This window comes from Strigops habroptila, chromosome 1, assembly GCF_004027225.2.
Source record: "Strigops habroptila isolate Jane chromosome 1, bStrHab1.2.pri, whole genome shotgun sequence".
NCBI lineage: Eukaryota > Metazoa > Chordata > Aves > Psittaciformes > Psittacidae > Strigops > Strigops habroptila.
In genome coordinates, this window is record NC_044277.2 from 77,021,054 (window position 1) to 77,309,411 (window position 288,358).

Here is a 288,358-nt window from a genome sequence, read left to right on the forward strand (position 1 = left end):
TAAATGTCCATGAGTCAACATGGGAGCATTTGGTGCTTAACACCCCAGTAAGGGTTAATGACATTCCTTACGGCCACTAAGTGCTAGACTTAAGTACTGTTCTTATTTTATCGCCCACTGCACTTGCAAGAAAGAAGTTGCCTCCCTCCTGAGGCAAGGGACCTAGTGACGAAGGAAATGGAAAAGGATGAGATGCTGATTGATATCTTTGCCTCCATTTTTGTTGGAAAGGTGTACTTTCAGGCCACTGAGTCACCAAGCCTTGTGACAGAGGCTGTGGGAATGAAACACTCCCCAGAGCAGCTGGAGGAAGAGGTAGGGAGTACTTACGCAAACTGAACATACATCTATGGGAGTAAATGCAGTGCTGACACAGCTCACCAAGGTGGATGTGAGGTTGCTGCCACTTAAAAATTTATAGTAATGAGGGGATGTTTGTAATGGCTGGAAAAAAGCAAACATCACATCCTTCTCAAGACAGGCAAAGAGGGAGGCCAAGAAAATGATAAGACAGTAAAGTTTTATACTGGGTGCCTTTCAGTTCACACATTACCTGTTGCAGGACTAAATGACTTTCCAACTGGTAATACCCCTCCTACATAGAAGGTAGGTCTGTATGTGAGAATTAACGCACATGCACATGCACATGTTCTCTTTCACTTAAAAACAAACTCAAGTAAATTAAATCATGTGTGGTCTGCTGAGAATATACTTGTTCTGTAACTGCAAGGAGTCTTGTTTTCTGAGTTGCATTCCTACCATGCCTCTACTCTTCCTTTGGGAGCAGGGGAGATAGCAGGGTTGTTGTTGAGCAGCAGCTGTCGCCAGAAAGCTGTATTTGTAATGTTGTGGTAGTGGATTAAGTGCCACTGAAGTACATCACTTCTAAAGTCTTTCTGCCTGTTATCTGTTGAAATGATTTATACCCACAGTATTCAGCCCAATGTGTATGTTCATTTTCCCCTTTCCACCCATCCATATGGCCTGTGATGTCTGCTGAGTTTAAGGCTATCTATGTTTCTCATTGTTAGTATTCTGGGGAAGCCTGGCCCTAGAGCCACAGTGCTGAAATGAAAGTCTACCTGTGACTGACTTGCTCCTGACAAATACTACCCGCAGTCTCAGCACTAATGGAGGTGCCTGTTTAGAAAAACAAAGCTGTATTAATATCTCCTTAATCCTTGTCATCATTTCCCATAGGGAATCTCTTTTTTCTCCTCACAGACTTGTTATGGCCAACACCCAAAATACTAGTTGAAGAAAATACTTTTGAGAATATTTTTTTCTGACTGTGAGAAAAGTATGTCAATGACTGAGATTTTCACTTCCATTTCTATGGGCACATCTAAAGAATGAAACTAAAAGTCAATGCAAAACATTTTGATATTTTACTTGTTTTCAAAAATTCAGTTTCTTGAAAAGGATAAGAGAAGAATCCAGTAGCTATTTTGGTAATGCTGAATAAACACAGAATACCATTAACTTTTAGTGGGACTGAAGAAATCAGGCTCAGATAAGGGAGAACAACCCTGTCTGTTCTTTATGTTGGCTGGGCAGGAGCCAATTTAGATTCAAAAGCCTTTCACCGGAATTCGAATGACATCCACAAGAAAAAGAACTCTTCCCTTTTAGCAAGTCCATATAATCCACAGTACAGGCAAAATAGTGTTGGCTCCATCTGCATGCATGTCAGTAAGTCTTTCAAACTGTTTTTAGGTGTTTGGAAAGTTTGATTGTGGGAATGTAAAATAATTATTTTCCTATTTATTTGTTTGTGGTGCTTGTTTCTTGAAGTGGTACACTTTGGTTAAGGAATGATGTTCTGTGAGAATTTGTACAGCAACTATTGTGTTTGGATGTTAATTTGGTTTTGGTTTCTTACTACTCTAGCAGTGAAACTGATAGGTGAAGAAATAAGCAAATTTGTGGCTTTGGAGGTGGGGAAAGAGGAAACAAAACCCAAACCAGTACAAAATCATGTCTCTCTTCCCAACTCTGATGCTATAGTTCTTCCAGTCATCTTTTTCTCTATAAATAGGTGTAATTGGATCTCTTTACTGCTGCTCAGCACTTGTCTTTATAAAGCAATCATCACTTCCTAAAAGGACAGTCATTAAACCCACAAACACCCAGATTGCCATGCTTTGGGAAAAAGAAATCACACCACATAGTCGGGTGATGTTACATTGTTTTCTGGTCTTCTGAAACCTGGTAGATGTGGGTACAACCTCCTCTGATGCCTATTGCTAATGAAAAAATTTGGCTTGCAGCTTCCAGCACTGCCAATCTATTAATTTTTGTATTCACATAGACTCGTTTGAGTGCATAACTGGAGGGAAAAAAACCCATGTCATAACGAATGAGGTTAACCTTAAGTTAGGTCTTGGATTTTAATGTAAGGTCAAATCAAAACTGACCAGTTCACATAAATTGCAGAGTGAAGAAGAATACACACAAAAGAGAAGCAAAATTATGCTGGTATGGAAAGAAAATCAGCTGCTAGTAGCTGACAAAATAATATATGCTAGGGCAATAAATTAGTCCTTTGCAGAGTCTCTTCATATTTTATATTGAGTACTCATTTCCATTTGATTTGTTGAAGAAGGCCAGTTTGTAAGTAGCACCCTGTGAAATTGCCAAGAATATACTGCCAGCCAGTGAAAACTAATGTAATGCTACTGATGTTAACAGAAATAGATACACATTGTGACGATTACTTATTATCAGAAATTATTGCTTTGAGTTCCATCTCTGTTGTTTTAATGTATTTGCTGACATTTGTATCTTTTATTTTAAATGTATCACAATTATGCAAGATAGGAGTCTAACTGGTATTTCTTCCAACTTCTAACACTGGTAGTCTAGAAATAAAACTTGCAAATGAAATTCTATCACCTTAGTTCCTATTAAATTTGAAAATTACTCTGTGTCATCTCCCCAGGGGTGCTAAAGAATGCGGTAACATCAGTATGCACTTCTACTTTGTCTCACCTTTGCAGTGAAACAGTAAAGCCAGTACATAGAATTCAGGTCACCACTAGTCTCATGCAGGTGATAATAGATACCAGTGCTAAACAAGGTGCAAGCAGAGTTTCTAGTTCAGTCATTGTATGAAATTCTGTCTGTAAATGCCATATTAAAAATTAATTAATGTCGTTCATATTTCTGTTCATATCCATCCATAAATATTAAATTGTTTGCAGTCTGTAATTACACAAAAGAAGGGAAAACTGATAAATATAATTCTTCTTGGAATAAGCATATGTAGGTGTGAATGAGATTTAACTGCCATGTGCCTTACTAGACACAACACAGTATTTTTCCAGCTCTGATAAACCTAGGAAAAAACCTAGCTCCTTTTGCAACTAATGAAAGAGGAAATCACAGGAAATGTTTCCTTTGTGTAGTTATACTAGAGAACTCTGCATTTTAGAAAGATTATTCCAATCTGAGATTAATTTGAAACTCAATGTAATTCGAGATTTTTGGTGAGATCATGTAAAGCATCCTCAGAAGATTATCTGGGATGTAAGTTAGAAGGAGATATTGATGTGAATGAAACATGTTAAAGATACCAGAGCCATCAGCAGCTGTGAATTAAACTACAGCCGTTCAAGATCAGTGGACTTGCTGAACATTGTTCAAATACAGCTCATTGAGCAATAATATATGCTGTCTGGTTTGGAAATATACTAGTAATTTGACAAATGTTATTTGGCAATAACCTAGCATCAGATATTTGTGCTCAGGTGTATCAAGTCTCAGCCAAGACTGCTGTAGGATGGCATCTACTACATGAATTTTTCATTATTTCATAAGATTGAAACGTCTCTTCAAGAATGGATAGCAATCACCTTTATTTGTACCAAGAGATTGATCTTTTTAAACAGAAGCATTTCTGTGATTTACTTGCAGAAAGGCGTTTTCTTTCCTGAGATAGCAGCAATTGCCTGTTGCCAACGTCTTGATTTACAAGGTAAATGAAAGAGCTGAAAACATTGGAGGATACACAGGGAATTTACCTCTTAGAAATAAAATACCGATCTGCAGTGGGGCAGGATGCATTTTGCTGAAGAAAAAGCAAGAAAAAGTTAATGATTTTCAATTTAGAAAGTGTTTCTTTACTTGACCACAGTTTCTGGTGAATGACTTTACTAATTTTTGAATGAATAAGTGGGAATTTTTTTCTTTCCAGTAATGATATGGAACTTCTTACTAGTTTATAACACTCTGTATTTTTCCCCTGTCTGTTTAGCATCTCAATACGCTCAGATCTCTAAGTAGTGTTATTTGGAGTGATGTTGTCTAGATATCCAGGGTTTTGGCTTCTATGATCATGGATCTACCTTTGAGATGGGTCTGTTGAGACCTCATGGGATTCAGCTGACCAAGTGGGGCAAGAGTGTCTTTGCCAACAAGCTGGTCAGACTTAGAAGGTGAGCTTTAGACTAGACTTAGTGGGGGTCCCAGAGAAGCTACTAAGATTGTCCAAGGGCGAGAAAAGGCATGGGGTTTTTCTCGAGGGCTTTTTTTAAAAATTGGTTTGGTTGGGTTTTTTTGAAGGGTGGGGAGGCTGAGCTTTTTCATTCTGGCAAAGAGTAGGCAAATGTGTGATGTAGAGATGGCACAGGCAACTAGAAATGCAGAATTTTAATCTTTCTAATCTTTCAAGATTCAGCTCAACAAAGCCATGGCTGACCTCCTCTTACCATAGAATCACAGAATATTTCAAGTTGGAAAGATCCATGAGGATTGAGTCCAACTCTCTGCTCCTCACAGGACTACTAAAATGCTATGTTAGTGATGGCTCTCCTTCAAATGGGAGGCTGGATTTGGTGAGCTTGAGAGTTCCCTGACAAACAATGTTTTGTGATTACTGTTATTTAAATGAATTTACCGAGGTGAAAATATGCTGTTAAAAATGAGCTTCTGTACAGATACCACAAATTTATTAGTTTTTTAGCATTCCTATTTGTTGTACAAGTTATATTGTTATGTGTATGTTTCCTTGGGAATATCTTACTTGGGTGTTTCTGCTATTTCTGCCCATCAGATTGTCATAAAGCCACTTACTTTCCTGTATTCGATAATTCAGTGGCAGAACAAGAGTTATTCAAGAGCTAAAGTAACATCTATGTACATGTAGCATATATGTATAGTAGCAGTTCTACAAAAATAAGTTTAAAAATATGTTGGTGGTGCCAATTTCTCAGGGCTCAATTTCTTTTGGAAAAGATGGCACTGTAATGGTTTGTCTTTTCAGTGAATGTAGTAATGCACTTTGGAAAGACAAATAATGCATTTTAATATATATGGATAGTTGTGAGTAGGGAAAACCATTCACCACCTAGAGACCTTTTAGGTCCTATTTGACCTTGGTATTTGGCAGCGTTTACTAGGAAGATGTATTAGTTATACACCACAGCACAGATAAAATCTTGAAGGAAGACGAAAAGTACAAAGAATCTTATCCACAGTGGCTGTAGTTGCCTGATGCTTGCTTGGGTATCTGGCTCCAGGTGACTTTGGCAGTGATGTTCTCTTCTGACATGCAAAAGTTTGTCTCACATGCACTGATACTATCTGGTCCACAATGCAGATGTGCATCTTTATCTGCTCTCTACGCACCACCGTAAAATACACATTCTTTTAGCTTTGAATGGTTTCAACTTTTGACGAATGCAAAAAGCTCCTCATGAAGATTTTACTGAGGACTGATTTCTGCATGCTACCTCTTCAGACAATTTCTAACCCGATCAGATTTATATTGGAGTTGCTTTAAACCACAACACAAATTCATCTGGAGTAATAACGAACCTATTACTTAAAGAACTTAGAAAGAACACAGAAAAGGTGGATGCAACCAAAACCGTTCTCTGAAATCTAAGCTGATTTTACAGTTAGGCATCCAGTTGTCAATGAAATAAAATGTCACAGAACTTTGACACCAAGTAATTGCGGTAATTTGGACCTTTAACAGTCTGGTCTGCTAACTGATTTTGCCAGAATATGGGATGAACTGTTCCTTAGTACATGTTTCTGGAGGAAAACAGAAAGCGCTGTGTATTCAACTCCGTTCCAGAGACACTGATTCAAAACCTGTAGTATTTCATTCAAAGCATACATCCTAAAAATGAGTGGGGAGCTCAGTGGAAAACATGCAAAAACTCTCTCATTTGTAATTCCAGGGCAGTGAGAAATGGATAAACTTCATAGGGTCCAAGTCAGATAAAATTTATTTTATTGTGTTTATCCTTAGTTCTATAATCATGTATTAAGAAGTGACGTTAGATATCTTGAGGCAAACTTAACCTAACTGAAAGTAGTTATAGTTATACTTGTGTCCTGAAAAGGGAAGAGAGATTAGCACGCCATGAAAGCTGACCTTTCTTTATTTAACTTTTTATGGAACAGAATTTACATGTTTCTTTTTTTTTTTTTAATTTCAGCTGTAACTGATTTTGGGATCAATCCATGATTTAAATTTGAATTACAGACTTAAACAATTCCTCAGGCTAACCAATTTTCTTTTTGCCTTGGGGAGTGGGGTTGAAGCAACCTTTTGAAACTTAAAATGAGGAAAAAAAATGAACAGGGCTTGTATAAAGAAGGCTGAAATCTTTAGTTAAGACTTCAGTTTCATAGATAAATTAATATAGTTTTAATGAAAATGGCTACAGGTTTCTATTACTACTTTTATGGAATGTTGGAAGACAGGTTCATGTGAAAGAGAGGCAGATTAAGATTTTTTTTTTTTAATTACATTTGTATTAGTATGATTATTATTTCTTTTTCCAATATGTTATGCATGCATAAAGTACTCACAATTTACTACTTAATGGTTTAATACTTGAATATTTAATTCTGAAGCTGTATAAATAGCATATCTCAAAGAGGAAAATGGTTCTTATTTAGAATTACTGAAATAGTCCTTCTCTCCTTTTCAACAACTAGTTAATCTCCTTTTTATTTCCCTGAACTTCATCACTATTTATCATCATTAAGCTACCTGTGGTTTTCTTTCTTCAAATTTTGAGGTAAAAACTTTTCTACATGCATTACTGTATAAATGCAAGAATTTCAATTAAATTAATTTCAGTCTTCCAGGAGCTTTCTTTATCATCTTGACCAATTTAATGTTTAGTTTTCCTTGATTACCAAACTTTGAACAATAAGTTCTTTGTGACTTGGAGCTCTTGTATTGAGTGTATAATGGGGCTGTGAAATATTCAGATAATTCTGGAGTGTAAGCAATTTTTTGGTAGGGTAAGTGGGAGCTTTAGGGGTTCCTAGGAGATCATCTGTGGCAAAAACATTGAAAAAAACAATGATGAGCCTAAACCCAATTGCAAGTGGTTGGTAGAAGATAATTAAATAGCTTAGCTGTTTCCAGTGATCATTCGTGATAATTTCCTACTGCATATATTTATGAACATAAGGAGGACATGACCTTTGACTGTCATTTATTTTCTCAAATGCTGTGGCAAATCTGAGAGACTGGAAGTTATTCTCTGAGAAAGCTTAAATAGCACTTAAGAAATCCCTTCCTAGATGAGGTTTGTGGGTTGCTTTTTTTTTTTTTTTTTTTAATATCTCTGGACTATCTGTATCTTTGCTTTAATTTCCCTGGAACCAGTCCAGCATCTGGTAGTTCTGTTAAGACTTTTTATTTCTGCTGCTCTTGAGAAAGAACCTGGGATAAAAAAGCCTTGCTGCACAGTTCTTTTTAAGGAGATAATTTGGTTTGTTGCCAAACCAAACAAAGGGGAAAATGACACAGTCCCAAACAGCTGCTGAGCTCATCAGAGGGATATAGACTGCATTCCAGATTCAGAAACTTTTATCTGCCAATGAATCCTATTAAAATCAGGAGAAGGGAGATCATAATACTAGATTTCATTTGAAAGTAGTAGTAATATTTCTTCTAGTGTTTTAGCACTATCCAATACATTATTTTAAGGTGCTATATTCTAGCACACAGCACCACCACAAGACTCTAACAATACACCAAATATTTTCATTGTTTCATTTCAGAAAGGGTGTTTAAAATCGTATAGACAAACCAGCTTCCTTGCTTTGCAAAATTTCAGCTATTGCTGTCAAGCTTCTCTTTCTTTTTCCAGGTCTAAATACTCTTCCCATACTTCTGGCAGCCCCTGCTTTGGTGCAGGAGGATGTGCGTCTCTGAGAGAGGCACTTGTTTCTTCTGTGAGACCTGCTGTTAAGTAGCAGTCCTTCAGAGAGAATTGCCTCTTGCTGCTCTGCCCATTACCTTTTTGCGGGCCAGAGTTACTAATCTTTTCACCTTCATCTGCTAGCTGGGGCCAATAACAAATAGGAATGGAAGCTTGCAACAGCAAGGATTTGCAGGAGGAAGATACTTTCCCCAAAGTCAGAGGTGCCCTTGCCTGACTGATTCACTGGTCTGCAGGCCTGTGACAAAAGACCCACCACAGCAGGTGAGACACTAGGCACTACAGCAGCCCAGTCTGCACCAAGGGTAACAAGCACAACTAGCAAAAGGCAATAGCTAATAGTTGTAGGTGACTCACTTTTGAGGGGTATGGAGACACCCACTTGCTGGCCTGATGCGCTCTCCAGAAAGGTGTGTTGCCTACCAGAGGCTCGCATCAGGGATGTCACAGAGAGACTGCAGAGCCTCATATGACCCACTGGCTATTAGCTGCTACCGTTGTTTCATGTGGGCACCACAGATTTGGCCAGAAGCAGTGTGAGGACAATCAAGAAAGATTACAGAGACCTGAGAGCAGCTGTCAAGGGCTCTCAAGTGCAGGTAGTCTTTTCATCAACCCTCACAGTCAAAGGGAAGGGGTTGGGAAGGGCCAGTCAAATCTGGTGAATCAACAGATGGTTACAGGACTGGTGCCACAGCTAGGGTTTTGGCTACGCAGACCATGGGACTCACTTTGAGAAAGCTAGTCTGCTGGGGGTTGATGGAGTTCACCTCTCAGAGAAAGGGAGGAGTGTCTTTCGTCACAGGCTTGCCAAGCTGGCAGGGGGATTGGAACTAAATGATCTCTGTGACTCTATGACTTTATTAATGGAAATCTGTAGAAAGACTTGCACACCTTATGCGAGGTGCTTAGTAATGATACACAGACTGTGGTATATTCACAGTGTGTGGCATGGATATCTATAATGCTGTCAGAACTGTGGTAGTTCATCTATTGAAAAGATGTACCTGTTTTTTGTAAAGATTAAGGAATAGTAATTCCTCAGATAGCAAGAATTTGTCTAAGATAAATAAAGGTAATATAGTGCTCATAGGTTGAGATGATGATCAGGAAAAATAGCAAAAGCTCATCCACTTATTCTTCCAGATGAGATCTGTGTACAGTTCAACACTTTCACAGTGGGAAAAGATGTGAAGAATTTTTAGCTTAACTCCAAATTAACAATTCTCCAGGTATGTATGTCCATTAGCATTTAGCTAAGATGCTATAGCCCTTTTTTTTCAATCTCTGGCATATTTCACAGTTGAATTCTCCCTTGCAAAACTGAGTAACTGTAATACAACCTGTGAGGTCCATAAGTTGAATTTCAACAGTGAAAGGAGATTACTTCCTCTGCAATTACATTTTCCACAGATAAAATATTAAAGTTGTCCTGCAAGCTGTGCGCTTTTTATTCATTACTTATCTGGGTATGTGAAGGTGCCAGTGTTAGAAAAATCCTGATTTATCAGATATTCAGCAGTATCTTGTCTTGGATGTTTCTATTAAAGTCAGTGGAACTGTACCGTGAATTTAAAAACCCAAACTCCTAAGCAATGGATGACAGTGAAAATCCCATCTTAAACTGTTTGCACACATGGTCTTTCCACAGGTAGTGTAACAATTTTGTTCAAAGGTGTTATTTTTTTAAGCTTGCATGCCCATTAGGTATTGTGTACTGGAAGCTGATGAAGGGGTATTTTCAACTTCAATCCCTCACCATGGAAAGCATTATCATTCTTTCATCTGGCCTTCAGAACAGATGAGAATGTCTGCTTTTCACAAGCTTTCAGAAAAAGACGGAAATTAGAGAGGGTAGAAATTGTAGGATTAAGGAAGAATAACATAAAGGATACCCGAAAAGGGCTAACAAACTTTATATTGTAACACTGGTTTATTTCAAGTGATTCATGTTTGCAAGTGTAAATATACTGAGGGCATATTTAAAGCTCAGATGGTAGATATAAATAAAAAAAAGAGAGGGTAGGGAAAGGAAGGAAAGCAAAAGGATCCAGATCTGGTCATTCTGCTACTGAAATTGAAAAAGTGGGAGTGAGAAATGAAGCAAGAGTTTTATAAAACAGTCAAAAAAAAAAAAAAAGAGAATGTAGTTTGAACTATATCTGCTTAGCAAAGGGAATAGCTCCTAATCATTTGATTAAAGAGAACACTTACTTGAAAACGTAACACTCAAATATAGCAGTAGAGTTTAAAAGAGAGGTCATGCTTAGCAAGCATTATTAGTGTTATAAAGTGATAATGAAACTTAACGGTATAGAAACAGAAAAGTATTCCAAACCCCTGAAAACCTGGAAATCAAATCACAGTAGTACTGAAAATAAGAATTAACTTGATAATTTAGTACTTGGAGAAAGAGACAGTGATAAATGAATATAACATTTTTCCATTAAGATCTGTGATCTGGAGTATGAATTTGTCTTCTTTAACTATACGTATTTCCATAACATGAAGTATGGAGATTTATATTGGTCAGTCTTTGAGAAGATAAAATAAAAGAAGGATTTAACAATAGGCTACATGGTACCCTTAAGCAGTCTCATAATAATTTTTAGAATATTGTAGGACAGAAATCCTTCATTAATGTATTATATTATGTAAAAAAACCTCAAACGCAAAGAACAATTTTGTGATTCTGTGAAATAGGGGGTTTTAAACACATCTTTGTATATTATTTGTTGCAGAGAAAAAAGATTGTGGAAAAAAAAAGAGTAATGATTGACTTTGTTTAATTCATTCTGCCTGAAAAATCAGGTTCCTTAGTTGTTGTGAGGCTGATCGTATGGGGTTAAAACTCTTCAAACCATAACTAAAATATGCATGTACATTAATTACTTAATGTAAGACTTTTCAGGTCTAAAAGAACATGTAAAGTGTTCCATTAAAATGTTCTATCTGTTTTCTATGAAGTGGTATAACACTTGCATATTTCTTGCGAGGTGGGCAGCCCATGAAATGTGTAGGGATGGTGGCATAATATATAGAAACAGTAATTCTTGTGGAGAGCTTCATCTTTGCAGCTTCCTTCAGTTACGAAGCAAAAGCTCTAAGTTTGAGGCAGTAACAAGAAAATACTTCTGGACTTAATGACTTCCAAACATCATATATGAATGTGATGAAATGGCCCATATCTTTAAGTGTTTACAATAACTGTAGAATCACAAAGGGAAAAAGAAACATCCACTAGCAACATCATAAACACCCCCCCCCACATCCTTTAGCTAGCTCTAAATTTTCGAAGCTTCTAAAATTTCTGAAACTAGCTAGCTTTTGCAGTGTTTTATGAAGAAATTTTATATACTGAAGTGGCATATAGAATAACATGGGTTAGTCATATAACACATTTTGATTAAGCTTTGACCTGAAGTTATAATGGTGATGCTCGCCTAAACTACTTAGCCAGAAACTAACTTCAATACTTTGTGTTGCAGGTGTAATAAAATCTGGGGAATATTCATTTCAAGTTTTTGAATGGATGGAATGGAATCAACAAATAGACCTTTGAATGATTGTTTAGTACAGGCAGAATACATCTAGAGACTTCGTATGCCTTGTCCAAAGTAATTCTTAAAAAGAAAATAAAACCTTCCAGGATATTCTATGTTGGCTTTATTTAGAAATGAAAATCCTGGAGAAATGAAAGAAGATAACGTGGTACAGTGGACTATGTTACTTTTATCTTTTGCTTGTAAAAGCATTTACTAAATTAACTTTATAACAAAAAACCACCTACAAATTTGCTGAAGTATCAGGTGTTTTTCAGTTTAAAAATAGATGACAAACATGAAATTTTCCCAGGACTAGGTGAGGTAAATCCAATATTTAATAAGTGAAGACTAATTTTCCCTGGAGTCTTCTGATAACACTTGTTTGAACTCAGCAAATCACTCTTTGCTTGCTTTTTTTTTTTTTTAACCTATATTTTAAAGAATTTTTTCACAGGAACAGGGTAAAAAGAAATTGCTTAAGGGGTAGTTAGAGAAAGCATGTGATTCATGTAGTAGAAGTATTTGCGATGTCAGAAACTAGAGTAACCCTTTGTATGAATATCCATAAACAGACTTGAATGAGAGTGAGAATTCAAAATAGAAGAGATATTGAGTGCTAGACATTAATTTAGACCTCTTCTTATGTAGCTGTTTTCATTGGCACTCTCTCCGGGTTCAGGACACACACACCAGTAATTGCAGCATCACAGCTGGGAATGAGGGAACTTCTGTAGCAATTAGAAGAGGAATAATGATACATATGGCAGAAAGGTCAGTTTTAAGTCCCCTATTCTTTTTCATATTGTAAAGAGTGCAGTATTAGAACATACGAGAACTAGCTGAAATTTGGAGGAAAACATCTGGAAAAAAGTTCCAAATGAAGTATATTCAAGGTATGTCCAGATGTTCATTAATTTGAGCTGATGAAATGTAATAATTAAGAACACTTAATTAACTTCTTTGTGAAAGTAAAACACAAAACGTTGCTCTGAAAACATTAGTACTATCTGGACAAAAACTTAAGTGGTAGATCGAGCGTCTCTATCAAAAACCAGAATATATTAATCTGTTTTGTTAGTTTTTCTCAAATGATGACCATTTATCTGCCCTCCAGTGACGAGGAAAGACAAAAGAAGTATTATGAAAGTAAACACATTGATGTTCTTGAACTAGATATTAACAGCTTTTGCTACTTTACTGAATTGGTGCTTTTTTAAAAAAAAACTAATGGGTCCCTTAACTCAGTAATTACATAATATCTTTGCATGTGTTTTTGGTTTTAATAGCCATTTTATTTTCAATGTATTAATAAGAGAGGAGAGGGCATACATAAATCCCAAAATGTAAATAACAAGCAGGTAGGAAAAAAAAAACCCAACAAAAAACCCAACAAAACAAGAATTATCTGTTTAGAAATGTTAAGAAAAGGAGGTGGATGGTAGAAATCAGCCATGCTCAGAAAAACTCAGATTTACTTGCAGGATTCCCACAAAGTAGTGAGCCCTGTATTTCAGCCTGAGACATTGCTTATTGTTCCCCCCATGAAGAGATGTAGGTAAGTGAAAATACAGAACACAAGATCTGTAAAGTTGTGACAATTAGCATTCTTAACAAATAATAATAATAAAGAAAAAAAAAAAGAAAAAGAAAAAAGTATAAAAACTCCTTACTTTCCCTCCTTCAGCTTTAAGATCACTTGAGTACTGCTAAGTCCACACAGTCCCCAGAAGTGTCTTCATAAGCAGGCTGGTGCTGCTTACATTTCTTCTCTAAACTGATTAAGAAGAGAGCTTTTCTTCTACAAAATTCCGGTTCACTCTTATCTCTGTAAGATTATTTCCTTTAGTGATTTCAAACACTTGTTAGGCAGGACATGGCTTAACTAAAAGTTCCCATAAGACAGCTGGCTCCTCCAGCATACTAAATTCACTCTTTGATGTGTTTTTTGTTAAGCTGCAGCCTGTAGACCCTTTGGGGTCCATGTACCGTTTTTCTAGTGGATCTCGAAAGTTTTTGTCTTCTGTACAGCACTCAATTTTTTTAAAGGTTCAGAAGCTGAAAATGGTTGAAAACTGTTAGAGGGCTCTGATTTAAAGAAGATAGTGGTGCTTGACTCTTGATTATGTGCCATCTGCTAGCAATGCTGAGAGTCACTGTTGAAACTCAGGGATAGAAGAAAGAAATTTAATAATGGTAGCTTTAGTTCAATCTAGGTTTTCATTAACATCATCTGCTGTGTTTACAGATCTGAAGTTACATACCTTATTCTGAAAATCAATTTCCTAACCAGTGATGTAGTACAATTCTGTAGCAAACAAAGGTGCTTTTTTTTCCAGTGGAAGCTGAGTCTTGGTTTGTTTATTTCCTTGGGTCAGAATAAAAAAATACAACTGCTAAAATCATGTTAAAGCTTATTGAATTTGCAGCACAAACCACATCTATTTCAGCATTTTGTCAGAAACAATGGTTTATCATTGCTTAAGTGGTTTCATGTAGTCTCTTTATTGTATTATTTGGTGGAATTAAGTTCTCTCATTCTAATAGCAAACAGATTTTTCCATTAAAAAAAATCAAGAGGTATTTTTTTCCATATTTCAGTGTAGTTCAATGTCTATTATATTCCAAAAGTACTGTCATCCTCTCAAATTGAAATGCTGTCACCTTACAGGCTCTCAGATGACATTTTAGTTCTCCATTCCAAATTGCTTGCCACAAATAAATGCCTTTTTTGATTTTTTTTCCTTGAGATCATATTTAGAAATCTGCTTTCCCACTTGAATCTTCAGAGTGTTTAAAGCTTTTACATGTAAACATTTTTATTTTATTTGTAACAGTTTAATATTAATGCCAGATGAACACAATTCCTTGGTTCTTATGTGCTTTAAGTAGTCTTTTTTTCTCCTTGAGAAAACTTTTATTTCCTTATGTGTCTGTAGTAGGGTTGTATAGAGGACAGGACCGAACTGTCTGTCTGGTATTGACTGTTGATCAGCCAGTGTAAGACAAAAATTCACCTTGTTATCTTTATCTTCCTTTGACCATGTTTGCTACCACTCTGAGACTGCCTTTCACATATGACTTTCTATTAATAAAAATAAATAATTTCAGCTTCCCATGAGGTACTGACTCTGTGTTGTTTTGTTTTCTTTCTTTCATGTAACCCTTGGCACAAATGCCTTTTTCTCCTTAGAGGCAAGGAAAGAAATTGCAATAATCAACTTGTAATAACAGCTCTAGCAATTAACCATGTATATAATTTTCAAATACTTTTGATTCAGAATCCATTCAGAGATTATTTTATGTCTCAGCAGAACAAAAATTTGGAAAAAACCCACCAATCTCCTGCTGCTTTGTGTCATGTGATCCGTTATATGTGTGCTTGTTTTAAGTCTCATTCACAAATTATCAATGTAGAAAACTAATTGTTCTTCAGTGTGAAAATCAGCTACTCTTGCTTTGAACTCTGGAAATTCCCAATGTGGTGTGTTAGCCATGACAATGACTGTTACATTTACTTCTTTATATTAGGTTTTGCTTTTTTCCCCCCATGAAATGACTTGTAATACCATGAAACAAAGTTATTGAAGAAATGCATGAACTTAGTTTTGTTTTGAATATCATATTTCAGTAATTCAATATGCTACCCGAAGTAGTGAAAGCCAAATATTATTGCTGTCCTATTTTTATGCCTAGTTTACAATGTAACATTAGCAATGAACTTACATCTATGCAAAAGCTGTGGCTGAAATGCAAAGGTCTACATTTGTCTCATGTAAAGTGTGTTTCTTGACTGTCATCCTGATACTGCAAACTATGGCTACTGTTCAGAAGACTGACCAAATCAGCTGTCTGACCAAACATTATTCAGAGGTAAATCATTCCATTACTGTACATGGCAACTTTATTCACATAATCAGTCACTATGAGGACAAGCTTAGTCGATAGGTAGAGGCAATGGACAGCAGTAAACCATATTTATATGGAAGAAATGAAATGACAATATGTTTTGAAAGAGAAGGACAATTTTTAGCTGAACACACTTGTTTGTTTGAAAAACTTTTTCTACAAACTTAAAGGACTTGAAAGAAAGCAAGTAGCAGTAACCAGTGGATTAATGTCACAGATATATGTTTTAAGCATACTTTTAATCATGTGCGTCTAATAGATATATAAAGGGTACCTTATAGCTGAAAGAAGGTATATCTTTTGATAGAGCACCTCTTGTGCCAGCTGTATGTATGTAAGCTTTCATTGTTTGTTCAATACCACTGATGATTAAACAATTTCTGTTTTATAAATTTTATAAAGTATTTGCTTCAGACGACTGCTAATGGAAACTGTATATGACCTGAATGAGATCAGATACATATTTATAATAATTATTGACATTTTTCCCTTCTCAGAATTTCTATTGGTTTCTGAGTCTGTGTTTATATTTCTGAACAGCTTTTGTAAATTGATGCTTTGTATGCAAATCAAGATCTGGTGGATTTACATTCCACTGTGATGAGAGTAATATTTTACCTCAACTACAGAATAACTTATTTTATTAAGCTTAGTAGTGTGCTTGTTACATATATGATGTGGAAAGCAACATTTTTGGTACAGAGTAAAAGCATGCTGAAGCACAAGTTTGGGTTTGTTTTTTTCTTCTGTACATTACTCATTTTTCTTACATCATTTGATTAATCCAATCCCAAAACTATGTATAAAAAATCAGCCACTCTAAGTCTGCTATTTTCTCTGTTATATTGAAACACTTAACAACATTTTCAGATTGCATTTTTTTTTGCCTAACAGAGCAATTTCTCTACAAAACAAGTCCATTAAGGTCAGTTCAGTAATATATGTCTGAGATTCTTTTCATTCACTGCTCACAAAAGAGAACAAGCATTGTCACTGGCATACTCAAGAGTGATCAACAATTTTTTACCAAAACTGTCTTTTTAAGATAAGATTAAGTTTTTTGAGAATCTTTTGTTAAAAATGAGCTGCTTATGTGAGAAACATTCACATTAAAGAAAAATTCAAAAATAACTTTATTGTTTTGCATTTGGAAGTCAGTTTCTCATTAAGCTCTTTCAGATGTAATTGCAGCAAAAAAGTATTTGTCTTGGGTGCTCAAAAAAGCTTGTCTAAATTGATTGAGTATGGAAATAAGGACATACCCAAAATATCAAAGTAAGATATGAATAAACAGTCAGTTTGCTTCATCTCCTTACAAGGCAAGAAGATTACCTTAAATTTAATTTTGTATGGAGAAAAGGTGTAGGCAGAGGCAACTGTTATGAAGTGGGCAATTCACTGTAGAGTTTCTTTGTAGTTCCTCTAGTCCTGTATAAAATTAAAATGCATTAATCCCAATGTAGACACATATTCAGAATTAAAGTGGCCCTGATTTAATTTAGCTTAATTCACTTTGAAGTCTGAAGCGGACTACATTGAATTAAAGCCATAGAAATTCTGAACAAAAGGATCAATACTGGGCTTTAATTAATTTTAATTAATCCACTTCAAAAGTTAACTTCAGATTAACTTTCCTGACTCTTTCTGTATTGACAAATTCAATAGGCCTTGAGTCTTTAGATGGGAGCTTATCATTAATTACAAAATGATTGCCTCCTTCTTCCACAACCTAAAGGGCTAATGGCATAAGACGTAGCTATTCTGAGACCAACACAAAACACACAGAATGTAAACAGAGAATTTTTTAAACTCTAGCACTTCTTCCCTGAAAGCCTTAATAAACATGGAAAAGAAAGTAAATTTATCTGACAATTAAAAAGTAGTCTATTATTAACTGGAATTATGCAAGTCATCCAACTTATTTATTCTTATTCATCCTTTAATATTTTCTCTGTTCTGAATGAGCAAAAGGCAACATAAGTAGCAACATGATATTTTTTTTAATAATTTCTTACAGAAGATTCAATTATTTCTTAGTTTATGGTGAGGATGCATCGTTGATTAATTAAAGGTAGTGTGAATATTTATACCTGGGAAATAATGGTTTTTCTTGAAGATTTTTTTTTTCAAGTACACAAAAAGTTATTCAAACATTCCACATGATTATATTGGAATAAAATTTATGTTACTGAAATGGCGTCAGACAAGTAGCTGAATAATTCAGCATCGTATCAATTTTTAGGCTTTGTTCAACCATCATTTCAAGGAAATACATTTGTAACTTATTATTTTAATATATTTGAAATGCCTCATATTTCAGGTACTGACATAGTTGAATGTTTTGGCAAGTTATATCTAAAGCCATTAATGTAAGAATCTGTTTCATTTAAACCAAGGTATGGCTCTAAAGTAATAGCTTCTAGGAATTCAGAGCTGTTCTTCAGTTTCTCTTTTTAGATAGTATTTATTTTTATTTTAATCATTCAAAGATGTATTTTGAATTGCTGTCTAAATTTAGAAACTTCTCATTTTCCTTGGGCTGCTAAATCTTTACATTCCATAGTAGCATTGCAGTTTGGTTCTTCATTCACCTGACATTGTTATGAATTAACTTTGCTGTATTAATAACTCAGTTCTAGCAGCTGTCTTGTAGTATGCATTGCATATATATATATAAACTGTATATTGCATATTACATATATGATACTAAGTGTACATCTTTTTTTTTTTTTTGTCATTTACACCATCATAAATCTAGTTTCCAATGAAAGTTAATGGGATTTCATAATTAGTGGAAGTGAATGATTTCTAGGGTAAGGTACTATTTATTAAATAATGATAATGATTCTAGATCCAAAGAGACTGGAATACCTATGGCAAGAGAAATATGATGATAAGTTATCTGTGGGAAAAGGATACTGTTTATGACAACACCAACAGCCATATAACCAGAGCTATATTCTATAGATGAATGTGACACATCTGGAGGAGAAAACTTTTCTCTAAAGCAGTTTAAAACAGAAATAGTCAAAGGACCAGGACAAACTGTTAATGAGAAATGTTGTTTCCCATATTCCCTAACTGCTGCAGTTAGGAGAAATGTGTCAATAGATGTAGAAAGTATCAGTAGATGAAGAAAGAGATGTTTATAGATGTCACAGAAATCAAGAAAATTGGAAAAATTACTGAGTGCTGCTACAAACAAAATAAACATGCTAACACTTTGGTTGCTCAGTGGTCAACAGGAGAAGCAGAAGTGCAACAGTAAGAAAGAATCTGAAACTGAAGAGTGTGGTTACCTGCTGAAATGGTGTCTGCGGAGAGGTACATGTAATAGAGTACTCAGATATCACCTATGCTTGACTGAATACAATTCACACAGAAAAAATCTTTCTTGTTCTATTTTTTCCTTTGGGTTATTTTTCTGTAAGTTTGCCTAAAAGGACAGATAAGGTGCTTTCACTGTCTGCTGGGCTGGGGTGTAAAACTTTCTGTCAAGTGAAAAGCAGCAAACATTTATTTAGGGAAGGAAACAAAGCAAAGGGGAAAAGCAGGGTGCTGTGGAGTATTCTAACACTTTTTGGGTGTTTGTTAAGTTCTGTTTTGCAACAGGTCTCCATATGCCTCTAAAGGTTCAGCCTGAAGAAACTCCTTATTTTTCTGAACTGCAGTGTGTGCCCTACTCCATCTAGTTCAAAAAGTGGTGATACTCTGGCTCTTACTGTACCTGTATAATTGAGAGCTGTTGTTCCCAATCTATTTTGAAGCTAGGTCTCTCTTGAGAAGATTGGCGTATTTCACTGGTAAACTGGTAATATAATTTTCATTATAATTTGTAGTACACAGAGAAGTCAGTAGCCTGTAACTGGTGAAGATTTTTGAGATACTTTGTTAAAGCCCACATTTTTTTTTTTGTTTTGTTTTTGTTGAGCTTTTTTGGGGGGGTTTGGTGGGGTTTTTTTGGGGGGGAGGGGATAGTACACAGACCTAGTTATATGTTGAAAGGCATATTTCTATTTCTTTTCTAGCTGCAAGTAACAGAAAAATTGCTAAAATAATGAATTTCAGTGAAGAATCATTTTTATTTTACATTAGCAGAAGATTATAATAACCAGATAAGAAAAATGCACAATCTATCTAAGTTTTTTCTGTCAAAGAGAAGAAATGAGATAAAGAGCACAGTGACCCTTGCAGGGCCTTCATAAAGCCACTGTTGCAAGCCTGACACGCTCCAGAGATCTAAAAGCATAGCACAGCTGCTTCAGTTAACCTTTAACTGAGGTGTGCACAGCTGTGGCTGAAGTTCGGTACTATGTTTCTTTTCTGTTGTGCCACTATCTTCATAGTCATGAATCCTTGGTCTAGAAGTTTTGTATAGATAATGTAATCCTATCCTTGTATTACCTGAATCAGTTTAGAGGTTAGTGCATAACTGAACAAAAAACATCTTTCAAACAAAGCAAGAGACAGCAAATTTTACAAGACACATTGTGCGTGTTTCCATTGTTAGCATAGTGGCATCACTTCTGAATGCTGAAGGTCAAAGCGCCCATTTCCGTTTTTGATAGAAACCATGCCACTGATGTGAAGAGCAATTTAGTTATATTGTTAGTGAACTGAATTTCTTTGATTTCAAGTTTGAATGGGCCATTCTAGCTTGTGCTCTACCAAGCCTTTTTTCTCACACGTAAGTCTGCTTGCAGAGATTCCACCACTGAATGTTAGGACTACATAGCAAGTACAGGATTTATTCATGTAAATTACTTGGGCAAGGAATTAGGTAAATCACACAAACTAGTAGTATCTAGGCATTAGAAATCATCTTCAAAACATAATTTGCAAGGTAGTTGAAGGCCATCATAGTAGTATGTGTTATTCAATATGTATTTTTTGTCAGGAACCCACACGTAAAACCCATTTGCCTTTCATTTTCTCATTTAAAAATTCGAAACAAATCTCACCATTAGAAAACAGTATATGGATACTGGCTCACTTCATTTCGATGGTAGTGGTGTACCAGCAATGGAAAAATCTGGTTTATATCTGTTTGTCTGCCTATCTATCTATCTATCTTATTCATTTATTTTTTCCATGCCGTGAAGTGGTAACTAGTTAACATTTAGAAGAATTGGCTCAATGCTGCTAAATGGTGAAAAAGACACGTTCATTCATAAGTGGTAGAAGTATGAAGTCCAGTTCTAAGTGGGTTTGTAAATTGCCATCTTTTGCTTTCCCATTGTTATAGCACTCTCAGCCCTTGCATATCCTTAACACTTACCACCACTGCAGTGTCCTCAGCTCTCCTCTGCATCCAGGGGAGTAGCCACATGTGTTATGGTCAGATATATCTAAGTATGTTGATTATTCAGATCCTATGCAACTTCTGGTTATGTAGCTGACTTTTTCCTCTGACTATGAATAAAAAACTTCCTTTCAACTGGAAAAAGAACTGTGTTCTTCTATCAATTTTCCAGTACTGGTACTTGTAGGAGCTTGGTAACTTTGAATATTCAGTAAAATCTAATTGTAGTCAACCAGTAGCTTAAAAAATTGCAAGACAGTGCTTGCCAGAATCTGATTTCTTTAGGAAATGAAGGTAAAATTCAAACAAAATGCGAATTTTTAAGAATAAGATAAACTCGTTATTCTCATTAAAACAATGTAGAACTTAGCAATACTGATGATTTGCTCTCTGCATATATCAAAATAGCTCTTAACAAGTTGTCACAGGCACCGGAAAATGGAAGGATCTGGGAGCTGCAATCGGATCTTTCACTTCTCATTTGTGTGTTGTAAGGAACCCAAAAGCAGACTGTATAGGCATGTCCATTGCACTGAGATGAGTAAAGATGTATTAATGGTATAAGACACTTTGGAGCAGTGGCAAGCATGCAGAGTCCTCCATGCTGCAGTGACCTCTGTCTACACTTGAAATTCATTCTCAGTCTTGGGAGCAGCCTTGCAATGCTTGTTCATTGTTCATGTACCTTTTTCTGCAAGAAGCAGCCCATCTAGAGATTGTCAAGGCTGATTTTCTGCAACAGTGAAGATCTTGGAAACAACTATTCAACACCTCACTTGTCCTTTTCACTGAAGACTGTAGTCTTGCTACAAGCAAGAGAATAGTCTGAGAACTTCAGGCACAAGTAGGACCTGGTTAGTCCAAACAAACCTGCTCTTAATATTCAAACATAGTTATCTGCGATTTTAATTAGCTTCTGTAAGTCAATATTTCTGATGTCAGTCTCCTATTCTATCTTGCAAGAGAAGTTTTTGATCCGGATGCTTTAATTCAAGATCAAGACTATGTTTTAATTACCACAGCAGAAAAACTTGCATGGCTTCAGTAGTATTGTAAAGGACTATGTTTTATTAGCATCAAACCTGGCTCAGTTCTAAGTGGCAGGTTGGATCAAATGGTTGAGGTTTGAGATCTAGACTGTAGAGAAAAATAGGCACACTGAAATTCTTTAAGTAATAATTAGAAGAGTTTTGAGCACTGTTATTTTATTGGTGGAAAACAATAAACATGGGGTACATGTGAGTTTGTCTGAAGTCTAAGGAATGAAGGAGAGTCATCAGATCTTTAAGGAATTGAAAGCAAATTATTCTAGTATGAGTGAAGGGTAAGTGCAGAAGATCAGCACTGGCAAATCATAAGCTTGTAGTTTACCTTGACTAAAACAAACAAATGAACCATACAGTAATTTCTAATACACAGAAAAGAAAAATGCTCCAAGCAAATATAAAAGAATAATACAGTTTTTGTAAAGACACAGTCAGAAAGGTTGGACTATAAAATGCAATACAACTTCCTAGAACATGTCAAGGAAAGCAAGATACTGTTTTACAATATACATATATTATTGTACATTGCCAGCAAAAACATTTTCAGGGAGAGTAGAGATCCATAACTCAGTGGAGAGAAAAACTAGAAGCAAACGACACATAGAATGCCAAATAATTTTCTTTTCATCTGTGACGTCCAAAAAAATCAGCTGTGTTTAACAGCTAGCATAACTAATACTGGTAAAAAAGAGAGGGACTCTCAGTGTAGACTGGGATGCAAAACATAATATAAAACTTTAAAAGTATTAATCTGTCACATGTATTCAGATCACATAATAGCAGTAGCTATTTTCAGAATCTCAAGGTAATGCTAACAGTTGAAAAAGTGAAAATGCATTTCTTAAATAAAAAAAAAAAAGAACAGGAGAAAGAAAAGGAAAAGCAGAAGAAAAAGAAAAAGAAAAAGAAAAAGAAAAAGAAAAAGAAAAAGAAAAAGAAAAAGAAAAAGAAAAAGAAAAAGAAACAGAAAAAGAAAAAGAAAAAAAAAGTTGAGTCAGGAAGAAAACTCAAGGAATTACAGGTTACAGGCTACTCTGTTCAATTAAAATTCCTTGAAAAATGGTAAAGCAGTGAAATTATTTGTAAGCACCTGCAAAGTAAGAAATAACTAACTGCCAACACAGATTTGCCAAGAACATCCTGTTACCAGTTAAAAAGCTCTGTGGAGAGGAAAAAAGCAGCAGGTGTCACAGATCTTGACCTTACATAATGCTTCTGAAAGTGTCTCAGATGACATTCTTAAATAAAGGACATTTTCTATTGATTGGTATTACAGCACAGATACAACATCTGTTGGCAAAAAACATTTCCAGAGACTTAATAAGATTCACTGTCAAAAGAGAAGCCTATGTCACTCATTTTCAAAGAAAACTGTCATTCCGGAAACATCCTATTCTCTGGTAGTATTAATGTGTGAGGTGAAATGTAAAGAATGATTACTAAAATTGAAGTTGAAGCAAACCTGGAGAAATCTGCAAGTATTGGGAAGACCACCATTAGAATTTAAAGTGATCTGGATAATTCGGGAAATGGCTGAAAGGAACAGAATGAATTTTTAGAGAGACAAGTTCAAAATACTGCACATAGGAATAATTAGCTGCATAGATGCAGAAATGAGAACAATGGCTGGAGGAACAGTTATTTACAAAAAAGTTGGGATAAAACATTATATTAGGACAAAACTGAACAGAAAGATACTCTGCAATAAATTTGGAATAATGGTGTTACGAAAAAGAGCCTGTACGTGCAGCCTTACCACAGATACTTTCTCCCTTCAGAAAGGCTTACAAAGTTTCTCCTTTGCAGCTCTCCATTCTCATTCTGACTTGACCATTCATGTATCTAATGGGCTACACATATCAAAGAGCGATGGTAACTGTTGAGTACATTGTCGTTTGGTCTGCTCAGGGTTAGTCAGGTCTTCCTGGAAACACTATAGCAAGTTATGGGTACTGCCCTTTGAATAGGTAAAGGTTTAGACACTCACTGGAAAATGTCCAATGAGCTCAGTGAAAAAAAGGTGAGGAAGGATTCAAAGTGTTACAAGACTAAGAAGGCTACAGGGGGTATGCAGTAATCTTCAAGAACAGTCTACAAGGCTGTTGCAAAAGAAATCTGTTCTCCACATCTGCAGTAGCTAGGAAAAGGAAATAATGGACTTCTGTTGCTGTCAAGTAAGGTACTGGGAAAACAAAAAACCCTCAACACCCCCCCCACCCCTCCCCACCCCCCCAAAAAAACCCCAAAAACCAAAAAACAACACACCAAAACAAAACACAAAAACAAAAAAACAACTAGTGAAACACTGGAAATTCCTGGGGAAGATGATATCTTTAATATTAGTCATCTTCAGAACAGTCTAGAAAAGCATCCGCAGGTACTATCAAATACAGCTGGTGCAGGGGTCTTCTACAGGAGTCTTTGGAGTGCATAAACCAAGAATTTTTGTACACATGCTGTTGTTTGATAAAGATAGGTGAAATATTTTGAGGTCTGAAAGGAAATCGTTTTTGTGAATTCTTCTAAAGCTGAGCTTCCTCCCCTTTTCTGTAGTAAAACTACACTACACAAAGCAAAGACATAATATATCACTGGCTCAGAACAGAAACATGGGTGCCTTAGGAACACTTTCTATTTTGTTTGTTTGGTTTTTTAATTGTTTGATTTTAAATGCACAAAGGAATGTAATAATTGCCTTTTTTTTGGGTTAATCTGCTTTGGTAGTTGATTGGTTTCAGCTGAGCAGCTCAAAAATCAATTGGGACCTTAGCATATCTCAACGCTGGTGATGTGTTAGTGCAAAGACACAATTTCTAAGCAGCCTTCCACATGGGCTATGTATTCATATATAGGTTTGGTCCATGTTGATAGTGTGAATATATTTTATCACGCAGACTTATACCTCCATAAAAAAAGTAGCAAAAGTGAATCATTGAATCATTTTGGAGAATTTTCTTTGGGTGAATATACAGCTAAGTAGGCAAATCTTAGCTTCTACCTACACCTCAAAACAACCATTCCCAGACCAGTTCTGGTCTGGAACTTGAATAAATAACATTTCACTGTCACTGAGACAGTTGTCACTTGTCAACATACTGCATTTATTTGTGCAGGTACAATACCTTTGTTTCAATTTGAGTTGTGTAAGTCCTGGTGACATGACAATAAAATACCAGCTTATTTTTAACCTTTAAAGAAAGATATTTTTGTATATGATTAAGAACTCATAGCTAAATAATGCATTAAATAAAAGACATTAGTATCAGTTTTCAGGATACCAGAAGTGGGTAGTTACAGGACAAGAAACCTGCTTTTCAATGAAAAAATGTTTCTCAATTTCGATAAGGGCTCAGCACTATTTAAGAATGTTTATAGTATGTGAAGTTTAATCTACTATATTTTTTCTTGCTCAGTTCATTTTCCTGAACTCCTCAAGACCATGTCTAAAAAGTATTCCATTTAGAAGAATTTTCCTTAAAGGCATTCAGATTTCCTTTTTTCCTAGTTCCCTTGCTAGTATTGATAACTGTGGTTTGTATTCTGGTCAGGTTTCTACAGGAGCTTAGGTTATTTTGTTTATTCAAAATTTAATGAGAATGCTAATGCCATTGCCGATTTTAATTGTTTAGCTTGAAAGGGCAAACATGATTTACGTTAATTTTACCACCTTCATAACTAATTAAAATCCCATCCTTGTGGCTATGGCTTTAGACATCTTTGCACTTTAATGTGACTGCAAAATACTGTTAGTCACTCTCTCGTGTGAAATTTTCTTCTGATTTATTGACATTATAAGGGCATCTTACAGTCTGAACACTAATCAACCTTAACTACAGATTTCGTACTCAGCATGGCTCAAACCTCTTCTTCAATGGCTTGCTGAAAAATATTGTGTCAGTGAGACTTTTTTCTCTTCCTCTTCCATAACAGTTCTGTTAAGCCAATTATTACTGGTGCATTGGTCAAGTATTTTAAAGATTAAAATCTTATTTAATAAAGATCAGAAGAAGATGTGTAAAGAAGATCTCTTTTGTGAATATAAATGTATGTAAATGATGCAAGATGGCTTCAGTAGCAATTAAGTTTTTGGCTATGAAATGCCTCCACTTCTCACAGCATAAATGTAAATCCTGGCAGAAAATAAAATTACCCTAGGCGGTCTTAGCTTTGTACACTTAACCCATTGACAACCTGCTACTACGCCCTGTGAAAAAAAAAAAAAATAAAAATCGAAAGTAGTTAGAAAAAAAAAAGAACTTGCTTTATAGGCATGAGTTTAATGGTTCGTATTAGAATGATAACAGTTCAGGGGTCTTGTAGGTGGAGGTCATAGAATCATAGAACCATAGAATGGTTTGGGTTGGAAAGGACTTTAAGATCATCCAGTTCCAACCCCCTGCCACCATGGGCAGGGATGCCTCATGCTAGATCATGTCTCCCAAGGCTCTGTCCAACCTGGCCTTGAACATTGCCAGGGATGGAGCATTCACAACCTTCTTGGGCAACCTGTTCCAATGCCTCACCCCCCTCACAGTAAATAAATGGTGATGTGTAATAGGGGAAGGGAGAAGAGTTAGAGGCTCAACTCAAGATGAAAAAAAAACCCAGAAGAACTGAGAGGAAGCCAGAAATAACATTGTGTATGAATTGTACCATAGCTGATGGTGGGAAAAGGGAGAGCCCCTGTGTCTGAGCCCATCTTCCCTTTCTGGGATTTCGACATCTATGACTCGTTCTTCCATTGACTTTTTTCACCAGCTATTACCTTCACTGACCAGTTCCCCTGGAGAGGATTGCAAACATGTAAATACAACTTTCCCTAGGTGTAACAAGTTTATGACTATTGCTACCATTTGCTAAGCAGTAGATGGTTCTCATTACTAATCTTTATTTCTTTATTATTCCTTAATATTTCTCTTCAGACATTCTCATGACATTCTGTCTTAAACTACATGTTCATACTGATCTCACATTTTTGTGGTTTATTTAATCTTTCCTCTTCTTCTGCAAACCTCCAGTCCTGTGTTCTGGTCTCTGTGCTACTCCTCTGATTTCACAGCTGCTTCCAACCACACATACTCTCTTGTTAGTTCTCCTCTCAGCCTCTTTCATTCCATCCTTTCCCCCTCCTATTGCCATCATTTTGCTTTTTATTTTTTTGTTTCCTGGGGTTTTTTTGTTTGTTTTACTTTTATTTCCTTAGATAACATCCCAAATTTCAATCACAGTCTTCAGAGAAATTATGGTTTTATCTATCTATTTTTAACATTTCAACACGCTACAAAACTTTTAGAGAATGTTGCAAGTTTTCTCTCTCTCCTTCATGTTTTCCTTCATGATAATTTGTTGCCAATGGCAAATTTCCTGAGGAAGGGTATTCTCTAATGCACAGTTTGTACATTTAGGTGTTGGGTGTGTGTGTCTTCTCGAGTTCACGTCACTCATTTCATGAAAGGTTAGAATAAAGAGAAAAAGACTAGAACAGTCTTTGTGAAACAGTGCTTATATGGAGCAGTATAAAAATCTGAATGAAGGAGAATATGAGCAAAAATACAACAATTTGTGTGATATGAAAGCAGATCTCTTATTTTTTCAAAGAATACACTGTCCTACTGAACTTACAGAAAAGCTCTCAGTGGCTGGATTCAAATGTGTGTAAAAATTAAGTAAAGCTATTCATTCTATAAACTTCATATGACTAACTTAAAATGAAAGTACAATGTGACAATCATTCATAATACTTATCTTTAGAGGAATTACAGTGCACGCTGCCATTAAAAGTTTTTTTTAACTTAGGATGCTTGATTTGATATCTATATATGTCTGGTTATCAATACATATGACTTAATAAAGGGCATAATTTTGTTAAGCTGTTTCAAGTTGTGTTGATGAATGGTTGGTGTCTGGATAACTTTTATCTGTTCTTAAAGACACTATTTTGATCTACCACTGACTGAAGTGGGCACACTCAAACACACTAGAGAAAATTTCTTTTGACAAGGACATGCAGAACAAATTAAAGAAAAATAAAATCAGGAATAGTCTGAAATATAACTTTGAGTATCCTTCATTAAATAAAATTTTAATTGTACTTCTAAAAAAATTAAAAACAGATTATGCAGTTACATATTGACTGCTGTCATGGTTCAAGCCCAGCCGGTAACTCAGAACCATGCAGCCGCTCGCTCACTCTCCCCACCTTCCTCCTCCCCCTGCTCCTGGAGGGATAGGGAGGAGAATCAAAAGAATGTAACTCCCACAGGTTGAGATAAGAACAGTCCAGTAACTAAGGTATAATACAAAACCACTACTGCTACCACTAATAATAATAACGATAGGGGAAATAAGAAAGGGAGAGGATATGATTGCTCACCACCTGCCAACTGATACCCAGCCCGACCCGAGCAGTGATCTGGGCTTTCTGGGTAAGTCCCCCCAGTTTATATACTGGGCATGACATGCTGTGGTATGGCATACCCCTTTGGCCAGTTTGGGTCATGTGTCCTGTCTGTGCTTCCTCCCGGCTTCCCCTCCTCCCTGGCAGAGCACGAGACTGAGAAAGTCCTTGGTCAGAGTAAACATTACTTAGCAACAACTGAAAACATCAGTGTTATCAGCATTGTTCCCAGGCTGAAAGTCAAAAACACAGCACTGCACCAGCTACTAAAAAGGAGAAAAAATGACTGCTGTAGCTGAACCCAGGACAACTGCATAGATTATAGATCTCTTTTTCTGCATCAATGGACGATGACTTTGGCAGCAGCTCAATGGCTGTTCTCTTTTGTCTAGTGAAACTTTCGCCAGTGCTGCAGAAAAGATTTGGACAAAAGCAAAAAATATTTTGGTTTAATGGGGTTATGCCAGTCTAATGAAAGATGCTTCAGCATTAGTACAAATAGCTTCACATTTAGATACTTTGTTTGGCAATTAGAATCTATAGGTCTAATTGGTTGTGCAGGACAGTTATCCTCCATTAACATCAGCATGCACATTCCTCTGATATTCAACATAAATGAGAACTACAAGAGCTGCTGTTTCTTATCGTCTTGCCTTCAGACTCTAAATTATAATGGGTTATATTATTTAATGAGTTGCACAAAGAGTTCAACAGTCCCCTTTCTGAAAACTCAGTGTATTTTCCACAAAGCTTTGAATAATTTGGTGTATCATTTCAGCTTGGTTATTGGATATGCCAGAGATTTATTTTGAATCTAATTTTTAAGGAGCAGATGTACTCTAGATTAAAATGTGGAGAAAAATAGAAAAGTCTAGTAATCTAAAGGACTAAAGGAAGAATGCATCTCATTTTTGGTTTGTTTTTTTTTTTTTTCCTCCAACTGATCAACATCCTATTTACAACTGTATGCAAAATGTGTCATTCTGCTTCCCAGTCATTGAGACACAAACAGGAGTTTTGTTTCTCTCCTTTTGGCTTGAATTTGAATGGAAACTCTACGCTAATATAGATACAGTTGTGTGTGCAATCTTTTCAGTTAAATAGGAGAACAGTATATCCTGCTGGAAAGGATAGGTTTTTTGGAAAAGAAAAAAAAAGTGCTAAAGTTACCAATTAATTGCATCCACATTATTAGATTGTTCAAATTCTCATCGGCATTTTATTTTCAAAAATCTTGTAAACAAAAAAATTTTGTACCAATGCAAGCCCAGTAATTTATTGTTAGTAGAATTAATGCCTTATCTGTCTGATCAAAGATTTCTTAGGTCGGTCACAATGATGTTAGCACTTCAAGTTCAAATCATGTAAAGTTAAAAAGAGATCCTTTCTAGTGACTTTTCTTTTCTCTGGTGTTCTGCTTATCCCAGTCTGGTGAAAGCCTTCAGTCTGTGGGCATTTACTTATCATCCTATGTTCTTTGCTGAGAGGAGTATTACGATGCTGCTGATGGATTCTCCTTCTCACTGCAGGACGTGTTTGAGGGCATTTTTATGTGTGATTACAGAGTGTACCTTGGGCTTTCTTCATTGATGTGCAAGTCCACACTATATCCAAATTCACTCTCTGTGTTGTGTTTTACATGTGAAATCAGTGTTACAAAGCTCCCAAGGGTGCCTTCCTTTGGCCTGGTGAATTGTTTATTGCCCTGCAGACAGCAAGTAATCCCAGATTGGTTCTCTAACTTCATCATCTGTTAGTGCCTGTCAGCTCTTTAGCCTCAGCTCATTATATGAAAGAAGTACAAACAGAGGTATTTTGATACGGGGTATGTAATTTCAAAGAGCTCATCTTTGGGTTTTATCATGGGAAAACTAACCTTTCATTTCAAATAATGCCTCTACATTTTTCTTGCAAAGATAAGCTCAAAAGAGTAAACAGGTATAAAACAATCTTTGAACTTTAAGTGATTAATGCACAAGAGCTGGAGACTCAGTGCTGAGGTAAAACGCATGCAGGTTTACTTACAGGGAGAGTACCAGTTACCTTTGACAGCTGTGCTTGAAAAATTACCTTACTAAACTCACTGGAGGTGCTGAAGGCAGCCATGTACATTGAGGTGTGGTGCTGGTAGACTGATCTTTTCTGTTGAAGGTAAGACAAAAAAAATTATTCATTCAGAGGAAAACACGAGATCTGTGCTGCTCACTGAACAGGATTCACAAGACAGTACTTACTACTTCAGAGCAGCTGTTGCCTAGGAAAAGCTTGTTACTGGGGGACAGAGACAGCGTGGCACTGGATGGGAATACTGCAGGGCTGACCAAGTGTATTTCAGTGAACATTTTTCCTAGCATTACATTTCTGTTGTCTGTGATAAAGTATTCAAAATGATGCAGCTTGAAGGAAACTGATGAGCAGACACAGGAACTGAATTGCAAAGCAAATTTCAGGAAACAACTTCTTTCAAACACAGGTGGAATTGGGTAATCAGTCACAAATGACAAAGGCAATATTGCTTTTCAGAGTATGTACTGCATTGCAGCACATAATTAACACCCAGCATTACAGAGCTCTGGAGGCTATTTTGTTACAGTCAAAGGAAAAATTGGTGATTTCAGACTTGGTTTATTAATCTGTATTCTGATAGCATTTTTTTGAGTGGAATAAGAGCAAAAAGAGAATCAAGAGAATCCCTAGTCTTTTTGTGTTAGTTATTCCTCTTTGTAAGCTTACACTAAATCATGAAATAGTAATCCCTTCCAGAGGTGTTACTGGAAGCTTCCACGAGGTCTTTTGAGATCTTCTCTTAGAAGTTGTTATATAAATGGGAGGTGTAATCTGTCTTTAAAATTATTCTAGGCCATTTAAACAAGATAATAATGATGAAAATTGCTTCATTTTCTCTTCATTTATACTCTGATATTTGTTCAAGTATTTACCAGCTTGATTCCTGGCTCAATAATGAGATGTGCCCTGGAAGGCTTCTCCTTTACAACATACAAATTTTCATGAGGTGTTTACCATCCTCATTACTACGAAGGTTCACAACTTCAGAGAAACCAGAATATCTGACTCTAATTCAAACTGCAGCCTAGTAGGTAAGGAGTGAATTACATAAGTATGTGTCACATGAAGTTGAGTTTGAAGTCACGTTGGTCTAAGAGGTTAAATGATTCGAACCATTCATGCTATTCTTGTTGACGTATGGCAGTATTCCAAACTTTCAAAGATATCTATAACCTAAAGTATGGATAGGTATGATTTCTTCCTTGAAGCAAAAGTGTAGGTTGGATTCTCAATCTACGTATTGCGTCATGGCCATTTGGAGACACAGTGTTGTAGCTCATTTTATACTTTTGAATGCTATATTTCCATTTGTTATTCTGCCATTCTTTGAATAAAACTGCATTGCAACTGTTATTTTTCTTTCTTCTGCTCAGTTGCCTATTTAAGGAACTCTTTCTTTTTTCGTTTTTTTTTTTTTTTTTTTTTTTTTTTTGGTTGAAACCCAGCACTAGACAAAACCTGAAGGATTTTCTCACAGGGCACTATGCAGATCCCATCTATGGAGAGGTTCCTCTTTATCTTACAATTTCAGTTATCACAATTCTCTCCTCTCCTGCAATAGAGAGAACAGCATGGTCCTGACTTGCCTTTTTACCCTGCATGCCTGATTTTACAGAGCAGTTAAACAAGGTTATGCATATGGATTTGTCAGATTTGAGCTTCATTTTAAGTTCGGGTTGATTTTTGGCAAAGCTTTTGAAAGTAAAATGTTTAGATTGCAGTTGTTTTGCAAAATTCCTCATTTGTAATGTATCTTTTTAAGAATAACTCTGTTTCTAGGCAAACTACAAAGTCTGGAGCAAGATTTTCTGGAGTAACTACCTCTTGGGAAACCTTTAAGCAAATAACAAGCGACTCAATGTTTCCTGAAGCTTCAAGATTTCTCAGTCTACACACTACCAGACTTTGAAGCTCAAATTTCTGTGTGTGCCGCACATAAAATGTGCATGTTTAGATGTAAAATTGGTCATATGGAAAATATTTTTTCTCACAGTTTGCATTCAGTATGTAAAAATAATACAATATAATATATATAGTGTTATGAAGTAATGTTTAATCAAGTTAATAGAAAACAAATATTTAATTACTTTCCATGTCCTAGGTATCAAAAGGTCTCCATCTCCTTTCACCCTATATTATACATAAAGACATATATGAATACCCAAAATATACAATAATATAAGCAAATAATGGCAGGGAGTTTTGTTCCTGTGTTGAATAACAAATTTTTTTTTCCTATTTAAAATTTGTCAATAATTTCCCAGTGCAGGAGTTAATAAGTTCTGCAAAAGCACTAGTTTTGATAAAAAAGAGCAATGGCCCTACTGCGAAAAGTTTATTAATGAAAATTGAGAGAGAAATTGTTGCAATAGTTTATTTAATTAAAAGTTCTGTGTAATCTTTTCTGGACACAGACTGAAGTTTTGCATTTTGTCAGATTTTGAGCAGAACATAGTGTTTGTAACCCTTCTTTCCCCTGGTGTCAAGACTGTATGATATTCCAATTGAAATAATTTTATCAAATATTTATAATACATATATATTATAAATATTGTATTTATAATATATATTACTTAGTACATTCATATACAGTTTTGCCAAGATTGTTAAATACTAGCAATATACCAATAAGTATTGAATTTTAATGTTTCACTGCTTTAGTGCTTCGGGGTTTAATGTGGGGACAACCTTTAAACAGCTGCTTGGAAAAAAGTCTGTAAGTCATCAAATTAGTGCGCTACTGTGAATTGAAATATACCTTGTTCAAAAGTTGCTATTGTGAATGTTTCAATTATCGCCATTGTGTGAAGACATTATGCTAAAGGCTTTTGGTATGTAGAGGGATTGAGAGAAAACTAACAGTGAGACTGAAGGAAGAGAAGTTTTAATCAGCACCTGTTCTAGGCTAAACCTGGTAGGCAGCTGAGCACTACGCAGCTGCTCACTCTGTCACCACCAGAGTGGGATGAGGAATAGAATCAGAAGGGTAAAAATGAGAAAATTTTTTAGTTGAAATAAAGACAATTTAACAAGAAAAGCACAGCTGTACATACAAGCAAAACAAAATATAGAATTCATTCACTACTTGCTATCAGCAGGCAAATGTCCAGCCACTTTACCAGAAAACATCTTTATCACATGTAATGGTTACTTGGGAAGACAAAGGTCGTAATCATGAACATCCCTCCTTTCTCCTTGTTTCCCCCAGGTTTTATTTCTCAGCTCAATATCATATGGTATGGAATATCCCTTTGGTCAGTTGTGGTCAGCTGCCCTAAGTGTGTCCCCTCCCAGCTTCTTGTGTACCACCACCATCGGTGAGGCATTGTGAGAAAGAGAAGGTCTGTGCAAACAGCAGTCAGCAATAGCTAAAACATAGCTGTGTTATAAACACTGCTTTGGTCCGCAGCACCATGCCAGCTGCTATGAAGAAATTTAACCATTCTACCCAAAACCAGTACAAAAATTCTGACCAGTGTGATTGATTATTGGTTTTGTAGCAGCCTGCATAGCACCCTATTCCACCGAAAAATGAGGCTTACTATTAGGCCAGATTTGAGAGAAAGTGTTCCATTACATGTTCTATGAATGTGAAGAGTAAGCAGCAATTACAATGTTTAGAAATAAGGCTAAAAATTTAAAAAAAGTAAAACCTTGCCTGAAATCTTTATATAGTTTCTGTCACCAAGAGACAGAACATCATTTTGTCCTGCTGTACAAACGGGGGTGCATTGGGACAGGAATTCCTCCTCAAAAGTTTAATCTCTCATGGTTTACACCTTAACACATATGAGCTCAATGTTACCATTTGGCTTTATGGGCAGAGAACAGTTGCTGGCCTGTTGTATTTAGTAGTATAAATTGCAGCCTTAGTGGGGAGATGCTGATAACTTCCTTTAAGCAATACCTTTGCAATCTATCTTACGCCCTGTGATAGATTTTAATTTGCTTAAAAAGGCAATCCCTACTGGCTCTCCAATCTTTTCTCCTCATGTTAAAAAAAGGGACCACCATTTAGAGAATATGGTTTGCTTGCTTCCATTTTTTCACTGTTCTTCCTTCCTTATGGGCACCACTGTTATGCCTGCTGTGATTAGGTCTAATTGCTGCTCATTCATGCTAGTGCCACCATCCATACCCTTCTGGTATAGAATCATAGAATGGTTCAGGTTAAAAAGGAACTTTAAAGGTCAGCTAGTCCAACACTCCTACAATAAGACATCTTCAGATAGAGCAGGTTGCTCAAAGCCCCTACAACCTGACCTTGAGTGTTCCCAGGGGTAAGGCATCTACCACTTCTCTGGGAACCTGTTCCAGTGTTTCATTATGCTCATTGTAAAAAATGTATTATACCCTTCTTCCTTACATCTTGTCAGAATCTACCCTCTTCTGGTTTAAATCCATGATCTCTTGTGTAATAGTTACAGGGGCTGCTAAAAAGTCTGTCCCCAGACTTTCACATAAGCTCCTTTTAAGTATCGAAAATCTGTCAGGTTTCCCCAGAGCCTTCTCTTCTCCCTTCTCCACGTCCTTCCCGTCTGCCCTTACAGACAGGCCTAGGCTGGATACAAAGACAGAAAGACAGACTTCTTTCCTCGCAGTGTGAACCACCACTCAAAGACTTTGCAGTTGAGGTAAAGGAAACATTGCATTAAATTATGTTTTGTGCTTTGTGCTAATAAGCTATGTTGAGACCTCTTAGAAATAATCTCTTACTTGGAGCCTTGCACTCTACTAAGACCATGGGCTGCAGAACTATTGAAATGCTCATTGGCATTAGCATTCAAGGGAGAAGAGTCCATAAATAAGAAGTTAATATCTGTCTCTGTAACGTGTGCTCTAGATTTATTTTTATATATATTCTTCCTACGGATGTATGCCTGGCACCAAGGACTAGTGTAGACCTGCTATATTTAGAGATCTGATCAAAGAAAATGTTGTTGGGTAAAGCTCAGTTTTCTGTGTCTTCTAAAGCTCAGTTTTCTGTGTCTTCTTGTATCTCTCTGTTTCACATGAGTTATTGATAATGTCAAAGCCCAAGGAAAAAGAAAAAACGGCAAAAAACTCAAGGGAAAAAAAAAATGGCAAAAAACTCATGTGGTGAGAGGGCCTTGAGGAAAAAGTAGGAAAATGTTGATATTTGCTGGACAGCAGCAACTAGGGAATTGAGCAATGCACATTATGAGATAAAACTGTAGACAGAAACAAGTTATCACACAAGAGGCAAGGTAGAGAAATCTGATTAGATATCACCTGCAGAATATATAGGCTTACAAGAAGTCAGGATAAAAAACAGCTTTTAGAAATAAACAGAACAATGACTAGGCAGTAGAAGTGGCAGCATATAAAGTAAATTTGATCTAGGAAAGTTCTTAAATTTAGTTTGACTACTTGGATAGACAACTGATGAAATCTGAGAGAAAAAAAATTAGCTGGAATAAAATGTGCTATTGAAAGAAACAGAACTATGACAACTTCTGTAAGTGAAACATAGCCCTTAACTTGCTAATAGTGTCCAACCACATCAGTTGGGAATTGACACCATTTGCGTTTGTGAAACTAAGATGTTCAGTAACAGGTGTGAAGTAAAAAAGGGAAGCACAAATCCAGATCGACACAGTTGTGTATTCACAAATAAAGTCATAACAAGATGTATAACTTTAAACAGAAATAGATTATGCTCAGATTTAAAATATGCTGCCTTGGCTTCCACTGGAAATCAATCAGTGGGTATTTAATGAACTAGAACATTCTTAACATTTTCAAGTTTTTTGATATCGGAAAACTGAGCAACTCATGCTTTCATGTCTGTTTCTCTCCTGAACAGTAGGCATGAAGGAAACTTAAAAAGTAACAGGCTTTGTGAATATGGCTGAAAATAGCTGACTGTGATAAGGTGATTCCATTAGGACGTATTCAACTGCATGAAGCGCAAGCATATCTGTAATCCAGTTACACACTTTAAAATACTGACCTTTGTGAGGATGGGACCTGAACATACCTATTCTTCTCTATGATTTAGAGAAAGAAAAGAGATGGGGGGGTTTGGTCCCAAACAGAGACTCCTGAAAGTGTTATAGAGGGAACCTGCACTGTCTGAACAGCCTTCTTAAAATACCTGTTCAAGCATAATCTATATGTTCCCTGTGTTTTCATCTACTCTGTAACTCCATAGGAGCAATAACATCCAAAAATCTACTATCTTAAAGGTCAATTTACTAAAAGCACCTGGGAATTCATTTTAATAGCCTCTGTGTTGTGAGTTGACCCTGGCTGGATATCAGCTGCCCACCAAAGCCACTCCATCACTCCCCTCCTCAAAGGGACAGGGGAGAGAAAATATAGCAAAAGGCTTAAGGGTCAAGATAAGGGCAGAGAGAGATCATTCACCAATTACCGTCATGGGCAAAACAGACTTGGCTTGGGGAAATGAGTTTAATTTATTACCAATCAAATCAGAGTAGGATAATGAGAAATGTGGACTCCTCTCTCCATGGGGCCACAGGTCCTGCCAGGAGCCTGCTCCAGCACAGGCTTCCCACAGAGTTACAGCCTCCTGTGTACATCCCCCTGTTCCAGTGTGGGGTCCTCCATGGGCTGCAGGGGAATCTCTGCTCTAGCACCTGGAGCACTGCCTCCCCTCCTTCTGCACCGGCCTTGGTGTCTGCAGGACTCTTTCTTTCACATATCCTCAGTCTCCTCTTCCAGTGCAATTGCTCCAGCACAGGTTTTTTTCCCCTTTCTTAACTATGCTGTCCAAAAGATGCTACCACCATCACTGGTGGGCTCGGCCTTGGTCAGTAGTGCGTCCATCTTGGAGCTGACTGGCATTGGCTCTATCAGACACGGGGGAAGCTTCTGGCAGCGTCTCACAGAAGCCGTGTTGTGGCCCTCTCGCCATGAAAACTTTGCCATGCAAATCCAATGTATTTTGCAATTTGCAAAACTCAGAGAAAAGAGATTACCTGAGAGAATTGGTCAGCAATAGAATCATCATCTGCCTGTCTTTGTATTCTGACTTCAGCTTTTCAAACTGACTCAGTGCAGGTATTGTCTAATAAAGATATTTTTGTGATAACCTTCAAAATGACAACTAAATTTTACCTTCCTTAATATTTCCAGAGTTTTCTTGATACTTTGTTTCCCTATCCAATCACTTTCAGAGTTCATGGGCTTTCAAGACTTAGAATCATAGAATCATAGAATAGTTAGGGTTGGAAAGGACCTTAAGATCATCTAGTTCCAACCCCCCTGCCATGGGCAGGGACACCTTGCCCTAAACCATGTCACCCAAGGCTCTGTCCAACCTGGCCTTGAACACCGCCAGGGATGGAGCATCCACAACCTCCCTGGGCAACCCATTCCAGTGCTTCACCACCCTCACTGTAAAGAACTTCTTCCTTATATCTAATCTAAACTTCCCCTGTTTAAGTTTGAAGCCATTAGCCCTTGTCCTACCACTACAGTCCCTAAGGAAGAGTCCCTCCCCAGCATCCTTGTAGGCCCCCTTCAGATACTGGAAGCCTGCTATGAGGTCTCCACGCAGCCTTCTCTTCTCCAGGCTGAACAGCCCCAAGTTATCAAGTTAGACATGTGACCCAATGGATTTAGGAGTTTTCCAATGTTTTTTTCTCTCTTCAATGCATCTGTTTGCCAAACCTGCAATGTTGTGTGGTTGACCCATGCAAGTTACCATATTCTTTCTGAGAATATATATTTCTTCTAGTGTGGAGTATGATCACTAATTTTAACCAGTTACCTTACAGAAGGTAACTTAAATTGTTCAGAAGTTTATATACCATAGTGCAACAGAAGAAATCATTATCTTTTCACAGACACACTGCAAGCTGAAGATGCTAAGTTCATTGAGTAAATTATTCATTGTTATTCTTTTCATTCAGCTCTAATTAATGTTTTCTGCTAGCAGACTATGTTTAATACATTATAAAGTCACTGCTTGTGCAAAACTGTATTCCCAGTTTCATTTGATAAATGTTTTTTTGTTTGTTTGTTTGTTTTACATCCTCCCAGAAGTGTTTCATAGTAAAGTGTTTCAGTTTAATTGCAGTAAGAATGGCAAAAGTTTAGGAAGCTATTTTTCCCGCTTTCTGTTGTTGATGGCTCATATTAAGAAAGTAATGACCATGTAGTGTGTTACATATCTACTAGCTGTTTCATTTTGTTCTTCATATAGAGCCACATACCTGTTTTTATTGAAGCATAGGACATGATGCAATATTGTATTGTGGTTTTGATGACAACATATCATTAATACAGCAATATGAAGTTCAGGATTTATTTATCCAAGTGTCTAAAGCCATACCTTCAATGAGAACTAGCACAAGCAGTGTGCTAGGAAATAAATACTGCAGCTTGATGCTTTTTCATTTTTATTCTATTTTTTCCATATAAAGGCTGTTGATGTTCACATGGACCAGTGACAAAGATGTTCAAAAATTGACTTCATGAGCTTCAGTCTCTAGGTGCAAAATTTACTAACTTCAATAATAACAATGTTTTAATAAGTATCTTCTTCAAATGAAAAACATTTCTCCAGGTTCCAAGCAGAAAGAAATAAAAATATAGTTAAAAATTACCCCAAGAAAACTACAGAGAAAGCTAAATTCTGAGTGCTGTTAGAATATTAGTAATTCTCTGCAATGACTAGATGAGCCGTTTGGGCTCATCTCGCAGAGGTGGACCTTTTGCAAAGGAACCAATTACAAAAAAATGAACGGAGATATTACTGTGTCTTAATGAGGTAATAATACTCAGTATTTTTTTTCATTACACTACATTAGTATTTAACTCTTCCCAGAAAATCTCTGTCATGCATAGGCATATATACACACCCTCTCTTCCTTAAAAGAAAGCAATATATGGCCTAGTTCTGACTCATCAATCTGCTTTGTGCAGTTCCATCTGAGAAGAAAAAAACTTCAAAAAATAACCAATACATCTCCTGCCAACAGGGTTGCGGAAGCATTCATCTGCAAAATAGGATCATCAAATGTTTTTTTGCATTTGCCGAGAAAGTGGTATCCTGTTTATTCTCCTGTTCAATTGTTTGCTTTCCAGCAGGTTGCAGCAATCTAAAACACCTTTTTGGTTAATGAAGAACAGCTGATTCTCAAACATAGAAAAGTGGAAGATACTGATTAAAGAGGACTTTGATAACCTACTTCATTAACTCCTAATGGGAGCTGTGATGTTAACTTCCCCTTTGGCTTTTCTTGAAGACCTTTCATTTAGTTTTTGGCTCCTGCAATACTCAGTCTTTATTGTCAATACTGGTGAGGTAAGCATTGCATGAAGTTAGTCTATTCTTAGAGTCACGGTACGTTTTAGCCACTGTTCTTATCTTAACCCATAGATTGAACCTCTTTCCAGTTCTCCTCCCCATCCGACCAGGGGGGTGGGAGTGAGGGAGTGGTTGTGTGGTGCTTAGTTGCCAGCTGGGTTTAAACCATGATGTTTATGTAAATTAATACTGTTCCTCCTAAAATATTTCTATTTTATTCTCATTATCTGACACAATCACAAAATACCCCCACCTGTATGTATCTGGCTATTTTGTCTATAATTAGCTAGGAAATATTCTAAGCTGAAGGAATCAGAAATTAAAATCATGATTTTAAAACTAACTTGATGAGAAGATGATGCTAGTTTTGTTACAGCTGCAGTTATGCTAGAAGAATTATTTGAAATTACATAAATGAAAAGTTGCCTTTTAACACTGTCTTGAAGAAATCACTTCAGTGTTCAAACTCTGAATAACGTTAGCTCATTCGATTACTTAAATCCTGATTCAAAGCTTGTTTGAACAAAGGGTTAAAAGTCTCTGTTTAATTTGAAGTTACGTTTGGGGTTTTGTTGGTTTTATTTTTTCCCAACAGAGCAAGTTTAGCATAATTCCAGTTGCAAAAGTTGCAGTTTCATTCCCCTAATTTTGTAGGGGAGTACATTCTAAGGCAGGTCAACATTTGAACTCTGAAATGTAGAATTGTGTCTTCTGCATTACCTTGTTTATGAGTCTTATTAAAAGTCAGTTATTTTAAAATGGATATGTATTTTGTGATATAACTTGTATAAGATCCTTTCTTGAAGTGGATCCTTTCTTGAATGGATAATATTGTTCTAATTAAACACATGGAATTACATGTGCAGAAAAACATCGATAATTTTTATACACATCATATGGTGATGATAAGTATACAGAACCATAGAATCTTAAAACCATAGAAACATTTGGGTTGAAAGAGACCTTAAAGATCATCTAGTTCCAACCCCCCTGCCATGCACAGGAGCACCTTCCGCTAGACCAGGTTGATCAAAGCTCCATCCAACCTGGCCTTGTTCTTGTTCTTGGTACCACAGTTTGCACCTGGTACTGAAGATATGTATCGTTGCTCAACCTGAATTGCTGTGTATACAGGTATTTACAGACTTAGTACTCACTGCAATCAAAGGAAGATAGACATCTGTCCTTTGTCCTTAAAAGACAAATATCCTAACCCTGTCTTTGTCATTTCACAAAATGCATGTTATTATCAGAAATGAGTTGTAGTGAGCATTTGTATTTGAAGTGAGCTAGGGATCAATATAGGAAACAGACGTCCTCAACAATTAACCATGTTGACTTTATACCATGCTATGGCGTTGGAATTCTTAAATTTAAACAGAACTATCATTGAATTTAGGAGTATCACCATAATCACCAGGTTTGTGTGTTTTCCTGGATAGAAGTTCTCCTACTAATGTCTTCTGAGATTTTCCAGGCAGGCTTCAGCTTTCTTGACTTCATAGAAGCACAAATATTCCTGTATTTTTCATATACTGATCCAGTTATTTATTTGAAAATGTTTCTAAGTAGATTGTGTCAGATGAAAAGACTAAGAATGGCATCTTTCAGCTCCAAGCTGAAACCATTTAGGTAACGCAGATAAATGCAATTAGTAAACAGAAAGGCATATATTGCCTGTACACAGAATATTCGCAAGGAGCCAGACCAGTAAGTGAATCACTGGAGCTTGGAATTTCATCCTTGTATTCAGTAAGATTGATAGGTCGTCACACACCACTTCAGAAACTAGACGTACGACTTCCATTGCAACAAACATTATCTGAATTACTGAATCAGTCAGTGATTCAGATAGGAAACATGGGAAAATAATGAATATTATTAAAAGTACATACAACTTTGTGAACTTTGTGCAGTTGTGTCAGAAGTATGTAAAAACATTTAAAATTGCTCTGTGAATAAAAGGGACAGTATTTTGCACAGACTATGAGAAAGCTATGCAATGAGAGAATAAAGCTCACTTAGTGTTTAAAAGTTGTATTTGCTCTGAAATAAACTTGGTTTGTGTTTTGGCTACTGATGGTGAGTTAGATACTCACCATCATATTTGTACTTAGAATTGTTTCAATATTACTATTCTGTGCTTTCAGTAATCACATGTACATTTAAATGGGCATATATTTTTAGAAATGCACCATGCATATTACTGTAACTTTAATACATCTCTCTCTACATTTTTTCAGTAATAGTTTTTAAAAGAATAATATGTGTCCGACCCAGGATTGGCAGATTCCTGGTGGCATCTTGAATATCAGTAATATTTTTTGTGGTATAGTCAGTTTTTCCTCATCTACAAATACCTACTTTTCTGACTTAGCAGCTGAAATGTGTTAGCCAAGCCAGAGAGAAGCCAGACAGTCTACCAGCTTTATTTCTATAATGGTATCTTTTTATTCAGCTGTAACTGCTGGTCAGGCTGCTCTGCTCTGTCAAGAGCCATTTGTCATTCCACAGGTTTGATTTTCAGCAGTTCCATTTCCCTGAATCTCCAGTTCAAAAGTGATAGGAACATATAAGCATGTAGTAATAACCATGCTAAAAAGTTTATTTTTCAGATGAACTTACTAGCATTTAATAACACAGCTGCATGATTCAGATCAGCAACAGCTTGTGCCCCACTGGGGGGGCAGAGATGAAATTAGTATGACAGCTTACAGATAACTATATGTTAAGTTTTCTTTATTCTCCTTTATCTGGCTTGTAAATCTTCCTCTACACTTCAGTGCTCTTTTTGTGCCCGTGATGTCTGCTGTCTCCTGCTGGGTTTGAGTATACAGGCATCACAACAAACTTTGGAAATAATACCAATTTGAAGTTAACGTACAATGGACAAGAGAAATGTGAGAGCTTTTCAAATTACAATGTATCAATTAAAATTACAATGTCCAATTTAAAATATAGAAATTAAGCTTTTTTTCTTTTTCTTTTTTTTTTTTTTTCTGAAAGTGCTGGACACTTCTGTAAACTCATAGGAGAGCTTTTATGTAAGGGAACAAATTTGAAAAGCAGATCTTTGGCTCACTGTTGATTAGATAGAGTCCCTAGTGGAAAAGTTGCACAAAGTTAGTCTTTCTGCTAGCCCTAAGCTGAAATCCAATGCGTGGGCAGTGCAGAGTTTACACTGACTGATTGATTGCAGTTACCATCTACTGACACTTCTGGTGGTGTACAAAATTCTGAAATTTTTCTGTCAAATTTAAACACAATTTCTTCTGATATAAGCAACATAAGGTACATAGATTGTACTTGCTTTTCATTCACAATCCTTTTTTCTCATTCAGAAATCAAAAGTTATTAGAAAATTGTGATGATAGAGGTCTAGATAAATCTTAAACATGAAGGAATCAGTCTTTGGCTGGGTTTTTTATTTTTTTTAATTTTTTTTCCTAACACTTAAGAAGTAGCATTGTAACTGTTTTCTGTATTTATGATGTTTAGTGCAGAAGCATCTAAATTGCATCAAATGTAGTTTCATTAATTTTGTACCTATTTATCCTGTATTAAAAGATTATAAGTAGACAGTTACTATAAACACCACCTCTTTTTCTCTTTTTTTTTTTTTTTAATTTTTTTATTCCATCTATTTTTGGAGTTTCTTTCCCTGCAACATCTTCATTCTATTCATTCTTTTGACATAAGCCTGCACTATTGGAAGGTCACATTTTAAAATTTGGAGAGATTTTTCTGGCCATAAAATGTAATCTGCCATATTAAGCAAAGATCATAGCAGATGGCACCATGTGATTTTTCTTTTTCAGTTCATTATCAGTTAGCTTTCTGAATTTCAGAGAATTATGTAAAGTTCTCATGGCACAAATTTGATATTTATCAGGGCAGTAGAGGTGCATTGAAATAGCTGATACAGAAGAAAAATTTATTTAGAACTGATTCCTGCTTTAATAAAAAAGATATCTGGTATTTGTGACCTTATATTTTGGGTTTAATGAATATAAAAATATTTCTTACATGTTCTATAAAACCCAATGGAGATAAACTAAATCAGTGTTTTCTTAGAAAATTACATTCGTTCAGATTTTCCTGATTTCTTCATCATAAATAAGTGATAAATAAGTGATAGCTCTTTTATTCTTTAATCACACTAGAGTGCTTGAATTTTTGGTGCTGAGGCATTTGCTGGACTAAAACCATGTTCTCACTAACAGCTGAAGAAATGCAGTATCTCTGCTAATTTTGACCAATACCAGCTGGGTACTGGTATAAAGAGACTGTTACCACTTTTAAAATTACTAATAACTCAGAACTGTGTAATCTGATGCCTCTGAGATAACAAGCTACAGACAGAGGAACTTTGGTCATATGCCTGTTACAGGCCATTTAGTCAAAACAGGAAAGAAAGTAAAACTGCTTTTTAAATATTTAGCTGTAAAATACCCAATGAAAAACTACACTTTCGTAAGGGCTGCAGCTCAATAGACTGATTCTGGACATCTCAACGTATAATAGAAATAACATTTGGTTGTTTAAATGTCAAATTATAATTTTCTAACGAAATTGATATGCCATTGTTCTATAAACAGGATGTCGCGGGCTGTCAGTGGACTTGAGGGATCTTTACCTAATTGCGTTCTGAGACAACAGAAAGAGGAAGATATGACGAGTAATATTTAAATGTATATACTCAAATCCACACAGGATGGATGCAGGTGCCTAGTTTAACTATCAGACACAGTCCTCAAAACCACAATGTGTCTCTGTAGGCATCTAATACTTGTAGGCACTTGAACTTCTGCCAGTGAGTCTCTACTAGTACAGGCAATTCTCTTCCAAATCTCTCCCAGTTTGGTAGCACTGAGCACCTTAATGCTTCCTACCCATCTGTCTTCACCTGGAAACCTCTGCATAGGCATTCCCCCCCGGCCAGTCCAGAAAGCATGTTCAGAGCGAAACGAGCAATGTGCATATGTCCTTTTACTAAAAATAGCAAGTGGTGTTGCTTCCTTCTTATCCATTATCACAAAGGTGATGATGCTTAGTATGTGGGGAACCTGAATTCAGTGCCCTCCTCAGCTGAGGGACACAGCCGCCTGTGTTCAGAAAAAGAAGATCTTTACACTAGAGTTCTATCCCAGAAAAGTAAACCTGATGTAAAAAATCCAGCTATTCGAAAGTAGGAAGGAAGTAGTCTGAGGAAAGGCTCAGCTGTGACACTGATACTCTGTGTGATACTGATAGAATATGTTCTGCTGTAGCATAGTTTTTTTTAAGGTGTGAGTCAAGAGATGAGACCCGCACCTAATATACAACTTATATACACACCTGGTATACTGCTAATGTAACACTGGGAAGAAGAGAATTTTCAGGAGACATTTGATTGAAGGAGAATAATTTGATAGACCAGACCACTGAACAATAAACATTGTAGAAAAGGAAACAAAATATCTGGGAGCTGAAATAGAATGAAGTTAAATGTTTCCAAGCCAAATTTGATCATGCAATGGACATGAAATACATCTGTCAAAAGAAAAGGATCAGTAATCAGGGACTAGTAGCGCTACAGTCTCTCATTTGCAAAATCTGTAGTGGTTCTTTATTTGGACTGTGCTTCCTCTTCCTTCTGCTTAGTGTTTTCCTGCATCCCTTGCAAGTAATTCACTAAGAATGATCCTTATCCACAATTTGCAAAAGGCAAAATTATCAGCTGAACAAGAAGCATTTTTATTGGATGAGCAAAATGAGCTTCTCTTTTTATTAATATTTTAGTGTTTTAAAGGCAGTTTTAAAGCTCTTTCATGAATTATTTTGTACTTCGAGTTTTCTTACACACTTTCCTGGGTATTTCTTATTTTACCTAACATAAAAGAAAGCCGCCACTGATACAAAAGATACTAAATGACATTTTAAAATAGAAATTGTTCTTGCATTCTGGTTCAAAAAATTCAGATGTTCCTTGTTTGGTCATTTTTAAGCAATTGTTTTTCATTTTATAATGACTCAGGTTGCTTGCTGCAAAAATCCACTCTGGCTACCTCTTATTAGTCTAGTAATTTACAAAACTTTTTTACTGCAAACATTTACTATCATATGCTTTGTCTTAACAAGAAAAGAAACAATTTAGCTCCTTAACTACTGCCTAGAGGCAGTACGCACGGATGGTCCACGTGCAAAATTATGATGTTATATGAGAATGGTTGAGACGCATGCATGGATGAAATTTATCTGAGATCATACCAAGGAAAAAACGAGTTTATAGCACGAGTGATCACTCTGACTCTGAAATACTGTTATTTACTGCAATACCCCTTTATTAGATTTTGTGGAGTTGAAAGGAACATATAGCCCTTTACAAAAGGCATAGAAATGGAGAGTGATCTATTATATAAGTGCAGGGTTACAGAAGAACAGAAGAAGCTGGGGTTTAGTTCTTTATGTTTTGATGTATTTGATGATGGCTTACATTGCTGCTCCAAGCATGTTGTTGAATATGATTTAAGTCATACTTTACTAAAAAAATGGCATTGCTTTTAAAAAAGTACTAGCTTGGTTGTATCTGAACTGCTTATGATATCAAATTAATCAAGTATTTTCAAATAGAAAATACAGGGGAATGAACGGGAAAATCTGCAAAAGCAGATGATGTTGGTATGATCATCTACCTTTTTTTCTGTACTTCAATGTTGCTGGACTCCCATCTCTTCCATCTCAAATCTCATCTGTGTATATGCAGTTCAGTGTTTATCAAGTGGTGGTGGTCTGTGCTCTGGGTGTAGTCAAATAAAAAGTTCTAACACAACTTTCCTATGGTTTGAGGCCTGGTATATTCTACATTTCTACAGAAGAGCTCATGTTCTTTATGATTCCCCTAGTTGTTTCCTAACAGATCATTCCAGCTGGCATGGAATTTTACCAGCTATAAACAAAATATGTAGAATCAGTCTGGTCCAGCAGACCTAGTGCTAATGCTCTAATTCTATATAGACTTCAGCAAAATTATACAGTGGTGCCTACAAAAACTGAATAGTCATGCAGTATGTTTTTCTGGGATGAAAAGTGTGTGTCAGCGTAAAGGGTAACTAAAGTGTGCCAGATCACACCTCTTGTTAGAGTTACTCCAGTTTGAGTAAAGAATGAAACTAACTGTAGGACAGGAAATGTATCTCTCTGCTGTCAGCCCAGAGCTTGTTCTGTGTCTTTTATACCTTTCCCAAAAGCTGCAAAGCCCCAAAAAAAGCAACTGTGATAACCTTAATGTAAAAGTACAATGTGGGCTCATAATTAAAGGGAAACTAAGAAGCAAACTAAGAATCTGAGTTCAACCTTTGCTCCCCGCTCTAACCTTCCCATAAACTTTAGCCAATTTCCTGTGCTTTCAACTGCTACCCAGCAATTCATATAGCCCAGAACAGCTCCAGCACTATAATATTTAATAGCAGTAGACTGATCTACATAATCTTGGTATTAGGAGTGATAGAACAACCTTTTCCTTTTGGACATCTCATAGACAAGTTATTTGTGTGTTGCGGGGTGGGGAGGCAGGCGGATCTGGATCCTGCTATTTCCGTGCAGCATTTCTTCTACTGGACCTCTGGCTGTGCATGGACTTTTTATCAAGCTGACAACAACCAAACTGCATTCTATTTAACAACTGGAAAATTCCATACAAGTGATGTAGAGATTTATGACACAATAGAACCTTCATTGAGCACTATACCATCCTTTAGGAATATGAAGCTGACAAAGCCTTCTGTAAGGCAGTGTTAGCAACTGTTCTTTGATTAGGAGACACTGAGATGCTTAACCGAGTATGCTACCAGAAGTGCCTGAAGTCACCTATATCTGTGTATATATGCACTCCCTTTTGAAGAAATGGCAATACTCACAACTGGTACTCTTTAAGTCATGTAGATAAATGGATATTATTATCCCATCTGCTTTTCTTTTTCCATTTCTTTTCATTAGAATCTCTCTTAGTTACAGTTCCAAGAGCCAGGATTGTCCACAGCATACCTGCTGTGAATCTGTCAGTTTCATGTAAATTGTTACAAGTGTACTCACTATAAAAATGAATCCATGCACCTTGTAAATGATTGCTCTGCTTTCAGCTAATGAAGAATTTATTTAGCAGGCAGGCATTTCTATAAAAATATTCCATATAGCTCCTGATAATTTCACTGTGATTTTGCAGAGCTAATCTACCCAAACTGGCTATTGAAACAACTGTTAAGCATGAAATTGGAGAAGTCTGATCATTCATTTCTGTTCATTCTCACATTCTTCTTGTAGTGCATTTTATCGAGTTATGTCAATGTTTTCTTCTTACTAACACTGGGAGAGGGAAGTTGTGATTTTCACAATCGAATTTCTATGAAATAAACTGTAATCTAAACTGGGAAGTGTTCCTGTTCTCTTTTAAACTTAGAAAAACTTAATTATCACAGATAAAAAAATGTTTTTCTAATTGATTCCGTAGATCCTTTCAATTGTTTCTTATAACTTGGTTTTGATATGATTAAATATTTAAATCCTGGGTAAGCATCTTGTTTCATTTTAACTGCTTCTTTACTAAAATAAGCACTGCTTTTCAAGCCTTGGTATTTCTGCACGGGTGCATTAGTGATTTTAGTCTTGAGTGTCCCTGTTATGATTCAAAGACTTAACACTTAAACGTATAAAATCACATTGCATAGTGAGATAGCTACTTCTTATAGTAGAAGGTTTTAATTGTATGCATCTTAATTACTGTGAACTCCCTTTCAAAAATTATATCGGGGAAAAAGAAAAAGAAACAGCTAAAAGAAAAATATTGGTCTTTGCATCCTTACTTACTGTGCTATGTATCACAAAAAATTGGTTTATGATTTTCCAAAGAAAAGAGTATTTATACTCTTTCTACTTTTAAACTTGTTTCATTCATTTAAACAGATATGTTTGCCAAGACATATTTTTGGTTTTCCTCTCCCCCAACTTTCTTTTTCAAATTCTTCCATTCCCCAAATCTGAAAAGTTAAGATAATGTATTTTTTCCCTGGTGTCACATGATAAGATGTCATTGCAGTTGTGGTATGAAAAATATCTCTTTATGGTCACTCACAATGTTCATTTACTGCTCATAAGCCAACGCTACCACTTGATGATGAACTGTTTCAAGTTAACACAGGATTTGGGAGAACAAATGAATAAAGCACAAGAGCTGGATAAAAAGCTTTAAAGATAATCTGCCTAAGACAACACCATTCTTCAGATCCAACTAAATGAAAATAGTCTTCTTACCAATATACCAACTGGGTAGAAATAGTTTAATAGTATTTATGTGAACAACTTCCTATTAACCTATGGGTCCTAGGAAAGCTATGTATTTCTGCTTAGCATCACAATAATTTAAAAATACAATTGCTTGTGCAATAGCATATGTCAACCTTGTTACATGGGTGTACAGCTGTTGATTTGCACGCATGACTTAGCCTTATTAAGAATGGAAACCAGATGCAAAATAATATGTTCTTTACTTAGAAAATCAAGGACTAGGTTCAGTATCAATTCTGAGTCAAGAATGATGTGTTCACTGTTGTGTTTGTACTATATTGAACACACACTTAGCAGTAGCTCTTTTCTTCAATAAATACTAACAGAATTTACAGGTTAGCTACTTACTACTTCATTTTCTTAAGAAATCTGGATTGCAAGATTAAAATTTCATAAATGAGTAGGAGGCTGGGAACTCTCAGATTTTTTTGTCTTCACATTGCTTTGTCTGATTTCCAGAAAAAAAATTAATTTTGCCTTTCAATGGTAAGATTTTTTACACTGTCTTAAGCTCAGCATCTACAAACACAAGTATCCAAAGAGTTACTAATAAGTTAAAATCAATTTTATGATTTATTACTTGATATTACTTCATACTGACTAGCCAGGAGAACTCTGCATAGCTCACATTCTGTTTTTATTGCTTCTCTGGACAAATTACTGTTCTCTTTTTGAGATAGATATAATTTATACCACAGTGTATGAGAAGTACTTTCATAAACATGGAAACTATAAGAAAGAAATATGTGTTTCCTTTTAATAAATAAATTTGTCTTCTTAATGTACTGAGAACTCAATATGAAAGGAAAACCTAGCTTTCTGTAAATAGAAGTCATGTTCTCTTTGGTCTGATACTTATCAATAGCCAAGACTTAATTTTAATGGTATTCTCTTTATATTTGAAAATATTCCTATGGTGTGTGAAAACACCTATTTGCACTAAAAATTTTCTGTCTTTCATGTGACAAAATTATTGCAAAAAACCTTCAACTAGCACCAGTAAGGCTTTTCTATTAATGTTTACACTCTAGTAATTCCCACATATTTTATCACTGAACTTCAGACAAATTAAACAGTAGCGATATTATTACTGTTTCTGGAATTATTGAAAGAGTGGAATTCTGCTAGAAATGCTAACATTAGCGAATTCTATCTTAATTATCACTCAGAAGGAAAACCAAAACTTTTCAGTAGTTTGGTGAACTACAATACTTTCTTTCGGTTTGTTTGCAAGATTGCAGAATTCTATTTTTGAGTTATATGAACCAACTTAAATTTCTAGTCTGTAGGAAATCTAAAATGTTACCAAATAACTGTGAACTTCATAGAATTTCCAATTATTCTGTTGATATAACAAAAAAATTAATATAAATAATACAGTTGAAATATTAATACTTAAATGGTAAGGAATTATAATCCAATATCTGAAATTTTACTGCCTTATTTCTTTTACTTTTCATTTATTTGGGGAAGACATTAATGTGAACCATAGTGACTAACTGTAAAATGAAGTTAAAATTAACTACTTCATAGAAGGGTTCAGGTATTATCACAATGTAATTTTTTTTCTTTAAAGCACTTATGAGTAGGAAAGAGCTGAATATTACACTTATAAGCAAAAGTACTATCATCAGTGTATGTTTCTCTTTCTGACATTTTCAGTCTTAATCTGCTCCTAGTTTTACTATCACTACATGCTTGAATCTATCTAGAGCTTGGTTTCTTAGTTCTTTCGAGAGAATTACTTGCAAGTTTTCTAGATATTATAGTCTATAGAATAACTTCTTAAACAAATAGAAAAATTTTCACTAAGCATAAAATTTAGGTAGTTTTTTTTGTGTGGTACAGTTTATTATACTTGAGTATGTAAGTGTTCAGATTGAAATCCATATGCAGTGGTTGCTCAGGTTTACAAGGAGGTTGATTTCTCAGTTGAGCATAAGGCTTACTAATATGATAGTTTTTCAAGCATTCATGAGGGTATAATATCTAATGAGACATGAACTCTGATGTCCATGTAAAATAAAGTTAGCAAATTGATTTTGGAGGAAGCTATTTCTAAACAGGAATCAAATGTTGCCAATAAATACCAATTGTATTCTAAAAGTTGCTAGAAATATGAAATGCATTCCAATAAAGAGAGAAGAATAGCTGGAATTATATAAAATCAATCAGTTTGGAGAGGAAAAGCAAGTCTGTTAGCCTAGCTTTCCAGGAGCTGTCTTTCTTCATTATTTTACTAGGCTAGGTGTAAAAAAGTAAAAAAAACTTTTGTTTTTTATTTGGCAAAATGTTCTTGTCATTTCCCTCAGGAAAGTAATATCACCACTTTAATAGAACTTGGGATATTTTTGAAATAGCCAGTTCAACATATATTAGTGTTATTCAATATAATAACAGCACCATTTCCTATTACCTTCTCCTGCATTCATTTAAATAAGACTTTTGTCTTTTGGGTTGGCATCCTTCAAATACTTGTTGATTTCTTGTTTCACTCCAGGCATCAGACAAGCTAGAGATGTCAAATTTTCTAGAGTTTTCTATTCTTTCCTCATAAATCAGTTCTTCACTTTTTCTTTTTTTTTTTTTAAATTTTTTTTTTTCATTATTGTCTCTAAATTCCCTACAGTTTATAAATGTTTATCTGGAAGGTAGTTTCTTGAAGTGAATCCTGTATTCAAAGTGTTGTTCCACCAGAGATGCCCAGAGGCAAGTACTGTCTGTCTGCTTTGTCATGAGATATCTCTGCATACTCAGCTCTAAACTGGAAAATATTGGCTTTCCTTTGCTGTCATTTCACATTGAAAACTCACAGTTCATTATCACACAGACAAGTCCTTTGCATTTCTGAGGCTGTCTATCAGGAAGGTCTATCTTATCACACTGATAATTTGTTCTTCACATGATTGCCTCCTTTCACCCTTTCAGCCCTCTGAATTTCCGAAGTTGCATATCATTTTACATTTCAAGAACCATGTTTAGGCAATGGGGCTGCACAGATCTTGGAATGATTACTGGCACTAGGGTCTAAATGATTTTGTTTTTGTTTTCAAACTTATTGATATCAAGTTCTATCAGTTTTTTGTCATGTTTATTTTCTCCTAATAAGGCATATAACAAAATTATGACAGAAAACTAGTGATTTTCTGGGAGACTGTGTTTAATAAATAAAATGTCTGAGCCTAGATGTCTCCTGTTACTTTTTATCTATTGGCATTCCAGGGAAATGCAGAGAGAATTATTCTAAATACTAGAGATTTTACAGACTTTGCTGCTGTTTATGATGCCAGTTGAAAAGATTAACAAGGCTTATCTAATGGCAAGCACAGTTTCAGGGCCATCTGAAAACATCACAAAGAAGGTATTGTTTTATTTTCTAGTCATACGTTTAAAAGACATTAATAACACTCATCCTGGTGCATACTGAGTGTATCTACTAATACTTGTCTTGCTGACTGAAGTTTTCTAGATCAACATTTCACTCTGTCATTTTAACCTGGAATCATTTGTTTTGCGTAGGTCATTTTGTAAGAAAAAGGCAGATATTTCTGTCTGTGGCTTAGGTAAAAGGGTTATTTTTAACATGGGAATTTTTTTATTGGTTTTTACTTAACATGAAATCATAGCCTATGGTGGTAAGATACAGTTTTAATTTGTCATGTTTACAAGACTTTAGCACGTTGTGTGGCACAATCTAAACATATCTTGCTACCAAGTGAAGCTGAGAACTTCAGCATAGATTTTTATTCATTTTGGAAAGAAGACGCCATTCATTGAGTGGAACACTGGGTGTGGGGAATCAATACTGAGGGGTTTGTATAAGACTTTCTGGTTGACTTCAGGTGAAATTTTCCCTATGCTCTAGATTTCATCTCTTTTAAAATGAATGTAGTGAAATAATCTCATGTAAAAGTAAAAGTGAGACTTAATCACAGACTCACAGAATGGCTGAGTTTGGAAGGGTCATCTAATCCAACCTCTCAGCTAGAGCACATTGTTCAGGATTGCATCAAGAAAGCTCTTGGGGAGGGTCCACCAGAGCTCCAGGGAAGGAGACTCCACAACCTCTTTGGGCAACCTATTCCAATGCTTAATCACCCTCACAGTAAAGAAGTTCTTCCTCATGTTCAGGTGGAACTTTCTGTGGTTTAATTTATGCCCATTGCCTCTTGTCCTATCGTCTGACACCACCAAAAAGAGTCTGGCCCTATCCTCTTGACACCCTTCTCTTCAGATACTTAGACACATTGATCAGATCATCAGATCTGCCCAAGCTTTCTCTTCTCTAAGCTGAAGAGACCCAACTCCCTTAGCCTTTCCCTACAGGAATGATGCTCCAAACCCTTAATCATTCTAGTAGCCTTCCACTGCACCTGCTTCAAGAACTCCATGTCGCTCTTGTACTGAGGAGCCCAGAACTGGACACAGTACTCCGGATGAGGCCTCACTAGGGCTGAGTAGAGAGGGAGGATTACCTCCCCCACCTGCTGGCAATGCTCTTCTTAATGCAGCCCAAGATACCATTGGCCACCTTGGCCACAAGGGCACACTACTGGCTCACGGACAACTTGTGGCCCACCAGAACCTCTAGGTCCTTCTCCACAGAGTTGTTTTCCAGCAGGTCAACCCCCAGCCTATACTGGTGCATAGAGTTATTCCTCCCCAGGAGCAGGACCCTGCACTTGCCTTTGTTGAATTTCAAAAGGTTCATCTCTGCCCATCTCTACAGCCTGTCTATATACTTCTTTATGACAGCAAAACACTCTGGGGTATCAGACACTCCTAGTTTTGTATTGTCAGCACGCTTGCTAAGGAGGCACTCTATCCCTTCATCCAAGTCACTGATGAATAAGTTGAGCAAAACTGGACCCAGTGGATATTTAATGGATATTTAACGAAATGTTACCCTCTTCTCCCCACCTGCCAAAAAAAAAAAAAAAAAAAAAAGAAAAAGAAAAAGAATTTCACATTTGTCTGGATTTTGGTTGGTTTAGGGTTACAACACACAGCTTAAAAAACATGTGCAAAAGCTTTGACTAAATTAGGTCTTGGAATAAAGAAAAAGAAGGATAACTTAAATTACCCATTGTAAGATCATGTACTCTCAAATATACAGTTGTAACTTTTAGACACATGAATTCCTCTTGACAAACATGTACAAACAAATCTGAATTTCTATTTATTTCCTCACATATTAATATGAAAAGTTTGAAAGATTAATTTAATAAAAACAAGGAGTTGAGCAGATCTGTGCTTATCTCAGGACTAATGGAAGCTTTTTCATATGCAGTTGGTGATCTGACAGCTTTTGTGATTGGTAGATCCTTCATAATGGCAACTGTAAGGCAGATGGAAATGTTTTAACATTTTTCTGACAAATAAACAGCTGACAGCATCCCTTGATGGTATTTTTATGACATGGATTCACCAAACACTGTCTCATTTACTTGAAAATGTCAGCACCTGGAAATGGAGGAAGCTGGTGACTAATAAGTCTGAATTAATTGCAGCCATTAATTTTAATTGGGATTCAAAATGTTCCAATTTGGTGTACATTTAAATTACTAATTAAGTTTCACTTTTTATATATCTCATATGAAGCAATTACTGATAATTCATCTCTGAGATAAATACCTGAAAAGCAAACAGAAGAAAGCTTATTATTTCAATCTTCAACAGTATACATTTAAATTTGGCACTCCCTTTATTTCTCACTTTGTAGTAAGATTCTGTGAAGAAAGAAGAAAAAAAAAAATCAGTGTTTGAATAAAATCTGTACCTTTATTCAGAAAACATAAATTACTTGTATTTTTTTCAGTACACTAAATAACAATGCCTGTTTTGGGGTTTGGGTTTTGGTTTGTTTGTTTGCTTGCTTGTTTTTAAAAAGATTTTGCACAAAGAGATGTGTCCTAAACTGTCTGAAATTACTTAATTCTTTTTCACCTTTCTGGAAAAATCAGCCATCCAACCATGAAGCACGAGTCTCTGTCCCCTAGATGACTACTCCAGACACTTTGAATGAAAATAGGATGTTGTAAAATAGGAATTGTTTATGAACAGTGCACTGGCTGAATTATGCCCAAAAAAGGGTTTGACAAAAAATATTTGAATAATAACTAAAACAATAATAAATACATAAAAATAATAAATAGTAAATGATAAATAATGTAAAAATAGCAAGGACTAATATATTCTAAACACTCCAGAGGCCTTAGCAACATGATTTGCCAAAACTTTGTTCAGGTATAAGTAATAATACAGTTTGCCACTGCAGACAGCTCATATGGTACTCTTTTCTCAGTAATACAGAGAAATGAATGACCTACTTGAAAGAACTAACAGTAAAAAGATTCAGGTCAAAATGCATGAGAGTAACTGGAGATACTGAGTAGAGCTAGTAAATTAAAAAGTTTTCCTTTCAGTTCCTGGTCATTTCCAGGTTGTAAAATCACAATAATAATCAGATATTCTGTATGACACAGCCCACCATATTACTTGCATATGGGAGTTTTATAACAATGTCAGTCAATCACTCAATCCTTCTTTTCAGTTGCCCACCTGCTCTTTTTTTTAAATTATTTTTATTCTAAAATTCCTGCTTGAGATAAAATACAAATAATTGGTGGTAAGGGTGCATATGGACATAGCAGTGGCGTTTTTTTGGGTTTGGGTGGTTTTTTAGGGAATTACAGAATTATTTTTCCAAAGAATATAAGTTCATAGAATCATAGAATAGTTAAGGTTGGAAAGGACCTCAAGATCATCTAGTTCCAACCCCCCTGCCATGGGCAGGGACACCTCACACTAAACCATGTCACGCAAGGCTCTGTCCAACCTGGCCTTGAACACCGCCAGGATGCCACAACTTCCTTGGGCAACCCATTCCAGTGCCTCACCACCCTCACTCACAAGTTCATTGACAAAAAGGAAATTCCAAGCTTCAGAAAATTCTGGGGGAAAATAATATTGTATCAATAACGAGTGGAGCCTAAGCACTTATGAATATTCGCAGTCACGGATAGAAATTTCTATATTTGCTTTTGAAAAGCTGTGGACAAATGTATGGCCTAGACTAAGAGGTTTCAAGGAGGCTAGAGGTGAAGAAAGAAATCACTATTCTTATACCTACAGCTGAACTATGCAAACTAGCTGAAATATATTAGTGAATTTTCACACTGAAAAGTGACAGATGTATCTATTTATGAAATTCTTTTTGTCGTGAGTGGTCAGTCCAACACTGTGCATTGTTAATTACTTCTCTACTGCACTCACATGTACTAGAAATAAATGAAAAATAAATGAAATTAAAAATATTATTAGAAACCAGACAAAAACCAATATAATAGAAATTAATACATCACTCTAGCTGCAGTAAGATATTTTTGCACCATTGTTACATTAGATCTACTGCCCTTTATGCCCTCAGAATAATGATGCAAGCATCAAGAAAAAGTACCTAAATAGATGCAACATAAATCAGAAAAAAAAAAAACCCACCAAAAAACCCCGCAAAAAACAACAACCAAGCAAAAAAATCTCTGAGTAAAACAGAACTTTCTGCTTGTTACATATTGCATCTGATTTAGTTGTTGATTAGAATGAATGCAAAATTACCTCTCGATTTATACATCAAAAGTCCCCTAAAATATTAATCTTCTAAGGACTTTACAATGCCTTAGACTAAAACCGTGGCATATATACTAATTAATTATATATATAAATAGTGACAATGGTGCCTGAGAATAGATTTTGTCATCATTCTCATTATACAGTTCAATAAATTCTATTTCATTATTGTGCGTAAAGCAGGTTTTAAGGTTTAGTGATCAGAATTTTGAGTGTGTATGTGCTGCTTTACTTAGTAATGCAACACGTGAACCAAGGTCTGACATTTAATTTTTGATCATGCATAGCAACCTAATATTTTATATTGTCACATCAGTTCAAAAAAAAAAAAAAAAAAAGAAATGCAATTGCCTGAATCAAGAATTGCAATGCTTTAAATCTAAATAAATATGGATGCAGAACTCTTGATTTCTTTGATAATGATTTCCCAGTGGAAATGGGAAGTTCTTAAGAACATTCTGTGAGAATTCATGCAGTCATTGATATAAACGATTGAGAGCAATTACAGTCTGGAGGATCAAGAAGATTATTGATTTAACTTGATCACTGACTGCAGTGATCTTAAGAAAGATACGTGACTACTAAGTCACTAGCAGTTGCTGTTGTTTCTGTTTTACTTCATAGGGTGCTGAGAATATTCTTAGTTGAACAGTATGGTCTTTGAATGCGTTAAACTAAATAGAAACAGTATTTTTTGTATTTTATTTGTATTTCTATATCAAAAAGCTTTCAGAATTCACATGTAAATACTTTTACTTGCTATGGACAAACCAAAATATTTTCTCTTGTGCACAAAAGGCTCAAGGAGCACTTCTGCTGAGGATGCTTAAAAAATTCATGCAGTTCTTGTGTTGATGCTTTCTTGTGACTTGACAAGATTGAGCCTCCAGCAAAGCAAGGGCATGATTGCTTTTGGGGGGGGAGAGGGGAAAGGACACACAAAACAGAGTGGGGTATTGCTGTGGAATTTATGTTTACTTTTGAAAAATGTCATATCAAGGTGCCAAAGCAAAGGATACAGTGCTTTTATTTACTCAGTGAAGTATTAGATAACTGATTATTAGACAACTGCTGTTACAGGACAAACAGAATCTTCTGGCAAAGGCAGCCCAGCTCAGATGAGTCTGGAAGCATGTCATAAAACAAAGGCTGTTGCAAGAAATAACACCAGAATGACTGGGCTACAAGGCTACACTCTCATCACCTCTGCTATGCAGATCCCTGCTCTGAAGTTTTGCTTTCATAGAATCATAGAATCATAGAATCACAGAACCATAGAATAGATAGGGTTGGAAAGGACCTGAAGATCATCTAGTTCCAACCCCCCTGCCATGGGCAGGGACACCTCGCACTAAACAGTGTTGCCCAAGGCTCTGTCCAACCTGGCCTTGAACATCGCCAGGGATGGAGCATTCACAGTTTCCTTGAGCAACCCATTCCAGTGCTTCACCACCCTCACTGTAAAGAGCTTCTTCCTTATATCCAATCTAAACTTCCCCTGTTTAAGTTTGAAGCCATTAGCCCTTGTCCTACCACTACAGTCCCTAAGGAAGAGTCCCTCCCCAGCATCCTTGTAGGCCCCCTTCAGATACTGGAAGCCTGCTATGAGGTCTCCACGCAGCCTGCTCTTCTCCAGGCTGAACAGCCCCAACACTCTCAGCCTGTCTTCATATGGGAGGTGCTCCAGCCCCCTGATCATCCTCGTGGCCCTCCTCTGGACTTGCTCTAACAGATCCATGTCCTTTTTATGTTGAGGACACCAGAACTGTACATGATATTCCAAGTGAGGTCTTACGAGAGCAGAGTAGAGGGGCAGGATCACCCCTTCTCATCAACCAGCACCCCCAAGTCCTTCTCTGCAGGGCTGCTCTGAATCTCTTCTCTGCCCAACCTGTAGCTGTGCCTGGGATTGCCCCGGCCCAGGTGTATCAGTTTTATTTTCCCACTGCTTCATCAACTACCAGAGTGTCAGTCTTAGGTTTCCTAACTTCAGTCCTTTCCCTGAGCCTGTCTCTCCCAGCTCCCAGCTCTGGCACACCTGTGCAAAGATGATCTTCTCAGTCTTTGAAACCTGCTGCTTGGGAAGGGAGCTGGTTGTAGGGATGATGCCACTTCTTACATTTGCCTTTGTGCACCCTATAGGTGAGACGATAATTTCCTGAACAAAATCTGCCAGTAGAGTATTTCTGTTAGTGACTGGTAAAAAAGACTTCACTTCCACTAGAAACATAGAGATCCCTAGGGTTCATCTGTGCAGTAACTAGTCTTCATTTCTCCAGCTTTAAATTCTCCAAGGTACCCTTCCAGAGATTCCTTCCTTCCTTCCTTGAATTTCTGTTGGTTTATTTATATAGCAGTTTTTCTTTTTTTCTCAGTTTTGTAGTAGAAAGGGATGTAGTCAAATATAAGGAGGAAGGCCTGATCCTGCAATGCATGTTTCACTTTTTGGAGCTAAACAAGGTACACAGTATGTCTCATGATCACTACCATCCTGATAAAATTTTAATCCTACAGTCAAGAGAATACATGAGGGTTTGAAATCCTTTCAAACTGTAGAGGTATATTTGAGGATTTTATATCCTCTAGACTATTGCAAAAAGGGACACATTTTAGTGATTGCTGGATCTCAAACAGTTCAGATCAGATATCATTTTAACACTTTAATTATTTTTAGTTAAAGAAACAATATAAATTGCCTGAGTCTGCTAAAAAATACTAGAAGTCTTAGGTGCATTTTTTTTTTTCTTTTGATAGTTCTCATTTTTATCTTTTTTAAATTCAGTGAAGATCATAGAATCATAGAATGGATTAGGTTGGACAGGACCTTGAAGATCCTCTAGTTCTAATGCCCCTGCCATGGGCAGAGACACCTTCCACTAAACCAAGTTGCTCAAAGCCTCATCCAACTGGCCTTGAACACTTCCAGGGTTGAAGTAGGCACAGCTTCTCTGGGCAACCTGTTCCAATGTCTCACCACCCTCATAATGAAGAATTGCTTCCTAATATCTTATCTAGAACTACCCTCTTTCAGTTTACAGCTATTGTCCTTTGTCCTATCCCTACATGCCCTTGTAAAAAGTCCCTCTCCAGCTTGCCTGCAGGTTACCTTCCGGTAATGGAATGCTAGCATACAGTCTGAATTAATTTTCCTCTGAGCCTTCTCTTCCTCAGGCTGAACAACCCCATTTCTCTCAGCGTGTCTTCATAGGAGAGGTGCTCCTGCCCTCTGATCATCTTTGTGGCCCTCCTCTGGATGCGATCCAATAGGTCCAAGTCCTTCTTATGTGAATAAGTATGTACAAAGACTAAAATCTAAACTAATCCTAAACTACTCCTAAGGGAGGTCGGCGTAGAAGTCTTCTAGAACAGACGACCTGCATACCTTACAGGACTGAAAAATATATATGGACATGTCTTTGCAACTAACAGAATGAGCAATATGACCTATGAACAACTTTTTGGGGAAACACAAAAAGCCTACAACAAACCACCAAACAGGAGAAGTTAAGTATATCAAGGAATATGATAGTAAGAACCGAGATTTTGTATTTTAAGGTTTATTTTTCAGTTTAGAAAAATAAATTTCTTTTTAGAATACAAAAAAAAAAAAAAAAAACCATTGTGTAGTTTTGTTTCACAGTTCTAATCTATTCAGACCGAACACTGAAATGAAATAAAATTTCAAAAATTAATTTAAAAATATATATTTCTGATGCAGGTATATTATGCACACTCAAGAACAATATAACTGCTAACCAGCACTGCAAAAAAGTTTGACATTGGGAATATCTTCCATGGTCTCAACAGGGTTCAAAGCAGAAGGGTTTTGTAATAACAATGTCATCTTGGCTGAAACTGTACGGGATTTTTCTATTGGATTAATGCTAAATGTATGAGCATATTTGATTCATCAGTCAATTTCCCGGCAGCCAATTAAATGTTAGTTTTGTAATAAAATGTCACATGCTATTACTTTGCATATCCCATAATATAAACCATTTATATGTGCTGGCAACATAATTGGTCAACTAACCAAGGCCCAGATTCTTTTTTCCAGGCAGCATCCTAATGCTTATCCATGAAGTTTTGGACACAGCATATGGCCACGAACTAGTGCTGATTTGAATGTTTAACTGCTTAATTTATATGTGTTGGCATCTATGCTTGATTATATCCATTTGCCTTTCAAAGCCCCATCTAGAGCAGAAGTCCTGTTTGCTAACCAGTTTTCAAATGTATTGTTGCATAGTAGTGCATAAAGCATTTAAATTGAAATCAGAAGATCCAACTAGTGTCAAGTGCAACTTTTTCCAAATTCATTTCATCTGACTTTATATCACAAATGCTGGCTTTCACCTCCTTTTATAAGGCACACTGAGATTTATGAATAAAAGCATTATTCAAGACTTATAATGACAAATATCGTGCCTTGCTCTTAAGAGCTGGCAATTTATCTATGGACATTGTGAAAGAGTGGAATGTATATGATGTAGTGATGAATGCAATGTATCCATATGCACACAGTTGCTCATTGGCAGAACAGAGACAATTTTACCTTATTCTTGGATTTATCTACATGAAAACACACTGTATATCTCTTATACACACTACCTTCTCAAAGTACCTGCAGTTTTACTGTGTGTCTTCCAATAATACTTCTGAAAATAAGTATATGTGCCACTAACAGATTACTTCCTAATAAAAAAGAAGATGGATATTTTTAACTGCATGCTTGGTATTCAGACATGTAATTTCTGTCCTAGAGAGGAGTTGGGCATCTGGTTACACTGATGTCTGAGAGTATTGGAGGCACTCTGCATCTCATGAAAAGTACTTCATATTTTACAGAATTTGACCTTAGTGTCTCCTTTGCTCAGTCAGCCAACACCACACGTGTCTTCTTCCAGTGATATTTTTCAAGCAGGTGTGAATTTCAGTCATATTTGTCAGGGTCTGGTTGCAATCTGGAAGACACTGTTGGGGCATTGCTTCCCTATCAGTTGTCTTACAGCTCTGATTCTTGTATTACCAAGTCAGGCCACAGACCTTCATACCTTGATGAGCTCTTCATAGCAAGAGAACGCATTTGTTTTTCCCAAATCCTTAGGTAACTCTGAACACAGATTAGTGTAAACTCTAGAACATTTGTAGGGGTGACTGGGAAATATTCAAGTATCTGGTTTTTCTTTATGCATCTGGTTTCCTCTGCAAGGGTTCTTTTTTTTTTTCTACTTTTTTTGGTTGGCTTGAAGGTTCTGGAACCCAGCCAATACAAAATCTTACAGATGATCAAATACTTCTCTAGAATCCTCATGTTCCAACACTTTTCAAGTGCCTTATCATTTTTAAAATTTTTTATTATTTTTATTTTGTAGGCTGCTTTTGTGGTTTTGTGCTTACTAAGTTCGTACTCCCTAATTTATTAAAGTCGTAATTTGAACTTTTTTAATAAACAGATGATCATTTGAGCTGTCTAATGTAAACACAAAAAAATCCTAATATCCTCCCTTGCTCCCTCAGTAGACAACTTTCATTTGAAAGGTATGTTAATATATAAGATTGATACTGAACTGTGCATTTCAGATTAAATGACCATTTCTTTTGGTTTTCCTTCCAGTTCTATTCTCCCTTCCTTTAAACCTGATCCAGCTGTACTTATCACACAGTATAATTTACAATTGTCTGCAGTTTTATTTGTTTCGTAGTGGCCTTAGTATGATGTAATTTCTCAGGAGTTTTCACTATATTGTCAAAATAATAAAATGATACGGAATATGAAGATGTAGGAAAATTTTTCTATTTAAAATTTCCATTTGGAAATGCAGATTTTTGTCATACTGTGTGAAGAAAACAGTTGAAAACTGCTTTCAACTCTTCTCCATCTTCCTTGTCAACCAAAATGTGACAACAAAAATAGTATTTTTAACCTTAATACATATCATACAGATTTAAGCTGAGCAAAAACTAATACAGCTATAGAGTCTATTTAAGGAAGAAAATAAGAATCAAATACTGCTTTAGTTTTGGTTTTGGTTTGGGTTGGTTTTTTTTTTTTGCAGAGGTGTCTTTAGAAAAATTAGAAATTTGTTTTGTTAAGAATTCTAGTTGTGTTTCTGAATTTCCAATAAATTAAAAAATAGTTCAGCTTCTGTTTCATTAACATAGTCTGCTGTAAACGTTTAAATGTTGGAATTATCCAGGATAATTTTGAATCTAAATAATATACACATTTTATTTAAAATGTAATCCTGCTTAGATCTACCTGGACTTGTGCAAAGCATTCCACACTATCCCGCACAACATCCTTGTCTCTAAATCGGAGAGACATCAATTTGATGGATGGACCACTCAGTGGATAAAGAACTGGCTTGATGGCCACACGCAAAGAGTTGTGGTCAACAGCTCAACGTCCAGTCGGAAAACAGTAACGAGTGGTGTCCCTCAGGGATCGGTGTTGGGACCGGTCCTGTTCAGCATCTTTGTCAGCGACATGGACAGTGGGGTTGAGTGCGCCCTCAGCAAGTTTGCCGACGACACCAAGCTGTGTGGTTCAGTTGATACGCTGGAGGGAAGGGATGCCATCCAGAGGGACCTCGACACACTTGTGAGGTGGGCCAATGCCAACCTTATGAAGTTTAACCAAGCCAAGTGTAAGGTCCTACACCTGGGTTGGGGCAATCCCAGGCACTGCTACAGGTTGGGCAGAGAAGAGATTCAGAGCAGCCCTGCAGAGAAAGACTTGGGGGTGTTGGTTGACGAGAAACTGAACATGAGCCGGCTTCAGTGTGCGTTTGCAGCCCAGAAAGCCAACTGTATCCTGGGCTGCATCAAAAGAAGCGTGACCAGCAGGTCAAAAGAGGTGATCCTGCCCCTCTACTTTGCTCTCGTGAGACCTCACTTGGAATATCATGTACAGTTCTGGTGTCCTCAACATAAAAAGGACATGGATCTGTTGGAGCAAGTCCAGAGGAGGGCCACGAGGATGATCAGGGGGCTGGAGCACCTCCCATATGAAGACAGGCTGAGAACGTTGGGGCTGTTCAGCCTGGAGAAGAGCAGGCTGCGTGGAGACCTCATAGCAGGCTTCCAGTATCTGAAGGGGGCCTACAAGGATGCTGGGGAGGGACTCTTCCTTAGGAACAGTAGTGGTAGGACAAAGGGTAACGGGTTCAAACTTAAAAAGTTTAGATTAGATATAGGGAAGAAGTTCTTTTCTTTACAGGGCAAGTGGTGAGGCACTGGAATGGGTTGCCCAAAGAAATTGTGAATGCTCCATCCCTGGCGGTGTTCAAGGCCAGGTTGGACAGAGCCTTGAACCACGTGGTTTAGGGCAAGGTGTCCCTGCCCATTGCAGGGGAGTTGGAACTAGATGATCTTCAGGTCCTTTCCAACCCTATCTATTCTATGATTCTATGATTTTATGATCACCTGCCTAGATCACATAAACAAGAGACTTCTAGCAGAAGCTTTAAGTAGACAAGAATTTTTCATTTTCTGAATAATCTTCTTTTTCTGGTAAGACTTTTATTGGAAATAATGCTTGGTCAGGAAGTGAGCTGAATAAGTAGCTTAAGGTCTGCTAAAGTGTTTATAAAGGTCTTGATATAAGCAAATAATTTGGTGTTTATATTTCTTTCTAATTCCTTAACTGTTAGTTAAACAAATATATCATGCAAAAAAGTTTCAATAATTCTGTATGCATATACTATTCATAGGGAAATATCTTTGAAGGGTGGATGACAAACTCATCATGGATAAGCCACTTTTAAAGAGCTGCACTTTCTGATCCATAAACTTTTAGAATGTAAGATAATCTTTTAGGGAAGTATGGCTACCTGCTTATTTATTTCTTACTCTTGTTTAGGCATCAGTCCTCCTAGACTGAAGTAATTTAATGTTTATTAGAAATAGTGTTTGGTACAATAAAGCACAACAGGTCATTTTTGATAAATAATTATACCTTCATGCATCAACAGCTAGTTGACTGCATTGTGGTTACTTGTGGAATAAGACATACTAAAGCAAAGCTAACAGATGGACATAGTTTTAATTAGTTCATAGGTATTCCAGGGTGGTTTTTTCTTTTTTTTTTTTTTTTTTCCTCTTTGGGAAAGCTGAGCCAAAATTTCTCATCATAGCTAAAGCTTTGACAATTATTAGTATTACGCTAGGCTGAGGGTTGGGGAAGAAATTAAATGATGAGATCATAGACTATCAAGGAAAATTAGAGTTTAGATCTGAAGGTTTAATATGCAGCAGCTCTTTTTAACTTCATTTTTCATTACAATGAGGAGCCGGCTGCTTTTTCTGTTTCTCTCATGATGTTGCATGCTTGCTCTCATTCTGTTGCATTTCAAGCAAGGAGATCAGAAAGGACTTTTTGGACAGATGGTGGTGTTGGCTGAGTGATATTTCACGTACAAGCTCCGTCCAGAATTACATTTGTGCCATATGCACTGGCTTTTACATTCTCTTTGGAAATGGTTTTAAGTGTGGGAACAAACAATATCTCAATATATGTCATTTTTCCTCCCTCTGTGGTTATACTAAATGCACCTCTGCAAGGTGTTAATGGAAAAAGTGTTTCAAACCTCACATCACACCTCCATAAGTGTGAGGCCAGCCTCAGCAGTTAAGGACAGGTCTCCTAGGCGAACTAGTTTTGTAAAAGATGGAAATTAACTTCTATCAAGAGATTAAACTGAAATGAGACATGTAAGTTTTAATTGGTATTTGGAGCCAGATACACTACATAAATTGTACTCCAATAATCTGTCCCTCTAAAAAGTAGAATGGAATAGAAAGCAGAAATATTTTCAATTTATGAGCTGTGATATTAGACTACTTCCCTCTCTTTTTAGTAAGATGGAATGGGGTGGCAGTGATTATGATTCATTATACACAAAAAAGGCAAATAGGCAAAATACTATATTCAAACAGTGCACGTACAGTGCACTGAATATCATATTCAACAGGTAGGGCTTTAGTTTAACAGCAAAATCAACCAAAAGTAAGGCAGACAGGTTAAATTAGTTATTGTAAATCGATATACAGGGTACAGGATATCAGGCACTCATTAACTGATGTAATCAGGAAGAAAATGCCTTTGTGCAGATTATACAGTATTTTACCTCTACGGGTGATTTTTTCAGTTTCCATGAGGCTTAGCTGGAGAGGTAAAGCAATCAGACAAGACCACCAGGTGAGTCCTAACCTTAGTCATACTTTTAAAATAGCACCAATTATTTTAGAAGCAAGATGTCATTTGCCAGACTTCTAACAGTTTATGGGTCAAGTCATTGACTGATAAAAGAGGATTGGGGAGTCCATTCCTGACAACTGGGGAGTCTGTCATTTGAGGATTTCCCTGTTACACATGTTGTTATACATGTTTCACATGTTATAAATTAACTGCTCTAGTATTTCATCACCTTTTCCACAAAAGCCTCTGGTAGCAGAGTTATAGCTACAGCATTTTGGGGAGAATTAGTTGGGAATAATCTGTTGAAATTATATTGCTACAAGAAATACCTTTTTCAATTTCCAGTCAGAAAACAGTAATGATATATTTTTCCTGTTAGGAGACTTGAAATGATGGTGCCTTGGGTGTCTGCTTTGGAAATCCTCAGTTTGTTTTTACAGAAAAAAAAGATACTACATTGCAGGACAGACACGTTGATCAGTATCTCGCTTATTCCACATTATGCAACCTATTACCTGGTAGACCTAGACATAAAGAAGTCTTTTCTTTAGGCTTCCTGTAATATGCCAACACACCTTCAGCTGCGGAAGATCAATTCAAGCCTTTAGAAAATGAGGTAAAGCATCTAGAAAAGAATAAATGTCATGAGGATGGTCTTTCTTAATAGCAGAAACAATACTTACATTACTTTTGAATTTTTTCCACAAGCATTCTTTTTTCATACATGGATTTTACTTGCCTCTGAAAACAGCAGAGCAGTATAAAGGAAAACATCATTTCCTTTCTTTTAATATTGAAGGGTTGAAAAATGCTATTTGAAATTACTTTTATGATATTTCCCAGCACTGCAAAATATAAAACAATTTCAGTATAATGTGATAAAATGACAGGCCCATAAGACATCATGTGGATTTATATAATAGGACTTGTTTCTTTTTTTCAGGTACAATATTTCTTTCAGGTCTTGTTGAAGGGAAATTTTGTTATGCATAGCAGGTAAGAAAAAACAAAATTTGTGTGAATAAATATGTGTTATGTATGTGAGAATAAAAATAGTCTGTTGTAACTGCTAGGTGTAGCCTAAGTTATATTTTCTATTCCTTGAGTGCAGTGAGAAAACCAAAACTTTTATGTGCTATACACTTCTTATTTTGGGGCATGACAGGGAGCTTTCAAGAAACCATTGGGCAGCCTCTGAGAAGCTAGTAGTTTCATCAGATTCTTAATACTACTACAGCAATGTTATTTACTGCCTTTTATTAATTATCAGGCTCATTAGGGTTTGGTTCTTTTACTTTTGGTGATGCGTTTGTTTGGAAGGTTTGTGTATTTTACATGATTTTTATTTCTTATTTGTTTGTGGGATTTTTGTACTAAGCTCAGTGCTAATGACCTTATCTCACCCTGGACAGACTATTGAATTTGTTTTTCTCTCTCACTGGATTGATATGCTTGAATTATTGCCAAGTCACCTTGTTTTTTAATTATTCTATTAGCAATGCTAGCATTATCCTGAATATGCATCTTGGGAAGAGGGGTGTATGTTAATGTTATCTTTAAATTACTTAAATTAGCTGAAGAGAAAATGTATTCTTCTTGATAATATAAGCTGTCAAAATCTGTAAAGAAGGCAACACTGAAGGGATAAACCAAAATGACATTACTTCTAGTCAGTCATATTGTGTTATGTGGTTTATCATACATACCATGGATTTTGCTAACATTTGTTTACATGTAGTTTACACATTTTTCCAGACCCTTTCTTCCATCTTGTAGAGGAACAGAAATTTCATAAACTCTGACCTCTGAAGTGGAAAAGATTAAAATAAATCAATACTTCATGCTTTCACACAAGACTGTCCCAGATTTTTCAGTAGTACTAGTATTGTTTGGCCAGATGGATCCTGTTGTAATACCTTGGAGTGCTAGAGATATAAACAACCAAGGAAAATTAAGCCCTTTTATTAATGACAGTATTTCTCAGCAGATCATTTATATTCTCCCAAGTTTAACAAACAGCAAAAATCTAGCTTTTCTGAAAGTGTGAATATCCATATCATTTAACAAACTTTCGCAAAAGAGAATATAGAGAAATACAACTCTTCGATATTTTTTAATCACAAAATTGTTGTCTGTATTAACACTGACAACAAACTACTACAGTCTGTATTGTCTTCTGGCCTACTGTCTCTAAAGATGGTGAACAGGTCTTACCTGGAAAGATTTCCACCCCAAAATTTTTTTCAATTAGAAAACAAAGGTGATTATTTATGATGACAGTTTTGTATAGATTTATATAAAACACTCAAGAGAAATTTTTATATGACTTGATGTGGGAGAGGATGGAAACTATTCGATTATTGCCAAAGAAAGAGAAGTAACTGCTTGGCTGGAGAAGAAAGAGTTAAAGAAGCAGCAAAGTGCACTGCGTGATTAAGCAGAGCAACCCAGCTGGACAGGAGCAGGAGAACAGAAAGATAAGGAACTGGTTATTTTGGGACTGTTCGTGAAATGACAAAGAATGTTGGAGAAAACAAAACTGTAAACCAGGAACTAAACATGACATGCTAAAACTAGCTTGGTATAAAAGGTACAGCAATAGGCAATAAAGGGATTCGCCGCATGAAGATACTCTGAGTCTGTGCGCTTCATATGCCACAACTTGATATTTTACAGGGAAATCTATCCTGGGCTGGGTTAGGAGGACTGTTGCCAGCAGGTTGAGGGAAATGATCTTTCCCTGCAACTCATCACTGGTGTAGCCACACCTGGAGTACCATGTCCAGTTCTAGGCTCCCCAGTATAAGACAGACATGGACATATGTCATTATAATAACTATGATTTTTTTTTTATTAAATGTCTTCATTTTTTTGTGAATATAGAATACATGTTGTGTTCTGAAGATTTTCAGCCATAGTAAATGTTCCTCCACCTGTTCTACTTAAACATAATTGTTAAAACCTTGATTTTCATATACAAGGATTGGTGGTCAGCCTTCTATCTGAATAAGACCACAGCACTATGAACACATACATTTCATTTACTTTGCTTTTTAAAATATAATTTCAATATGGCACAAGTTTTCCAACTAATTTTAAACAGCATTTTATTGTCAGAGAGCAAGTTGCTGACATAATTTATAACAGTGAAATTTAGTGCACTTCAGGTGAAGTCAGCAGCACTGACTTCAGTGGTGAATCAGATTTAACCTTTTGTGCTTCACGTCAGAAATAAGGTTTAATTTATTGTTCTGAAAATTAAGGAAGAAAGTAGAATTAGTTGTATTTTGGTAAGGAAGAAGATATTTGGACAACAGTATTTCTTTTTTCACTGTTAGTACGTGATTCTTGTAATTAAATTTGTGGAAAATTTCTGCTGCAGTTATCTTGCTGTGAGACCATGTTTTACTGTTTCACCAACTCTGCCTTAAATGCCTTGTCATCAGTTTGATCATAGATGGATGCTCTTCTGAGAAAAGATGAAAAACAGTACCTAAATTACTGTCAAAAATCCAGGTGGGGGTCATACAGGTCAACCCGCACTTGCAGTTCTTTGTTTCCTCAAGTGTAAAACAATTTGCATCCTTTTTTCAAAGCTTTAAAATCCTATGTAATTAAGGGAACACAGGTTTGACCCTCATCTCTGTACAGCACAATGAATGTGGGTATCACATTGCTGGAAAATTAATGAGGACAGAGAAAGCTTAGCTGGAGTCCCCTCCTGGTGGCCTCAATGTGTGGTAATCTTGTTTCTAAAGTAAACACAATGAATATTTTTCCAAAAGAGATGTTTTAAGAAGTATAAACAGAGTCAAATATTAGTAAAAGTGCTGTCTGAAATGATGGCGTCTTTCATTTCCTAGTATTTTTAAAAATTAATTTCTATTTTCACTTTTTTCAGGTAGTGAGGAATAGCTCTTTGATCAGCCAGTTCTGAGACTTGCCTCTGAATTCCATAACTGTTCGTTCCAGCCCATGCTCTGGTTTTCTTCCTTTTTAAACTAAGCTCTTTGCTGTGCAAGTGTCCTTGGTGGTGATATAAGGTAAGCAAACACTGAGCTGCATTGCATTGAGCAGTTAATTAAAAAATATACCTACAGGTGAGTCTGCAGGAATTACTTAGACTGTTGCTTTCAGTTTTTACGGTGTGAACTAGCTGAAATTAAAGCTCAGTGGAAGCTTATAAATTAAATTTCAGGATGTTTTCAAAATGTACTTTGTAGACGGGTGTGTTATGAGGTATGTTGTTTTCCTGCATTTACTCTTTATATTAATGTTCCAGTCTTGATTTTATAAATATTTACTGCTTATTATTCAGAGCAGCCCTGCAGAGAAGGACTTGGGGTTGTTGGTTGGCGAGAAGCTGAACATGAGCCAGCAGTAACTCTTGCAGCCCAGAAAGCCAACCGTATACTGGGCTGCATCAAAAGAAGCGTGACCAGCAGGTCAAAGGAGGTGATCCTATCCCTCTACTCTGCTCTTGTGAGACCTCACTTGGAGTACTGCGTACAGTTCTGGTGTCCTCAACATAAAAAGGACATGGATCTGTTGGAGCAAGTCCAGAGGAGGGCCACGAGGATGATCAGGAGGCTGGAGCACCTCCCATATGAAGACAGGCTGAGAGTGTTGGGGCTGTTCAGCCTGGAGAAGAGAAGGCTGTGTGGAGACCTCATAGCAGTCTTCCAGTATCTGAAGGGGGCCTATAAGGATGCTGGGGAGGGCTCTTCCTTAGGGACTGTAGTGGTGGGACAAGGAGTAATGGCTTCAAACTTAAACAGGAGAAGTTTAGATTAGATATAAGGAAGAAGTTCTTTACAGTGAGGGTGGTGAAGCACTGGAATGGGTTGCCCAGGGAGGTTGTGGACGCTCCATCCCTGGCGGTGTTCAAGGCCAGGGCGGACAGAGCCTTGGGTGACATGGTTTAGGGCAAGGTGTCCCTGCCCATGGCAGGGGGGTTGGAACTAGATGATCTTATGGTCCTTTCCAAACCTTATTATTCTATGATGTTATGATTCTATGATTATCATGACACATTGGTCTCCTCAAAGCCAAAAGGAAATCTGCCTTGGAAAAGAAAGGAAGTAAGGTTTGAGCCTCAGCTCTCCTGTACTTCATGCTCTAAAGCTCATAAGCAAAAATTCTTGAGCACTATTCCTGCACTAACTCATTCAAGACTATCAATTATCAATAATTAATTTTCAATTTTTTAGGTCTATGTGAAATTAAATCACCTAAATTCAAAAATATCTGTAAATTATTTTCAAGGTCAGACATAAAATATTAGTCATATTAGTAATTTAAATCCTGATCTAGTTACCAAAGTTATAAAGAGAAGACTAAACATGTCAACTCATGCAGGTATTCATTTCAGCCCAAGAGGAAAGTCTGTACTTCCCTAAATCATTGCACTTGTCCTATAGAAAATTGCTTGTTGCAAAATGTTCTTAATAGCCAAAGATCTACATGTAAGTAAGCATGTAACATACTGTTCTGGGCATTTACAGGTTAACAGGGATTTAGAAAATCCTGCTACTGAACTGCAACATATATGTATAAATATAAAATTAATTGTTATATAAACAACATAGTTCAAACTAATATTTAATGCTGTTTTAACAGGTGGATTAAAAAAAATGCACATGTTCTAGTGACCAAACTTTTTCAATGGCACCTTAGAGTTATTTATTAAAACAAGATAACAAAGTCTCGGAAATATCTTGATCACTTAGGTGGCTACCAGTTGCCTAGAGAAAAGAAAACTGACAGAAGTATGGCACCTAGAAATCAATGGTAGATAATATCACCAGAGAGAGTAATAGAAATTATTAGTGGGGTAATAATACCAGTACCATGCTAGAAATAGAATTTCTTATCTAGAGTGTTGAAGTAAAGTGAAGGCCTTACGTGATAGAAATATGCTGTTGGACAAACTCAGAGCAAATACTAAATTGTAACAGTAACAGGGAATAATGAATCAGGGAACTCATAGTAAATGGTAATTACAATTTAATGAAGAAACTAAAGCTTCATGTACATTAATAAATTGTGCTGCTGTGAACAGTAATGACCCACAAAACACTACTGTAAATGATGCCTAGAACTGTGTTTTGCCATATCAGCCTTATTACTTTTAACCAGAAGCTTTCTAAATTAAAGAAAAAGTAAATTATTAGCAATCTGATGCACTAGTGAAGATGAATTGGGTAGCTTGTCAATGAGCATACGGTTTGGATCTAAGATTATGAAGAGCTGGCTGTTTTCTCTGTAGTTTTTCTTTACAATACTCACTTGTAGAATGAATACTAAGAATTGCAATGGTAACTGTAACAAAGATACGAGATTTTATATAAAACCATGTACTGTATTCTAGCAAAGTTGAAAATAAGTAATTTGGCTTGGGATGTACTTGTGAATGTCCCTAATGTTAATTCAGGAAATTCATAAGCATATTGTAGCTGTATAAATGTATGTGTTGATAGGTATATGTGGCTCTTAGAAAGAGTATGGTGAAATGTGGTTCCTTAGTGAATGTAGTATTGTTTTTACAACTTCATTATATTGGTAATAATAATGAGCCATAAGCCCTCACAGGTCTCTGTAAAGAAAGAGTACTTGTAATAAAGATCTTGCTGTTATTTTGAAGGAGAAATAGGAATCTTAACTATGTAATTTCACATAATGAATGTGTTGTTTGTTTGGGTTTTGATTTGGTTTGTTTGGTTTTTTTTTTGTAAAAGTATGTAGGAACATATCTGTACCAAATACGTCCCCCTTTGAGAAATGGAAATTTTATTTTACACTCTTTTTCTTCCCCAAACCAGATTGTATTGTGCTCTATACATGAATAGTTCTGTCAGCTCCAGAGAAATGTACAGAATAAAATTTCTTCGTACAAATTAAGTTGCCCAAACATACCCTTTTCCTGTATGCATGCTAATATGTTACTTTGCAGATAAGCATAATCAGATTTTGCCACTAAAGACTGAAAAATTATGCTGGGTGTGCCAGAGCAGATCAAACTCTGCAAAGAGAGGAAGTAAAGGACAGGAAAGGAGCAGATATGCCATAGAATAAATGGGACAGTAATTTGTCAACACGTTTTTGTGACAGCCAGAATACACTGATTTTAAGAAAAGGTTTTAGGTGTGTGATTTTTTGCCAAATAAATAAGCTTTACCTGTGGCACATTATAGTCTGAATTTCTTCAGCACTGCAGTAAGGTATTCCAACTATGCTTGGGTAAAGAAGAAATTAAGATGTTTATTATTTCTCTTGCTACTGCATAATAAATTATTGGTTTAAATCTGCCTAATTGTTAGCAACAAAATAAACCAAACTTTTCCCACAAAGACACTCAAATTAGCTAGGATGTGTAGATGATTGGAATATACAAGCTATGGTGAAAGTCCTCATGAAAAAAATGCTGTGTTAGAGGAGATATACTTCTTTTTTTAATGTTTAGAAATAAATTTGTTTCTTTTTTTTCCCGAATAAGTCAGATAATCGTATATTTCAAATAGCTCTGAGAAAAGAGCTAACATACTGTGAAAAAGTCTAAAGGGGAAAAAAAAAAAGCCAAACTTCAAAAATCTTTCAGAACCTTATAAAAAGAATATTTACTCTTTGAAATCAGTTTTGCTAAAATTTGCCAAAGTTGGCAAACTGCAGCATAGGGAACAAATAGAAATTTGATCTGTGTGCTATGGTTGCTTTGACATGAAAGAGATGTGGTGGGATAGGTCACACAGCTGGAGTGCTGAGTTAAGTGGATATAGGGGGTTTTTAGGAAGAGCAAGCTGGGAAATTGAGGATGGGGAGTCATCCTTATGTGAAGGAGCAGTGGGAATGCATGGACCTCTACATTGGGTTGGGTGAAGAGCCATTTAAAAGCTCAGGATTAGTGGGCAGACCAACAGGATAGTGTTGTGGTGAGTAGTTTGATGACAACTTCCTGGCACAGCTGATCAAGGAGCAGATAAGACACTCTTCTGTATCTGATATTTATGAAAATTTGGAGTACTGGTGAGAAATCAGAAGGTTGGGGCAGCCTTGGCTGCAGTGCTTACAAGATGGTGGAGTTCAAAATCCTGGAGTGGGAAACAAAGGCAAAAAGCGGGATCACAGCTTTGAGCTTTGATAGATTAGATTTAGGCCTCTCTGGGGACTTGTTTGGAAGGATGTTATGGTATACAACTGTGGAGAGAAAAGATCCAGGAGAGACAGTTGGTTTTCAAGGATCACCTCCTCCGAACTCAAGAATGGTCCATCCTGAGAAAATCAGGCTAGCAAAGATGGCGCAAGGTTTGCATGGATTATCAAGAAGATCCTCAAAAATACTCAAAACTAAAAAAAGGAAGTGTAGAAAAGCTGGAAGAAGTATCTGGTGACCCAGAAGGAATAAAAAGTCACTCTCAAAGTCTGAGAGATAGATTTAGAAAGTCAAAAACAACCTGGAGCTGAATCTGGCAAGGGACACGAAGGGTAACAAGAAAGGCTTCTACAATTATGTCAAGAAAGAGATGCCTTCAGGAAATGAGTTACAACATTAACAATCATCAGATGGTGTTTTACCCAGGTCATACATATGGCATATGACATTGTGTTATTTAACCATTCTGTAAATTTTTTGGTAAAGGAAAGCGAAACTGTTTGTAGGCACTGAATCAATCATAAATAGTAAGAAAGAAAGAAGACTAAGTTCAAAGATCTTGTGAAATCTTTAGAAAACAGTTGAACACTTAAAACTCCATGGAAGCACTTCGCATTTTGTTGTACCTCTTTGTCAGGTTGATGGTTGAATCAGTAGTTCTGAATGAATTTTGCATAACTTTGATTAGAAATTATGTATCTAATGCTAGAAATGGAATTTTAACTATTCTGTAGAAGATGAAAAACGTGTAGGTCATAGTTGAAATAAAGAGCTAATGTATTTTGGTTATGTGTTCCAAATACTTTTTTATTTTGCAATCTGTTCTATCACAAACCCATGCGTGCAAACAAAACATGCTGTGATAATACAGTGATTTACAGATAGAGCTCGGTCTTGTTTCACTTGGATATGGGGGCTGCACATTTGCTGCTTCATAAATGAATCAGAAAGCTGTCATGTAAGCTAGATATCTGAAAGAATAAAGGGTAACTTAACTGAGCTCTTCTTAAACAACATTTAAACAAGTGATAGGCCAAGAGGTAACGGTCTCAAGCTGCACCTGGGAGGGTTAGACTGGATGTTAGGAAAAATTCACTCATTGAAACAGGCTGCCCAGGGAAATGGTGGAATCACCATCCCTGGAAGTGTTAAAAAATGTGTAAACGGGTCCCCCAATGACATGGTTTAGTGGTGGACTTGACAGTCCTGGGGTAATGGTTGAACTTGATGATCTTAAAGGTTCTTTCCAACCTAGCTGATTCTATGATTCTATGATTATGTCACCATTCTTCTACATAGCAATATTTGCAGAATAATATGCCATAGTTTCTTTGTTATTAATCAGACTAATTATATACCTGTTGATTGTTGCAATGTCCAAGAAATAAAAAAAAAATTATGGGGAATTTATTGCATGTTGGATGGCTTGCTTAAGGACAATACCAAAGAGGAAAGTAAGATTTGCCACAGTAAGGAAACAGCTGAAACAGATTAAACCTCAGTGGCATCGCATAATGTCTGATAAATGCAGGATTACATCCATGTATCTCAGGTACTATTGGAGATGCTGGTACAAAATGGCAAAAAGCAAAATTAACATAAAACTCTAAAGGAACAACTGCACATATAAAGAAATAAAAGACTGTATGGTGTTAGAATTTGCTGGCTTAGCTGAAAGCCACAATAATGAGGAAATAAAGCCTTTGCTGACCTTTTATTTACAAAAGAAATACTGGATGCAGTACTTTAAAGAAAGTAATTGATGTAATAGCTAAATTAATGGCTGGAAGCCAACGAGTTTTAAGTTAATGAACAGAAGTTGACAGCTCATACTATCTGTATCTTGCATATATGTGTGTGTATGTTTGTATTACAGAAAAGTGTAGTGGGATCATAGTCTTCTGGGAGAGCTCAGTCTTCTTTTTAAGTGTATGTGAGGACATTAGCACTGAAAAGAAAACTACTTTGACATTAATTTTTAGATAAGTCATTTTTATATGCTTACATTTTAATATGCTTACAATAATTTTATGAGCAAGTAAAGTTAGATAATGCAAACATTATCTGACTTAGAAAATCATATTCAGTGAAAAAAGAAGTTATGGCATGCAGATAATTTTAAAGTATTTACTGGGTAGAAGAAAAAACAAGGGAAATGCATTATAAATAGAGATGTTCTTAAAAGACTGGTTATTTTTTGGTTAAAAAAGGTTAGTTTTTGAAGGTTGGGTCTTGAAGTCTATTTGAAATGTAAGTACCTGTAGTAATGTAGTTTAATTAAAACCCTTGCAAATTGCTTCTCCCTCGCTTATATCAGTTAGATCAAGAACAATGAGTCTGTTTTTCTAAGGTTTCTTCAAATGATATTAACACTGTCTAATACATATTAACAGAGAACTGTAGAAATTGGTAAGTTAAAGATAGAATTATTTTGGAGTTTATGGGAAATTCTCAAATTAAGTTTCTGAATAATTACTAAGCATTTAAGTACCAAGGTTTCTAAATATACGCTTAAGCTCTGTATTGAGATATATACATTTGCCGTGTACTTTTGAAGTGATTTTATTATCTACAATTTGTTCTAAAACCAAGCTAGGTCATTAATGACTGAAACTGTCTGTTGTCTGTGACCAGACTTTAGTGAAAAGACTTGAATGAGCATATTTCCAAATCCTGAATCTCCCAGGGATTAAATACAATTAAGTTAGCATGATCACCTGCTCTTTAAAGATAATTCGACTAATACCTCACATGAATTGGCAAGGCTGAAAATACTCTACCATTCCCTTTTGTCTTTATCTTGTTTGTGAACAGGTGACTGCAAGACAAGTTTTCAATTTCTCAGGACCACTGGATTCAGTTGAAATACAGAAGCAGGGCAGTTCAGGCCACAGGCAATACTAAACCAGAACTTTGACTTAGAATCTCTTTTAAACGTAGTGTGCTTGCTTTTTGTTCTAGCATATGAGAGAGGAGGAGAAAGTCATTGTGACATGGAAATGATGAAGAGAAGAAACACTGATTCATAAGCATGTGCTAGGTATCATGTTATGAAACTGATCAGTAATGATTTATGTGTGTTTTCTGCGTAAAGCTGATGACACACCAGAGAAAACGTGTAATAGCTGTGTAATCTTAACTTATGTAATATCCATTATAAATGCACTGCAGTGGCAGTTCAGTGTGGGGGATGATTGAAATTGAAACAGTTGGTCTTGGACTAAATGGTGGCAGAAGAAATCCTCTTGCGGCACGTAACTCATTTAAGACCTTGGAGAACTATTAAATGCAATTCCATCTGTAGGAATTTAGGCAATTCCAGCCTAAATTCATTGACATAACAGAAGATTGAAGTGCATGAAACTCCATGCCTATATTTGTAATGGGGGTTAAATAAATGGCTGGGATTAAAGAGGGACACTACGAATTTGCTAGAGGGAGAACCTGAATAGGACCATTATTAGTTCATGAACAGGACCACCCAGTCTGGAAAGCAGCACACTTATTATCTAGGTTTATAAGCAAAGGCAGGATTTGTGTGACATCATGAACCTCTGACTGTGGATTACGTCTTCGAATTTCTGACCAGAAAAAAGATGACTACCTCAATAACTATCTGTTAAATGTAATTAGACCACTTTTTATATTTATAAGCTTTTGGCTCTAGTCTTTCAGTTAAAACCCTGACATTGAGTCCTACTGAAAAAATCCTTTGTTTGTTTTACCGAGACACATGTGATGCTGAAGGCATGAAGTATGGCATGATGCTACATGTTTACAAACACTGGGTGTTGTGGTTTGTTTTTTGGTTTTTTTTCCTTAAACAAAGGAAAGAATCCAAATAAAGTATCATGTGAGAGAACTCCCAAGAAAGCAAATATTTTCAATATGAGCAGAAGCTGGGACATAATTTGTGCCACACTGATGGATGGGAGCAGGGTGGTATGGCCAAGTGTCTGCATTGGGTAAGAATTCTTTTTAAACTGAATTAACTCACACTATTCCTGCAAAAGCAGATGGCTGTGTAACATATTGCAGTTCAAAGAAAACCCAGAGTGCCACAAGAGGCTGTTCCCATTAGTAATGAATCTGGTTATGTACGATAAAAGTAAAACGGGTAGCTGAAAAGTTGCCTGAAATAAAGCTGAATTAGTCTGCAATAGGCCTTATTAAAATAGACTGACCAGTTTCATGCCTTTGAAAATGTCTTTATAAAGGACATCAAGGACAACAATGGATTGCACACCTGCAACCATTGTGCCATATATTTATCCATAATTTAACATCATTCTGTCTAATGCTTGATGGAAGCTGCATCTTCCATGAAATGCATTTTCAACTTAGATGTAATTTCTTCTTGAACAGGTTAACAGCAAATAACTTTTTTTTTTTTTTTAAGGCAAAAATATATTCATAAAAATCCCATTAAATTGAATTTCAAAGAGTAGGTGAAATGACTTGGAGCTGAATTAATAACTGAATATATGAAAGCAACATTAATGAGCAGATTTAGATTGGCAGCCCTGGAAAAAACAGAGCTGCCTCTTCACATAGTAAAGGGTCATGGGCTGTATTTCTTGCCAACATAATTGTTTTGTTCTGTGAAGTGAAAAAGTAGCTTTGTTTATGAGTGTGTTTGCATTTTTGGTGACGTTGACCATGAACATGCCAATAAAAACACTACATGTCAATTCATTTCATATATAAAAATGCATTTCACAAATTTTATTACCTATGATAAATATCTATAATAAAGTACTAATAAATGAACATACTGTACCACAGACAAGGAAAAAGAACAATGCTTCCCATATTTTCAGCTTCTCGGGACAAACTCCATGGACATCTTTTGAATAGATGTGCTGAGATGTGCAAAACTCCAGGATGCATAAAGGCATTCTGAGTGACTCTCCACCATATTTGAAAAGTCATGGCAGTCAGGTGCAGTCACCAGGTGTGTACTGGGACTAATACTATTTAATATCTTCATCAACGACATAGGTAGTGGGATTGAATGCACCCTCAGCAAGTTTGCCAGTGACACAACTTGAGTAGTGCAGCTGATTCACTTGAGGGAGGGGATGTCATTCAAAGGGACCTTGACAGGCTTGAGGAGTGGCCTGTATAAACCTCATAAAGCTCAACAAGGCCAAACTCAAGGTCCTGAACCTGGTTCAGGCAATCCCTGATACCTATACCGGGTAAAGAACTGATTGAGAGTAGCCCTGCAGAGAAGGACTTGGGGGTAATGGTGGATGAAAAATTATGTATGAGCTGACAGTGTGCACTTGTAGCTCGGAAAGCCAGTTGTATCCTGGGCTACATAAAAGAAGCATAGCCAGCAGGTCAAGAAAGATGATTCTCTCCCTCTACTCCACTTTCTTAAGAACCCATCTGAGGACTGCATCCAGCCTGGGATCCTCAGTACAAGACAGATATGGACCTGTTAAAGCGGGTGCAGAGGAGGGCCACAAAGATGATCAGAGGGCTGATCCTATGAAGAGTACCTGGGAGAGTTGGCTTGTTCAGCCTGGAGAAGAGAAGGCTCCAGGGAGATCTTTTTGTGGCCTTTCAATACTCACAGGGGCTTATAAGAAAGACAAAGACTTTTTATCAGGACCTGTAAAACAAGGGGAAATGGCTTTAAGCTGCAAAAGGATAGATTTAAGATTGAATATAAGGAAGAAATTTTTCATGATGAGGGTGGTGAGACACTGGAACAGGCTATCCAGAGAAGGAAAATTTGAAAATTTAGTGGGGAAAAATGGATCACATACTTATTTTCTTCCACCAGAATAAACAGGAGAGTTTCTTTTATTCTCTGTGGAGTTTATAGAGCTCTTGTCAGAAAAGGTGATTGCTCACTAAGTGTTTAGTCTACTTGAAATGTTTTCATGCTTGTTTATTAGGAAATTACAAAGGAGTTTTGCTCCTTAGCAACTGCCATTTTTTAGTTAGTAAATTAACTTAATGCAAATTGATCCATGATATATCATTATATACAACAGGAAAAGTTCAGCATGTGATCATTAATTGCTACAAACTGGCCATGTTTGTTACAAAGTTATGCTCCACCTCTCTAATGGTTTGGGTGGGGCAGGGCTTGGTTGTGTAGTTGGGATTTTTTTAACTTCATTAACAAAACAGCGATCTTGATTACTTTTTTTACAGAATCAATATGGCTATTGGTCACTATTCATCATAATTGATAGTTCAATAAACAATTCCCTTTTCTAACTTACCAGACATTTGCTTTTCCACTGTAGACATGGATAAAAAGCACTTCCATATAATCCCAATGTCTATGACATGAATAGATTAGACAATAAGCAATAGTACACTCAGCAGGGAACTCCATTTGTTGTTTTGAATACAAGAAATTATATCAAGCTATATGTATGACAGAAATTCAGTAGCATAGTACAAAAATTGTTAATTCAGACCAAGACCTGCCCGATCTCCAGTGGTTTGAGTGGAATTAAGCCTTGCTAAAGTTGGCCCATTAAATTCTGTATGGTTTCTGCTGTGCATATCTTTGTATATTCTGTATTCGAACATTTTATTACCAAGATTAATAGCCTCTCTCCCACTGCGTTAAGAATCCAATAGCATGACAAGGAACGGCTGTCATATACAAAAGTATAAACTCATTAAAAACTAGTTTGACACGGTGGTTTTGTGCTACTCAGGGACTGATTTCCTGACTCAAGTATCTTATTTGCTGTACTGGCAAAATGATGGAGATTCATGGTATTTCAGACGGACCCTGTCAGCTCTCTGCACACTGTCATGCCTAGTATCTGTAAATATTGTCTGCAGAATAGCTTTCTTATTCTAAAAAATTTACTGTACATTTCTCCTTTATAGCATAACAATTTTATGTAGCAATATAACTAGATGGCACCAAAGATTTTTGGCAAGGTTATGAGATACACAGCTTTTGATGTTACTTGGCCCAAAAAGCTAAAGAGAGTTTAATCTTCACTGTATTAGTGAAGAAATAATGACTTAAATGTGGAGTTTCCATCCTTTAATATATTAGAATCATAGAATCATAGAATAGTTAGGGTTGGAAAGGACCTTGAGATCATCTAGTTCCAACCCTCTGCCATGGGCAGGGACTCCTCACACTACACCATGTCACCCAAGGTCTCTGTCCAACCTGGCCTTGAACACCGCCAGGGATGGAGCATTCACAACATCCCCATGCAACCCATTCCAGTGCTTCACCACCCTCACTGTAAAGAACTTCTTCCTTATATCTTAATCTAAACTTCCCCTGTTTAAGTTTAAGTCATTACCCCTTCTCCTACCAACCCTAGGCCTTCCCGGCAATGCTCCTATATTCCTTCCCAGGCCCGCCTGTCCTCACTTCCACCTTCTATAAGCTCTTTTTCCCTGTAAGTTCCTCAGCAGCTCCTTGTCCATGCCATGGAGGTCTCCTGGCCCTCCTGCTGAACTTTTTTCTAGTCGGGATGCACCACTCTCGAAGACGTAGCAGGTGATCCTGGGAATATCGACCAGCAGTCTTGGGCCCCCCTGCCCTCTCGGACCTGTATCCCATGGGAATCTTCACTAAGGAAGGTTCCTGAAGGAAGGCCAAAGTCTGCTTCTGAAGTTCCAGGGCCAGTGAGCTTGCTGCATGGCCTCTCTCACTGTCCTGAGGAATCTCAACTCAACCATCTCGTGATCACTAGAAGCCAAGGCTGCAGCCACGGCCCGGAGCATCACATTCCCAACCAGTCCCCTGTTGGTGAGCAACAAGGTCCAGCATGGCACCTCTCCTCGTTGGCTCCTCTATTGCTTGAAGAGGAAGTTGTCTTCCACACAATCAAGGAATAGGTTCCTATTTATATTTTTTCACAAGAAGGTATGGTCACTCTAGAGACAGAGTAGAGAGATTTAGTTGGACCTTCAGGAACATTGTGGAGTTATTTTTGCCTGTCAGCACTTCTGATGGTGTTTATTGGGTTAGGTTGTTTTGATATTAGTTTCAGTAATGCTACCTCTGTGTTTTATCTTTAAAAAGTGAATTGTCTTCACTTAAGTTTCAAAATGGCTTATCTGCATTTTCTGAGCCAGAGCAATATATAGCTTTAATGGTTACCAGGGAAAGAAACACAGAGTTCTGCATAAGAAACAAGTCTCAGAGCTTAAAATACCACTGTTGCTGCTTTACATTAATTTTGCTTATCTGTACATAACTACAGAGGACTCAGAAGAATTGCATTATCAGGACTTTAATAATTCCTGCATACACTCTTGTGCCATCATCATTTTTTTTAAACACACATTTTCTTATAGCTCATTATTTGGTTATGAAGTAATACAGCTGGTGTTCCCATTTGTGATATTGCAATGAGCATAGCACTGTATTGATTCTTTTCCTGTTACTTTGTGCACTTTGTGAGTGTCCAATTTGTAATTAGTGAAAAGAAGTTTAAAAATGCAGTTTATCACTGCATTTTACAAAAATCGTTTGCTTCTCATCACTTGAATGAAAATAGAAATACTAAGTCCACAGTTGAAAAGAAGACTTTTTGGCACAGGCTGTGCAGAGCAGTTAACTTGCACTGAACTTACCTAGTAATTCATCAAAACCTCTAGAAAACATTGGTACCTATTTTCCAGTATCTGTCTCCCATACATAAAATAGGAAGACTTAGACTGGCACACTCTGCTATAATGCCACTTCTTTTGCACCTATCACTACTCTTGCTCTATATGACCAATGACTCGAAAGTCAAACACAATATGGATTTGTTTAGAGAAGAAAGGATTCAAGCAAGGAAAGAACCTCAGCAGATAGAGAAAATAGGACATGGCAATATAATATCCATGCTTGATACTGTTTCACTACCACTTAACAAACTTTGAAAGCACTCAAACATTCATTGGTTTCTAAAAAATCAAAGACCTAACAGACAACCTCCTAGAAGATGACCTGCCAGTCTTAATTTCCAACTTATTTACTTTCATTAAAAGAGCTGAATGCAGCATGATTATTTTATAAAGCATTCTTGATGAATGTTAATTAGTTGCAGTATGCATTTTACTCCTCTGTCAGATTTTCTTTTCTATACGGCTGATATACAATAATAAGTAGCATATTGTACCCCATGTTTTGCCAACTATGCTTTTCAGAATTTTTAGTCATTTATTGTTGGATATATTTTACATGCCAGAATCACACATGTTCATCTCGGCAACCATTTTTTGATATAGCTGTTACTTAGAGGGTAGACTTCACATTTTGCAAGAGCTTTTCCCATAGCATCTGTATTCTACATAACATGAAAACTTGAATCTGAACTCTTCTGAAACGTGTGCCCACATTCAGGCTCTGGAAGCTGACAGAAGAAACGGATAGGCAGCTCTCAACTATCTTTGAAAGGTCATGGCAATCAGGAGAGTTGCCTGAGGACTGGAAGAAAGCATATGTCACCCCAGTCCTGAAAAATATCAAGGAGGACCCCTGGCCAGTCAGTCTCACCTCATTCCCTGGAAAGCTGGTAAAACAGCTCATCCTGGAAGCCATCTCTAAACACATGGAAGTCAAGAAGGTGGTCAGTAGTCAGCATGGATTCACAAAAGGGAAGTCATGCTTAGCCAACCTGATTGACTTCTGCGATGGAACAACTGGCTTGATACATGAGCGGAGAGCAGTGGATGTTGCCTACCTGGACTTCAGCAAGGCTTTTGTCACTGTGTCCCATGACATCTTGGGGTGGTTTAGGAAAAGCGTTGCCAGCAGGTCGAGGGAGGTAATACTCCCTCTCTGCTCAGCCCTGGTGAGGGCTCACCTGGAGTACTATGGCTGGTACCTTTTGGGAGAGTGCAAACACTGCCATAAAGAAACTCATCTTCTGAAAAATACAAATTGGCAGATGAAGACCATTCAGGACAGACGGAGACATGGGTATTCAGTACCTTCCAACTCTTACTATGTTCTTTTTAACAATCATCATTCATCACTCCTGCACATATTATCACCTTTTTTTTTTTAATTATTTTTAAGTTTTCCACTTTGTGGGCTGCATTTTTCATTTCAAGTATTATTTTTGTTGCACTCTGCTTGTTTTTGAGATTATAATGAGAAAAAATATAAGGGAGCTAAATATTGTAAGGAGTGCTTCAGGTGCCTAAGCATAGATACTTAGTTCTGCTTTAGAAGTGTGAACTAACACTATATATACAAGACATTGCACAGGACCAGCAGATATAACAAAGAAGGCCCAGACCCTCCTGGAGCAGCAGCTAGAGGCCAGGCAGAATACAATGCATATTAGGGAACTGGTTTTCTGCTTTCCATTTCAGTGAAGATGAAGTTAAGAATGTAACAAATGCCTTTACATGCAAGTATTTATTTTTGTTAGATACCATGGCTGATGAAAAGCCCAGATGTGAAGGTGATGTGTTTAAAGAGATAACTTTACTGTAGTGAATTATACAAGTAATACTGCATATTATATGTTACAGCAATTTTCCACTAATATAGTTCCGAGCCATAGTAATTCAGGTATCTCAGACTTGGTTTGCCTTACGATTTTTTCTTTTTCCTAAGTAATACTGTTTTAAAACTGTGTGAATATTTTAGGATGTTTTAGATTAATAAACATGCAAATGTTAGTAGTACCATAGTAGCGTAGTAGTGTATACAGTAGTATAATAGTGATGGCAAATGATTATCAGATAGTAAACAAAAATCTCTATGTTTGTATCACTCCCTGTTTTGCTCCCTAGTACTAATTTCCAAATTGTTCATATGAACAGTGCTCAGTATCCCTTTTGGAGGGGAACAATACCTTCCTATCTCTAAGGAAAAGCTAAAAGCTGTTTGATGGATTGGATTGCTTCAGCAAGCACTCTGATAGACAGTACTGGCAGAACCAAGCCACATGTCAGTCAGCTGCATAGCGCCAATGGGATTGTTCTCAAGAGGAGGTCATAAATATAGTATGGGTTAGAAGAAATCATGAGTTAAAAGGTTGATGAAATGCTCACACATACTTCTGCAGAGTGACAAGTCTTTTGACTGAAAAAGTGTAGAAGATGGTGTAAACAGTGAATGCCTCAGTGTTTTGAGACATACTTCATTAGTTTTAGTTATTATGAAGAATAGTGATTTTATTTAAATAATTTGTGTTGAAATATTTCTATGTCAGTCAATTTCTCTGCCTCACCTCTGTGCCTGGTAACATCAAGGAACCGATCTTCCTGGAAGACATGTTGAAACATATGGAAGACAGAGAAAGAGAAGAGAAGGCTGCATGGAGACCTCATAGCAGCCTTCCAGTATCTGACAGGGGCCTACAAGGATGCTCGGGAGGGACTCTTCATAGGGACTGTCGTGGCAGAACAAGGGCAACGGGTTCAAACTTAGAAGTTAGATTAGATATAAGGAAGAAGTTCTTTACAGTGCGAGTGGTGAGGCACCGGAATGGGTTGCCCAAGGAAGTTGTGAATGCTCCATTCCGGGCGGTGTTCAAGGCCAGGTTGGACAGAGCCTTGGGTGACACAGTTTAGTGCGAGGTGTCCCTGCCCATGGCAGGGGGTTTGAACTAGGTGATCCTAAGGTCCTTTCCAACCCTAACTATTCTATGATTCTATGATTTTATGATTCTAAGGGAGTAAAGACAGGCTTTAAACTGAAAGAGATTAGAATTAGATTGGATATGAGGAAGAAATTTTTTAGAATACAGCTGGTAAGAGACTGAAACAGGTTGCCTAGAGAAGTTGTGGATGTCCCATCATTACAAGTGTTCAGAGTCAGGTTGGATGGGGCTTTGAGCAACCTGATCTAGTGAAAAGATGTCCCTGCCCAAGGCAGGAAGTTGATCTAGACAATCTTTAAAGGTCAGTTCTGACCCAAACCGTTTCTATGATTCTACGATTTTATATTGTTCTTTAAAAAAAAAAAAAAAAAAAAAAAAAATTTTTGCTTGGAAATAGATTGAGGAATTTAATGGATCTCCATTTTTACTTCTTCGATGCAGTCTATCAGGCACTATTAAACAGAGTTTTCCTATCATTGGGGATAAAAGGAAATTAATACGTTATCTACTACAGCTAGAGAGAGGAATAAAGAGTAATTGGAAGCCGTTAAAAAAAACTCAGAACTCTTTCAGCTGGTCAAAATTAGGAGTTTATAACATCATCTTTTCAAATAACGATTGAAGAAGTTACCAAGCAGTGGAAAAATGGAATCTCTGACTACAGTAGACAGAAAAAGTAGAAGAATAATAGTCCCCTTAATATCACTTTGACATCATTATTGTTGCAAATTAGAATTGAACTCACTCTTGCTGGCATACTATTGGAGCTGTACTATAGATCTCTATATTTTTTGTTGACAGTATCATTTTTTATAGTTTCAAAAACTTTATTCAATCTCACAAGGGAATGCCCTTAAAGGAATTCAACAGTGTGGTCTAAGAAAGCTTAACATTAATGGTCCTCTTTGGTCCATGGCAAAAATGACAGAATTTGGCCCTGATTAAGAACATTGTAAGAACGCAGTTACATTTCCAGATATAAAACAAAACCCAGCAGAATTTCATAGTGTGATGTCATGGCTTAAGGACCGATGGTTGTTACAGACCAGCTTCTGTCTTACAACAAGCTAAATAATACATTTTCCATATGCACACATTCCTTCTTTTGAAGAAAAATAACAAATTTCATCAGATGCCTTTAAGTGTCATAATATTTTCCCATGCCAAATCCTTAAGTACTACAGCCCTTAGGTCTGTTTGGAGTATTTTTTGCTTAGTGTTTGCAACAAATATTGAAACTTGAGTACAGGTATACATTTATGCATATGAGTCACATTGGTAAATGCTTAAATAAGCAACTTTCCTATGCAAAAATTACTTACTAAAACACATATGGTATTTTCATTTTGTTTTGGAAGACAACTGAGTATAGTAATTGGAATTGTAAAGTGAAAATTCTTGCAGAAAATTGAGTATCTATTAGGAATTTGTTTGCATGTACTGCCTCATGTCATGTAAGATGTGTGTCCTGAAAGTATGCATCCTGAATCATGTACAAAAGCTGCATCAGAACTACCTTCCTTCCTTCCTTCCTTCCTTCCTTCCTTCCTTCCTTCCTTCCTTCCTTCCTTCCTTCCTTCCTTCCTTCTTCCTTCCTTCCTTCCTTCCTTCCTTCCTTCCTTCCTTCCTTCCTTCCTTCCTTCCTTCCTTCCTTCCTTCCTTCCTCCCTTCCTCCCTTCCTCCCTTCCTCCCTTCCTCCCTTCCTCCCTTCCTCCCTTCCTCCTTCCTCCCTTCCTCCCTTCCTCCCTTCCTCCCTTCCTCCCTCCTCCCTTCCTCCCTTCCTCCCTTCCTCCTTCCTCCCTTCCTCCCTTCCTCCCTTCCTCCCTTCCTTCCTTCCTTCCTTCCTTCCTTCCTTCCTTCCTTCCTTCCTTCTCTTCCCTTGCTCCCTCCCTCACTCCCTCGCTCCCTCTGAGGAGATTTTGCTTCAACCAAAGTAACTTCACCTAACATGGGAGTAAAACATTTTCAATATGCAGTTACTGCAAACCTCTAAGCTCAGAAAAAGGACCTGAAGGAAAGAACACAGAGGAAGCATAAAACTGCTAGATAGAGCTGTGCCTAATTTGTGAGTGAGAAGTAAATCTGATAAATAAGGGGGTGCATGAATTTAAGTAAACAAAGTTCCAAACCTGAAAACTAACGGTTTGACATTTTGGCAACAGCAAAACAAAGAAGAAATGTGAGATTAAAAAAATATCTTGATGAACAGACTGCTTGATGCATCTTCGCTGCACCAGATAGGATGAAGGCCATTAGAAGGAAGTCTGAAATAAAGAGAAATCAATTTCTTGTGATGAATGCATGGACATGGGCTGTTTGCTTTGATTGAATGGAGTGCTGTATCTTGAAAATATTTTCTGATTAGAACCTGAGTGATGACAACACTATATCAAACACAAGAAAGCTTCATTACTTTAGAGGAAGTCAGCAAAGACTATTAGACACATTCTTTCAAACAAAGAATGACTTTCCGATGGATTTCCCACAGGCTTTTTCAAGGCCTCTGATACAAATTTGTAATCAACAGACTGAAGTTTTTCATAAATTTTGGTTAACTGAATCACTGCCTTTTAATCATATAGAGGTACAATAAAAATTAATGTTGGAATCTGGAATATTTTTGCCTGGTGAATTATCACAAACTTGATAAAAATTCTCATGCAAAAATTTGAAGTTCTGCTATTTGATCCACAATTAAAACCTAAGTTCAGTTCATATAGGTAGAAGTTCAAGAGCTGTAGGCAAAAACGCACACATACATGCTACTGTTTTTATCCTTGTCATAAGAAATAACTTCTGGTTGTGTCTGTTTCCCTCTCTTTCAAAACAGAAGCAGCTTGCAGACTTCTGTATGCCTACTTGCAGCCGTGGAAGTACTATTCAACAACACATGCTTGCAGTCTGTGTACTCAATCCCCAGCAAGCCGACACTCCCATTTTCACTGGCTGAACAAGGCATAATTCCTTAAAAGTGAAGTTGTGAAGTGCATATTACATACTGCTTTACCTTAGAAAATAGTGAAGGAAATAATGTCTGTTGTGAAATCTGTCTGACTTTTTTCATGATAAAATCCCATTTTCATAGAATCATAGTATCATAGAATCACAGAATTGTAAGGGTTGGAAAGGACCTTAAGATCATCTAGTTCCAACCCCCCTGCCATGGGCAGGGACACCTCACACTAAACCACGTGGTCCAAGGCTCTGTCCAACCTGGCCTTGAACACCGCCAGGGATGGAGCCCCCACAACCTCCCCAGGCAACCCATTCCAGTGCTTCACCACCCTCACTGTAAGAACTTCTTCCTTATATCTAGTCTAAACTTCCCCTGTTTAAGTTTGAACCCATTAGCCCTTGTCCTACCACTACAGTCCCTAAGGAAGAGTCCCTCCTCAGCATCCTTGTTGGCCCCCTTCAGATACTGGAAGGCTGCTATGAGGTCTCCACACAGCCTTCTCTTCTCCAGGCTGAACAGCCCCAACACTCTCAGCCTGTCTTCATATGAGAGGTGCTCCAGCCCCCTGATCATCCTCGTGGCCCTCCTCTGGACTTGCTCCAACAGATCCATGTCCTTTTTATGTTGAGGACACCAGAACCGTACACAGTACTCCAAGTGGGGTCTCACAAGAGCAGAGTAGAGGAGCAGGATCACCTCTTTTGACCTGCTGGTCACGCTTCTTTTGATGCAGCCCAGGATACGGTTGGTTTTCTGGGCTGCGAGTGCACACTGTCGTCTCATGTTAAGCTTCTCGTCAACCAACACCCCCAAGTCTTTCTCTGCAGGGCTGCTCTGAATCTCTTCTCTGCCCAGCCTGTAGCAGTGCCTGGTGTTGCCCCGACCCAGGTGTAGGACCTTACACTTGGCTTGGTTAAACTTCATAAGGTTGGCATCAGCCCACCTCACAAGCGTGTCAAGGTCCCTCTGGATGGCATCCCTTCCCTCCAGCGTATCAACTGAACCACACAGCTTGGTGTCGTCGGCAAACTTGCTGAGGGCGCACTCCATCCCACTGTCCATGTCGCCGACAAAGATGTTGAACAGGACCGGTCCCAACACCGATCCCTGAGGGACACCACTCATTATAGGTTTCCAACTGGACATCGAGCCATTTACCACAACTCTTTGTGTGCGGCCATCAAGCCAGTTCTTTATCCACTGAGTGGTCCATCTATCAAATTGATGTCTCTCCAATTTAGAGACAAGGATGTCGTGCGGGACAGTGTCGAACGCTTTGCACAAGTCCAGGTAGATGACATCAACTGCTCTGCCCCGTCCATCAGTTCCGTGGCTCCACAACAGAACGTCACCAAATTGGTCAGGTAGGATTTCCCCTTAGTGAAGCCATGTTGGCTGTCACCAACTACCTCATTGTTTTTCATGTGCCTTAGTATGTTTTCCAGGAGAAACTGTTCCAAGATTTTGCCAGGCACAGAGGTGAGACTGACTGGTCTGTAGTTCCCTGGGTCTTCCACCTTCCCCTTCTTGAAAATGGGGGTTATATTACCCTTCTTCCAGTCATCGGGATCTTCACCTGACTGCCAGGATTATTCAAATATGATAGACAGTGGTTTAGCAACTTCATTCGCCAGCTCCTTCAGGACCCACGGATGGATTTCATCAGGTCCCATGGACTTGTGCACATTCAGGTTCTTAAGATGGTCTCGAACCTGATCCTCTCCTACAGTGGGCTTAAGGTCTTCATTCTCACAGTCCCTGCATTTGCTTTCCAAGACTTTCGTGGTGTGGTCAGAGCATTTGCTGGTGAAGACTGAGGCAAAGAAGTCATTAAGAACCTCAGCCTTCTCCAAATCCATGGTAGCCAGTTCTCCTGATAGCTTCTGGAGAGGGCCCACATTGTCCCTAGTCTGTCTTTTATTTGCTACGTATCTATAGAATCCTTTCCTGTTATCTTTTACATCCCTTGCCAAACTTAATTCTAGCTGGGCCTTAGCTTTCCTAACCTGGTCCCTAGCTTCCCAGGCAATGCTCCTATATTCTTCCCAGGCCGCCTGTCCTCGCTTTCACCTTCTATAAGCGTCTTTTTTCCCTGTAAGTTTCCTCAGCAGCTCCTTGTCCATCCATGGAGGTCTCCTGGCCCTCCTGCTGCACTTTCTTCTAGTCGGGATGCAGCACTCTCGAGCACGTAGCAGGTGATCCTTGAATATCGACCAGCAGTCTTGGGCCCCCCTGCCCTCTAGGACTGTATCCCATGGAATCTTACTAAGGAGGTTCCTGAAGAAGCCAAAGTCTGCTTTCTTGAAGTCCAGGGCAGTGAGCTTGCTGCATGCTCTTCTCACTGTCCTGAGGATCTCAAACTCAACCATCTCATGATCACTAGAGCCAAGGCTGCCCCGGAGCATCACATTTCCAACCAGTCCCTCTCTGTTGGTGAGCACAAGGTCCAGCATGGCACCTCTCCTCGTCGGCTCCTCTACTGCTTGAAAGAGGAAGTTGTTTTCCACACAATAGAGGAACCTCCTGGGTTGCTTGTGCTGGGCCGTACCGTCCCTCCAACAGATGTCAGGATGGTTGAAGTCCCCCATGAGGACCAGGGCCTGTGAGTGTGAGGCTGCTCCTATCTGTCTGTAGAGCACTTCATCCACAGAGTTCTCTTGATCAGGCGGCCTGTAACAGATCCCCACCGTAATGTCCCCTGTTGGTGTTTTCCCTTTGATCCTGACCCACAAACACTCTGTTACCTCATCACCCGTCCCCAGACAGAGTTCCATACTCTCTAGCCTATCACCGACATAGATAGCAACGCCCCCTCCCCGTCTGCCTGGCCTGTCTTTTCTAAACAGCCTGTAACCTTCCATTCCGACACTACAGGCATAGGAGCCATCCCACCATGTTTCTGTGATACCAATGACATCATATGCCCATAGCCTTGCACACATCTCTAATTCCTCTTGCTTATTCCCCATACTATGGGCGTTTGTATAGAGGCACCTTAGCCGAGCTCCAAATGCAGCCGACTCAATGGCTGGGGCAGCTGGAACATCTCTACATGGCTCCAAGCACTTATTACAGGTGCTGGCAACTGACCAGGAGTGTTGGGATGGATCAATGCTCCCCTCCCCCAACACATCTAGTTTAAAGCTTTCTTGACCAGCCTGGCAAGCCTCCTACCAAAACAGCTCTTCCCCTTCTTTGTCAGACCAGCTCCACCAGCCTCCAGTAGATCTGGCCTCCCAAATGGAGCCTCATGTTCTAAATAGCCAAACCCCTGACTATGGCACCACCATTCTAACCATTTATTAACCTGCCAAACGCGCCTAGCATTTTTAAGGTCTCCCCTTTGTTTGGAGAATCGATGAAGAAACTATCTGAGCTCCAGAGCCCCTAACCACCTCTCCCAAGGCTCTGTAGTCCTTCTTAATGTTCTCCAGCCTACTGCTATCTATATCTCTAGCACCCACATGGACCACTAGAAGGGGGTAGTAGTCAGCAGGACTTACTAGAGCAGGCAGCCTCTCAGCAACATCTCTGATCCGAGCCCCTGGCAGGCAACACACCTCCCTTGAGACTGGATCAGGCTGGCAGATGGGTGCCTCTGTGCCTTTCAAAGTAGAGTCCCCTACTACTATGACCCTCCTCTTTTTCCTGGAGGCACCAGTAGTGATCCTCTTTACTGGTGCATCAGCAGGATGCTCATTAGGTGTGGTGGGTGCTTTCTCATTAGCCCCGTGCAGAACCGCGAAGCAGTTCTGGGTGGGGACATCAGATTTAGGAGGAAGCCCCTTGTCGTTAATTGTCCTCTTCCTCCTTTTTTTGTTAGTTTTTCTCGTGAGTAATTCCCAGCTTCCTGGGTTGCTGCCCTCCTTCTTTCCTATATGAGCAATGCTGGACGTTTGCAGCCCCTGTGCAGTTTGGGCCTGGAGCAAGCAGCCCAGCTTCCTCTCAGCTTCCCTGGCGTCTGTTAGCTCTCCAACAGCCTCCCACAGCTCAGCCACCTGCTGCAGGAGGACCTCCACCAGGGCGCACCGAGTGCAGCCTTGTCCATTGTGCACCCTCACCTCAAGAGACCAGTCGAGGCACTCTCTACACTCCAAGGTCTGTGCCGCAGCCTCCCCTCTCATCGGCTCTGTCTGGGTGCCTACGCTGGCCACCGCCGGGGCAGAGCTCCCAGAGTGGGCCCTGGTCCTGAGGCGAGTGCTCACCATCCCGCTCACTGCCCGCTCGCCCTGCCTGCGCAAACTGCCGCGCCACGCCCTGACTGACGTGCCATGCCCTGTTTGCCCTCCCTGTTCGCCGCGCTCCTGGTCTCTCGCTCTCCCTGGGATTTTCAGTTGTTTAGAGAAATTATTTAAGTATCTGCCGAGTAAGTGGATTATCACATTTCTCAGAATTTGGTAAATTCACTAAAGATCATACTCCCTCTAAACAGAAGCTGCAGATTCACAGAAAAATGGAGCATTTCAGGGGTGCAGGAATGGAGCAAAACTTCCTCTCTGGTGATAGACACTTTTCCTGCTAAACTCTGAATGAGTTCAGGTCTACCTTTTGGTTATGGCAACAAAGTGTGCAGAAAAGAAGCAAAAAGAAAACTCAGCTCAAATGTGGGGGTGGAAAGAGATTAAAATAGCAAATGCAAGAGGTAGAAGCAGAAAAAGAGAAGGAAGGCAGAACCATAGGAATGTCATTGGATGCCATGGGCAGTTACAGAATGAAGAGCAAGGAAAGGGAACTTAAGAAGGTATGCAAGGAAAAAATAGTTGTGTGGCTTGATGTACAGAAGTCAAGAACATAGCTGTGTGGGTTGGTATTACAGAAAGAAATAAGCTAGGAAGATTCATCATCACCATCACAATGCAGCTGAACCATCCGTTCAAAGCAGTTAGCCTGCTAAAACTTGTGTTGTATGTACCTAAACTTAGGTGTCTGGCTAGAAAGCTGAATTCTGCTCAAGGATGTCTCATAGATGCAAGGGTGTATGTTCTTCTAGTGGTGCATGCTTCTGTCTGTTGTATGTTTGTGGTGATCTTAGTCCTTTGCCTGGTCTGAGGGCTTATAATCAGAGGAAGAACAATTCCAGATTTTAGTTACTTTTTGAAGGTCTAGATTTCATGGTTTTGTTGAAGTATTAGAAATTAAAAGCAAGACTCTTACAAGTCCAGGCCTAAGGACACATCGTTTGATCTCAGAAGTTCGTTGATCTCTCAGTACTCAGGCCCTGGCTATGACTTCTTTTTCAGACAGCAGGATCCACTTGGGATGCTGTAAATTCTGTCTTCAGGAGAAGCGCAAGAAGAAATGAACACTGAATATACAGGGGGGTTGGAACTAGATGATCTTAAGGTCCTTTCCAACCCTAACTATTCCATGATTCTATGACTCTATTTCCCCTCTCATATGTAATCTTTCTTTCTTTGCATAGGGAACTAAGAAGGCTGCAGCCACTTGCACTTTTCAACCTTTTTCAACAGGTTTTCTGTACCAGAGCATCATCTATTACCAAAGACTAAGCCTTTGTTACTAATGTTCTGCTACTTCTCCAAAGGAAAGGAGTGACAACCTTATTTGTCAATACATAAGTTTTTGTGTTTTCTAACTGATTTCAATGTAGTTCAGTTAAAAGCATGAATAATTGAGTGCCTTTGGTATATTAATACTAGGAAGTGAGACAGAAAAGGCAGACACTCATAAAAACCATAAATGGATAAAATATTACAAGAGATTAGCTCAAGAAGAACTCTGAAAAAATGTGAATTCTGAAAAGCAGATTGCTGTGAAAATCATGAAAGGCAAGAGATATAGAATGCATAATACTAAAAGAGTATGTAACAGTCATTGAATGCTTCAATTGATGGTTAAAGACAGAGGGAATATGAAGTAGTAAAAACAATCAAGAATTTAAAAAAAGACAAAGTAAGTGGAAGAAAAACTTACATAAATATTCAAAAGGGAGAACAGGTATGACTATGTGGTGAAGAGAAAATTCTTGTGGATTTTTGTTGAAATAAATCATTAGTGGATATACAGAACTGATGTAAGACAGGTCGTTCAGTTTACAATAGTTCCAGTGGAGATGAATCATTAAACAGTTGTTGGACTTTCACAGAGAAACTTGAGAAAAATCAAGTGAATTAAATACTCAGAACACAACACTGTATTTATCGGAAATATGATTAATCTCAATTATTTTTTGTTGTTATGAAGGCCAGAGAGGAAAAATATTTTTTAATTTTATTATTGTTACATGATCTTTCAAACATCAATAGGTTATTTTCATATAACTCTTATTAAAAAGTGAATGTAGAGAAAAAAATGTTATTTTTTTCTACTGATGTCATGTTCAGTTATGAATGTTATCTTCTAGGCACAAAAATACTGACTATATTTAGTTTTTTAAAGATCACAAAAAAGTCAAAATCCACCTGTACAGTTGAGTTGCAACTCAAGGAGAAAAAGTCCTTCTCCTTACAGAGAAAGCTTTGAGAAAACTTACCAAGTTTTGCTTATTAACAATAACTCAGAGACTATACAGTCATTGTAAGTAGTTTCCAAAGTTGTAGACATCTCTAGTTTTGGAATACCTTTATATTAAACTTCTTTATTAACATACCTGTTTAATAAACTAATCCAATCATTATAAAGCTTTTTCTGTATCTTTCTGGAGGACAAAAGTGTTTAGATTCCCAAGATAAAATAATATTCTGTCACTGTTATAATGCAATGATTCTATTACAGGTATTATCAATATGAACACAGGAAATAGTGAAATTAATTGAAACTATTTACACAAGCCAAGGAGTTTTAATCATCCTATTTATATAACAATATAAGATCTCATTTTACTTTTGACTTCTTTGAAGTATACTAAGGAAGTACCAACATGCCTATCAGTATGCATGCAGCAGTTATTTCAGACAGTTCAGGCTATTTTACTTGTTTTCTGCTCTTTTTCTTTCCTCAGAAATTGCTCAGGGTGTAGAAATTATACTGTGCTACTCCATCAGGGTATCTCTGAAGTTAATCCAGAGTCATGTCATCATAATTTAGAGCAGAAGATGCTTCATGCTGCTCTCATAGATGTTTTAAAAGGTCAGAATTATCCATTCACTTGTCAGAAATGTGGTCATTCTAATTTATGCCAATAGTGGCCTTTTTATTACCATGTTCCCAGTCTTATGCCATGTAATAAGATTCTCATAAATGTGAATTTATTAAGTAATAATTTACGCCCATATACTGCTGCAGCTGTTGACCTTCAGTCTTACACTCAACACGTTACATCTGAATTACTGTACAGTACATTGAGCTGAATAGTGGTTCATTCCTCAGCCATAGTGGTATAGGTAAGGCCCTAGATAATATCACCACAGTAAATAACTTATCTGAAGTTAAAATAACTGTGTTATTATAGTGAATCCTTATTATTTCCTTATAAAATATTATGCATATAGAAAAGACTTGTCCTAGTGGTGGATAAAAATGTAAAGTAAATTAAAGTATTTTTGTTTAAAGCTCACATTCCTGATTTGATTCCATCTGGGAATTGAATGCTTAACAGTGCTGCTCTCATACAGTAAACGTCTTCCATCTTTATAGCTTCATACGTGTTAACAAAATAATTTTCTTTTTTAAAAAAAGAGCCTATTATTAGCTAGCATTTTCATTTGAGGTGGAATGTCATTCTCATAAAATATTAGCATTTCCATAGGAGCTACAAACATTTGTATAACATTACCGAATTTTTAAAAGCATCACCAGCATCTCCATAGAAATTCCTTCAGTACTGATTCTGGAAAACTGCATTTTTTGCTATTTTATGTTGAATTATTTTGATTTTATACATTGTTTCCTGAAATAGGTGATCCTCTTTGATTTATTAACGGTATCTCCAAATATGTTTTCCTTCATACCTAGATTTTTTTGTCTCAGATGTTGAAGTATAAAGCAGATTCACTGTGGACACAGTACTTTAGGCACTATAGAACACAGGATACCTATGTCTGTTGCTTTACTCTGTGAGTTTTAGGAAGCTCCCTGCCACAGCCTACATTTCTTCTTTCTACCTCCCCAGTGAAGTTAGCAACAGAGCCTTGAGAGTACCAACAGGCTCTGCAGCCGCTCCCCCACCTTGGATTTAGCCACCTATGCTTCAAGCTAGCTCTGACCTGGTGTAGCTGTGGGACCATGGGTTTGACTGCTGGGCAGGAGCTGTGAGAAGAAAGCGCTTGGCCCCATTTATTGGAGCTCTATGGAAGCTCAGGTACTCAGCCTTGCTCTTGGACTATGCTACACTGCAACTGTGCACCTCACTTTCCCAACCCACTGCCCCAACCACATGCCCTGCCCCAGAACCTGCCTCTATGCTGATGCTTTGCCTGGACATTACCAGCCCATGGCCACTCCTGCCCTTACTTAGCTGGGCTTTTTGGTGCACTGTGACACTATGCTCCCCTTGGGAGGGGACGGCAGGGCAGGGGCCAACTGGCTCGTGGGCATGGTGTAGCCATTTACGTGCATTAGACCAGTGTTAGCATAGCTGTTATCATAAGCCTGGGAACTCTAACCAACTTTTTTTTTTTTTAGCAGAAGAGACAAAATATGACACCTTTTTCAAAACACCAGAACGAACGCTTAATAGTTTTTGTGTGTTCAAGGAAATAGAAAGCTGACCTATGCAAATAACCTGCTGATCCTCAAGTACAAACATTCCCAGGAGTATCATGATCACCTTGATTATGGCACCAGCAATGGCAACAGCACACAAGAAAACAACAGCAATATATGAAAACAGTAGTCACCAAAGAAATATTCTCTACTCAATCCCATAACATGGGAAAGTAAAGAAATTTAAGGGAGACTTCAAGGAAAGGGGCTGTGCAGAGGACCCAGAATAAAGAAGAACCTGAGAGACTTTGAAGGAATCTGCTCAAGGACCTGGGACCGTCCCTGAAACACCCATGGGGAGCCAGGAAACAGAAAAGGACTCCAAGGGACTTGTGACTGCATACCACTGCCTGGGATAGGACCCAGCTGCCCAGTCCCTGATGGTGAACCCCATATCTGGAAGCATTATGTCAACCCACCCAACTTTTCTCGTGGCCCACATCTTCTTTGCTACAGAACAGGGAAGTAATGTAATTTGTAAAACTGTACATATATCTGTGACTGAAATATTTTGGTATTCAAATCCATTTAGTCTCCACAGTGTCGTTTGGCCTTAAACTGTGACACACCTTTCACTCCTGACTCCTCTCCCTACATAGAGGACACTCTCCTTCCCTTGACAGTTCGGTTGTTGGAACTCTAGGGAAATGTTAAAGTTTCTGCCATAAGTTTTAATGATACCCTGTGCAGCATGTTCCTAGTGTACATGGAGGCTTTCTTTGGTATTATAAAGCAAATATCGCATCAAGCTAACTATTCGTTGTCCTATTTGATTGCTCTTTTATTTTACCCTAGGCAGTCCTGAGTATTTTCCTTTTTGTCTAAGTCCTATACATTTTCATAATGCATGGAAAAGATCATTTTTGCTGCCTAGATGCTACTGTAATTACATAAGATGTTTTGCTGCTATGATTCACTGTTCATATTGATAATTTTAGTTTGTGTGTAGGTTTTGTCTGAATTTTAGAAAGATGTGTATTTTACATGATTAGAGGACAGGAGCTGAAACAGATAGCTCTTTTTATAAGAATAGAAGGAAATAAAAACCCATAATGATGGTCATAAGAGTTATTAAGCTAGTTTCACAGTGCTATCCATGAAAGATCTATGGAAGAACCTCCTTATTGTTGTGTCTCCCACTCCTATGTAAATATTTATTTTCCTTCCTGCCCACTTACATAGAAATGAGTAAATGAACATCATCTTGTTCCTTTATTCACTTAGGTTATTAGTGGATTCAGTCATTGTGGTTTACGTAATTATGAAAGTCTACCTGAAAATGAAGCAATGGTTCAGGATATCTCTGTGAGCATCTTGTTATCAAATGCTGACAAGTCTTGTAAATCTATTATTCTGTATTCTGTTATTGTCCTACACATGAATATGCAGTAGTTGGTCCAGTTTAATAATTAGATTTATGTTGAGAAAGGTATACACTGGGCTGCAGTGGAGAAATGAGAGGATTCAAAGTATTGTAGAATTTGGGAAATGTTTTTCCTTATCTCAGGGATTGAATCTCCCAGGAACAGATCCTCTTTTTTATTTTTATTTCATAGAAAAAAAGAAAAATATCAAGGAATCATCATCATCATCATCATTTTTGATGATGATCAGCTTTGATCAGAAATATTAGTGAGGGCATGAGTCCCGAAATCCCGGAAATTTAATCTAAGTGTTCTTTATGGAGGTAGAATCAGTTTTCCTTGCACTTTGACCTTGGTTATTTAATAAGAAGCGGAGGAATTTGTGAGCTATGTGAAGGTATATGTTTCAGTTAAAGTAGAAGAGGAAAAGTTTGCGATGTTAACACTTATAATGATTAGGATAGTTTTGCTGAAACATCTCAAAAAACCCCACAAAATTCTCTCAAACCAAGCACAGAAAAATAGTAGCTGCCTACCCAAATTCTCCTTCAAATCCTCAACAACCTCAAATAAAATCAAGGTGCTCAGCAGGGAGATAGCATTGGGAACTCAGTTCTAACGATGTTTTTTATTATCATCAGATGTTCGTTTGTTACCCTCCGAAATACCTGTACTGCAGTGACTTCCAGTTTGCTAATCTGATAGAAGTTGACAAAGAAATCGTGTTGTGGAATAAAAAGAAATACATTATCACACCATGTTTTTTTATATTTGATTTCCTCTGATTATTTTTGGAAAATAGGCAGTGTTTTTGTTTAGAGTCTCATAGAAGCTAATCATACCAAAATATAACAAATTCCTTAGTAGTTTTACCTCAACATTGCTTTTACTTGTTCATACTGAGATCACTCTCCTTCAAGAACATGCAAATTAATTGGTGTTGCAAAAAATGTTTTAATTAATTTTTTTATAAGTCTCATGGTACTTGCATTCTGAGTGTGGAGCTGTGATTCACTTGTACATAAATGAAATGAAAGTGCAGTTCTCCAAGATAGGTACACCAGTGACTTTAAAACGGGCTAAGCTGTTATGCTTCAAGGCCTTTGAATACTCATTCCAATTCTTTGTACAAGTTCTTTTTCACAGCAAAGGGTTTAAAATTAGAGTATACTTACAGCAAAAACAGAATTCCATGTTGTAGAACAAGTAAGATATGTTAGTAGCAAAACGACGTTTAAATATGTTTTTTAAATTGCTATAGATTGAAGCACACATATATTTGAGGTACCATTTTGAAAGCTGTTTATTCAATGCTAGTGAAATAAATGTTATTCTACATTAATTTACTTTTATTTGCTAGTATCACTAGTGCATTTCATTGTCACAGGAAGTAGCAACCCCTGAATACATTTTCACTTAAAATGTAGATGAACTTGTAGAGTTCCTCCAAGGGTCATATCATCTACATGAAAATCAGCACCTCCTAAAAACTGTGCTTCAGTTGTTATAGTCCTTAACATACTGATGGTTGCAGAAATTTCGGAACTCTTTAAGATGCCCAGAACTTCTCTGTTATACATTCAAGAAGATTCACAGACTAGAATAGGCCTACAAACAATTAGGTGGTGAACACCTTTGCAAAAGTAAGTTTCTATTAGTCTTTCCAAGGGGCCACAGGGGCATCTCTGCCAGGCGCCCGGAGCCCCTCCTGCCCTCCTTCAGCTCTGCCCTCAGGGCTCGCAGGGCTGTTTCTCACCCGGTTGCCCTCAGCCCTGGCTGCCAGGCAGCGGTTTGCCCTTCCTTACCCAGGTGCCTGCCCATGGCTGAGGGGCTCCAGCAGTGCCCTGTGGTGGAGCCATTGGAACCTGCAGCCCCTCTTGACAGAATCTGGACATATGCACCTGGTACCAAAGCAAATGTAGAACTTCAGAACTCCTGAAAATCCAAGTAGACTGATTCAGGTACCTCCTATCATGGCCTCAAGAGCACCACCATCCCTGAGTGTTCCCATTGAACCTCCTCCGGGGTTTTCACCACCCTGCCCCCATTTCACCACCCAGGACCCCATTACAGCCTCCCAGAACTGTCAGCCCCTTCCCCAGTGACCCCACAGCAGGACCGGACTCCAAGCCCCCACAGCCCTTCCATGCACAGCCACAGACCCCACCGAGCTAGAGCACCCATGGGCCCATGTACTAATCTGGCCTGTCCCAATCCCCAGGGAGGTGCCCAATGCTGGGGCTGTCCCAGTGCCTCCTGGCTACCCTTCTCCTGGTTAGGGTGGGGGGATGGGTCCTGCCTGCCAGGCCCTACCCTGCTGGATGCAGGGCAGCTCCTGGCCTCAGCAAGCTGACAGTGCCCATGGTACCCTAGCACTAGTTTCAGTATGTAAGCTCAAAAGCATCCATGGGTACATCATCAAAGCCAGAAACTGACTACAGGGGACTGAAATGTTACCTGGTACAATTCCTGCCACTGATTCCTAATTAAAGATGGCATCATCTAAGTTTCTCCATTAAAATCTATATTTTTTGCCTAGGAGTCTGCTTTATAAGACATTATTTGACTTATTGGATAAATATTTTCTTGTTATTTAAACACTGTGTTCAAATCAAAGCATTCAACCCATGTCTTCTTTTATTTTCACTTTGAAAGACAGATATAACTGTAATCTAATTCTTCAATTTTTGTTGTCATCCAATATCAGGCTGTGCCTGACACATTTCTGCATTTTTTTTTTTTTCCCAGCACGGAGCAGCAAGCTATTCAGCAAAATTTATTGGTTTCACAGCAAAGTAACATAATGTCTGTAGCATTCTTTTTTTCTTTTATTTTGTTTCTTTTATTTTTTTTGTTTTTTTTTTCTTTTTCTCTCTATTGGGGAAAATCTCTTTCAGCGCTCCCTATGGTATCTTTTGCAACAAAGATGCATCTACTTAAAGGGTTTGTAATTATGAGTATTTACAAGGCCATGAGAAGTACTAGCACTCCATAGGGTGTCTAATTTCTTTAGCTTACTTTGCTACTGCGTTTCAACAGACTAGTGAGCAAGCTGGTATGACTGGATTAATCTCTAAGATTTTTACATGAAACACAGCTGATATCCAAGAAACGTGGGGTGAACAAGTCCCGCTTTTTACTTCTTCCATGTGAAAACAGTAGTAAAAACAGAAGTGCTATAAATATGCATAGGAATAATGAAGTTTCGAACAGTAAAAAAAAAACCCTATCATACCAACACAAAAAAATGTGTTTTTCTTAACAATTAATGTTTGAACAATATAAATGAGAGACAGGAAGAGTTTGTCTGAGTCACTCTGCCTCCCTGCTTATAAACACAGGAGAGGAATAGAGAAGTTAATAGAAATGTCACAGTGCTGTAGGAAAAACATTGAGGAATATTAAGCTTTCAATATGCTGAGCAAATCAATGTAAATCAAAATCATGAAGTGAAAACCCTTGCTGATGTGGTATTGTTTAAGGGATTTGTAGCTCTGATTCTGTAGTTTAGAACTAGAAAGATGGAACTTCCAGTTCCATCAGAACTGGAAGAACTGTCATTTTTATTATTTTAAAATTTTTATTTCCATTCAATCCTTTTATAGTTAATTATATCATAATTAACTTGAATTAATTAATTATAAACCAGCTTTTTTTTTAATTCTTCCAACTGAGACCATTCCACTGATTTAGTTTTCTAAAAAATAATAATTGACTAGAGGTAAACTGGCATTACAGCGTAGAACTGAACTGAGCAGTGTTGGTTGTTCTGAAGTAATGTGAACTCCTATTGTGTTTGGAAAGCACATCCTGAGATAAAGATTAATTATGTTTACAGAAATATATGGTTTTGATGACTAATGGCTCTAAGTGGAAAGATTTCTTCTGGAAGTAAGAAGTATTTTTCCGTTCTTTTAAAGCACAGATAGATACAGTGGTGAGAGCAGCTATCTGAAAGTGGTGAAGTGTCTAAATCTACCTCTCAGGAAGATGATGGTGGTAAGACAGAAGTGTGTCTTTTTCCTGATCCACTTTAAAGAAAAGCATGTGTGTCTGTGTGACATTACTGTAAATAACAAAGACAGGCAAAGAGGATTGTAAACATGCTCAAGTGACTTAAAGTGACCTGAAGCTGGAGTGTCAAAAACCACACATCATATTCATTGTTATTTAGCCTTGTGTGTTAGACAAGTAGAACATCTGTGATAACATAGGCCTGTGATAGACTTAGAGGCACCCTATCAAACATGCTTGAGATTCCTGCCCTGCTGCTGGAAAGATCAAAGCCTGTGCAAATCCCTGATACACAGGCAAAAACCAGCAGTTTGGTGATCGTCTAGCATGGACTGAGCTCTGCCATGCCTGCATCCCCTCTTGTGTGCCTCTGCCAGGGTCCTGCTTCTGGGATCCCCCAGCTGGCAAGGTAACGAAAAAAGGCCTTTGGTCCAGGGGCCATGACAATGCTTTGCCAGACGGAGGGAGGTTGTAATGTACTTGCTAATCTGTTTTTCAGTTCTCTAACAACACAATTTTAACCTCACCATTTAGTCTTTTTCTGTTTAGAAGGTAAATTATCTTGGGCATGAACTCACACAATTCGTTTGTACAGCATGGTCAATTTTTCTGTCTCAAATGATTCTTGAAATATCAACCAGTGTTTGAACTCTGGAGATAAGTGAGTTAATTTACTCTGACAACCTTTCTTCTATAAATTTGTTTTCTAGTGGTGAACGATCTGCACCCATTGAAATAGAAAGGAAATTAAACCTTTGAAGATTTAAAAAGAGATACAAATACAACACTTTACCCCTTCCTTATTATGATGTTCTAAAAAATCTCTAATTTTTTTCATTATTGTCTCTTATGTAACAGTAACCCCTAAGAATTACTGCTACAAGAATTTAATTGTCTAATTAATAGTCTATAATAAAGAACAAGGTTGCTAATGTTATAACAAAGCCATCACCAGTTATACCGGTGTGCTGGTAACTAAGTTAAAGGTTTATGGCAGAAACAATTAAAATACTAAAAAAAGCTAAAGCATAGATTGAGAAAATGTGTATGTGCATGTTGTAAACTGATTGATCTGTAATGGAAAGCAATTTTTTACTCTTAAACTGAGAGATTTATGATCATAAATCTTATTACATTGAGTGGGATATCAGTCAGTATACAACAAAGTCTACTGAGCTGATGAAATTATCACGATATAAGTAAACTGGTTACATCAGTAGCATAATCATAAATGCATTGGATGGCAAAAAACATGGCAGCTCATTATATAGGAAAAAAATTACTGAAACTCTAATCAGTGGTAAGCACAGGAATGTTTTCTTCCAAAAGTTGTTTTGCCTAAAATTAATGTGAAAACCATCAGATCTGATTTGTGAGCATAAATATCCACATTTTCCCAATTGTAAAGTGGTGGCATAGTAGATGCAGAATCTTCAGCTTTCCCACTGAAATTTATAATGTTTATGTATTATATATACAATATGTCAGCAAATATATAACATATATATATGTTAGCGAATGCTAACTGTATGTCTCATTCCTGCAGGAATTTTCTTAGACTTCTAGCAAAGATGGTTATTTTGTATTTAACCAACAAATGGAAGTCTATTAGATGGTATTAGTAGCATAGTCTTTAAATCGTGTCATTTGTTGAATTACTATTGAACTTGTCCTATAGTAATGTAAGACACAATCTGTCATAGTTTAATCCCAGCCAGCAACTAAACACCACACAGCCGCTCATTCAATTCCCCCTGGTGGGATGAAAGAGAAAATCAGAAGAGTGAAAGTGAAAAAATTCATGGGTTGAGATAAAGACACTTTTATAGGTGAAGCAAAAGCCACGCACACAAGCAAAGCAAAACAAGAAATTCATTCACCACTTCTCATCAGCAGGCAGGTGTTCAGCCATCTCCAGGAAAGCAGGGCTGGTTCCATCACATGTAACGGTTACTTGGGAAGACAAACATCATCACTCTAAATGTCCTCCTCTTTCTTCTTCTTCCCTCAGATTCATACTACTGAGCGTGAAGTCATATGGTATGGGATGTCCCTTTGGCCACTTGCGGTCAGCTGTCCTGGCTGTGTCACCTCACAACTTCTTGTTTACCCCCAGCCTACTCGCTGGTAGGATATCAACACTGTTTCCAGCACCAATCCAAAATCTAGCCCCATTCTATCTACTACAAAGAAAATTAACTCTATCCTGGCCAAAAGCAGCACACCATCTTACACTAAAAGTAGCTCATTCCAGCCTACCTCTCTAGGATAATCACCTCTTGTGTATTGTCTGTGACCTCGAAGACCTAAATTGACCTTTTGTCCTTGTTTCAGCTGGAATAGAGTTAATTTTCTTCCTAGTAGCTGGTGCAGTGCTGTGGTTTGGATTTAGTGTGAGAAGAATATTGATAACGCACCAATGTTTTAGTTGTTGCTAAGCAGTCCTAAATCAAGGACTTGCTAGTTTCCCATGCTCTGCCAGTGAAGAGGGACACTAGAAACCAGGAGAGACAATAGCCAGGACAACTGACCTGAACTAGCCAAAGGGATATTCCATAACATAAAGAGTCATGGTCAGTATATAAACCAGGGGGAGTTGCCGCAAGGCACAGATCACTGCTCAGGTGAGGCTGGTGACCAGTCAGCGTGTGGTGAGAAATTGTATTGTGTATCACTTTTTTTTTTTTTTTGTTTCCTTTCTGTCTTTCTTTCCTTTTCATGATAATGATGATGATGATTATATTTTACTTTATTTCAATTATTAAACCGGTGTAAATATAAATAAGTCCCTGAGGCAGATGGGTATTTAGTTGTATATTATCTCTAAAACGTGTTCCATTAAGTTTGAGAATATGGCAAGTTTAGCATGTAACTGTAGTATTGAAAAATCAGAAAAGACATTTAAAATGAAAAGCAAAATAGTCAATGTCGTATTCATTTAAAGTAAGCTATGTACTATGTTGTAGTCTGATTTTAATCTATTGCTAATGTATATCTGATGTAGTGTGAAAAGATTGTTTGAATAGGACTGAAATATAAAAACAGAAAAATTTACTGTATCTTCTTTAAAGATATTGTTTCAGAACAACAATTTTATCACAACATGGAAAAGCTGAAATAGCACTGTAATTTTGGATAATATGGAAGTTTAATTAACATTGCAACACACATCTTTTCAATATTTGAACACCTCAGTGTTTACACACTAAACACAAATTAGGCAATTTTGTTCTGTGAAGATGATGAAGTTGTAGTGAAGCACACATTTTCTTATTTATTCACTTCCTAAAGAGCCTTTGAAGAAATGCATGTGGAAAAGGTGCAAAAAGAATGTTTTTTCCTTCCCCAGAAAAGTAACTATATCCTTATGGAAGGGAAAATTTGCTTCATGCTAAGCCACTATTTAGGAATTTAGGTGCAATTTCTTTCTCTGATACAAGCTTGATGTGTAATTTTGGATCTGCCATGTTAAAATAGATCAGAAAGTCCTCTGGCAATATCCTGTTTGATGGAATAGGACTGACTCCATATTCAATGAAAATACAAGTTGAAAATGCCATTTTCTTAAGGGGATCACTACATAATTTAACCATTAACTAATGATGTTGGTCTCTTATGGTGTAGCATAGATCAGCAGTTGTGTTAGAAGACAGCCAGGTTTTGGTGTAATGCTGTTAGGGACCTCTGTGACCTGGTGTCACAGCAACTGTCTTGGGACTTCCAGGCTCCAAACTCCATCTCTTCTGGAGCCTCAATGACCAGGCAGCTGTGACTTCAGATGTTATTATCAAAAGTTCCCACAGACCAGATGCAGTGCAGAGAACTTAAGTCCAGTTGCAACTGCGTCTCTGCATTTCAGGCTAGCTAACCTGGAGCCTCAGCGTATCTGACTGCTCTGTAACTGCAGAATCAGAAAACACTAGTTTTGTGGCAGTGATATACTTGACCAAGAATCCACCCAGGATTTCCAAGGATACCCTTTCAAATGTAGTTGAAAAAATCAGTGAAATTGGTACACTGAAATTAAATGTGCTTATGATACCACAAAGATGACTTTCTGACCTCAATCACTAGCCTTTTTCACTGGTTTAATTCCTAGACTGCTCAGTAATTTTTCTTACCTTCTTGTCTTATCAAGCATTATTGCTTGTTCGTTGTTCACAGGTCAGAAATGATCTCATACTGTGTTTTCTTGGAGTACGAAAATTGAATATTTTGCCTGGACTAGTATTACATCATTCATTTAAAAGTAAAAATTTTTAAGCTTTCTTATTAATAACTCAAAAAATTGCTCTAAAGCAACATCCAAAATACATTATACTAATATTTATACATAAACTATGCAAGCAGTAATATTTGTTCCTGAGAGGTAATCACCCATAGTTGATTACATGGCAAAAAAAACCTTAGCAATTTCAACAACCAGAAGTTGTTTATTATAAACACACATTACACTTCAACGGTGTGATTATTATTTCAGTTATACAACAAACAAACATTTGTTTGCTAGATAGAATAAAAATGTAACAATTTGTCCTTTTCTTGCTTTGTAACAGAGTATTCTTCCAAGCTTCTTGCTGTTTGCTCTGATTTTTCCCAGTGATATACTTTGCTGCAGGATTTGAAGTGAGTAGTTGAAGGACAGACTTAAAAGGAAGAATAATAATTACTTCAGAAGGGGTAGTCTTCTGAGGAAATACTGAAGTTTCTGAAATGACTGAAGTTATTCTTTTGTGCCACATTCAAATTAGTTTTACAAGCCCAGTTTTGGAATAGCCAACTGCAACTAAATTTGCATTGTGGCATATTTAAAACCTTAGATTTGATTTCGTGCATCCTGTTTTGCTGAAGTTGTATTCTTTTTGTGGTTTATATCTAGGAGAAGATGCAAGCACAGAATCCCATTCATGTACTATGAAAATTGAAGAGGATAGTGTGTCCTGTAAAATTAAAGAAAGGTATAAAGTTCAACTGAATTGTGAATATACACTTTTGATATTCCCCCAGTTGCAACTATAAGAGTGCCACTAATTAAAACTGTAAGCTGCAGGCACTCAGTGCTGCAATTAACAGATGAAAGCGTGATTAGCATCAAATGAAGGCAAATTCAGTTAGTTCCACCTGGGGTAGTATAGTGTATCCATGGTCCCAAAGCTAAGCACATTGCCTGTTGCACTGTATGAGGCATCCCTGCAGTGAGAGAAGGTTTGGCAGAGAACTTCTAGAACTTCTAGATTTAACACTCAGAGAATGCTTATTTTGCATGACTTCTTAGCATGCTTACAAATTCTCTTGTGCCTATTACAAGAAGCGTGATGTTTTCCTCTGAAAGACCTGTTCAAGAAGAGAGAAAAAAAAAAAGAAAGAGAGAAGGTGCGTAGCGTACTAAACCTTTGCAATGGCACTGCTTAGCTCAGAACAGACAAGAAACTTCAAGAGGCTGGACACAGGCACTAAGTCACTACTCATATCTACTGATTGCAGTGCTTTGTATGATGTTGGAATTGTAGGTCAGAAGTAACTACTGTTACATCATATGTTTGAGGGTGAGGCTACACCAGCACAGAATTTGCTGGATAAATCCTTGTCTGTGTCTTTGAAAAGATGTGGTAATACGTTCAGTAAGACATAGCCTGGTGTCACACTGATGTAATTCTGTACCCAGCTAAGCACCTTATCTCCAGGCTGTGCACTTTTATCTCTCTCTTCTTTAAAAATGAAGTCATGCAGTAGTCAATCAACCTATAATGATTATTCAGATCAGTGTTCATTAATCGTCCTTTAGTTGTCTCTTTCTATAGGAAAAGCAAATGAAAAAGGAAAGGAAAATAGGTAATAGGAAAAGGAAAATGGAATAAAAAAAAGTTTTGTGTTACATATATTTTGTATAAACATATATCGTGACATCTGAACACCTCCTTCAGATGTGTGGGTAGGAGGTGGACAAACCATATGTCGCTTCTATTTAAGAATATTGACTTTTTCAAACACACAGGATTTCTATACCAGTGGCTGATTTAATTGGATAATACCTAGGTGACTAAAGCAAAGTGAATTTTTAGTTTAATGCTTTTTTGCCTCTGGCAGCTTGTTCAGAAATTAGAAGGCAGCAAATGTCAAACATACCTGCTTTCCTGATTTGTTACCATGAAAGAGAAGTGTGACTCGCATAGCTATCACTTTCCCATTGAGTTTTTCTAAGGTTCTTCTATGGTAAATGTGAAAATTAATCTAATTCTAATGATTTTGATGGTATAATCCTATGTAGTATTAATGTTCTGCTGCTGTCCAACTGCTCTTTTCTCTCTAGTATATGCTCAGTTTCCATAAACCACTTATTTTGGCTAAAACTGGATGCAAGGCTGCTGAGAGAACTAGCTAACGTACTAGCAAGGATGTTGTCTATAATCTTTGAGAGGTTGTGGAGATCAAGGGACTGCTCAATGTATAGAGGAAGGCAAATGTTGCCCCCATCTTCAAAGAAAGGCCAGAAGGATGGGGATCTGTAGACGAGTCAGGCCCACTTTGACTATTGGGAATAATGTGGAGCAAGTCCTGTTGGATGTCGTTTAGGGCACACGCAGAAGGATAAAGTAACAATCAGCATGGATTTGCTAAGGGTAAACTGTGTGTGACTCAGTCCCTTCTGTGATTTACATTGTCTTTAGCAGAGCTGTTACAGTCTGGATTACAGACTTAGAGCTGTTACAAGTCTTGTCTTTGACAAGTGAAGTACTGCAGGGGGTCTGTGTTGGACCTCTTCTGTTCAGTGTTTTTGTCAATGGCCTAGAGGAGGTTAAAGAAGGCATGTTCACCAGATTTGCAGATGACACCAAACTGGGGGAAACAGCTAATAGACCTACAGGCAAGGCTGCCATCCACAGGAACCTAGAAATACCAAAGGAATGGGCCAGGGAAAATATAATGTAATTCATGAAGTCCAACTGCCAAGTGCTGTCCCTGGGCAGGAAGCACTGGTGCAAGGACATAGGCTAGAGCCTGCCTACATATCTCTTAAAACTCACCTTCCATAGAGCCTAGAAACCTTCTATTATTTCCCCTCTTTAGGATTGCTAGTTCACGAGTAGAGTTTGTGTATGTCCTGATAGAACTATTTTCCAGTGTGAGTAATGGAAGCTGCCTCAACTGAGATGTTTTGTCGAGGCCATTAAAAAATCTCTAAAAATCAGTCAGATTAAACCTTTCATAATTTCATAATTTTGGAAGTGCGGTCCTAAAGAATAAGTTAAAAAGGAAATTTTGAAAAGCAGAACTTTCTTTTCACAGAAATCATGACTTTCTACTAGATCTTCTCTTCAGTGAAAACAAGTAGATCTGTTGGAGTATTTGAAAGATCAGCAAAACAACAAGATTTTAAAATTAGTTTTATAAAATTATGAATTAATTTATATGATGTCCTAATGCATAGGTAGCATTCTACATGTGAAGTAAAATTCATTCTATATAATGATTTTTACTGTTGAGATTTAAAATATACAAACTCCTTCCACAGGAGACAGTTACAAGTAAGCGCAAGACAAATGTCTCTATGATCTGAATGCTATGGCATTCCTCAGTTGCTGTAGACATTGTGAACACTAAAATTTCTTGGCTCCATCTTACTCCTAATGAAACTCATAATTTGATTTCTACCAATATTAAATACTAAGCCACATTACAAACGGGAACCATATCTTAATTAGTTTATTTAATGGCTCATGTTATTGTTGCCAAAGAGCACACTTCAGTGAGATAAAGAAATAATGGGTTTTTTTAGTTTGCAGTATGATGTGCTGCTTTTTAGTAAGTGGACTAAATGTTGATGAATAATCATACAGTTTCTCAGCAGAATCTGGAAGGACAGCACAACTATCCATAAGGCAAATCCATTTTTATAGGTGTCAAAGAAGATAATGAAGTGTCTTTTTTGGGGAATTCTTTTCCCTTTTGCATCATTTCTCTCTTCATTTGAATTTTAGCGATTTTTCAAATTTTCATACATAATTGAAGTCAAATGACACAAAAGAACAAATTTCATGCCTAGAACAATTGCACTGACTTCCACAGCTTTCCAACAGTGACATTCATGGTATTTATTGAATTTATGAGATTTTTATCTCCACTCTGTCATCTTCTTTTTTTTTTTTACCATCACTGATATTCAAATTTTCTCAGAAAAAAAAGAAATAAATAACTTCTGTCAAATACTAGCATCAATAAGAATGATTCAGCCTTTAAAGACAAAGTGTTTTCTTTAAAGCACCTACAAATGTCTACACAAAAAAACCCAACTTTATAAAAGTACAGTAGATTAATTTTGAGAATATCAAGTATGATTCAAATCAGCTACTAGGTAAATTTTATTAACATAATAAAACCTTTCCATACTACAATTTTTTTAACAGTTCTGATTTTAAGAAGGTCTTTTGGGTTTCTCCAAGTTATCTTGGGGAGTGATCTATACCTTGAAATTGTGGAGAGATTCTGATAGTATGAAATCTGATGGACTAAGTCATGGTGTTTATGGTACGCCTTTATGTTGGATTTCAAAGCAGTGAAAACCAGAGAAATATTTACATCTGTAAAAAGAAAATTAAAATATTAAATGTTTGAAATTAAAATAAATTTAATAATAAAACAATGGTAAAGGACTAGAACATTTGAGGAACTGAAAATATGAAAAGATTTTTTTTCAATAAAATTATAGGCCGAGCTAAAATGGTATAAAATGAAGAAGACAAAAGTTTAAAAAATGCTACGCTAAACACATGAAAAGTGCTCAAAATAATCTCAGGATTATTATTGTGTTTTTAGAAAATTGAAGGATTGGTTCTAATTAATCCCTTTGCTGAGTGCTTTTTTTCCAGAACACTAGTCCTACTGTCCTCACCTGACTTAATGTCATTTTACAGTGGTATTCCATGCTGACTTCAGTAGATTTATTCTGTTTTCATGCCATGGCAAATTAAATTGAAATTTCTCTGTACTGTACTTCCTCATTGCAATTAAGGCTACTAGATAAGCAATGCCCTTTTGCAAATAATTTTAAGTGTTTATCTAGCATTCATTATGCATATAAATAACTGTTTTACAATCTGAGTGTCAAATACAGTGTTTATCTGTAAAAATAAATTAGGTGTGGTGTGTATACTATTTTCTCAGACAGCTATTGAACTGGTTACAGAAGATCAATATTGGCATCTATACCATATTGTAGTTTATATTTTAACTAAATATTTCTTCATGTTTCCCTAAAGGATGGTTCTGTACTAAGAAAAGACCTGGGTTTATTAAGCAGTTGTTTGCTAGACATAAAAAGGGGAAAAAAAACCCCAAACAAACAATTTATTGGAGGAAAGTCTTATTATTTACATATTTTCTTTTCTAATTATGCTGTATGTCATTGACACTTTCAAAATCAGATTCAATAATAATAATGAACTAAGTAAATATTTTCATCTTCTGGTAGTAACCATAAATTGCATTCTTATTATACTCTGCATGTATAAGATCGGTGAAGAATGTTAATGCATCAGTATTGTTTTAACAGGATCTCTTCACCATACATATCAAGAATAGATGACAAAAACATAAGGGTTTTTTTGTTTTGCATTGGAGTATTTGTTTTGTTTAAAATCGTGGCAAAGCTAATATATATGAGAAATCCAGTCAGGTGTGCACAGAATGATTCCTCGGGGAGACTGAGGAAATAGTATATTTCATAAAGTAGCCACACTTATGAGAATAGAGTGTATGGGATAAATTAAAGTATCATGTATGCATAGGTATACTGTGTACTTCTGTTTACTGTTTACTTCAAGCATATCAATTTGATGCTGCTAACCACTACATATCAAGATGCACTCAGTCTCCAAATAGTAGAGCTGACAATGTTCTTCACTGGTGTGAATGTGTCACTGCATTCATTTTATTTAGTCCATAAAAATCCTCAGAGACTGGACACTAAAAGCAAGAGCTTTTTACACTTTTCATAAATGCAGTGAATCCTTCCATGAAATCATAGCAACTGCAAGCAGCATTTTTTATATTTTCCACCACAGAGTTTGCACTGGAGTCTGACCACAGACAGCTGCTGTCATGGCATATGCTCACTACAAGCAAGACTTTAGATTGTGCTGGCAGTGTATTTGCCCATGTGTTGCATAAATGAGAGGTGACTAGGAGCACGTTAATAATAGAAGGCAAAAGGCTTTTAGTCTTTTAGTCCAAAGGATTGTGTAAGAGTCTGATATTGTGGTAATTTACATCTTTTTGCTTTCAGACTGAACATGATTTACCAAATCATTTTCACTTGAGATTGGTTTAAACCAGAGTTTGACAGTTAATAAACAGAAATAAATTGCTGTCTTCTTTAAGAGCCCTAAAATGAGTTGTGCCCTTTTGATTCTTTTATTTAAAATTAATCTTAAATTAATGGTGAAATAAAGCCCACAGTATTAATGATAGGACATGTGCAACTCTTTCAGTTTTAGGTAGTCTTCTCACTGTCTTTTTGCTGGCTTGGTTGGTTAGCTTTTTACTGGATTTAAAAAAATCAAAATCAACCTATTTTTTTCACTTTCTCTATATAGTCTTTGCAACATAACTCTTTGAATCAGGCAATGCAATGCATAGTTGCAAATCGCTTTCACATAAGCCTCTTAGAAAAAGTACTACAGTCATAATGGCCTGAATTCATAGGAGAATAATCCTTACTGAACTAGGAAGAAATCACACAATTCCTTTACTGAAAATTGTATGAAATAGAAAGGCTTACCAATATTTCCAGGTTATTTTTGTGTCACATTAAATGTTTAATTTTGTTTTCTATTCCAACAAAATTTTGGGCTTTGAGGTCCAAAATACAATGTCCACAAATAAGTGCTTTTTTTTTTTCATTATGCACAGATGGCTAGGTATGTTTTGGTTCCCTCCAGCAAAATATTTTGTGACTTCTATCCCTTTTTGGTTTTGTGGGTTTGTTTGAATTTTTTGGAAGCACTAGTTCTTGGGCACTACATATTTCTTCTGCTTGTTTTTGCCTTCTGAGCCTGCAACAGTCCAGCTGGACTTAATACTTTTCAGTCTGAGTAGGAGTCTAACCTGTACAATCCACTTGGAAGTAATTCTAGTATTTGCAGGTTTGGTTAGGCATATTGTACATGGAGTAATCAGTTACTTGGTACTTATGAACAGTAAATTTATATGAAAAATAGATCTGTGTTTAACAGTCATTTGTAGAGAAAATAACAGGACGACAGCAATGTAGTCCTGGCAGAAGAAACATTAGTCTGGATTTTTTCATGTGACCTTACAAAGTCAGAGGTTTTTGACCTCCTTATAACATGAGATTGAGAAGACAATCTTAAAATACATACATTCTTTCATTCTTGTTTATTGTATGTATAAAGTTATGTATCTTTTATTTAAGAAAAAAAGTTGAAAAATGGAACAAAACTATATTTAGCAAAATTTTTTTACTTTAAATTTTGTCTCATTCATCTTAATAGGTGATGCATTAAAAACTTTATTCTTTTCATCTCAAACCTGAAATATTAATAAGCAAAATGATTACAGCTTTTAAACTTTCTTAATGCTAATACAGTTTTATCTATATTGAAAAATAATGAGAAAAAAGCTAGGATTATGCAAAATTACCAAACTACAGAAAAAGTATGTGCGTTTTCTGAAATGTTTAAATATGTTGAAGCAAAGGAATGGGGACATATGCAAGAGCTATTGTGAAGTCTTTGTAATAGGTGACATTTCTGAACCTACAAAAAAGAGCAAGTATAGCTGTTTTCAATAAGTGATTATGTTGCTCGAATCATAAAACCTACAGGAAACAACATTCATGGGAACATTGCAAAATTACTTTGGAAATATATTTATGAGCTATAAAGTAACACATCTATTTAAGTTGCAAAAGAACCGTTCTATTGCACAGCAGAGAAAGTGGATCAATTTAATAATGTAGATGTAAGATAAGCACTGTGCATCGAAGCAAATTACCTACTGAGAAATTTATGGCTTCATTCTAATAGTTGCACACAGCTGTAAGTTCCCTGTGAAGAGAGTGCCACTGAGAGGAGATATCCATACTGTACGAACAGTTAGATTTGTAAAGGCTGTTTGACTGTTTTTCTTAGCACATAAACAGAACTTTTATTTCATGAGATATTGCTGGAACATCATTCTATTTAAAGAAGTATGATAAATAAGTGGTCTTGCATTCCGCATGTTCTGTCTAGGTTATTTGGAAAGGTGATTCAGCAAAGCGTAAGGGTCAAAATGTTTTGATGCCCTGACTCATATTTAGTCCACTTATTTTAATGCTTGTCCACACCATAAACATGACATGCCCTGAGTAAATTCTTGAAGGAAAAATCACTCCCTGATGATGGGATGGGGGAGAGAATTGTAAGGGTAAGAGTGAGAAAACTTGTTGTTTGAGGTAAAGACAGATTAATAGAGAAGTCAAAAGTCGCACACACAAGCAAATCAAAACGAAGAATTCACTATGTCCCATCAGCAGGCAGGTGTTCAGCCATACCCAGAAAAGCAGGGCTCCATCACACAAAACAGGTACTTAGGAATACAAATGCCCTAACTCCAAACATTCTCCCTTCTTCCCCAGCTTTATATGCTGACCATGGCACCACAAGGTGTGGGATCTCCCTTTGGTCAGCTGGGGTCAGCTGTTCCAGCTGTGTTCCCTGCCAATTCCTTGTGCACCCCCAGCCTATTCACTGGTTGAGTGGTGTGAGAAAGGCCTTGGCTCTGTGTAAGCACTGCTCAGCAGTAATGAAAACATCCCTGTGTTTTCAACACCGTTTCCAGCACAAATCTAAAACATAGCCCCATACTGGCTACTGTAAAGAAAATTAACCTATCCCAGACAAAAGCAGCACATTCTCCACATCCTATTCCATACCATTTACATCACACTCAGGTCCCACACTATCCAATACAACCTCATTAAACATCACCCCCCTTCCCACCCTTTGATATAATTATTTGATATGATTATTACCTTAGTCTTTGGGCCACTCCTGTAAAATGTCTATAAAATGCCCATAAAATGTCCACAAAATGCCCATTGAGTAATTTAGTCCATGACTTTGGGCTCCATCTGTTATGGTGGTCACTCGGGACAGGAGAGGTGGTGCGTTGCGGAGAGTTATTGAGCACCAAAGCCATCTGAGTCTGGGTCACTAAATGTTTTTTTCCAGGATTTTACATGTCAGTTATGCTTAACTTTTACTTCACTTCAGACACTGTTTAACATAAACTATGAAATCCGACTTTACGTATTGTATGCCAAACAAACATGTAGCTACTTTTTGTTTTAATTTGTTTTAATTTTTATTCAACAAATACAATGTATAAAAATATTTTAGATAATTGCTTACATCATTTGCAGATTAATTGGGAGTAAGCATATTTACAACTTTTCAGCAGGCATTCCAGTCATTTTACTTAAATTATTTTGGAACAGGCCAGAACTATTATTGCTTAGCAACACTAATCATAAAGTTATTGTGATGTTGAATGCTTGTTATTGAAAGAATAACAGAGAGGAAATCTCTGGATACTGAAGTTTGGGTTCCCAAACAGAGATTTGAAGTCTTGTAATTACATCTTTACATGATGCAGGCAAAAAACTAAAAACTTGTTAGGTGCCTGAAAATGAAGATAGTATTTTGACAGGTACTTCCAAAAAGTCACTGTTTAAGTCCTAAGTAAGTGACAGAATTTTAAATCCATCAATCTGTGTTTGTTATATACCAATATTTATTTATTTTTCTTATTAAAATAAAGGTAAAATAAATACTAGGGTTTTCTTCCAAAGATATTAAATAAGTCAGCATATATTCAAGCCAAACAATCTAAAGAATTATTGTATGGAAACATATACTCCACCAATTTTAGAATATTTTCTGTTACCAGCACAAAATACTAACCTTCTCATGCTTGTGGAAATGCTTTCTTAACTGCCTTCATAACTGCTGGTTTTGTTAAGGTCATGTCCCTCCATCTCTCCTCTTATGCTCTTTATTTTCTTCACATTCATTGTATATACAATACACAATCATATTTTCCTTGCCTTTGAGTCCTTCACGTTTTGACCCATGCCCTGAGCCTTCATCATCCTCTCTTTAATCTATTTTTCCCCAAAACATTCCTGCTTTTCAGATGCAGGAAAAGCACACTGTCTCAGGATCTACAAACCTGTACCCTCCTCTATATTGCCACACTTATGTTCTTGCTGCACTAATAACAATTTACAGTCCTTTAAATTGTACTTTATTAGCTCTACCATTTCTTCCTTCATTACCTGTGTTTTTCTTAAGCCATTTGTTTTGTAATTTTGTGTGTCATTTGTTCTCTATCTTCTTATTTGATCTTCCTAGGTGATCTATATTAAATTATATGATCTATGCTTTATGCTACTCTATCCACAGTTTGGAATTGAGATTCCATTATGTTTATTGAATTCATCACTGGCCTATAGCAAGTTGTTTGATTTCCTGTTTGCTTAATTTCTCACTCTTCTTCATATTTTTTTTCCAGAAATAAAAGAGCAGTAATTGTCTTTTGCAGATTTTTTTCTGTCTTTCGCCTTTAGCCTGCAAGCCAAAATGAAAGAAACTTCTCCAACTGCTTTTGTATGCATTTGGCAAAATGGATCTTGAGTCTTGATTAGTTCTTATTATTTCAGCATATACTCAACTGTTATATTATAAAGAAATCCTGTAGATTTCTTGAGAAAAGGAGTCTTTAACCTTACTACAAAATTTACCAATGCCTGAAGGAGCCAATCTGCAATAAGGACCTGTAGCCCTTTACCCTTTCTAGACTCAACTATGACACCAATTTTTGTCCTTAGTACTTCTTAGAATAATCTCTCTTTTATATTGTAATATTGCAGGAGAGATAATCTGTTATAGAATTGTTTATTCCATAAACAAAGATAAAACATTATTTCTAGGACAGTGCTTAGGCAGCCTCATTCAGAATTCACTGAAATTAATGGTAATATCCCACCGACTCCAATTTTAGACCAAGAAAATGGAGAAAGGGTCTTAAATCCTCTGGAAAGAAAGGAGAAATGCAATGTCTATTTAGCTTTGTTCATCAAGGCAAAAATGGATTAATTGTAGCAAAAAGTTAGAAAGCCCTTCCTGAAATATATATGTATCATCAATCATGGTTATTATTTTAATGTCTAGGGACAAGCCAGGTGTACGACCTCATTGTGCTAGTCATTGTAAAAACACTGCCCAATAACTTGTATTTGTGTAATAAATTAGAGCAGTCTTAGCCATCAGCTGCAATTCCCTCAAGGCTAATTCAAGGCTCTCTAATCCTCTGTTTCCAACAAGTGGAACTGAGATACAAAAAGATAATTTTTGGTGTTGTTCTTTCTCTTTTTTAACTCCCTTATATACTTTCAGGCTTTTTGTTTCAGGTGTTTTGTTTTTTGAAACTACTTCTTGAGGTAGATTTTTCCACTTAAACCAGTGCTTTTATGTACCCATTATCTGTTGGGAGTGTCAGCTTCATTAGGAAAGCTAGATTTCTGTGCATGGAGGCAGCTTGTGAGTCCAGCTTCTGATAATGGAAGCATGCTTCTAGAAAACTGATTACTGTTATGGCTCTTCTGCAGCCCCTGACTGACAGCTTCTGCTGATTGCTGAGCATAGTGGGTGGCTGGCAGCTCTGTGATTCAGAGACGTAAGATCTCGCTTTCCCAGCATGAGGTATCAGCCAACTCTCTGTGGCTCTACTGTATGTTTAACAAAGGGAGATTACTAGACCAAGTAAATGAAGGTCATTTCTTGACTGTACACTGTGCTATATAATAAAACAGGTCTGAAATCTAGGTCCCAGCATAACTGTAACAGCATCTGGGACACCTGGCCACCCTGGCGGGCAATATTTAATTACTTGCACAAGTCTTCAGCAGTTTCTGAGACAGACAACAGATGCTGTGATCCAGTAGTCATTGCTAGTCATTGCTGCTCACTGGGGGCTGCTGAGCTCCAGTGGCCTATGATAACTACTAGATAATCAGTCACTGTTTGTCTTTCTCGTGGATTTTTTTTTTCCGTCTGACTCTAAGTTCTTTTCTTCCGAAGCTAAAAGGCAGCTGAGCTCCCACAGAATCAGTCATAGGAGCACAGTTACCTAGTTCATACCTAATGCAGAACTCAAGTGTTGCATAACAAAACCTAAGCAATATTTCCCTCTTGTTAAAGACATTATCCCAGATATGGTACCACTGTCACCAATGTGCTCAGCCTTGGCCAGCAGCAGGTCCATCTTGGAGCCAGCTGGCACTGGCTCTATCAGATATAGGGAAGCTTCTGGAAGCTTCTCACAGAAGTCACCCCAGTAGGCCTCCCTTTCCCCCCAAAAAACCTTACCACACAAACACAATACATTTTGACTTTTAAAGTTTTGAATCTTCACATTAACTTTAAATAAATATTTGGGGTTTTTTTTTCCTCAGCAAAAGTCACAAGAGCAAAGCTTTCCTTTCCTCTTGCCTCTCAAAGCAACTACTCTTGGTTCATGCTATTTTAAAAAACATAATGGAACTGCATGGCATAATCAAAACTATTTTAGAAAAGATTCTACCATTGGGGATCAACTTCAATAGTGTTTTTCTCTTAGTAATTCATACATTTCACAACAGGCAATTGTTTGTGGAGTCTACATACTGGAAAGACTAACATTCCTTAAAGCTATTCCATTTCCATTGTCTCTTATTTTTGTAATGCTACCTTAGATGCAACTGCTATTCTGTTGTGATTATAATCACTAGGTAAGATATGACTATACCAGCTATTTTTGATTAAGTCAAGGAGGTAGAATGAAGACATGCATTAAAAAGAATGCAAAATAATAACTTAACCAACATGGAAAGTTTATTTTTTTACAGTCTGAAAAAAGTAAGCCCAAGGCACACATTTCTAACTTATAAAATTTATTGAGGCAGAAACACATTCAACATGACTTCTCCCCTGACACCAAGTAATCTCCAGATGCTCAACTCCCTTCAAACTAGAACTGCAAGGTTGCCTGTGCGCTGTGTGCCCCAGGCTTGGAAATACCTGAGTAAATTGGGCATCCTCTAGAGGTGAACTAGCACATCAAGTTAACTGCAAGGTTTCATTATTTAATTGTGCCTGACTTGTCTTTGCTCAATTGCTTCTCATGCCTGCAGCCACCTTTTCAGTTCTCCAAAGCTGACATATTTATATATGGCTTTTTAAAATATATTTTTAACCGGGGGAGAAAAAGAGAAAGTCATTTAGGAATCAGTTCCTGGTTTTTAATATTCTCAAAAGGCAGGAGTGGGAAATGTTATAGAGATGTTATAGTGTGTTTTCTGCCTACATATAAGGGCAAGAATAGCTTCCCATCCTACCAAGTTCCCTTTTCCATATTTGATGTACATTGATGTACAACAAAGATGTGATACGTTGCTCTTTGTCCGTGGATGGGAAGGGCTCCTGTAAAACTGCACAGAAGGTTTAGCAGTTCAGTGATTGGGGTATCAAACAAAGATACTCTGGTTGGACACAGCAGAAATACATGTTCAGACTGAAGCTCTGTTAAGCGCTAAATCATCTGAAAATAAAATCACATGCATATTCCTTCCCAGTAAAATAAACTGAGCGTTCATCTGTTGTCTAATGGTCTACCTTAGTGAGGTGCTGAGAACTCCCAAATACAACTACATTCAACTGGGCAGCTCATCATGGCTAAAGCATGCCAGCATCTATAACCAGCAGCATACCATTGATATTTTCAGCATCATGTATCTACTGTATTTGATTTTGAACTGAAGAGGTGTCACTCGCAACAGGAGCTTATACTGCTAACTGGGACTGAAGGATTATGTCTAAAAGGAACCAGATCATTTTGCCATGCAAATGCTCACTTAACAAGTGGCTACAGACAGCACCAGTGAGAAAGATGATACAAAACTAATCAGTGGTTGGATTGTGACTCTGAGATTAGGGAAAAAAACCCTTATGAAATTTGTTTAAAACTTTTGTGAATTCCTCATTTCACTATCATCCTCTTTTCTAGTAACTATTTTTTTTAAGCTAAAAAATGACAAATCAAGCTTTATTCACATTTACCATGCTTAAATGCAGAGAAGACCATCTTTTAGATCAGTATTAACATGTTCCAGATTCAGCATAATTGTCTACAGTAGATTTAAATCAGTGTCTAATTGAAGATAACTTGGACAGCTTCACTGTGTTGCAACAACATACCTAGAAAACAATGGACTGCAGTGGGCACTGTTTGGTTGCGTTTCCAAGGCTGTGGTGACAAGGCACTTAGTCTGAGGCCTACATATACTTTCAAGTTTATACTTGGCAAACCTGCTGACCAAACATACAAACATTAAGCCCAAATGCCAGCTGCATTTCAGCTCTAGTCAGGAAATTTAGTTAAAGTGGAAAACGTGAAATATAACTTGCAAGGATTTCACAAGTAGTAATTTCTTTTCTCTGCCTCCTTTGATTTCTTCTTCTGTCACCCAGAAGAGGACTGTTCTACTGAATCTTTTGTTTCTTCTTTATCTTGTTATTCCCATTGAATTCCCACTACTTCACTGGTAATGGAAGTTACTGCCATCCTAGGAAACGTCTTTCTGATCCTCTGCTACATGACCCAGTATATCAATCTGTTCGAAACCTTTTTTTTAATAATAAAAACAATATTATCTTTGTGTTTCCATTGCAAACACCACCCACCCCTAGTCGCCCACCCCCCACCAGCAAAACCTCAGGCTTGTAAAATGTATCATTCCATCTCGATCATGAGTGAATGGTAGCGGTCAGTATTGACAACAAACAGGTGAGCTGATGACAAATAGGACACCTATTACAGAATTTCATACAATTAAACAATTGAAACAACTCCAGGACATTCAAAGATACACAGCTGAAGAGTTTAATGCTTTCTTCTCTGATTGTTGTGAACCTTGTCCTGTGGTTGCCCAGGTCCTGCTGAATGAGGAAATGCTGTGCCTGGAGGGTAGCACATTTGCTCTTTGTTTATGAGTGAAGACTGCATGTACATTAGCTGAGGTTCTAGGACAGAGCCATCTGCTCCTTCAAACACATTTCAGATTTTAGAAGCTCATAACTTAGCAGACACGTCTCAGTCAGCATGTCAACATAAATCTCCATTAACACTATCACAATAGTTGGCTTGCCTTTAGCAAAGTGGTTAGCTATGGTCTAACAGCAGTCTGAGCTTCTGACTCTCCATTCCTTTATTGTTGATGTCCCCTGACACTGACATTGGAAGATCTGTGCAAGCTTTTTGGTTAGATTGGTTTGTTTATTCACACAGAAATTCTGTGTGATCATAGTGCTTTTGCAGAAATAGCATATTCTTCTACCTTATGCCACCTTTTCTAGCTAAGAAATGCCACTTTACAGTTGCTGCTGGAAGTGGACAGTGATGGGAATCCACATTACTGGAAATTTACCATATATGGTTTTGCTTCTACAGCAGAAACTCTGGCCGTTTATGGGTGTGACCATGCTGTGTGTATTAATTTTCCCTTTGACTTCTATTCCAGAGGCCCTAAAGCACCAAACCCTTTCCTTCTGCATTCCCAATTCTTTAACGTTGTCACAACCACTGCAAACTCAGCGGTACAGCTTTGAAGGGACTCATGACTTGTGACTGGGATTTCAGAGAGATTTCAGAGAATTACCAACTACAAACTCATTCCTAGAAAGCTTCTACTTGATGGTGTGCACAGCCACACCTGGGAAACAGGACTGCAAACTGGACACATTTGATAGGGACTACAGGAAGCAACAGAAATAGGGAGCAAGAAACCTGGGTTTAGGATTTTTTCAAATGAGTTTGTGTCCACACTAAACAGTTGGGATAGACAGATTCTGTTTTCTAAAAAGAAAACCACTATTAATCCTCATTTTTTAATGAGTTGTTCTTGAAGTAGACTTGTTTGAATTAAGATGTATTCATTCCTAGCCCTTCCTCCACATCTCTGATCCTTCATAGGCTGAGTCCTAAAGAATTTTGTGAAAGTATCTTTCCTTCCTAGAACATCCTAAATCTAAATTTGATGAGAGGATGTAATATGTAATGACAACTTCATGAAAGCAAAGTTATTTTTGCATTGTAACAACCAGGTATGCTTCTATCCTTTCCACTGTGCTGGCAGTTGGAGGAATGAAAGACTTGAGATGTGAAAAATTTCCCAAAGAAAAACATGCACACATGTTTTGCAAAAGCAAAACCCAAGAAGATTTATATAACTAATTAATTTTTAAAAAATCATTAGTGAGCATAACTAAATTTCCTCCTCTATACACACTGTTTTTAAACTTCAGCTTTTTTACAAATGATTTTGAAGTAGGTGGATGTAGGAGTAAAATAAGGTTGCACTTGACTGTATATGCCTATCAGCAGCAGGGAATTGTTTAGGTTAACTGACCTGCTAATCATCTGCAAAAAATTAACTCCTGCATTCAAAATACAAATTCCCCAAAGCAATCTGGAGTTTAGGCCAGTTACAGACTCATTAGCATTTGCCCTCAGTCTCATAAAATTAAGGTGATAGGTAAGAAGAAGAAAAAAGCAAGAGACAACGAAAGTGGTAAACCCAGACAAGTTTCTCAGCTATGCACTGGACTTTCACTGTCGAATTATCAATAATTCTCTGACTTCTCTTTCCCTTCCTTCTTCAGTAAATCTGATAACCGACCATTATTTCTGTGGGAATTCTAGTGATGACCGAAATTAGTTACAAATTCACCCAGACCTCATGCACTAGCAGCAAAATGAATACTATATAATTATCATAATTTCTAACAGAATTGCTGAAAAAAATTGTAAACTTCCTAATAAAAAATTGAGAACCTTCCAGTATATATATACAACTGCAAGGAGATGATAAAGGAAGCATTTGATAGAAAACAGAGACTATAGCGAGCTACAACAAAATCAAGTTTAGCTTAATATTAGAATTTTAGATCAGGTTTCATTTTACCTTCTATTGATTTGCAGCAATCATGTGCCTGTTGCTTGCTTAAGCCAACTGACTAGCTGTCTGTAGACAGTGTCTGGCAGAATGATGTTTCAGTGCTTCTGGCACAGTAGCAAGTGTATATATGTAGCAATTGTACAACTTGGGATTTTAAATTTAAAAATTCAAATTATTATAAATTGATGCTTTGCAAATACCTGAATTTGAGTTACTTAAAAACTGCAGACATTTGTGTTTGCTTCAGCATTATGAAATGGTGTGATACCTAGAATCATATAGAAAAGAAATCAAATTTCTATAGATTTTTTTTTTTCCTAAAGTAACTTGGTCTACCAAGCCAATTTTAATGTGCTTTTTCTGATTCATTGTTTGTTTTCTTGTTTGTATTTAACTCCTCACTTCTGTTTTTTCCTGGTTTTATCCATGAATAAACACACACTAATGTAATGCTGGATTTAAACACTACACTATCATTTAAACCTATGATTTGTGAAAAACTGAAGAAGTGGATACAAACATGGGAGAGGGGAAGTGCTAGTAAAGGGTAACAACTTCTAGATTTTGTTAGCCTATTCCATATTTCCTAAATTCTTTCAGCTTAGCCAGCATTAAGTGGCTCTTACAACTTTCTGTGTGGGCTAGCCATGCAAGCAACTACACTAACGCAGACAGAACTACACTGGCTTTTCACTGGCACTAGTAGAAAACTGTCCACAAAGCCTAGCACAGATTAATGATGGAGTATTTACCCAATTTCTCCAGTGAGTTTTAACTTCTGTGTTCTCGATGTTGCTACACTCTGTTTATTACATTATAATAATAATAATTATATAATAACAATACATTATTATGAATGTATCACAGACATATAAAATTCAGTCACACAGGTTTTTTGCAGAGAGTCACCTGACAATCTTTCAGATGAGTATGTGATGTGGATATCCTGGCCAGTGCAATGACACAAGAATGGCTTTACATGATTCTCAGTCCCTCTTAAAAATAGGCCAAACAATCTTAACTTTGGTATAGTTGCATTGAGTCAAAGCCTCTTAAAAGGATGCTTATGCCTTGTTACAAATAAAAAAATAAACCAGGTCCAGTGAATAAAACACTCATTTCCAAAGGTGGCATATAGTTCAGTCAGACATAAGACTACCCAAACTGAATTATTTTCACATAGTTTGCTTTCAGTGTCTCAATTCAATGTAACATGTTATTTTCCTTTGCAGGTAAAATGGATTTATATTTTAGGCCTGCTCAAAAAGCAGTTAACTTGAAGGGATTCTTGATGCCCCAAAAATCTTTATTTGCATGGCAGTTGTCTCATATTTCCATTGCATAAAATCTCATGTTTCTAAGGAGATAATCCCCAACAAATTTGCAAAACCCAAACCTGTATCAGAACATTATCTTTGCCTCAACGAGGCACATGGGAAAAAAAAAAAAAAATTTAACAGAACTACAGTTAAAGAAAAAAAAAGACTATAAAATAGAGCATGTGTCACAGAATATTTCAGGTGGCAGCCCCGTAGCTGGCAACACAATGTGCAAATAACTGATTTGATTTACGAAGTCTGCAAAAAGAGATATACCTCAGCTGAAGTTTGGAAGCTCCCTCCCTTTTTATCTTTAAAAACACAGTAAGGTTCTTATTTTGCTTATGTGCTGGAAGTAAATACTGTTAAAAACACGATTTTATGCCTTTCTCCATTTGGAATCAAAGGTAGAAGGTTTTGTAACATAACCTTTTCACTAATCCTTAAAAAGAAGCAAGAGTTAGCTGTTAATGAGCTTCCAGGTGCAGAGTGACATTAATACTTCCCAAGTCAGGGTCTTTTGAGAGTGGTATCAGTATATGATTTTCAACTGTGTTTTCTCAGATATTGTATTGACTGAAGAACTCACTCTGCTGGGAAAGTGAGAATGATTCTGCTCTTGTTGGTCTTTTTAAGTCTACTGAATTCAAGTCATGACTGACAGAGCCTGTAGGGATGGGTATGTACTTATGACAGATAGACAAGAATAAAGTAATGCATGGGTAAGTTGCTGGATGCAAGTGGATGGAATAAGATCTCTCCTAATCTGAGGCCATTCTTAACTGATATCAAATTCAGTCATTTAAAGGCAACAAATGTTCACATGTGTTTCATATCTTTTGCTTTCCAGACCCAGAAGAATTGAAATACTGTAAAGGAACAGCTCCTGCTGTAGGGTTTCTGTAAATGAGCATTTATCTTTCCTGAACATTCAGAAAACTTCATCAGAATGGCAAACCTGGTTGGTTTAATGGCATTAACCCCTTTGTTTCAAACTTAGGGAGTTAATAAAGATAAGTTAAAACCACTTTAATCTAAATCAGTGTCCACACAAAGATTTAGTGCAGATAACCAATCAATTTTAAGTTCGCACCCCAACTTAATTTGGATCGATTTTACTGAGTGTCCCTAAGGATAGCAGAGCCGTTATAAATCCTAGTACAGAACCCGATTTTCTGATATTTTCAGCTCATGGTGACACAAGAGGTTCAGGCAAAAATCTTGATGAGTGTTATTTGGGCTCAGAATTAAATGTAAAGCTTTTGAGGGTCAAACCTTCCTATCCTGTTTGAAAACAAAACAGAAGAAAACTTTCTAATGCTATAAGAGGTAAATTGAAACCACCTGAATATGCAGCTTTTTTTTTTTTTTTTTTTTAACTCAGGATCCACTTTTTTTAACCCCATAGAAAATCAGTAGTGGCCTTTTTAAGAGAAGTCCTGGTTGCTTACCATGCAGTTGAGCTTTATGGGCTACACACTGGAAACGAGACCTTGGATATTAGGAAGATTTATACTCAAAAGATACACATTTGCAAAAAATATTCCTTTGCATATGGTGATTATTTCAAATAGAAGTAATTATCCTCATTATAATTTCTTACGTTCATTTTTCTTCCTTTTGAAAGATGGATATTTCAATCAGATACTTTCATATGACAAAAATAAATATTAAATACTGTTTTCACATAGGACACAATCTTTTACTTACTAGCGTGGGAGCTTGGAGATGTATAGAGGTAAGCTGCCAAATAACTTGCAGGTGTAATTTAAATGGAGGTTTCTTTCCCAGTGGTGTACGTATGCTGTAATTCAATTATTTAAATATATGAATGGGAGATTGAGGTATATGTATATCTAGCTCAATGTGTGATACAGAACACATAATACTAAATTCAGTTGGTTTACATGCTCTAATTGTCACCTTGCATTTTCTGTAATGTATGACTAGATTTCTATTTATTTTAAAAGAGAAAAAGAGTAATTGTATCCAAATATCAGAGGTGATGCTAGGAGACACATGGATCAGCAAGAAGATGGAAGGAAAAGCAATTCTATTAGGAAGTAGTTTCACATGAGGAAAAAAATATCGGATATGCCCTTATAAATCATGCCTCAGAAATGTGAGCTTTAACTATAAGTGCATAAATAAGCATATGCTCCTTTTCATTGAATTCAAGGAGCTTCAGGAATGTGGCAGGGTTAGAAAAGTGCAAGAGGTGAGAGAAGTAAGGCTAATAAAGTGTAGCTTTGCAACATACCTGTTTTTATATATCTCTAAATTTGCCTCAAGTTAACAACAGAAAATATAAACAAAGACACTGGCACTACATTATCATCAAAAATTAGTACATTTGATCATTTGATCGTCTTTGGTCAAAAAGAGAAAACATGCAAATCATTAAAGAAAACACAATCCAGTCTTTCCAAACTGTGTTAAGTTAAAGAAAAAGGAAGAGTGACTAATTTAGCAAAAAATCCTCTCTTAAGGAATATATTTTAATTTTAATACAAAACAACATAATAATTTACAATTATTAAACAGAAATACTAATTTATCCAAGTTTAGATTTATATAATTACTACTGAAGATGTTTGTGACAGACCAAAGAAGACTTAATTAAATGTTTTGAATCCAGTGAAAAATTTTTGGTGAAATAATTCTTGAAAACAAAAATGCTTCACCCAAGTCTAACACGGATTTGAGCTATCATTGTTTCAGCAGTAGGAGGATGTAAGAATCTGGAATTATTAAGGTTTGAATAAATGCTGTTTACTGTTGGTGATCTTTTTTGTTTCTGCTATTTCTGAACATTGTTGTTTTCAATAGAAAACACTTCCATTTAAAGAGAATGATTTGTGTTACTTTACTTTTACTTTACTAGAAGGGTGAAGGTCTCCAAATATTGAAGAAGTAGGTAAAAAAGTGCTTTCTGCAACCACAGTAGTGTTCAGAAGTAGCAGTAATCATTATGAGTTCATAGTTCCAGTGTTCCAAGTGTATGAAATGTGAATTTTATGTAGCAGAACTATCTTCATCTGAGTGGTATATAATCAGCTTTACTATCTGCCATAAACTTGATATGAAATCACAATGCCTTTTTAAAAAAAAAAAAAAAAGTAAAAACCCATATAAGCACTCTGCAAATTTTCTAAAACTACTTTTGCATAAAGCTCAGAAAGCTTAGAGTACTCTCCCAGCCTTGACCACAGAAAGTGCATCAATTATAAGGTATATTTGAAGATTAAAGGGAAAAGACAAGAAAGCTTTTGCTTGCTCTTTCCTCTTCTGCATTGGTACATAACCAGTCAGAAGAAATCTGAACTGGTCAATGGTATGTAAACATATTTACTTAGTATTTGTTGATTTTATTGCAGCACCTGAGGCACTGATTATGTTGAGTGCTTCCATAAATGGCCCAGGATGTAGTTTGCATTGCTGTCTGTTCTCCACTGATCCTCTCCCACTGTCTTGTAGAAAGCCAGTCCCATTGCACTGTGAGATGCCCATGGGGAGCTCTTTCAGGTGACCAGCCTTCCACTTCTGAGGCTAAAATTTTTGCCCTAGAAAGCAGACCACTACTGATTGTTCCCATGCACCGTACTACCATCACTACTACAACAAATTAAGGTACATGTTACAAAGGCATGGATTCAGAGCAGGCCACAGATTGTTCACGGTGTCATTTCCCAGAAGAACATGGTAATAAAACAGAAATTTCCCCACACGGGTGACAGAATTTCATATCCTTGAAGTCTGCATATGATAAGACATGCTGAGAATATTCAAGCTAGGGTTAGGGATTCATAAAACCTTAGTACTCTTAGTGGATGATGATGGATGAGTGGAAGATGTAGCATATGATCTGGATATATGAGCAGAGCAATGAGTGATGGTAAATCACTCATACTTTGTGCAAAAAGCAGCAACTGAGAAAGAACTAATCTCAGCCATGGATTGTAAAGGGCAGTCCACTACTATCAAATCCATGCCATCTGGGTTGTGCGTGATGTCTTTGGTTTCTAGAATGGCTAGAATCCAAATCTGATGGTAAGTATTTATGACTCAGTGCTCATGTATGAGAGATGAAGAGAATGATTATACCAGCACCCAAGGATGCACTAGAACTAAGCCTTGATACTTGAATTCCTAAAGCTGCTCGTGAGCCATCTCATATTGCAAGGTCATATTTGCAAACTCGTCACTTCACTCAGCTAGAGTTAGCCTGCAGCAAGTTGCTTTTTCATCTGTGTAATGTCTAATCTTCTAAAGGCTTATTTTTAATAATATTATTTTTAGGATGCATCTGGATTTGTTTAGGACTATGACTAGAAGTTATATATAACTTTGAAATTAGGATTTGTATTTCAATACCTCCTTTATTAGCCTCCATGTATCTTTTGGCCTATCACAATTGTAAATTGTTAATAGTATTCTTTTCCTTAATCCCACTCAAGCACTGTTTCAGTTGCTTTTAAAAACGAGACTCAGCTGCTGTCCTGCAAAATTACTAACAAAATTATTATCCCCACTGAATTCAAATAATTGGGTCACATGGAAAAGGTTAAGTGGAGGTCTTTCAGCCTTCTTCCTCCTTTTTCCTTTAATAGCAATGGAACTGGTTTTTTAAAGATTAGGTTAGTACACAGAGGCAAATCTGGGTCCCTCTTTTGTAGATGACACCTGCTATGTAAATCACATGCTATGAATCTCTCCCTAGAGACATTTATTTCATTGAATATCAGAGTACAAAATTCTAAGCACTCTAGTGTTAGGCACTCTAATATCAACCCCAATTCATTAAACGCAGAGCAAAACTTACTGAAAATTGTTATAGACTTGAAAATAAAGTAGCAAACAAAACTAAGATCTTGCTACAGATAGCAAGCTTTGACACTTTAGAATTGGAACGTTCATCTGCTGCAAGGCCATTGTCTGAGTAACAAAACCAGTATTTGGTCTTTTCCCATCTGGAAGGGAATAGCAATTGGTTTCTCTGTTTTAGCTTATTTCATTGGATTAGTGACCTGCATACGTCATTGGAAATAGTTATCTCAACCAAAGCTGCATCAACATACTGGCCAGGGATTCAAAGAGTTTAAGTCTTCTGTAAGTTATTTTCTCACTCTCCTCTTCACACTGTACTAAATGAGCTCATCTCTCAAACTCTTCTTCTTAAATGCTGGTTTGGCTCAGAGGTGATTATAGTCATGACAGCAGTTGGAAGTCTTCTGGGGTTTGGTACTACTGCCATCTGCTTCATATAAAGTAAAAACAGTTTCTGAGGTTGTTCACTTGCTCATGGCATAGCAGCAAGCCAATTCTGGATAAATATTCAGAGAAGGCAGCAAAAACTGTATTCCACTCACTGATTTTGAGTGAAGCAAAAGGTATTTTAAAGAAGTAAGTAGCAGAATGACGTCCAGAATGTCTGTAGTGCTTTTGTCATTGTTGTGGTTTAAGCCCAGTTTAAGTTCAGCGGGTTTCCAAAACAATAAAAAACTTCTGCTAGACTGGAATGCTATGATAAACAAAATGAAAAAAGAATTACTGCCATTTCCTTGTATAGCAACTAACATTGGACGGGACTTAGGCTCATACACTGAAGTACCTACAGAACTAACTTGGAAATGTGTGATACAAATAGCAGAAATTTCAGGTTTCTGTACACAAACAGCAGAGAAAAATGCAGTTGCTCATTCAGTAAAAAGTTTCATTTTGGCCTTGTAACCTCATGTCTCGATTTTTTAAATTTCATTTTGGTTTGTTGTATTTTTATTTGCCATTTCACAACTTCTGAGTTACATTTCTTTGTTGTATTTTTATTTGTCATTACACAGCTTCTAAGTATCAAATTTCTGTCTAGTTCATAAGCTAGATTACCAGAAGAAGGCTTCTATATGTCTAGGAGCCTACATGTCAACTCTGTAACAGATTTTACCCTGCAGTACCCTCAAAGACTATTGCAGTTCTTTTTGGTTTGTTGATGCAATCTACTTTTGCTATGGTCTTTCAAGTGAAAATGGAACATTTCAGTGTTTGGGGGATTAGTCTGGGATTTGGGAAATATCCATTCAGTTTCTGCCTTCATCCTGTTAATATCTGAGACAAAGCAGCTGGTCTTCCTGTGACCCAGTGAATTAAAATAATAATCTGGAGACTACACTTCAATCCTTCCATATTCAAGTGCCTCAAAAAATGAAGTTATTATATGGTGAGGATAAACCAGTATCAGATAGTAAGTATCTGATATTTCAGAAGAATCTGCTGATTGCCTGCAGACTTCCCTTGTAAGCCTTGCCTTCTCCTATCCTTCTTACTCTGCTGATAATATTAAGGGAAGTGTTTGAGGGACTCCAGTGTGAAAAGAGAAGACAAAGTGGTGAGCAGAAAAAAATAATTTAGGAAAACAGCAAAGTGCTGAAGTACAAAAATAGTGAATGATTTGACAAAGTATCCCTTATAGGTTAAAGAATAAAACAAAATCTGCTGGTTTGAGTTTATTGAACTTTCTTTAAAAAAATAAAAAATAAAAAAATCATTCAATATATTCCACTTTCAAATAAATAGAACCCATGTTTTATGTGTGGAGATAGATCGAAAGACCAAACAAAAATAAGGTTTAAGTGATCATATGTTTTCTTCATTTATGTTGTTTGGTTTATTATCTGCTATCTCCCTCTAACATTTTTAGAATGTTCTGGCTAATTGAAGCTAAACCACAGAAAGATAAGAGGAAGAAAAGCTTTAATTTTGTATCAGGTTTGTGTGAACAGATAAGAGAAAAAGGAAAGTCTCACACTGTGGAAGAGACTGCTTGCGGAATTTTGCCCTGATTACATGTTAAACAATCCACACAGAGTTCATCCTTGAAACACAAATCCAGAGGGAAAAAAAGTGTTCACATGAGTGTAGCTGCTCACTTACCCTCTTACTTTAATGTTTACTTAGCAGCCTTTTGCAGATTGGAGATATTTGCTGTGTAATATGCAGTCCCTTAGAATTATATCCTTTTAAAAAATTACTCTTTAGAATAGCATGACTCTGGTTTGATGTTTGTAATTGCAGTTCTCTCTAGCATTTCATATTTAACTGACTTTTTTTTAGTAGCAGTGTTCAGTAACAGATTCCAATGAGGATTGCGCTGCTGCTCTACAGCCAGTTAAACACTGATTGGCTCACAGCTGAAAGTTTTTAATAACACTTGCTCATTTCTTTAGAATGTCAGGTTTTAATTTCAAGAACAAGTAAACTGTGAGGTTTAGACCTAATTATTTGCTTTATTGAAAAATCGCTTAATTGGTTTAGAGAGATGAATGTCTTCATTAATTTAAATATTACTTCATATTTATAACTCTATCCAAAAAATAGATTAGTGGGATGTATATTTTAAATCCTAAAGGAGCTTTACTGGTGTTTCTAGGGTAACCGGACTCTGTAAGAACCACCATGCCAAGCTATGCAACCGATGAGAGGTCATCCATGTTGGCAATAAGGAATCTGAAAATTATTATATTCCTAGGATTTCAGAGGTCTGTTATTAATAATTTATAACTGATATAGAAACATTTTTGTTGTTCATCTATGCACTTACACCTATTTCTGCGGTTATTAGTTTCTAGAAAAACACTTCTTGTGTTGGTATATTTATGAATGCTAATATGCAAGGGTCTGATCCTACAAATAAACATGCAATGTTATACATGCATACTGACATATAGCTTGAAAAAGTTTATCATCAAGTACATTCCCTACTGCTAGTGGAATGGAAAGTCAGTGTAGCCTTAACTGAGGTTCAGGTTATTTGACCTCTTAAAGCTCTTGTCCCTTCTACAAGACAACTAGTTCAATACATGTACCAATATCTCTTCTTGCATTAAAAAGTGCTAGTGGCTTATCTAAACACAACAGAGTTGTGAGCTTCGCATAGAATTGCACTAACAGAAATGTATTAATGTTGTCTTTTAAATAAATATATATTTATAAGTTTGCATTATATATGTCTATTTCAGCACATATAGAAGATTCAAATTTCTTTTGCAAACCACTGTTCTACACTTTACCAATTACTCTTAATGGGGAGTCACAGCTGTGAAATGTTTTGAGACAGACATATTACATGATGAATAGCAGTGAACTGCATCGATATGTATATGAACCAAAGTTTTGTTGAATCCACAGAAACTGGAACTCTATAGTCATTGTAAAAATCCAGAGCTGAGGTCTAGTCCATTATTTATCATCTGCCATTAATAGAATAATAGAAATATAGAACGGTTAGGGTTGGAAAGGAACTTAAGATCATTTAGTTCCAACCCCGCTGCCATGGGCAGAGATGTCTCACACTAAACCATGTCACCCAAGGCTCTGTCCAACCTGGCCTTGAACACTGCCAGGGATGAAGCATTTACCACTTCTTTGGGCAACCTGTTCCAGTGCCTCACCACCCTCACAATAAAGAACTTCTTCCTTATATCTATCTAACCTGAACTTCCCCTGTTTTAAGTTTAAACCTATTACCCCTTGTACTATCACTATAGTCCCTGATGAAGAGTTCCTCTCCAGCATCCTTGTAGGCCCCTTTCAGATATTAGAAGGCTCCTATGGACTTCATCAGGTCCCATGGACTTGTGCACATTCACGTGCTTAAGATGATCTGAAACCTGATCCTCTCCTACAGTGGGCCTAAAGTCTTCATGCTCTCAGTCCCTGCATCTGCCTTCCAAGTCTTGAGCGGTGTGGCTAGAGAACTTGCTGATGAAGACTGAGACAAAGAAGTCATTGAGAACCTCAATCATATTGATATCAAGACATATCAATCTAATAATAACTTCTAGATCTGGAGGGTTGGAGGGCAACCTATGTGTCATAGTTTAAACTGATCCAGCAACTAAGTACCATGCAGCCACTTGCTCACTTCACCCCCTCCTGGCAGGATGAGGAGCGGAATTGAAAGAATTCAACCTGTAAAACCCACAAGTTGACATAAGAGCAGTTTGATAATTGAAATAATGTAAAATACAGAGATAATAGAAATAATACCAACAATAAAAATACTGACAATAATAATAGGGAACAACAACAGAAGAGAAAAGAAAATTCAGAAAACACAAGTGGCACAATACAATTGCTCAACACCCACTGAACAACTCAAGCAGTGATCAGTCCTTTCAGGGCAACTCCCCCCCAGTTTATATACTGGGCATGATGTGCTGTGGTATGGAGTACCCTGTTGGCCAATTTGGGTCAGGTGTCCTGTCTCTGCTCCTTCCCAGCTTCTTGTGCCCCTCCTCACTAGCAGAGCATGAGAGACTGAAAAGTCCTTGATCAGAGTAAGCACTATTGAGCAACAACTAAAACATTAGTGTGTTATCAGCATTGTTCTCAGACTAAAGCCAAAACACAGCACTGTACCAACTACTAGGAAGAAAAAATAACTGTTCCATCTGAAACCAGGATACTGTGTTACACAGCATTTCATGCCTATGTCCTCAGGATCATATATCAGGGTATTAACAGGATATTAAAGTACATATATTCTTCACAAAGACCATTGTACTGCAGATATTTGCGTATCTGATTACTGATCTGACTGGTGTCTTGATTTCAGTGCAAACACTGACAGTAGGAAGATGTGTGTACATAACAACGTAGTTACTCTGTTCCCAGAAATGTGACTACTGCATATGAAGACATGCCTCCAGTAGCTTAAATCCAGCTAATTCCAGGTACTGAGTGTAGAGGAATGGCAGCAGGCTGGACCCCTTATGCCAGCATCCTAGCCAGTGTCCCATATTTGGAGTCACAGGATGTGATGACTCACTTTCACTCCAGTGCTTAGGAATTAGGACAGTTAGTACGGAGGAAATGTGATTTCAGTTCACAGAGACACCTTTTCCCTACAGAACACAAAATAATAAGCCTTTCCTAGAGTGAAGATATGTTTAAGAGGTGACTGAAATCAGCCATGGCAGAGGGGTTGGAACTAGATGATCTTAAAGTTCTTTCCAACCCTAACTATTCTATGATTCTATGATTCTATGGTCCTTCATCACAAAGGATGATGTAATACAAACCCATTTCACGAGTTCATATGAAAAGAGGTGATCTTTTGCTTGGTTGGCTTACCTGGCTGGCAGTTACTCACTCATTCAGTGTGAAGTAGAGAAGTGGAAGGTCAAAAGCAAGAGAAAAACAAACAAACAAACATAGATAAAATGTTCAATAAGTGAAGGGGAAAAAAAAAATAAGAAAAAGAACTGCTGCCAAAGCAATCACTCATCACCAGCAGACTGATGCCCCGCCAGTCTCTCAGCAACTGCTACTTTGGAGAAACTCCGATCCAGGTTTTATTGTTGAGCATGACATAATATGGTATGGAATAGCCCTTTGGTCTGTTGGGGTCAGTTGTCCTAGCTGTGTCCACTCCCATCCCCTTTCACACCCCCAGGCTACTCACTGAGGGGAAGTGTGTGAAACAGAGAAGGTCTTGAAGCTGTGCAAGCGCTGTTCATTTGTTCATCTACAGCTAAAACACCGGTGTTTTATCAATATTGTTTGCGTCACAAACCCAAAACACAGCATCGTACAGGCTGATATGGAGAAAATTAACTCCATGCCAACCAGACACAGCACAACTGGCAGACTTCATGCCAGTCCACACTATCCCACAGACCTTTTAACCAGTCATTACTTGATTTCTGCTCTTTATCTTTAGGAAAATATCCCTGAATATCACTGCCTTAAACTGACTGTTTTCCTCTGTGCCCACTCCGGAGAAATTGAGCTTTTCTTACTGTCATGGAATCAATAAATTAAGCCTAAACAAAATTTTTTGTTCAAACTCAATTAAAGCTCCACCAACATGAACTACAAATTCACGTGGATTCGTCACTACAATGCTGATTCTTAAAAGTTACGGGCAACGATCCAAGATGTGAAATCACTCACCTAAAAGGCAGGGCTCTCAACCTCAAGGAGTTCCTTTGGACAGCATCCTGACCCAAGGGGAGACTCCCTGACTGCAGCCCCACTGCTCCAAGGAGGACCAACTGAAAACGGGTCTCCAGCAGGGCTCCTTTTATACCCTGGTCGAGTCTGAGCTATGGTCAAATATGTTCATGTAGCTCCACATGGGCTCAGGACCCAAATTCCTTGCCCTTGCACCCACCAACCACCACCATGTGAGTGGGACAAGAGCTGTGCATGCAGGAAGGTCTCCTGGGCTTTTGTCTGTGGCGGGAAGTTTTCGAGAGCTTTTGTCACTTTTGTCTTCTCTTCTCCAGGATGAGTATCTTTAAGCTCACATATGATTCCTTGTCAGACAGAGTCTGTAGACTCAGTTTGCTTTAAGGATTTGCCTTCAGTTATTCATAAGTGAAAATTATGTTCCTTTTTAATGCAAAAAAAACCCACCCCAAACAACTAAAATTATCTTTGAAAAACACAGTGAAATTGGATTCCGCTATTTCCTGGCAATCTTTCTGATGCGATGCTTGCCATAGATATTTGTGTGCACATAAAAGTCAATGATGTTCATCAAGTACAAAATTAAATGAATGGCTGCATGTGACAAAACAACACCTTGACAAATCTTACCTGTTAACTCCTCCGCAATTCAGGTGAATAATGTTAAGCAAAAAGCTGCCTTTTCTAATACTGAAAGTCAACAGGAAAATTTAGCCACTTTCACTTTTATTTTTTGCTGTTGTCCTCCGACATCATAAAAATCTCATTAGTTCCTAATATGGACTCTTCTCAGTGTTTAATGGTTTCGAAGATAGTAGTGACAAGGAAGAACACTTAGAAAGTTTTTATAGTTGAGAGTGTCTCTCATCTCCGTAAGGTCTCTTCCTTTCAAGTTACTGATGGCATGTTTCTTAAGCTCAGGGTGAAGGACAAAAGACATTGTATTTTTCTACAGGTGGGGTTCCAAAATCTAGTCAACCCATCAAAGCCCTGAACAGTGTATTGCTATAGATAGTAACCTTGCAAATTAACTTGATCCGCCAAATTGATTTAGAACTTCTTTGACCTCATGAAATGTTTACTTCCAAAAAAAAGAAACTTTTTGGCTTAGGCCAGTGGTTACAAAACTTTTTCTGAACATGGACAATTTCTGACATTCCAAATTTCTTGCAAATGACCACACACTCTTAAAATAAGAGAGATTGTTGAAAGCACGTCAAATGTAATGAAGATAAGGAACCTGTGGTTTTACATGAATCAGAATTTGGGAACCACCAGTTTAAAATGAACAGTTCTTAACTTTCTGTTTCTGCTTTCGACAAAAGAAGCCCAAGAAAGTACCTTGACCTGAGTGACTATGATCTTGAATTCTCATTGTGATCAACCCCCCTCTTTTCTTGACTCCTGAGAGAATGTGTCAGCTGTGTCATAGTCTATATTGTAAGTTCTTGGATTAGAGACCTTTCATGTTGTGTATGCAGCACAGGAGAGCCCCACTTCTGGCACAAATAATTTGCAAGTAAAACTATTTGCGAAGACACCCCTGGGAGAACATCATCAGAAGCAAAGCCTTGTCCTTAACAGATGGAAGTTACTTCTCCGTCATTCCCAGTCTCCTGAGAAAACTAAGTACTGTTTGCCCTATAAACAGGCAAAATTTGTATCAGCTCTTTGGTTAATAACATCTGATATGATCAAAAATTAAGGGTGAGCTCCTTCATGCTTTATAGCTAACACCATAATTTCCATTGAACTCCAAATATTCAGTAATATGAAAAGATTATCAGATATAATTTCTCTAATGTGGTTATACTATTTGGAATTCCAAAAATACTTTCAGCCTTGAAATGTTTATATGTATCAATATGAGGATTAAAAAAAAAACCAAAAAGGCAGAAAAAGAGTGACTAAATCTATATGAAGAAGCAAACAACAAAAATGAAACTGCTGTTTGTGGTGTATAAGTGCTAATTTTTGACTATGCAAAAAATTAATAAATAAAATCATCTGCTGAGAAGAACATACAGAAGAAGTAATAGGAGGTCACAGCTGGATAAAATAGAAAGAAGAAGATACAGATTCTGAGATACAGAAACAGATAAAAACATTTAATCTATTGCCAAACTATGAGCTCAGTTTCCAGAGTAATTTGCAAACACTGGTTTAGGTAACTGTAACATAACTTCAGAAACTATTTAAATACAAAAAATAGAATGAGAAAGGCTCAAGAACCAATTAGTAAAACAAAGCAATATAAATAATACATATCAGACAATTAGGCATCAATCCAATTATCATAACTAAAGAAATCTTGTGAACCAACAAGCATAAGAAGAAAAAAGATCAAGATATATCTCATTGGCTTCTACTTTTCACCAAGAAGATAAACACATAACTGAATTCTGTTATTAAACTAAAACTGCATAGTTACTAATTCAGTAACAATATATTTATATATTTTCAGTATATATTTGTAAAAAAATATACAATGAAAGGTATTCCAGTATATATTTTAAAACCTGAAGTGGATATATAGATCAATTTAAATTAATATTTTAACATAACAAAGGATTCGTAGATTAGGGTATTTTGTATTTAATATTTCTGTACATATCTCTATTAAAGGACACCCCCCCACCATCTTTCTTAGCAGCACTTATATGAACATCACAGCAAGGTGCAGAGGTAGTAATGCACAGAATCTCAAAAATAGTTATATTTCTCTGACAGGATTAAAAGTGTCCTTAAATAGACATGGACAGTTTCTCAATGCAGAGGCTTCTATCCAAGTTCATAATCTCAGGCTTTGTTATTGCCAATGGAAAGAGTTAGACACTTTTAGAGCAAGTTCATCTCATCCTAAAGAAAATGTTGAAGATAGGTCAGATGATTCACAACTTAACATTTTTTTCCTCTATTGACTGTAATTTTTCCACATAAGTCATAATTGCTTGTTTATAGAAATGCCAAAGTCGCAGCGTTCTGTTTCATGATGCTTGTTCTCAGATTAGTACTAGTAGCTACAACTATTAGCCCAGTCATTAAGAATATGTAGAAATAATCAATACACTGAACATCTTTTCTTCTCCAGAAATCCCTCTTCCAGAGGAAAAAAGAAAAAAAGATAGAAGGAAAAGCTTATTTACAGCTAAGTGAGGTTCACACCTTCACATTTATCAAAATAGAAATAAAAGAGAAGAAGCTGAACTCCAGCCTTACTGACTATATGAAATTCCTAGACACACAAGTATTCTACAGAATGAAAAAAAAATCCTCAGGCATTCCAATATCATAGTAGTAGTACATTTACTGTCATCCTGCTCTTATGGTTGTATTTAAAATGTTGATGGTTTTAATTTTCTATTTTTATAACAACATTAATTTTATTGTTAAAGCATAAGATCTTTTATAGACACTATAATTGGTATTGAGTAGTTTTATTGAATATTTAAATAAACATTAAATACATGTACTGTGTGGATGCCTGTGTGCAAAACTAAACATGAAAGAAGTGGAATGACAAGTTGCAGCGGTTTTCACTTAATGCAATCAGCTCTACCTAAAGTAGAGGGGGGAAAAAAAAAGTTAGTTTAGAATCTAGACCATGTCTATACAATGTACAGGGGACAAATACGAACTCATCCTTTTTATGCTTCACATATTTTTAAAAACGTCCGTTTCCCAGGTTCCTTCAGTCAGCAGACAGCATGGCTGGATATTATTGATGGCTTTCAAACTGCCTTTCATGGTTCAAAACAGATGGAACCATGTTAGTACAATGTCAAATATATAGCCAAGCACAATATACATTATGCCCAAGCTTATGCAATGTTTCTTAGTTCCTAGCACAAGACCATATTAAACACAGATGGCTTTTCGGTTGGTCTAGAGCCTAGGCGGGTCAGATCTTATCTGCCTTTAATTTTCCTTTACTCATGATACTGATGAAATTTGATTCTTATGGGTCCATTCCAATTTATTCTATGATTCTATGAATTGATTACATGCATCATTAGTTACGGAAGTCTGACTACATCAAATTAAATAGGAATCTTTAAAAAAATAACTGTTAGGATCTTTATCATTGGTCCTCAAAATTTCATTCTTTTTTAATCCAGCTTTTCAAGGTTTTCCTATGAACATGAAGGCTAGAAACATTTCTTTTTCTTAGAATGAAAGCTAAGGAAGGTGATGAATTTCTATAATATCGAAAACCTGCTGCCACTCTAAAAGAAAAACTTCTGGAGAAGGGTTACCTGCTAACCATATTGGATTTCTCTCTAACTAAGGCAAAATTTTATCTTTCAAGGGGCAAACAATGCCTGGACACTTCTAGAACAAGAAGTGCTCAATATAAGAGCTGAGAATACGGTGTTTCCCAGGAGTTATTCTCCACTGCAGGATCTCATGGTATGTTGCACACTGTTGATGGCAGGAATGAATTTTGAATCAAATGACCAAAATATCAGTCCCAGAAATGCAAAGTATTTCATTTAAATAGAATTTTCATTGCCAAACAATCTACAATTAAGTCTTCAAAAATGCTTCCAGGATGCTCATGAATAATCTGGCTCAATGTATGTGGCAGCATCTTAATTGCTTGGCAGTGAATGAGCTGGTGGACATGATCAGACAACTGGTATTCCTTTTGCAACAGAGGACACCTCAGTTGCACTTGGACTGCGTTCCACAGTGTGTTGCTTGCATGGAGGGCAAACAGACTGCTCTCTGCTCTTGAAATAACTCTCAAGACACAATATAGACAAGTCTTGCAAGTTCTGTTTAGAAGAGCATTAGCTTTTAAAAAGTTGTGTTTCTAACACCACGTGGTGGAAGAATAGCACTGGAAGCCAACTAAGCAATGTTTAATGTTTAATGAGATATTTAAGTTGTCCAGAAAAAATAGATTTAAAAAAACCCCACACCAACAAGACAAGAAGCAAAGCACGAAGGATAATATCAATTATTAACAAATTACTTCCAAAGGTGCAGGCAGCAGAATAGAAACCAATTTGTTTCTTCTGTTATTGCCAATTTATTCTTTTCAATGGATCCATAGGTTTGTTTCTGGATCTGCATCAAAACTTGTAATGTATACCAAAATTTAACAACTGTTAGCCCCTTTAAGAACACTGTTAAAATCATGTCCTTGCTCTAGGTGTTAGATATCCCAATGTGATAAACGTGCCTCTATTTTTAGCACTTATGAAAAGATATTTCTAATTATATTACTCTCTTCAAGATTATCTCTGAGAACTATTTGTGTAAAAGACATGCAAACCTGCTCTTCTCAAAAGGAGGTAAGAAAAATGTTGCTGAATGCTGGTGAAGTGAACAATCAAGCAAAAGTGCAAATACTGTAAAATATTTGCTAACGTCCACCTGAACCAATAGCAGAGCCTTTGGTAATGAAAGCATATGCCTACTGTCACTGATGCCAACAGGCATGCTCTGTGATTTTGTTGCACTTGTGAAATAAAATGTGAAGGTTCAGGATAAGAAGTGAATTCTACTGTACTTTTAAGAAAAGAACCCAGTTATGAATTATTTATAGTTGCCCTGGCATCTGAGCTCCACAAAGCATAATTCTGCCTAGCTTCTTTTTAGTGCTGATATGCAACCCATAAGAATTACAGCAGTGTAGCTTATAATCCATACCACACAAACCTTTTCTTAGAGTACACACACTCTTTCTCAGTTCAAGGATACTGTGCCAGTGATTCTGAAACAAATGACAAACCACATCCTGAGGTGCATCAAACAGTATAATCAGACAGCCAAAAGAGGTGACTATCCTCCTGTATTCAGTGTTGGTGCAGCCTCACCTTGAATACTGTGTGGAGTATTCTAGGTCCCGCAATTTAAGAAGGATGTGAAAGTCCTTCAATGCGTCCAGAAAAGGGCAACAAAGCTAGTAAAAGGACTGGAAGGAATGTCCTGTGAGGAGTGGCTAAGGACTTTGGGCTAATCTAGTTTAGAGAGCGAGAGGCTAAAGGGTGACCTCATTGCTCTCAACAGCTTCCTGAGCAGAAGGGGAGAGGGAAGTGCTGATCTCTTCTCCCTGGTATCCAGTGATAGGATGCATGGGAATGTTTCAAAGCTGTGCCAGGAGAAGTTTAGACTGGGCATTAGAAAGCATTTCTTTACCAAGGGGGTCATCAAACACTGGAGGTGGTTGGAGAGGTGGTTGATGCCCCAGGACTGTTAATGTTCAAGAGGTTTTTGGACTCATTGGTTACAAGGAAGGAGACATATGTTGGAAGATATATTGCATAATTAGAAAGAAGTCCAATATCAGTGTTCTGAAGTCACTGGAAGTAACATGCCCTTGCTTTCATGAAGGCTTTTCTCTGAATGACCATTCAAGATTCTTTGTAAAAATTAGGCAAAATCATCATGCTTAAGACCCACTGTTCTCTCAGATTTGTCCAATTGGATAAGAGATTCAAAAAGTATCTGAAGAAGGTGGACATTCACGCAGATACAGAGAATAGTTGCATTACTTTTGGTTCTATAGAAAAGCAGGATAAATAAATATGGTTAATTATATGCAAACTGAAAAGTTAAAATATATAAGATGATATGGTAACCTTTTATTATTTTTACTGTACTACTCAGCATATCAGCATGAAGAAATGTAATATGAATGGTTGATGTCTTGGTGACTGCAATGGGATGCATCATTTCTGGACAATCTGCTGGTTTTAGTCAATACTTTTAAATTTATATCCACACAGAGATCCAATTCTCAAGTTTCACTCAATATATTACAATTATATTACGAAACCACCAAAATCTATTGGTTTGACTTATATCTGCAAGGTTTAGCTTGCCTTGAAAACAAACTATAATATATTTTTCTTCAACATAAAAAAAACCAAAATCCAGATGACTCACACCTACGTAAATGGATGAGTCATTTAACCACATCTATGAGTCCAGTTTGCCTAACCAACAGACAACAGTTGCACTAATATATGAATGTAGCCGACTTCTGCAAGTAAATCACTATTTTCTTTATTTGACTTACTTGATATGGGCATATTTGTGAACTTGGTAATGTGTACGTTGATTATGGACATTCTAAATATGTAGGAAAGATAGCATGTAAACAGTGTTGGCTAATGTTGCTCATTCGTTCACATATAGCTTTTATTCATTGACTGAATGCAATGTGAACATCTATGAGCAGTCAGAGGATCGCTGAACAGCTTGAAATTATTAACTCAAAAGGAGAGGATAATTCAAGAAATGTTAGTTTTCTTTTCTGGGTCACCAGTCAGAAAAGTCTGCTTCTTCTTTAAGCACACTGAGCTGTTGTGAACTCACCAGGCTAGTTGCATTTCACACCTTACACTGCAATGACCAAAGTATCTGACAACACAGGTGAGATTTGCTCCTTAAGTGCCTTTCTGAGCTCTTAGAAATGCTTCTGCTAGACCCTACCATAATTTCAGTCAAATATGGCTTCATTCTACTTCAAATGATGAAATTATTTACATTTATGAAAATACCAGCATATTTACTTTCAAAATTTGTTTTCCAAATATATTGGTGTTTGACTGCATAATGGGCTTTGGAGTCTTTGATTATAAAAAACATAATAAATACATATGTAGGCAATTCATTCTGCAAATATGAGGGTATGAATGTGTACCTCCTACACTTAGTGGACAGGCATCTAAAACCAGCTCATTGCACCTTAAGGAAGCTACAGGGTTTATCTGGAAGAAGTTATTAATAAATGATCCATATTTGCAGCAAAAACTTACTATCTTTATATATACTGACACAGGTACCATTTACCGCTTACTATGTAAAATTTATTGAACTACTATTTTCTCTGAACTGACCAGGATTATGTACCGAATTATGGCCCCATATTTCCAGTATTTGTAGTGTCTTTGAATCATCTGAGCTGCAGTATTATTACAAAATGTGATTGTGTTCAGTGCGGTAAGCCTGACTAACTGCAGTGAAGCGTCTCACCACTGTTTTTCCAAATTAGTCCAACCTCAACAGCAGGGAGGGATGACCCTCAAGTTTGGAATTTGGACTCCCCTCTTCTGTGTGAGAGGAGGGGCAGTACTTGGCTCTGTGCTGGGTTGTGCAGGTGCAGGAGGAGGTATGTCTTCAGACCTGTGATGCCCCGTCCTGTTACACCTGCAATTTTCAGTTCATTGCCAAGCCATCCACAAGGAAAGAGATCTGGCTTTTAGGGTAAAATCTGCTTTCCAAACACCTGCTCCAATTTTATTCAGAAAACCAATAGCCAGGTGTATTTCTGTGTATTGCAGATGGGCTACAGCATTTGAGTCATCTAGTGGGTCACACTGAAAAATACCAGTCTCTGATGCTTAGCAAAATATTCTGGATTTTTCTGAAGTTAAGAAACAGTGGCATTCATCCCAAATTCAGTGCTCCTTTATTATCATGTGTTGAGTGCACAAAAATGAAAAAAACAGCTTACAAAATTATGGAGGCATAGGAAAAAAGTTGTTACTGGTATCAGAAGAAATTCCAATTCCAGCCTGATTCCTGTATATCTATAATTATTTTGAAACCCATCCAACTACATTGAGCTGTCTACTGGGTCAACTTCTCTGGAAACTGCCCTCTCTGCATTCCCATAGTGCTGTGTGTGTACACAGGATTTATTTTCACATTAAGAATTATTTAAAAAGCTGATTTGTAATGCTGGAATCACAGTTTAGTTACCAGTGTAATTCCTACTTGCCTAAGCTGATCTCAGAGGCACTTCATCAGCTCTTGCGCTGTCCTTCACATCTGTGTCAAGGCAGTGAATATCACAACAGCAGGATTGCTTTGCACAGCCATACCAGGCAGCTCACTAAATGGTTTGCTTCAATTGCCTCATAGGAGCAACTCCCAGCATAACTAAAACAAACTCATCTAATACTACTTTCATTTCCCTGTTTGAGCTATACTAAACTCAGCTCTTCTGCTTTGTGTTTTCAGGTTGCAGTGTGGAACACTTTCCCTCTGGACAGGTGAAATACGTAGGCAAGGCAGAAGGCAAGTATGATAACTCCTCTATACAAGCACAGGCAGCTCTTTCTGTATACATGTCAGTAAATAGGCAGACTGACAACTGATCTGTGACGAGGCTATGTCTTTCTATCCATTGCTTGTAATCTAGTGTGTATATTAGAAGTTTAAGGACACAGTGTTTGCTGATCTAAACAGACTTCAAGTACACCCTTTATCACTATAAGGGTGAATGCTGTAGATCAAATTCCCTAATTGAAACCCCATGGTTGTTTGGACAGAGAAAATGTCATTTCAGCAGCTGGTGCATGACAAACTTTGTTCTGATCTATTTTGCAGCCGCAGAGTAGAAGACGGGAAAAGCGGCAGAATGGAAATTAGTCCAGCATAAATGGCCTTTGTTTAAAGATTTTTTTATTGTCTCCAACTCTTTGTTGTTTGAAAAAATAACAGCATGCAACAAGCTAGCCAAACATGCATTGTTAAGTCCAAATGGTTCACAATAGGCATAGGATTCCCACAAATTAAATTTTGACATATACTGATCCAATACTCAAAAGAAAACTGCAGAAAAAATAGCTCAATCCTGCATAGGCCCTTCAAATGCTGCCACTGAGGCCAGAAAACACTCCAGTAGCCACATTGCACTACAGTCCTCTATTTCCGGTTTTATAATATTTGCAGAGGCTCTGTGGGGTTTAATATATTTTTGGCCTGTGTTTGTAGGGTTGCTGGTAGCTAACAGTGTGAGGAGACACATCCAGCTGTTCTCTTGCTTAGCAGCAGAATGTGTATTTGGGTAATCTTCACAGCACACGATTAGCATACCTAAAAATACTTCAGTTGGCAGAGAGATGTATTCTTGTCCCCTTTCTCTGCTGTTTTTTTGTGACGTTATTTAAAAACCTAAACTTGGAAGCTTGCTTTCTGCATTTTTTTCCATATTTGCTGCATTATTGAGGGATTGTTATCTACTGTAGTATGCCAAGCAGCCCTTTTCTTCTTGTTCTGTACTTCTTTAACCTGATTTTGTTCCTGTCTCTATCTGGAACAGAGCTTGCTTTCAGAAATTCCTCACGAGACTTTGTTGCAGTAGCCTTTTCTTGCTCATACAGATAGGCTGCAAGTGTCTGTACTGCCACTTCTCTGTCACTGGCATGCCAGCAGACACATCCAGCCCATTTTGATACTTCTTTGACAGGCAGGAGCAAAATTTGCAAAATAAAAGCAGGGGTTTTTTCCTATCTGCAGAAAATTTATTATCTCTTTAAATAATAGTGGGGATTTTTCCTTAAAAGATATATCACCAGTAACACCATCAAAATGAAGAGTACAGAAATTCATCTAATGAATACTGAGGTTACAAATGCAGTCTGATTTTATTTTCTTTTTTTTTCCCAGTAAATGCACATGCAGTACATACATGCTATGGTACTTTTAGCTTGCAGATCATAGTTCATCCGTGCTTTGCTGACTCAACCTATTTCTAGGACATTCTGTCCTGAAATACTCCTAGTATTCATCCCCTGGGAATTCTGTGTTAAAAAAAAAAAAATTAAAAAATTGCTCCATATAACTTCATAAACACATTTTCCTCTATAGATCTCACCTTAGACATTTATTAATAAACAATAGAAAAGCAGTTTTTCTATACATTGTTGAATGTTTCCCTATATCCCTTTTACCTTCTTTTGCAGCTAGGTATTGGGATGAACTGTGCGTTTGAATTCCTAAATACAACATTCTGCAAATTAACCTGATCATTCATGATCCCTTTGAATACATCTGACAAAATACTTTTGTTCTGTCTCTCAACAGGACACTAAAGGATTTAAATCACATTTATCATTAGCTCTAAATACAAGCTGGATGAGTAAGTTAGATTCCTCTGAAATCCCAAGCCTTCACAAGTTTTCAGGACTAGAACATTAAAAGCAAAAAGCCCAGAAAACAGAGCTAATTGTGAATATATACATTCTAATAAAAATGATGTTTCATTTAATATTTTTACATTAACGTTACACAGGCATCAATGCATTTCATATTGTTAGCTGGCATATTAGTAGGGAAAGGAAAAGACAGAATCATTCTTGGTGAAAAAGTTTCTCTGGCTGGAGGAAATGGGAATAAATATAACTATGAAGAGTTAAAGTACCACTTTATTTTGCATGAAGAATGATCTTATTCTTGTTGTACTGTGGTAGTCCCAAAAGTAGATAAAATTCTTTAATATAGATTGAAAATCTCCGTGCATGCTAGGTTGCAGATGATGCCCTTTGTCCCACATAGGTATTGCACAGGATCACACCATGACAGCTAGGTGCCTGTGCCTAAGCCTGTAGCAATTGTGTGGAATAGGATAAAGCATAACGCATAAAGCAACCTGATCCTGAGCAGTCATTCAGTTATCTACTTCCACAGCACATTGTGATCTTTCCATAGTACTGTTAAGTCCTGAAAATACAACAGTATTTTTAAGCACATTTATTATCCTTGCAATGGAACAACACAACAAAGGACTGTGGGAGGGAAGGGTTGTAACAAAGCTCCTTTCATCTAATAAGTAGCCACAGTCACACAAAAGTACATTATAAGTACTAAAATGGCATGAGAGCTCACAAGATGAATCAAACCAAACCAACCGAGCAAGACAAACCAACCATTAAAAAAAAAAAAAAAACACGCAAAAAAAACCCAAAACCCAGGCAGCATGGGGACAAAGGATTTCTAAACCACTATCAGGTGGATAGGTTTCAGGCAGTCTCAGACACAAATCACTAGAAATCAGCAAAGTACGTTGGAGAAATACCACTAGATGTTTGCCCTGTTTCTCCTTCTTCTATAAGGTGCTCATTTTTCACAAATGTCATAACAGGATAACAGGTTAGATGGACCTCTTCTCTACTAAGCTGGTAAAGAATTAAGAAAGAAGAATTGTAAGTCACAAATGGCAAACTGAGTTTCTTCATTAATGAGTGAAATTAAATCTTAAATTCACGAATGGAATTAGGGATGTGTAGTCACACTTTCTCTCACTGATATGTGCTGCAAGTCTCAGCCTTGCTAAGTCAGGTTGATTCCTGGTTTCTGAGTGAAGCTTTTGTATAAGTACTGCCATTTAACTTTGAAACTACAATCTATGTTATAGATTCCACCCCCTCAATTTTTTTCTTTTTTTCCTTACATATTCAAAGACAAGAAATTAAGGACCACATTGCTTTAAGTTACCTTGCATACCATTTGTCCTGGTTTCAGCTGTAAGAGTTTTGGTGTTTGTTTTCTTTTCTTCCTAGTAGCTGGTACAGTGCTGTGTTTTGGCTTTAGTCTGAGAACAATTGCTAATAACACTGATGTTTTTAGTTATTGCTAAATAACGCTTACCCTGATCAAGGACTTTTCAGTCTCTCATGCTCTGCCAGTGAGGAGGGGCAGAGAAAGCTGGGAGGCAGCAGAGATAGGACACCTGACCAAAACTAGCCAAGGGGGTATTCTACCACACAGCTTGTCATGCCCAGTATATAAACTGGGGGGAGTTGCCCTGAAAGGACTGATCACTGCTTGGGGATGGGCTGGGTATCGATCAGTGGGTGGTGAGCAATCGTATTGTGCTTCACTTGTATTTATTGGTTTGGGGTTTTTTTTCCCTTTCCCTTTTAGTTTTATATTCTCTCCCCTTGTTATTTCCCTTAGCATTATTACTATTATTAGTAGTAGTTTTATATTATACTTTAGTTATTAAACTGATCTTATCTCAACACATGGGGTTTACATTCTTCCAATTTTCCTCCCCATCCCACTCAAACAGGAGAAAAAGGAGCTGGGGGTGAATGAACGGCTGCGTGGTGCTGAGCTACCAGTTGGGCTTAAACCATGGCACCAATAATAGAGGCAAATTAAAACATAGTGTTGTTTTGATGGTAGATATATTTGGCAACAGAAATATCAGGTTATTTTCAAAGAGAATCCAGAATGTTTTGTAATTTCATTTTATTTTCCAAACTTGAATGCATCAATATTCATAGCCACTTTTGCAGCAGATATCTGTAAAACTTTTTTGCTCTGACTCAGAGTAATACAGCAAGACAGAATTTGGAAAGACCATCCAGAGCATAGAATTTTCCCGAGTTTTACACTCACTGAAAGGTATTGCTTAATAGTGTAGATATATTTTATCTTTGAAATACTGTATTTTTAACTGAAGCAATTTGCTACAAGAGGAAATGTGGATTTAGAACTTCAGAAAATTTTAACCAACTAGCTACTTAAACTACACACTAATGCTCCCAAGAATCAAGATTATACTGCTTCCATGAGGTGTGAGCGTAGTCATCTCCCCTTCAGTGTTGCCTGCCTCTTCCATTCATGCAGCCCAATAACAATTATACCTTTCCCAATCACCTAACATAGTATGGAAATCTGAAAATACGTTAACAATTCAGACTGTCCTTGCGATTTGGTAGAACTGCTAACTCTGTACGTAACTGTTGCCTGGAGAGAGTATTCCCAGGACTGCTATCTTAAAAATAGTTCAAATAATTTATATTATTACAGTGGCTTCTTAAAGCTGCTAGTTAGTTGCACATTTAGCCAGAAGGTTTCCAATAGCAAGAGCAGATCCAATTCTCTTAAGAACCTCACTCGTGAGGCCAAGAGTATTACATAAATATCCACCAATATGCCCTTTATTTGCCTTCGCTATGAGGAAGTTAATGGAGCACTTCACAGGGCCAGAACTTCACTTTCCAGCTTCAGAAAGAACTGCTTGAAAAAGGTGGTGTTCTTAAGAGTTGAGTGCCCTTACCAGGCAGTGAGGAGCTTTCCTCTGCCTGCATTTGCACCTCTACCTTCTGCTTATGGAGAGACATCAATTTGATAGATGGACCACTCGGTGGATAAAAAACTGGCTCGATGGCCGCACACAAAGAGTTGTGGTAAATGGCTCGATGTCCAGTTGGAAACCTGTAACGAGTGATGTCCCTCAGGGATCGGTGTTGGGACCGGTCCTGTTCAACACCTTTGTCGGCGACATGGACAGTGAGATGGAGTGCGCCCTCAGCAAGTTTGCCGATGACACCAAGCTGTGTGGTTCGGCTGATGTGCTGGAGGGAAGGGATGCCATCCAGAGGGACCTTGACACGCTTGTGAGGTGGGCCGATGCCAACCTTATGAAGTTTAACCAAGCCAAGTGTAAGGTCCTACACCTGGGTCGGGGCAATCCCAGGCACTGCTACAGGCTGGGCAGAGAAGAGATTCAGAGCAGCCCTGCAGAAAAGGACTTGGGGGTGTTGGTTGACGAGAAGCTTAACATGAGACGACAGTGTGCGCTTGCAGCCCAGAAAGCCAACCGTATCCTGGGCTGCATCAAAAGAAGCGTGACCAGCAGGTCAAAGGAGGTGATCCTGCCCCTCTACTCTGCTCTTGTGAGACCTCACTTGGAGTACTGCATACAGTTCTGGTGTCCTCAACATAAAAAGGACATGGATCTGTTGGAGCGAGTCCAGAGGAGGGCCACGAGGGTGATAAGAGGGCTGGAGCACCTCCCATATGAAGACAGGCTGAGAGAGTTGGGGCTGTTCAGCCTGGAGAAGAGAAGGCTGCGTGGTGACCTCATAGCAGCCTTCCAGTATCGGAAGGGGGTCTACAAGGATGCTGAGGAGGGACTCTTCCTTAGGGACTGTAGTGGTAGGACAAAGGGTAATGGGTTCAAACTTGAACAGGGGAAGGCTGGGTTAGATATAAGGAAGAAGTTCTTTACAGTGAGGGTGGTGAAGCACTGGAATGGGTTGCCCAGGGAGGTTGTGGATGCTCCATCCCTGGTGGTGTTCAAGGCCAGGTTGGACAGCGCCTTGAACCACGTGGTTTAGGGCAAGGTGTCCCTGCCCATGGCAGGGGGGTTGGAACTAGATGATCTTAATGTCCTTTCCAACCCTTACGATTCTATGATTCTATGATTCTATGATTCTATGATTATCAGATCCGCATATGACAAATAGAATCATATGACGAATAGAGTCATACCATTCTATTATATAAAAATGGTAACAATTGAAGACTCTGCCTTGAGATGAGATATATTGCTTTCCTTTTTTTTTTTTCTTTAAAACAGACCTCTCTTTTTCATAATCTTGTCAGCAATTTTTAGCTCAGAATAACTAACACCTGCACGGAAGTGTTAGTGTGTGGGAAATTAGCTGCAAAGGGAATGAGAGATGCAGATGGCTGACTTGCAGAGGTACAATGGAAAAGTAGCACAAAAAGAGCAAGGAAGGATGTGGGATACTACAGAAAAATAAATACAAAGCTTTAATCAAATAGTAAAAAAAGAGTGGGCTAGTGAAGAAGCCCTCTTCATATACATCTTTTTGTGATCCCAGTGTACCTATTTATTTACATACAAGGGATGCCTTACAAATGCCTTACAACAGCCTTCTAGTACCTAAAGGGGGCCTACAAGAAATCTGGAGAGGGACTTCTCATAAGAGCAAGTAGTGATAGGACAAGGGGTAATGGTTTTAAACTGAAAGAGGGTAGATTTAGATTAGATATTAGGACGAAGTTCTTTATTGCGTGGGTGGTGAGACATTGACAAGGGTTGCCAAGTCATGGATTCCTCATCCCTGGCAGTGTCTAAGGCCAGGCTGTATGAGCTTTGAGCAGCCTGGTCTAGTGGAAAGGGTGCTTCAACTGGATGATCTTTAATATCCCTTCCAACCCTAACCATGCTATGATTCTGTGATTCTCTCACGTCTTTGGGGGTGGTTTATTTCATTGATCAATCATTAATGTACATAAATCTGTATTCCTACATTTGTTATAATTAAAAGGATCAAATATCCAAATCATTGGTGTATAAATTTCTGAATTTTTAGCAAAGCAGACTCATTGCAACCTCCGGCACACTAAAGGGAAATCAGCAAAAGACTTGTTTGTTTTGACATTTCTTCCATTAAGAAAAGGAAAAAAATGCATGCATTCATTTGTATCAAGGATAAATTATTCTTGTGTCTGATAAATCTTTTTGTGTCTATTTTCACACTTGATACCAAAGCTATCCAGGTCTGCTCAGTATCCCTTGTTTGTATCTGTTTATTCCTCTTCCTATGTCTTCCACTTCTCTCAAAACTCTTTTGTAGGAATATTTGTTTGTGCAGTCATACATTAAGTGATACTTAATGAAAACAGTAACTAGACTAGCTGCAAAATAACACTGCTGTTTGCAGCAATATTTTAAACTCTGAGTTCTCCGAACTGTTCCATCATTATCAGTAGTCATGTGACACAAGACAGGGATTGTTTAAGCTAACAACATACATGGAAACACAGTTTTAAGTTCCTAATTCCTTCTTCTATGTAGATATAATATGACTTAATGCAGTTAACACACTTATTTATGTGCAATTAATAACACGATTACAACAGACAATTTATGCTGCTAATAGTGAAACTGCTTGCGAGATTCTGTTAAATCTTCTTAGTTTATTTTACTTCTTTTGGATCACATTGTACTTCTGCTATGCTTATTCATATCACATTTCATTGCAGTACACTTTAAAAAGTTCCATGTGAGTTGTAACTAGTCTGTCTGTAAAATGGTCTTTTTTTATTCTTGAGATACCAGCTGTTATAAAGAAATAATATCCTGCCTATCCAGGATTTGCAAAGAAATTAATAGATATTTTTATTTGTAAGGAATTTATTACAGCAGCAGAAAAGTCACTTGGAAACCTAAATTGCATAGAAACCCCTGAATCACAACTGAGCAACACACAGCTTTGGGATGGTATTTATTACAAGAGGGAAACCGTGAGACAGCTACAAATTGCATAAAAGTAAAAATTCATGAAGTAAAAATTATTCTCGCTGATTACAGCAAGCTCTTCTCAACTGTGTTAACCATAGCTCATAGGTCAGGGATCACTAGGGAGCATTTTAGCCAGCTCAACTGCCTAAAGATAGTGCTACTGAAGACACTCACTGATATTGTCTCACGGGTATTGTACAAACAGCTTGTTCTCCACAGTGATGTGGGTCTTCTCTTGGCAGATAACCTAAGGCACCTAAAATGGCAGTAGATGACCACTTTTGGGCAAGAGAACTTCTGCCCTCATGTTCATGAAGCATATCACAGATACAATTTTCCAGCAAATTATAACATCTAATCACATTGACTGGATTTTCATTCTTCAGGAGCAGCAATGTAGACAGTAACTGTGTTTACAGTAAATGCAGCCCTCATCATGTCTGCCTTAAATACACTATATATGCTCAAAAACCTGCCATGTTTTTGCTCAGAAGCTATTTTTCAGAGCCTGACCAGGCTCTACTGCCTCAACTGCAGAAGGAATGGTCAGGAGCAGGGGACTACCAAAAGACTGTTCCTTTTCTGTCTGCATTTTTCCTTCCTGTCTTCACAGAAGCCAGACCTCCATAGTCAGCATAAGGTTTAAAGAAATAACCTTTAACCAGTGAGAGCAAGGAACTGTAGAGTGTGACATGGGGGAGGAATCAGCAAGTATCTGCTGAGACAAATGGGAAAAGACATCTGAAAAAGGACAGACTTAGTGGGGAGTTAGGAGAGCTATTGGGTGTTTAGTAAGGGAAAATCCAAGACCAGGAGTAGGATCTAGGGCTAAGAGGGGGCTGGAAGTTCGAAGGGGAATTAAACAGCTTGAAAGTCCAGACAGAAGATCTGAGTACAAAGTGTGGTGGGAAGATGCTAAAGGCAACTGTGCTAATGCTTAGCATAGTAACATGGTCATCCTACCTACATACTGCATGTATTAGTGAATAAATAATTATTCTATGCTTTAAATTGTTTACATCCTGCTGGCAGAATTTCTTTCACAGAATAAAAGACACCTGAACAAAAGTGACCCAGTGAGGGAAGGTCCCTCTGTGTTTCCATCATTAGTATTACTTTCCTTCTTACAGGTTCAATGTGGGCCAGCAGCCCTTAGAGACTTTCTGTTTACAAGAGACATTACATAGGATTTTCTGCATCCCCAGGGAGTCTTTTTCATTGTGTTACCTCTGATGCCTTGTCTTCTGAGCCTTTTCCTGTTCTCTATTGTGCTGTTAAGTTAGTGCTACTGTTTCTTACACACTTAATCTTCTCATGGACGACTTACCCTTATGCTCTGGAAACTTCTCTGCACAAACAGTTGTCAGTTCTTCTCAGAAGCAAGTTCTCCCTTCTTCATAAATTTATACCTGACTCTCTGTCCAGCTACCAGGACAGCACAAAAAGCGATTTTTTATTTTTTTTTAGCAGAACAGAAACTAGTACACATGATAAGCCACAAAAGAAAACAAATGTTTTCCAATACATTGGTTAAAGATTGGATGAATCCTTAGCTTGCTGTTGTGGCAACCCTAACCTGAATTAACATCTTTCCATACCTGTGTGTTTGCATACATGTGTCCATGTTTATGCTATTGATCCAATGAAGCCTATTGCAAAAGGCTTGTGTAAACTTCTCTGCACCATTAAGCTTTCTATATTGAGGGATGGCTAACAGCTAATGGCATCAAATATGAATATTTGCTTTCATAAAGAACTCCTGGTACCTTATTAAATTTTTTCCTTTAGAGACCATTATATTTTGAAACAGCTGTTCATTCAATATGACATTTTCTGTATGTTTCATTGTTCCTAGTCATTGTAAAGTGTGTGTGCATAAAAAGAATTTATTTTTCTTGTTTTCATTTGCTTCTACTGCTTCATAATAACAGAGCATAATCATAACAAAGGCAATTCAATATATAAACAGCATAGTTAGTAGGTAAAATAAATTTTAAACTCCCCCATACGGTTTCAGTTGCTTAGTGTAAAACTATTAAACATCAAACAAATGATGAAGATGCTTTTGTTGGCCATAGAAAAAATATGGGAATGTTCACACCCATTTTGGTGTGCAGCCTTTGGTGTTCTGCATTTCTGAATCTCACACGACAGGGCTCAACTCATTTAGAAGACTAATTTCCATGGCAGACAACACTGTGGTACATGCAAGACTCCTCCACTTGTGAGAAGCTTTCTTAGCAGTCCTATGGACATGCATCATGTCAGTTATGCTTTCCCTGCTTTCCTGAGCAGAGACCTCCATTCATTTCATAACATTCCTCATAGTCTAAGAAGCTTTCTAAAAAGCAGAAGATGCTTCAGTGGCACAGAATCAGGTCCCAGTATGCCAAGATATTTTTTAGTAGAAGAGGTTTGTTAGCTCACTTCTGCTGGATCTGATGGAATCATGGAAAACTGATGCTTCAGATTTGAGGAGATGAACAAGAAAAAATATAGTGCAAGTCCTCAAATACTTTTGCAATCTAAAAATCTGGACCAAATTTTTTACTAGACAAAAGCCATGGTATCACTGTTAATCTGTGACAACCTGGGTCTCAGAACTGGCTTGCATGTGAACCACAGAAGTATGGATCTTTAAAAGCCAAAACTCTGGGTGCTGGGCCAGCTTTGCCATTAGGAATCAAGGGCAAAAACGAGCTGAAGAGGCCCTCCTGAGAGGTTGCTTCTGAATTATTTTCCACAGCAAACATCTCTTGCTATTACCAGGCAAATCCTTGCTGCTGCACAGAGGCCAGCTCTGTGAATGAATGGCTGGCTGTAATTACAGTTTTCCAAACCTGAGAGATGAAGTAGAAAAGTGAGGGTAGAAACATGGACTGTGGTGTGTAGACATAGATTGGGTGCTGTTCTATGCTAAGAGAAACATCACAAGTAACTTTGGGAACCATTCCAGAACATGTTGTCATTTGCTAAGTATGAGTAAGAATAGCCCCCATTATAGTTTTATTATAACAATGAAATGGTAGAAGATGAATGGTTAGTCAAAATCCTCCTGTCTCCAGTCCTTAGAAAGTTTTACTTCTGGCATTAATTACACACTCTAGCAGAGGACTGAAGATTTATCTTATGCTGTGAGGATAAACAAGAAGTTTAGTGAGTTGTGTAACTCTTTTTCTTCCTACTTCTGAAAAATTGGTTTGAGTACCCATCTACTAAATCTGCAGTTACTGGTATAGATCAGCACAAGCACACAGTCACTTCTTGAGAGTGAGTTTTATCCATCCTAAAGCAAGAGTCTGAAGATCTCATTAAGTGCAGGAAGAGTTCAATTCCCCTTTCCAGTTAGCCCTTCACTCCAGCATTTCCATAAAAACATAAAGGTACCAGTAGCTGTACACGTAGTTCAATCTTCCTTAGTTGCAGGCTTGGTAGTTACACAGATACAACACTGGAGACTGAAAAGTTCACAGCATTTTCCCCTTATGGGATTTATGCTTGTTGATCATTTCAGTTAGCAGAGACTCTTCATCTTGCAAGTGATAAGGAATGAAAATGCCAGTCATTTTAACCCAGCAAACTGCTAAAAAGATCATAAGATAACCATAGACAATCATATTTCAAGTTATCATATTATTATAATCTTCCTGCCTTAGATTTTTGGAGACACTTCTGAGTAACAGAAGTCAGGGGTGGTACTGTAATTTAACTTGTTTTTTATTCAGGGAGTATGCCTTGTGTAAATAGTATTGTCCAATGTTTTTCAGCCTATATATAATGCAATAAACCATGTTTGCAGGGGAAAACCAAAAAAGTCAAAGATTGTCTACTAAAAGGTTCAATAAACATTTTAATTGCCAAACTAATTGAATTTATTTCTAAAAGTTCATTTTTATTTGCATACATTTTTCATGTTCGAAGTTAGGAATGTATATGTGAAGAACTGGACTGGAGATTTTTGTGGTTTCAGGAATTTTTGTTTATTTCCTTTTTTTTTCTTGGGGCGGTTTTATTAACCTGTCTATACTGATTTATAGAACATCAAAAGATGATAAAATATAACATAAGAAACTCCAGTGTAACATAAATCTGATTTGTGTATTTGTTATAGTTAGGCTGAATTGTGATAAATATAATGAATGTTAGGCTAATTGTCATTCTTGTTCTTTGCTTCCTAATAATATTTTTCTTCTATGACTGTCATTATCAAAGGTATGGCCAGTTCACCTGATGAAATAGGATCTTTCCACTTCAGTAAAAATACAAAACATGATAGATTATACAGGACCAAAATATTTTAAGCTATCATTTACCATATTTACTTGTCATTTAAAACATATGTAGAAATTTGAAATAATTTGTGATGAATAAACAGCCATAATATAGATTAAAGTAAGGGACTAGATTATCACATTTGTCCTTGGAGGCTAAATCCTCCATACTATCCACCTGTGCCTGGAAACATGGTTAGAAATCTTTGCGTGTGTGCTCACATGTTTCGCTAAAAAAAAACCAACAACCTTTTTATAGAAACTCTGGCAATGCACAAATTTGGACCTCAAGCATATTGATAAATAATCCATTTTGAGAACACAGGATTGTACTGGGTGCAGGTGCCCAGTGCCGGAGGCAGCAGCAACAGCTTGCACTAGACCAGGTTGCTCAAAGCCCCATCCAACCTGGCCTTGAACACTTCCAGGGATGGAGCATCCACAACTTCTCTGGGCAACCTCTTCCAATGTCTCACCACCACATAATGAAGAATTTTTTCCTCATACCTAATCTAAATCTACCCTATTTTTAAAATTTTCTTTGATTTTACTGTATTTCTCAGTAAATATAACATTTTAAAATAACGAAGCAAGTGTTTAAAACCTCTCCATCCTGAAGGTTAAGATCATAAGGTGAGAAGTTTATCCAGTTTTTGTCCAACATGCAAGAAGTCAATGATGGCCAGGAGCTGTCCACTGTGGACTGTACAGAGCTGTGGACTGTGCAAAGCTGTCACATTTGGGACACAACCTCACATTGCTCTTCTGGGTTTACTGCTGCTAGACGATTGTGGAGCTTGAGCAAGACCACAGGGCTTCTTTCCTTTCATAGGAAGAGTCATGGGAACCATTTCCCCAGTCCACTTAGATCACCAAAACAGAACGCTGTGCTGATACATGCTATTTCTGCCATTTAATAGTTATTCCAAGTAAAGGAGTGATAAGAGTAGACAAGCTGGGCATTTAAATTGAGTAAATTGCCTCTATTGAGTAGCTGAATTAACTGATTGCTTTTGTGAAACAAACTGCTTATACAGCTGTTCAGGTGTGTTTCAAATCACACATTTCAGACTCTTTTCAAGTGATTTCTTTACAACTGTAAGCATTTATGGTATTCTGTCCCTTTTTTGAGGAAATTTAAGACGAGAATCGTTAAGAGTGCTTGTGAAGTCTGTGAAGCACAAACTGGTGCACAAGCATCAGATGTTTCTGAACCCTGCTTCTGTTCCGGAACAGTTCTGCTTTAATTTGACAGATGGATTTTTGTTTCACTATTTTGATGAGTTCTGTGTATAGCTGCTATAAATCCTGCTTGTTACTTCTGATAGAAGAAATGAAAACCATAAAGGAAGGATAAACATTTGTAAAATCCTGTCAGCTAGTGTAAATTTCACAATTAATTTTAAAATTACATTTGATAGCCATATTAAATGTTTCATACCCACATGCTACAGTTACACATATTCTATCCTCATCTGTGTTCCAGAATATCTAAATATTTGCACTTATACTTTGCAGTTGTCTGCATATATGTGTATATATATATATCAACATGTTAGCTATTTCCAAATCCACATGGGAATGAAAAATAAAATGAAGCTAGGAATTTTTTTTACATTCTCTTTATAATTTTGTGCCTTCTAGATGTTTATTCTCAAAACTGTCTTGTAGGAGCTAAGTTTCAAAAGCTGAATTTCAAAATATAACGTGTATATTTAAATGAACAAAAGCCCATTTAATTATCCAGGTTTAACATGTCTAATTTATCTAAGCATGCAAAAAAATTTATTCTGGTAACTCCCTCACTCTTTAGAAAAGCATGTTCACCACTGAAATTTGCCTGAAAAAGAAATTAATTGGAAATCCTTTTGAAGCTGTATAAATGCCAGTATACCACTGTCATGGTTTAACCCTGGCTGGCAGTTAATATTTAACCTGCCACTCACTCACTATCCCCACATTAGGATGGGGAGAGAATGGGAAGAGTAACAGAGAAAACTGATGGGTGGAGATACAGACAGTTTAATAGATACAGCAAAAAATGTGCATGCAAGAAAAACAAACTAAGGAGTTCACAAAGTCACAGAGTTGTTAGGGTTTGAAAGAGACCTGTGGAGATCATCCCATCCAATTCATTCACTACTTCCCATCACCTGGCAGATTATGACCTCATAGAAGCATTCCAGTATCTGAAGGGTGCCAGAGAGGGACTCTTCGTCAGGAACTGTAGCGACAGGACATGGGGTAATGGGTTTAAACTTCAACAGGAGAAGTTCAGGTTAGATATAAGGAAGAAGTTCTTTACTGTGAGGGTGGTGAGGCACTGGAACAGGTTGTCCAAAGAAGTTATGAATGCTCCATCCCTGGCAGTGTTCAAGGCGAGGCTGGACAGAGTCTTGGGTGGCATGGTCTAGGGTGAGACATCCCTGCCCATAGCAACAGGGTTAGAACTAGATGATCTTAAGGTCGTTTTCAACCCTAACCATTCTATGATTCTATGTATAATGGTTACTTTCAAAGCCAAACACCATAACTATGAATGCCTTCCCTTCATCCTTCCTTTCCCAGCATTTACTGCCAAGCATGACATCATATGGTGCGGGATATCCCTTTGGTCAGTTGGTGTCAGCTGTCCTGGCTGTGTCTCCTCCCAGCCTCTTGTGCACCCCCAGCTGAATCACTGGCAGAGCAATGTGAGAAGCAGAAAAGACCTTGACACTCTGTAAGCGCTGCTCAGAAATGGCTAAAACATCTCTGCATTATCAGCACTGACTGATGCAGTACAAATCCATAACATAGCCCCAAACAACTTTTATGAAAAAAAATAACAGTATCTCAGCCAAAACCACTACAGCCACAAAATTTTCACCTCAAGGTACTATACTCAGATGTGTAAAATACTTTTGGTTTAAAAAGAAAATATAAAGTTTTATCATGTTTAACAGGCAGGACATAGTTTGGCATTTTAAGAATTTCAAAACTTCATTCCATCAGTTCTAGGTACATAACACCGTCTGTCATCAGTGAAAATCATATTGCAAGGAGGATCATAAAAAGGATGACCAAACAGAATTCAAACTGTAAAACTGCAGTTATTAAAAATGAAAATGAGACTTGAGTGTTGGGGTTTGTGGTATTTGAGCAGTGGGGGGCTGTTGATTTTTGGTTTTCTTTGTTTTGTTTTGGTTTGTTTTGGTTTTTTTGTTTGGTTTGGTTTGGGTTTTTTTGCTGTTTGGTTTGGGGTTTGGGTTTGGGTTTTTTCCAAGAAAACCTACCTTTCAAGTCTTTTGTCTTTCTGTGGAAAAAACAAAGAAGGAAGATAAAGAAAAAAAACAGTATGCATGTGTCATTTTTAATTCCAATATCAGCTTTGATGTTCCAAGATCATCTTTGGTAAGGCACATTCCCTAGTCAGAGTAATGCTTTTCTTATTCCTTGCTCATATACAATTTCATTTATTTCTGTAAGTTTATCTTTGTAAAGTAAGTGTCAAAAATAATTACTGCACGAATGCGGATTGGTTGGTTTCTCCTATTGTGAATTTAATGATGATCCTTATCAGGATTTGTGGTATAATATTTATTAATTATTTCTAATTTGTAATTCACTTATTCACAGGAACTGCAGTGGTGTTGCAAATAATGGCTTCTGTCCATAACAAAATGGAAAAAAAAAAATGGACTTGACTGTATGGAAAAAAACATCTTCACAGTGTTTCCCTTTAAAAATATATCTTAATTATTTGATTAAAAGATACAGAAACAGATTATTTTTTCACTGAAAATAAAATGCCAGCTTAAATTTCAGACCTTAAGGATATGTCTGTACTGTTTAAAATGTTGAGATACAAAGACCTACTTTAGGTCCAGTGTTCATTAAATGCTTTTAATGCTGACTAGATTTTTAAATGTATTTAACAATGTGGAACTATATCTAAAGATCCTTAGTCAAACAATAATCCTTATTCTAAGAGAAAATAGTTAAAGCACATATTAAATCAGGGAGTTTATTTCTGTCTATGAAAAACACAAAGTGGGATTTTGTACTGAAAGGGTTATATTTCTTGTGAAATAGAATGTAGCAGTTTCTTGTGTGTGGCTGTGTTGCAAATGAGAAATAATCTGAAGAAAAAAGATTTTATGGACCTATAAATAATTAGAAAAAGAAACCAATGACACAGTCACAGGAAGTGCAAACCATTCTTCCCAAAATGAAATCCACGTCACATTGCATTCAAATTGCATTTCAACACCTGAGATAGAAAACCTTAAAACAAGGTTTTATTATGTAAATAGATACACAGTTTTCCTATGTGTTGCATAAACATGATGATGATTAAAGCTATAATTCATTTGCAAACTAAATAAAAAAGTTACATTTCCTGTAAATGTAGCAGAATTCCAACCCATGCTGTCACTCTGAAATACTAGCAGCCTTCCTGGGCTGATGAACAGGATACAACAGGGAAGCCAGCTTGTGACTCTTGGTCTGCTTACATTTCATTAGTAGTAAGAGTAGCTATTTTACCAGGGCTATGGCATGAGGAAAAAGTAAAATTAATGTCATGGGGAAGCCTTGTAATCAGGTTGCTGGACCTAGTCCTCAGTAAGCACTTTAGCCCTTGCCTTTCTATCTCTTGCTTCTAATCAATTCCCAGAGATATATTTTCCTGGGTCCTTCTCTAACATGCAGAATATGTTTTTCTTCAAGTATTTGTTCTGTTTTGCTTGCAGTAAATGGCTAACTAGGTTTTCAGTATGTGAGGCTGTCAGGCTTCTGAACAAAAGAAAATATCTAGGAAGGGACATTTTAGGAAGTTAAATGTATCCATGTGGGATTCAGAGAAAACTAAAAAAAAAAAAAATAAAATTAGTTTACACAGAACAAAACACAAGTGTTGCTTGACTTTAGCTGAATCTAAAGCCAATATTTTCTTTGCAGATATCAGTTCAGACTCCGCTTCACTTGAACTGATAAAACAGCAAAATGTAGGAGGAAGAGTGTTGTCAAGGGGTTGTTACAATTCTCCTCAGTTTTCAGGCTCGATCTTCTGCTCCCTGAACCCTGGAAAAGATTAAGGCTGATTAAAGTGAAGTCTGTTTACCTCAGCAGAATCAGTATGATTAATATAAATAGTAATAAAAAATAAAAAAAAAAAAAAATCTAGAAAATTTGGTTTAAAACCCACTTCCATGTTAGCTCAACATTGCAAAATCAAGTCTTGTGTGTCTTGTATGAAAATCGATGAATTCTGACTGAAAACATTCCAACTGAAAACATTCCAACCCCCATATTGGAGGTGCTGAACTAAATAGCTAGTTTGATTGCCTAAAGAAAACATGGCAAACTTTTTTCTGTTACATTAATTAACTTACATCTTAGATTATCCAAATTATTAGAAAACAAACAAAAAAAAAAAAACCAAAACCCCAAACAAAACCAAAAACATGGTGTCTTATACAGGGGTGAGAAATAAAATGTTTTGTAATTCACCTTTAAAAGCAGGCTTTCCTCACTGCTGAAATGGTTCTTGAACTATCTCTTGTTGTGACTTAATGCCTTCCTGTGTAGGAACTGAAGAGTAAATGGTGATTAAAGGTGACTGAGAGATTTTTCAGTTCACTGTTTTCCTCAGCAAAAGGTTATCACAGATAACAGGTTCAGTCCCAGGCTGACAGTCATGCACAAGCTGGAACAGATGATCATTTCTAAAAAATCAATAAAAGTAGAAATGTGGGCATCAACTAGACTAATATTGCAAGTTTGGCTTGCATTTCCTTTGGTATTTCCAGTAGATCTATTTTCAGGTAATGACACTGTATTCTCTGCAGTTCTCCTGAGCAATTTCACCATATCTCATCAATCGATCTGTCAATGTATTTTAGTAATTCTGCATATTTTTCATACACTTGTCCTTCACAGCATAGTTGATAGAACACTCGTCTTCCATTAAAATCAAAGACCATCATTAGGATCACTTCTGAAATCCTTCAAGATATTTGCTTTCAGATAATGAGTATTAAATGCCAGCAGACATTCAACACATTATAAAAATTCTGGGCTGTGGAAAGAATGCAGAGAGAATAATGTATTTTAGAGAATGATTCCTGTGAGCTCTATTCATTTTGTCAGCTTCTAATGAAAGAACACAGAGATAGGTGAAATTGTTTTGTGCGGACTTAAATAGCTTGATTAAAGTCATATTTAAAAATACATTGACTCTGCTTGAGTCAAAATCATGGTTCTCTTCGAAACACAGTAGGAATTTATGTATTTTCTTTTTTTCCAAACTAGTGTTTGTAATTAAAGTTGAAGCCAACTTTTGACTGCATAGTCTATTTGGGGTTTTTTTGGTTTTTTTTTTTTTTTTTGAGAGGAAAACTATGTTAGTTTAGGCACAGTGTCAGACAAAGTTAATGGCATCTTGACTGCAACTGATTCACATTCAAACAGGCAAGAAGCTCACACCTGCCCGTAACCAGTCTTCATAGCTGAGTCAATACTTCCCAGAAATAAGGTCTTTGTTCAACATCCTTTTCATGAATTGTGAAGTCTGGCTTGCAGCCTTTGTGGATACAGCCACAGAAGAGTAGACGTGTTTTTGTTTCTGCTCATGCAATTGTGGAAGCTATACTTTCCCTTTAGAAATAGCATCATAGCAATGCTGAGAGACACACAGCAAAAGATTTTTTTTTTCATAAACATGTATTTCAGATAAAAAGGGCCCAGAAAGTTAAAGATGTAAGGAAACAATACACAGTTAAGAACATTTTAACCTGAGATTGATCTCATGCTGTATGAGCCCAGTGATCTAATGTTGGTTTGTTGGGGTTTTTTTTAGGATCGTAGGATAGTTTGGGTTGGAAGGGACCTTCAAAGGTCATCTAGTCCAATCCCCTGCAATGAGCAGGGACATCTTTAATGAGACCAGGTTGTCCAGAACCACATCCAGGCTGGCCTTGAATGTCTCCAGGGATGGTGCATCCACCATCTCTCTGGAAAACCTATTCCAGCATTTTACCACTCTCATTGTAAAACATATCTTCCTCACATCCAGCTTGAATCTCCCCTTTGTTAGTTTAAAACCATTACCCTTCATCCTACTCCAACAGTCTTGTCTTCTCCAGGCTGAACAACCCCAACTCTCTCAGCCTTCCCTCAGAGGAGAGGTGTTCCATCCCTCTGATCATTTTTGTGGCCCTCCTCTGGACCCTCTCCAACAGGTCCTGTACTGAGGACTCCAGAGCTGGACGCAGTACTCCAGGTGAGTCTCACAAGAGCAGAGTAGAGGGGCAGAATCACCTCCCTTGACCTGCTGGCCACACATGTAGGGAGAGAGGGTGAGCAAAACAAAGACATTACCACTATCACCAAACCCAAGCAATTAAAACTTATGCATGTGTAACTCCCACACTGTATCTAAACATAGCCAATCTGAGACCAATTTATAAACTGTAAATTAAAAATAATGTTGGGATTCAATTAAGATTCATATTTTCCATTTCCTGCAGAACTACAAAGGCTAGATTTTTTTTTAAACAAAGGCTGGAATGCCCTCATAGAGAGTGGATGTCAGCAGCTGGAGAACTGGGCAAATATCAAATGTGATGAAACTCCATGAAACCCCAGGCTTGGCCACAATGCCTTGTTTCTGCTTGTCCCAATGGGAAGTGCAGCCCTCAGACCCTCCACGTTCATCTCCCATGCAGATCCTCTCTGCTACAAATACAGCACACTTCAATGTATACAGCTATCAAGCATTTTGACATACAACTGACGTCAATATGTCAGATAGGAGCTCTGGAGCCTTGTATGTTGAAACAAACACAGCTGAACTGTGAATATATGACTTCACTTACATATGGTTACATCCAAATAAATATGCTCTAAATATTTATTTTTCATTTTACATTACATTCTGCATTGGAAAAGCAATTCATTCTCTTCGGATGATATGAATGTAAAATATACATGTCTGGTTTATTTCTCAGACACAGCATTAACTGCAGTTTTTTTAATTTGCACAATGCTTGAGTTCTACATTACAGCCATTAGGAAGCCCAGAAAGTTTTAAATCCCGCAGGCGCATTCACCTCAACTGCATCATATAAACTCATTACCATAATTTCAGTGTAAATATTACTCTCAGTGCTGCCTCGCAGATAAACAACGATTCATAGAATCATAGAATGGTTTGGGTTGGAAAGGACCTTAAGATCATCTAGTTCCAGCCCCCCTGCCACGGGCAGGGGCACCTCACACTAAACCATGTCACCCAAGGCTCTGTCCAGCCTGGCCTTGAACACCATCAGGAGCATTCACAAATTCCCTGGGCAACCTGTTCCAGTACCTCACCACCCTCATAGTAAAGAACTTCTTCCATATATCTAACCTAAACTTCCCCTGTTTAAGTTTGAATCCATTACCCCTTGTCCTATCACTACAGTCTCTAATGAAGAATCTCTCTCCAGCATCCTTGTAAGCCGCCTTCAGATACTGGAAGACCAACCACCTTGTTTTCAATGTGCCTTAGCATGCTTTCCAGGAGAATCTGCTCCAAGGTTTTGCCAGGCACAGAGGTGAAATTGACTGGTCTGTAGTTCCCCAGGTCTTCCATTTTCTCCTTCTTGAAAATGGGGGTTATATTTCCCTTTTTCCTGGGAACTTCACCAGACTGCCATGACTTTAAAATTACAGTGGACAGTGGCTTAGCAACTTCATTCATTAGCTCCTTCAGGACTCGTGAATGGATTTCATCAGGTCCCATGGACTCGCGGACATTCAGGTTCTTAAGATGGTCTCGAATCTGATCCTCTCCTACAGTGAGCCTAAGGTCTTCATTCTCACAGCCCCTGTGTGGAGTAAAACCCCAAACGACACATGAATGTTAATAAACACAAGCAAATATCTAAACACCCTGTTTAACAAACATAGAGGAGATTTCTTAAATTCTTCTGCTTTCCAAGAAGAAGACCTCACTATAAGCAGTGCAGTAGCAAATGCCACCTGGTGTTTTGATAAGGAATGGTGAGGAAATCCTGTATGCTCTCTATGTTTCTGCAAAGTTGATGCAGAGGGAACCAAAGCCCCTTTCTTTCACCTCTGGGATTGCCACAGTCAAATGACAGTATGTGGTATAAACGCCTTCATTGATACAGTCTGAACATACAGATTTATTTACTGGGACACCCCACAGCAGTGCCCAGTGTGCGGCCGCCATGGGCAGGGACATCCCCCTGGGCCTCCTGGGCACAGGCACTGCCTCAGGGCCAGCAGCACCCCAAAGGCCTTTCTCCAAGGCATGCTGGGCAAAGGGGTAGCAGCAGGGCTGCGCTGGGCAGGGCTGCGGGGGCCCCGTCATCCCCGTGTCATAGTGCCACCACCCGCCAGCACAGCATCACAGTGCTCTGGGGCAATATAAGGCAGCATCCTCCCGTGTCCCACTGCCAGAGTGCTCGGCTCTGCCACCAGGACAGAGCTGCCAGCCTGAAGGCATCCCAGAGGGATTCCTTCAGGTTCTCTGCTGCAATTCTAGCTCCCGGAGGGGCCACACTTGTAGCTCACCTGAGAGATGGAAATCCTGCTTCAGTCTTCGGGGAGCTCGCCGCCCTCATCTTCTGGGGAGATAGCGGCAGTAGCCATTAGAAATAGGAGGCACAAATGGCCCAGTGCCCTCCCCCAAAGCTTTGCAGCTCCCACTGCCAGGCACAAGAAGGATTCTTGCCACCAGGGTCGATCAGGCCAGCGGCATTTTGCTGTTCTTGGAAGCCCCTGAGACGGCTCCAGGTGGAGGCAGCAATGGCAGGTCCAGTGTCCCCTTAGAGGCATAACCTGCCCGTGGACCAGGAGCAGGTCTTGCTCACATGCTCAGGGAGTAGCCGATCGCCAGTGCTGGGGTCAGGAAGGAATTTTCCCCCGGAGCAGATTGGCACTGGCCCCGGGGGTTTTTTGCCTTCCTCTGAGCACTGAGCATGACCACTTATCAGGGCTCCTCTGGTCCCGGTGCTCTGGGTTATCACCTGGTGCTCATGCACCACGAAAGCGGCCCCTCGTGTCCTGCAGCTGGGGGGGGAAGGCTTTTTTCTCCCCAGGGTGGACTAGCAAGTGTCCCGGGGGTTTTTTGCCTTCCTCTGCAGCCGAGCCAGCCCCTCCATGGGGCTCCTTTGGGCTATTGTGGCCCAAAGGCTGCTGCTCGTGCTCCATGCAGCTGGCCCTTGTGCCCCGCATCCGGGGGGAGGCAGCCTTCTGGACTCCCAGCGTGGCCCCAGCGTGGCCTCGGGACTCACTCCCAGCGTGGCCCCAGCACGGCCCCGGGATTCACTCCCAGTGTGGCCCCTGCGTGGCCCCGGGACTCACTCCCAGCGTGGCCTCTGCGTGGCCCCGGGACTTGCTGCTGTCCTCTGTAGCATTGAGCACCTGTCCCTTGCCAGGTCTTCCCCGGCCCATTCTGGCTGGGTTCTTCCACTGCTCTCGCACCACCACGGCACTGCTCCTGCCCTGGCATCCCTTTGTCAGGCTGCAAGGAATGTTTTGTCAAGCTAAACTGAAGGATGCGTCAGCCTGCTGCTGGCTGCGCATGTGTGTCGTCTTAATGCTTGTGAGCATCAGCTCTGAAGGATTGATAAAAAGAAAATCTAATCTAAACTAGACTAAACTAAACTAAACTAAACTGAGCTAAACTAAACTAATCTAAAATAAGATAAATAAAATAACTGCTTATTCATAAAAAAATAAAATACTCTTTCCACCTGTAACCTTTCTCATTTGTGTCTTTGAAAGTGTTCTTGGTGCTGAAAACCCCTTGGCATTTCAGGTAAATCATGGTTTCATCATTATGCAACTCACTGTGAGTGCAGGGAATGGAACGGAATGGAATAGAATAGAACAGAAGAGAATGGAATGGAACCCAACGGAACGGGATGGAATAGAACAGAACAGCTGTGATATGTTACGCGTGTAGTTCTGCATGACAAGGTCTGAGGGGCTATCTGCAGTGCAGGTTCCAAGGGAGGCCGGTTCCAAACATTGAGGCCTATGAACACCCCCTGCACCCTGACGGAAGTAGACCTGCACTCCTCCTAGACTCTCCTTTAGACACGTATGGGGTGCCACTGGAGAGAGAGTGTTGGGCCAGATGGACTCCTGACGGAGTGTCGTTGTTCTCAGGCTGTCGTGTTTTGTTCTGTTTCTCCAAAAGCGACAACTCCAGCATTTTTAAAAACCAGTATTTGGGCGAGGGGTGGGGTTGGGAGTGGGGGGAAATCACAAGGAAATGAGCAGGTATTGCCCACATAAACAAGATTTGCAACCATTTAGTTCAGGAGCACACCCTGCTTCAGGCCGAAGACTTGATCTTTGAGCCTCACTGACGTCAGAGACATGGTCTTTTGCTATCCTGAGGAAACCCAAAGAAACTGGATGAACACAGAAGACTTTCAAACACCAGTTCACACATGTTTTTTGCAAATCTGTTCAGATGCCCAAATCATCCAGAGACAATCGACATCTCTCACTCCTGTTAGAAGGCACAGGCCTCCTCCCCACAAAGTGACAGAGCCAATGCCTCTGATGGGACATGATACCCATTCAATCCCTTCCGCTAGTGCAGGGCTGGAAGAAATGCCATCCGGTATTTCCTCAGCATGGACTGTTCGGGAAAGAAGGAAGCAGGGAGAAAAAAATGGAAGTTGGAAGAGACCTGCAACGATCGTCAAGTCCAACTGCTCGACCACTTCGGGGCTGGCCAAAAGTCAAAGCATGCTATTAAGGTTGTTGTCCAAATGCCTCTGAAGCACTGATGGGCACAGGGCACTGGTCACCTCTCTAGGAAGCCTGTTCCAGTTTTTGGCCACCCTCTAGGCAAAGAAATGCTTCCTCATGTCTACTCTAAACTACCCCAGGGAGCAGCTCTGAACCGTTCCCACACGTCCTATCAATGGATGCCAGCGAGAAGAGATCAGCACCTCCCTCTCCATTTCCACTCCTTGGGAAGAGCTGTAGAGAGCAATGAGATCACCCCTCAGCCTCCTTTTCTCCAAACTAGACAAACCCGGCATCCTCAGCCGCTCCTCTCAGGACATGCCTTCCAGCCCTGTCACCAGCTTTGCTGCCCTCCTCTGGGTGCATTCAAGGACCTTCGTGTTCTTCTTGAATGGTGGGGCCTAGAACTGCACTCAGTGCTCAAGGTGAGCCTGCACCAGCGCTGATTACAGCAGGACAATCACCTCCTCTAACGGGCAGGTCATGCTGTGTGCGATGCACCCCAGGATGTGGTTTGCCCTCTTGGCTGCCAGGGCACATGGCTGACTCACACTGAGCCTGCTGCCAACCAGCACCTCCAGGTCCCTTTCTGCAGGGCTGCTCTCCAGCCACCCCTCTCCCACTTTACACTTGCAGCTGGCAGTCCTCCATCCCGGGTGCAGGATTCAGCATCTGCTCTTGTTCGGTTTCATGCCATTGATGATTGCCCAATGCTCCAGTCTATCTAGATCACTCTGCAAGACCTCTTGTCCCTCAAGAGAGTCAACAGCACCTCTCAGCTTAGCATCATCAGCAACTTTGCCAATGACGCATTCAACTCCTGTATCCAGATCATCGATAAGGACATTGAACAGCACTAGACCTAGAATTGGTCCCTGAGGAACACCACTGGTGACCAGGTAGCAGGCAGATGTAGCCCCATTCACTACAACCCTCTGAGCCCTGCCATTCAGCCAGTTCCTCACTCAGTGCACCATGTGCCCCTTCATCACACAGCTGGACAATGTGTCCAGAAGGATGCCGGGAGGGACAGGACCAAAAGCCTCACTGAAACCTGGAAAAACTGCTTCCACCACCATCCCTTCACTCACTAGGCAGGTGACCTTTTCACAGGAGGATCCCAAATCAGCTAAACAGGACTTTCCCTTTGTGGACCCATGTTCACTGTGCCTGATGATCACATGGAGTTGCATGCCAGTTTTACGTTTCCACAATAAAGAAGATGTTATAATGAATAAAGTGAGGACTAATGATTCCGCCAGACCCCACAGCTGACTGCACTGAAATTTGGGGTTTTGTGTTCAGTGGATTGTTTACCCTCATTTCATTCAACGGACCTGAAACCAAAAAACCTGTCGACAAGCTTTAAGCCTTCGTATTTCAGAAAAGGGTCTATTGGTGAAATCACGGTTCTAGAAAGGAAACCTCTTTGCATAACTAAGAAACAGTGCTTTTATTAACTAATTCGTTTTGGATTATGTGAGCAGAGTTGCAGTTTGGGTTTTCAGTTAGTTTCCATTGATTTGACTTATTGACATAAACAGACACATTCCTGCGAAACTAGAAAGGAGAAATTTTTCTGTAAAGGACCATGGGTACAGGGCTGCCATTGGGGACCACGAATGGACATGCCAACCTGTGCCAAAGGACACCAGTCCTTTGCCCTCCAGAGCAAAACTTGTCAGTGCTTCCCTTTACCGAGCAGGCAATGTGTTTCTGTAACACAGAGAAGAGAGTTCAATCCGTCGCCTCCTTTTCCCCGTGGCCCAGCTCTTCTCCCATCTAGGGAGGTCACTAGTTCTTGATCCTTTCCTTCTAGAGCCCACCCTTCCCTTTGGACACCGTGTCAATTGGCATCAAGCTGTCTCTTCACAGCTTCTCCTCTTTCCTGCCTCCGCTTACGAAAGCTTTTGCAACAGCGTCACTGCTGCAGTTCCCTCCAGCTTGTCTCCCTTTGCCTTGGCTGCAGCTCTGGTGTTTCAAACTGGTGTCCTCAGCACACGCCCTCCGTTGCACTTACCAGTACTGCTGTGATGTGAGGATTTATTTGCACTAACGCAGGAGATAGGTAGGTAGAGACAGAGATGTAGATGTAGGTGCAGAGATACAGAGATGATAGAGCTATAGACAGGGAAGGATGTGTTTCTGTTTGTGTGTATTGGCTTGTTTCTTGTTGTTTCCAAGAGGTGATTCTGCTCACTTGCTACCAGAACTGGGCAGGGGCACTAGCATTTTCTACTATTGTATGTGAAAAGCACAGGTGTTTTGCCTAAAAGAACCGTTTGTTCAGACAGACACAAAAATTTCCTCATTTCAGATAGGAACCCAGCTGCGGCTGTCTTCTGCAGCCTACACCAACATATCTCCAATGACAAACTCGGTGACTTTCCCTTCCCCGCCACCCCCTCCCCCCCCCCCCCCCCGATAGACCACTCAAGAAATAAGCCTAGGGGAGAGAGACCAGCGGTCATTCTGCATTTCAAGGATTTCAACAAATGTGCTGGGGGGATTTGTTGCCAATCTCTAAATCTCTGCCCTCTGTACAGAGATTGTACACTTAACTGAGGGTATTAAAACTGTTCTACACAGCTGAGTCAGTTACTTGTTTTTCCCGAGTGTTGCAGGGAAAAGCTGCTCAGTCCACGCGGTTTAAACCGAATTGGAATCAGAACACTTTATTGAGCTACCAAGTACACGGAATTAGGCAGCAGTCAGTGAAGTGTTGCATTCAAGCAGTAATACAAGAGGTAAACCCCCAAACTAGACACATGAACGTTAATAAACACAAGCAAATATCTGAGCACCCTGTGTAACAAACGCAGAAGAGATTTCTTAAATTCTTCCTCTTTCCAAGAAGAAGACCTCGCCATAAGCAGCATACTAGCAAATGCCACTTGCTGTATTGGTAAGGAACGGTGAGGAAATCCTGTATGCTCTCTACGTTTCTGCAAAGTTCATGGAGAGGGAACCAAAACCCCTTTCTTTCACCTCAGGGATGGCCACAGTCAAATGACAGTACGTGGTATAAACGCCTTCATTGATACAGTCTGAACATACAGATTAATCTACAGGGACACCCTGCAGCGGTGCCCAGTGTGCGGCCGCCATGGGCAGGGACATCCCCCTGGGCCTCCTGGGCACAGGCACTGCCTCAGGGCCAGCAGCACCCCAAAGGCCCTTCTCCAAGGCACACTGGGCGAAGGGGCAGCAGCAGGGCTGCGCTGGGCAGGGTTGTGGAGGCCCCGTCACCCCTGTGTCATAGTGCCACCACCTGCCAGCACAGCATCACAGTGCCCTGGGGCAGTATGAGGCAGCATCCTCCTGTGTCGCACTGCCAGATTGCCCGGTTTTGCCGCCAGGACAGAGCCGGCAGCCTGAAGGCACCCGAGAGGAATTCCTTGAGGCACTGGTGGATTTACTTGGAGGGGCTGAGGGGAGAAGACTGCCCTAAGCTGCTGGAGGTTCTCTGCTGCAATTCCAGCTCCTGGAGGGGCCACGCTCACAGCTCATTGGATGGGTGGAAATCCTGCTTCAGTCTTTGGGAAGATCCCCATCCCCATCTTCTGGGGAGATAGTGGCAGCAGCCATAAGAAATAGGATCCACAGATGGCCCAGTGCCCTCCTCCAGTGCTTTGGAGCTCCCACTGCCAGGCACAGGAAGGATTCTTGCCCCCAGGCTTGATCAGGACAGCGGCATTTTGCTATTCTTGGAAGCCCCTAAGATGGCTCCAGGTGGAGGCAGAAAAGGCAGTGCCAGTGTCTCCCAAGAGCCATAACTAGCCCATGGACCAGGAGGAGGTCTTGCTCATGTGCTCAGGGAGTAGCTGATCGCCAGCACTGAGGTTAGGAAGGAATTTTCCCCTGGAGCAGATTGGCACTTGTTCCCGGGGGGTTTTTTGCCTTCCTCTGAGCACTGAGCATGACCACTTGTCAGGGCTTCTTGATCCATTCTGGCTTGGTTATTGCCTGGTGCTCATGCATCACGAAGGTGGCCCCTTGTGTCCTGCAGCTGGGGGGGGAAGGGCTTTTTTCCCCCCAGGGTGGACCAGCAAGTGTCCCGGGGGTTTTTTGCCTTTCTCTGCAGCCGAGCACAGCCCCTTCATGGGGCTCCTTTGGGGTATTGTGGCCCAAAGGCTGCTGCTCGTGCTCCACGCAGCTGGCCCTTGTGCCCCGCATCCGGGGGGAGGCAGCCTTCTGGACTCCCGTGGTGGACCCAGCATGGCCCAGGACTTGTTGATTGTCCTCTGTAGCATTGAGCACACCCCCCTTGCCAGGTCTTCCCTGTCCCATTCTGGCTGGGTTCTTGCACTGCTCTCGCACCACCATGGCACTGCTCCTGCCCTACCTTTCCTTTGTCAGGCTGCAAGGGATGTTTTTTCAAGCTAAACAGAAGGATGTGTCAGCCTGCTGCTGGCTACGCATGTACATTGTTAATGCTTGTGAGCATCAGCTCTGACAGATTTAGAAAAAGAAGATATAATTTAAACTATACTAGGCTAAAATTAACTAAACTAAACTAAGCTAAACTAAACTAAATTAAAATAAGATAAACAAAATAACTATAAATAAGTAAAATCCTCTTTCCACCTGTAACCTTTCTGATTTGTGTCTTTGAGTGTTTTTGGTGCTGAAAATCCCTTGGCAGTTCAGGTGAATAATGGTTTCATCATTATACAACTCATCGTGAGTGCAGGGAATGGAATAGAATAGAACAGAAGAGAATGGAACAGAACAGAATAGAACAGAACAGCTATGATATGTCATGAATATAGTTCTGCATGACAAGCTCTGATGTAGGTCTGAGAGGCTATCTGCAGTGCGGGTCCCAAGGGAGGCCAGTCACAGGCACTGAGGCTTCTGAACACCCTCTGGATCCCGACAGAAATAGACCTGCACTCCTCATCTGCTGTCCTTTAGACATGTATGGGGTGCCACTGGAGAGAGAGTATTGGGCCAGATGGACTCCTAATGCCATGTAGTTGTTCTCAGGCTCTTGTGTTCTGTTTCTCCAAAAGAAACAACTCAGGTATTTTTACAAACCAGTATTTGGGGAAGGGGTGATGTTGGGAGTGGGTGGAAATCACAAGGAAATGAGCAGGTATTGCCCACATAAATAAGATTTGCAACCATTTCGTTCAGGAGCACACCCTGCTTCAGGCTGAGGGCTTCATCTTTGAGCCTCATTGGTGTCAGAGATGTGGTCTTTTACTATTCTGTGGAAACCCAAATAAACTGGATGAACACAGAAGAGTTTCAAAAACCAGTTCACACATGTTTTTTTCAAATCTGATCAGATGCTCAAATGATCCAGACACAATCCACATCTCTCTCCCCCATCAGAAGGCACAGGCTTCCTTCCCTCAGAGTGACAGAGCCAATGCCTATGATGGGACGTGATACCCATTCAATCCCTTTCGCTAGTGCCAGGCTGTAAAGAAATGTCATCCAGTATTTCCTCAGCATGTACTGTTAGGGAAAGAAGGAAGTAGGGAGAAAAGAACTGGAAGTTGGAAGAGATCTACAATGATCATCAAGTCTAACTGCTCAACCACTTCAGGGCTGGCCAAAAGTTAAAGCATGTTATTAAGGGTGTTGTCCAAATGCCTCTGAAACACTGATGGGCACAGGGCATTGGTCACCTCTCTAGGAAGCCTGTTCCAGTTTTTGGCCATCCTCTAGGCAAAGAAATGCTTCCTAAAGTCTCGTCTAAACTGCCCCTAAATTCCATCTATATATCACCTTGGAATCATAGAATCATAGAATCAACCAGCATCTTCTGATTCTGGAAGTAAAATGGTAACTATCTTCTTTTTCTCAAAATTATAATTGAGTGGGATGGCTATATACTGTAGGAGTTTTTACTTCTTTTTTTTAAGCTATCAGTTTACCAGCCTTCTTGTCTGGCAGTTTAGAAAAGGAGGCATTCAGTTAGCCCAGAGGCCAAACTAGCCCAGAAAGCTAATAAATAGGTCTCTGTATGTGCCTTCTGGGACGTGACTAAACCCCTGAAAACAAAACACATTTTCTAGAAAGGTTGTCCTTACTAGGCCTTTTTTCAGTGACCAAAATAAGTCTTTCCTTGCAAAATACAGACTTGATGCTGAAAAGGCTCTGGTATTTTATGGACAAGTGAGGGCAAATCAATTTCATTTCACCTTGAAGTCTTATTTTTTTCTGTTATCACAATCTACAAAATTCAATATTTTACAAAGAAAAATGAACTATTATAAGACCAGCTCAAAACCTAAATATTAGAACTCACAGGGAAGCACAACCATTAGTAAGAAGTTTTACTTACCAACTTAATTACATTTCAAATTCCTCTTCAAGATCTGATGACAAGTGGGCCAGTTTTCAATATGATTGGTCCATAATAACACACTGACATCATACATCACACAGAATCTGGAAAAATTGATATAAATCTTCTGATATAATTCAATAAAATTGAATTAATTTTTGAGTCTTAAAACACAGTTCATTTCATGAACAACATTTCATTAGAGAGAGAAATTCAGTAATACAGATTAACTGGGCAACACCCAATATGTAGGGAGATTTTTTCCTGAAGTTTTACTATTTGCAGTTCTGTTCTCTGGCTTTTTCATGAAACAACTGCTGCACCAGCTAGTTGCTTCTGATTTCAAGTAAAAAAGCTCGCACGTGGGGGACTCTCACCTACTGACCCTGGTTGAAGGTAAAAGATACTTCAGAAAATAATCTCTCAGACTTGATTGTAAGGAAATACCATCTCTTGCTCATAATTATACCTTATGGAAAAATGGTATGTTTCTAAATTACCTGTAAAAGAAAACCTTATTAGAAGGCCCAGAAAAGTCACTTTGTGAGTGCAGACAATCATATCCAATTTCTTTCTCAAGGTGAAGAAACATCCACTTTCTCCACTGAGTTTTGAGATTCCCCCCATCTATTTTTGTGAACATCACATCAGCCTCCAGTTCAATTAATGAATGTAGCATTTAGTATCTTATAATTTCAATTTTAGAACAGCCTACATAAATGAGTTAAAAAGCTGTGCAGTGGGGATCCCTAATAAAGTCTGTGTTGGTTATATGGCTTGAGAGATGAAAACATTTCTGAAATTTCGAAAATTTTGTAGACACACAGTCTGTGTTTCAAAGAAGATTACAAATTTTACCTTATAGAATATTGTGTCTATTATTTATTTTTTAAGGCCATAACCACCCAGGTACATTCAGGCAGACAGTGTGTATCTGCACCTGCAACCAGCCAGCACTCATATTTAAAAGTGAGTTCTTATGGTAATGTGAGTCATTGGGAATCAACATACTGGAAAGCACTGAAAACATTGATAGTGACTGTCAGGACACACCAGGAAACTAAATAGCTTATTACAGCAAGTTGGCAGAGGAGTGACATTAGCAAGGAATAACGTGAGGGGAGAGGATTCCTGTGCTATGGAGAAGAGCACTAAACAAAATGCAACATGTTCCAGACTCAGAAATGAGAACAGCTATTTTAAAGGAGCAAAACAACAGTAAAGGAGTAGAAGAGAAATCAGCAGTATCTGCCCAGCTTGGAAGTGATTGACAGGGGCAGGGAGAAATGAGATGCCAAAGACTCATTGATGGCTGTATGAGGACCCACCTGCCAAAAGCCAGGAAACTGACAAGTCATTTAAAGAACTAGGAGAAAAAAATATCAGGACTGGAAGCTGTCAGGACTAGGAAGCATTTGAAAGGCCATCCATTTTTCATAGATCCTGTCTTTCTAAAGATAATCTCACTGAAGAAAAAAAAATAAAAAGAACACAGAAGAGGTTTTCTTTTCCAAAGAACTTAAATTTGTCACTTGCAACACAAACTGAATACATGCAACTCTATATGGGAATTGTTCACCAGATCGTTCCATTTGTATAAACCAGTATTTTGTTCGGTTACAGGATATCAGCTAATGCAGACCTGTCTTTTTATAATTACTCTCTAGTTCTTCAGTGTGCACTCGCAGCCCAGAAAGCCAAACGTATCCTGGGTTGCATCAAAAGAAGCGTGACCAGCAGGTCAAAGGAGGTGATCCTACCCCTCTACTCTGCTCTCGTGAGACCTCACTTGGAGTACTGCGTACAGTTCTGGTGTCCTCAACATAAAAAGGACATGAAGCAAGTCCAGAGGAGGGCCACGAGGATGATCAGGGGGCTGGAGCACCTCCCATATGAAGACAGGCTGAGGAAGTTGGGGCTGTTCAGCTGCATGGAGACCTCATAGCAGGCTTCCAGTATCTGAAGGGGGCCTATAAGGATGCTGGGGAGGGACTTTTCCTTAGGGACCGTAGTGGTAGGACAAGGGGTAATGGGTTCAAACTTACACAGGGGAAGTTTAGATTAGATATAAGGAAGAAGTTCTTTACTGTGAGGGTGGTGAGGCACTGGAATGGGTTGCCCAGGGAAGTTACGAATGTTCCATCCCTGGCGGTGCTCAAGGCCAGGTTGGACAGAGCCTTGGGCAACACGGTTTAGTGCTAGGTGTCCCTGCCCATGGCAGGGGGGTTGAAACTAGATGATCTGAAGGTCCTTTCCAACCCTAACTACTCTATGATTCTATGATTCTACAATTCTATGTAGTTAGCAGGCAGTGCCAGCATAGTAAAACTATATGTTCACAAATATTTAGTGAACATGAGAGCTCTACCTTGTTCCTGCAATATTTGATCTTAATATATTCACCGGTGGATGCACTCTGTGTTGATTTTTATCTTTTCTTTGAGAGGAACCAGACTGTAGGTTTTTTTTTGTTATGGTTGGCACTACCCTAGCATAATGAATTACACATTTTTCCCTGAGAAAAATTTCACATCAAATATTTATTTTTACAGTTATTGACATATTAATTTGTAACTTTTCTATAGATGAGAATATTTATATATATATTCTATACTTTTGATTTCCTTTGAAAGTTATTTTGAACAACAAATAAGTAAAATACTGAAAAATGAATAACATGAGTAAGTATTGTCAACGTTTAAATATTTGCACAGAAACAACTACTGTTTTTCAGGGATTCATTAAACATTTATAGATACCTTTCAGAAATTAATTTAAGATTTACCAGTTGTAAAAGCTAGATTTGGAAATGCTTCTTAAGTTGGTACAAGACTAAATACTATTTGATTGCCTCCAATGATCACTCCACAAGATCTCCTTTGTGAATATTTAAACCTCTTTTTTATGTTCAGTGGAATCCTTCCAGAGGCTCTTCTCTCATTTAGTTCCACTGTAAATGTTGAGCTATGAAGATGTAAAAAGGGATTGTAAATGGTGTCCATCTCTTAAAGTGGTATAGGCTAGTATTTCCTCACTGAAGTAAACAGAGTTGTTCAGATTTCCATCCACTGAGAAGGTGGTTCAGTTTTCTGTTTGAACAGTAAGCAGCTCAACAGCTGGCAATGATTAAATACAAAACCTGAGGTGTTCATTTACTCTTGATCTGTAGTTTCTGGAATAACATAACTACTAAAAGCACTGTAGGACATTAATGACTAGTAAAATAAGACGTAGAATTCTGCAAATACTTATAAAGCCCTAAAAATGCCTTGGAAATTGCTTAAATACAGGGAAGTCTTTTCGTTAACTGTCTTCTCAGGAAAGTATAGTTATTTTCACCATTTCTCTGCATCCTGGTTTTGGCTGGAATATGGTTAATTTTCTTGCTAGTAGCTGGTGCAGTGCTGTGTTTTGGCGTTAGTCTGAGAATAATGCTGATAACACACCAATGTTTTGGTTGCTGCTAAGAAGCACTTACCGTGATCAAGGACTTTTCACTCTTGTGCTCTGCTGGTGAGGAGGGGCACAAGAAGCCAGGAGGAAGCAGAGACAGGACACCTGACTCAAACTAGCCAAAGGGGTATTCCATAACATACCACGTCATGCCCGGTATGTAAACTGGCAGGAGTCACCCAGAAGGGACTGATCACTGCTTGGGTCGGGCTGGGTATTGTTCAGCAGGTGGTGAGTAATTGTATTGTTCATCACGGGGGTTTTTTTGGGGGGGAGGTTCCCCTTTTAATTTTGTATATCTTACCTTGTTATTTCCCTTTTCATTATTATTAGTAGTAGTGATGTATTGTACCACAATTTTTAAAAGGTTCTTACCTCAGCCTGTGGGTTTTTCTTCTGATTTTCCTCCCCATGCCACTTGCGAGGGATCAAGAAGTGAGCAAGCAACTTCCAGCTGAGGGAGCAGGAAGTGAGCAAGCAGCTTCCAGCCAAGGTTAAACCATAACATTCTGAAAATGCAGAATGTCATTATTACTGGAAGACTAGTTGTTACAAACAATCTTTATGTGATTTTTCAATCCTGAGGCTAATTATGACCTCCAAATAATTACGATATTTCACAAGGTATACTGTGATATTACCTATTCATTTAATAATATTTATGAAATATGTTATGCAAAATAACACCTTTAGTTTATTTTTTGATTATGTCCTTGGATTTCTGTCCTAGATCTAATAGGTTAGAATACTTATCTTATACATAGATGTATAAGATGAAAATCGTCCTTACATTTTTTTGTATTTCATATGACAGGTGATCACATCTGCTTAACAGGGCTACTCATGGACCAATGTTAATCTTTCGTCAGATATCAGTCTCTGACTCCAGTATAATGAGACACACATGATTCTAAATCATAAATCAATGTGATGTGATGTGATCCTGAATTTGGTGCAGCGGGATTCTTCTCTCCTTCGTGTTTACTAACAAAATAATTTTTCCACTTCTCTTCTTGATTTCTGCTTGCTATACTTTATTTATTGACAATAAAAACAGTGTGACATACCTCAGCAACTATAATAGGTTCTATATTAGGTGTTCTGTGAAGTAAGATAACACAGTGTTCCAGTGAACCTCATAGCAACATTTGGAAATGCTTTCAGTGGTCACATGTACACTCCTTTCGAATTACAGACAATACACAAAAATTCTTGATGATTGAAGTGCTATTCAGATGTCTTTCAAAATCTCTAAAACAAGCATTCTTTATAGGTGCATAGTGTTCCCTTCAAATTGACAGATTGTATTTATGTCGAAAAGCTGAAAATATGATTTTACTGTATCATTTCAAATAAAAATGTAAGAAAAAAATTGGGAGTTTAAAACCATTTAACTTTTAATTTACATGAGGTTCACAAATCATCCTGCAACTGAGAGAGGTTTGGTTCAAATGCTCCAAAATTCACTAAAGTAAGATACTTTTCATGAACACAAAGAAATAGTACACTATTAAGAATCATGAATATAATCATTTGCTCTGTTTATTTCATAGGAGATTGATGAATGAACAGAGAAGTTTTTCACAACATGATCTGCACATAGTAACTGTGCAGTTAGAGAATCAAACAATACACATCTGTTACTATACCTCTCAGAATAGCCGATGTTTAAGAATAGTGTTTTATGGGTATGTTAAGAAAAACAGTAGTAAGAAAAGGGTCAATATATTGTCTTTAAAACTGATCACTACTTGCTGAGAATTCTGTGGATTTGTATAGATCTCTTATGTTTTATTTTATGACAGATACTGGTCTGGTACATATTATAACTTTAGACAAAAAAAAAAGATCTATTTGGGTCATGTTTATTTAAATACTCCTATGACACAGAGCTTGCAATATTTAAGCATTGCAAACACTGTAAATTGATATAAAATGTAACCTGCCTAGCAAAGTTCCAAACATTAGTTCTTTCATGGCCATTTTCTTTAGTACTTGCTTTATTGGTGTATAAGCACCATCAAAAAAAAAAAAAAAAAAAAGAAAAATCATTTAAAAAAACAAAGCAATAAACATCATTTTTAGCCAACTGAAATGCTGGAGAATGTATCATTTCATCATTTATCCTACTCTTTATGGTTGGTCACTAAACAGAAGTTTCCCATAGGTACTACTTTCTTCATCTTGCTGGACTGCTTGATATCTCACATAGAGTTAATAGGTGTTTGTTTAAAATTTTTACTGTAAACATTTACTGTGTTTATGTGTAGAGGGGGTGTATTTTTTTAGACTGGGTTTTGTTCTCGGTGTAAACTATAGTTAACGCATGCTCTTAAATAATTCCTCTATGAACTAATTCATTTTTTTAAACTGGATTAGGAAAGCAAAAGTGAGGTAAGAGAAAGCTAACAAAAGGACATAGGAAAAGGGATTTTTGACTAGTTTCCAAACTGTTGAGGCCTTTACCCAACCCAGTTGGAATCTTTGTTTCTGTTCAGGTGTGCTAACTGCTAATAGTTTCAGCAGTCTTTGGATTGAAAACACTGCAAGAGACTGACGCTGTGAAATCTCCACACTTCCTTTTGATCTGAAGACTCTGTGAAGGAGACAACACTACATCACAACTCATAAGCTTAAGTTAGAGAACTATGAAATCGACCTAGGTTTTAAACCTAGCTATCAAATGGGGTTTTATCACAGAATCACAGAATGGTTAGATTAGAAGGGACTGCTGAAGGTCACCTGGTCCAACTCCCCTTTTCCACCTAAAGGAGGTGGCCCAGGACCGTGTCCAGATAGCTTTTGAATGTCTTCCAGGATAGCGTCTCCACTACTTCTCCAGGCAATCTGTACCAATGCTCAGTCACCCTCCTAGCAAAAAAGCATTTCCTGATGTTCAGAGGGAACCTCCTGTGTTTCAGTTTCTGCCCACTGAAAAGTCCTGATCACAAATATGAAACTGAAATTTGTGACTGGGATTTTATGAAATCCCAATCTTGAATACTCAGAAAGTTGCTCTATCTTTTATCATGTCCTTTTCCTGAGTGATCTTTGGTCAACATGTATACATATATGAGTATATGTGTGTATATGTATATATGTGTGTATGTATGTATATGTACCTATGCACCTATTTGTATATATATCTCTATAGATATATGATGTATGCATACACATATGCAAAAGTGTGTATATACATGTATAGGTGTGTGAAAAGGTCCACAGCACTGTGAGGTTAATGTAAAGGGGTGAACTGAATACCAAGATACTGGAATTAGGATGTGAAAGAGAATGTTTCTATACAAATGCTTGGTGATTCATACAGATTTTATGGCAATACATTTCTTGGAGTGCCAAATCAGTTCAAATCTATTTGAAGATACTAGAATAAGGTAGAAAATCAAGTCTAAATTTTTTTTCAAAAGTGGATGGTAGAGTAGATGAGGACTCTTTAAAATCTGGTATTCCAGTGAGCAGCAATTAATTTACCAAAAAAGCCAAAAAACACAACACAATTATTACATTATACAATATCTTTAAGCTGCTTTAATGATAGTTAAATGATCACAGTATAAACATGTCATGATGGACAACTGAGAAAAAAGTCTATAAATATTAGCATGAATTACATTGTGCTGTACATTATCTTAATATGTTTACTTCAATAAATTATGTATAAAATTATTATGAAATCCATGAAAATATATAAAGGTGTACCTTGTTATCTAAATTGACCATAAATTGAGACTGGTTGTTGAAAATATATGTATTTTAGCTTTATAACCCATATTTCCAAGAAGAAATAAAAAAATCCATAATAAACATAATTTAGTTGCACTTTGTGAATAAACTTGTCACTATTTATTGCTCTAGTGGGATCCATACTTGTTAAAATGCAAACAAGAACCCATAATTATGATCTGTGCAAAGAAGTAATAATGTATTATTCAAACAAACCTTAGATCTCTTTTTTCCTTCAAATATTTTTGCATTTGCTGCTGCTATAGGTAGCTATATTTAACGCTCAAAAAACCCCCTTGTTTTTCTTGTATGTTATTAATGAGTTTATGTCTTACTATATACACACTAAACACCCAATAATTTTCTGTGAAAAGTAGTCTCAGGAGGCACATTAAATGTGAGGCCTAAACAGATCATTAACCTTATTTAATTTTGCCAACTATTTAATTCAGTCATTTGCTGAATTATTTTCTATTTGTATTAGTGTCAACCACATAGAAAGTGAAATTGAATCCAGTTTTTTTTTGATGTGTAGTAAATACAAGCTCTTTCAATTTGCTGAAAATATCTGCAAAACTTGGTTATCAAGAGGCCTGACTGCTATATGAAAAACCTCATTTGATTCACTATAACAAAGAGCAAAGACACAAGAATACTGAGGTGTATTCAGCCTTTGAAGAATATACTAAATTTGACTTTTCTAATCTATCATTAGTCCAACTCCATGACATTTTATAACCATCAAATCACTGCATTAGGCTGTTTCAGAATAATCATGATTATGTCATTTAAATGACAAAAAGAAAAAATATAAAAAGCAGTTAAAAACATCAGAAATGAAAAACCAGCATTGGTATTTCTAAGCTTCTAAGCCGAATCTCAGACATCTTTATTGGGCCTGAATTTTGCTGTCATGTTCTGCAGTTCAAAGATGCTTAGATTTCCCTTCTAAAGATTTTTCTAAGGCATCAAATTCTTTGTCTGCTTCAAATTTCTACAATTAATCTTAACTCTTTATTTTGACTAAGCTTTCTATAATACTGAGAAGCTTCACCAGCTGTTTTTCTTATATCATTACTTTAAATGTCACATTTAAAGTCAGCCATTTTAATTTCTTACTGTACATCAAAGCCTAGGGTAAAACTGAGTCAAGGCTACTAAATAAACATGAAATCTATATTGAGCATGGTAACAAAACCAGAAACAAAGATAATAGAAACTGAAAGTTTAGCAAAACAGAATATTAACTAAAAACAAGATGAAAATTTAAAGACTTGGTCTTGTTCCCATTTGGTAGTATAAATGTTATACTGTTTGATTTTCTTTAAGATTGGTTAATCTGTCACTTTCATATAGGTCTAATGACGTACATTTTGCTGCAACCATTTCTCATCTAATAGCTATGTACGTGACAATTGAAGATCTAGTCTTGTAAGATGTTTACAGCTTTTGACTGCTGTTTGAGACTTGCCAGTATTTTTTATCAATGTACCCCAAGCTGCAATGTGTTTTGCAGTCAGGTGGTAACACTGTTGTTCAGATTGGGTTCTAGGCTCTGGATTGGTTGTCACAAGGAACTCAGAAGATATTTTCTTTGTAAATGAGAAGATAGTGTTTGCGATAACATAAACTATTTGGAAACCTTGAAAACTGCAACAAGCATGAGGAATGTGAAGAGATGGTTGACTGCTTATGACAGTCATGATAATGCTGCTGTTTGGATGAAAAAGCCTAGTTCTACATATAATCTAGAAACAGAGAATGTGACAGACTGGTGAGGGTAGGAGAGCATTGTGATAAACAAAACAAGGAAGCATTTAATGTAGTGTCAAAGAATGGTAAAAGGACAAAAGTACCAGTACCCAGTAAGTCCTCGATCAGAGTAAGCGCTACTTAGCAACAACTGAAACCTCAGTGTGTTATCGGCTTGTTCTCAGACTAAAGCCAAAAAGGCACTGCACTAGCTCCTAGGAAGGACAAAAAATAACTGTTACAGCTGAAACCAGAACAAATGGCTTTACATTTGATGACTGTTTGCTGAACTTTATATATTCAAGATCTCTTTACTATATTCCTTGCTTAAGGTCATATGTTGAGAAGTGGACAACCCCAGACGCCAGTTACTTCCTAGTTTAGCGAACACACTTTTGGTCACAAGCTTAGTGAGCTCCACTTCTTAGTCAGATGTTTTGCATCTATTAATCCAAATGAAGAGCTTTTCCAAAAGTTGATTGTTCTACAGATGGGGGAACTTCTGCCCCCTGCATAATGTTGGGTGTTTTAATGTATTTCTATTTGTTCTCATCTTGATTCTGGATTTTAATGTAAATAACTCATGTTTTTCTTTGATATATCCACTTTGCACAAATTCCGAAATAAAAAGATGTATAAATGAAAGGTCTTTTTATCTCAATTTCAGAAGACATGCTTACGTAGACACTAAAATAACATTATAAAATATACTGAGAGGAAAATCCTTACCTTTTAACTTTTCAAGTTAATACTTGAACAAGATGTGCATAAGATCTTTTCTTTCCAGATACAGAAAAAGGAAACAATATTTAATAAAAAAAAAAAAAAATTGAAAAAGAAAAAAGAAGGCATCTATCTTACTGCTAAGTTCCCCTCTCCAGCGAGGCTCTGCCCCCCAGGCTCTTCTTCAAAATGAAGTCTGGACTGTCATTACCACCCTTAAACCATAATTATAACAAGATTTGAACCAAAGCTATTTTGCTATTAGTCATTATAAAATGCAAGCGCTATTATGGTTTCATGCGAAGCTAGTTACTGACACTGACTTTCCAGAGAAGTGCTCCAAATATTCAAAGACTTACATGGTAGGGAGGATGTGGCACATGTTCTGACAGAAGGACATGGTCCATTTTCAAAGCTCTCTATATGTTAAGAGAGTTAAAATAACACCTGTGACTGCAAGAGATCAAGGACTGGTGATTGTGTGGATTCTGAGTGTGTATAGAAGGGCTCTCCCTGACTCATTCAGTTTTTCTCATGTTTCCAAAATCTCTCTTGCAATGCTGGAATTCAGTTCCATATTCTGCAACTGTCTGACTGAAACATGTATTAGACCCTTGCATAAAGTGTTAAAATTAGCACTATGTATTTTTATGTTCTTCTTCCTTATGGGATTTTACAAAAAAAAAGAGACAAAAAGTGAAAGCTAGAAGGAAAAATTCAAATGCAAAAACTATTTGCAAGCGGTTATCCCTGCTTCCCTGTTTTGTTGCTAATGGATTACTATTTATTTCACTTTTAAGGGTAAAAAATATTTCTGATAATATATTGGAAGCAAATAGACACAACATTAAAATACACACGGACACAATTCCATAAAGCAGGGAATGCTTATTTATTTATGTATGTATGTATGTATTTATTTATTTATTTATTTAAGGTAAATGGGTTGTTTTCCTATACATTTTTTCACTAAAAGCATACTTCCCTAGCTCCCTGAAGTATCCAGAAAATAAAACAAAATTCATCATCTGAAACAAACCTATCAGTTCTAGTTGAAATATATTATTAGTTTCTAAATCTTTTTGTTGGTTTTTTTGGTTGTTTTTTTTTTTTTAATAAATACTTTCCACATCTCCCAGGTACATCGTTGTAAACTAATATCAATAAATTTTGTATTCAACACATTGCTTTTTACAAAGAAGAAATAAACAAATCTATATATACACAATCTTGCTATTTTGTTTAACAATTTGTCTTAGAGAAAAAGAGAGCTAACCAAGAAAACTCCATTTTGCCAATTAGCTTCTCACAAACATTTTCACCATGCCTATATCTTTCCTGAATGTTGAAGAGTAATAAATTGTTTCTTATACTTCCCCAACTAATTTATTTCTTAATTCATGATCTTGTTCCAAGATTGTAGTAAGAATACTTTCTTAGGCATTATTTTGGCACCTCTGAAAGGAAACTTTAGGAAAGTTTTCTGCATATGCAGGTACCCAAGGACTTACATTTGTGTAATACTCATAGGGGTACAATACCTTTTCCTTCTGTGAAGATTCTTGGGGAATAAAAAGGTCTGCTTGTTTCTGAAAACAAACATGGATAACACGTTTTGCCTACAGCTTTCCCAGTTCTCTATTTGAATATCAAATTATGATGGTGTCTTCTTAAAATATAAACTAGCAGCAACAAGTTGTTAATGTATTCTGTACTGTGTCATGTATTGATGGGTTTTAATTGTCTCCTAGAGAATCTGTGATTGTGATTCCCCATTTCTTTACAGATGTGCATATTCTCAAAAATGACAGGGACCTGTCATTTTTCATGCAGAGCTTGATAAGTTCTTCTTAGTAGAACCTTAGAAATTTCTTCAAGTGCTATAAATCCTCACATTATACACCAGAAGACCTTGGCTTATCATTCCTGATGAATTATTTATTTGGTATCATCAAGAAGTAACCTGATGTTTAAGAGTGAATAGCTTCATGGAAGAGTTATATGCTTCTTGCCCTAGTGGGCCTGATGTTGTTCTCAATAAGTTAGATTCCAAACCTTGAAAAAAGTAAGCTTCCTCATATAAGAATTTTTAAAGTGAGGAAACTTTCCAGTGCTCTGAATGCTGCAGTATTATTTTTGGTGAAAATTGAAGTCACACTGCTCTGTGCAAGCTGCTTTAGCAAGATTCAAACTATTTTGGAAAAGGGAAAGAGAAAAGGTGTCTGGCAGCTTTGGAGGTTCGTCTTCAGAAAGCCATTTTCTTGACTATTTCCCTCCTGATGTCATTATTGTTATTACTGCAGCAAATTCATTAGTGAAAAAAGGTAGTTCTTACTTTCACAAAGTGAAATTTATCTTGTTAAATAATTTGAAGAGCTTGTTGAGCTTATTGAGCTTGAATGATCCAGTAACGTATTTTACGATAGAGGTTGAAATCAGAAAATCGAAGTTTAGTATAGTGTTTCAAAAAAATGTGAGCTGTTCTGAATAAGCCACGACTAGTTCAGCTGAACCAAACCAGTGTATCAGGAGTTTAAATGTTCTGATTTATACTTCCCACTAATGATTTAGAATGTGCTCTTAATAACAGAATCTTCTGGGGGGAAAAAAAAAAAGGCTATTTATCATTTATCATAGATTCATAACTGAAAACAATGCATTAAAATTTGGGTAATTACCTAAAAATAAAATATTCATGTACATTAATATTTCCATTTAATCCTGCTTCATAAAACACATACACATAAATATAGAGAAATGTTGATATATAAAATGTAGCTGGCCTCTTGACAGGCTGTAAGTATAGGTTTAATGTTACTGCATTCTAGGTTTATTTCTCATTCCATACTATGTCAGCATAATCTGTAAATAAAGAATAGGCTTTGGCCTTTGCAAAAGGTTTTTCTGTGTCTTGTTGAAGCTCTAAGACAAGCAGTTCAGCAGCAGCTACTGGAAAAAATGCTGTTAAGCTTTGGTCATACTTTCTTGCCTGAGGAGCATAAATGCCTCTCAGACTGGTGTCAACAGAATGCCTTTCAAGTTAATTGAAAAGTATAGTCAAACCGCTTCAGATTTCTATCACTCAGAGCAAAGGGAAGAAGTGTATTTAACCAAGCTTTTGTAGCGTTTATGCACGACATGCTCTAAGTGTTATGCCAGGCCCTAGATGAAAAGTAAACAGAAAGGTAAACAAAAAGGAATTCCTTAGAAACACTGCGGAAAAAAAGTCCTTACAAAAAGCATTACCTGTACTACCATGACGCTGTGTTGCTGGAATTAAGGCTTTAAGGTCTCCAATTTGGCATATTCAGAAGTGCTCAGTTGGCCTTGATGAAATGATTGTCATTCTCAGACATTAGGTTGCTATTGACATAGACCCCAGTGAAGTCACTCATATGATTCAAATATTTTACTGATCTCCATCAGGCTGAAAAAGTAGTCCATCTTTAGCTTTTTGGGGAAACTTGGGACTGCTGATATGTGATTTCTGAGGGTTTTTTTTCATGTGCAGCAGGCACTTTGAATGACAATGATTTAGTCATCTGACCTATGTAACTGTTGAGGTACCACATACCTCTGTCAAAAATTGTTTTATGAGTAAATATCCTTTCATGTCTCTTTGAAGATCACACACTGCAGGAAGACGTCCAAGAGTGCTTTGGTAAAATTTAACCTGGAATGCAGAGCCCCTTAATCATTTTCTGAAGATGTATCTGTCCCCTTTTACCGTTTTTCTCTTCTATTTTACATAATCAAATTTATGAATGTGAAACTAAATATTGTCATTTAAAATATTTCTTTTACAGACTTCCAACTTTAAAGCTAGTCCATTTTTCTTCTAAAACTTGATGTGAAAAAGTTAATTTTACCAGATCATAACTTAATTTTTTTAACTGCAATCAAAACTGCTTCTCTACCTGTGAATTTAACCATTTAACTCCTGTGTGATTCTTTTATCAGCAGGAATTTAACTTTTGTAAACTTTTATGAACTTTTTATGGATACACACAGTCAGACTTACCTCAGTAACACTCCGTGTGCCTTAGCCCACTAGATCAAATATCTATAAACTGACAACTTGAATGGTCTTTGTGACAACAATCTGTGTATCTACTGATTTACACATTTCTCTAATGTGAGGCATATGTGACAATAATTTCACTTTTTTCTTTATTGTTATCAGCAAAAATATTTATTTCTCTCATAAAATCTTAAATATCCACTGCATAATTGACTTGCCTTATTCCTCACATTCTGGTGCAGTGAATGCACTATATCTGAATCCTAAGTGAAAAGTAACGTTTAAGTAATTCTATGGAGAAATATGATACCTCCTAGATATATTCAAACACCTGGAAATAGTATACAGCATTTCTGCATACCATTATGTGACATTTTTAGGATTTTGCATTTACCAATACCCATAAGAATGTTGTTAGAAAAGAATTATATAAACTGCAAACATAATTCTGATGATTGCAGGTGCAAATACATTACCGTAAATAAAATTATGCATATGGGTCATACATATATGACAACAGAAATATACATGTACAATGGTGAATGAAAAAAAAATTGACTCATACATATGTCCCTGACTAGTTTGAAAATCTTGAAAATTGACAGGGAAAGCATGGATGGCTAAAAAGGATTTGCTATCTTCTCCCAAGACATGGTAGATGATATCTACTATACACATTTTATTTGAGCTACTGACAGCTGCAATACAAAGTCTGGATTGCTGCTGTTATCTTTCTAAAGGAAAAAAGATTGCCTTCTGGCTAACTTATACACTATACTCAAGGCAACAAGCAATGGGCTATAACACAGATTGATAGAGAACATACTATTGCACTCAGTAATTGTCCTACAGTGAAGAAAGCTTTATGCAATACAGAAAGATTTATATAACGATGGGCCTTGAAATACTGCTTTTGCGTATCTGTGGATACTCTCATTTTTAATAAAAGAAAATTATTATTTTTCAAAAAAAATAACCTAAGAGTAGAGGTGATATTTCTTGGTTTGTGTGGTTATTCACAGCACCTAAGGCAATTGGAAGTGCACTTTCTTGCTTTTATCAAATTGAGAAGTGGTTTTGCCAAGGTAAAACATATATCATTCCCTCACCAGCTTTTTACACATGCCTTGTTAACAACTAGGTTTTACAAATCTTGCTAGCAATGCAGTCTCCCTAGAATGCCTTCAGAGTCACTGAGAAAGAAATTTAGAAAAAAAAACCCTTACAAGCTGTTGTAAGGCTTCCTCCATGTGCACAAACAAAGCTAAACAAAAGGGAATAAGAACACGTGTAATAATATAAATGTTTAGATCTATAGAAGTTTATAAAATAGAACCAAACATACATCCTGCACTGAGCTAAATGATAAATAATGCGAACGTCATTAGGACTGCATAGTAAAGATGATGCATGAAATTTAAAAGAATCTTACTAAATTTGGAAAATAGCTCTCCACAGTACTTCTTTTCAAAATATTATTTACAGACTCAAAACAAAGGATACTTTTGCCAGAAAAACAGGGAGAATATTCACAAGTGTGTAATATTATGTATGTAAAATTATTATAGATTGCAGTCCTTAAATACCGACGGTAGTTAGTTGATTTCTAGTATGTAGCTCTTTAGTCAACAAGGCTTGGATGCTTGCCACAGGGCCTAATAAATAAATTTTAAACAGAATTCGAATGCTGTGTTTATTAAAAAAAGTTTATATGGGTATCACTAGTCTTTACACCTTTACAGTAGCTCAGCAGTAGAGGCAACAATATGAGGGTACTCCTTGTTAGCTGCTAGGTAATCCATTCAGGAAGAGGAACAGAAGAAAATGAGTTTCTAGAGAAAAAGAAAAACTCTGCAGCACAGAGCACATTTACTTGGTACACATATTTGTCCAATTCTTGGATACTGATGTCCGTTGAAACTGGTGGATAACGATGATGGATCTGAGTCAAGAAGATATCAAGCTCCATTTATTCCAGGGATCATGGACCTAGTTGGAAGTAATTTTGTTCTAAAAATATTGAATTATGTCTTCAACACAGGTTGTCCTGGGTTTGCAGAGGAAGGTATGGTTTAATCTTGAATCAAATTGAGACATTTATAGGTATTGTATACAGGATTTGAAACCCAAGGCCTGGTATAAGAAAGGAAAAATCATGTAAGCTCCTCCTTTGGTAGGGATTGAACAGTAGTCTCAGTCTTGAGAAACTTGGAAGACACTATGGACAGAGATGAAGTTCACTCAGAAACCATGAGTTTAGCTATCTTGGGCACAATGAAGTGTCACAGAAAGTTTGTAGGAGTGCACAGAAGAATAATTAAGGTTGTCACTCTGCACTATTATTTATTCAGACAATGATAAATTTGAAAAATAGTCTTTTTGGAAATAGAGCCTACTATTAGCATTCTAAAAATGTAAAGTTAACCAGCACAAATCTTTCCTCTCAGCTTTTCCAAGATTCCAAGCTTCATCAAAACTGTTTCCAGACAGTTCTTCAAGGTAATGACCAATTCACCTTTTCTGATGTTAAGACAAATGTGGTTGTCTAAACTGTCTTTAAACAACGTGCAGTTTAATGATTGAAATGCGTGAAGCAAAACCTTAATAATCAAAACTTTACCAATTTGCTGCTGAATTGCATGCGAAACCCTACTAATTCTTCAACAACAAAAAAATCTTTATGCTTTAATTCAGTTTTCTTCCTTGAAAAGCAAATATTTTTTTCTAATTTACAAAATCCCAGCTTTAATATGCTGTTTACATTCTACCGTCACAGTTACAAACTTCTTACTGATAATTGCCCTACTCTTCTTACAGCATTTCTTATATGTTCTATAGAACTTCAGTGTTTGAGTGTAATAGGAAGGAATTTCAAAAACCTTACCAGTATATAAAATCTTGGTATATATTTCAATCTTTTTCAGTATGTTTTGTGCTTTCTATATCATTTTATATATCACCTACTGAGAAAGAGACCTTTCTTGATTATCATCAAGTTAGCATCCAGCTCTGGGGGCCTTCTTAGGTCACCCTCATCTCACATTAACTGCCTCAGTCACCAGATTATTAGTTATTCTTAGCTGAGTCTATTGTCAGTTCTTGGCTGTGCTTCTCTTGTTTTACTTGCAGTTTTGTTCTGAGTCAAATATTCATGACCAGTTTTTATTGAGGTAGAAAAATGCATATAAACACTGAAGGAAATGGATGGGTGAAATGGCTAGAAGGATCTCTACAAGACTTGTCTGGCTGTGGCTCTTAAAAAAGTCCCTGTTTATAGACTTGTTTTAGAAAAAAATCTGAAATTTATTTTTCTGTTGCACTGCCTGCTTTACAAAATGCTCCCATGGTAACTGAGTCTCTTAAAAGCTTTTGATTTGTTTTCAGTGTTCTTGTATATTTTATTTAGCACTTTGCCTTATTCAGCCAGCTTTTTACCTTCTTTCATTTATTTGCTTAGCTTTGGTATTGTTTGCTCGGTGTTTTCCTTTGTTGAATCTCTCCCACTGTTCTTGTGTTTCTTGTGTGCCCACATGTTCTTGTGCTGTGCTGTTCCTGTTTCCACTGAGCTGGAAGCCAAAGGAAAGAAAAAGCAGCTATCACCAATGATTCCATCACCAAAGAAATATTAGGAAATATAGTTAAATCCCTTTTTAGTTGTGGTTAAGTTTCCCATGGTGTTCCAGGGATCGAAGGATTACGAGTGGAGAAGAACGTAAGCGACACATGCACACACACAAAACTGCTAAAAAGTTTATTACGAAATCTAAAATAGTTATAAAAATCCAGAGATATAACAGGCTAGAGAGAGATAACTAACGGTTACCAAATATAGGTTAGGCACAGATTCTTACCAACCCACACACTTATCCAATGACCAAGAGGCCAGCTCCGAGGTGCATCGTGAAGAGACGAAGTGACAGACACTGCTTTAGTAGGCGTCCCCGCGGAGGTAATATCGACCATGGTGGCAGTTGGATCTGCCTCCCCATCTCTCCCGAACCCTGGGCTTTTATCTGTTAAAAAGTGCAGATTCATCCTGATGCAGGGGGCCAGCCTGCGCCAGGAGGAGTGGCCTTGTTGGCTCTTTGCCATGCACAGCCATGCACACTCATTTTAGACGATCTGGGTGGTCCACCACGGACCAATTCCACATTGTTAGACCCGTCTAACACACATGGTCATTCAAAGAATAAACCTCCTTGCCCACTGCACAAGCCAACCTCCAGCACTTCCTTCCCAACATCAAAGAGGTCCATCAATGCTTTTAGAATAATAGTTTGAAGCTCCAGCTTTCATGGCTTGTGTCTTTTTCAGAAGGAAAGGCTCTGGACAGTCTGTAGTTGCCTGGCCTGGCCTGCAGCCAATCTAAATGAAAAGTAGGTTTTTCTCAAATAAGGTGGGTGCCAATCAAGTCTAACTATGTTAGAAACAAGACAGAGCACAAATGCAATATGACTGGGGAAAATATACGTCAACTGCAGCTCAGGAGTGGAAGACAGCTGCAACTGCATCTGAATATAAGGATAGCTGATTCATACAGGAATGGGAACTACTGCCTTATGTTGTTATTGTTCCTTCTAAATGCTCAGAACATTGTAACCTACATTGTCTATGGAATGATATTTTCCTTGACAGTTGAATTCTGTTTTACCACCTCAGGAAACCTTCACAAGTAGCAAAGCACAGTAAACCTATATATATGGAAAAAGTACAGTGCAGTATAAAAGTGTCTTGAAGAGAATTGTAAAATAAAAAACCGTGAAGAAGGAAATCTTTATAATTTATATTACAAATGAACCAATGAAATAGGTGTTCTTAAAAACCCAAGAGGCTTTTTAAATCTTCACTAAACCGTAGAACCATAGAATCATAAAATCATTGAAACATATGGTTTGGGCTGGAAGGGATCTTAAATGTCATCCAGTTCCAACACCCCTGCCATGGGCAGGGACACCTTTACTAGACCAGGTTGCTTAAAGCCCCGATCAACCTGGCATTGAACACTTCCAGGGAAAGGGCATCCACAATGTCTCTGGGCAACCAGTTCCAGTGTCTCACCACCCTCACAGTAAAGAATTTCTTACTTACATCTAATCTAAATCTACCTTCTTTCAGTTTAAAACCATTACTCCTTGTCCTATTGCTACACTGCCTGACAAAGACTCCCCCCCACCCCCCCATCTTTCCTGTAGGCCTCCTTTAGGTACCGGAAGGCTGCTACAAGGTCTCCCTAGAACATTCTCTTCTCTGGGCTATACAACCTCAACTCTCAGCATGTCTTCATAGAAGAGGTGCTCCACCCCCCTGATCATATTTGTGCCCCTCCTCTGAACTCATTCAAGCAGGTCCATGTCTTTCTTGTGCTGGGGTACCCAGATCTGAACAGATTTACTCCAGGTGGGGTCTCATGAGAGTGTAGTGGATGGGGAGAATCACCTCACTCAACCTGCTAGCTACAGTTCACGATCATACTCAGCTCTTCAACTAATGGAGAACACAAAATTCTTGTGTTTTCCCATATTCTGTCTTGAAAGTAATTGTTGTCATTACATTAATAATATTCCTATATTGACTTCTATTTCTTCTGTAGTTGTTTCCTAATATGAAAAACTAAGAATTCATTAAGGGCAGAGTAACTTTGTTAAAGTTCATAAAGAAAACTCAAATTATCATCATAAATCAAGTGGAGTATGAAGTTTGAATTTCATTTTTGTTTAGTAGTTCTTTATAATTTTTATATACTTCTCCCACTTAGTTGTGCTCTATAACTTAAAGAGCAGTTTATGGAAGAATCATGATAAAATCTTTTTTATGAAAAAGTTACTTTTCATTCTTCCTATCTAAGTCTTAAGCTTTATTCAAAGAACAAACAGAAAGTGAGTGATGGCAAAGGCAAATTTAGAGAGGAAACGGAAACAGTAACTAAGAACTTAAACTTACTGGTAAAGCCAGAACAACTCTGGATTTTGCAAACAGTCCTAACGTCTTCCTCTTTCATGTCGACAGCCTTTACACAATTTTAACCAGTTCAATAGAGCAAGATAATATTTTCTCTTGAATAGGTTCTTTTTCAGACTATATTGAATGGGTACAAGAAAAGATTTTAAGGCAGATCCCCCAAAACTAAAGACAGTAACATATGGAATTATAACCATGTATTATTTATATCTTTTTCATTTTATCTTCTATATGGCATGCTGGCCTAGACATGTAGGAAAAGTTATTTTCATTTTAAGATATGAAACACCAGACTTTCTCAATTATTGGTTGCATTTTCATATCACCATCTTTTTATAATGTTACACCTCTTTGGAACAATCTTGCCTTGTAATGGAGACAACAGTTATATCTTCACTATATACCCTATTAACCTTCACTACATACCCTATAAAGTATGGGCAATAGAAATTGACAGGTTCATGTCATAATATTAAATCAAAATGCAAAGAAATGGCAGAGTACAGAGTCAAGAAATTTACATTTAGAAGAAAGATAAAGTAACGTCATGCAAAACCTTTCAGTAGAGAAAAAAATCTGTTTTCAATTTTCCGGCACACAATGGTTGATGTAATTGCCATACATTTATTGATGCACTTGTAAATGATAAGCATGAGGTCCGTGTCAAAAGAGTAATTGTTATAATAGATTCACAGAATGTATTTTCTTTTAAGAACTAAAAAAACCCAAAAGAACAAATAAAAAGCAAGTTCTTACGAGATGAGGAATATGCATACTCCTGTATTCATTCTGTACTAAAAGTTGTAACTTTGTAGAAATTCCAAAGTGACTCTAAAACAATAAGGATTCAAACCAATATCCTAAAGTTCTCTGAAAATTGAGACCTTCATTTTTCATTGCACTCGATTGCATTGCATTTTGCCTTGAAGGAAAAACGATTATTTGCCTGGGGATTCTTGAAGATGTCAAGTTATTAAAAGTGTCAGATCTTCTGCCTGCAATAAGATAGTTATTATTGGTACAAAGGCATCATTAACTTTAGCTATACAAAAGGGTGCCGCCAATATTGCACTGAAATACTTTTTAACTAATCCATTAGCTTTCCTTGAAATAAATTGACATTAAGATATCCTTGTTTGTTCATGAACATGCTAATGAGTAATGTGTAATGTGTAATGTAATCATTCCTTTAGATATTTGAAATGCTGCTATGCAGATAAAGGAGATTATTAATCTTCAATAATGTAATTCTATATGAAATTAAAACACCGTATTAGAGACAACACGCACACAAAAATAGAATTTCTATAATTTACAACTTAGCCTTGAAAAGCATTAGTGGGGTAAAAGACACAATATAAGGCCATGATCCTGCAAACTTTTTCAAATATAGAGTAAATCAGCATTGAAATACATTGAAAAATTCTTTTTTTTTTTTTAAATGAAAGGGAGGTTTATTTTGATGATCAAATCCTGAAAGTTTAAACTCACAAAATACCATATCCTATAAATGTTACAATTAAGGAATGAATGAATAAGTTAATAAATAAATAAATATACAAATGGAACAAGAAAGCTGCATAAAAACCCCAGGGTTCGTATACAAACAAACAACTGTCACTATAGATATGTAAGAAAAAATACTCTCATCATATAAACTGTGGAATTCCAATGCAAATTCTGTCAGGCTGCTTTGTACTCAAAATGACTACAGAATATCCAACATAGTTTCCCAGTGTACATAGGACATTTGCAATGCAGATCAGAAGGAAATTCTGCTTGCATTTACTAAATATATGTCGATGCATGTTTACATATTACTTGCACTCCTACTTGTGCAGAGGGCATCTTCCAAATAAATACGGTATATTTTATTTTATCTACACTTATAAAATAAGAATGGTGATTACTTTGGCACATGCCCACTACTGTAAAATCTCTGTTAATCATTTCTATTCTTAGATATTAAAGGAAGGGGAGAAGAAACAATATATATCCTTCCATAAAACCTGATCTTTGAGAGGAGGCATAGTGTTTCACAGCTTCCCCTCTCCACTAGCTACTTTAGCGATAGCTAACTCTCTCTAACTATCCTTTTCTCTATCTGCTTTAGTTCTCATACATGCAATGTTAGTACATTCAAAATTATTATTTACTTGCCTTACTGCAAGCCTCCAAAACTAAGGTGCCAGACAGTTATTTAAGTTCTTTGATTACAGCGATGCAAAATGAATGGCACCAAAGAGTAGAATAGGTTTCAGGGTGAATCAAGGTCTAAGCTTGGTTTAGATTCAATTCCAATAGTTTTCATTAAAATAGTGGTCTGGGAAAATGCACATTTCACAAGCTTATATTTTTCCCTCCAGACTTCCTATTGTCTTCAAGAAAATTAAGAAAGGAATGCTTATTCCTGAAGCATTAGAACCACTCAAACAATAGAAAAAGCAACTTTTAGTTTGGATTGCACTCAGAGTAAAAGCTACAACACAGGGTCAGCAATCTTTCAAGGTTGCTGTGTCAGGCTGTGTTTTTTCATTCTCTGACTGGAGATTGAACGCAGTGGTAACCTGAAGATGCTGCCTCTTAGAGGAAAAGGAGTCCAAGTATCTTAATTGCTGTACTTTGTCTCTGGGAGAGACAGTAGCTCCCAGTTTTTTTGCTGAGTTTGGATCTCAGTGGAAATCAGGAAAACCAACTATTTCTCATAGATGTCACTCTCTAAATATTATGTTTCAGTAATGGACCTCCTGCTTTTCATTTAAAAATCTGCGTCAGACAAATCCCTCTGTGCTGTCTTTGGCAACTGCACTGCCTGTCAGCAACCCCCCTGTCAGCTGCTTGAAATCTTTCTCACCATTTTATTCAAAGGCACTTAAACAATGAACTTTGTATTAGCACCTCTCTCTTGGCATTGCTATTTTCTTATCCATTGATGCTATTTTTATGACATGGCTAGTAAAGAGAGGTTGTTGCATGAAAAGCAGAGCTCATGAAATTCAAATTTTTATGGGGTAGTGATGTATATTTCCTAATCATTCATTCTCCAGCAGTCCCATTCCCTGTCATATTCTTAAAGCCCTCTCTTTTCTCCCTTGCACAAGGTTCCTCCTTAGATTTAATGGAAAAAATGCTGGGTTTAGTTCAGAACTGCAAGTATATTGATTAATTAGCTTTTTGTTTAATTCTGGAAGGAACACAGGACAGTTACAACTGCTTTTCTTTAACATCTTTCTACTCAGTTACCATTTTTTTCTGGATTTATAGTAATAGAATACCCTTGACAGCTCTACTCTCAGCCAAATATAACCGAAATGATCCACAGGTTCTAAAGTTATTAGGAGACATTTGCAAATATACAGATAGAAAGACAATACAACTGCATACTTCTAATTTCTCCAAGAAACTAGGCTGAAAATACTACATTAAAACAGTTTGATATCACAGATAGATAGTTCGCAAACCATTGCTCCAAACCCCGTTCATGAGATTGTCTGGTGGAAACCTTACTGAAAATAGTGGATCAGAGCAACAATGACATTTAAAATATATAAACACATACTGATCATCCCCATCAAAACTGCATCATCCCCACAAACTACCATGCCCAGCTGAAAAGTGTGTTTTGGCCCCTTATTTCTGATAGTATTAAAACAATCTGAAAGGGATAAAAGGATTAAAAAGTTTATGAAAAGTCTTTTTTTTTCTAGATCATTTATACTGTATACTATATGAAAGTTAGCTGACCAAAGCCATCTTCAGATAAAAAAAAAATGAAGTCAGAAAGCTATGTGAGGGCAAGTAGAAGTGGAAAATCTGGTTTTTTTGCAGGTTTATGTACAATTGATTGGTGAGGTCAGCAGTTGAAAAGCCCGACTGGACACTGGTATAGGTCACATCTATACTAGAAAATTAAACAATCCCAGGTACCGTTCCCAAGTAAGGAAATCAATTGCTTCTATGTTTTCAAGTTATCAAAATGGTCCATGGCATGATTGTGATCCTTTCTGATTAACAGCCTTGCAAGAAATTCTTGAGTGTGGTTAGGGAGTTAGCACAGGCCAGAAATATTTGGGGACAGACTTAGTAGGGCCTGTTGTGGTAAGACAAGCGGTAATGGTTTTAAATTAAAAGGCCAGATTCAGTCTAGATATAAGGAATAAATTTTTTTACCAGGTGGGTGGTGAAACACTGGACCAGGTTGCCCAGAGAGGTAGTAGAATGTTTGCTCGTCCCTGGAAACATTCAAGGTCAGGTTGAATAGGGCTCTGAGCAACCTGATCTAGTTGAAAATCACCCATCTCATTGCAGGGGGCTTTGACTAGATGGCCTTTAAAAGTCCCTTCCTACCCAAACCATTCTGTGATTCAATGATGTAAGTAACTGGTAAAACAGGAAAAAAGTGTTCTCTCCTATCCACAAAGAAAAAATACAGCAATATTGTCATAGGTCTGGGTATGCATCTTGACACTTGCTTGGTGGAATAAAACAGAACAAACATGAAATATGTGATGACTAAAGGATCCCAACACTGGAAAACATGTTGGAAGAAGAAATCACTGACATAATTATGGGGTCTCAGGATGATAAAATTGTGTAAAATGAAAGTGACAATATTTATGGAATTAAAATGTCATCAGCTTTTACAAATCTTTGGATGAGTCGATATCACCTCTGCCAACCTCTTCTAATATTAGTCTTTGTGGTGAAGGATATTTGATTTAACCATATTATTTCTTCTCCTAAGTGACTGAAATGATAATTTATGAAAGAAAATGGGGCACAATGTAAAGATGATGCCTAGGATTGCACCTTTTAAGAGGCGTCACTCTTAGAAATAAAAGATCCCCAAAAGAAGGAAATTGTTAGCAACAGGCAATATGTTTGTAGCCATCTTGTTCAAAGGAAAAGAGAATTAAATAGTATAGATACAGGACATTATATGCCATATGGACTCATATTGTACATATATACAAATACTGATCTTGTCTAAGTAAACAAGTTACAAGGAAGTAACGCATATATTCATAAAATCTTAACAGCCTGCAGAATTACTCTGCAGAGATCACCAATATCCTTGTTAACCTTCTGCATAGATTATTCTATACAGAACAACATGTTGAAATTAAAAAAAACAAAAAACAACCCTATGGAAAAGTAGAATGTAGCATCTCCATTGATTATTAGAACTGTGAATACATTAAATCAGATGTTCCTTTGCTTGCTGTTATTCTGTAGCTATCTATGTGCAGATCAAGATGCTGTTTTGACCTCTATGACTGTATGGGCTAATGAGATAACCTTGTGAGGAGCAGTCTCTTTCCCTACCACCATTCTCCCCTAGTTCAGAACAGCAGAAAAAATTGGCTTTGAATAAACAGGAGGAGGCATCAATTAAGGTTTCACGTGTCATCATGTATCATCTCTCTTCATTCAAAAAGCACAATCTGACTGCTTTGGGTGATACTGTAAATGTGCTACATCTAGCAATTTAAAAAAGGGGGGGGGGTTGAAGGTTTAAAGCTGTAATGATACCAATTTCAGAAACAAATGTTCACTATAACAGCAATATTAATATGCACCAATGATGCACAAACAATATATACCAGCATTTTTCTAGATTCTGATAGATGATACTACAACAGTCCCTTTTAATAAAGAAAAAATACCTTGCTAGTACAGAAAGTCACACAGGCCTAGGTATCATATTAAAAATAGAATATAAATTACATGCCAGCCTTCCATAGTAGAGCAGATTTCATGTGCAAAAAGGCTAAAGAAAATCAGTAGTATGTTACTGAAATAAAGAAATTGAAGAGAATTGAAGGTTTTGAGTCTATTACTCTGCCTAAATTGGTCTTTATCTTTAAAGAGAAAACAGAGTTGCTTTGGCTTTGAAATTGAACATGCTATAGTTGTTAACTGTGACTCAAAGAAATAAAAAGAAGTTACAAAAAGGAAGGTGAATTTGGTTTTGAGTAAGTGACAGATCAGTTTAACAAAGTTCAAAATGGAAGCTCTGAAGTTCAAGGAACATAAAAATGCTAATCACCAGATTTATTGTCTAGTTTGTTTTCCTAAGGAAAAGTAACTTCATAATCATACAGAATGTGCATTTGTCTGCCGGATTCCTCCTACTATATTTTGAACCCAGTACCTAATCACAGTAGCAGAAAACAAAGGCACAAAATTCTTCAGAAGATTCTTTCTTTATAAGCTGAATTAAAATAGACACTAGAGTAAGAGAGAGACATCTTTGTAATGCTCCTATGTGGGAACAGCTAAACTCTGAGTTCATCTGCAATCCTCATTCATTTAACTGCCAGTACGTAGGCAACCAGGATATATTTACCAAGCCAGGCAATTGGAAAGTAGCTTTACATCAAGAGCGTCAAGGAGAGGCACTTACTTGACTAACCATGCAAAGAAGAACAAGGAATAGGAAAACAGCTGGGGTATGGCACTAAAATTGCTGGACATGTGGAAGGGACCAGTGTTTACTGTAGCATGTTTAGGGGTCACAGGAAGGTATGTTTTACACAGAAAGGGTAGGAAGTAAAGGCTGGTCTGATGACAATGACATTGCGCACTGGGTGAACTTTAGTAATTTACAAATAAGTCTGTAGGGAACTGAGACAAGAAGTGCAAAATGAAATGTAATCCTTTGTAAATAAGAAAATTCGGTTTTAAGTAATTTTAGGCTTGGTGGCTTTGTACATAACAACTAAACTTTCCAAACCTAAAAAGCCCAAACAAAAGAACATAAGAAGTATCCTTGTATACGTTAAATCATTTTAGCTGACATAGTTTTAGAACCTTACGACCTTGGTACAAAATTTATTGTAAGCAAAATAGGACTGTAGATAAAGAGTATCTGAAACTAGCAAATGTTGAGGATGTGCTGTAGCTGAGTTAACTGATAAGCAGAAGGACAGGAAAAAATCACTCACTTATGTCAGCAGTGTTACCGATCTAATTAAACTGGCGTAAGCACTTATCTACTGTGCAGACCCCAAAGACTACCAGAACAAGAGTTCAAGGAACGGAAGTAAAACGACCAGTAAAGCCACTACCACTTTGTTATGCGCATGTGAAAACAGGCGTGGAATTATGTAAAACGATTCTCGGAAAACTAATGAATATGTATGACGTTCACCGGAAATGTAATTAACATGCATATTAAGCAACAATATAATCACGGTCAGTTTGATGCTTAAACGAGACACATTAAGAGGACATATCCTCTGTGTCTCCTGGTGCCACAATAAAGAATACCTGCTTGTCAACTTAAAACTTTCTTGGCAAGTTCTTAAAGAGTTCTACGAATCAGGAATGAATCTTCATTAGATGTGCTGTATGGAGAGCAATTTGTGTTTGATATTATTATGAACAGAGCTCAGTTATAAAACTGAAGCATAAGTATGCAAAATCAATTAGTTTCTTAACCCTCAGCACCATCCTCTCAGGGAACTGTGTGAGTTACTGTTCTCGCTCTAAATTCGAGTGCTTGTACGTACAACGAATACTGGGAGAAGTATATATTGCAATTGCTTTATCTGATAAAATGAGCTTACAGAAAATGTATATAAACAAGAAAAAGGAAGAACTGGCTGGATTAGTGTTGTCACTGTAAACAGCTGAAAATCATCTTTCACATCCTTCATGGAGAATATACCATGTTAAAAATGGATCCTCCATGATTTCTCACAAAGCAGCGGATTTATGTTTTTAAATACAGCAGATGCATGGTACATAATATTCCAGTTTGCTTCTTAAATCCTTTTATTTTTAGCAAGACATTTAAATGTTAATTTTTAAACAAGGAATTTCCACTATTTCAACTATTCAAGATGGGATTTTCATCTGTTATTTACCAGTACTTCCACATGCTCTCTGTTTATTGAAGTCATGGGGACTCCATTTACAGTCTCTGTTTATAAAGTCTCTGTCTCTAAGAAAGGAATTTTATATTAATAATCATTAGTTTTAGCACTCATATGATTAATGGATTCTGTCCAGGCATCAGGAACCTACACCACATAAGACCTTTCAGGATCAGAGCCCAGTAATTCTGCCGGTGTAATGTACTATTACTCTTTTGATAAATTATATAAATATGAAATATTAATGGATATAGATATATACCTAATGTTGAACCTAATGAGGTTCAACAAGGGCAAGTGTAGGGTACTACATCTGTGGAAGAATAACCCCAAATACCAGTACAGGTTGGGGGTTGACGTACTAATGAGCAGTTCTGCTGAGAAGGATCTGAGAGTATTGGTGGACAAGTTGACTATGAGCCAGCAGTGTGGCCTTGCAGTCAACAGTATCCTGGGATGCATCAGGAGGAGTGTGGCTAGCAGGTCAAGAGTGGTGATGCTCCCTCTTCAATCGACCCTAGAGAAGCAAAGTCTGGAGTACTGTGCCCAGTTATGGGCTCCTCAGTACAAGAAAGACAAGGTACTAGAAAGAGTCCACTGAAGGGCCACAAAGATGATAAGGGGTCTTGAGCATCTCTCTTATGAGGAGAGACTGTGGGAGCTGGGCCTGTTTAGCCTAGAGAAGAGAAGACTGAGAGGGGATCTCATTAATGCATGCAAATATCTCAAAGGGGGGTGCCAGGCGGATGGTGCCAGACTCTTTACAGTAGTGCCTGGTGACAGGATGAGGAGCAATGGCCATAAACTAAAACACAAAAGGTTTCACCTCACGTGAGGAAGAATTATGTTGAGGGTGGCAGAGCCCTGGAACAGGCTGCCCAGGAGGGTCGTGGAGTCTCCCTCTCTGGAGACATTCAAAACCTGCGTGTTCCTGTGTAACCTCCTCTGGGTGGTTCTGCCTTGGCAGGGGGGGTTGGACTAGATGATATCCAAAGGTGCCTTCCAACCCTAACAAGTCTGTGATTCTGTGATATTGGTGTAGTCAATGAGAGATTTCACACTGAACAATAGGCTGAGCATTGAATATCATGATCTCACTTAGGCACTGCGCTGATTGAAATCCTTAAATGAGATTAAATTATAAAACAAAATGGAAATCCCAGAAACCGATTAGTCATGTTCCACTTGAATACAAAGAAATTATTTCAGGTGGCTCAAAACAGTCCTAGAAAGTGGCACAGATTTATTTTTCAGCTGGTACTACAAGATTTTAATCAATCTTTTTGGGGGGGGTAAATTAATTTTTTTCAACTAATTAGCTAGAAGTTTTATTTTTATTAAAAGGAGAATAAAATTTCTCTTTCTACAAGACTATCTTAGGAGATTTTAGTTCTGAATGTTTTTAGTGAAGATGTAGTAAAAATTTTTAGATGCTTTTACCAATTGCACTAAGATAGAACACAAATGAATGAGTTTATACCATAAGTAACTAGTGAATGATTAATATTATTTTTCCTCCAGAGTTACATCATCCTAAGAACAGTGACCGAAGGCTATTTAGCTAGCTTTAAGTTTAATGAAACATAACTTTGTGCCTATTAAATATTCATGCATATCACTGGTTTGTATTTGCTTATTTAACTACTTTAGAAAGGCATCTATTAATCTGGAAAATGGGAACCTCATATTTAATTTGAAAACTTATTTACTACTGAGAATGCATGCTGTACATGGGGAAGTTTGTTGTCTAGTAGAATGGAATATGTTGATTTTCCACTACAGGACTGGGGTGAGAGTAGGATGCAAGAGAAAAGAAAGAAGGGGAGAGGAAGTGTTATAAAACAGTTTTCCTTCAATCCATCTGCTGAGAACTGGCACTGTGACTGAGAGAGACTGTAGGACTGTTTTCCCACAGCAGTAAAATAATTTTTCATCTTCTTTCCTCACCTTGTGTTTCAACACAACAAAGATTTTGGTATATATTTTGACTCCTGCTTTTGTCTTATCCAGAAAGTAAAGATAGATTTAAACACAGAGTTTTACAATGTGATTTAAATGATATTTCAGCTCACTCGGACTATCAGGATAAGCAGGTTCTACAGAAAATGTATCTTTTAAGTAAATGCTAGATGAATGCTGCCTGTATTTTTCCACTTTTAGGAATTCAGTTGTCAATTAATGCAGTTAATTGCTAGTCAATCTGTTTCATGAATACTTTAATCTTAGAACAAAACTGATTAGAACTTACTCATGTTCTATCTAACCTTCCCCATCCCAAAATTAATTTGAATTAGGTGAAACCTAGTGGGGTTTACTCTTCACTGCCCAGCATTTTGCATAAAATTTCCACAAAGGAAAAATAGTTGCCAAGTGGATGAAAAAAGTAGCTATCATCTGGTTTGACAGTGTGTTGTATCAGCTTTTCTGTGGTGAAAACAATTATAATTACTACATAGCAGAAGAAAGTGTTGTTTACCATTTGTACAAAAGTAATTTCCAGGATCTAATGACAGGAGCGCCAATCAGCCTCTAAAATACACACTATCACCTAGTTTAGAAAGGAAACTGGAAGCTAGGGAAACCGATTTGTTGGAGACTATTCAGAAGTGGCCACAAATGTATGTAGACCATGAAATAATCAGCAAAAACCTCCCAGAGAATACTGCAATGTTGTTGAAGAAAATGAAACAATTTCTTTCTTTTTTTCTTTTTTTTTTTTCTTTAAAAAAAAAAAAAAAAAAGAAAAGCTGAAAAAGTAACTGCAACTTGAAAACTGTTTTGGAATCTGGACTTAAACCAGAAGATAATATTTAGAATATGCCTTGTGGCTGAAGACCATTATTCTAATTTTAATTGATATTAGCCTGTTATTGCAGTCATTTCTTAAGCTTTCCATTAGAGTTTTAACTCCATTTTGTGTCACCATTTATTAATAGCATAGAAAGACCAAGGGAGAAAATAAAATTATCTCATTTAAGAGTAATTTCTCAGTAACCTTGGGGTAGCTATCTTTCACATATACTTTTGTACAAGCCAAAGCAAATTGTACAGAGATTTAGTTAACTACTTCAAGCAGCATATGTAAATACCCTGTAGACACAAGTATAAACTTTAATGACTATTATCGTTACTACAGATGCCCAAGTGTTCTGTGTTTGTAAGAGTTTTAGTCTCACACTGATTACACATTAGGGATTCCTCCTATGCATCTTTGTAAGCAAAGCAAGAGAGAACCTTGTAGTTTCGATCAAAAATACAAACTGAAGAACAAGCCGATTTTTAATGCCATATTGAAATTTTCCTGTAGTGCACACCAAAAAAAACCTATATGGAGTATATATGATAGTATATGTAAGCAGCAATTAACACACAAAGAGAGATGCTCCACAATTTCTGAAGCTTCACACTGCCAGCATGCTTTTCACTGCCAATTAACAGCAAGAAATGATACCTCAAAAAGTGTCAAGGGGAAACAGAGACTTTGATGAAGCGCAAGCTGTTTTTAAAAGAGTTTGACACTATTCAAAAAAGCCTTTTTCTTTTCCCATTTTCAATACTATTATATTTTAACACCTTTCTGGTGTGCAACTGTGTCCTGCCACCTTCAAAAAACTAAATAAATATACTGCATAGTATGTACTACACCTCAAAGCTAAAAATATTTCCTCAGAAAAAAAATTAGTTATTTAATTTCTCAAACACCAGGAGTGTGCCTTGAGAAGGAAACTGAACTCTTTCCTAAACGTTACCTAAAGGCAGAAAAATTAAAATACTTCTTTCTAGATCTCAGAAACAGGGCACTTCACAGTCAATAACATTTCAAAATCAGTGGTTAGCCCAGAAAAGTTTCTCAGGATGACTATTCACCATGAATAGTCTTCCAGATTCTAAAATGTTAATTCTGAGATTATTTCTTCAATTCTTTCTCCAACAAGCAGTGCTATCTACAGGTGGAAGTAGCAACTTACATAAGAATTAAAAATATAAGGAAAATCAATTTTCTACTCAATCCTTAGTCACCATAATCACTACTTACTCTAAAAGTTATCTGTGTAAAATCAGGATAATCTAAGTTAAGACAGCTAATCATGCAGATCTTATGGGCACATGACATCATAATTCTTTTTCAAAAGCACAGACCTGCTCAATCTACTCACTGCTACAAACCTTTGTAACTATAGGCTCCTTCGACTTCACTATCTAGTAAAAAAAGGGTGACCTTTTATGTGAGGATATGTTAGAGAGGTGATAAAGAAGGGAAATAAAGGCAAGTAAAAAGGCAATATGTCGTCCCACCATATAGTATGGTGGCAGCATTCACTGGTGCAATGAGTATATTTTCTGTCACATGCTGAGTGGGAATCGCAAAACTTCAGGAAAAGGGGAGCAGGCCATCAGTTGTGATCTAGCAGAATAGTTTGTTCAGCTTGCAACCCCATCTGGAGGATTATGAGGCAAGAGATGTCAGGGATAACCAATGTCTAATTGCATTCCTTTATAAAGAAATATCCAGTCTTCAGGCCACATATAAGGAATCATACCATATAAAAAAATAATAATAAGAGAATGCAAATTTAAAGAAAAGCTTTGAATACAGTGTCACAGTCAAATTACTGTGGAATTTACAATCGGTTTTTAATAATGACATATCTATGGCCCTATCATGATATTGATGGCAATATTTCCCCTTCAGCAGAAGGGGCTGAAACTTGCAACCCAAATTTCACAGCATGCTGATTCTGAAGGTATTTGTAGACTGAGTACAACGTTTTAAGGTATTTTATAGAAATGGAAAACTCTGTAATTTGCCAATGGTCATGTGTTCAGAACATCTCCATTGTTCACTGTTTATAAAGGACTTTTTACTCCTTCCCAGGAATTAATGGACTAAAACATATTGTAAAGTTTCATTGACGATATATATCCCTTTTTCAATTTTAATCACAGAAAATAAAAAAATATGCTGGGGCTAGTCAATTCATCCTCTGAGGGTTGTTTATAGAAGTAATTCCAATTAACATAATCAAGAACTTATGAAAGCAAGAAGTAAGTATGTCTGCTTTTTCCCTTGGGTTTTAAAGACACATGGAGATAACCATGTGCACCAGTGATAATAGGATAACAATTAATCATTCTATGGGTGCAAATTTAAGACTTGTGAGAGAACAGAAATTAGAAATTTTTTTCTGTTTTCCTTGTTGAATAAATCATTGTTTCATAAATGCCTTGTGTAAACTTTATTTTTTTAAAAAACGTAAGAAAGCTGTATACTTTGTTTCTTTTGTTTAAAGAAATGTTTAGATTACAAAGGAATAAGAATAGAAACCGTAAATGTAAGTTTAAGAATAGGGAAGAATATTTTTCAGAGAAAATTCTCAGAACATTTCTTTTTTTCCGAGATGTTGCAGTGAGGGAAGAAGATTAGAAATAAAACAGAAACTATTCATATTGATAAGGATGAACAGGGAGAACAGGCTACATGCCTGCTGACAAAAGAAGTACCTGCTGGCACTTCTCCCTAAGCAGAAGAAAAACCTTTAGTTTCTTGTTTTGTTTTTTCAGTGAAGCAGCCAGTGGCAGAACAAAACCAAACCAAACCCACAGGAGAATAAAACTATTTGAATTTAGATGACTAAAGTCTGACTAAGTAATCTCTGTGTCCAGTCTCATTGCCAAAATATGAAACTTGTTGCCTGTTAAGAGACTTTAAATGTATTCCCACATATATGGTAGCCATAGTAGACAATTGGGCATAACATGCAGAGTTTAGGTTTGAATGACTTCTTATTTTTCTATCCAATTCTTACTTATATTGCATCAAAAAGTTGTGTACAGACTGAACCAAGAACCAAGAAGAGATTACCATATTAAGCTATAATATGGGTATATGGGAATGGAGAGTCTGTTTCATTTCTTTACCTAACCACTCAAATTTACATAAAAAAGAAACTGGCTAACAAGACAAGTGTAAACATTATTTCTCAATACATACACTAGCCAAGGTTGAACATGTATCTCATGGCTGATTCTAAGAGAAACTAAGTCATAGTAATCTTACATAAGTAGTTTTGAAATCTCAAAACATGAAAAGATTTTCTGATTTTGCAGCCAGTGAGTGTGTGGGATGTGTTTTTTAATTTTTAAATCTTATGGAAAGTTGTTACATACATAAATCTTGATGTATTTCACGTTAAATTTTTTCCACTTGTATTGGTGAGGCTAATGCATTTTTCATTTGTACCTCATGGAGAGCGCAATTGGTAAGGGTTCCTCCCATGCACACTACCACTAAATCCAGGACTTTCAACAGCCATTTTTTTCCACAGCTAATGCTTCCCACTGTGTTTTCTCTCAGGAGTTGCTGAGAACTCCCTCTGCATCAGCTCTTTAGCATCTTCTATGACTTGTTTTCTCCCCTCATTGCACATCAAAAAGCCTAGTCATAATGGAGAAACAGAGTGTACACACATGATCCAGGAAGAAAATTCATATTTCTCTGGATCTCAAATTTGCTTCTGTATTCTTCCTCCCAGAAGTTAGTAGAAGTTCAATCTTTGACTCCTCTCATGTTTTCTTTCCTTCTGCCTGCTACTCTGGAGCATGGCAGACTGATAAAGTTTCTCCGTTGTATCTGTGATAAAATTGTGAGCTTCTCCTTCCCAGAACACTTAAATGCATCCTGTATCTTTTCAAAGTATCTTCCGAAGAAGTAGGATGCTACATTTTTCTGCATTTAACTGTGGCCTTTCAAGAGATACAGACGCCGGCACACCAGAAGGGCCAGTTAATTTATACTTTATAACTGAATGTGTTTTAAAGCCCATAGTTTTGTGTTGTCAGTTAAAGAAATAGTTAGAAACCCAACTGAAGTGTTTTTGCTTTGCAGTGAACAAAATCCTAAGGTACAGTGGCTTTTAGATAACTTCATTCTTCAGATCTGGGAAAACACCTGCAATGTTGTCAAATACAATGAATTTCTATTGCATTTCTGATGAGTCTTATGTGTCTGCTATATAGAAACATGGTCAAAGGCTAGGTGTGTGAGACTCTTCCCAGGGGTTTCATGTTGATAGTCTTGGGGTAATGGTCGGACTTGATGATCTCAATGATCTTTTCCAACCAAGTTGATTCTGTGATTCTATGATAGGATTGAAGCTAAGTGGATAACTGCCATCTCAAATATCTTCATGAGCAAGTGCAGCTGCTAATAACAAAGGTGCCATGACTTCCTGGGTGTTTAAATGTACCATCACCATGCCCACAAGCAAAACAATTGTCAGTTTACAGTGCCATGAGATGGATAGAAAAACACCTCTGAAACAAGCATGAGAGCCATATGCAGGACAAAGACATGTAGAAAAACAGGGGCAGGATGGAGTGCAGCATATATCAGGTAGAGAAGTAGTACATAAGAAGTATTTACCTCTTCAAGCAGTCTGGGAAAAAAATAATTATTTCAAACCTGGATTTGGTCTGCTGTATTCAGTTTTGGGTGAGTAGCTTGCTTTCAGAAAGTATGAAGTAAAAATAAGATTTGACAAATCCATTTTTATTTCAGAACAGTGTAAGAAAAATCTGGAATTCTTGGAGATCCTGTTTGAAAGTCCAGAATGTGCTGGGTTCACGTTCTCTTGCTGATAGAATGCAAGAAAATGCCAAAACTTTGTGCAAAGTAGATTTTTACCACTTCTCTAAAGGAAGAGCTAAAATTTTCTTTTTTTCAGAGTACCTTTGTGGTTTCTAAGCCCATTAACATCTCGTCTACCAAAGTATATGTTCTCTGATCTTTTCACTGAGCCCTATAAATAAACACCAAGGGAATAAGAGACAACAAAGAACATGTCTCTTATGATAAGCCAAAATATGGATGGAGTGAATATTACCTGATAGAAAAATGGCAGCTTTGTGACAGCTTGAACTGTGTCAGCATGAAAATTAATTACACTGATAACTTCCAGAAACAAAGAAAGTATCTGCAATACATAGCCTGTGTAATAGGAAGTGCTTTCACACTCCCCTTTAGCCTTATGATCAGATACCTCAGTAACAACTACATGGATTTTTATTAAACTTTTTGAACACTTCACCTCTGGATTGAGCACAAGTCTGAGAAATTTTCTTCCAGAAGTTAATGGCTTGGAAAGTTATAAGGAGCAGAAATTAAGCACTTAGAATGGAAAGAACGTTCTAACCATGACTATTAAGCTTGTATCTTTGTCACCTCAAGCTGTGAGTTCAGATCTCAAAAGATAACATGGCATCAGGCTAACTCAGTGCTCAGATGAGAGCCCTTTAGGGAACACCCAAGTAGAAATTCATTAGATAGCAGCATTCCCACTGAGCTGCTAATGAAGTAGTACCCATGTCAGGTGTTTGAGGCTATCCAAGACAAGACAGAATTATTGTCTTACCTGACTAGTGATACAGTTACTCTGGTATAGTATAAATGTGAAACCTAGTGTTCTGGACCAAGGCCAATTTACATAGTTTCTTTCTATCATCCTTCAACCTCATTTGGGTATGCAGTTCCCTATTTCTTACTCCAGAAGTGTCACAGTTTAGCAACAATAATTGTATGCTATCAGGAGCTAGACATTCAGTGGTCTTCACTATCATTTTGTAACTGTGCAGTGGGAGACTACTAACCACAGATGTACTGCTCAGACCTTGACTGTGTCCCTGGACAAGCCACACCAAATAGAGTTTTTAGCCTGGTTTGGATGAAGCTAGGCTTTTAAACAACGCATTTTATCCTAATTGACTGATCTCTTTGACTGAAATAGAAAGGTGGAAGATATTGAGACCTATTTGCATGGATTTCATTTTGCAAATGAGAACCTGTCATTCTAACAAATAAAAAGAACAAAGGATGTTTGTAGAGCCTGATACTCCTAATGAACAATTGCATCTGAAGTTAGTAAGAACTGCTAGGGATTTCTCTCTCTGAAAATTCAAGCTTTGAACATTTAATCCTGTTGTTCTATTATTCTGAGGCAGGCATTAGTAAATTCAGTGTAAGTTCAGGTGGGAGCCTTTGTGCTCTTCCCACATGCCTTTTCATTTTTTTTGGTACTGGGCTTTTTCTCAATTTTTTTGTGCCTATTTCATGTGTCCCCTGGGTGATACTAGTTCAGAATAACACAGAAAGAAATTTAATGGCCCTTGTCAAGTAGTTTGTTCTGCAGATACAGGTACACTCTTAACACGAACTAATGCTCATCCTCCCACTAGAACTATTGGCTAGTATGCCCCTTAAAAAATAGCTGCACACATTCTTTTACTCTCATTTTCTGAGGAAATGAAGCTTACGCATTTGCATGATTTATTCATTCGTCTGTCTATTACCCTATCCCTGCTACCTACTCTTTGTTTAATTTATTGAGCAGATTCAACCAAACTTGGCAAGGGGAAAGCCATTTCAAATATAAATAGAATTCTGAGATTATAAACATTAGTCAGTGAGCAGAGCCACAGTTACTGCAGTGGGAGATGGAGTCATTGTTTTTGTCTTCAGCTAGAGAGAACAGTGAATGCAATTTATGCACCCCAAAAGGATGTGCAATACTCCACCTTCATCTTCTATGGGTCTAGCAGCTGGAGAGAGATTAGGTTCACCAGATCTGTAGCAATATATATTTTGAGGGAAAGCTACATGCACTTAATTTGAACCTACCTTTTTTCCCAGCATTTTCTCTTTTATTCCAAGTTCAATTCTGGGTCATCAGGCAAATAATGAGTGCTTTTTTTTTTGCTATTAAGAATACAGAAAAGTGGTTTGTTTATTGGGTTGGTTTTTTTCTCCTGTTGTTTAGGATTCAGAAAAGTGCTATTTCTGTATGCCATTTCTTAATGAAAATCTGTGGAATTAAGATTTATTGTTTCACATTTTTATTAATATTTCAGATATCATCTATATACTATCATATAGATCACATCCATATAATACATAATACATAAAGCAGACACAGCTCAGCTTATAGCGTGTGCAAGGAACAGCATGTTCCCAAAGGTCAGGTTTAGGTGTAGCTACCCTGTTTAAAAGAAAAAATGAGAATTGCAGACTTGAACTGGTGTCATGGTCATAGAACGCTCCTTGATATATTGTTTTTATAAACAGAGAAAGAGCCTTAGGAACTAGAAGATATTTCCTAAAGTATTTAACAGATAATGAAATTGCATTCAGACACTTTTTTTTTTTTTTTCCCAAGTGTCAGACTTTCCTGTCATTACTGGACAGTAATAACAGGAAAGTCAGATAAGCAGGTTTATTTTACATATTTACCAACTGGAAATATATCAATTGATTTAAAGATTTGTCATATCACTGTAATGATACAGGCACTGGTCAATAATGAGTCATTATCTTGCAACTATACTGAAAAATCTGTTCTTTTCCATGGCATATGAAGTCATTCCCATAACATTACAGTAAACATAAAAAATGAACAGTGTTAAGGATATTTAGATTGTATTGGTTTTGGAATATCTTGATTCAGCAATAAATTGTATTATTCTAGTAATTTTAACAGTGCTCACTGAAACAGGTATTTACTGTAAAAAACTTAATTTTATTCATAATTAACATTAATTTAATGTGTATATGTGTAACTTCTTTTTCCTCTATGCCAAATATAAAAAATAAAGTACAGTTCCAGAATAGAACTTGTTAATACTGAACATATGGAAGAAAAAATTACTCTTTTTCTCAACAATGTTAAAACCCCACATTATTAATTGAGTAGAAGGAAAAACATTGCAGTGAAGTAACTTTGGCAATATTCATACTCATCAGCTTCCTACTTTGTTGTTTTGAAATATTTATACATGCATGCAACAGGGACGAAATCATCAGGGTTGAAATTTAATGTAGTTTTGTTGAAAATAAATCAGTATTTTTCCTGGGGCTGAACCAATTTGTGTACCTATGCAAGAAAAGTATTTAAATTTTACTGAGAAGTTTGCGTTCCACACTATAAACCAAACCACCTTTCCATGTGGAAACAGGGACAGAGGATCTTTCCCTTTAGATTACATAATGATCAACCGAAATGATCTTATGGTCCCCTTAAAGGTATAGATCTATGTCTCAAAGAGTCCAGAACAAATACCTCTAAGTAAGAGGCTAGATCTGAACTAGTATCTATTCAAAGCATAAGTTTGGAGACATATGTAATAGGACTCTTAGCCTCCAAAGTCCACAAAATAGGGACTAAACTGTAGGGAATCAGCTCTAAAGAGCCTTATGTTTACTCCTGCCTTCTGTCAGAGTGATTCTTACTCTGCTCTCCTGTGGCTCTGCATTTTCCTTGCCATTTTCACCATGTTTTTACTCCTAAACAGACCCTTCACTTTCCCTAGAAGAACTGCACAGTGCTACATACCATCTTGCACGAGGGAGACCTTTGCCTGTGTACATGGAAACTTCACAGGGAAACATACAATAAAAATTTAATGCCCCATGGAAGTTACATGTCCACTAAATACTAAGATTCGTAACTAATAGTAAGCCTTACTCTTATATAAAGGATGGAGAATATGTGGAATGAGTTTTGGTATACCTCATTACATGTGCTGCTGTCATGGTTTGAGCCCAGCCGGTAACTCAGAACCACACAGCCGCTCGCTCACTTCCCCCCCTTCTTCCTCCTCCTGCTCCTGGAGGGATGGGGAGGAGAATCGGAAGAATGTAACTCCCACGGGTTGAGATAAGAGCAGTCCCGTAACTAAGGTATAATACAAAACCACTACTGCTACCACCAATGATAATAACGATTAGTGAAATAACAAGGGGAGAGGATACAATTGCTCACCACCCGCTGACCGATACCCAGCCCGACCCGAGCAGTGATCTGGGCCTTCCGGGTAACTCCCCCTGGTTTATATACTGGGCATGACGTGCTGTGGTATGGAATACCCCTTTGGCTAGTTTGGGTCAGGTGTCCTGTCTCTGCTTCCTCCCGGCTTCCCCTCCTCCCTGGCAAAGCATGAGACTGAGAAAGTCCTTGGTTGGAATAAACATTACTTAGCAACAACTAAAAACATCAGTGTTATCAGTGTTGTTCCCAGGCTGAAAGTTAAAAAACACAGCACTGCACCAGCTACGAAGAAGGAGAAAAATGACTGCTATAGCTGAACCCAGGACAGCCACTTAAGCAAGGATGGAATATAGGGAATCTAAACAGCCAAAATCAGGATCAGTACTGCCACCTGATTCACAGTCACACTCTTCTTATCAGGGAAGCTCCTGTGGCAATAATGAGCCCATTTTTCACAGCAGGCTGAAACATACATCTCAATAACCGAAGCCATAATCAATCAATACATGTATAAAACACAAAAGCAACAAACAAACAAAAACAAAACTATGAGAGAAATTCATGAAGATAATAATCAGAAATTATTTGGCAAACTCAGTCTCAGCACTGTGATGCACAGCCGGTATGTAAGAGCCATTTGACTTATTTTTATGCGTTCTGGGAAAAAAAGTAGTGTAGAATTCAAACTGCAGCGTTGTTGTTACCAGGATTTTAACTCACCAAGTGGTCTCAGCATTTCAATTCCATCTTCTAAAACCTAAAGTGGAATTTGATCAAATGCCAAATTGATTTTAAAACTGCTTTTATGACTGATGAAAGCATTGCTCAGTTTGGGACCCCCTGTATATATTTGTCTTCAGTTCTGTCTCTGTAAATTCTGTGCTGCTGTTTCAGAATAGTGGGCCACTCAAAATTAAAGGAGCACACACTTGTCTTTGCTGTGTATACTGACAAAAGCACTGATTCCTGGCTTTACACTGAAATGCTCCCTAAACCACAACATAAATCTAAACCTATTTTACCTTTTGATGTTAGCTATTTCGTAACTGTAGCAGGATTTTCTTAGGCTCATATTCAACTCCTCTGATGCTAAATGATGGATACTGTGGAACAACATTTCATTACATGTGTTCAAAAAAATAAGGGGAAAGGCAAGTAAAGGAAAGAGGCAAGGGAAAGACAAGGAAAGGAAAGAGGCAAGGGAAAGGCAGGGAAAGGCAAGGAAAGGCAAGAAAAGGCAAGGAAAAGCAATGAAAGGCACGGAAGGGAAAGGAAAGGCAAGGAAGGGAAAGGAGAGGCAAGGAAAGGCAAGGAAGGGAAAGGAGAGGCAAAGAAAGGCAAGGAAAGGCAAGGGAAAGGCAAGGGAAAGGCAAGGGAAAAGCAAGGGAAAGGCAAGGCAGGGAAGGGAAGGGAAGGGAAGGGAAGGGAAGGGAAGGGAAGGGAAGGGAAGGGAAGGGAAGGGAAGGGAAGGGAAGGGAAGGAAATGTAATTCCAGGATTATCCCAAATAATATTAGGAAACTTTCAGACAAAAAACAAGATGTTGGTTTCCAACAGGACTGGTATGGACTTCTAGGGTAATGGTGTATTACTTCCATGCTGTGCAGATTTCTTTTTCATATTGCTAGAGAGGTTCATAAATTAGAATTTACCCTTGAAATCTCATCATTTCCTCAACATCTTCCTGAAAGCAGGCATACCAGGTGGAGAAAAGAAAGCAACCTGTAGACATCATAGTGTTAATTTATAAAGTGCAGTCTATACATCAATAAAATTAACTGTGCTGTTCCAAGAAAATTAAACAAAATCCTTAGTCTGTATCCCAAGCTACTTTTTTGTTGCTGATACTCGAGTCAACTGAGTGCAATTCAAGGTATACTCAGGAGAATCAATAAGGCAATTAGAAAGCTTTTGGAAACAGCTACATTGGTACCAAAAGACACAACAATTACTGGCAGTAAAATTTGATTTGCAGAATGCTAAAAATTTTGCAGAAATTTTTCAACATCAGAAACATATTGTGTTAGGTAAAAAAAGGCATAGGGATTTGCATACATCCTGCAGAAAAGTGAATGATGGGATGTGACACAGATCAAAACTAACACATTTGCACAAGAAATTTTGATCATTGAACTCTAACAAGCAGTTTGGCATGGATTCAGACATGAAGATTAAAATTAGCTAAATGCTGTTGTGATCATCCAAAATGAATAGCAAGAAGATTGTCTGTGACTGTGTTCTGGGTTCAGCTGTAACAGTTATTTTTCTTCTTCCTAGTACCTGGTACAGTGCTGTGTTTCAGCTTTAGTCTGAGAACAATGCTGATAACACACCAATCATAGAATCATGGAATCATAGAATCAACTAGGTTGCAAAAGACCTTTAAGATCATCAAGTCCAACCATTACCCCAGAACTGCCAAGACCACCACTAAACCATACTACCAAAGGCCTCATCCACCCAGTTTTTGAACACTTCCAAGGATGGTGATTCCACCACTTCCCCAGGCAGCCTGTTCCAAAGCCTGATTATCCTCTCTGTGAAGAAATTTTTCCTAATATCCAATCTAAACCTCCCCTGGCGCAGCTTAAGGCTGTTACCTCTTGACCCGTCACTTGTTACTTGGGAGAAGAGACCGATCCCCACCTCATACAACCTCCTTTCAGGTAGTTGTAGAGAGCTATAAGGTCCCCCCTGATCCTTCTCTTCTTCAGACTAAACAACCCCCATTCCCTCAGCCTTTCCTCATGTCCTGGGTTCAGCTATAGCAGTCATTTTTCTCCTTCTTAGTAGCTGGTACAGTGCTGTGTTTTTTAACTTTCAGCCTGGGAACAACGCTGATAACACTGATGTTTTTAGTTGTTGCTAAGTAATGTTTATTCCAACCAAGGACTTTCTCAGTCTCATGCTTGGCCAGGGAGGAGGGGAAGCCGGGAGGAAGCAGAGACAGGACACCTGACCCAAACTAGCCAAAGGGGTATTCCATACCACAGCACGTCATGCCCAGTATATAAACCAGGGGGAGTTACCCGGAAGGCCTGATCACTGCTCGGGTCGGGCTGGGTATCGGTCGGCGGGTGGTGAGCAATTGTATCCTCTCCCCTTGTTATTTCACTAATCGTTATTATCATTGGTGGTAGCAGTAGTGGTTTTGTATTATACCTTAGTTGCGGGACTGCTCTTATCTCAACCCGTGGGAGTTACATTCTTCCCATTCTCCTCCCCATCCCTCCGGGAGCGGGGGGAGGAAGAAGTGGGGGGGGAGTGAGCGAGCGGCTGTGTGGTTCTGAGTTACCGGCTGGGCTCAAACCACGACAGTTCTTTTTGGCGCCCAACGTGGGGCTCGAAAGGTTGAGATAACGACAGATCTGACCAGAGTGTGTTTAATCATATTTGTGATAAGCATTCATTGTTACTACTCGTCACAATGGTGATTATTTGGCTCTTAGACGTGTTGCGCTTGATCTCAGAGTTTCAGCATGTTGTACCTTACTTACAGCCACTATTTGCTGGTTTAGTGTTTATCGGCTGGCGGGCCTGGGCTAAGGTTCTTGTTTCACTGTACTTCATGGTAATGACTTGTAATACAATAGACTCATTGATCATGAAACTGGTCTAGTTTGTGCTTCCAGCATGGCCATCACCTCTATACATTGGGAGGTATATAATGAAATATTTTAGCAATTGCATATCTTTTTTTTTTCTCCTCGGGGGGTAAACTTACGAAGGAAGCATTCTCTTTCACCCCCCGTTCCCCCACCAGCCTATTTGCAACAGCAGTTGAGAGTTCTGAAGGTTTTAGATGGCCTTTGAGTACCCTTGAAACCTGCCTGCTGATTGTGCTGGGGATCAGCATGTTGGCACACATACGGAGTGTGTTTTACCCACGGCCATCCTGTCGTAGGAACATCCTATTTCGTTTAATCTCAAAAATTCAGCAGTATCAGGTTCGAATCTGGTCTAGGGTTAGACGACGATATAGGAGGACCACCAGGAGATTTTCCCTGAGGCTGGACAGTCATGAGTGGCAGGGGGTGTGGGATAGTATGGGCAAGTACCTAGGCCAGTGGGCCCCTCCAGTGCTTTGGAACTTCACCACTGAACAAGTGCAACATCCGGAAAAACTAGTAAAACACTTAAACGAGGTGTGCTGTCGTCCTGGTTATACCAGAGAGGGACAAATTTTGGCAACGTGCTGGGGCTTGGCCTATGCCTACAGAGCCCTGCTCAACACTATCCAGCACCTTCAAAGGGAAAAAAATGTCTCTGGATCTGATGGCAAAGCAACAGACAACGCAGCTATGCCAACTACAAGCACAGCAGCTACTCAGACCCTGACCACAACAGTCAACACAGCTACTCCAAGTACAGCAGCTACATCAACCCCAGTGACAAGCACAACAGCTACTCAAACCCTGACCACAACAGACAACGCAACTACTCCAACTTCAAATATAGCAGTTACACCAACCGCAGTGACAAGCACAACAGCTGCTCAAACCCCGACAGCAACAGACAATGTGGCTACTCCAAGCACCGCAGCCACACCAACCCCAGTGACATGCACAGTAGCTATTCAAACCCCGACAGCAACAGACAATGCAGCTGTTGGTGTTACTCAACTCCCAAGCACAACAGCTGCACCAACCCCAGCAATAGACATTGCAACCACTCCAATCCTAGTGGCAGTCACTGCAGCCACTCCAACCACAGTGACAAACACTGCAGCTAAACCAAATGTCCAGTTTGTGACAATGTCTGTTGCCCCTGTAAGCAAAAGCAGACGAGAGGCACAAAGAGCAACCCGCGAAGCGAAGAAAGATGAAGACCCAATGCCATTACTACATGCAACAGCATCTGAACAAGAGTTACTACTACGTGGGTCAGAGGAAGAGGAAGAAGAAGAAGAAGAGGTCACTTCTCGACCCCGGACCTCAACCAAACTGCGGAATATGCGAAAAGATTTCACCCGTCTTCCAGGGGAGCACATTGTCACCTGGTTGCTCCGATGCTGGGACAATGGGGCCGACGGTCACGAACTAGAAGGTAGGGAAGCCAAGCAGCTGGGATCACTTGCTAAGGAAGGAGGAATTGACAAAGCGATTGCAAGAGAGAAGCGAGCCCTCAGTCTTTGGAGGCGGCTCCTGGCAGCTGTGAAGGAAAGGTTTCCCTACAAAGACGATATTACGAATCGCTCAGCCAACTGGACCACGATAGAGAAAGGCATCCAGTCCCTGAGGGAATCAGCCATTATAGGGATGATCTATCGTAGGCCGGATGCCAGGAACACATCCGTAGACCCAGATGAAGTCGAATGTACACGACCCATGTGGCGGAAACTTACACGGAGTGCGCCATCATCATATGTCCACACATTGGCATCAATGACCTGGAATGACGGAGTATCACCAACAGTGGATTGCCTGATTCGTCAACTCCGAGAGTTCGAAGACAATCTCACCCCTTCCATCATTTCAGCTGTGGAAAAACTGTCCCAGGAGTTCAAACAATTGAGAGACGATTTATCCGATCTATCCAGCTCCCCACGCGTACCAATCCATGTCTCAGCTATTAACAGAAGGCGCCCTACTGCTTGAGAGAGAAAATATAGGAGGTACACGCCACGGGCCACCCTATGGTTTTACCTGCGGGATCACGGAGAAGACATGAGAAAGTGGGATGGAAAACCTACTTCAGCTCTGGAGCAACGGGTGCGTGAACTGAAGAAGAGAACAATGGTCAAGGATGATCCTCCCAGGAAAGCTGCTGCTCCAGTCTCTGGCGAGCAGTTTCCCAGATGGAGTGGAAGAGCTGATTTTACTCCAGCTCCTGTGATAAGGAATACTAATCCCTTTCTACAAGACAGAAGTGGAGAATTTTGTGATCACTATTAGAGGGGCCCTGCCTCCAGCCAGGTGGAGGAGAGGGATAATCGGGTTTACTGGACTGTGTGGATCAGATGGCCTGGCACATCAGTCCCACAGAAGTATAAGGCTCTAGTAGATACCGGTGCACAGTGTACTCTGATGCCATCAAGGTATCAAGGGGTGAAACCCATTTCTATTTCTGGAGTGACAGGAGGATCCCAAGCGTTAACTATGCTGGAAGCTGAAATCAGCCTGACTGGGAGGAAGTGGCAAAAGCACCCCATTGTAACTGGTCCAGGGGCTCCATGCATCCTTGGCATAGACTATCTCAGGAGAGGGTACCTCAAAGACCCAAAAGGGTATAGATGGGCTTTTGGTATCGCTGCCTTGGAGACAGAGGAAATTAAGCAGCTGTCCACCTTACCCAGTCTCTCGGAGGATCCTTCTGTTGTGGGGTTGCTGAAGGTCGAAGAACAACAAGTGCCAATTGCGACCACAACAGTGCACCGGCGGCAATATCGCACCAACCGAGACTCCTTGATTCCCATCCATAAGCTGATCCGCAGACTGGAGAGCCAAGGAGTGATCAGCAGGACCCGCTCACCCTTTAATAGCCCCATATGGCCAGTGCAGAAGTCTAATGGAGAGTGGAGATTAACAGTAGACTATCGTGGCCTGAACGAAGTCACACCACCATTGAATGCTGCCATACCGGACATGTTAGAACTTCAGTATGAACTGGAGTCAAAGGCAGCCAAGTGGTATGCCACAATTGACATTGCCAATGCATTTTTCTCAATCCCTTTGGCAGCAGAATGCAGGCCACAGTTTGCTTTCACTTGGAGGGGCGTCCAGTACACTTGGAACCGACTGCCCCAGGGGTGGAAACACAGCCCTACCATCTGCCATGGATTGATCCAGACTGCATTGGAACAGGGGCAAGCTCCAGACCACCTGCAATACATTGATGACATCATCGTGTGGGGTGATACAGCGGAAGAAGTTTTTGAGAAAGGGAGGAAGATAATCCAAATCCTGCTGAAGGCCGGTTTTGCCATAAAACGGAATAAGGTCAAGGGGCCTGCACAGGAGATTCAATTTTTGGGAATAAAATGGCAAGATGGACGCCGCCAGATCCCCACAGACGTGATCAACAAGATAACAGCAATGTCTCCACCAACTAACAAGAAAGAAACACAAGTTTTCTTAGGTGTTGTGGGGTTCTGGAGAATGCACATCCCAAATTACAGTCTGATTGTAAGCCCTCTCTACCACGTGACCCGGAAGAAGAATGATTTCAAATGGGGCCCTGAGCAACAACAAGCCTTTGAACAAATTAAACGAGAAATAGTTCATGCAGTAGCCCTTGGACCAGTCCGGGCCGGGCTAGATGTGAAAAATGTGCTCTATACCGCAGCTGGGGAGAATGGTCCTACCTGGAGCCTCTGGCAGAAAGCTCCAGGGGAGACTCGAGGTCGACCCCTTGGCTTTTGGAGTCGGGGATATAAAGGATCCGAGGCCAGCTACACTCCCACTGAAAAAGAGATACTGGCAGCCTATGAAGGGGTTCGAGCTGCCTCAGAAGTGATTGGAACTGAAGCGCAGCTCCTCCTGGCACCCCGGTTGCCTGTGCTGGGCTGGATGTTCAAAGGCAGGGTCTCCTCTACACATCATGCAACTGATGCTACATGGAGTAAGTGGGCCGCACTAATTACACAACGAGCTCGAATAGGAAATCCCAGTCGTCCAGGAATTCTAGAAGTCATCATGGACTGGCCAGAGGGCAAAGATTTTGGGATGTCACCAGAAGAGGAGGTGACGCGTGCTGAAGAGGCCCCACCATATAATGAACTGTCAGAGAGTGAAAAGCAATATGCCTTGTTTACTGATGGGTCCTGCCGTATTGTGGGAAAGCATCGGAGATGGAAGGCAGCTGTGTGGAGTCCCCTGCGACAAGTTGCAGAAACTGCTGAGGGAGAGGGTGAATCGAGTCAGTTTGCAGAGGTGAAAGCCATCCAGCTGGCCTTGGACATTGCTGAACGAGAAAAATGGCCAGTACTTTATCTCTATACTGACTCATGGATGGTGGCAAATGCCCTGTGGGGGTGGTTGCAGCAATGGAAGCAGAGCAACTGGCAACGCAGAAGTAAACCCATCTGGGCTGCTGCATTGTGGCAAGATATCGCTGCTCGGGTGCAGAACCTGGTGGTGAAGGTACGCCACGTAGATGCTCATGTACCCAAGAGTCGGGCCACTGAGGAACACCAGAATAACCAGCAAGTGGATAAAGCTGCTAAGATTAAAGTGGCTCGGATGGACTTGGATTGGCAACATAAGGGTGAATTATTTTTAGCCCGGTGGGCCCATGACACCTCAGGCCATCAAGGCAGAGATGCAACATATAGATGGGCTCGTGATCGAGGGGTGGACTTAACGATGGACACTATTGCCCAGGTTATTCACGAATGTGAAACATGTGCTGCAATTAAGCAAGCCAAGCGGTTAAAGCCTCTCTGGTATGGAGGACGATGGCTGAAGTACAAATATGGGGAGGCCTGGCAGATTGACTATATCACACTCCCACCAACCCACCAAGGCAAGCGCTATGTGCTTACCATGGTGGAAGCAACCACTGGCTGGCTGGAAACATACGCTGTGTCCCATGCCACTGCCCGGAACACTATCCTGGGCCTTGAGAAGCAAGTCTTGTGGTGACAGGGCACCCCAGAGAGAATTGAGTCAGACAATGGGACTCATTTCCGGAACAACCTCATAGACACTTGTGCCAAAGAACATGGCATTGAGTGGGTATATCACATCCCCTACCATGCACCAGCCTCTGGGAAAATCAAACGGTACAATGGGCTGTTAAAAACTACACTGTTTTGAGAGCAATGGGTGGTGGGACTTTCAAACACTGGGATACACATTTACCAAAAGCCACCTGGTTGGTCAACAGTAGGGGATCTGCCAACAGGGCTGGCCCAGCCCAATCAGAACTTTTACGTACTGTCGAGGGGGATAAAGTTCCTGTGGTGCACATAAAGAATTTGTTGGGGCAGACAGTCTGGGTTATTCCTGCTTCAGGTAAAGGCAAACCCACTCGTGGGGTTGCTTTTGCTCAGGGACCTGGATATACTTGGTGGGTAATGCGGGAAGATGGGGAAGTCCGATGTGTACCTCAAGGGGATTTGATTTTGGGGGAAAACAGCCAATGAACTCAATTGTACGCTGTTGCCTGCTCTATAACACTTTTATAGCCCACCAGCTAGATATCTTCAGGTCGCCAGCAATTGACCCTGACTTCCCTCCGATCATCACCTCAACAAAGAATGAATTTTGAGGAAACCAGATGAGCTCAGCAGTGACCAGACGAGTTTGGCGGTATCATCAGCAGGCAACAACCCAACACTACGTCCCGTCCCTCCTGCCCTGAAAGACTATTACAAGAGATGGAGCCTGACATCATGGACTGGATGAGTTCAGCAATTTTACAGGGATTGGTCCATGGACTAGGGAATGATATCTTTCTCTGTGTGTGGGTGTATATGTGTATATATATGTGTATATATGGGACAGGGGTGATGGTGTGCTGAGAGATGTGGGATCTGAGCATGACATGAATGGTATGGAATAAGGGGTGGATACTGTCCTGGGTTCAGCTATAGCAGTCATTTTTCTCCTTCTTCGTAGCTGGTGCAGTGCTGTGTTTTTTAACTTTCAGCCTGGGAACAACGCTGATAACACTGATGTTTTTAGTTGCTGCTAAGTAATGTTTATTCCAACCAAGGACTTTCTCAGTCTCATGCTTTGCCAGGGAGGAGGGGAAGCCGGGCGGAAGCAGAGACAGGACACCTGACCCAAACTAGCCAAAGGGGTATTCCATACCACAGCATGTCATGCCCAGTATATAAACCGGGGGGAGTTACCCGGAAGGCCCAGATCACTGCTCGGGTCGGGCTGGGTATCGGTCGGCGGGTGGTGAGCAATTGTATCCTCTCCCCTTGTTATTTCACTAATCATTATTATCATTGGTGGTAGCAGTAGTGGTTTGTATTATACCTTAGTTGCGGGACTGCTCTTATCTCAACCCGTGGGAGTTGCATTCTTCCGATTCTCCTCCCCATCCCTCCGGGAGCGGGTGGGAGGAAGGGGGGGAGTGAGCGAGCGGCTGTGTGGTTCTGAGTTACCGGCTGGGCTCAAACCACGACACCTCATAAGAATCCAGACCCTTCACCAGCTTTGTTGCCCTTCTCTGGACCCACTCCAGCACCTCAATGTCTCACTTGTAGTGAGGGGCCCAGAACTGAACACAGTATTTGCGGTGCAGCCTCACCAGTGCTGAGTACAGGAGGATGATCACTGCTCTGGCCCTGTTGGCTACGCTATTTCTGATACAGACCAGGATGCCGTTGGCCTTCTTGGCTGCCTGGGCACAAGCTGGCTCACGTTCAGTGGCCATCAATCAGCACCCCCAGGTCCTTTTTAACTGAGCAGCTTTCCAGCCATTCTTCCCCAAGCCTGTAGCATTGCATAAGGTTGTTGAGACCCAAATGCAAGACCCGGCACTTTGGATTAGCTTTGAAGAACATGAATCTTTGTGATCTCTTACAGCTGATCATGTATCAGTGTTACTAATGACACTCAGAATGAATATCTCCAATATTCAGATTCTGGTTTGCTGTTTTGGTATAAGCTTAATGACCACTAATGCGTAGCTTAAGAAGTCTTTTTGGTATTGCTCATCCACAATTCCCTGGCTAAATAGCATTACCTAAATATGATGTGTTTTCGGTCTTTCTGGAAAGCATTTGGAGCAGAGAAAGGAGTCATACTTGTAAAAACATTTAGGATTCCTTGAATATGAGTCCATTGTATTTTTAATCTGAATTTCATACCTGAATGAGGTCATGGTGGCAAAAGTAGGTATAATAACAATTCAAAATTCTATTTTCAATGTCAGCTCTATTTTCAGTGGGTGCAGGAAATGGAGAGAATGGGAGAATGAAAAGCTGTGCAACTGCATTCTTTTACTTTTGTCATATGATGCAGTACTAGTATGGGAAGAAAGATAGCTATTGCTTCCTTAATACAACTCACCCTACTGTTTACTTTCACTTCCAGTAAATCAGTCTTACTAAGTTACATAAAACATAATAAGTGCTAGGCTTTTTACACAAGTGGAAAGGACAGTGATTGTCTCAGAGTTTTTACTTCCTACTGCTTTTATTTCCACTGAAGTTAAAACAAAATTGATACAAAAATAGAAGCTGGGATAATAGAAGAAAGAAAGGGAAACATGAATACCAAACAGAAAAAATTTTGGAAGTCAGGAATATATGTGGGGAAAGAAAAAGAAAGTGTAAGAGAAAGTAGTAATCAGTATGTAAATAATAATTATGATACTGTCACTAATGACAACAAATGAGACAAACCTGCCTGAATCTCAGAATTTGCTCTAATAACAGAGGAGGCTGGAGAGCTACTGTGGAAGCAGTGTCCTCTATTGTAGCTTCTGTTTTTTGTAAGAGCTGTTCTGAGGCTTCCCCTACTTGGCATTTTCTTCCATATCATGTGGATAAGCTACATCCCCCATAGCATCTGGGTGCTCTGCAGTCTTATATGTATCTGATTTCACAAGGCTATCTCACTATCTTGCAGGTAGGAAACAAAGTGCAACAAAGCCACTGAAAGTTGGAAAAATTGTACTCTTAAGAGTGGCTATCCTCATCATTTAGGCTCAGGGAAACCAGCAGGGAAATATATTTCCAGATGGTTGCCCAAGTACCGTCTACACAGAGTGAAGAGGGTAAGGTGGGAAAAGAAACAGCAGGCACAGAGAAGATGTTGGCAGCAGGGTGTACAGTAAAGCTCAGCTCTTTAGATTAGCTGTACACCAACTGCCCACATGGGTCTCTTGTGCTGAGTTGCAGAATCCTGGATTTTGGCATTGTTATTGAAGATAGATCAAAGGCACACCTTTGTTTTCAAGTCGGAAAGGAAAGTATGTGAAGTGCTTAGCTCTCTTAAAGCAATATTCAAAAAGGTATCTGAATTTCTATCAATCAATGAAAGTTTCTGAAGACAATTTGAACAGGCAGCTTTTAGGAGTGAGGTATAGTCCCTCTTGTTGGGGGCAGAACACGAAAATAATGTTCGTGTGAGGTACATTTCACTCCATTTTTAAGATTTAGCCTGGAATAGATAAATAAATTTATATCAGTTATAAAGCTCAGGAAAGCTAGAAAAAAACCCCACGTCTACAGTTCTTCACCTCATTCTTTATAATATGCTATTGTGCTAGGAAGAGATACCACACAATAAGCCACAAAGCAATAACAGTTTCATTTCCCTCTTCCAAATTCTCCCCTTTTTTTTTGGCAACAGAAGTTATTTCTGAACAACAAAACCCATTCTGTGATCTCAATAACATATGTTTTTATGTCAGCATGATATTATGAAAATGACTTACTGTTTCAGTAGGAGCTGCAAGCATGCCGCACCTCTGAAAATCCATCTGTTTTTTAACCTTAAAAGGAGAAACAAAGTGCCCACTGCTGAGCTACTGCAAATCAAATATATACCAGCTAATTAATTAGAAGTCTGCCTGCTTTAAAGTACAAAATTAGGGCTTCTATGTGCTATAAAAACACAATCAAATTAACTTAATTTTCACTATACAGTATCAGTATCATGGGTTAAAAACTCTCTCATGGATGAGGTTTGCATTCTGAATGGATAACCCCCTTTTTCATACACTAGTCACAGAGAGGAGCATGACAGGAGGAAAATTATAAATATTTTTATCTAAGAGAGATGGCCTGTTATTTTCAGTGGAAAGGAGGTATTCATTACACAGTCACCTTGGAATATGATTCAGTGTATAAAGGTTATGACCTGATTATTTTGTCAGTGGAAACATATGCTCCCAGGGAATATTCAGAGCACCCCTGTCAGAAGCCTGAAGTTGCCCTATGAGTACTTGTCCACTTCCTCCCACACTCATTAACCTCATCCAGTTTCCAAGGAGAAAGCAACTAAAAAGCTAAAACAGCTGTCTGCAACGGGAGCATTTCAGTCATCCTTGCTTGATGATGTTGCTTGAATTCAGAATATTCATCAAAAGATCTCCTGAAATACCTGGAATATCCATCAATATGTCTCCTAGAATACCTATAAAATTGTTGGGAACTGCGTCTTTAAAGGTTGCTGTATCATCATGAAATGCCAAAACTGCTGCACTACACAGTGCCAATCAAATAGAAATCCTTTGTTAGTGTTAAAAAAAGGGATTCTCTGTCCTTGTCTGGCTATGGAGTTATTTCTGATAATTCAAGAATGATCTGAACTAAAAGCTTAAAAATAATCAGCAGAGCTACAGATCCATTTTAATCTAGGATTCCATAACCCATTCACACAAAAGGGTTACAATATCTTAATTCCCCTTTGAATCAGAATCATTGAATACCAGGTTGGAAGGTACCTCAAGGATCATCGGGTCCAACCTTTCTTGGCAAAAGCATGGTCTAGACAAGATGTCCCACCACCCTGTCCAGCCAAATCTGAAAAGTGTCCAGTGTCGGGGAATCTACCACTTCTTTTCTCTAGGCTGAACAAACCCAATTCTTTCAGCCTTTCCTCATATGCCAGGCTGCCCAGTCCTTTGATCATCTTTGTGGCCCTTCTCTGGACCCTTTCAAGCCTGCCCACATCTTTTTTGTATAGTGGGGACTAAAACTGAAGACAGTATTGCAGGTGTGGCCTTACAAGCACTGAGTAGAGTGGGATGATTACTTTACCTCTGCTGGTGATGCCCTTGCTGATGTGACCCAGCATCCTCTTGGCTTTCTTTGCTGCAGCTGCACACTGTTCGCTCATATTGAGCTTGTTGTTCATCAAGGCCCTCAGGTCCCTTTCGACAAAGCTGCTCCCCAGCCAGAGAGATCCCACCCTGTGCTGTACTCTTAGACTACATTTCCCTGGAGGAAGGCCTTACACTTGTCCTCATTGAACTTCATAAGGTTTTTGTTAGTCCACTCTTCCAGCCTATTCAGGTCAATATTAGAACAGCATATATGCAATATTGTCCTAACAAACTCAGAAAATAATTACCTCGTTACTCATGCACATAGTACCTCAGCAAATACCCAGGCCTCAGAAATCCAAAACAATGGTTCAGTCCCTTTGAATCACAAAACAAGTCAAATTGTAACAGTCCATCTTGTTTTTCTATTAAAATAGCATTGATTTTGCCTCCAAAGACAAAATTAATGAGGAAAAAAGTAATCTATCACTCCTTAGGAATGGAAATGTTCCAGTCTGAGAATCTGATCCTCATTTTCAACACTCTAACAGACAAACAATAATATTTTCCTTGAATATTGGGTTTATGAGGCAACATTTTCGTAGGGGGCTACAAGGGTGGTTTCTGTAAGAAGCTGCTGGAAGCTTCATCTTTGTCTGATAGAGCCAATGCCAGCCAGGTCCAAGATGGACCCACTGCTGGCCAACACTGAGCCCATCAGCAACAGTGGTAGCATCACTGGGATAACACGTTTAAGAAACAAATCAAAACAAACTGCCCAGGAAAAACTGCAGCCAAAAAAAGGAGTGAGAATATGAGAGCAAAAAATCTGAAGACACCAAGGTCAGTACAGAAGAAAGAAGAGGAGTTGCTCCAGGCACCAGAGCAGAGATTGCCTTTCAGCCCATGGTGCAGACCATGGTGTGGCAGGCTGCCCTCAGTGGAGTAGATACCCACCTGCAGCCTATGAAGGACCCATGCCAGAACAGGTAGATGACCGAAGAAGCCTCTGACCCTGTGGAGAGCCCATGGTCTAGCAGGTGCCTAGCAGGAACTGCAGCCTTTCACGAAGGCTCAAATATTTTTTTTCTTTCTGAGAAGCCAAGAAATGTCAGTTATGATGGCATTTTTAGTGTGATGTCAACAACTCAGATCAAGTCCTACATGTGTTGAAGTCATACATGTGTTGAAGAAGGAGTTCAATGCAAAAAGAATCTCTCACTTGTCCACAGGCAGTGATGTTATCTCTTACAATTTGCATTGTTTTAAGTGGTGTTACACAAAAATACAATAGCTAATGACTGGGGAGGTGTTTCTTATTAATATTATTTTTAGCTAAAGTAATTAAAAGCATTCACAAAACATGTAATTATGCAGACTCCCTTTGATATCAAGGTGCTGCATTTCAGAAGTCCATAGTTAATGTTAGAGTCCTGGAGGTAGACTTAACATCAATGTAAAGACACGTTTTTCCTTGGAACTTTTCAATACTAATTTGTCTATTTTTATAATTTTATTTTAGTGAAAATAATTGGATTGATTTATTTTTGCTGCATGATTTTATGTCACTTTACAATAGTAAAGTTGAATGTCATTTAGGAACTGTCATTTTTACCACAGAAAAGAAATATTTATAACCCAGCTGTTGAGAGATGACAATTTTAGAATTCTGAAGTCTCAAATGCTTTTTAGACAAACCTACCCATCTTTCACACATTTCAGTCACATTTACATTTTTGTAAAGAAACAGAATTCCAGCAACAGAAAAAGCATAACTTATCATAGAATCATAGAACAGTTTGGACCTCAAAGATCCTCTAGTTCCAACCTCCCTGTCATGGGCACAGACACCTTCCACTAGAGCAAGCTGATCAAAGTCCCATCCAACCTGGTCTTAAACACTTCCAGGGATAGGACAGCCACAGCTTCTCTGGGCAACTTGTTCAAGTGCTTCACCACCCTTATAGTGAAGAATTACTAATCTCGGTCCAGAGGGTTTCTAGCCTTCATTGCTGGATAGGCTATAGTGTCATGCAGAGCATAAAGTGGAAGCATATTAAAAAAATATATACTTGTCTTTAAAAATGTTTGAGTTTTATCACACACATGATTGTAGAATGGCAAACACTTCAACAAATTTTCTCTCTTGTATTATATATCAATAAAGTTGAGAAGCTGGCAGCTCAGAACTACCGGGTTTTTTTAATTGTATCTCTTTGAGGTATCTTTGTCATCATTACTGTGAGAGGAGATATGGTGAGTTGTGAAAAAAAATCAGTAATGATGTTTTTAAACTAACTGGCACAAGCTGTAAATGTACTCCCCTAAGCCTATGTTTCTTATTCAAACTGATTGTGAGCTGAGGAACTTTATAGAGAGAACGTCACAAGGAACAAAACCGCATTGAACACCCTGATGCAGGGCTGATGTGGATAGTTTTATGATGATTTTAAACATAAACAGGTATAAAGCTGTGCCTAAGATGTCTGTCTTATGAATGCTTTGACAACATGTGCAGTTGTTTAGCTCATCACAGTGGTTTTAGAAATCCAAATGTATTTTATTCCTCCAAAGTCTTTCAAACATGTTTTTGATAGCTGTACTTGTGTTTCCTTTCTTCACAGAAATATAGAAATACCAGACATGCAAGATGCAACAGCCATGAAGTCAAACAACACTACTCTGAAAGCTTAGAGCTTAAAATCTTTTATATATATTTAAAACGAAAACCAATATTTGTCTCAATTTACAGAAAGGCAGCTGAAGACGAAGCAGCAAAGGAACATGTTTTCAACACATGCAAAGAGGACGTAATAAGGTAGGGTGACTACCAATGCATTGAAAATTAATCCAGATCTGTACAGTCAGATATTTTACAAGCTACATTTGTGGACAACTGTTTCATGGCAGATTTAAACATGAGCATTCTTTTAACTTAAACCTTGGAAATTGAGCCTTTAAAAGAAAAAGGCTTTCAAACACTTTTACAGCAACATAGCATTTAACTGGGAAGTAGTCTAATTTGAGGGATGGTTCTCTTGTTTCTCTTGGTTATGGCAATGACTTTGTCATAGCAACCGCTTGTTCACTGGTTTAGTTGTTGGTTTACTGTAAACCAACAATGAATGACTGAATAGAGATGAGAAAGCTGCTGTTCTCCAGTAAATTGGAATTACAACTGCTATCACTGTAAACAAAGAAGCCATGTTCCAGATTTTCCCCAGGTATAAAAGTATCTTCTACTAAGGCATGATACACATATTCTAACTAAAGTATGAGGCGAATGAGAATTATTAACACCAGTTTTCTGCTATTACAATACAGAAGTAGAATGTATGAGCATGAGTAGGCTTTCATATTGAACTCTATGGTTTGAATTTATCTTTATAAATTTAAATTAACTACCCTAGTGTTCTCAGTTGAACAACACTCATCAGTTCAAATGCACTGTTGTGCTTTACTTTATGTAAAGGTATAACACTGGAGAAACCTCTTGGATGGAATCCTGATACATCATTGATTACTGCGTTCTGGAGGTCACATTTATTAGAGACCCCTCAACACAGCTTAATGAGCATAAAAGAGGATAGAAAACAGTTCAGTTGCAAAAGTAACTGCTGTCTTTAAGAAGGAGTCTCAAGCCCACTAGATGTCTCTCTTCGTGGTAAAGTGGATTTTTCACATTTTTTCCGACAAATTGAAATAATAATGGAGGGAGGGAGGGAGGAAGGAAGGAAGGAAGGAAGGAAGGAAGGAAGGAAGGAAGGAAGGAAGGAAGGAAGGAAGGAAGGAAGGAAGGAAGGAGGGAGGGAGGGAGGGAGGGAAGGAAGGAAGGGAGGAAGGAAGGAAGGAAGGAAGGAAGGAGGGAAGGAAAGAAGGGAGGGAGGAAGGAAGGAAGAAGGGAGGAAGGAAGGAAGGAAGGAAGGAAGGAAGGAAGGAAGAAGGAAGGAAGGAAGGAAGGAAGGAAGGAAGGAAGGAAGGAAGGAAGGAAGGAAGGAAGGAAGGAAGGGAGGAAGGAAGGAAGGGAGGAAGGAAGGAAGGAAGGAAGGAAGGAAGGAAGGAAGGAAGGAAGGAAGGAAGGAAGGAAGGAAGGAAGGAAGGAAGGAAGGAAGGAAGGAAGGAAGGAAGGAAGGAAGGAAGGGAGGGAGGGAGGGAGGGTGGGAGGGTGGGTGTGGGTGCTGGAGGTTTCTCTCAGTATGAGAATGTAATTGCTTTTCCAGCTGGCTTCAGGAGGCAATTTTTCTCTCCTGCAATCACACAATAACCCTCATTAAGAAACAACAGAATTGTTGATCTGCTAAGACAACATGAATTAAAGGAAATGAACAAATAATGCAACCTGTCTACTAAATTATTAAGATTAATACTTACATTGCTTTTAATGATTAAATGGTAGCAAAGTGTACCAAAACCCAAGTTTCAATAAAAGACTAACCAAGCTAAACTGAATCAGCAGTAAAACCAAATCAACACACCAGTTTACATAAATCGTTATACTGCTTATTTCTGCAGTATGCCAAAGCTAATTGGTTGAAATTTTTATGTTTTCAACATATTTGTAAATATAGAAATTTACAAGCTATAAGGTTAACACCCATCTTGAACATGATCATAGTATATCATAAAACACCATTAGTGAAGAGATTTGTTTGAAAAACATATGACCAAAAGCTGAATTGTTGCATTTCAGCAATACATTTACATGTGGTTTTCATATACAAATTTTAAAGATACCTGCCATCTATTACAAGAGAAATAAATTGTCACCAGCTCTCAAATTTCCTTCCACAGTTTTCTAATTCAAAATCAACCTTTACAATGCCCTCAGTAGTCAAACAGGTGTGCTCGGAACCATGCCTTGACAATTACCATAGCTGAGCTATTACAAGTCTGGGGTGAAGGTCTATCCAAGGCATTCTTGCAGAAATCAGTGTACTGCCTGCTTGCCTCTAAAGCAGAGAATCGTTTAGCTCATATACTCCACATACTATTCCATGGCATCATGATGTCAGGTTTCCACCAGTTAAGAAAAGAAACTCAAAGTACACTAATTACAATCATCCTAGAAGTTCAACCAAACATGACATATGAAAGAAGTAACTTATGGCCTAAAAAAAATTAATGCCAGATCAGACATCATTAGCTAGTTACTTATAAGTCCAGTTTTTGGTTACCAAACACACAGAATCCTGAATCCCAAAATCTCTGAACAGTCCTGGCAGTTCTTACATAATATAAATGAGCAAAATATTCCACTGTATCACTTCTATAATCCTTGTGTTAATATGTTCTGTTTTACAGAACCAACACTCCCAAGTCCTTCTCCTCAGGGCTGCTCTCAATCCATTCTCCATCTAGCCTGTAGTTATGCTTGGAATCGTCCTGACATCTTTAATTCTGACTTCTCCGTCAGAATTGTAAACGCAAAACGTAACACTGCTGCTGGCAGCTTGTCCTTGAAAGCATCCATTGGAATGATTAGCATGTTCTTTCCTGTCTCCCCACTGATAGACTGTGCTGCCAAAAATCTCTGCTTGTGCATTTATGCCCCTTCTTTCATGTGCATAAAATTTGATTAAGTAACTTCTCTTTTCACTTTGACCTCCTCCTTGGACTTTGAAAGTAGCATTTTAACTCCTCTACACCTCTGTGTCACAAGCCTTGGAGACATGAAAAGAAATGGTGAGGCAGAGACACAAGTCCCAGCACTGCTCCTACAGGAAAGTGGGAAATGGAGCTACAGTGTCCTCTTAGCTGTAACTCCATGTAACACCCCTTTCTCAATGCTCTGTTTTCCAGTATGAATCACATACTGCACTGGATATGGCAAAATAAATAGATATGGATTTGAATTCTTTTTCAGACATGTTGACATGTACCTGACAGCAATGGAGCTGAGGGAAACAATTTGCTAAATGAGGTAGATGGGAATATCATTATATATTAACATTCAGCAGTGTGCTTGTTAAAGCACAAAATAGCAGCATAAAATAAACTTTGATGACATACAATTAATTTGCCTACCTACAGGCAGGTAATGCAATAAATAAACTAATTCCATTCTTATTAGGGCCTTAAATGTAAAGTGAGTTTTTAGTTCATTTAATTAATAACAAATAGCCTACAGTTAGGTAAATCACATCACAGAGAAGCAATATGAACTGGTATTTATTAATCTGTTTGCTGATGCTTAACACTTTTAAAATTATTTTGTTAAAATAAACACCATAGTAAACAAAACCATGCCTTGTAGCTGTTCTGATCTATCAGAAACTTTGCTTCAGTGGTCCTACCTGAGTACTTCTTTCAAATACATGTCTTCCTATTGGAAAATTCTTGGTTCTGCTCTTATACTTTATCACTTTTAGATTTGGTACCAGCCTTACAAAGTTGAAGAAATCTTTCAAAAGTTTGAAACAGATATATTTTATATGGATATTTATTAAAATTTCCTATAGAAATTGGTTTTCATTTGCCTCTTTTTAAAGAGGAGGGATCTTGACTGGTTTTTGCTTTGCATTATTTTCCATTAAGGAGAAAAAAACTTAACTATTAAAATTTACCTATTTTGTTGTCTATTCTTAACATTATTTTCCTGTAAAGAATTCATACTTAGACCATACATTTACATGTTGCAATTGAGTATCTCCTCTCTCTTTCACAGAGACCACAATTTCCTGCAGCATCTTGGTTAGTAAGGCATATTTGTGATCCAGAAATTACATTGCCGCACATGATGAAAGCTTGCAAGAAACATCTAGTGCCTGTAATACAAAACCTGCTCTAGATTAAAAACCAGGGAAGTAGTTTGTTCTACTTAAAGTAAAAGCAAGTTCAGCATTCCAGCAAGTGTGGAGGTTTTTTTCTTCCTTAACTGAAGTAGTTTATCTTCGCTGAGCTAGGAGTTGAAAAAGTGCACGCTTGACTCAGCATATGCATAGTAGTATTTTAGAGAGAGGGAGGAAAACTGAAATGTATTCTGTGGATTTCCCTCCTTCAGTCTATCCCTTGCTGTCAGAAGCAGTGTGTTGCATTAAAATGATTTAATAAGGATGATGGTCTGGATTTTGGGCCACTGTACCCAAGGTAGAGAGCAACATTGATGTACAGAAAATTCAGTTTGACAGTATGTAATACATTCAGACCTATATAAATAGGTCTATCTAAATAGCTCAAGTATTTTTTAATCTGATACTAATATCTCTCACCAGATATCACCAAACTTACATGTTTCCACTAGAAACAGTCCTGACAGTTGAAGTAAGAAACTTTGTGGTCTCATACACTACTTATTCTGAATATGGAGAGTAGAATCAAGCCTTTAATAATTATTTTTTTCTAAGTATATTGTCGAATTAAATAAAGTCTTTATTCTGCATGTGATGTGCATATATATGCAAACGTGCATTTATATGTCTATCTCCACAAGAATACAGGGATTGAGACATTTGACGGAAAATATTGTGAACCCAATTCAACAATGTACTATGTCCCAGTTAAGAAAAAATGCACACAAATGTGCACTTGCATTGCCTGTTTTCTGTAGCAAGCACGCACATTTTGTTGAATGGTGTTTTATCACCCTTCTTTTAATTTACTTCAATCATCATAGAATTATTTGGATCAATTTAACCATCTATTAAACTTCTTTTTCTAGGGTTATATGTATATATCAGTTTTAGATATCTTATGGCATAATTAAGACTTATTCATTGAGGTTTTCTTGACAAAATATGACATTTACAATAGAAGCTTAAGGAGCTGCACTGTAGTTTTTCTACTGAAAAGGATTGTGTTAGGGTGAAGATGTTTTCTTTTTCTTGCCTCCCTCCCACCACCCCCAAGCTTGGTCTCTCTAACTGTTGGCCTGTGTTTTTGTGTAGATTTTATGTAGCATGATGGGAGCAGGAAGGTCTGAATCTATGGGATTAAAAAGTTCCACTAATTTCTAGTGCTAGTGTACTGAAAGAGTTCCCTTTTAGTAGTATGATGAGTGTTCAAGAGAAGTATCTGCTCAAATGCTACAATTTATCTTTTGTTATTACTTTTTTATTGTCTTCAAAGGTTTGTGTGAAGGAATATCCAGTAAAATACCACTCCAAGGAAGCAGGTGACAAATGGGGGCAATGGAAACTGAGATGCTACGCAGCCTACGTTCAGTGTTCATCCTATGTTCAGCTCTTGTTCAGCAGAGCTATGCCAGCAATCCAGCAGGGATTGTCACTTTGCACAGACCCGGGATGGGAGCAGGAGAGAGAAAAGCTGGGGTGGTTACACCCTGATGCTCTTCTACAGCTTTTCCAGTGCCTCTGTCTGTCTCTATGCCAGACTCCTATCCAAAAGAGTCATGATAGTGTATTTACAGAGGAAAAAAAAAAAAACAAAGCTGATAAATACAGTTCCATAGATATTTTAATGAGAAGTATATTATCTCCAACAGGGAAGAAAACCCCAAACAACTTTGTATTTTTGACCAAGTGTATAAAAGATGCTTATGCAACAAAACAATGCAGTTTCTAGACACATCTATTGGTGTATCTGCATCTCAATTCAGGCAGTGGAAGAGTTGCAATCCATTTTAGTGGATGGACTGACACTAATGCACCTTGAAAATTCTAAACTCTGTTTCTTCCCTCAGTCACATAACCTCAGATAAAGATTATCATTTAAATGGCTAGTCAGTCATATTCTGTACAGATGGTACACATGAAGACACCACAACATCTCACCTGCCTGTAAATGATTAGCACATAGAAACCTATTAGAACAGAAAATGCCCAGACAGAGAGAAAATATGGCAGTAATATAATATTATTTAAATAATCATTCTTACTCAAGTCTCATCTTTTTAACAAAGCAAGAACACTTTTTTTAACAAGAAATCTGCAGGAAGAGAAATGTGGGAAATTAATTTACCATTCAGGCATTATTTCATATTTCTATATTTAAATCTTTCTTTTAAGATGTTTGTGTTGGAATTACTAGCCTTCATTTTGATAATCCAGTTTTTAGTCATGTTAATAAAGCCAAGCACTTCCATTCCTCTTTTCCCCATGCCTAGAGCAATTACTTATGTTGACATAAATTGGAATATAATTCGCCAATAAGTTTAATCCAAAACACTCAAGATGGGTTCATTTCTTGCTTATACATAGTGTATCATATTGGGTATGTAAATGGAAAATACTTGTTATGCTTAAAGAAATAGAGACAATATTAGCATGAAAACAACTCTAATATTAGTATAAACATTTCTCTTTAGTGGCAGACTCATACATTTATTTACTTGCTAATTTTATCTGCTTGAATTTCTGTTAAGAAATTAGACACAGGGCTACATGGTACATACAACCTTTAAAAAATACATATTTTTTTTTTTTATAGTGAAGTTGCTAAGCAAATAGAATTGCCTAAACCTCATTTTTCAGATCAAAAAAGTTTGGACTATGCATCCATTTTCTGTAACTAAACCTGAACTGTTAAGCCTCTCTTTCAGGTTCAGTTATCATGGGAGTGTGAAATACTTGAGTTACAACTTTGCATTCATTTTTCCTCTTCTCCAGAGGAAATATAAATGTAGTTGAATACTTCAATCTCATCAATACTGTCAATAAATAAAGAGGGAGAAAAAGCATGTTTTCTGTATATGTGAATCCTTTGTGGTGAATTTTGAACTCTCCTCACAAGTCTGCAAAACTTTTAACATCAGTTTGTACTGGAAAGGTTATCTAGTTTTCTATTCCAACAGATTTTGTTACATGGAAGAGAAAAGCATCACCACTTCAGTAAATGAAGAAGATTTTATTGTGTTCATTTATTCTAATCATCACACAGGATGGGATCCAACTCTTCCTTGAGTTTTAAACACGAGTTCACTTCTGATATAAGCAATAGAAGTTCGATGTGGGTCAAAGAGAAAAAATGGACAAAGGCTCCCTATGCAAACAAGGATATGGCAATGCAAGAAGAACCACACTGTATCTGTAGGGCAATTTAAGCTATAATGAAAATGACTATAAAGAACATCTTGACTTATTTCATTATATTTTGTACTAAAGAGACATCTTGGACACTCTCTTACCATGAAGAACAGGACTTCAAAGAGATAATTTGCTTTCCTTTTTCTCTTTCTGAGTCTTGGACAACTACTCCTAATGACTAAGCTTCTATTTACAAGAGAGGAAATTCAACACATCAAGTTAGTGTGGTTTGGATAACAGTTCCATATTTTGAAATACAACAATCCTTTAAATACAAATAACCATGGATAGGTGGATCAAGTGTTTACATTTTTAGAGATGCTTTACTGGAGAAAATGATTTGTGAGTTGTAGAAGATATGGTGAGAAGGAAGTCAAAGCCATATGCATCTTTTGAGATATATATGTGTGTGCGTGTGTGTGTAAGATATCATGCCTTAACTCATCCAGCAGCAGTTGTGTGGTATACAACATTTTCTGTACTATTTTAAGCATCTACGTTTAAAGATGTGATGCAAAGTTGAGACCAAGGACCACAGTACAGTTTTTAATGTTTGTTTATGTACAAAGATAGTACAAAAGATGTGCAATTCATTATGTGAAATAAACCTGAAATATATATATATGCCTAACTGCCAGTTTACAGAAACATCAATTTTAAAATAGAATTAATGAGATGCATTTATCCTTCCTAATCTAAAAGAATTTGGATCAGATTCTGAGAAGGGATGTGTACATGCATGGTGAGAGGGGAGAGTTGACTACCTGAAGAATTTAGATGCCTGAAAGAACTGAAATTTCTATTTGAAGCATTCTGAAACATGTTTTTCTGCATTTCTCATGCTAGTTGTTTCTCGGCTAAGACAGAATTTAAAGAAAAACATCAAAAAACTTAATTTGTAGTGATATCATAGGTATGCTAACAATTCTACTAGCAGATCAATTAAAAATGTGATTTGCTGTAAAGAATCCTTCCAAACAAAATGTTTTAGCTAAGTTTTTTTAATAATTTGCATTTGTTATTTATCTGCCAAGGTGGTTGACAGGATGCCCACACCATATAGAACTCTTTGTTTTGGCATCAAGGTTTGTGACAGTACTTCACTAGGAACTTGCAGTCTAAAGGTGCAGACTTTTGAACCTGTATCCCACATATGCAGAGTCTTAAAATTTCGATAATCATTCTGACTGATAGATCGTCATCAAGGATAGCAGTCCCTGAGCTGGTTGCAATACATACTTGCAAAAACCTCCTACTTAAACAGAAACCAGAGGTCAAAACTTCCTGAAATTGAACACTGTAAAAAATGAGTTTTAGAAGTAAATTAAGAATACACTGTAGTTCTGTCTCACTTACCCACACTTTCCACTTCATTAAACTACAGCAGCCATCATCAAGAAACAAAGGGTTTGTTAGAGTGGTCTTGACAAAACTTATGTTTCCTTCTTTAATCATGTAACCTTGTTGATTTTGTTGAATTTGATTGATGGAGTAAGACACATTCATATCAATAAATGTAGCATATTTGGTCAAAAGAATATCCTTGATTTTCTGTATGCTTGCTTGCTTGTCATGTAAACAAATCAAATAAAAGCATCTCAGGAATACTCTTGGATAAAAAGATACATGTGAATTAACAACGTCTTCTTTCCGACTCCCTTTTGTTGCTATGGAAATGTTTTTTTGAAAGTACACTTTTGCTGCTTGACCTTAAAGACAGGGGCACATGAAAAAGTTATCAGAGTTTCTTTGGTGTTTACATTACCCATCATAAATTATCTCTACATTTCAAAAGATTAACAGCAATACATTAAGATACTGAATCCTCAAACCATATGTTATGCATGTGTAATAACCCACACATACTCAAATGATGGCCAGGATTACTGAAACACTACTTCAGGTACTTTAATCCACACTACTAATACAAAGTAGCTGTAAAACTGATTTTTTTCAAGCTGAAGACATGAAATGAACATCAAGCATGTCTAAAACTGTCTTGTTGCAGGAATGCAAATGGAGAAACACTGTCATTATTTTTGTAGAAATAGAAATGTTATTTATTAATATTTTACTGATGTAAAAGGAACAGATTGGAACAGACATCCCACTGATAGGTCACATTCTTAGGGGAAGCTGAGAAGAATATACTAATTGCTACTTGTTAAGTGAAGGAGGATGTCAAGACATAAGCGTCACACATACTCTACCTGTGGTTAAAGAAAGCAATTTGGTAGAGGTCTCAAAGAGCCATTGTATAAGTTCAGCAAACTGAACTGACAACACTTGCAGCAATGTTATATGATCAGATAACCTAGCTGGATATTCAATCAATTAAGTGGCAATTTCAAAACAATTTTAAAGGAAAAAGGGGTATGATGGTTTAAGCCCAGTCGGTAACTCAGAACCACTCCGCTGCTCGCTCACTTCCCACCTTCTTCCTCCCCCCGCTCCTGGAAGGGTGGGGAGAAGAATCAAAAGAATGTAACTCCAACAGGTTGAGATAAGAACAGTCCAGTAACTAAGGTATGATACAAAACCACTACTGCTACCACCAATAATAGTAATGATAAGGGAAATAACAAGGGGAGAGAATACAATTGCTCACCACTCGCAGACCAATACCCGGCCCAACCCAAGCAGCGATCTGGGCCTTCCGGGTAACTCACCCCAGTTTATATACTGGGCATGACGTGCTGTGATATGGAATACCTCTTTGGCCAGTTTGGGTAATGTGTCCTGTCTCTGCCTACTCCTGGCTTCCCCTCCTCACTGGCAGAACATGAGACTGAGAAAGTCCTTGGTCAGAGTAAACATTACCTAGCAAGAACTAAAAACATTGGTGTTACCAGCGTTATTCCCAGGCTAAAAGTGAAAAACACAGCACTGCACCAGCTACTAAGGAGAAAAATGACTGCTATAGCTGCACCCAGGACAAGGGATAAGATTTCTTATTACTTCTTCCCTTCCATCTACCTTTCTCTCATACCCCTCCTTTTAAATGCAGCACTTGTGAAGAACAAACTGAAAGAAATCAGAAAAGAAAACACAAAAAAATGGAAAGGGAGACGAAGACAGAATACTATCAGACAGACATCAAATACTGGAACTTTATAAGAAGGAATACATTTTAGAAGAGGAGCAATAAGGTGAAAAGGGACAACAGATGGAAAAAAAAATGTACCAAGCTTTTTTTAATGGAAACCTGGGTTTTCAACTAAGTAAGATATTCACCAAAAAATGGACTTTCTGATGAAAATTTAGCTTTCCCAATGTGAAGTTAACTCTTTTCAACTGAAAATACTTCCAGGATACCGTGTGGTTGTTATTTATTTTCTCACAGTCCGTGAAACAGTGTATGTGATGACTGCCATAACAAACTCTTCCACCTATCAAAGGAAGAGAAGCTGCAGCTTCATTGTGATTTCAATAAATATCTCAGCCCAAAGAAGAAAAATGGATGCACATCTGCTTGAAATTGCCTTCAAGACATCAAAGCAGCACCTCCAAATCATAACATTTGATTTTTCTGCTGAAGTTTTAGTGAAAAAGATCTTAGCTTTGATAAAAGAAAATTTCACCAAAAAAAGTATGTGTTTTGTCAGATTATCAAGAAATTATGCTCAAGGTAGGAAATGTAATGGGTAAAACTGCAGGTCTTGGGTCTTTCAACATCTTGATAATACTTTTTATTATTACTATTTTTGAAATAATTGGTTACAGTGAGCTACCTCCACAGCAAAAAGGAAACTGTACTGAAGGTAGCATGTTGCATCCTTATAGGCGATTACATTATAAACCTTTACCGGAGAAAGGAAGAAGTTTCTGTGAAAGACCAGAAGCAGAGAAGTATGATACTAGATTAGATCTAGATATTAGAAAGGGCAAACCTAGAAGACTTCAGGATAAAAGTATATTATTGTGCACCAGGAGAACACTGGAATTACTTCAAAGAAAGAAATTTCAGGACTTCCCAGCATGGTACATCATCAACACTTCTTATATTTTTATAGAAAGATTTATATAATCTGGTTAGCATCTGAAACTTTAAGCACTAAGAAGCATCCAGAAACACTAGCAAGAAGAGAGCTTAAAAAGAAAAACGTGTATTTCTTACAGTGTTGGTAGAAACATACTAGAAGTTATAAATCAAATTTTATGTTAACCTCCAAAAATTATTTCATGAAATAAAAATACTTTTCAGCAATATCTTGTAAAAAGAGAGATCATTACTGGCTACTGGTTCTCAGCATTCTGACTGTAAGGAGGCAGCTCACATAATGATGCTGAGAAGACAATGCATTAATTGCCACTCCTGCTGTAATGTGTGGATGAATATTGTTTACAAATTACCTCCATCTCCTTCTTCCGTCTCACCTTCACAAATATGGCCTGAAAGTCTAACTCTCCAGATGCTATGTTCACCTGTATGTGAAGGAATGACTGATTGAACACTAAAGCTCCAACAGCAGGTTCTGCTGCACCTGCAGTGCCATTTAAAAACTGCATGAGTGAAGGAGTTTCTCATCCAGGCCAGCTGCCTCCCACCACTCATGGCTCTTCCTAAAAGAAAGGCTGAATGGCTCATGAAGATCCTGCTGAATCATCAGTTTTCATGTACATTAGGAGATTCAAATAAGGATCCATTAGTGACAGTGCACCAAGCTAAAAACTGTGTTCATTCTGGAACTATTACAGGTTTTCCCTGGTCAATACCACAAAACAGAGGAGGAAGAATATGAATGGTAACTGTTTAAACAATTTGGTTTTTACTCCTTACTGCATCTGTACCAGAGCTTTCAAACTGCTACTTAAACAAGCATTCTCCATGACTTCAGAGTCCGGTAAGGCACATGTGTTGTCAGCCTACTTACACACCTTCAAACTGGCTGACAATTTTGTTTATGCCTTTAAGATATTTTATTTACTGCAATCACTTAGTGTGTTTTCAAAAAGTAATATTGTTCTACTCTGTGGGTATTTCTGTGTTTATTATAAACAATAAAAGGTTTTTTTCCTTCAGTGTTTTTGTGTATGGTTTCAAGTGGAATAGAAGAAGTAGAACTGAAAAGGAGTGCATGTTCTGTGTATAGAGCTAGGGTTGAATTAGGGACATCAGGACAAGATTTTGCTGTCTGCCTTTAATACATGGGAAAATCAGGTTTAAAAACGCTTGTCTTGCTAACAGCTTCAGGAAAATGTATGATTAATATTTCATAATGTTGAATTTTCTTTATCAAGTTCTTGCAGGTTTAACATTGTATTGCCTTGTCAGCATTCTGTTTGGTTTTCTACAACTACTAAAGTATGTGGTATAATAGTGTCAAACTTCTTCTATATATCAATTTAAACAAAAAATAACTAACACAACTTAAATGGAGCTCCAACATGTTTCATTGGAGCAAACTATGCGGTCTTGTACTGGCTTTGGCTGGGATAGAGTTGATTTTCTTCATAGGAGCTAGCATGAGGCTATGTTTTGGATTTGTGCTGAAAACAGTGTTGATAACACAGAGATGCTTTTGTTACTGTTGAGCAGTGCTTACTCTGAGTCAAGGCATTTTCTTGCCTCTCCCACCACCCCACCAGTGAGTAGGCTGGGGGTGCAAAAGAAGCTGGGAGGGGACACAGCCAAGACAGCTGACCCCAACTGCTCAGAGGGATATCCCACACCATATGACAACATCTTCAGCATATAAAGTTGGGGGAAGAAGAAGGAAGGGGGGACATTCAGAGTTATGGGGTTTGTCTTCCTGAGTAGCCATTATGTGGGATGTAGCCCTGCTTTCCTGGGGATGGCTGAACACCTGCCTGCCTGTGGGAAGTGGTGAATGAATTTCTTGTTTTGCTTTGCTTGTGTGTGTCGCTTTTGCTTTATTTATTAGACTGTCTTTATCTCCATCCGCAAGTTTTCTCTTTTACCCTTCCAGTGTTCTCCCCCATCCCATCAGGGAGTAGTGAGTGAGCAGCTGTGTGGTGCTTAGTTGCTGGCTGGGGTTAAACCATGACACGCCTTTGAAGGAAAAAAAAATAAAATTATCCTTTGACTGCTAGTACTTCTCACCTGACTAATTATTTATTTCCAAAAAGGAAAAAATTAATATTAGTTTCTGTGGTTTTATTGCTCTTCTGCTGGCACTCCCCTACGTACAGTTTATTATCACTTCTACATAATAGCCTACCACTAACTGTAGACATGATCAGCTTCTGGTTTGCAGTTAAACAGTTCCAAAAAATGCAAAATGAACCAATTTGACACAATATTTTAGACTGCAGCACCTTTCCTGGTGACATAATCTTTTATTTTATGGTGCTGTTACTGGACGCAATATTAATCAAACCTCTGTGCTACAGCACTTGAGCTCAGAGTGCTGAATCCACGCAGATTTCAGAAGGCTGTTTCGGCTGATTAGTTTTCTATGCACATTAGTAGCAATCGCACAACTGGCTCTGTCCTCTCCTCTCCTCTCCTCTCCTCTCCTCTCCTCTCCTCTCCTCTCCTCTCCTCCACTCAGACTTTGCTGTGTGATTTTTCCAGATTCCAGAGACCTTATATGAGAGAGAGTTTGTTGTGAAAACTTACCTTTTGTTGACGTAGTCAGGATTGATTGATGGTGCTCCCAGTTGTAATCATCTCATAAATAAATCAGTGCTTATGAGAAACTACATCTGTCAATAGCGAAATATTTTCTTATTTTCCTGGAGGTATGCAAGGGAAGAACAGCAACAGTTTGATTATTTTTTTACCAGTTGTTAAAATAAATTGATTTGACAAACTCAGCACTTTTATTTCAACCCCAAGGAAGATCATTGTTTCTGTGACTAGAAAATCCTCCTCAGAGTACATAGGTCCAGATTTGAAGTATAATAAAGGCCTTCTTCAAAGAGATTGATTGCTAGTCACAGTCAAATTTCAAAATTATGCAGATATTAGCAGTTTCAAATCATCAGTTCTGTAGCCTAATAAATGACCTCTCTGGGGGGAATGAGGCAGGTCCCTGCTCTGCCAGCCTAGGGATCCCTCATGGCTCTCAGCCTTGGGAACAGCCAGCCCTCACAGCACCCTGAAACTGAATCAGAGAACTGCTGTTAATATTTCCAGTATTTTTTTCACTAGTAATATTAAAGAAAACCCAAACAATCAGCATTATTTTCCAGTGTAATTTATCAGTAGTCCAATATCATTTGCTTCTCTTTCAAGGAATCTTGACAGTGATCACAGAAACTTGGCACCAAATTCTTGCATCTTTTTGAGCAGTCAAACATAACAGTGAAGAGGTTACATTTCAAAGATATTTAAGAGGATTTAGCTTAGCACCTGGGTTCTGGACATTTGTCTTTATTAATATTTAGGTTATGTTTTATGGTAAGAGCTCCCACAGTAAATGCACACATAAAATTTCTGTCAGAAGGATATACTCTATATATTTCACTATATATATTTCTATCTGTTTATATATATTTCATCACTGGGTATGTGGCATGCATATTAGGAAACAGGATATGGTTTGTAAATTAGCAACAGAACTGGCAGAATGTGTAACTGTGGATCAGGACTGACGTATTCTGTTATATTTTCTTTAAGGACTGGATCTTCAAATTTCTGATAATGTTACCTTATTTTTCTCATCTGTTTTTCAAAATCCCAGGTCAGCAACAGCTCAGTCCCCAGAAGTGTATTTGCATTCTGAAGAAACACTACCAATAAGGCAGGTATTACTTTCCTGGTCAAGAAATATTATCATAGCAGCAATTTTTCCTCTTAATTCTTGCTGTATGGGAACTAAGATATCAATAATTAATTCTGCTTTTTTCTAAAACATATGGCCCTTTCTGAACCTCAGTTATCGCAGTGGCCAGGTTTAGAAAAATATGTCTAACCCTACAGAACTAACTGTGTAACAGTGTAGAGTTGCAAGAGAAAAGCAACTGTAAGTGGGTATTATTCTGTTCTATCACTAGAAATGGAATTATTTAAAACTTTTTTAGAGCAATTTACACCATATTAATCACCTAAAAGACACATACAAGGGAAGCACGGTAAAATATTTCAGCTTAGTGCTGGTGACATAAACCAGTGTGCTTCAGAAATATCTATGGCTCTCTTATAAAACAAGAAATTACCCCAAATTCAGGGCCCCACAGGTTGTTTTTCTGAAGAGAAAATGAAAGAATCTGGTATCTCTGGTATAAACCCCTTTTTTAAAAATATATCTAAAATCCTCTGGAACCTAGCAAGAGGAAACTACATCTTTGCTAACAAGTCCGAGTTCTTTTCAACTTGAACTTGACAGGTTTTTTATGTCTAGCTTTTTGCTTTCCTCAGTCATGCTCCTGGCAATTCAGACATTTCCTTGATACATTCTAAGATGCTTTGTCTTTCCATACCATGGAACAGCTACATAAATACTGGACAACAAAAGTTTTGGCTTGTTTTGGTTTTTTTCTTTTGATTCATTGTTAGGTTATGACCTGCAATTATCTTTGGAACAAGATCATCAGGCTTTATTAGTTTCTTACAACTGCCATAAATGAAAAACAATAATCCCACTCAGTCCCTAAGCAGTTCCATTAAATCTAGAACATTTTCACTTCACTAAAAACAAAAACTGCAATAAAGAAAAGACAGTTTTGTTGGTATACTATTGTTTTCGTGGACTAAATTTATGCAAAATATTATCATGAAAGAAAGTTTGAAATACATAAGAACTGAATTTCATAGTCATCTTCCCTCAAAATGCATGTATGTTTCACTAAAACAGTTTTCTCTTCTCTTGGCTGGTTGCACACACATTGTGCATGTGTAATCATTTGACATAATGGAGAGCCTGACACACCATTGGACTTACCAGCATTCAATACAGTAGTCAATAAGAATGGGAATATTTTACCTGACTTGCTGAATTTGTGGAGTCCTATAAGGAGATTGTGCAAAAGAAGAGAAAAGCCATAGATCAATACAGATGTAAAGATAGGACTGATTAATAAGAGGAATTCAGTAGGAAACAAAGGCAAGCTCTGTGTACAAGAGGAAAGCAAAAGCTTGATTTTATCTTCACAGTTACTTTGTGTCTTATCATCTTGATGACGCAGACACTAACATGTTTATCCTCATAAAACCCCAGGTACAGGTAGGCAATGCGTTGAAAGCTATACCTCGAATAGCTATAGATTCGTAGAAAGTCTATGGCAAAAGTAGAGCAGAACTGACATCCTGGTGCGATACCTTAAACATATCCTTCTCGTTACATAAAAATAACAAGCATTTTGCATTCATATAAAGACTGAATTGCTTAAACCATACACTCTATCTTGACAGCTGTATTATATAAACACTAAGTAGAAATTTCCCTTTTCTTTCCAAATCTTTCATTCCCACTGACAATAATTTTACTGCAAAACTTTTTTATTTCTGGTCTTCATTAAAAAGACTATCTCTCCCCATCCCTGTCTACTTCCACATATGCATAAAATACATGGAACTGATTGTTTGTTTCATAACCGATGGACAGGACATTAAACTCATCTGTTGTTTTCCTTTGGAAAGCACATACGCAGCCATATATGTACATATATGTAAAAAGTGAACTGCTTTAGAATTCTGGAAAAATTTGGGGCTTTCCTCTCTGCTTTTAGAGTCATCTATAAGAGTTATTCTACAAAAAACTTCATACAGGATTTTTCCAAAATAAATATTTTATGTGAAAAGTCTGAAGTGCCGTTCTAGCCTTGAGAAAATAAAGAACTGCAAATCTTCATGGGTACGAACTTCACTGTCAGACTTATTATTGGAAAAATTAGCATTTGAATAGCTTTGCAATGTGGAATAATTTGTTTCTTCCTTGCGAAATTGTTCAGCATTGACAGACTTATCACAGCTCCTGCTTCACAGTCACTGGAGATGAGTCAGTTAATCAATGGTGTCCAAACTGTGAATGTTCTCATTCTTCTGCTAGTTATCTAGTTTAATGTACTCTCATACCTATGGAGTTAAGCACTGTGGAGACAAAATGCACCTGCTATTTCCAACAGCGACTTATTCACAGGACGAGGACCTGGTATAGAGATGGCTATTTACCAGCAAACTGAGTGAACTCTTCTCTGAATCTAAACAATCACCACCTAATTATTTAATTATTCTAAAAAACCCCCTGCCAGTGCACTCTATAAGGAGTACAGTAATGGGTCAATTCATAGAGAGCATGTTTGTGAAACATCTATGTCATGTGTAATGACAATGGTGGAAAAACAAGGAGAAAGGCAGCAGGTATATCAAGCAAGATACTTGTTAACCTAAACTTTTTAGATTAAAATACAATTAGATAAAAAGAAGATAGTGCTATAACCTATCTCTTTATTACATTCTTCTGTCTCAAACAGCTAAAAGTAACTATAAGGGATGCTTACTCTGCAAGGAAAAAGAAAAGAAACCAACAAGAAAAACAAAAGAACAATTTTTCATACACTATCAGCAAATCAAATCCCCCAGCGGTGTCTTATACTCATTACATCTTTGCTTCAAATGAACATGAAACAGAAGAAATACCAAAGATCTCATCATCGGAAAACAAAACACCATCTGAAAACAGCTGAGCTCTCCAATTTATATTTTTATTTATGGTTATGTATGGATCTAATAAACTTCAGATGCATTCATATCCTTTCAACATTAGCAAAAGCACTTCAGTCACTTGATACACCATTTTGAACTCACACTGTCTCAAAGCATGTTGTGTGAATTCAGTCCATCTTTAAAAACACTTTCTAAGGCATGTCATGCTAAAATGTTTGCATTGCCCACCATACGAACTTTCAGTCTGAGTTTAACAGATTGAAAAGTACATGATTTTATTATCCCCATGATGAAACAATGCTTTCTCTTTGAGGTAAAAACATGTAATCCTATTTCCAAATAAGAAATAGGAAAGGATCCTAATCAGCAAAACCTCTCAAAACATGCTCTCTTTTGCTTACTGTCAAGGTGTTGGGAGCACCAGGGTCTCCCCAGTTGGGTGATGGGAGGTCTGAGCAGCCAGGGCCCATCCACCGGGAGCCAGGAGCAGGGCAGATGGTGGGGGATCAGGGCAGCCCCAGCCCTCCTTGGGGACGTGGACCCATGGGTGAGTCAAGCTCGCAGGGCCCATGGCTGGTCAGGTCAAGGTTGCGTGGAGCTGGAGAGTGGCCCTGCTGTAGCATTGCTCAGGCAGGGGCTGATGACTCTGCAAGGCTGCAATGGAGTCCTGGGCCATGGGCAGGGCCTTAAGAAGAATTAAAAGGATAGATTTGTTTCTTATCATATAACTCCATTGGTTAAGAAGGACATTGTGTAATTTCAGTGACTTTGAGATGATAAATGTAGAAGTTGACAAGATTACAAGTCCACATTTGGACACACATAAATTTTAGAGGCATCCGTATTCTGGTATGAATTCAGAGACGAAAATCACATTTACTTTCTAATTTGACAATAGGACCTGGAGCAGAGACGCTGTTCTCTCCTGTTTAAATCTCCTGAATGCTGTAGAAACTCCATCTCACCTTCCCAAAGGGATATCTGGTCTTTTGTAATCTCTGTCTTGGAATGGTCTTTTTTCCAAGTCACTAGGAGGAAGTGATCAATGCCAGAGAGAAAAGGTCAGAAGACAAGTTTAAATGCAGTCAAAAAAAATCACCAACTTCCACAAGCTCAACCACTGCTCTCTGTTCACTCAAGGTAGGCTCTAGTGTCAGCATTTTTAGCAGAAACTGTCAACCTGCTCTTCTCCTGAGATAGACCCAAATTATCTTCTATTCCCTTTTACACGCTTGCAGTACCTGAATGTGATAGCAAGAATAACAGGACAGTGATGTTTAAGATCTACAGAACTACTTCATATTTTCCTGGCTGCTGTGGAAACCATATACATCATCATGTAATTAAAATGGATCTTTGACAATTGAATTAATAACAGAGGCCAAAAAAGCACACAATTGAAAGCTGTATTTGAATTTTGAAATACATTGAATAATTTTGCTAAGAAGATTCACATACTATTTAATTAGTTCATCAGCTGTGCAAATAAACATAATAGAAGCAAATTTAAAAGAAATCATAAAATAAATAAAAGGAATTATTTTACCAGTTTTAATGCCAGCACCATATAATTAAAGAATATCTTGCAGAAATTAGGACAATTCCTCTCTTTGCTATGTGTTTTAGGGAATTGCTGATCTGAAAAGTTATGAAGTAAAATGCCTTCCTTTTTCCCCTGTTTCTCCTTACAGTTCCATAGTTCACCCTTCACATTTAAGCCTTCAATACTTCTGGTATAAAGATTAAGAGAGAAAGCTGTGATAATAGTAGTCAGAGGATTAAACACCTCTTAGTGGATTTAGTCTTGATTAGTATGTTCTAATTAATATTTTCCTATCCCTGTTGACATCATAAACATCTGCCCTAAGCACTCCTTGGCTAAATGGTTTTTGATTTTCCTGTTTCCAGAAACAAATCAACACAAGTAAATATGAGAGTCTGCTATTAAATTAGATATATAAGTTTCAGGCAGGAGCAACTTGACAGATGGAGCAATTGACTTACTGAGAGTCCCTGCCCCAATTTTCTCAGGACCTCAGACTTCACAGTTTCTCTCTGAATTTCTCAAACCCATTTTTGTCCTAAACTCAATTTATCTTTCATTTTGTACCAAATAACCTTCAAAATCTCCTTCAGTCTCCCCAGTAGCTCTGTACATACTCCCAGCACATAATAATGTAGCCTATTGGGGAATGGAATTTTTTTCTGTTTATAAGTAGCAGAGTCAAATTTCCAAGGAACTTCACTCATGCATGCTATCTAGAAAATGCCAGATGCTCACAGCAAGTGCAGGGTTGTTGTCTTGTTTCAAAGACCAAACCTGTATGCAGACTTGCTTGGACTTTTGCAATAGGACATACAAATTCCCAAAGTGAAAAATATTTTCTGTTTGCATAGCCATTAAGCAGTTTCCTTGCAATTTTTATTCTTTGCTTGTCATTTTCATATTTCACTTGGAGAACTTTATCTTTAAAATGCAAAATTACAAATACATAGCTGTGTCAATGGTGATTCCTTCAGGAATGATGCTGGGATAACATAAAAACCAGTTCTCCCATCCTTTTAAATACTTTTCTTTTGGTTTGGGGTTTTTCATTTGTTTGTTTTTTCTTTTTAAACACCTATGCTTAAATGTATATAGAAAAGAGATTTACTCAAAGGTTTCTGCCTACATTGTAAAATGAATTTTATTCCTTGATTCACCTTTCTCTTTCTTTAATATTTGATAAAAAACAATAAATCTTTAAAAATAAGGAGTTAGTTGTCACTCATCATGAAATATTAGTTCAATTTCTACTCTACCATTAAATTAAACAGTAGAATCTTAAATGCAATCATTTAGATCTTCTTTTAAGTCTAAAGGAACTTATTAACCTAAACCCTGAATAGGAGAAGCATTTTATGAAAATGCAAGCAAAATCATTTTTAGTTAGCAAGAGTTGGAATATTTGACTAAACAAATCACTAACTCAATAATACATGATCAATTTAACAGATGTACCAGATCAATTCTGAATCTCTGTGCTTGAAGTTACAGCATGCAATGACTTACATAAGGAAGCAGATTACTAGAAAAATTGATACCATTTGATATATGGATTCAGTTGTCTGCAAACACAGCACTGGTTAACGTGTTTGCATCCATTTGTTGTCTTAGTGTAATATTTTTAGGTTTTTGCTTACCAATTGGTCACATGTAGTATCTTAAAAATTCTTTAATTATTTGGTATTTTTACTTCTCAATTACTCTCTTCTGATCCTGAACATCAAGTTAATTAAATAAGACCACATTATTTTCAAATTGCAGTTCGGCCAAGCACTTCTCAAATTTATTAACAAAGTACCATTCCTACCTGCTAAAGAAGTTAACGTCCCCAGTTCTATTTTCTGCCTCCTGAGTCCCTCATTCTCCTTTAAAAAATAGCATCTTTCCAGCAACTGGGAGAAACTCAGTACAATATGAACTACTATTATAACTGGGAGCCTACAGGAATTACTCTTATCATTAAAACTAGAGGAAAGGTCTGAAGAGAGAAACATATATTCTTCTTTTACTTCAATGTCCTACATTTTAACTCAGATTTACTTAATATAATTTATGTTTTGAATCTTTTTTAATTTTGCTGGACATTTTTGTTGCTGTTGCTTGTTTTTATTTTTACTGTTACTCAGTAACGGTACATTCCTATTCAGTGCACTGGAAATAAAAATTGAATAGGAGTTAGAAACTGTACTTGAGTGTAAGAATTTCTCTCCTCCAAAATTAGTCTTCATTCCAAACTGGAAGAAAACCTAAACATTTCAAAATTTATGGTGATTTTTTTTTCTGTTATAAAGAAAATTTGATTTAGATAATCAATACTTTCATTTCCAGAAAAACTAAAAAAAAAAAAAAATCCACATTCTAAAATCAACTATGTAACTGAAAAATAGGAATACTGTTTACCGAGCAAGTTTCAAGAGACCTTAATTTAAAAAAATCAAAGACCAAGTTAGATGACATTTTAGGTCTGTTTTTTTAAACGTAGGCAAGTCTCCTATGGCTATTGTTAATCTAGATTTTCCGAGACCTAGGTAATTACGTAAAATTTGATGTTGCAATAATTCTTCTGGTTTAGCGCAAACTTGGGAACAATGTGCTTTATCACCAAAGTGCACAGTGCTTCCCAGCTCTGGAGACCAGTAATGAGTGGGGTCAGTATTGGGACTGGTGCCATTAAACATCTTTGCCAGTGACATGGACAGTGAGACTGAGTGCACCCTCAGCAAGTTTGCTGATGAAACCAAGCTGTGTGTTATGGTCAACACACTGGAGGGAAGGGATGCCATGCAGAGGGACATTGACAGGCTTGAGAGGTGGCCTGTGAGAACCTCGTGATGTTCAAGGCCAAGTGCAAGCTCCTGCACCTGGGTTGGGGCAAGCCCAAGCACAAATGCAGACTGAGAAGTGAGTGGATTGGGAGCAGCCCTGAGGAGAAAGACTTGGGGATGTTGGTTGACAAGAAGCTTAACATGAGCTGGCAGTGTATGCTTGCAAGTCAAGTGAGGTGTTTCTCCCCCTCTACTACACTCTGGTGAGATGCCATGTGGAGTACTGCATTCATCTCTGGGGCCCCCAACACAAGAGTGATGTGGACCTGTTAAGGTGAGTTCAGAGGAGGGCCATGAAGGTGATCAGAGGGCTGGATCACTTCTCCTATGAAGACAGGCTGAGAGAGTTGGGCTTGTTCAGCCTGGAGAAGAGAAGGCTCCAGGGAGACCTTAGAGCAGCTTCCAGTACCTAAAGGGTGCAAGAAAGTTGAAGAGAAACTTTTTACAAGGGCATATAAGGATAGGACAAGGGGGATTTAAAATTTAAATAAGGTAGATTTAGATTGGATATTAGGAAGAAATTCTTTCCTGTGAGGGTGGTGAGACACTGGAAGAGGTTGCCCACAGAAACTGTGGATGACCCATCCCTGAAAGTGTTCAAGGCCAGGCTTTGAGCAACCTGGCCTAGTGGAAGATATCCCTGCCCATGGCAGGGAGGTTGGAACTAGATGATCTTTAAGGTTTTTTCTAACCCGAACCATTCTATGATTCTATACATTACTGACAATAACAATCAGTTGTATCTATGAACTGTAACAAGCAGGATAGCATACAGGCATAGTTGAGTTATTGCTCTCATTGTTAAAGTTGTAAAGTATGACAAATAAAAAGAAGAAAAAAAGTAAAAAAATATTTTAAGTTAGTTTTAGGGACTCATAGAAATCGTAAGGCATAGCAAATCAAAAAGCTTCAAAGTTATCCTAATTTTTAAATATGAGTACCTAGAGATATAGAGGACTCTGCCAAAAGTGATGGAACAAAATTCAGATTCCAATTGGTAGCTCAAACTACAGCCAGTTCCCAAACTGCTTGTTAAAAATGGTACTTGATAAACTAAATTCTCATACTCCCCTCCTACCTCTGCTCTGCTTGACAGATCCTCTTCTGCCTCAAGATCACCCCATTCTATGATATAATCAGGATGTTTCTGTCCTGATCCTGTTCTCATATACCACTATAACAGATCCCCAGTACTGGTTTTTCAATTTTAGTCTGACAAAATGCCCTTGCAGGAAACTGCTATGCAAGGTTTTAATTCATATATATGTGACCCACATGAGGTCTGTCAGAAATGTTGTATGAAGAGAGTTTTGCAGATATCTAATACATATTTCTGGGATTAACTTTACTCTCCTATTTTCAAAAATTTTAGCCAGTGTGGCAATGAACATTTCTGCCTTCTTAACTTTTTATTAATGCATTGAAGTTAAAAAAGTCTCTTTTGTAAAGAACAAGCTCATTATTGAGGAAGTGGTTAAGAACTGGAGACTTCCAAGTTAAATGAAGTGATCATAGCTGGCTAAAAGACCATAAAAATTGCAAAACTTGGAAAAGCCGCCAGACAGAAAATGATGTCTTTGTAGTGTCTTAGCAGTTGCTTCAGGATTCTTTTCTTTTCAGAAAAAACTAACAACAGCAGTGATCTTTTGGAACATGAGCCAAATACAGAGTCAAACTATGTGTTTAGTACAAATTGAGTGATTAAGATATTTGCACAACACTGTAAAAATAAGAAATTTTTTTGGATTCCCCAAACTAGCTTTCCAAAAGTGGCTGCTGGCTGAGAATGTTACTTGTTAAACTGAAAACTTTCATTTGTATAAGCAGAAAAATAAAACAAAAAATGCAGTTAAGAATATGGGGTTCTAAAGCTCTTCATTATTTTTTGTGCAAAAGGAATATAAAGTCTTTATAATTATCTCAATGCTTTCATCTAAGTGAGTACAAAGAAGAGGTAAAGGTACATAAAATATGCCATATACTTTTTACTACTATGGTCATTAGCGTTCCAAGCTTAATGCACACCTAATTATCTAGAAATTCATGTCATTTGCATTTTAACAGGATTTTATCTGAGTTTGCTCCATCTTTTATCTTCTTATAATATTCAACAGTTAAAACAAGATAGTGAATAAGGATTATAAAAATCAAATCAATTCACTCAAAGAATTGAAATTTCTTCTTACTAGATAAAACATTCTGACACTCTAGGATCATCAGATGACATGATACTGATACAGAAAATTGTTTTACCTGTAAAAATCTTTTCACTAATTGACAGGCAATTTTCTTCATTTATACTATTGATTTAAAATTTGTTCTCCTGAGAGTACCCCCTGCAGAAATGAAATTTCTCATTCTCATTTGTATGCCGGCTGCAAAGAGTATGCAGCAATCATACATTATTAAGCATTTTGCTTATTTTTATAATAGGATTCAAGTATGCCATCAAATATATTCCTTAAGATCTGCTTTGTAAAACTAGGATATAGAGCAACCTTGCATTTTTTTAGTGTCAGCATTCATAGCTGAGAGGAAAACTATTTGAAGGAAATGAATGCTTTTAACAGAACTCTAATTTGTATTCTGATCCATTACAAGGTCTTTTCTGTAACTTAAATCCGTATCTACTCTCTTGTAACTTCTTAATCTACAACACCCATTTCTAATAATAACAGTATTCTGAGCTATAAAAAAATATCCAAAATCTGCAATTTATACTTCTGGACATCAAACTCTATAATTACAAGAGCTATCTCTGTATATGATCATTTTTATCTTCAAAAAATCTGGAGGGAATGTACACTGCTGTATCAAAAATGTTTCATTAATAAAAGAGAGACCTTATCTAAAAAGAAGTCTCAATTTTAATCTGGTATATTCTCTAATATTATCCAGTGTCGCTCATTAAAGATATAACTTTACAACAATGCTGAAGATGGATTTTAATACGACCAATATGTCTGTCTTAACTGTTAGAAATTAATGGTCTTACTTATCTAGACATGGCCCTTCATGTTAAAAAGGCAGCAAGGACTATCTGTTAGGGGAGTTAATGTACTCTTTAAAAAGTTTAAATAATTCAGCACTGTGCCATTTATAATTGGTCAACACTAGTTATTACAACCATGAACTTGCCAGACATATTTTTCATTAGATCCAGAATATATATGAAGAAATCCAACCCAATGTTCAAAATTATGAAGTATAAAAAAGGTACTTTACTGTTTTCTATTTCTTTCTTTCACCTATGTTGAGTGAACATTAAAAGGATTTTTTGTATTACTCTTCCATCAAAAGAATGTTTTGATGACTCATTTCACACATTTCATTGTGAGTCCTCTATCATTTTTTTGTCTTCCCTAAAGAAGCACACCAGTTTCTAAGATATGAAATGAAAGCATATATTTGGGTGAATAATTTAAAAGTGAAAGAGTATCTCCCTTGTCCAAGCAACTGTAGCTTTCAACCTTGTGTCAGCTTTCTACCTACTTGATCTCATTTCATAATAGAAGTCTGTTTTTTTAATCCATCAGAATATTACATGAAGACATCATCTTTGTCACTGCGTCAAACTAGTGATCATCTTGTACATAGTGTTAACATGTTAGTAACCTTGGAAAAAAGTGAACAAAACCTAAGTAATGAAGGGATAAAGAAAGCAATGAAATATATTGCTAATTGTTGTTTTCTGTGTTTACATTTCAAGACTGTTTTCCTTATGCATACTCTTCCAGGATTTCTAGCTCAGACCATCTCTAAAGTAATATTAAAGTTACAAAAAAATTTGGAGACAAAGTGTACATTAACTGTTTATCTGGATGTCTATTTTGTTTCCAAAATGCAAGTTAATATATTTTATTCAAGGTTTGTATTTTCCTACCTTGGCATTGGATGTAGACATTTTCACAAGCAGCGTGACAGCATCATACCTCCCTTCTAAAGCACCAATAGTTTATATTTGGTAGTCAGTTTAGTGTTATTAAGACTCATTCAGTACTAACTAATGTTTTCGTATTTTCTTTAGGGTGCTGGGCAGAACATGGAAGTGATGATTCTAAGAAATTGCACCACAGCAAAAGAGATTCCTGATATAAAAATTAAAATCATTATTAATAATAATAGTATTATTAATATTATGCTGGAATTTTTAAAAGTCCATACAAATAGGAGCAATTAAAACCTCTCTCTAGGTTACTGCTATTTTTCAAAAGAAAGGTTTATCTAAAAATCAATTGATTCACCTGAAATGGCAAATGCTAGAAAGAGCTTATTTACAAGGCATTTTGAATGATAGAATGACCTTTACTCTAAACTGTTCTTAGTCAAAATATGAAAAACTTAAGACCATAAAGCATTTGGGAGGTAGAAGAGGTAGCCGGGGGGGAAGGGGGAGGGGAAAGAGGGGAGAAGTAAGCGGGTTTTTTTTTAAACACATAAAAGATAGTGGGGGTTTGGATAATTTTTTAATATCAAATATCACACACATCAGCTCTGATTATACTTTACGCTAACTTTTTATAGAAGTAGGATTCTTCAATATTTTATTAATTTTAAAGTGAGATTTGGATTTCATCCACTGCCTCTAGTCAGTTTTGAGTTGCAGAACTCCTCATTGAAGAAATCCAAAAACAAGAATGAAGCAAAATCATGCAGAAAGCAAAGCGTGTTGGGCTAGATCATGGGGATTTTTTGGCAGTCACTTCTAATTGAATTGCTAAATTTGGAATTTTATTATTGTATTTTTTGACAGCAGTGAGCATCATTAGAACAATCCACAACTTTTCAACCTGTTAGTTTCAGAAAATAATTTCTCCAGAAAGCTCAGTTTGAAAACACGTGCCACATGGTGTTTTATGTCAAAAGCTATGAATGCTTGTTCTTCACAGAACTTAAAAGTGAAGAATATTCAGAACAGCTTTCTGAAACTCACAGATAAATGTATTAAAACATATTCCTTAATATGCATATTTAATAAGAAGTAAGCAGCATGACTGTTCTGAGGAACATTCTATTTCTGCAACAAATGTTCTTGTTAAGAGATAAGCTGTATGCAGATCCTAATTTTTTTCAAGTTATAACATTAAAATCTTGCCCAAGGGCAAGTTTAAATACATTTACATAACTTTAAATAATAAATACAATAACTTTAAATAACTGTAAAATACATTATATAATGTCATTCTTCACTGTTTAACATACAATACACACATTCATTTACACATATGCTTCTGTTTAATGACTCTGACCCCTATACCTCAGCACCAAGGAGACATGGCTTAAAAAGAAATCGATCCTACTGCAATATCTGACTTTGCAATTTTACCTCATCTACTTACGCTCTCACTTACAGCATTTTCTCTTTAACACAACAAGCTAAAAGGGAATGAAAACATGAACAATGGGATAAGCCAAATGTAAAGTTTAACACATGAAAAGATTCCAAAGATTTAGATGGAAATAGGTCAGATTAGTAAAAAGCATTATAAACTAACAGCCGCAGTGAACTGCTTTAAAGTTTTTAATAGAAGATAGTCAACTTAATACACTGGTTTGTGACAGCAATTCTCCTGTTTCCAGAGTTACAAAGCCTGATCTTACAAAGTAAGTGAAAAAAGAAGACCCTGTCCAGAGTGAGAGAATGGTTGAAAATTACAACTATGGCTTGCTCTGTTTTCCTGGTGCTCATTCAGATTTTATGGTTCCCTTGATCTCTTAGTTGCCTTCTTTTCCTGTTGACTGAAACTGTACCCAGTATGTTAAAGAAACTGTTCATGCATGAGAACTTATGCTGTGTGCACGAACCAAACCTGTACAGAGCCCTGTATTCTGCTTTAGCTCTTTGTGACCCCGCAGTATGACTGTGGCATGGGGGACATTGACAGCTGTACCTAAGGAGAAGAGCCATAGTGTGGCCAAAGAGCAGCAAAAGAAGTCATTCTGAGCCATGCCAAGTCAGAGCAGCATCGCTGGCCAGCACAGTACTTGGCAGCCCTCTCAGAGACAGCTGGGTGGGTTGCCTGTAGAATCTTGCCCTCCGCTGCTCATGAAACAATCCAGACTTTCTGTTTAAATGTGATCACTATCTAAAAGTTTCTTTCTGGCCTCTTGAGTTACTTCTTTCCACCTTTTTTACCACTTTATCAGCGCAGCTTCTTTTCACTCTTGCATGGTTTTCCCTTTCTTCTTTGAGGCATGCAATCAAAGTAGTAGCTCTGTATTTTCCTCTGCAGGCAACTATAGAGCCCCAGTCTCTAACTGCAAGCCCTCCTTCATGATTTGTGACCCACAGGTTCAGAACAGGAATTTAACTCCTCATCTTCCTATAACTTAAGCAGGTACCCTGAAAGTGAGTCTGTCAGTGCTATAGGTTTTTTTTTTTCTTGTGGCTTTTCTCAATGGCAAGAGGAATTGACTGCTTACATTTTGTAGTCACCTAAGTTTATGAACTTGCACAGTGTTGTTACAAGCTACATTGATTTAGGTATAGTTTTGCTTCCCTATTTCTGAGAGCAGCCCTGCCAGAGACATAGATCTGGATCCTGCAGTTTTAGGTCATAGCAGTGCATGACTTATCTTTATTTTTCTGAAAGCATCTACATAGTGAATAAATAAATACAAAACTGCATGAAGTTAAATTACTACAGTCACATGTGGAAATCCAACACATTAGCAAAATGAGATACAGTATTTCCTTACAAATATAGTTAATAAAATTATTACCATTGCCTTTAGAAAGGAGGACACTATAACAAATAAAATGTATGCCATAAAGCATGCATTCGAATTCTAAATACATATCACTTGCTAAGAATTTTAGTAAGCATAGCTCAGCTGATAATTTATTACACTTTTTAGGAAAATTTGCCCCAAAGACCCAAAGTGTATTCCTTATAGATTTTTTCTGTGCTATTCAAACAGTAAATTTAAGATTTCCTGAGAGCAACTCAACAAGCTTCAATTTTACAAATACTCTGATACCCTGATAAAAGCAGAGAAATTGCTAAAGAGGACCCTTTGCTTTCTTTTTATTTTACCTGATTGTGTCTTCAAGCTTCACCTGTCACCATGGGAAAACTGGAAATATGCAGAAGAGCTAAAGCTTGGCATCAAAACAGTTAAGAATTATGCATACAATTTCCCTTCTGTTTGCTTCCTATGTTTCAATGTAAAGAGATGATGTACATAAACCGGGTTGCACCACATGTCTATGAGAGTCACATTCTTGAAAATCTTATCCTATCTAGTTTCAGGAGATATCTTCAAGTGAATATGAGCTTCCAAAAAAATAATAAAATAAAAAAAATTCTATCCATACTTCTCATTAGAGATTATAATATTTCAGTTTTGTTAGAAAATACTATCACAGCAATGTACGACATTTTATTCCCTTTACAATCAGCAAGAGAAGACGCAGGGTGCAGTATTGACATGGTCATTCTGGATATCTCAGCAGTGCTGAAGTAAAACAGTTCACAAAAGCACCTAGCAAGATTCAAAATATCAAGCACCTTATCAATGAGCAAACATAGAAGTTGCCAGAGCTCATGCATTTTTAGGCTAATAAAAAGTGGAATACTTATCTCAAAGACTACTAGATGTGTAGGCCAGACTTCTGGTAAGAATAAAAAGGAACTGACTTGCTAAAGTAATTCTTTATTTCTACAGATGATGCAAATACAGTTAGCATTTAGGTCACGTGAATGAGCACACATATTGTTGTCTCTTTTTGACTTGTACTAAAACCTGGATTAAAATCTCAAATTCTTCATATATTGTAGCCTTGTAGTTATATATAAACTTTCTGTGGCCTTTTCATAGGTAGCAGTTTCTTGAAATACCTATGCATATTTTTTCTTTTTTTTTTTTTTTTTTTAATAAATCCGTAAAATTCCACTTGCTTTCACTATTAATGAGTCCAGTGTCTTCACATGTTCCTGACTGGTACTGCTGATCTCCAGGACCATGTAATAAAGATTACAAAGCAACAACATTGCCTTCCTTCAGCTCTTGCCTTAAAATTCAGCTCAAATCATGCCTGCAAAATAGTGTAGTAAATGCTCCATTGGTTTCAGAAGTATTTGTTTAATATTCCACCCATTTGTTTTGTGTATTTACTATATTAAACTTTCTGTGGTATTCTGCGGTATTCTGTGGTATTAACTAAAACTAATTAATGTGAATTAAATGTGATTCATTTGCCAATAGGTATCGCTCATTTCTTGCCTACATCAGAAAATCTTTTTATAGACATTTCTTGGCATACTGGGAACCTCATTCTTAAGGTCCTGACAAGGACTTTTTATTAGCACAGATAAAATAATTATCAGAAAGCAATATATTAAAATTATTTACTTAAACAAGAATACAGCAGTATACAGCTACTGTATTTTCCAGAGTTTAAATTTCAAATATTAACCCCTTATACCCAAAATGATGTTGTTCCCTACTTGCATTAAAAAAAAGAGAAAAAAATCAATCTATTAGCATTGTGTGCTAATCATACACAAAAACAGTAATGAAAAAACCTTCTTTGCTCAAGCACTAAGAAATCCAGAGGGTTAATTTTTCTTCCATTCCTTAAGTTGCATTATTGCTTACAGTATCTTTGTTCTGAATCATTGTCATGGCAAGTTTTTATTAATAGATTGCTGCTTTTGTCCTCTTGATCAATACCAACACTCTATGCACAAATATATATCACCCCAAACATCAATCTGTGCATTTATAACGATATTTGTTTCCTGTAAGACTCATTTAGGAACATGTAATTGAAATTCCTTCCTCTGGCTATATTACAAATGTTGCATTCCAACAGCTTCACTGAGATTAAGTGCATAAAGTATGCCTGCAAAAATATGTAGGCAGACAAAACTAATTGTGGACTAAGCAGGAAGACTACACCCTGCTCACCTTATATGCACGTGTGTGTATAGACGTGTGCGTGTAAAAAAATAAAACAATCCAATATTATAATAAATACAGACAGTAATGAAGCAACTGGAATATTATTTTTTTCAGTTAAGCCTTTACATTTTTGAAAATTCAGACATCTGATAGAATTACATAGGCTTACTGAAAGTAAGGATAACACCATGCTACATGAGTTATTGACATATATGATTTGCTCTTTTCTGTAGCTGTGATTAGGTTCCTGAGAACAAAATGAACTTTATAAAATAAATGCATTATGTAGTAGTGGGAGAGAGGGGAGTTTTTCAAAACCTTACTGATAATCACTGGTGCTCATTTATTGGACAAGGGAGGAAAGAAGGAAGAAAAGAAATGGTAGATCTACAGACATTCTACATTATAAATTACAACACAGTATCCATATCTCCATATATGATATGGTCCAGATGACCAATAAGAAACAAACTCTAAATTGTAGTTTAACATTAGCTGAAGACATTGACTTGTGTTTCCCTGGATTAAACTTGGACTGTTCTGAATAATGTAGCAGGACATTTCCAAAAGAAACATAGACATGGCCAAATACCACAAGCCATGAAGCAATAATAGATCACAGGGAAAGACAAAGGCATCACTTTTTCTAGGTCTCTGCAGTGTTGGAGATTTGTCAAGTAACATGCCCAGGAGTCTCAATGCCCTGTTACTTCAATTCAAATCCTTTTTTTTTTTTTCAAATCTCTTTTCATTATATAGAAATCATGACATATTTTTGTCTTTTATCTCTTTACCAAAAAAAAATCAGTGCTAATTCTTCTGAAGAAATAAATGGAAGCTCCTTTACTACAGGCCAAGACACCCAGATCTCAATCTATTTTTAAAAATGGAGTCACTTGTTTGTAATAGAATTCTCCTAGACTTCTTTTTTTCTTTCCTTTTCTCCTATAATTTTCACAGTATGAGTTAAAAGAGTTTAATAAAGCTAAAGTACAAAAAGGCTTATAATGAATCTGTCAAGGGGCTTGCCTGTAATTTACCTGAAAGGATATTATTTCCTCAGAATGTGATTCTGTCTTCATAGAATTCTTTCCGAGATGCTCAATGCAGAACTCTGAAAATGGATGCTGACAATTTTGAGTAACATCCACTACTAGTTGCTATCCTAATATGCTGGCTGAAATGCCCCAGAGTAAAGACCAGGCATAAATCAACTTCATCTTCCAAATAGAAGTGATTCTTTTTTTTTTTCTGAAATAATTATCTTCTTCTGAAATGGTTGAACCTAGCAATTTATAAACGTATCTTTCTACTTGTTAACATGCTTTTAACACAGTGTAACTACTACTGTTCAAGTCAATGCTATCAGCTTTTAACTGATTTTGTTGGGATATTCATCATGACTGTAGCACTGGTGTAAGAGCTGAGTTGAACAAATACCATATTCCATGATAAATTTTATATAGGCAGCTATTCAGCTGGTGTATGAATCAGGAATTTTTCTTCACTACCTCTTCCAGTGCAGCACTTTGTCCAGCACACTTCGTTCACAGGCTTTCTGGGATTGAGTAAGGCTGGTGTTTCTCTCCCTAATGGCCTCTGTAGGGAGTAAGATTATGTGGAGATGATCTCATCTAGTCTGGCAGTTCTTACATTTTGTAAATCCCAGCTTATACTCCGCAAGAAAGAGACCATGGCTGCTTGCCCTTGAAGACGTAGAAGGAGTGATCCCTCTGTTTACCTCTCATTTCAAAAAGAGTTAAAGAATGCAATACTTTTTCTGTAGGACTTCCCTCTACCAGACGTGCTACATGGCGAGCCTTGTTCTACCTGACTGCATCTGCTTGTTTCTGAAAATAAAACACTGTGCCTGTTCTGTTTCCTCAAGCATTTTTTGACTGTGCCCCCAACTGCTTTTGGAACTAGGCCTAAACAGCCATTCTAGGATCTTGCAGCCATCCTTTCTTAAACAGTCAAATCAAACCCATGTAACTCAGGCCCATATAACCAACAGTAAAAACTTTTCACCTTCAGTAACCCAATTAATTTGTTCCCCTTTTAAACTGTATAAAATTGCTATTATTACTGCATAACTTAAAAATGCAATTCTTTGCACTCATAATACATGTTATCTTGTGAATTTAGAGACTAATTCAGGCATTTTGATGTTCTGCCATACTATTCCTTACATATTAACTTATTTTACTTCTTACAAGCTTGGTACATGGTGTTTGTGCCACCATATAAGAATAAATGTTGTAGAAACTATCCTTTCACTGGATGTACTGAAATTTACTTTAGATTTAACCAATAGGACAGAATCAGCAGACCTAATCCATACTTAAATGTTTACAATATAACTCAGTTTCAAATGTGTTTTCAGCACTATGAATATATTTTCTTCATGTAATATGTTTCCTTCTATTGTAAATTTTCTCAATTTCATGAAGAGAAATTTTTATGACTTTTTTTTTTTTTTAATGGCTTAGTGCCTTTTTTGTAAAATCACTGCTACTGAGAAGTGATTCCCTCATTTTCTGTTCTCTGGACACTGATCAATTTAAAACAATCCAATGACCACACTGTAACTATCCCTGTTTATTATTAATACAATGGCAGAATATGAAATTATGGCTAATAATACACTAACAAACAAAGCTTGTTTCAGAAATCAGAATTAGATTGTTGTTCTGATCTGATCTGATCTGATCTGATCTGGAGCTAGATTTTTCAATATTTAGAGAACATTTTTTCTCATGTACTTATTTGTAAACATGTATAGAGAATCATAGAAACACAGAATATAAATACCGATTTTTGCAACGAAATTTACTCTCATATTCACGTACTAGTTTCCCTTGTTGCTTGCCAGACTCCTAGAAAGCTATCCAACATTCATTACAATGTATTTGTCCTGACAGAGTGAAATATTTCTAAAGGATATGTTCTCTGTTCACTTTTTTCATTGTAACATCAAAGGTTTGTCAACCAGTGATATAAAACACAAAAATCTGTCTGGACATTAATGATTGAGCCTCTGGCAAGGTTATATTCTTTCTTTACAAGAGCCTTGACAGATCTCTCAGTTCAGACAAAATATCAACACTACTCCTGAATGCTGAGCCAACTCTGCTGAGGTCAGAACATGTGTAAGACTATTTGGAAAGTGGTTTAGAACCTCTAGTGCAGTTAGAAAGGAAATGATTGTACAGGACAACACAGGTCTTTTCAAAAATAGTTTTGTACCATTTTTATTTACTAGCAGATGAGTAGTAGTGAAAGTATATTTCTTAGACATCTTGCAAAATAAAGAAAGTCACATGATTAAAAATGTGATTGAACTCTAAAGGACATTATCATATTGTGCATTGATGTAATCTTTCAAATCTTTCAACTGGGATTTTTGTCTCTTGAGTTGCCAGATTAAAAAAAAAAAAAAGGCAGTGAAAAGAGGAAATAAAAGTCTTCAAATATATCATGAACAAGAAAAAAATCTACTTTTCTGGGCAATATAATTTCTGAATTAATTGCACCATTCATTCCATTATTGCATATTATTTCTTTCAATGCCAAGTCATTCTCCATGAAGGCAACCTTATGTAGCTATTAACTAGATGGTTGATTTTTTTGTTCTCTAGAACAAAGGAAATTAATTTCTCTCTCTCTTTCCTCCCCTCTTTTTATTCAGCCGACTGACAGAAGCCACACTTGTGTTCCCAACTATTCCTCTGCTTCAGCTAGATTATCTTACCAGGAGAGGGGTTGCCAGCCACTTATGCACACAGATCTTTTTGTTAATTGCAGACTTTGCTGGGGTAATCTTTCTGTTTCCTTTTCCTGATCCAAGTGAAATGACTGGCAAGTGTGTCTCACCTGTAATCTCTCCTTAAGAAGGGAAACGATAGTCGTCAAGTCACTGGCCTGCGTACGTTCTTCCACCAAATGATCCAAAGACAGTGGCAGTACTACAGCTTTCTGGTATCTTTTCTTGGTGGACCCCGGTATTATTGCTAAGAGCAACTACCACCATCTTTTTAATATTCTATAAAGAATAGTTGAATAATTTATAGCTGAGTAGTTTACCAAAATATTAATTATAGGTGATTGGAATGATAAATTAGAACAGGGGTTTTGGTTTTTTTTCTGGAGAGACAGGTATATCTAAAGCTTTCCTTTCATGTTTTCTGATATTACTGCTTACTGCTGGGAATAATTAACTGCCTTATTTACAATGCTCAGCTTTTCAAGTTATCAAAGGCAAATGGAATTTTTTTTAGACTGAAATGTATGTTTGAGACCAATGAACCCTCTTGTATCCCATCCATCAACAAAAGATTACAATTCTCTAAAAGTCCATAGTTTTTCTAAACCAATCAGAATATATATAAACATCTTCTGGCTTCTTTCGAAAACTCAGATCTTGGAATTCTTTTGAGAAAGCATTTTTCCCTCTACCCATGACATCTGTTTCAAAATTTTTATTGTCCCCAAAGAAACAAAAAGACAACAATTGATTTGGTCATATAGGAGAAAATGTAATTGTCTGGATTTTCAGACCTAATCATTTCACTTTGGGGCATGTGGAACAATCTGTTGCCTGTTCTTCTGCACTAGCTAATATGATTTAGAAAGTATTGGAAAGAGCTATAAAGCTGTTCATGCAACAAAACTGACGGATTACTTGCAAAAATATTGCAATACTTTAGTTCCTTATTCACAACAATGATAACCAATCATGAAGTAGAACATGATCACAACGTAACCCAGCCAAAAATACACACTTTACATTGCTGAATGCAGCATTTTACTCAACTAACACTTCTACCAGTAGAAGCATTGAAATATCTGCTTCACTATAACAGAAAAGCTCTCCCCAGAAGCGTTTGCTCTGCAAGACTCTTTTTCTAACTTTCACAGTTGTTATTAGCAGTACTAGCTGATCAGAGGTATGTAAAGCAAAACAAAACCATTGTGTACTTTCAACACCTAGTTCCTATATTTGCTTTGTGTATGTGATACAACATGACTGTGGGTTGAGAGGGAAAATGGAATATACCTGCTAGTGAAAATGTCAGACATCACAAGTGGCTTGCTTTTAAACTATATTTGACCAAAGAGCGAGAGTGAAGAAACATTCTGTTAGAGGAATATATATCACACCTTATCCAACAGCGTGAAAGAGGTTACACTCCATATCCTCAGATCTAACCAGTAATGACCCTGAAGATGTATTCTCAGCAGGTATGTACACATGAAGCACATGTGTATGCTACAGCTATGCTCTATCTTGCTTTTGACAAAGGAAAAACAGGTACATAGACTATATTCTTAGAAGAAAATTTTTCATGCCGGATTCAAGTCTGAGAGAGGGCAGGTTGGTGCAGCTCCATGTCAACTAGTAGCGAGGCTGAAGATGTATTCCCAGTAGGGACACACACACAGAGCACGCATGTTATACCACATATATATATATATATCTCCATGGCCAGCCATCATAGACAGAGCACTTGCATGAACATGGACAGCACTGTCCTGCTCTCCTCTCTGTCTGGACAGGATGGAGGTCCACTGGTGAATGCATATATGTATATATGTACAAGGTGGATCCCTCCAGGAGCTAGGCTTACTCAGTCTCGCCAGTTAATGGTTCCTGGACTCCAGTCTCCCCAGCTGTGCTGGCACCCAGACATACAAAGCCCCACTCCAGTGTCTGGTATAGACGGCTGTGCACACATACACACGTATGTACCCACCTAGACCTGATGGGGACTTCCCTGTAGGCTTCACAGCCAGCCCACCCCAGCTCTCAGACCTAGAAATACACAAGTGCTCTCACACAAGGCGAGATGAGCTTTATCATATAACCTGAAATACTATATCATGCAAATATTCCTTCAAGCAGCTGGGAATATGAAAAGAAGAAATTTTTTTGTGTGTGTTTTCTTTCAGAGTGAAGCACCAAAGTAGAATCTTGGGGAAAGAAGTGGGGAGAAATAATAAAGTGCTGTTAAAAATACATAAGTTTAAAAAAACAGTTAAAATAATATGTGCACAGTGTTTCTGAGTGTTAAAATAGTTTATGCAAATCTGGGCCAGTTATCATGTTCCCGACAGGTTTTTAGTGTGAAATTAGTTCAACAGCAGTGTTTTGTATTGTTACATTATTTTTGCTATTTTTTCAGCTCTTTTTATAAACTTGGAGGTAAAATGCTTGTCAATTCCATTTGTTTAATATTTATTATTTTAAGTAGGTTGTAGAAATCATTGGTTTGTTTCAATAGTGCATTTTCCTTAGTTTTCAATAAGAAGATAATAATCTGAATCTAATAATCTAAGGTTCAGGCCACACCCAATTATACATTATATATATTATATATAGTCAAATATATATTATATAAAGTCAAACTCTAACCATAAATTCTCCTCAAAGTCAGAATTTTGATTTAGTCATTCCTGCTTTATATCACCATTGATTATTGCGGCTACTAAATTATTACAGAAATTTCCAGAGAAGATATTATGCAGATTGTAGGTCTTCTTTTCACCTTTGTAAAATGGCCTTTCTCTGAACATTCCTACATCTGCTAACTGTGGCATTCCGAAGAGGCAAGAGCATGACATCTGATTTATGTCAGATAGTGTTTCAGCTGAACAGAGGTAAATCTTGCAGTATCATTCTGTCTTCTTCTCGTTGCTTTCTTAGAAATTCAAGTGTCTTCTGTAGAAGAATATTCTTTCACTATAATACTGGATAAATCCTCATCAGTTGCTTGTCATTAATTAAAGGTTTATTTTTTTATCAAGCCTGAATGACATGTATTGTTTTAAGTTGTGCTGAATGTCCCAGAACATCCAATTTTACATTTAATTTACCTTGCATTGTAAATGGACGTGGAAAGTTATAACTTCATGCATCTGACTCACATTTTGGGCCAGGTAAGAGACATCCTGCCATAGAGAAAACATGCATATGCATTAGGGCTTGTGTGATGAAAATGTCTAAAGCATGCTGGAACACTCAGCAGAAGCTTCTCCTAAGGTCCCTGCTTCTTTGTAGTGGATCCTTCACCTGAAGATTTGTTGCTCCTAGCAAACATGTTACAAAGGTTGAAAACCAGTGTGTAAAAAGTGTAGCAAATTTTCTTTGGGGCTACATGTCTAATAGGTTGAATTTTTTGCAAAATCTTAGTAAAAATGGTTCAGTCATTTCAGAGAACAATATGATATATTTAGATGATATATTTATATAATTTTGATATCTATTCAAGTTAAAAATCACTACCTAGCAAACACTAAAAAAGCACTCCTGAAGCTTTGAAGGACAATGAAGAGTAGGAGTGTTTCATGAGGACTTTATCTAGGAATGTCTTTCACATGATTTCTCTAGCTCAGGAAATGCCTGAGAAGCTGACTGCCAGAAATATAGAAAATAAGGAGGATCACTCTAATAAGCCCTTTTGGTTTACTCTTTCTAAATAGGCAATACTGGCTATTCTTCAACAACTACAGGAGTGAGATAAGGATTGGTTGTTTTTTGTTAGGGTATTCCTTTGTTAGGCTTTGTTAGGATATTCCTCATCTGGCGCATGGCTGGGACCTGGACCCTGGGTCCTGCTTGGCTGTTTGGAGCATGGTAAGGCTGCACCACACTAAGGAAAGGCAGGGCATGTTCCTGACACCTGTAGCTGCCTACTACCCTTGTTCAGCTTTAAGGACAAAATGGATTTGAAGAGGTCAGGAAGAAGCATTTTTGTCCAGCAGAGCATAATTCTGACCAGAAAATGTTCTGCTCCAAATCCTGCTCTTCTGATCAAGTGCTGTGAAATTTTACCAGATCTCTGTGAAATCACCTACCAGAAAAGCATTGCTTTTTGTCCTGTTCTTGTTCTGGTCACCATAAAAACCACTTGTTATCAGGCATCTTATTAGGCCAAGTAGCAACATTTTGCATGGAGCAAAAGGTTATAGCATTGCTAATAACCTGTTAAGTATTAATGCAATATTAGAAAATGAAAACTGTTTTCTCAGTGCAAGTTTTTAGAAAAAGCCTAGGAAATTGCACACAAATTGTAAATATTGTAACATTAAGTACTTAGTAGTTAAGAAATGCAAGATTTAATCTCCTGTGTAATCTTAATTCAGCTGCTTTGTACATATGCATCTTGATTCAGCCTTAATTATATGATCGTAATACTCTGTTCCCCTGTGTTTAATTCTTTGCACTGGCAGGATTATGTTTCGTTAGTGAACAGCTGTTCAATATTTTGTTTTGGCCTTGTGCAGTGTGTTGTTTTGTACTGCATTTACTGCACTTTTCAATCCCTCTGTGAACTCGGAGTTATTTATTTACGTCCGGAGTTTTGTATAGCACTCAGCATTACACAGTACTTAAGTAAGTGCTTCATTTTATTTATTTTTGCAATACCCCTGTGAGATGAAGAGATAGTATTTATTATCTCATTGTTACAGATAGGGACAGATAATTTAAGACAAAGACATTTACTTTTTCCTGGAGACCTGACTGAGACATCATCTCCCAAAGTACTCCTTCTTTTTATAGCACTTTACACATCCAAAGCATAGCCCCACAGACTTCAGTTTGGATTTCTAGGCATTTTCATTAAATTCAAGGCATTTAGAAATGAGGAATCTTTTTCTGTGAAAAAAAACATTTTAAGTAGATTGCTCAGATATGTAAAGAATCCTATGACAGTGTCAGGAAAACGATCTAGTTTCTTATGGTAAGATACCTTAACAAATTTGTAATAAACTGCTTCTCACTTATTACAGGAGCTTACCTGAAAATGTCCTTTCATAACACAGATCCGCATTTGTCTCGAGAGAATTTGATTCTGTACAGTGAATAAAACACTTTCCCCTACCATCTCAGGGAGAGAAGAGGGGAGAAATGAGGTTAAATTGTAGCTGTAGAAATAATTTTAATTCCTCAATTTCAGTATTTGGGTGCTCATTTATTTGGGTGCTTAAAACCTTGCATTTTGATTATTTTATTTTATTTGAATTCCTGTCTATCATATATATTCATACTTTATATATCTCTGTATCTAGAAATGCGCAGATAGAAATTTTAGGTAGAAACAAAATGGACCAGATTGAAACTGGAGAAACTAACTTGTTTTATTATAGATAAGATCATGTTATGCAATCTATGAAAGATTTAAAGGTTAAAAGGCAAATTTGCCTCCTTAGAAACAACTCACAGGGGATTTTGCTACATGAATTCGCTACATGAATTCTCTACATGAATTTCAAATGATGGATTTTTCCAGTGAGCCCACTTGTCTGCATGGAGATGAAAGATTGGAGGCAGGGTTGCAATCACCTGTGAAAGAAGCAAGGGGACTATCAGTGCTCCCAAATGCTCAGGAAAACATTGTAATGAAGGGCAACCTTGTAGAGGCACTTTGACTTTCTTGTATTTGGAGCGTGTCACCCAGATCTGTCCACCCCTCAAACACCTTGCTGATCCCTTCAGTAGATTAACTCTTACATGAGATATACCACCACCACACCACCCTCACCCCCTGCCCCAGACCCTAGGCCCCTTAGATAAGGAATCCATCCACACCGTTCTCCCTGCCACCTCCTGTCTTGCTGTAGTCTGATGACAGGAAGGAGTATCTTGGGAAAGGTTATTCAAGTAATGTTATTCCAATCTTGGGAGGTATATGTAAATACATTCTTTCTTGGGACAAAACTTACTCTCCACTGAGTTAACCTGAGAGAGGGAAGGACAGCCAAGGTCACAAAGATGCCAAGAGATAATAAAAGAAAAAACAGACACAAGTTTTGGAGGTAGGAGGCAAAGGTGTCAGAGAATAAAGCAAAACAGTAGGAAGGAAAGAATCTTTGACAGTTCTTTCAAAGTACTTTAACATTATTTAATAGATTCCTAAGGTGATTTAAGAACACGTGGAAGAGAAACAGAGAATAGAAAAGGGGTATTGTGAAGATTTAAAGTTCTTATCCAAGTGATTGGCCAAATTTATGCAACCTGTGTAGAAATTTCCTGCTGCTGATTTTGCAATTCTATCCATATGCTGACAAAGTAAGCACTTTTTTGTCTCCAGTTGTTGTCAGGAATAAATGTTCTTCTGCAGAAACAGAGACATAAAGAAAGAAGTCATTCACACATCTCAGTGAAACCATCTTTATTTTGTTCTTGACAGCTTGGAAGTTCGTTTTTGTAACTGATCTCACATCCTTGCTCCACTAGGAGGCAGAAAAGGAAACAATTTACAAGAAATACATTTAAGCATGCCGCTGTTTGCATGAATCATCATGCCAAGATATGGAAGATGTTACAGTAGATCAGAATGGTGAAGATGCTCTTCCTGTCTACTCGAGTATGTTTCCCTTAAGTGCCACCCCTCATGACAAATAAAAATTCATGATGCTTTCAATAAATTCGTAGTACATGAACAACTAGGGGTAAAGTATGACCAACACTGAATGCAATCTTGTTGAAAGATTAAAAAAGGGTGCTTCATTTTCTACACTGATTATTAAAAGTCATAAAAGCATATAATTGCTGACTGATCCAATAGCTGGTTAAAGTACTTGGTATTCCTAGTCTACACAACATAAATGCTTTCACCTCCTTACATCTAAAGCTACATACTACACTCCAAGCACTACCTGAAAGTGTTTGAATTCTGCCCAGATTTTTTCTCATTTTGTGAGACAGGCCAGAGAAGATTATGTTTACAGACCTTTCAAAGAAAGTGTCTTGCCCCTTGATTTCATCTAGTTGAGTCTTAAAGGATAGCTGAGCAAAAAAAAAGAAACATCAGGGGACAAAAAATGCCAGCTAATTTAAGAAATGCATGATAAGAAATCAAGAAACAGGCTTACATTAGCCAAAAAATCCTCAAATAAAGAAGATTAAATGGGATTACCCAATAGAAAAAACAGGTTTACAAGGGTAACCAGCAGTAAATTGTAGCAATGATTAAATGAGGGTATAACAATTAAAATGTAATAAAACCTCAGTACTGTGTTTTATTCCAAGTCTGATATGCAGATGAGTAATTGCTACACATGTGGCAGCAGATGACTATACCATGATGTTCATCTATCAAAATCATATTATCAGGAGCTCATATCTAATATATATATGTGTATATAAGTAACAGCTATGGATAATGCGTCACCTTAGAATGTAAGCTGAGTTATAGTTGGTTTTGTTGTAGAATTATGCAGTCCATTTCATGAAAAATAAAGTTAACATCGATCTACTCCTGCAGGTTCAAGCAGAAAAATGCCCTGAGAGCTGAGTTTATCAATAGGAATAAAAGTATTGGAGAATAAATGAAGTTATCAGCCTTGCTCCTGTCATAGCCCTAGTGTTATCCAGCAAATTAGGTGGCAGAAATTTTCATGCACTAAAGCTTGACACAACACCAGGGCTGCAAGTTTTACAAGGCTTGATAACACTCTTTCATATAGTGAGTTGCAATCTTGTCTTCACATTCAAGATATACATTGAAGTCCTCTTGGTTTGGTTTTTTTTTATATATGCAGATCTCATTCAGACATACATCTTACTCTCCCAACATTTTGTCGTTTTTGTTATCCTCCTCCTTCATTTCTGCATTAGCAGTTTTCGGTTAGGGGACTCTCAAATCATCTGATATAACTCACACACTTCTGAGGAAGTGTAATTCATTTCATGCATTCCAACCTTTCATTAGATGTATAGTAGACAGCTTTGTTTCTTTAAACAACATACCATATTAGTAAATGTATATTTAGCTCACTATATTTTGTTATGATTTTCTTTCTGATTCTTTCTACACCCCTTCCTTTTCAATTTCTGTTTAAAAACTATTCAAAAAAATGTATTTTACTTTGTTACATGGTATTAGAAAACTTCAGACAGATAAACATTCATAGTTAGATATTTACTGATAATGCTGACAATATGGCCAGCAGCATGTAGGTGACTGAATGTTAAAGTAACATTGTAATTGTAATACTGAAATTGGTAGAATACTGCTGATCATTCAAGTTTAGTATGTAATGAAGTGTGTTGAGACCTACTCCATTTCTTGAAAGATCAGTGCCATAAATAACCATCCTGGCTTAAGACAAAATTAAAACAAATTTTGCTACCATAAATACTGTACATGTAAGCAAAGATGAAATTCTTCTAGATAGAGAAAGAATAAGATGCCAGCACATTCAGAAATAATGCAGTGCTGTTCATGGGTTTTATAAGATATATAAAACTGGTTCTGTTGCATACTAGTTAGTTTTTTTCTTGTAGTTCTTTACAGACCAGAAAAACCTTTAAATTTGGATGTTTTAGTCTCTATAGGTTTACTTCTATGTGTGTCACATACACTTGTCCTGCCAAAATACAATAATGCTATTTTATTCACCCTTTTCATAAGTGTATATGACTACAGAAAGTGTACTCTATGATGAAACTGTCCTAATGTATTTTATGTGACAGGATGGTCCCATATCCTTTCTCTACATATATCCTGCAGTCAAACGCCTCTGTGTTTTTCACAGGTCCAGAGAAGACGCTTATTTTGGTGGAACTGTATGGAAACCAAGTATTAGGCACACGTTGCAACATCTGAGTCTCAGCAAACTCCTGACACTAAGAAACTAAAGAAGTATAACATCTCTTGATGCATGTCAGGCATTGCATTTTCAGAGAACAATGCAATGTCATCATTGCATTTTGGAAAACACATTAACTTTCAAAAATTACTTCATATTTTCTGAATACTTTCCTAACCCTAATAAACATAGAATTAATTACTTTGAAACTAGTCAGATCAAAGATGTTAAAGAAAACCCAATACTGTCTGTAATTGAGAGAACATAAAAAAAACTGTCAGGTAGAAATAGTCTAGTTTAAAATGGAAGTAAAAATAGTAAGAACTTCAAAAGTGGTCGTTTTTATTGAATACTCAGTAAATATTTTTTCATTTTAAGGACAAGTATTTTTATGGCATGTTAGCAAATAACTCTCTTGTGCCCCTTTATAAGAAATACATCTATGCATATACTTAGATATATAAGAACCTTTTCTTTAGTGGATGGATAAATGAGACCCATGTCCTGACTTTTAAATTTATCTGTGAAATAAATTGTTCAACTTGTGAAATTTTTATAAAAACATTTTCACTATGCAACTTGCCACAAAAGTTGATACCTGACCTCCAAAAATGTCTGTTTCCAGTGTAGTTTTCTTGAAGAGCATCTATATTAATGGCAGCATCAGATAGTAGGCGATCTGAAGGCAATATATACTTCTAACCTTTTACAAGTACTTCAAATTTCACATTACAAAGACTATAGTTGACATTTTAATTACCTAGCTGTATGAAAACAAGGTTATCTTTCAGCCTCTGACATTTTTTAATTTCATTAATTTTCTTACCTTGTACTTCTCTTATCTTTTCTTTTTATTGAGAAATTCTAAATATAGTAGGATCATAAAAACTCAGGCAGCAAAGAGGCGAATAAGAAGATGCATTTACTGAAATGAGATAGAGCATTTTATACTTCATACATATATTCATTGTTCATTCAATTATTTTCTTTTCCTTTTTTGTAGCTACCTATAGCTAGTTTGAGAATGACAGACACTACTGTGACTTACTACTTCACAACTGATAAAAGCCAGGGAGTATAAGAATAAATTATTAAATACATAGTTAATATTCATTGTCGTGGTTTGAGCCCAGCCGGTAACTCAGAACCACACAGCCGCTCGCTCACTCCCCCTCCCCTTCTTCCTCCTCCCGCTCCCGGAGGGATGGGGAGGAGAATGGGAAGAATGTAACTCCCACGGATTGAGATAAGAGCAGTCCCGCAACTAAGGTATAATACAAAACCACTACTGCTACCACCAATGATAATAATGATTAGTGAAATAACAAGGGGAGAGGATACAATTGCTCACCACCCGCCGACCGATACCCAGCCCGACCCGAGCAGTGATCAGGCCTTCCGGGTAACTCCCCCCGGTTTATATACTGGGCATGACATGCTGTGGTATGGAATACCTCTTTGGCTAGTTTGGGTCAGGTGTCCTGTCTCTGCTTCCTCCCGGCTTCCCCTCCTCCCTGGCAAAGCATGAGACTGAGAAAGTCCTTGGTTGGAATAAACATTACTTAGCAACAACTAAAAACATCAGTGTTATCAGCGTTGTTCCCAGGCTGAAAGTTAAAAAACACAGCACTGTACCAGCTACTAAGAAGGAGAAAAATGACTGCTATAGCTGAACCCAGGACAGTATCCACCCCTTATTCCATACCATTCATGTCATGCTCAGATCCCACATCTCTCAGCACACCATCACCCCTGTCCCATATATATACACATATATATATACACCCACACCCACACACAGAGAAAGATATCATTCCCTAGTCCATGGACCAATCCCTGTAAAATTGCTGAACTCATCCAGTCCATGATGTCAGGCTCCATCTCTTGTAATAGTCTTTCAGGGCAGGAGGGACGGGACGTAGTGTTGGGTTGTTGCCTGCTGATGATACCGCCAAACTCGTCTGGTCACTGCTGAGCTCATCTGGTTTCCTCAAAATTCATTCTTTGTTGAGGTGATGATCGGAGGGAAGTCAGGGTCAATTGCTGGCGACCTGAAGATATCTAGCTGGTGGGCTATAAAAGTGTTATAGAGCAGGCAACAGCGTACAATTGAGTTCATTGGCTGTTTTCCCCCAAAATCAAATCCCCTTGAGGTACACATCGGACTTCCCCATCTTCCCGCATTACCCACCAAGTACATCCAGGTCCCTGAGCAAAAGCAACCCCACGAGTGGGTTTGCCTTTACCTGAAGCAGGAATAACCCAGACTGTCTGCCCCAACAAATTCTTTATGTGCACCACAGGAACTTTATCCCCCTCTACGGTACGTAAAATTTCTGATTGGGCTGGGCCAGCCCTGTTGGCAGATCCCCTAATGTTAACCAACCAGGTGGCTTTTTGTAAATGTGTATCCCAGTGTTTGAAAGTCCCACCACCCATTGCTCTCAGTGTAGTTTTTAACAGCCCATTGTACCGTTCGATTTTCCCAGAGGCTGGTGCATGGTAGGGGATGTGATATACCCACTCAATGCCATGCTCTTTGGCCCAAGTGTCTATGAGGTTGTTCCGGAAATGAGTCCCATTGTCTGACTCAATTCTCTCTGGGGTGCCGTGTCGCCACAAGACTTGCTTCTCAAGGCCCAAGATAGTGTTCCGGGCAGTGGCGTGGGACACAGCGTATGTTTCCAGCCAGCCAGTGGTTGCTTCCACCGTGGTAAGCACATAGCGCTTGCCTTGACGGGTTGGTGGGAGTGTGATATAGTCAATCTGCCAGGCCTCCTCATACTTGTACTTCAGCCATCGTCCTCCATACCAGAGAGGCTTTAACCGCTTGGCTTGCTTAATTGCAGCACATGTTTCACATTCGTGAATAACCTGGGCAATAGTGTCCATCGTTAAGTCCACCCCTCGATCACGAGCCCATCTATATGTTGCATCTCTGCCTTGATGGCCTGAGGTGTCATGGGCCCACCGGGCTAAAAATAATTCACCCTTATGTTGCCAATCCAAGTCCATTTGAGCCACTTTAATCTTAGCAGCTTTATCCACTTGCTGGTTGTTATGTCGTTCCTCAGTGGCCCGACTCTTGGGTACATGAGCATCTACGTGGCGTACCTTCACCACCAGGTTCTGCACCCGAGCAGCGATATCTTGCCACAATGCAGCAGCCCAGATGGGTTTACTTCTGCGTTGCCAGTTGCTCTGCTTCCATTGCTGCAACCACCCCCACAGGGCGTTTGCCACCATCCATGAGTCAGTGTAGAGATAAAGCACTGGCCATTTTTCCCGTTCAGCAATGTCCAAGGCCAGCTGGATGGCTTTCGTCCAAACAAGTGTCATTTGTTCTTCATGCTCTAGATAAGAGACACACGCTAGTGCAGAACAGTGATAAAGTTGGGAAGTTAGCCTCTGTCGTTATCTCAACCTTTCGTGCCCCACGTTGGGCGCCAAAAAGAACTGTCGTGGTTTGAGCCCAGCCGGTAACTCAGAACCACACAGCCGCTCGCTCACTCCCCCCACCTTCTTCCTCCTCCCGCTCCCGGAGGGATGGGGAGGAGAATGGGAAGAATGTAACTCCCACGGGTTGAGATAAGAGCAGTCCCGCAACTAAGGTATAATACAAAACCACTACTGCTACCACCAATGATAATAACGATTAGTGAAATAACAAGGGGAGAGGATACAATTGCTCACCACCCGCCGACTGATACCCAGCCCGACCCGAGCAGTGATCAGGCCTTCCGGGTAACTCCCCCCGGTTTATATACTGGGCATGACGTGCTGTGGTATGGAATACCCCTTTGGCTAGTTTGGGTCAGGTGTCCTGTCTCTGCTTCCTCCCGGCTTCCCCTCCTCCCTGGCAAAGCATGAGACTGAGAAAGTCCTTGGTTGGAATAAACATTACTTAGCAACAACTAAAAACATCAGTGTTATCAGCGTTGTTCCCAGGCTGAAAGTTAAAAAACACAGCACTGCACCAGCTACTAAGAAGGAGAAAAATGACTGCTATAGCTGAACCCAGGACATTCATTAAAGAAAAATAATCATACTTTGAAATATGATAGTAGCAGATTTAAATAATCTAGCATCCAAGGATTCAGTTGACCAACAAAACTGTACAACAAAGAGCCTTATTCACCAATGCTTTGCCCTTTCTAATAAATCTGAGAAAGCTGCAAGTGAATCAGAATTAATCAGTTTTAATGAGTACCTTATAAACATTCCACATTCATGTCAGTTATGGCATAAAGCAGAGCACAAAAGAGCATACACTCTGAAATATTTTCATTGTCTATAAATTTCTGAATTAGAGAGCTCTGCAAATCCTTTCTACACCGAAATTCCCATTTACAAGTAATAAGAAATATTATATATATATAATATAATATAGAAGAAATACTCCAAGGTTAACATAATTTGCTGAGAAGCTGTGGAATGGTGAGGAGTTTATACACTGATAAAACAGTGTCTGGAGTCTCATATGTGGTATCTGTGATCCTTCTGCAGAGCTACACATGAACAGTATGCATACTGCTGGTCACAATATAGGAAGGCATTTTTAGAGTAGAGTGAACTCATTGCATACAACGTCCTGCATGACCTGGAAGGTATACACAGGCTGTACCTGGGACTGTGCCCACAGTCTCAAAGCTTGGATAGCTGCAAGTCTGATCATCTGGACAGCCTCAGGACATAAACATACTAACAGAGTAGTCAAGGGTATGCACTCGATCAGAGTCATAGTTTGTTCTTTGCCTCTTGACGGAAAGAAAGGAAGCTCTGAGATGGAAGTGTGATGAAACATATTCAGCAGCTGGCATGGAACTAAAGCCTGCTCAGTGCCAAAAATATTTCTGTTATTAATAATGCATGTCAGTGATGTGTGTATTTATCAGTGCCCTGGAAAATTCTACTACCAGTGTTGACAAATGGAAAATATACACAGCATTTTCAGAAAAAATATTTTAAGCCATTTTAAAGTTTGCATGTTAATCGTGTGTAGGAAATGCCAAGCAAGTGTTGCTTTAACCAATGATTTGGCTTACCTTTTTAACACTTTGATATAGTTGAGTTAGGTTTGGCCACGCATATTGGTAACAGCTGGTTTTCCAGTTGCAGACTCAGCAAATGGAATATAATCCTACACATAGTATGTGCTTTCAAAGGAAGGTTTCAGAGTTAAGAGATTAGTAAGCAGGTGAGAACAAATGTGATTGACAAAAGACATAATGTTCACTATTATGCCCCTAGACAACCTCCAAAACAGTAACATGTCCCACATTAAACCATCATTATTGATTTTCAGTATTAACAGCTTTAAATCTGTTCCCTGAAAGATCTCTCAGTTAAATGGCTTTCATAGTAATATGTGTCTTGATTAAGTGGAGTATCTATCTGAATTTCTGTCTCTTTTATGATCCCATCATTGTAACAGTTTAGCTGCAGCTCAGGATTAAGATGGGGCACCTCATGAAACTCTCTTATATCTATCTCTCTCTATTGATAGAACTGACTTGTTTCACTGGAAGATTTAATAATTTTTACATGTTTATTTGTGTGCATAAGTTGGTGCTGCACAGACACCTTGTTATAAAATTTAAATCAATAGCAGATAGAACCAGTAAAACACTGTCCAATTTATAGCTGTTCTATATACTCATTTACATTAAAATGTTTGATATTGCTTTAATCATTTGCAAAAAGTAACAGTAACTGTGCCATAGAGGCAGAGAGAAGAAAAGAACCTGCTTTAACATTCCATAATATTGTCATGCATTGTGTTGCTATCATAAGGTTTAAAACAGATGAGGTCAAATAGTATCCACAGCTGAGCACATGCAACACTGAGAAGAAGAATCCTTACAAGTTGTATTTTAATCATACATGAATTAAAGGCCTATTCATTGGCTAGATTTCACAAGGGCTAGAAAGCTTAGGAACCCCAGATGCAACACGAGGTTTTACTGGTTCAGGTGGGCCTGAACTGATAGATTAAATTAAAAAACTTATAAATCCCCTAGCACAGTTGAAAAACAATTGCATAGTGATTAAAGTACCGCAGGTTGCAAGACTTTTCTTCACACCTCCTGGGTTGCACTGAGCAACTCATCTAGCCTATCTGAAGCAAAAATACTGTTAACTTATAGAGATGATACCTCCAAAAGATAGAAAGATTGGTAGAAGAAAATCCTACTGCTGAATCAATAAATCTTAGTGTGCCATTTTAGTTCAAAAAGATATTCCTTCTTAATCTATATGCTCAATAAACTTCTAAATTAAAGAAAACGAAGACTTCTAAAACTGCTACTAGACATAAAATTCAGTTTCTGTTTATTTTCATGTTTTCTATTCAGACCATGGCATCACTGGTGAAGAAGCTAAGTTGGTATTCTGTTTAAATGGACTGTGAGTGTTTAATTTTTGAGTATATATGCCTCATTATTAATTATTCCTTTACAGAGATACTTCAGATTTGAGTAATTGAAATAATCATTTTAATGATTATCCACTTAAAGGTGATGTGACTTGATGTTGATTGTCGTGCGCTTTTAGTTATGTTAAAAATTAACTTATTTTTGAGAGAACCTGGAATAGTTTCTATGGTTCCCCAATTTAATCATTCAGTGGAAGATTGTTGACACTTTTAGAGATGCATAGTTTACTAGTAACTGTAACGCTGATGTTTCCAGTGTGTGAATGCTACATTGATGGTTATGGAAAAAGCTGCATTATATTTGTCTGACAGCATGTGTCCACCTTCAGTGACACTTTTCACAAAATAACCTTTCTTAAGCCTTTTATTTTGGAAATATCACTGGAGTGTATCCAATGTAATTGGAATAGCACAAACATGGACTATTGCTACATGCATTTCCCAAGCCATGGAGTAATCTGCTGACAAAGTAAGAGCGGCATTAACTAGTTTAGTCAATTTGCTACATTGTCCTCAAGGACTAGTATTGATCCAAGCATAGGCAGGTGGATTGTGAAAGGAACTAGTTACAGCAGTAGCGAGAGACTTCCTGAGGTCTCAAGGCTGAGTGAAGGTTTTTGCAGTAATGTTTGCCTGCCATAAACGTCTTCACTTCTGCTCACATTTCACAAAAGGACTGTCCACTGTACAGCCATTATTGTAGGAAATATAGGCACAAATTAAATAGGAATATGGTTGCTATAGGGCCAATTCCTTACAGAGTGATCTGCAGCTGAATGATAGTTGCACAGATTCACACTAATCTAATATTTCAGCTAGTAGAACAGAGAGAGACGGGAAAAAACAGTCAGAAGAATAATGATAAAGGATTTTCATGAGGTATTATATTGACCGAATGATTCAAAACCAAGTGTATGTGTGTTTGCGTGTATGCATGCATATGTATACATCATGTATATTTTCTTAAGAAAAAGGTGATCTGGGACAGAGATAAATTTGATTATATTTGCCAAAAAATTTGACTCTACCCCACATCATCTCCTTCTTAAAATTAGAATAAACTAATGCAAAACATCTTTTCCAGGTTGGTTGTTTTTCATTTTTTTTTTTTTTTTTAGGTGAATGTGACCAGGTGTTTCACAGGAATCACTTGAAGAAGAAAAGGTGTGGCTTTTTTAACTTCTGCTTCTGTCCTCTCTTCTCTGGAGTCCTCTCTTCTCGGAGGCAATTTTTTCCCCTGTAGGGAGCAGCAAGGGCAGCCTGCTCTGTGAGGAAAAGGGAACCAGGAGCTGGTGAGACAAGGGCAGTCTCAAGGTACCTGAGCAAGGTGAGCAGAACCAGTCTGCTCCTAGTAGTCAGGTTCATCCAGGAGCCAAGATCATCAGGCACATCCATCACAATGAGGCAGCTTTAATGTAAAGCCAGGAACCTGACTCAGAAATCAGGGTGAGGATGCACAGTTCTACAGGGGCGCATTTTTGCCCATGGGCAGTGGTGAAGCATTACTGCTGCAGCTCTGTCTTTGCCTCTTCTGAACATCAAGATCATGACTCTCAGCTGAAAATAGAAGGAAATGCCAGGAGAAGAGAAAGAAAAGAATTAATTTTGTGTCTGCATCTATATTACCTTTTGACAGCCTCCTCTGGGGTGCACTTGTCAAGTCATCTGTCCTGGTACAATCTCTCTTTTCAAGCTGCTGAACATCAATATCACAACCCTGCAGTTGAAAGGTAGAGAAAAAAATCATGTGGATATGCATCTGTTGAGATACTCTGCAATTTACCTTTTTCACAGCATGTGTTTGTGCAGTAGTCTGTGTTATCCTTCTCTTAAGCCCACTGGATGGCAGAATCACATTTTGGCAGTGCAGTGAGTGCATAGGCAAGACTCTGTATCTCCTGCTATCAGCAGATACTTGTCAGGACAGAGTTCCTTGTTAGTCAAAATCCTGTCTTCAGCTTCTATTATCAGGGAAACTTGCAACATAAACCATCTACTGCCTTGCCACCATAAACACATGAATGAGCTGGCAGATATAATTTACATTTTCCATTTCTAATGTTACTTGTAAATTTTAAATAACATTGCCAGCTAGTACCAGATATGTTAGTAGGCCCAAGTCTTCCTAGTAGCCAACTACTTCCCTGGCAGTGTTCTAGGCCAGGTTGGATGGAGTCTTAGCTCGAGGTGCCCCTGCCCATGGCAGGGCGGTTGGAACTAGATAATCTTAAGGTCATTTCCAACCCTAACTATTCTATGATTCTATTCTATGATTCTATGATTCTACTTCACAGCCTGGAACAACAGCACCCATTACACCTAGATGGCCATTTGCACATATGCATATGCCTGATGTAATTTTATGCTTCAGCACTCACTGCTCACAGCTCTTGCTCTGCATGGCTTTATCACACCCACCCATCCCTCCTCTATCAAGCAGAGAGGCCATCTCAACCAGCTATGCCATTTCTGGACAGGAGAATATATGAGCACAAACAGCATATATACAAACAAGCAGAAAACCTAGACAGAACAAGTATTCTTTGCCTAAAAAGCATTTCCCAGAGTGCATAAACTCATTTCTGTTACTGGTATCCATACAAACAGCATCCCAGTGATACCAGCTCCAGCCTATGAGGATTTATAAGCTCTAGAGCAAAGAGATCACTATTGAAAGCTTTTTTGAAGTTCATCCCCAACAAAAATTGCCTCCTTTTCCCTGCCTTTTGGTGCAGCTTTCTGGGAGATAACAGCATGAGTCACACAGTGACCTGTATATAGTACTGTGTGTGAAATCCACTGTGTTGGGCTGAGTGGCAGGCAAGCATTGCTGCAGGAGGGAAAATATGGTGAAGGTCTATTTTGGAAAAGATGTCATGATGCCCCAGGGCACCTCAGCCTGAAAGACTCTAAAGTAATCCAGAGCCTCAAAAGCATTCAGTGGGAAGACCAAGTTCAGATTTGTCCTTTAAAATATTTTCCTTGGGCCACTTCGATATAGACAGGTTCAGTTACTAGGTACACAGATTTACAACCTGGAAGCAATTTTTTGTAAGTGGGCAGAAGCTGTTTAGATAAAACATGCACTGCTCTTGGATGTTGCACATTTAGCAATGAACTCATTGTGAACTGGTCAGCCTAGTTTTGCACACCTCTGTGACCTGAACAATTGAATAATACAGTAGCTGTTTATCTGTGGAATACCAAATCCTTAGAAGTTCACCAAGGTCTGATTCATGATTTAATCCCTGATTACAAATACAGCCTAGCATATTATAGAATATTATTGCATTCTAGTTCAAAGGAGTTAGGACTCAGCACTTTTTAGTCTATGATTAGTGTACAAGTTTCATTAGTACTATTGAGAAGGAAAAAATATGATTTAAAATACAACAGTACAAAAACTAGAGAAAATTAAAACATTTTTTTCCAAAGGTGTATGATTACAAGATACACGTACTTTGAGATTGAAATCATGCAGTTTTCTAAAACTTAATTGTGTGGAAGTCCAAGTGGTACAAGAAAACCTGAGTGGATAAATGATCTTTATTTTGCACCCTGCAGGGTTAGCCTACAGTTTCTTAAATATTAGCATTCAGCATTGGCTTTTGTGCTAAAGAAGTGAAAATGGAGACAAACTTCAACAAATCTGCCTTCACTTGTGCAACTATATAAAACTTCCATAAAATCAGCTGATTATTCTGTGCAATGAGTACTTTTGTGCTATGATTTATTTTCTTAATAAAACAAAGCTACTCTTCTATATTCTCTATGTAGTAGATTTAAATAATAAGAACTGTACAAAAGAGGTGGGGAAAGAAACATATTAAAAAGAGGAAAATTGCTTTTCCCTTTAAGTTCTAGGGGTCCATAAGGTTTGTATTTCAATCTCCAACAGGAAAAATTGACTTCATATCCCTAAGGGAAAAAAAATCCATTGTCTTTCCTAGAAAATAGGAATTGTTTAATCTTCTTCCATTTTAGCCAAGTGGTTCATTCTGATTGCTAAGCGGCACATTATACAGCCCATAGTTATTGTTTTAAGTTTTCTGTCGAGTCTCCAGTTTTGATACTTCATACTGTCAGACTTATGCTAGTGACCGAGCATTTATTTTCTCATTTTCATCTCAAAATGTGCAAATACTAGATAACAGGGTAGTAGCCACAGTTCTGATGGTATATCTGGCTGATCAGTTGGTTTGGGCATTGCTAATTTTAAAATCCATATAATTATACAGTCATAATTTTATTATGACTTTGTTTCTCTGTAGCTTTTTCTTCTGTTCCTTTTTTCATTTATTTAACACCAGTCACTGCATCATCCTGTGTTTTTATTACATATCGACTATAATCTAATTTAAAAACCTTTTAAAATTACAGACACTGGCTTGTTGTGGTTGCTTTTCTTCCTTTTGTACAATTTGTGACATCAAACAAGTGACACACATAGTTCAAACATTTATGCCAGTGCATGCCAGAGAGTGGTGCATGCCATCAGCAGTCACTGAAAGGCATTTCTACTTTGCCTGATCCTTTTGGTGCAGCCTCTGCCCCCAGTCAATGCAGCTAAAATATAAAACTATTCTGCTACCTTTTGGAGGTTTATAAATGTGCAGAAAAGTAGCTGGGGCATTTTGTGGGATGTTCCAGTATAGTGTCAGCACTCATGGGTTAGGAGGAAATTGGTGTTTTCCAGTTCCCTTCGCTTAACACAAGGTAAAATAAATATAGAAATGCAGAATTTTATTAATGTCATCCAAAATAAGCAATGCAGTTCTAAATGTTTGGAAAGACATAGACGTAAGTGACTGAAAAGCTATACCTAATCTGCTTACAATAGGATCACGTATTTAAAGTCTTCTCTTGTCCATAGAATATGAAAGAATCAACAGTTAATTTCTCCTTCCACATCATTAGTTTATTCTTCCAAACCCTAAATCATTTTGTTCATTCTGTACCTAAGGGGCAGTATGATCACCCACCTAGCTTGTTAGAAATCATATCCCTTCAATAGCTGCATGAAGTCTTCTTGTTACATTAGAAGTCATCTCCTCAACAGCTAGCAAACAATTATTTGCTTCAATGTTTAAAACTCTTGCTCTCTCTTTGGTGCTTGTTTAGCATGGTTTAGTCAGCAAAAGTACCTTTTGCTGATCAATTTATGATAACCTGTATATTAAAGCAAGAGCTAATACAAACAACACCACTTTTTAATTCTATATGTATGTTACTACAATTCTTGACTGGGACAAGACTTGGCAGTAATCAACCATTTGGAGTGATAACAGACTTAATGTGTCAGCTCCCAACCTCTTTCTCTTACACATGTATGACAACATAATCTCACTAGACATTTTCCTGTTACACATGTAATAATTATACCTAAAGCCACAAGATCTAGCTAAAGAAATATTTTACTCCCCTAAAGAAACTGAATTTGCATCATCCTAGGCTATAAATCCAAGAATGACATCTACATTCGGAGCACCCACAGTGAGGTAAGAAGAGTGCTGGCCTGTGGTAGGCTTGCTTCTCCAGTTCTTCGCTGGCCAAGGACTAAAATGTGGACCTTACTGCTAGTCTGCTCATTTGACACAAGGACCTGGTGATACTCTAGAACATGTATATTTCTCTCACGTCTTCTTTGGTACAGAGCGGTAGCAAATCTAGGCATTCATCCATACTTCTTACAGGAAGAAAGTCCCATGTAAAGCCATCTGTTCATGTGTAAGGGAGGACCATTGCTGGAATAATCTCCACTGCCTTGTATATATAAATGTATATGATAAATATGAACACATGAACAAATACAGCCAAGCATTGTAAGTGTAGTTGTGAGAAGGAAATTGGCCGTATGCCTATAATGTTACTGGTTGCAAATTTAATATCCTGCTTTGACTTTCCAGACAAGTCTTCTTATTTCTAATGCAGTAATATTATTATTGAATATAGACAGGCTGTACTTCTAGGATGAGGCTATAATCCACCTAAGAAGGAGATGTTCTCTTCATGCACATACATTCAGTATCCATACAGACAAGAAGCAAAACTATCAGTAATTTGTCAAGGTAGCTTCTAAATAAAGGAAATTAAATACTTTATTGGGGTGGAGAAAGAACTCCAAGAAAATCCAGGTCAACAACAACAGGCCAGGAATAACAGCAGCAGTAACAGGCACCCTTATAAAAGATTTCCGTCCAGTGAAGTTAAAAGCACGGGATAATGCTAAATACAGACTTATTTTTTCTTATATTCTTAATTCAGATAAATCTTTTAGGCACTAGAAGGAAGAATTTCCCTGTGTCTCTAGTATATCTTTCATGTGGATATGGAAATCCACACCACTCCTATACGTCTGTACAGTACTTTTCTTATTACAGTGGATACATAAAAAATGGCTAGATTTACAAGGACTAGAGAAAGAGTACATAATTATTAATGCAACACTAATGAAATAAACACTTGCCTTAGAACTCACTGAGACCACATTCTTCGTTTTCTTTTCTTAAAATTTGAAAATTCTTCTTATTTTTACTGCCGTTCAGTGGCTTAACTTCCTAACAAATCTCACCCTTTTGTACAGTTTATCTTCTGTTCTTCGTCTTTTTGTTCTCTGCTTTATATCTATCATCTTAGGCTGACCTTCATTTAAAGTCTGCACTGCCTTATGTCTTTCCTTCACAAATAGTGCGGAGAAGTGGATTTTAACAAGGTAAAGGATTTCCTTTGCAGCAATCCATTAAATTTTTACAAAGGACACAAAAAGCTGCATACACTAATGAACATCACTGAAGAGATAAAAAGGGAAAAGTTCTTTTTCCATTTGATTCAGAACTTATGTGTAGTGTTGACATCTCAAGGCCTCTAATCAAGTTGCTGTCAGAGATACAAAAAAGGTAATTGTTCCAAAAATGAAAATTGACAGGAAAAAAAGACCTTTTAGAAAGGCCTCTCTAAGGATTGGTATTAGGGTACCTGCATCACAATGACTGTGCTAATGAGGCAGTATCATTTAGTATCAAAAGAATTATATGTGTGTCAAAACTTTCAATCAGAGAATCATTTAGTTTGAAAAAGATCTTTCAGATTGTTAAGTCCAACCATTAAGCTAGCACTGCGAAGTCCACCACTAAAGCACGTCTTTAAGTGCCACATCTGCAGGGCTTTTAAATACTTCCAAGGAGTGTTGACTCAACCACTTCCCTGGGCAGCCTGTTCCAGTGCTTGACAACCCTTTTGGTGAAGAAATTTATCATAATATCCAATCTAAACCACCCTTGGCATAATTTTGAGTTTGTTTCCTCTCCTCCTACCACTTGTACTTGGAAAAAGAGACCAACACCCACCTCTCTATAACCTCTGTTCAGGTAGTTGTAGGGAGTGATAAGG